Genomic DNA, 243,020 nt, shown 5'->3' on the forward strand with positions numbered 1-243,020 from the left:
CTATACACACACACACACACCGTTGCCTCTATACACACACACACACACACACACACCGTTGCCTCTATATACACACACACACACCGTTGCCTCTATACACACACACACACACCGTTGCCTCTATACACAAACACACACACACACCACTGCCTCTATACACACACACACACACACACACACCGTTGCCTCTATACACACACACACACACACACACACACATACACACACACATCATTGCTGTTCCTGGGAATTTACTGACCTGTAGAAATGCTCAAAGGAATTAGCTAGTTCTAGCTCAGACAAGCACAGGACAAACTCCAAGAATTGCTGGAGATGCTCCAGAGACTGTAACATAAGTTAAATACTGACTGTTTTTTCATGTAACACACAAATATCAACTTGAAATTTCAGTGTACAAATAAGCTATCAAGTATTTGTGTGTTACATGAAAAAACAGTCAGTATTTAACTTATGTGCAAAATAGAAAACTGATTTTCACCCTTTGTATTGTAACATGGTTTTGTCCAGGAGACTTAAGTAAGACATTTCTTGCCTAAGTTCCTCAATGAATCAGCCCTGTGTCTTATCATTTGTAAACACACACACACACACACACACACACCACTGCCTCTATACACACACACACACCACTGCCTCTATACACACACACACACCGTTGCCTCTATACACACACACACACACACACACACACACACACACACACACACACACACACACACACACCACTGCCTCTATACACACACACACCACTGCCTCTATACACACACACACACACACCGTTGCCTCTATACACACACACACACACACCGTTGCCTCTATACACACACACACACACACACACACACACACACACACACACACACCACTGCCTCTATACACACACACACCACTGCCTCTATACACACACACACACACCACTGCCTCTATACACACACACACACACACACCACTGCCTCTATACACACACACACCACTGCCTCTATATACACACCACTGCCTCTATATACACACCACTGCCTCTATACACACACACACACACACACACACACACACACCGTTGCCTCTATACACACACACACACACACACACACACCACTGCCTCTATACACACACACACACCACTGCCTCTATACACACACACACACACACACACCGTTTCCTCTATACACACACACACACACACCACTGCCTCTATATACACACACACACACCGTTGCCTCTTTACACACACACACCACTGCCTCTATACACAAACACACACACACACACCACTGCCTCTATACACACACACACACCACTGCCTCTATACACACACACACACCGTTGCCTCTATACACACACACACACACACACACCGTTGCCTCTATATACACACACACACACACCGTTGCCTCTATACACACACACACACACACCGTTGCCTCTATACACAAACACACACACACACCACTGCCTCTATACACACACACACACACACACACACATCATTGCTGTTCCTGGGAATTTACTGACCTGTAGAAATGCTCAAAGGAATTAGCTAGTTCTAGCTCAGACAAGCACAGGACAAACTCCAAGAATTGCTGGAGATGCTCCAGAGACTGTAACATAAGTTAAATACTGACTGTTTTTTCATGTAACACACAAATATCAACTTGAAATTTCAGTGTACAAATAAGCTATCAAGTATTTGTGTGCTACATGAAAAAACAGTCAGTATTTAACTTATGTGCAAAATAGAAAACTGATTTTCACCCTTTGTATTGTAACATGATTTTGTCCAGGAGACTTAAGTAAGACATTTCTTGCCTAAGTTCCTCAATGAATCAGCCCTGTGTCTTATCATTTGTAAACACACACACACACACACACACACACCACTGCCTCTATACACACACACACACCACTGCCTCTATACACACACACACACCGTTGCCTCTATACACACACACACACACACACACACACACACACACACACACACACACACACCACTGCCTCTACACACACACACACACACACACACACACACACACACACACACACACACACACACCACTGCCTCTATACACACACACACACACCACTGCCTCTATACACACACACACCACTGCCTCTATACACACACACACACACCGTTGCCTCTATACACACACACACACACACACACACACACACACACACACACACACACACCACTGCCTCTACACACACACACACACACACACACACACACACACACCACTGCCTCTATACACACACACACACACCACTGCCTCTATACACACACACACCACTGCCTCTATACACACACACACCACTGCCTCTATACACACACACACACACCGTTGCCTCTATACACACACACACACACACACCACTGCCTCTATACACACACACACACACACACCACTGCCTCTATACACACACTCACACACACACACCACTGCCTCTATATACACACACACACCGTTGCCTCTTTACACACACACACCACTGCCTCTATACACAAACACACACACACACCACTGCCTCTATACACACTCACACACCACTGCCTCTATACACACACACACACCGTTGCCTCTATACACACACACACACACACACACACACACCGTTGCCTCTATATACACACACACACACCGTTGCCTCTATACACACACACACACACACACACACACACACCGTTGCCTCTATATACACACACACACACCGTTGCCTCTATACACAAACACACACACACACCACTGCCTCTATACACACACACACACACACACACACACACACACATCATTGCTGTTCCTGGGAATTTACTGACCTGTAGAAATGCTCAAAGGAATTAGCTAGTTCTAGCTCAGACAAGCACAGGACAAACTCCAAGAATTGCTGGAGATGCTCCAGAGACTGTAAATCTGAGGAATCGATGCATATCACAATTATCTGCTGATTAATGTACCGAGCAAACTGCTCCGTCACCTGCAAATTAGTCATCAGAGTGAGGAAACCTGCCCAATAAAACCACAGCACCACACAAATATAAGAGGGTAACTGGGCAAATTGAAGGGAAAAAAGAGGGTTGGGGGGTGGTCCACACATGGATGATGGGACTACAGAGGTAATGCTTACTCAATAAATGGGTGTGGCCGTGTTCTAGATGATTATGTTTTGATCAGAAAAATGGTGTGTCCTAATGTTAGCAGCTATGCATTGGGCTGCTGACACATGCACTTACATGTATCGCGGTCAGGAATGAAAGCTGTAACAGCCCCTCACAAAATCCCTGGCGCAGAGAGAGTAAAAACCGTGTCTGTTGGCCAAACATCTCTTCCATTGCCCGTCTGAGAGACAGGTACAGAGAACAGAACCGAGGAACCAGATCTACATCATTCCACGAGACCTCCAGAAATCGCTGCACCTGGGGGAGAGAGTAGCAATTACACTTTACTACAGTGCCAGCCCTAACCTATTGGAGAGTTATAGATAGAGCTCAATCACACTTACACCAGTACGGGCCGGACACTTACCTGCTTCTGAACCACTCCCTGCCAGCACTGAGCGATCCCTGCCATACTGCTCAAGCCGGGACTGGTGACTTTCACACAAACACTGGAGGAATCCCGGCTTTTCCCATCTGCAGAGAGAAGTAGATGGATGTTTGTTGGGTACACTCTGGGGAGTGCTGGCAAAGTTCAGCCCGGGGGGCAAGACTCAACTCAGCAGCCTATTTTAAATGACAAAGAGTGCTGGTGGCCCACTGACCCAGCCCAAGATAGCCCTCTATGGGACTGGCCTGGGGGGCAGATGCCCCCCTGCCCCCCAGCCCAGCCTGCCCCTGGGTACACTACCTGGTGTATCAATGCAAAGTCTACATCCTACACAGGAACTAATGTAACATCACCTACCCCCTCTTGTATCAAATCACCTACCTAACATCCCATTACTTATCTATACACAGTTACCTGTGACAGGATGGGCTATTGAAGAGTTGGTTTTACAGCTTTGTTTTGGCATTCCTCTTACCATCAGTAACCCAGCGTTACTGACTACTTCTACTGGTGCTATATGGCCACCAGACACCAACTTAAGTGTGAATTGCACAACACTGTGGTGCCCACATTTGTATGAGAATAGCTGATAGCACAGGCTCTATCACCATCATATTGAACCACTGACTGCTGGGTGGTCTGTGTAGCTGCTGCAGCCCCTCTTTGCTTATAACTTTGACTTGACTACTTACTTTGGATCAGTACTGCTGGTTAGAGGGCAAAGCATTGTGTCAGGACACTGGGCACAACGCAGGACAGCCATGACATACATGAGCGTTTTACCGCTTATCTGTAGGTTACAGGAACACAGAAACTATTGGCTTCTTTCAGGCATAGTGATGCTCGTTGCTCTTAGTAGCTCTTACACACAACACCACACAGATACATCAATGTATGCTCCATATATGGGGTCATCAACAATTTCCACCCTGACATAAATTCAAATAAGCACTTAAAATACTGGTTAAACTATATTGTGTGATGTGAACAGGGTGGGAAAGGGGATAGACTGCCCCAGTGGATCCCAAACTTTTTCAGTTCCAGGCACCCTTAGGGTCTGCATAATTTTTTCAAGGCACCCCTAAGCCAAAATAGTTACCAAGTAGTCCCCCACCTTGCTTACCACCTGTCCTGGCCGAGGCACCCCTGTGAGATCACCGAGGCACCCCTGTGAGATCACTGAGGCACCCCTGTGAGATCACCGAGGCACTCCTGGGAGATCACCGAGGCACCCCTGTGAGATCACCCCTGTGAGATCACCGAGGCACCCCTGTGAGATCACCGAGGCACCCCTGTGAGATCACCGAGGCACCCCTGTGAGATCACTCAGGCACTCCTGTGAGATCACCGAGGCACCCCTGTGAGATCACCGAGGCACCCCTGTGAGATCACCGAGGCACCCCTGTGAGATCACCGAGGCACCCTTGTGAGATCACCGAGGCACCCCTGTGAGATCACCGAGGCACCCCTGTGAGATCACCGAGGCACCCTTGTGAGATCACCGAGGCACCCCTGTGAGATCACCGAGGCACTCCTGTGAGATCACCGAGGCACCCCTGTGAGATCACCGAGGCACCCCTGTGAGATCACCCCTGTGAGATCACCGAGGCACCCCAGGGAGATCACCGAGGCACCCCTGTGAGATCACCGAGGCACCCCTGTGAGATCACCGAGGCACCCCTGTGAGATCACCCCTGTGAGATCACTGAGGCACCCCTGTGAGATCACCGAGGCACCCCAGGGAGATCACCGAGGCACCCCTGTGAGATCACCGAGGCACCCCTGTGAGATCACGAGGCACCCCTGTGAGATCACCGAGGCACCCCTGTGAGATCACCGAGGCACCCCAGGGAGCCTAGGCGCACAGTTTGGGAACCACCAGACTGCCCTGATAACAGGGGTTGGCACATCCTCAGGCACAGTCTATAAATGGCAGGAACTGAAGGCTTATATATGTGTTGTCTGCAACAGAAGCATTATGGCCACCTGCGTGTCATCATACAAATTCACACAAACCCCATTGATTAATCAGCAGGTAACATCAACAATGTTATTATACCTGTTCCTCAAGCTAAGTCTTTAGAAAAACTTACCAAGGGGCTTCAGTCCAGCAGTGTCCACAGCCCCCAGTATGTAAATAGATAAACACAATGTACCCTTCGCAATATACTCACTTATTTTACTAGGAGGCTTGAGCTCCACAGTGTCCGGGGGGCTGTTGTCTACATGGACCAGTAGATGAGTCAGTCGGCGCACACGGGAGTTGAAGACAGAAGTTCGTGACTTGGGACGTCTAGAGAGCTGAATGTTCTCCAGGTACCGCGTGAGAAGCCAGCTCAGGGAGCTCACTCCTTCAGAGTCTGGAAAAGAGAAGAGTTACGGGTTCAGGCATCCCACTATTATTCCTGGAGAAATGTTATTTGCAGCTGGAATATTCTGCACCTGAGGTAGTGATGCTCTGTACCAGGGGGGTTATTAGCGCCTCCCAGCACATCCGGCCTAGAGCCTGGGCAGCCTCATCATCAGGTAGAAACCGCTCTGCAAACTCCTGCTCGTGTGACAATGCACGGTTCAGTCTGCAACAACACAGTTTAGATCAGTCTATAGGGTTAATATACAACAACAGAGATTTCCTTTTCAGACCTTGACAATCCACTTGGACATCGGTTAATATATGAATTTTATATTGTAATATGTAGTTTGTTCAGTATATGTTTTTTACAAAAAAAATTAGAATTTTAATATATTTATGGTGGTATTTTTATTTGGTTTAAGTGTTATGCGCTCTTTCATTTTGTTTTGTTTCGGGTTTTTTTTTTTGCTCCTAAAAGAAGATAGAATAGACAGAAAAACACTGTTAACATCAAATCCAAAGGCCCAGGTCTGTGGATCATCCTCCAATAGTGATACCACAATACCAATGCACTGCTACTGCTCCTCTGAACCAGACCCTGTTGGTCTGAGTTTAAAATATAGCTTGCATGGGAGAGCTATATCATATCGTGGCTGGGGAGGATTATCGCTATTAAGATGAACTTGGTCCCTAAGCTTCTATATCTTTTTCAGACTCTCCCGGTGAGGGTTCACGACTCCGTGTTCAGAGATTTGCATTCCTACTTCCTAAAGTCTATATGGCGTTCCAAGCCCCCTAGATTCTCGGTAGCAGTGCTCAAGAAACCCAGGGCTCGGGGAGGCAGGGGTTTTCCAGACATTAATTTTTATTATTTGGCATCCCATCTGACACAGGTGGCGGTAACCTATGCCCCTTACCAGTCCATAGCATGGGTGGATCTGGAGACCCACTATGTTGGGGTCCCCTCTATGGCATCACTCTGGGGCCTGGCCAATGTGGATAGACCACCAGCGGCCTCCTCTCTCCAATCTCTTAAATTCTGTTTGTCCCTTTGGGACTCATGCCGGGTCAAATATAAATTGTCCTCCCTTATCTCACCCCTGACTCCTCTCTGGGGCAACCCACACTTCCCTCCTGGCAATTCAACACAGCAATTTAAACATTGGAAAAAGGCGGTTATACGGGTGGTTTCGGACCTGGTGGTCAATCAGACTTGGGCTTCTATGTCGGAACTTCATCGTAGCTTTCGTCCCCTTTTTTTGAGTACTTCCAGGTCCGACAATTCGCCATGTCCATGCCCCCCCAGGAGGCTCTCCGGGCCCCGACCTCTTTTGAGTATATGTGTCTACATTCCCCTCTCACTAAAGGGATGATCTCCCAGATATATAATTGGCTCATAGACTACACTTTCGATACTCCAGGCCTACATGAGTGGGAAAGGGATCTGGGACCTCCTCCAGATGACTCATGTTGGGAGGAGATCAGGGAGGGGATTGCCAAGAGCTCGATCTCTACACTAATTAAGGAAACAGTCTATAAAGTGTACTATAGATGGTACTATACTCCTGATAAGCTGTCTCAAATGTTTCCTACGACCACTCCGAGCTGCTGGCGGGAATGTGGCCAGAGAGGTACGATGTTACACATATGGTGGACCTGCCCTCACATAGTTCCTTTCTGGAACATGGTTCTTATGCTTATAAACTCTGTGGCGGAACAACAGATAACTAAGGACCCCTGGTCATTCCTTGTCTCTCGCCCTATACCTGATGAGAGTGGGCCTTCTTATAAGCTTATCTCCCACATCTTGGCAGCTGCTAAATCTCTAATAGCGAAACATTGGAAAGACCCTAGGGCTCCCTCTATGCAGGAATTACGGTCCTATATAGGACATGTTGCAGGCATGGAGAGTATAACGTGTTACCTTCATGATAAGTCATATAACTTCGATAAGGTGTGGTCCTCGTGGTTTTTACTAGAAAGCCGTAGCTGCCTTTCCAGTATGGCTCCCCCTCCTGCAGAGGGAATGTAGCTTTTGGGCCGCCTCCGGACCCCCCAGGCTGGATATGGTGCGCTGCTGGTGAGTAATGTTTGTATGCTAGTTTTCTTTTTGGTAGCCAATGTAGCCGTGTGGCTTAGCTTTTCCTAGCAATGTTCCAAATTTGCTTATTTACTTATCAACAATATTGTTAACAGTACTGTGCCTTTCTACCTCCCGTCCCTCCTTCCTCTTTCCCCCTCCCCTCACCCCCATTCCCCATGATATAAAAGTATAAAACATAGAGGAGACATCTTGAATGTTAATATTTTATTGTCAAACGTGTTGATTGTGTTTTTCCTGTTGTTTCCTCTTTAAATAAAGAGTTTAAAAAAAAAAAAAAATATATAGCTTGCAGGTCTTCTGAAAATTCTGGAACAATTTGCTGTCTCCAGAGAATCCGTCTGGTAAATTAAGGGAAGAAGCCCAAGTGGTACTGACTGTGCTGCATCTTCTTGAGCAGATACTCACAAGGACAGAAGCTGGACAATCTGTGAGAGGACTTGCAGCTGGTTGGCTGGGATTTGAGCAGAAGAAATTTGGCTTGCCTCCTTGGGTGTCAGGGCCAATAAACATGTAGGCTTACGATAATGTTATAGGCAATATGATCAGAAACTACTAGAACCACTTCATATTCTGTCCTTGGATTTTGATACAGGCTAAAGTTATCTCTGAAGAAATTACAGAGCGTTAATGAAACGTATTAGGTTCAAGCGAGACTTTATTTATTTATCTGAAAACCAAGCGATCATGCTTTTGCTTATATGAAAGATAGCTATCTTCATTTATACACTGTACCAAGTGGTATATTATTTGGTACTAAGCCTGCTGCCTACTCCGCTGTTAAACTAATTGTATCACATAATATTTGCGGATGTGAAGTTCTGAACACCGTCAATTGTTTTGCTGTGTTTATCTTTCCACCTGAGGTATTCCTCATTCGGAGGCATCCTGCTATGGGAGGTTTGCACATATCTATAAGAGGCACTATTTACGGACTCCATCTCCAGCTGTTTTTAGGAGGGCTATCAGCATTTGCTACAAATCAAAGTGAAAATGAGCCCCCCAGACTGGTATAACAGTAACATCTCTGCTCACGGCCATTACATCCTATTACGGATACCTATCAGCCTGTTCACAATTTGCACCAATATTTAAAAGGCTATCTAGCTAATTCAAGTGTTTGTCTCACTGATACATGTTAGTGATTCAGATGTTTATAAACAGTGTGTGCCTATCCTTATCCACTGTCGTTTAACTTATGTACCAGCTGCTGGCATATATGCCGTATACTTGCAGCATCTTCTTCTTTATTGTAAAAATGGAAATATAAAGATATATCAATATATCTAAGAATGGAAATGTGTTGATCATAGTGTTATCATCATCAACATTTATTTATATAGCGCCAACAAATTCTGTGGCGCTTTACAATTGGGAACAAACATTAATAAAACAATACTGTTCAATACATACAGACAAGAGGGCCCTGCTTGCAATCTATGGGACAATGGTTTGATACACAAGGGTAAGTTCTACATCATATTGCCTATTTGCAGCGTTGGACTGGCCCACCGGGATACCGGAAGAATCACCGGTAGGCCCTGACGCTTTAAGGCCACACCCCCTTTTTGAAGAGGGAGGGGCCAGCGGGTGACTTCCCCCCCCCTCCCCCTGTGCGTAGCTTATTCCATTCAGGAGTCACATGGGGCACGCCATGTGACAGATGCCATCATATGTGTGCACTACAGGAAGCGCGACAAGGTAAGTTTGTGTGTTTGTTTAATGTGTATTTAATCATCTGAGGAGATGATCCAGACGGGAATCTCGGCCATCGATGGCATGAATAGTATCGCTCGTGGCCAGAAAATCCTCATCTTCTCTGCTGCAGGTCTCCCCCATAATAAGATTGCAGCACAGATCTGACGCCAGGCAGGACTTGTAAAAAAATAACATGGTTTACTGAAAAAAGTATAATGGCATTGCAGAAAAACTGTACATGTAAAAACTAATCCAATTCTTTGTATGTCCAACATTTTATAGAGTATGGGTTACCTGGATCTTTGTACAGCCTACACTTTCCATCCATCAGAGTCTGGCCAATAGGGAACATTTGTACATTTGTGGTGGTGGTTGGTTACTGCACTTAAGTTCATATTAATGGTGAACTCTATCTGAAACCAGTATCAAAAGGTTGTGTCCTATTGTTATAAGTGGACATAGATTCTCTTCCTTATAAGAACTCACCATAACTGGATCACTATTTAAGTAACAGCAGATTTGTGTGCACACCCACAACATTGTACCTATAATTCTTCTAAATGTCTCAATATTGGTTGAATAAAATACAATAGCAGTCATGGGCTAACCACTCCCCCTCTAGTGTCTGGTCTCGCCTCTATGGTGATTGACCACACTCCTTCTGGTGGGCCCCTACTGTTGCAGTCCCCTGGTGGGCCCCTCAAGCCCCAGTCCGACACTGCATATTTGTCTAGCTAGAATGCAAAGGTTACAAAGTATTGAGTGGGCTGTATGATCAGTCACACAGCAATGTTGGTCAGAGGGTTGTTGTCTTATGTTAGCTGTGTAGAGGGTGGTAATAGGGTAACCTAGAGAGATTAAGATGGCGGTTGAGGAATATTATAAGCTTGCCTGAAGAGGTGGGTTTTCAGTGAACGCTTGAAGGTTTAAAGACCAGAGGAGAGTCTTATTGTGCGAGGGAGGGAATTCAGGGAGTGGGTGCAGCCCGAAAAAAAGTCCTGTAACCGAGAATGGGAGAATGGAAGAGAGACGCAGATCTTGTGCAGAACGGAGATGTCTAGTTGGGAGAAATTTGGAGACAGGTGAGGAGATGTATGTTGGAGCAGTTTTGTTGACGGCCTTGTAGGTTAGTAGAAGAATTTTATATTGGATTTGTTGAAAAACAGGATATTTGATTTGTTGAAAAACAGGATTTATTCTTGCACTACGTATTTATTATTATAAGTTATTAATAAATATTTTTTATATTATTGCTGTGTTAGTGTTACATTTGTGATGAGGGTTAGTGACATTAGGAGCAGGGGGGAGGCGGCATATTGTAGCCTGGGGGGCAAGACTCGACCCAGCAGCCTATTAGGAACATTTTAAAGAAGAAAAAAATGCATGTGGCCCAGTGTCCCAGCCCAGAGTAGCCCACTATGAGACTGGCCCAGGGGGCAGATGCACCCCTGCCCCCCAGCCCAGCCTGCCCCTGATTAGGAGGTTGTGTGTGTTTTTCATACTGTTTCATGAAGTTCACCTATAGTGGTATTAACAGATGGGCGACGCCCTGTTACTCTGAGATGGGCGACGCCCTGTTGCTCTGAGATGGGCGACGCCCCGTTGCTCTGAGATGGGCGACGCCCTGTTGCTCTGAAATGGGCGACGCCCCGTTGCTCTGAGATGGGCGACGCCCTGTTGCTCTGAAATGGGCGACGCCCCGTTGCTCTGAGATGGGCGACGCCCTGTTGCTCTGAGATGGGCGACGCCCCGTTGCTCTGAGATGGGCGACGCCCTGTTACTCTGATGTAATTGCCTTCACTCACCTGCCAAACAGTTGCAGTAAATGTTCCTTCTTGTCACAGATCTCCTGTCCCCAACTGTGAGCTCTACTGGTGTAAAACAAGAATGTTCTTCTGCAAAGCTGTTCCTTAAACACTGGCCAGAATGTCGGCTTTGGTCCCAAGACTTCCAGGCCCCGCACACGTGTGTCAATACCTCCCTGCATGGAGTCAATCCGAGAACATACATAGTTTATGATACCAGCCCCAATACATTAGGATATGTTTCCAACATGACAAATGTTTACCTGCTGACAGCGCTTTATCTTCACCTGAATAATCGGCCAGAAGCGCGTGACGTTCTCAAGGAGCACAACGCGTCCGGCTGAGCTGGAGATGTTCACCTGATAAGAGAGATAGTAATTATTGCTTAGTCTGAAAATAATTAAACAGTCAATAAAGTAAAATAGGTTGTGATGGCAGATTCAATAGATAAGTTTAAGAAAGCATTAGACAAATATTTAGTGGAAAGTGTATCCAGGGATATGATTGTTTATTAAAATGAAGGATTGTAGTGGATCCAGGGAGAATTAGAACTGCAATATTGGGTCTGGAGGAATTTTTCCCGATTGAAACAGATTGGTGGTTGATTAATCTGGATCAATTTCAAATATAAGTGAGGGATCTCAGGAGATCCAAAATAGGTTGAATTTGATGGACTGGTGTCTTTTTTCAACCTCATCAACTATGAGGTTACAATGTTATTTAATGGAGATTCATAATAAAATTAAATATTACTTATAACAACTCAGAAATCCCAAGCCATATTTCAGAAACATATAAGATATGGTGAACCAAACTTAGAAGATAGAAGAATGTGGCTGAACCATGCAATCTAGATTATGATCACTGGCATCACCCTGCTCGTTAAGGCCAATAGCCAATGTGTGCTTCATAAAGTTACCACAGAGCTCTTGCAGGCAATACAACACGGCACAAGTCTAGAAGGAGAAGACACAGGAGACATCTGCCTCACTAGGAGGCTCAGGGATCATGTCCCTATTCAAGAATAAACAAATAAAAAGGAAAACACACGGTGCAGAGAAGTCTAACAATGTAATTTTCTTAAAACATGTCACCCATCCTGATGAGAAGTTGTTAGGACCTGGCTGTTGCAGGCCTATGGGAAAGACTTGGATTTTGCCATATGAAGTGGAACCAAATGGGCTTACTCGATACAATGCACATATTGGTACCATCTACAAGCATTGGGTTTACCCCTTCTGTTACATTTCCTACCTTGTGCCTGACCCCCTTATGTGTTACATAGAGACTGTGTGATCAGGGACTGTCACTGAAAAAAGAAAACTGTTAATTACAATATATTGATGTAAAAAAGAATCCTCATTGTCTGGACAATCATTAATTTAATTGTCTGATGCTGTGTTGACATCTCTTCCTATGGCAGATGCCAAGACCCTGGTATGTGACATTCCCTGAACATGGAAGAGACTGGCACCTTGGTATCTAACATTTCTCTAAATTGAAGGAGAACAAGACCCTGGTATGTGACATTCCCTGAACATGGAAGAGACTGGCACCTTGGTATCTAACATTTCTCTAAATTGGAGGAGAACAAGACAATGGTATGTGATACAACGCCAAGGTGGAGAAGATTGTGACCCTGTTAAGTGACATCCCCCCAAACTTGGAAAAAAAAGAAGACTGTGACTCTGGTTACATGCGCAACGATTGAGGAGACCAGAACCCTAGTATGCAATGTGTCTCTATGATGGAGGAGACCAGGAGCCTAGTATGCAATGTGTCTCTATGATGGAGGAGACCAGGAGCCTAGTATGCAATGTGTCTCTATGATGGAGGAGACCAGGAGCCTAGTATGCAGTGTGTCTCTATGATAGAGGAGACCAGAACCCTAGTATGCAGTGTGTCTCTATGATGGAGGAGACCAGGAGCCTAGTATGCAATGTGTCTCTATGATGGAGGAGACCAGAACCCTAGAATGCAGTGTGTCTCTATGATGGAGGAGACCAGGAGCCTAGTATGCAGTGTGTCTCTATGATGGAGGAGACCAGAACCCTAGTATGCAATGTGTCTCTATGATGGAGGAGACCAGGAGCCTAGTATGCAGTGTGTCTCTATGATGGAGGAGACCAGAACCTTAGAATGCAGTGTGTCTCTATGATGGAGGAGACCAGAACCCTAGTATGCAATGTGTCTCTATGATGGAGGAGACCAGGAGCCTAGAATGCAGTGTGTCTCTATGATGGAGGAAACCAGAACCCTAGAATGCAGTGTGTCTCTATGATGGAGGAGACCAGAACCCTAGTATGCAATGTGTCTCTATGATGGAGGAGACCAGAACCCTAGTATGCAATGTGTCTCTATGATGGAGGAGACCAGAACCCTAGTATGCAATGTGTCTCTATGATGGAGGAGACCAGGAGCCTAGTATGCAGTGTGTCTCTATGATGGAGGAGACCAGGAGCCTAGTATGCAGTGTGTCTCTATGATAGAGGAGACCAGAACCCTAGTATGCAGTGTGTCTCTATGATGGAGGAGACCAGGAGCCTAGTATGCAATGTGTCTCTATGATGGAGGAGACCAGAACCCTAGAATGCAGTGTGTCTCTATGATGGAGGAGACCAGGAGCCTAGTATGCAGTGTGTCTCTATGATGGAGGAGACCAGAACCCTAGTATGCAATGTGTCTCTATGATGGAGGAGACCAGGAGCCTAGTATGCAGTGTGTCTCTATGATGGAGGAGACCAGAACCTTAGAATGCAGTGTGTCTCTATGATGGAGGAGACCAGAACCCTAGTATGCAATGTGTCTCTATGATGGAGGAGACCAGGAGCCTAGAATGCAGTGTGTCTCTATGATGGAGGAAACCAGAACCCTAGTATATAATGTGTCTCTATGATGGAGGAGACCAGAACCCTAGTATGCAATGTGTCTCTATGATGGAGGAGACCAGAACCCTAGTATGCAGTGTGTCTCTATGATGGAGGAGACCAGAACCCTAGAATGCAGTGTGTCTCTATGATGGAGGAGACCAGAACCCTAGTATATAATGTGTCTCTATGATGGAGGAGACCAGGAGCCTAGTATGCAGTGTGTCTCTATGATGGAGGAGACCAGGAGCCTAGTATGCAATGTGTCTCTATGATGGAGGAGACCAGGAGCCTAGTATGCAATGTGTCTCTATGATGGAGGAGACCAGGAGCCTAGTATGCAATGTGTCTCTATGATGGAGGAGACCAGAACCCTAGAATGCAGTGTGTCTCTATGATGGAGGAGACCAGAACCCTAGTATGCAATGTGTCTCTATGATGGAGGAGACCAGGAGCCTAGTATGCAGTGTGTCTCTATGATGGAGGAGACCAGAACCTTAGAATGCAGTGTGTCTCTATGATGGAGGAGACCAGAACCCTAGTATGCAATGTGTCTCTATGATGGAGGAGACCAGGAGCCTAGAATGCAGTGTGTCTCTATGATGGAGGAAACCAGAACCCTAGTATATAATGTGTCTCTATGATGGAGGAGACCAGGAGCCTAGTATGCAGTGTATCTCTATGATGGAGGAGACCAGAACCCTAGAATGCAGTGTGTCTCTATGATGGAGGAGACCAGAACCCTAGTATATAATGTGTCTCTATGATGGAGGAGACCAGGAGCCTAGTATGCAATGTGTCTCTATGATGGAGGAGACCAGGAACCTGGCATCTGACATGCCCAAATATAGAGAGACTGGAACCCTGGTAGGTGACATCCTCCTAACACAGAGAAGACCAGAACCTTGGTATATGACACCCAAAGGATATGGAGGAGATTGGAATCTTGTCTATGACATGTTTCTAAAATGGAAGAGAAAATAACCATGGTATGTGATATGCCTCTAAAATGTAACAGACTGGGACTCTTGTTATATGACATCCCCATGACATGGAGAAGACAGGAACCCGGGTATGTGATATCTCCTTAGCATGGAAGAGACTGGGACCCTAATAAGTGACTTTATTATGACATGGAGGACACTGGGACTGTGGCATCTGACATCTCCCTAACAATGCTTAGGAGCTGCAGGCTGGAGATCGGAGACACTCTACTATAAGAAAGGCTTATAATGTAAAGCTGATGGTACGCATGAGGTCACTGACCGTGTTCAGCTCCATATTGATACAAGACACATTCTCTCCTCCCATCACCTCTACCTGAGACGGCATGTAACTGGAGTCTTCACTGGCCACAATCAGAACCAGCTGCCTGCAGGGAGCAAACAAACACGTTGCAAGCATTTATTATGGTATTACTTAGCAGGGTACATAAATCTGTTACATTTAACATATTGTCATTCATTCTTAAACTATAGTATATATAATGTTACATGTTTATCAATCACTGCTAGTATAGCAGGTAAAGGGCTACTCTAAGCAGTGCAAGAGAAGAAATATATTATTGGATAAAGCTTGCCATATTCATAAATATCATCATCATTTAATGTAAATGTATTAGAAATAATCATTACAAAATTTTCCTGTGTGTGTAAAACAAATTATTGACACCATCATGTCTCATAGACTGTAAGCTTGTGAGCAGGGCCCTCTTCCCTCTCTTTTTGTATTACCCTGTATTGTTTTATTACTGTTTGTTCCCAATTGTAAAGCACTACGGAATTTGCTGGTGCTATATAAATAAATCTTTATGATGATGCTTAACAAAACAATGACAAAATGATTGGCACTAATCCAAACCAATTACAATAGTTCTTGTTTTTTTGTAAGCAGCTTATTCAAAGCAATATGGTTGTTTTGATACAATAACTTTTAATAATTTAAACTGTTTTTTGTATAGGGATGAAGTATTTGACTGTTGAACCATCAGATTGGTTAAACTGTAGTTGTTGTGTTTATGAGAAGAAAGGCCAGAAATCTGTCATACAGCAATCTGTCATACAGCAATCTGTCATTCAGCAATCTGTCATACAGCAATCTGTCATACAGCAATCTATCATACAGCAATCTGTCATACAGCAATCTGTCATACAGCAATCTGTCATACAGCAATCTCATACAGCAATCTGTCATACAGCAATCTGTCATACAGCAATCTCATACAGCAATCTGTCATACAGCAATCTCATACAGCAATCTGTCATACAGCAATCTGTCATACAGCAATCTGTCATACAGCAATCTCATACAGCAATCTGTCATACAGCAATCTCATACAGCAATCTGTCATACAGCAATCTGTCATACAGCAATCTGTCATTCAGCAATCTGTCATACAGCAATCTGTCATACAGCAATCTGTCATACAGCAATCTGTCATACAGCAATCACACAGTACAACAAATCACTAAGCATTTCAAGCTGAACTGGCCAAATAGCAGCTTACAGATGTTTGAATGTTTTGTCCCTGTTAATACAGGTTAATGTTGAGTAATGTCTAACTTCATCTCTCTGGGCCTGATTCATCAAGGTACTCAAACGCATACACATCTGTGTTTCATACTTTGAGTGAGGCAAACCGTTATATTTGCGTTGGAGTTTGAGATTGAGTTGACTTTGAGTGCCGTATCGGCTCTGTTTGCGCTGCGTATGTGGTGTTTTACGTAGCTCAAGTCCCGTTTAGCAGATGCGTTTGCGTTTGCTTATCCTTGATGAATCAGGCCCTCTGTTACTCATACGGAAGCACCATAGGTTTACACGTGGACACATTTTGCGATCCAAATATACACATGAAGATTCTACCTGTATATGCTGAAGCACACGTAGTCAACTCAAAAACAGTAGTATTTCTAGGTCAAGCATACAAATGCGCATGGCGTGTACTTACACCCAAATCCTACTATAACATAGAGGTGCAGTGTCAGAAGGCCAAATATAGTGGATATACAGAGCTGCGTATGTGTGTCAGGTACTTGTAGCATAAATTGCTTTTGTAGTTAAGGACAACTCACTGTAAATACATTATTCTCTCTCCGTTACATAGTACACAAATAGGGTAATGCTATATTAACAGTGTGTATACATTTTGTACTGTGAGTTTCTCCATTAATAACTAATTGTAACACTATTTTCCCTTGTGGGTTAATATTGTATTTTAACAGTGTGCATTGTTTCAGCTCATTAATGTTACATTAATTTAATATATATGAAAGAAACCAATCATATTTAACAAATAAAACAATACCCAATATTTGGCATAAACAATAGTCCATGTATTTAATACACCTTGACACACTCCCCAGTCTTCAATAGACCACGTAGTAAATCCAGAAAAAATCTGAAACGAAGAAGAAGGAATATGACACCTAAAAGTGTAGTAGTTAGGAGCTAGATCCAGTGCTAATTATTATGCAGGGCCGCCGAGAGGGGGGGGGAGCGGGTACATTTTACCCGGGCCCGGCCATGCCAGGGGGCCCGGGTCCTCGCTGCTAATGTAATATTTTTTTTTTTTTTAATTTTCTCTTATGCAATCTTTTTTTTCCCGCGGGTGGGGGGGGGTTGTATTGGGTTTCGTTGGTGGGGGGAGCTGGTAGAAAAAAAAATACTCACGTGGTCGCGCGGCGCCGCATCCCTCCTCTTCTCCATTCACACTGACTGCCGGGCGTGATGTCATCAAGTCAAGCCCATCAGTCAGTGAGGAGCGCCGCAGCCAGCAGGAAGAAAGAAGACAGAAGAGGAGACAGAAGAGGAGAAAAGAAAAGAAGGAAGTTGACAAAAGGTAAGTAAAGAAATGGAGAGGCGAGGGGAGGAAAACAGAGAGGGACAGTACTATAAAGAAAGGGGAGAGAGAAACAGAGGAGGAAAAAAAAGTGGGAGAGAGGCACAGAGGGAAAAAGAAGAGGGGAAAGCAGCATGGAGGGCGCAGTGTGAGCATAAGGGGGCACAGTGTAGTTGTGATGAAGGGGCACAGTATTGTGTGTGTGGTGGCACAGGGGGCTTGTGGCAATGTAGTGTGTGTGAGGTAGGTGGTGGCTAATTAATTGGTGCTATTTTGTTTGTAGGGTGATGGTGAGGCAATTTAATAGTGGGGATTATTAATTTAAGATGGGGTGGTTTGGGGGTTATTGAATATGGGGGTTAGTTTAGGGAGAATGAGGTCTATTTATTAAATGTGACTATGAGTTATTTAATGGCAGTGATGGTTGCAGGAAATAGGTATTGCTGGGGCTGTTTGCAGGAAGGGAATAGGTTTATTTATTAAATGTGAATACTATTATTTTAATGTTGGGGCTGGAGGAAGGCCTAATTATTAATCGTGGGTGCTATTGATTTAACGCTGGGGCTGGCTGTAATTTTCTAAATGTAGCCATTTTTTTTTCAAAATAGGTCCTCCAACATTCCAGGATCCGGACAAGTCACAACTAAAGAAAGCAGCAGCCACAGGTGGAGAAAGTGAGAAGAACAGGTAGGAGAGAGCAGCACAGTGTGTGAAATGTTGTGATTCTAGTAGGGACAATACCAATTTATGGTGAATGTTGTGCCCAATGTAAGGTGCAGGCCAAGACTGAACTCTTTCTGTACACACTGCATTCTTTGTATACTACAGTGTGGTGCTAGATGTCTTGAAAGTCAGGAGTGCTTGGACATATGTGACGCTCCGGCGAATTGAGAGCCTAGTGATTTTGATGTTAGCCACGCCCCAATGGCGTATTTGCCACGCCCCCAAATGCATGACCACACCTCCGAAAAATTTTGCGCCGACGTTAGGCTAGCCACACCCCAACGGCGCATTGCCACGCCTCTGAATGTATGACCACACCCACAAATGTTTTTGCGCCGCCCTTTTTGGGGGCTTACTCGACTATGAGGGGGTGCCTCATGAATTTGTTGTACCCGGGCCCTGAATTCCTCTTGGCAGCCCTGTTATTATGCGTACCAGAAATAATAGTGAGTGAGTCACATCTATGTTAAGGTCCCAAATTCACAAACTTTTGTCTTGATGGCTCTAAAACATACGGCAAGAAAGAGATAACAACCATACACACATTCCACCGAATGTGTGTATGCGTACCAGATAGAAGAAACAATCATGCTTATCTGTATTACACCCGGTACCGTTTGTCCTCTGAGTTCGCTGTAAAGCTCCAACCAGAAAAAATATAATAAACCATATAGTATAGTATATTGTATCAAAAACATTTTTAAATAGAGTACGCCTACAATATATGCACAAAACACACAAACAATTGCACTTATCCGGAGTCCTATGGTCGCCGTCTCATCAGAATGGCAGGGGGTCCTCCATAGCCTCCCCATATGCTGATTAACAAGTTATTGCTGCCCAAAGCAGGTTCAGTAACTACAGGAATAAATGGTAGATAGGTCATATACAGATGGAATAATAAAACAGTCAATGAGTCCTTTAAATACCTCAATGGGTTTCTTATCTAAAACTTCATCAGGAGGATCAGGACTGTGCTCACAGCGTGTCCCTTGAAAGGGACGTTATGAAGTCTGCCAGCACGTTCAGTCCTCGGAATTGTTTGAAATCTTTTTTCAAGATATCGCTATTAGAGATGTGTCGGTAAATACAGGTTTGGGCTCATCTTGTCGGGGATACAGATGTCTGAGTTTTCTGCATCAATCTAATGACTACCGCCGGGTGTTATACTGATAGTTATAGAAGATAATACACTATCTCTGGTTGTTCTCTCTTTCTTGCTGTATGTTTTGGAGCCCGTCAAGACAAAAGTTGTGCATTTGAGATCTTAATATAGATGTGCCTCACTCACTCTAATATCTGGTACGCATAATAATTACCACCTAGTGCACTGGATCTAACTCCTAACTACTACACTATTAGGCGCCATATTCCTTCTCCTTTGTAAACATTTAACCAAAAAATTATACAACTGAACAATTTCTGAAAAGAGTTTAATGACGTCCATAACTTGCCCCAGGTCAAACCTGATGACACACACCTTTAGGTGAATGCCATTCAGATACACCCCAAGGTGTTCCCAGTGAAGATCCTCTTCCTGGGAATCTGAAGGCGCAGCATATACGTATGAGTTAAAGCAAATCTAGTCCAGCGATATAGGTCACGGATTTTAATATCATTATTTATTTATAGGATCCCAGACAATCATTGTACATATATGACATACATGAATACAATAAATAACAGATACATTAATACAATTAAGCATACTACAACATATATGAATAGTTAAGAACTAGCAAGTACAGTTAGGAAGAATACTAGCACAAAATCAATGCGTGTGAATAATCAAACAACAAAAATTCAGCTTAACATATGACATTAGGGTTGTAGGAGGTAGACAGACTGAGCGGTGGGATTACTCAGTGACAAGCACAGAATTGTAAAGGCAGCAGGATGGAGACAGCAGCACAAACATACAGAAACACCAAGAAAGGAATCCTGCAGGAACTTTGTCAGACAAGAAAAATTTAAATCAACTCAATGGATACCACAGTGTCCCTAATCAAAAAATTGGTGGGACGTAGAAAACCCTGGTGAGGAGGAGGAAGAGGAGGACGCGGTTCAGGATCCATCAGGGGAACTCCGTAATGTTCAGGATCCGTCAGGGGAAATCCACAAATAAGGGATAGACTGCAGAAGTTGATGCAGCTCGCTCATGACCATACTTTGGGGGCGCAGGAACGGCAGTGAAGATCCAACCAGGGGGCTTGAGAAAGGGAGTTAGAAGTTGGACAGAAAGTGATGGTGCTAGTACCTGCCAGAAAGCACAAGTTACAGGCGACCTGGGCAGGGCCCTATACCGTAGTGGACAGACAGGACCGGGTAGATTACGTTATTGCACTAGATCGAACCGGGAAGCGGGTGGGTACCTATCACATTAATAGGTTAAAAGAGTACGTCACCCGGGAAATAGGGGCCGTGGCAATCTGCTGCCCCGACCCCGAGACTGACCCCATACCCCACATTCTCGCAGCAACCAAAAAGGACCTAGGGGTGGAGGCGGTGCCCATAGGCCAGCAGTTAACAAGAGCCCAGACTCAACAGATGAAGGGAGTATTGGAGGTAGAGCGGCCTCAGTTCACCAGCAGGACTGGACGCACTCATGTAGTGTCCCATCATGTCAACACCGGGGAGGCTCGGCCTATTCGGCAACCCGCGTATCGAGCGAGTCCCGAGGTGCTTGATATGATCAAATAAGAGATTGATGAAATGCTGGCACTGGGGTTCATTATACCATCCAATAGTCCCTGGGCGGCCAGTGTGGTGTTAGTGCCCAAGAAAGACCGGAGTACACGCTTCTGCGTGTATTATAGGAAACTGATGAAGTGACGGTGACAGACGCGTATCCCATGTCCCGGGTAGATGAGCTGCTAGACAGGCTGGGGCGGCTCTCTATGTGTCCACGCTGGACCTTAGTAAGGGGTACTTGCAGATACCCTTACCAGGGAGGTACAGGGGCAGTATGCATTCACCACTCCTTTTGGACTATTTGAGTTTACTGCCATGCCCTGCGGAATGAAGAATGCCCCGGCCACCTTTCAGCGTACAGTAGACTGTTGGAGGTCTCGACGATCAAAAGCATTGGTGGTCAGTGGTCAGCAACAGGAAGCAGGACGTCTTCACTTCCTGTCTGCTGATCTGAGGAGTGAGGAGCGACGCTGGCACAACTACAGGTAAGTGAAGGGAGGGACTGCCATGTATATCTAAAGGGAGGGAGAGGGGGGGCACTGCCATGCATATCTATAGGGAGGGAGAGGGGGAGCACTGCCATGTATATCTATAGGGAGGGAGAGGGGGGGGCACTGCCATGCATATCTATAGGGAGGGAGAGGGGGGGCATTGCAATGCATATCTATACGGAGGGAAACTGGAGACTGCCATGCATATCTATAGGGAGGGAGAGGGGGGACTGACATGCATATGTATAGGGAGGGAGAGGGGGGACTGTCATACAAATCTATAGGGTGGGAGGGGGGGGGGGGGGTGCTGCCATGAAAATCTATAGGGAGGTAGAGAGGTTGATATGTGTGAAGGAGGGCAGAGGAGGGGGGCTGATATATGTGACTGGGGGAGTTTTGATGTGACGGGGGGGGGATAGCTACAGAGTTGAGGTAAGGAAAATAGCTGCAGGGGGGATAGATGCAGGGTGGGAGGTAAGGAAAATGGCTGCAGCAGGGGTTAAGGAAAATGGCTGTGGGGGGGGGGTGGTTAAGGAAAATTGCTGCAGGGGGTATTTAAAAAATAGAGCAGCTTTGGAGGGCATAATCTCATGATTGTGTGGTGGTCACATGGATGCTCTCTGTGGTCTCAGCAATCACTAGAATACTAAATATTAGTGAGATGGGGCTGGTAGAGGTTTGTATTTGATTGACCACAAATATTCAGATATTGCTTATATATGCCTGTACAACGGGGTACTTTTAGCTGGCCATAATGGAGTGTTTGTTTTAACTAAAGGGCCTAATCATTCAGGGTTTGTTAACATTTTGCATTATAATACATTTTTTGCACTTTCAAAACAGGACACCAACTTTCCAGAAGCCATCTAGAGGATAACAAAGTTGCAAGAGAGAAGAGCAAGAACAGGTAAGAGACAATGGCAGAATCTGTCTAAATCTGAATGCTGGAGAACACACCTAAACATTCATATTCAGGAGTGTTCCTATACACCTATATATTCGGGGAAGGGGGGCGCTGCGGCCGTATTAGCCTAGGGCGGCCAGAACCCTTAATCAGGGCCTGGCTGTGAAACATATCTCACTGGAATTATTTGAACTGATTTCCTCATTTGTTGGACCTGTTATCATTACGGGGCCATGCTGTATTTAATCCTGTTCAGCAGAATGAATCATCCTTCTATTTTTCCCCTAATACCGTGTCCGAGTGATTTGGGAACCACGTATCTTCACAATTTATACTACAGATTAATATGTAGAGTTATTATATTATATACTTACCTAGTAGCCACTCCTGTTCACTTTGCCTCTCAAATAATCACTGCCATATCACTGATTGTCTCATCATGAAGAGGTCATTGGCACTCTCAGGAAATGTGGCAACCAAGCTACGTTTGAGTAGAGACACACCACATATAGCCTGTACATTGATTAATTAGTTTTGCCCCTATGTGAAATGTTTATATTTCATCCGCAAAAGGAAATCTTCATTCTATGGCAGAATGCCCGTATTACCTTTCAGTACCTTACTGAAAGCAGTCTATAACATCCCTGTCGTCACAGCTACTGTGGTCTAGAATGATCCAGATACACAGAACTGTAACCCAGGCAAAAATGCAGTGATGGTGTTGCATTTAGGTCACAGTGCAATGGGCAGTTTCCAGGGTCTCTGTGTGAGGCATACCAAAGAGGCTTACGCGTGACGCACTCCCTGCATCTGTGCTGTTGCTGCAGCCAGCAACACTGCTTCCGGAAGAAGAGTAAAATTGAGAGAAGATAGCTCTTTATGAAACACGAACACGTACAGCAGAGGAAGGATGTTATGTGTGTGCATTATGCAGGACAATTCAGAAAAGAAAAAAACAGAACATAATGAAGTTCACTGCAGGAAACGTATATTGAAGTCACGCTCCAAACTTATGACTATTAACACTGTGTAATGTGTTTGTAAGCAAGTGTATCTAAACCGGTGGTAGTCAGTTTCAAAATACTGACTACCCCGACACAGAACAGAATGACATGAGGATTCCGAATGAAAACTACAGCGACCTGTGAAATAACCTACTTACCGGAATGCAGAAGACTTTACATCACGACTCCCTGTCTTGCCGGTTTGAGAAAATTACGTTATCAGGAAACGAGACTTGGCTTAAAGCAGCGATGGACGGACCCGCCTGTCATTTATGTAAAGCAAGTACTATGTTAGGGATTAAGGTTAGGATTAGGGTTAACCCTAACTTCTAACCCTAATATCCCTAACACCCCTAATCCCTTAAACAGTACTTACTTTACATAAATGACAGGCGGGTCCGTCCAACGCCGCTTTAAGCCAAGTCGCGTTTCCCGATGACGTCATTTTCTCAAGCCGGCAAAACAGGGAGTCGTGATGTGAAGTCTTCTGCATTCCGGTAAGAAGGTTTTTTCACAGGTCGCTGTAGTCTTCATTCGGAATCCTCATGTTGTTCTGTTCTGTGTTGGTGCTGTCAGTACCGATAATAGGTACTACACCCATCTAAACAGTCATGAGATATGTGTATGACCTTGCAGCATATATGATACATGTACTACAGATAACGGCTAATTATAATAACCTTGCAGAACTAGGTGTAGCGGTCTTTACCTATAGCAGCCGCCTTTCCCATAGAGCTTGTTATGCTCACAGGTACACAGGTAATTAGATGCCCCCAGGTCTTAAACACAGCATAGTCTCAGCTTATGAATATCACCGCATTGAGGGATAGAAGGTGATGACAGGAAATAACAGTGGTCAGGAGCAAGCCGGGGTCAAAGGACAGAACCATGCAGCGAGGTCAGGTTCAGGCAAAAGTCAGGGCCGGCAGAAAACAAGGATATCTGAGTCACAAGCAAAGAGTCAGGGCCCCAGCAAAGAATCACAGTTCAGGAAATGATCCGAAGAAAAATCAATCCAGAAGAAAAATCAATCCAGAAATCAGCACAACACACAGAAGCAGGTCAACAAACAGGAACCGAACGCTATAACCTGCAGGGAGGCTAAGCCCCTCCAGCCTTAAATACATAGGGGGACCAATCAAAACCCAGGAGGCACAGCAGGCCAAATCAGCCTCAGGAGGCTGATTAATTATTTGAGAGGTGTTGTGCATACGCCCGGCTGCCCCTCACACCGGGACACGGCGATTTAGCAGCAGAGTGTCCCGGCCGTTGCCTCAACAACAGCTGGCCCAAAACTGGAAGTAATGTCCCGGTCACCATGGAGAGGGCCGGGACGCAGTCAGCCTGAAACAGCAAGTCACAGCGGCTAGAGGCACTTCCGCAGCTCATAACAGTACCCCCCCTTGAGGAGGGGTCGAGGCACCCCAACATCCTGGTTTCCCGGGAAACTTTGTAAAGAACCCTTTGAGGAATTTGTCAGCGTCAAGGCGCCTTTGCAGAACCCAAGATTACTCCTCCGGGCCATAGCCTTTCCAGTGTACTAGGAAATGAATCTGCCCTTGAACTTTCTTGGAGTCCAGAATTTTTTCCACAATGAATTTGTTGCCTCCATCCATATTGACTGGCTGTGGTCTGTGTGATCTGTGCCAATTGAATTCTCTAGAAGAAACAACAGTATTCAAGATAGAACAATGAAATGGTGGTAATGATATCACCAAAACCGACTTGATACACAAAATATGCCTGAATGTGACTTCACCGACTTAAAAAAATGCAGACTTACCTGAATAATGAGAAGAGAACTATCCAACTGTGTTCTTCAACAGCCCGACCAGAAGTAATAACGGCACTACGTTTTTATGTCATTGAAAATGGCAACCGCGTTATTGCCACCTTTAAAGTGGCAATGCTGGCTGTCATGTAAGGTAAGTGTTACTGTTGGGGATCGGGTTAGGGTTACGGTTAGGGATCGGGTTAGGGTTAGGAATCGAGTTAGAATTAGGGTTAGGGATTGGGTTAGGTTTAGGGTTAGGAATCGGACTAGGGTTAGGTATCGGGTTAGGGTTAGAAATCAGGTTAGGGTTAGGGATCGGATTAGGATTAGGGATGGTCAGCCGGAATTGCCGTTTTAAAACTTCTAATATGGCGGTCACCATTTTCAATGACGTAAAAACGCAGTGCCGTTATTACTTCTGATCGGGATGTTGGAGAACACAGTTGGATAATTCTCTTGTCATTATTCAAGTAAGTCTGCATTTTATTAATATCAGTGAACTCACGTTCGGCCATATTTTGTCTATCAAGTCGGTGTCTGTGTTATCAGCTCTGATAATTAAAAGAGCAAGCTCTACGATGGCGATCCGATAAGGACTTTAACCTGAGGGAGGCCTGGAGCAAAGCAGAGTGGACTTTCTTACAAATAGCTCTGAGTCGTGAGGCAGTAGAAGGAATTCTGGAAACACCAGGAGATATAATAGAGGAGACAGTATTCGCCCTGGGATGGAAACCGTGGTTGCAAAAAAAAACGGAGCTATGCGGGTTGAGGAATGACAAGATGTGCTTTAGGCAAATTCAGCCCACAGGAGTAGAGAGGACCAGTTATCATGAAGTTTGGAAATATATAAGCGGAAGGTACTGTTCCTAGGTCTGATTAGTTCCTTCTGTCTGGCCTTTGGATTGCAGATGGTAAGTGGATTACAGGCTAACCTTCATTCCCAGCAGGCTTCAGAAAGATCTCCAAAAGTGGGCGACAAATTGGGAACCATGGTCAGAGATGATGTCCTCAGGAAGACCGTGTAACCGTAAAATATGCTGAATGAACAACGAAGCCAGCGTTGGTGCATCAGGTAACTTAAGTAATGGTACAAAGTGGCCCATCTTACTGAAGCTGTCAGGTTTGCACACAAAGAAATGAGTGAGATCCTGCCGTCTCAACTGGTATTGGCTAGACTTCCCTAGAGGAGCAGAGTCTAACAGGATGGGAGGTATTCACCAGGGATTTCCGCAAGGGAATTTGGACTCCAGCGGCTTCCACCCTGCAGGTCGCGGCCCTCCAGGGAAGTTCCCAGTGAGACAGATGGGAGAACAGAACAGAACAGAGAGATACCGTTCTGATATCAAATGATAATATTAGCAATTACCACTTAAGAGTGGAAAATAAATACATGGTTCAATGGAGTGCAGAGTATATAGCAGATGATGGGCCACGGCTGTTAAACAGGAGGACAGAAACAGTCAGCGGAGTTCAGCAATGTAGACAGAATACATAGTAAACGTTGGTTACAGCAAGTACCACTAAGGAGTGGAACATAAATGTAAAGTCCAATGGAATGCCAGGTATACTGCAAAGGATGAGCCACAGCTGGCATAGTGTGATGTTGAAGGGGGTCCAGTGTGATGATTGAGAGGGCACAGTGTGGATGGAGGGGACAAGAAGTGTGATGAAGGAGGAGGCACAACCAACAAATTTGCCAGAAATTTAAAATCTTATTACAAAGAATACATATTTTTCATTTATATTATTTATATAGCAATTCATGTTTGCTGTTTAAAGTATTTATTTGTATTACTCTCTTTAGTAAAGTTTATTATAGGATTTGTTTTAAAAGAAAAAGCAGTATTGAATGAACAAAGAGTTTATAAAAGAGGAGGACGCAAATTAATTTTTTGAAGGGGGGCACCAGACATGCTAGCACCAGCCCTGGTATGAGCACCTTATAAACAAAATACAATTACACAATACCAATCTAACATTTCATCATCATCATTTATTTATATAGCACCACTAATTCCGCAGCGCTGTACAGAGAACTCACATCGGTCCCTGTCACATTGGGGCTTACAGTCTAAATTCCCTAACACACACACACACACACACACACACACAGACACACAGACTAGGGTCAATTTGTTAGCACCCAATCAACCTATCAGTATGTTTTTGGAGTGTGGGAGGAAACCGGAGCACCTGGAGGAAACCCACGCAAACACGGGGAGAACATACAAACTCCTCACAGATAAGGCCATGGTCGGGAATTGAACTAATGACCCCAGTTCTGTAAGGCAGAAGTGCTAACCACTAGGCCACAAACACAGCCAAGAAAATACATAGCTGTTAGGACCATTTGATAAGCTTTTAGAACCAGGCTAATAGAGGTCTTCACCTTTAGCAGCCGTCTTTCCTGGACTTGTTCGGAGGTAGTCAGATGCTCCAAGGACTTAACTTTAAGGTAGTAAAAGCTTATCAGAATAAGTTGACCAGGGTGGAGGATAACCAGAATACAGAAAGCAATTAAGAGAGACAGGCCAAAGGTCGTGGGTCAGCAGCAAGTGGGGTAAACTGAAGACAGGTCAAAGGTCAGTACAGATAGGGGTAATTTAATAAACAGGCAGAGGTCAGAGGCAATCAGCATACAAGCAGGGTCAAGGTCAAAGCCAAAGGTCACAAAAGGAATCAGGTCATAAGCAAAATATCCACAGGATAACAGAGGATGGAGCAAGTCAGCACTGGTGCAGTACACAGAAGCTTTTACCGGAAGGGAGGCTAAGCCCTCCCTGCCTTAAACTCACAAGGTGGCCAACAGGAAATAATTAGCCCCCAGGAGGTGCATAATTAATTATATATTAACTGCACACGCGCCCGGCTGCCACAGATACGGGACGCAAAAGAGGCACCAGGACGCGTCCCGGTCGTCACCAGGACAGCGGCCAGGACACCTCCTCGTTCAGCGCCGCAACCCGCATCTTTGGCAAACCGGAAGCAGAGACGAGTGAGCTGCCGTGGCTCATAACAATATTGACATAAAATTCTGCCTTTTTGGTAATCTTCTTCTCTCATGGTTCTGCCAAAACAAAGTAAATAATAAACTCCTATCATACGAATCACTGATATACAGATAAAGGTCCTTGACCAGAAGACTATAGACTAGTTATATAAAAGGTGGAAGTTTAACAAGGGGATGGCAGTTACAGATAGCTGCACATTAGTTCAGCTCTATGCCATTCCTACCCCCATTATCTTTATCTCACAAATAAAGGCAATGAAAATTTGTGGAAGCGATAGGTAAATGACAAGACAGTGTACCCAACCCAGTAATTGGCCCGGACAGTAGAGGAAGAAGTGCTGAGAGACCCCTTGTAAATGGCCAGGGCCTATGCCTGCTCCAAGCTTAGCCTGCCAACTGGTGATCCCATCTGCCTTCATTTCCAATTTCCTCTCCTGCCCACCTATGACTCCATTTTATCCTCCTGGTTTTTCTCACCCTTTTCTTGTGGCTGTGGCTCCCCTCTCACTCTGTCTGTCTCTATCAAATCCTCCTTGTCTGTATCCCGCCTTGTGTTTGTTTCCAATTTTGCATGTTTACCTCCCTCTCTAACTTTGCCCTTCCCTTGTGCGGGTGCATCTGTCTCCTTATTGTGTGTCTATCCCTTTCTTTCTCCACCTTTGTCTCTCTTGGTCTCCAATTTTGTATGTGTACCAGTGTCTCCCCATCTGTCTCTGTCTCCCCATGTCTGTTTCTCTCTACCCACATACCCCCAATAGTTTATGTTTCTCTGTCTCCACATTTTGGGTGTGTTTCCCTTTCTTTCTCCATCTTTGTGTGTATGTCTCCCCCTGTCCCCTTATCCCATAGTCATCCCATCCCATCTGTTCCCCTCCTTCTTCTCCCATCTGCCCCATCACCTACTTTTCTCTTGCCCTAAGGTTCTCCACCCTCATCTTCCACTTCTCCCTTCTTCATGCCTACCCTTCCTTCTCTTCTGCTGGAGTTTATGGTGTGGTAGGTGGAAGCGGTGCAGAGAGCTGCTAATCAGAAATTACTTGGACAAACGGAGGCACAACCGTGTGTGATGCCACATAATTGAACCTAATGATTGCAGGTAAGCACAATCATCTGATTTTAACAATTTTTGCTCAGAGTGTGAATAGTAAAGTTTTGTTACACTATAAGCCTTATTCATCACATTCAACTCTAATGGGGTTTGAGACACTGCCAGTCCTCAATGAAAGTTGTGCACACACTAAGGGGCCACTTTATTAAGGGAAACAAAAACCTTTAATAAATCAGAATGGATGCAGCTTGTACATAGGGGTGGCTTCTACTCTGCACAATGCATATGTTGAAAATATCTATCACTATTGACAACATCACCATCTCCTCTGTTCCCCGACTCCACTGTCTGGGTGTCATTCTTTACTCCTCCCTCTCCTTCGCCTCTCAAATTCAACCTCTTGCCCAATCCTGTCGCTTCCAGCTCTTCAACATCGCCCATATCAGACCCTTCCTCTCCCAAGATGCCATCAAAACTCTGATCATTTCTCATTTCGAATACTGCAACATTATCCTTACTGGCCTCCCCCGCTCACATCTCGCTCCTCTTCGATCTATACTTAATGCTGCAGCTAGACTTATCTTCCTCTCTAACCGCTCCACATCTACCTCCCCTCTCTGCCAAACCTTATACTGGTTCCCCTTCCCCTACATAATCCTTTTCAAACTCCTCACCCTCACGTACAAGGCTCTCTCCAACTTCACTGCTCCCAACATCTCCAACCTTATCTCCATACATACTCTCTACCGCCCTCTCTGGTCGACCAATGACCATCGAGTTTCCTTCCCTCTGATAACCACGTCTCACTCCCTTCTCCAAAATTTCTCCCGTACTGCCCCCCACCACTGGAACGATCTCTCTCATTCTATCAGACTATCCCTTAGCCTGTATAGCTTCAAACAGTCATTAAAAACATACCTGTTTATATAAGCCTACCAGTCCTCGACTTAACAATATCATGTAGTATACCTGACCATATTTCATCCTCCATCTCTCCCACTCTTGCTTCTTGTCCTCCGATCCTTTTATATTGGCTTAACCATGTATAACATGTGTCAACGGTTTGTCTGCCCTTTTCCCTTTAAATTGTAAGCTCTAGTGAACAGGGCCCTTTTCCCTCCTGTTCTCATTAACTATAACTTTTGTTTACCAGCTACACTGCACACCTCCTACTTGGGCTCCACTCCTCCATTGTCTTTGTACCTCTTTCAGTGGCTCTAACCTTCTAGTTGAGCTCATGCTAATGAGGCACAGATTTAAGCTGCGCTGAATATACCCCTTGCACCCCAGTAACTATGTTGAGAGTTGTAGTGCTATTTGTTTACCGTAGTGCACTGTTATAACATATACTTTCTTGTTGTTTGTTTGCCCTCTGTACGGTGCTGTGGACTTCATATGGTGTCCTATAAATAAAGGTTATTAATAATAATAATAATAATAATAATAATAATAATAATAATAATGTTACATTCGGCTGGTACTTGTCCTGAGGAGCCCAAGTTAAGAGAAAAAAAATGAAGTCAATATGCCCAGTCACATAACCGACCAGGCTTCAATTGATTAAATCGGACCCTGGCCATTAATGCTTGATTAATACCTTATAATTAATATCCCAATATTGTACATACACAATGCACCTTTTTCTTGCTCATACATTATATATTAGGGGCGTCCAGGATGAACAAAAATAAGGTCCGATACTCAGAGGAAATTAATAAACACATTGCTGACAAAATCTTACCGGATTTCCACTCCTTGGAGCAAGTAAATGGTGATAAAATGGGATCCAGAATTTCCACGTGACTGCCAGTAAGACTTTGGGTTTCCATCTGTTAGCTTGTAGGCACAATAAGGATTGGAGGAGACTTCTAGCTTCTCCCAACATTTGACTTCTTTATGTTCTGTCTCAGAGCCTGCAATAAAAAATATTTATTAGTCCAAGGGGAGACTGTGGAGGGGGAGCTGGTATGTAGAAGAGGCTTGAGAGGGGAAGGTAGACTGTAGAGGAGACTGGGGAGCGGGAGGCGATCTGTAGAGGACACTGAGGAGGGGCAGCTGGTATGTAGAAGAGGCTGGAGAGGGGAAGGTAGACTGTAGAGGAGACTGGGGAGCGGGAGGCGGTCTGTAGAGGACAATGAGGAGGGGGAGTAATCTGTAGAGAAGACTACAGAGGGAGAGAGGGAGGTGGACAGTAGTGGAGATTGGGGAGGAGGAGGTGGTCTAGAGAGGACACTGGGGAGGGGGAGCTGGTCTGTAGAGGACAAAAGGGAGGAGGAACTGGTCTAGAGAGGTCCCTGGGAAGGGGAAGCTGGTCTGTAGAGAAGACAACAGAGGAAGAGAGGGAGGTGAACAGTAGTGGAGACTGGGGAGGAGGAGGTGGTCTGTACAGGATCCTGGGTAGCGGGAGCTGATCTGAAGAGTAGACTACAGAGGGAGAGGGGGAGGTGACCTGTAGGGACACTGGGGAAGGGCAGCTGGTCTTACAGGACCATGGCTAGGGGGAGCTAGTCTGTAGAGGAGACTACATAGTGAATGGGAAGGTGGATAGTAAAGGAGACTGAGAAAATGAGGTGGTCTAGAGAGGACACTGGGGAGGGGGGAACTGGTCTGTAGAAGACAAAAGGGAGGGGGAACTGGTCTAGAGAGGTCCCTGGGGAGGGGAAGCTGGTATGTAGAGAAGACAACAGAGGGAGAGAGGAGGTGAACTGTAGAGGACAATGGGGTAGGGGAGCTGCTCTGTAGAGGAGAATACAAAAAAAGAGGGGCAGAGGACAGTTGAGGAGACTTGTGATGGTCTATAGAGGACACTGGGAAGGAGGAAGTGGTCTGTAAATGAGACTGGGGAGGAGGAAGTGATCTGTAGGGGAGACTACAGAAGAAGTGGGGAATGTGGATAGAAATCATTAAAAAAATACATTTAAAAGTCTCCATTTATTGACAGCACTAGCAGTTGACATTCCTACTCATCATGGCTCTATGGTTATCAACCGGTGGCAGTTTCTATAAGTTGCTCCATTAGTTTGTGGACTTTGACCATGTAAAATATCGCCATTAATCTGATGACGTAATATTTGGAATGTAAACATTATACATTGTATTCTATTTCCATATGTCCTGCAAGTCGTTTTAAAGCTTGTTTGATGTTTGGGGTTTGTTATGAACAAGGATTTGGACAGTGAGACACTGAGAGAAATGTATCAGACATTTTATTTTCAAGGATAATGGGTAAGTTTTTCCATTATCCTTAAATATAAAATGTTTAAGGATAAAAAGTGTATCCATTAGTGAACTGTGCTACAGAAGTCATTTCATCTTCTCATTGAACTGGTTCCAGTGGTGTAGAAACAGTTGTGACAGTGAATGCAACTGCTGTTCAAATATGAAAAGAAATACATGTCCTGTTTATCAGCTATAGGAAGATTTATAATTCAGAAGGAGACAGTCTCCTACAGTATGTCTACTAAATATATTTACTAAACAGGCAGAATTTTGTTTCTGTGATGACTAAGAAGTGGAACTAGGAACTGGACATGGTAGACAGATAAATATAAATGGGAATAGAAAAGTAGGCGGTAAACAATGGGGGGGGGGGGGGGATAAGGGTGACAGACAAAAGCCAAGGAGAGACTTTTTTTTTGAACCCTTAGAAAGGAAATCACAACAGTGGATGACATTTTTGAAGGCCTAGAAGGAAAGCTGGTGATGCTGTGTGGGTGGGCTTCATTTTAGACTATTATATTTTCAAATTCACTTGATACAATTCATCTGAAATCTTCAGCTCACAATTATTTAGATTATTAACAACTTTAATATATTCTTATTTCTCCCCCAGGAGCTTTGTCTAGTTTTGCAAGATTTTGTTTTGCAGGACAAGATTATTTAAATGAAATAAAGTGTGTAGAGATGGTACATTTTGGGGGCATTGCAAAAGCCCATTTGCACTTCTGCTGTAAGCTCAACTCGCCCAATACACTAAAACACCAGTAGATCCACTATCTACAAGAGTTTATCAGCCCCAAATTCAAATTGACAAGATAAGTAACCTCTTGAGATTAAATGGGAATGCAAACTGTGAGTGGTCCTTGACCCCAATGATTAGGCCACAATTAGACAAAAGTCAAAAGCTCCATTTATCTATGTATCCAAGAAAATATATACAAGGTATTGCCAGTGGTATCTGGTCATCTCCTGGATACAATCATTCTCCCCTATTGGTGGCAATGTTCAAATGATACAAATCATTACAGGAGTAACAGTTGCCAACTTCCCCAACCTTTTCCTTCTACTGCTAACTGATCCCAGGTGTGTCTAAGCACATTAACAAACTAATTAGATATATCTGCAATGCTACTACTTGTCACTATTCCTCAAGAGATCCAGTGCTTGAAAAATTGAAGGTTGATGTCTGCTCTGGTCATGTGGGATATAGAGTTCCATAAGTGGGAAAAGTCTAGGGGGTATATTTACTAAACTGTCCGTTTGAAAAAGTGGAGATGTTGCCTATAGCAACCAATCAGATTATAGTTGTCATTTTGTAGAATGTAGTAAATAAATGATAACTAGAATCTGATTGGTTGCTATAGGCAACATCTCCACTTTTTCAAACCAGCAGTTTAGTAAATATACCCTTTGGAGGTAAGAGTGAGAGGTGGTTATCAGGGAGATGGCGAGGAACAGGTCAGATCCAGATTTATGAGGGAGATTATCTTAAACTTTATATTTAATGTATGGGCGCTCTTGCGCTGGTTAGTAATGTCGGGAGTGTAAATGTATTTATTTACATATTGTTCATGCATTGATTTATGAGCAATATGCTATTTTGGAGGCAACTTTGTTCTGTAACTTTCCTGAAGAAAAGAAATCCCATGTTAATTAAGACTTTGATGTGAAAATGATCAACACATCTTTTTAGCATGAATGCACAGCAGGGGGTTGTCATCCTTTTTATCATGTGTGTCCTGTGTGATGGAGTGTGACAGGCCAAGCAAAAATGTCTGCTGAACTCCATTCTATTGTTCTTGTACTTTTATTGTGTGTAAATGCTGATGTAAGCAAGGCAAAGACTTGGTTACATATAGATATGTCTATATACATATATCAGTGCTAACTGCGCATGTACTGGAAAGTCCCGTGTAACTTCACTGCTACTGCACTTGCGTAGAATAAGTGAAACTGTTACTCATAGCTGTAGCAATAAGAAGTTCTTAATTGTGTTTATACCTTATATGTTAGTAATATCCGGTACCATTAGTTTCCTCTCTATAAAAGCTGGTTTTGTTGCACACAAGTTGCCTCGTCTAGTTCCATCCGTAATGGTGCCAGTCATTTGTCTATCCAGCTCGAGAGAGAGAGTCATCAAGAAGAAGGCCGAGAGGGATACCTCTGTTTTCTCGTGCTCTTTTCTTACTCCTCCTGCTGCTCCTTATGAAGCTGATGAGCCCATGCAGCTAGGTGTTAGGAACCCCTCCAGCCAGCACAACACAACCCGGAGTCTACTCTGCCAGTCAGGTGTTCACTGGAGCCCCTGATGGTGGGGACAGACTGGGCTGCAGACTGACAGAGGGTCGTGAAGTGTGTACCGGCTGGGGAGAACCCAGGCAAGAAGAGTCAGGTCCACGCAGAGGTCAAAGGCCGGCAGCAGGTAACAGTAATGATGAACAAGCTGAGGTCAGAGGTCACAGGCAAAGTAGCAGAACGGGTAAACAAGCCAAGGATCAGGGTCACAGGAAACACAAGCGAAGTCCAATACGAAGCCAAGGGTCATACACGGGAAGTCAAACGTAGATACAGGATACAGGAACTGGAACAAGCAGGTCAGCAGACTGGAGCACAGAAGCTATAACCGGCAATGAGGCAGCAGACCTCATTGCCTTAAATACCCAGCTGAACCAATCACAGGTTGAACACACTCCTGCAGGTTAATAGAGCAGTCACTAATAGAGCCAATCAGGGCTTGCCCCTGGCCTGCACAGTTGCAGGCTAATGCCTGTAATTGCCTCCTATAATCTGCCCCTATTAATTAGCCCACAGGCTGTAGAATCGCTGCGCCCGGCTTCCTCCTATTGCCGGGACGCAGCTCTGAAGCGTCTGCTGGTTGCCCCGGCAACGGCCGGGTTATGGCCGGAAATGACGTCCCGGTCGCCATGGCGACGGCCAGGACGCGGGTGAGTGAGTCGCGGCGGCTGGGCACTGCCGCGGCTCGTAACAGTACCCCCCCCTTGAGGAGGGGTCGAGGGACCCCGACATCCTGGTTTCCTAGGGAATTTTTTGAAGAACTCCTTCAGTTTCTTTGGGGCATGGAGTTGTCTCCGCGGAACCCAAGATCGCTCTTCTAATCCGCGATTCCTCCATTGTATAAGGAAATGCACCTGTCCTTGAACATTTTTAGAATCAAGGACCTTTTGAATCACGAATTTTTGTGGCCCACTGGAACCTCTCCCAGGCACACTTGAAGACTGGGCTTGACCAGGATAAAGCACTGGCTTCAATAGAGAACAATGAAAGGTGTTTGGAATTCTTAACGAGCCTGGAATTTTTAACCTAAATGCGACGGAGTTCACCTGCTTGATGATAAGAAACGGCCCGATGAACTTAGGGCCCAATTTCTTGCAAGGTTGTCTGAGCCTGATATTTTTTGTAGACAGCCAGACTTTCTGGCCAACCTTAAGGGAGCAGGGGGTACGGTGTCGGTCCGAATTTTTTTTTGCAACAAGTGAGGCTTGTTTTAAAGATGAATGTACTTTCTTCCAGACAACTCTGAGATCCCTGGCAGTGGAACGGATCTCCTGGATACCAACGGACTGGAGTGAATACAAAGAGTTAGATCTGGGGTGGAAACCATAATTGCAAAAGAACGGAGAGGTTTTCGTGGATGAGTGACAGGAGTTGTTACAGGCAAATTCTGCCCAGGGCAACAAGGAGGACCAGTTGTCATGGAACTCCGATATGTAGCATCGCAAGAACTTCTCCAAGGACTGGTTAACCCTTTCAGTCTGCCCATTTTACTGAGGGTGGTATGCAGATGATAAACTGACCTTGATTCCCAGGAGGGTACAGAATGATCCCAGAACTGCGCTATGAACTGGGAACCCCGATCGGAGACGATGTCTGTAGGGAGTCCATGGAGGCGGAAAATGTGTTGAATGAACAAAACTGCCAAATCTCGAGCAGTAGGCAGCCTAGTGAGTGGAATGAAGTGTGCCATCTTGCTGAACCGGTCTACCACGACCCAAATGGTATTGTGTCCCGCAGAGGGTGGCAGATCGACTATAAAGTCCATGGACAGATGTGTCCAAGGTTTACCAGGGGCGGCCAATGGAACTAACTGACCTACCGGGCGAGTCCTGGGAACTTTGTTCCTGGCACAAACTTCACAGGACCGGACGTGACTCTTGACGTCAGCAGACAGAGACGGCCACCATACAGTACGGGAAAGGATTTCCAGTGTTTTGTAGACTCCAGGATGCCCAGCAGTCCGACTGTTGTGTGCCTCAGCAAGGACTGTCTTCCTTAGATGAACTGGGACAAACAAACATCCTGCCGGAGTGTTATCAGGAGCCAACCTCTGGAACCTTTGTAAGGTACAGCTCAAATCTTGAGTTAATCCGGCATGAATCATAGACACAGGAACAATAGGCTCTGAGCAGGTGACCGGAGCATGATGTGCCAGGAAACTTCTAGACAGGGCGTCCGCTTGAATATTTTTGGAACCAGGATGATAGGTGATAATAAAGTTGAACCGAGTGAAGAACAGCGACCACCGAGCCTGTCGGGGGTTCAGACGTTTGGCTGACTGTATATACTGTAAGTTCTTATGATCCGTTATAACGGAGATCTGGTGTGGAGCGCCTTCCAACCAGTGTCGCCATTCCTCAAAGGCCCATTTAATTGCCAGCAATTCTCGGTTTCCCACGTCATAGTTGGTTTCCGCTGATGAGAACTGACGGGAAAAAAAGGCACATGGATGTAAGCGGTGGGTCTGGGGGTCTTTTTGTGACAAGACAGCCCCAGCACCGACGTCAGAAGCATCTACCTCAAGAACAAACGGTACCCTAGGATCCGGATGTCTGAGAACCTGAGCAGACACAAAAGCTTTCTTCAGGGTTTTGAATGCATTTATTGCCTGTTGTGACCAAACAGTTGGATCACCTCCTTTGCGGGTCAAGGTGACAATAGGAGCCACGATATCAGCAAAGCCGCCAATAAACCTCCTGTAGTAATTGGCGAATCCCAGGAATCTCTGGACCGCCTTGAGGTTATTCGGTTGAATCCAATCCAGAATTGCTTGGACCTTGGTTGGGTCCATGGAGAAACCTTCTGAGGAGATTAGATAACCGAGGAAGGATACCTTCTGGACCTCGAACTCGCATTTCTCGAGTTTCGCGTAGAGGTGATGTTCCCGTAATTTCTGTAGGATTTGTCTGACATGACCCTGGTGCGCAGACAACGATTTTGAATATATGAGGATGTCATCAAGGTAAACAACAACAAAGTGTCCCAGGAACTCACGTAACACCTCATTAATCAAATCCTGAAATACGGCAGGAGCATTACTCAGGCCAAACGGCATGACCAGGTATTCGTAATGGCCCGAGAGCGTGTTGAACGCCGTCTTCCACTCATCACCTGCTCTAATACGTATGAGATTATAGGCTCCACGAAGATCAATTTTTGTGAAGATAGTGGCTCCTCTTAATTGATCAAAAAGAACGGAGATGAGGGGAAGGGGGTAGGTGTTCTTAACCGTAATAAGGTTCAGCCCTCGATAGTCGATACAGGGTCTGAGTCCACCGTCCTTCTTGGGTACAAAGAAACACCCTGCTCCTACTGGGGACTTGGATGGCCTGATGAAGCCCTTCTCCAAGTTTTCGTCAATATACTCCTGCATGGATTTGGTCTCTGGACCGGAGAGAGGATACAAGCGTCCCTTGGGTAATTTAGAGCCCGGGATGAGCTCAATGGCACAGTCGAAATTGCGGTGCGGTGGTAGTGTGTCAGCAGCCTTTTTGGAGAAAACATCCCAGTAGCCATGATACTGAGAAGGGAGCTGCTCCGGAATAGACTGAATAATACGTAGAGGTAGTGTCAAGCAAGACTGTGTACAATGGGGGCTCCACTGGACAATTTCTCCTTTTGCCCAATCCATGACGGGGTTATGGCAGGATAGCCAAGGGTGGCCCAGAATTAAAGGAACCGATGGACATTCGATAAGGCGTAAGACTATGGATTCCGAATGGAGAGCGCCAACGTTCAACTGTAGTGGTGGGGTCTCCCAAGTAATCTTGCCTCCTGGCAACGGACTACCATCTAAGCCACATACCGTAATGGCAGATTGGAGTTTAATCCGCGGAATCCCAGCAGAGCGGGCAAACTCGATGTCAAGGAAGTTGCCAGCAGCTCCACTGTCAATGAAGGCTGATAGTTTCGTAGAACGAGCACTGAACGTGAGCTGTGCAGGGACCAATAGTGCATTTTTCTGGGAGACAATTTGTAGACCTAAGTGAACTCTCCCCTCGTTCCTTAGGCATGCTCGTTTCCCGACTTGTTTGGGCAAGAACGGGAGAAGTGGCCTCTTGCGCCACAATATAAACATAAGCCTTGTGACCGTCTCCTGTCTCTCTCCTCAGCGGAAAGACGGTATGCTCCCAATTGCATTGGTTCCTCACCATCCTGGGAGATAGGAACGAAGGCGGATGGAGGTGATGACGTTTCCTTTTCAGTTTTCCGCTCTTTATATCTCCTGTCAATTTTAATGGAGAGGTGCATCAGATCCTCCAGAGAGCTAGGAGACGGGTATTGCACTAGCGAATCTTTAATCTGTTCAGATAGGCCGACACGGAACTGACTACGTAAGGCAGGGTCGTTCCATCCACTGTCAGGTGACCATCTACGGAATTCCGTGCAGTATTCTTCTGCCGACCGTCTGCCTTGTTTCAAGGACCGTAGGTGAGCTTCCGCGGAGGCCACTCGATCCGGGTCATCATACAGTAAACCCAATGCCTCAAAGAAGGAGTCTACGGACTGCATGGCCGGACTGGTCTGTGGCAAAGAAAACGCCCAAGACTGGGGGTCACCCTGTAGAAGGGAAATAATAATCCCAACTCGTTGCTGCTCTGAACCGGAGGAGCGGGGTCTCATCCGAAAATAGAGCTTGCAGCTCTCCCTGAAGTTCCGAAACAAGGTTCTATTTCCGGAGAACCGATCCGGTAAATTCATTTTGGGCTCACAGATGGGATCTGGAGGAGATTGTGAAGCTTTTGTGGCTTCTTCTTGAACAGACATACGCTCAGCCAATCCCTGCATCATCTGATACAAAGACTCAACATGGCCTGCTAGGGTTTGTGCCGGAGACGGTGTGGATCCACTTGCATCCATCCTAATCTTGTCTCCGTGAGTGGGCCGGTTATAATGTTAGGAACCCCTCCAGCCGGCACAACACAACCCGGAGTCTACTCTGCCAGTCAGGTGTTCACTGGAGCCCCTGATGGTGGGGACAGACTGGGCTGCAGACTGACAGAGGGTCGTGAAGTGTGTACCGGCTGGGGAGAACCCAGGCAAGAAGAGTCAGGTCCACGCAGAGGTCAAAGGCCGGCAGCAGGTAACAGTAATGATGAACAAGCTGAGGTCAGAGGTCACAGGCAAAGTAGCAGAACGGGTAAACAAGCCAAGGATCAGGGTCACAGGAAACACAAGCGAAGTCCAATACGAAGCCAAGGGTCATACACGGGAAGTCAAACGTAGATACAGGATACAGGAACTGGAACAAGCAGGTCAGCAGACTGGAGCACAGAAGCTATAACCGGCAATGAGGCAGCAGACCTCATTGCCTTAAATACCCAGCTGAACCAATCACAGGTTGAACACACTCCTGCAGGTTAATAGAGCAGTCACTAATAGAGCCAATCAGGGCTTGCCCCTGGCCTGCACAGTTGCAGGCTAATGCCTGTAATTGCCTCCTATAATCTGCCCCTATTAATTAGCCCACAGGCTGTAGAATCGCTGCGCCCGGCTTCCTCCTATTGCCGGGACGCAGCTCTGAAGCGTCTGCTGGTTGCCCCGGCAACGGCCGGGTTATGGCCGGAAATGACGTCCCGGTCGCCATGGCGACGGCCGGGACGCGGGTGAGTGAGTCGCGGCGGCTGGGCACTGCCGCGGCTCGTAACACTAGGTGCTTATTGTCTCACTTCAGAAGAGAAAACACGGAGACGTACTTTAGGTCTTTGTCTGTATTGTGGCAACAGGGGCCACCTCCTCCGAGCTTGTCCAATCAAATCAGACAAGTCGGGAAAAGAACAAGCCTAGAGAAGGTGGAAGAGATTCGTCTTGGCCTGCAAATTATATCTTCCAAATATGCACTCCTGGTTCCTGCTGTTATCTCCTTTGGTGCACAATCTGCTCCTGTCTCTGCCTTCCAGGACAGTGGCGCCGCTGGAAACTTCCTGGATTTGGACGTTGCCCATTCCTTGGGAATACCTACCATTAAGCTTGAATCGCCCATCACTGTCTGTGGTCTGGATGGAGGTCCTTTACCAGGCGGAAAAGTGTGTTCACAGAAACCACTATTACAACTCTATGTGGGGGCGCTACATTCTGAAGCCTTGTCCTTTTATCTTATTAAGTGTTCTTCCGTTCCGGTGATCTTGGGACATCCTTGGCTACAGCTCCACAATCCGGTCATTGATTGGAACAAGGGAGACATCATTCACTGGAGTCCTTCTTGTTCTTTATCCTGTTTATCTGTGCCTGTTCATCTGCTCCAGTCTCTTTGGATCAGCTGCCGATAGCCTATCATGAGTTTCAAGATGTATTCTCTAAACAGGTGGCTGACACGTTACCTCCTCATCGTGACTACGTTTGTGCTATTGACCTAGTTCCTGACTCTAAACTCCCAAAGGGGATATTGTGTTCCCTCTTGATTCCAGAAACGCAGGCCATGGTGGAGTATATTAAGGAGAATCTGAAAAAGGGGTCTATTAGGCCTTCTAAATCCCTGGAAGGAGCTGGGTTCTTCTTTGTGTCTAAGAAAGACGTCTCTCTTCGACCCTGTATTGACTTCCGTGGGTTAAATAAGATCACCATCAGGAATACCTACCCACTTCTACTCATTTCGGTCCTTTTTGATCAACTCAGAAGCGCTTCAGTGTTCATCAAGATTGATCTACGAGGAGCGTACAACCTTATATGCATCAAGGATGGGGATGAATGCAAGACCACATTCAATACAAATTCAGGCCACTATGAGTACCTGGTCATGCCTTTTGGTTTATGCAACGCACCTGCTGTCTTCCAGGATCTAATTAACGATGTTCTACGAGAGTTCTTGGGGCGCTTTGTCATGGTATACCTGGATGACATCCTGATATATTCTTCATCCATAGACCAGCACCGCCTTCGTGTGAAACAGGTCCTTTCTAAACTTCAACAACATCAACTCTTTGCCAAGCTAGAAAAGTGTGAATTCGAGGTCCAAAGGGTCTCATTTCTAGAATATATTATGTCCCCGGATGGGCTACTTCATGGATCCCAGCAAGGTCCAAGCAGTCTAAGATTGGGTACGCCCAACCAATCTGAAGGCCATACAAAGATTCTTCGGCTTTGCGAATTATTACCGGAGATTTTTTCATTCCTTCTCCGACATGGTAGCTCCTCTTACTGCCCTAACCCATAAAGGGGCAGATGCCGCTAATTGGACCTTTGAGGCTATTGCCTCTTTTGAAGCCCTGAAGTCTGCCTCTGCCTCCGCTCCAGTCTTAAGACATCCCAATCCTGAATTGCCATTTGTCATCGAGGTGGATGCCTCTGATAGAGGTGCTGGTGCTGTCTTGTCCCAGAAGGATCCTCGGGATCATAAACTGCACCCGTGTGCTTATTTCTCACGAAAATTCTCTGCTGCTGAAAGAAATTATGATGTGGGTAATCGAGAACTTTTAGCTATTAAATGGACGTTTGAGGAATGGCGACACTGGCTGGAGGGTGCTGTTCATGTCATCTCTGTGCTCACAGACCAAAAAATTTGTTGTTTATTGAATTGGCCAAACATCTAAATTCCAGACAAGCATGCTGGGCCTTGTCCTTTACCCGCTTCAAGTTTATTATTTCGTACAGACCAGGTTCCAAGAATGTTAAAGTGGATGCACTCTCCTGCAGCTTTGTGTCCTCTCGTGCTCCTTCCGCTATTCCGCTCCCTATTGTTCCCTCATCCTCTATTCATTCGGGATTGACCCAGGATTTGGGTGCCGCTCTCCAACATTTCCAAAGAATCGCTCCTCCTGAGACTCCTTCGGGTAAATTGTTTGTACCGGTTCATCTCAGGAAGGCTGTACTGTCTGAGGCTCATGACAACAAGGTTGCTGGACATCCTGGAGTGTTCAAAACCACTGAAGTCCTCCTGTGCACGGTTTGGTGGCCCTCCTTGACCGCTGATGTTAAAGAGTTTGTGCTCTCATGTAGAGATTGTGCTAGAACCAAGACTACCAAAAGTTCTCCGTCGGGTCAACTTATGCCATTGTCTACTCCAAGTAAACCTTGGTCACATCTGCCTATGGACTTTATTGTAGATTTACCCTGGTCATCCGGTCACAATACAATCTGGGTGGTGGTAGATCGATTTAGCAAGATGGCCCACTTCATCGCTTTGGCAGGTCTACCCAATGTCCAAACTCTGGCATCATTATTCATCCGCCATATCATCCGTCTCCACGGTCTGCCTGAAGATATTGTTTCTGATCGTGGGTCTCAGTTCATCGCTCAGTTTTGGAGGTCTTTCTGCAACCACCTTGGCATCAACATCAGTCTGTCTTCTGCCTACCAACCGCAGTCAAATGGACAAACAGAAAGAGTCAATCAGTCATTGGAACAATTCCTCCGACTATACATTTCCAAATTTCATAATAATTGGTCATCTTTACTCCCATGGGCCGAATTTGTCTATAATAACTCTTGCCATTTTTCCACTCGCACATCTCCATTCTTTTGCAACTATGGCCCTCATCCCAGGTCTAACTCTCTTGCTTCAATCAACCCTTCTGGTTCTCCTGGGGTACGCCAAATAGCCTCCCGTCTCAGAATTATCTGGAAAAAGGTCCATTCCGCCCTGCTTCATGCCTCTGCTTGGTCAATTTTTTTTGCAGATCGTCATTGCAGGAACTGTTCTCTTAAGGTGGGAGACAAAGTCTGATTGTCCACCCGGAATATTAGGCTCAAACAATCCTGCAAGAAATTAGGACCTAGGTTCATTGGACCTTTTTCTATTATAAAAAAAGTTAATCCTGTTGCCTTCAGGCTGAAGATTTCACCTTCTTTGAGAATGCCTAATACGTTCCACTGTTCCCTCCTGAAACCTGTTGTCTCGTCCTCCAAGTTTGAGACTCCGGAACAACCCAAACCTCGACCAGTCAACTTGCATGGTTCCCATGAATTTATTGTAGAGAAGATTCTCGACTCCAAGAGGGTTCAGGGACAAACCCATTTTCTGGTGCATTGGAAGGGCTATGGCCCAGAAGAACGCTCTTGGGTTTCCTAGAGATACGTACACGCCGACAAACTCCTCAAGGAATTTATTATACGGTTCCCTGGAAAACCTGTATGTCGGGGACCCTTGACCCCTCCTCAAGGGGGGGGGGGGGGTGCTGTTACGAGCTGCAACGGTGCCCAGCCGCCGCGACTCTCTCACCTGCGTCCCGGCCGTCACTATGATGACCGTCACTTCCGGGTATGTTGTAGATAGCGCTGCGTCCCATCATTAGGTGCAGCCGTAAGCGTGCGCAAATTGGGTAGGTGGCAGCATCCTCAGCCCCATTTGGCTGATTATATTCCCCATCCCATTGGCCTGCATCTGTATATAAGGCAGGGAGGGCTTGCCTCCCTGCTGGTTATAGTTCTCAGTAGACTGTGTACTAGCCTTGAACCTGTTCCTTTTTTGGACCTTCCGTGTATGACCCCTGGTTTTGTTATTTGGACTTGACTCTTGCCTGTTGCCCTGACCTTTAGCTTGTGACCCGAATCTCCTTGGATTGCTGCCAGCCCTGACATCTTGCCTGTCCCTAGCCTCGCTGCCTGCTTCTGACCTACGACCTTTCTGCCTGCTTCTGACCTACGACCTCGGCCTGTTCCTAACTCCTCTAGATTCTACTCCCCGCTTCGGTACATTCATACACCTGTACTACCTTGAGTATAAGACCTGGGGGCATCCGAGTACCTGTGAGCGTAACGAGCACTACGGGAAAGGCGGCTGCTATAGGTGAAGACCTCTCCATCTGGTTCTACGGGTTTATGTTAAGACCGTTAGCCGTAACAACTATAAGACACTCACAGTTACCAAAAATAGACTGTTATTTCCTTACCATTTAACATTAACAGTGTAACCATTTATATAAATATTTTAAAATATAATACACAGTATATGGACAAAAGTATTCAGACGCTTGACCATTACACCAACAGAGACTGTAATGACATTCTATACAAATACATATACTTTAATATGGAGTTGGTTCCCCTTTTGCAGTGATAACAGCTTCCACTCTTCTTGGAAGGCTTTCCACAAGATGTTGGAGTGTTTCTGTGGGAATTTGTGCCCATTCATTCTGTAGAGCATTTATGAGGTCAGGCACTGATGTTGGACGAGAAGGCCTGGGTCGCAATCTCCGTTCAAGTTCATCCCAAAGGTGTTCAATGGGGTTGAGATCAGGGCTCTGTGCGGCCCAGTCAAGTTATTCAACACCAAACTCATCAAACCACGTGTCACGGGCACTAGGAGCCTTTGCCCAGGATATCACCAGATGATGTTCTTACCAGAGTAATATAGCTGGTACTATGGTCCTCTGGTAACAGGGTGACAACGGAACAGGAGAATCAGCAGATGGTGAGAGAATGCTCAAGGAAAGTCTATGACTAGCAGCAACTGGTAGAGACTTAGATGTATGAACACGAGGAACCAGATGGACAAGTAAACGTGAGGAAAGTCAGTGGTCTGCGTACAGCAAGTTGTACCACTGCTATAGTGAGGAGGAATGTCCAGGAGTAGAGAGGAGGTAGTGAAAGTCAGTGGTCTGCGTATAGCAAGTTGTACCACTGTCTATAGTGAAGGAATGGATTCTAGGTGCAAGTAGGTAACAGGGAAGTCAGTGGTCTGCGTACAGCAAGTTGTACCACTGCTTATGTGAGAGGATACTTGAAACTGGTGCCAAAGGGAAACAGGAGTCAGTGGTTCAGCAAGTTGTACCACTGCTATATATATGTGAGGAGGGGCACGAGGAGATGAATGGAATACAGAGGATACACAGGCGGCACACGGAACTTGATCCCACGATGATAACCACAATACAATAATAACTGACAAGCGCTGCTTGAAGTATACAAAGTCACTATAGAGATCCAGGTAATAGGAAACAAAGTCAATAGTAACAATAGCTTCAGTAGATGGAAGACTCCGGAGATGAACACAACACAGTCCAGACGGATATGCAATACAATAGCAAAGTCAATGGAAAGTATGCATACCGTGGTTCAGGAGAGCAGGCTGTCAGTGAGACGTGCAGGGATACCTGAACGGCTGAACGCCGGCAGGAGGAGAGACCACTGGAGGATGGAAGCGGTAATCAGGTTGGTGCAGCGCACGAAAGGTAACCGGTAATCAAAGGAGCAATACTCAGGAAGCAGTAGTAAGTAAAACTGGAAACATGATGAACACGGGAGAGTTGAGGCTGTCTGGTATCCGGCAGTAGTAGCGGAAGCAGCGGAGGGGAGACACGCTGAACACAGGAGAGTAGAGGCGGTCTGGAATCCGGCAGTAGTAGCGAAGGAATCAGTGAAGAGCTGACACGATGAACACGGGAGAGTTGAGACGGACTGGAACCCGGCAGTAGTAACGGAGGCAGCGAAGAGCAGACACGCTGAACACAGGAGAGTAGAGGCGGTCTGGAATCCGCAGCAGTGCAGATAGGAATCAGCTGCGTGGAGACACGATGAACACAGGAGAGTTGAAGTGGTCTGGAAACCACAATCGCAGTAGACAGGAATCAGCTGGAGCTGAATACACGAGGAAACACAGGAACACCTTCAGAGGCTCATGGGGAATGAGACTCCAAGATCAGGCAACTAGGTAATGATCACAGGTGGTTTAAATAGGGAGGGTTGCCTGATCATCCAATTAATTAAAAGCAACAGGAACTGAAGGTTTCATAAGGGCTGCACATGCGCAGACCCTCAGGATGGCGGACGGCCACGGTTCCTGAACACAGGAGAAATGGCACTCACAGTCCGGTGAGTGACACCACGTCTGTGTAGTCATTGCTTTGTGCACTGGGGCACAGTCATGTTGGAATAGAAAAGGGCCTTTCCCAAACTGTTGCCTCCAAGTTGGAAGCATAGCATTGTCCAAAATGACTTGGTATGTTAAAGCATTAAGATTGCCCTTAACTGGAGATAAGGGGCCTAGCCCAAACCCTGAAAAACCGCCCATTATCCCTCCTCCAACAAACTACACAGTTGGCATAATGCAATCAGGTAGATAATGTTCTCCCGGCATCCGCCAAACCCAGACCCGCTCATCTGACTGCCAAACAGAGAAGCGTGATTCATCACTCCACAGAACATGTTTCCCCTTCTCCAGAGTCCAGTGTCGGTGTGCTTTACACTACTCCATCCAATGCTTGGAATTGGTCTTGGTGATGTGAGGCTGCATGCAGCTGCTCGGCCATGGAAACCCATTCCATTAAGCTCCCGCCGCACAGTTTTTGTGCTTACATTAATGCCAGTAGAAGTCTAAAACTATTCAGCTATGAAATCTGCAGAGCAATTGCACAATGCATCTTAGCAGTCGTTGAACCTGCTCTGTGGTTTTACGCGGTTGTCTGTTTCGTGGCTGAGTTGCTGTTGTTCCTAAACACTGCCACTTTCTCATAATATCCCTTAAACATGTCTGCATGGCTGGTGCTTGATTTTATACTCCTCTGGCAACGGATCTGATTGAAACACCTCAATTCAATAATTAGCAGGTGTTGCCAAATACTTTTGTCTATATAGTGTATATCATTTTTAAATTAATTACATAAATAAAGATGATTTCAATGCTTACCGTGCAAAGCATGCATTTTAATAGACTATTTGCATACAGTTGTTCTGTGATAGCTAGTAGCACACATTCATGTAATGTATAAATCAAAGACTATCACTATCAGTCGACATTTACACCTGCCCTGTAGTTGCATGCAACAGATATGGCTGAAAACCAGCACAATTATGACAATCACAGTACTTGTATCAGCCATATCTGCGTCGGAACACCTTTAATGTACACGGTCTACGTTCCTTCACTCAAGTCGTAGGCTGCCGAAAATGTTATGTGCGTTCAGACATGGATTACATGCAGTTGCGTACATTGGCGTAATGTCCATTTCTGCGCATGTGCAGATCTATCTCACTCAAAATAAGCAACGCAAACGGACTTACATCCAAACATGTTTCAGGGTTCTGTTCCCAGCGATTCCTCAGAGAGGGCAAATAAGAAAAGTCAGCTTCCAAATGAGGAGCCTCTGAATCAATACAAGGGAAGTAACATGGGAACAAGCAGAACTTTCCCCCCAAAGTCTTGTTGTACACTGCAGTAGGCGTTATCTTTTTACAGGAAGCATTAAAACTCACCTTGATGAAGATTCCTCAGAAAAACATCCAAGAAAGGAATATTAATCTGTAGCTGACTGCGTCTGTGTTCCTCTATCTGCCCCAGAACCATCTGAGAAAAAAACAAATACATTATCACACTGAAAAACTAGATAATTTCTTGATAAAATGATGACAAATGTGTACACTTTCTCCAGGTGTCATCATCCCTTTATTGTCCAACAACAGTGTCATCAGGGACACTACATGTATTAGTGGCTTTCACAAGACAGTGAGGGCTTCTGCGCTGGGAATATACTTTTGTGTGTGGTCAGGTGTCAGACTTTAGGTGGCAATGGTAATTTGAGAGGTGGTTGTTAAACGGGATGTCTAGAAGATTAGTTAGCCCCTTGGTCAGACTACTTACCTGGATGCAGCCTGCCAGGACAGTGGTGGCCATTTTCTGGTGGAGACCAGCATATTTCTCACAGCTTGTCAGAAGGTCCTTTAGGTCTGCTGCCTGCTGGAGGTCAGAACTATGCTTCTCCATCACTTTATTCAAAGCATCTTTGGTGTCCAGACAGCACATGACCACAGCACAATCTTTACTGGTCGATGCCAAGTTGTACAAGAAGCCAATTACCACCTGTACAACCTGAAGCCAAAGAGAGAAGAGAAGATCAGGGCTAACAAGATCAAACACAATAAACTGTCTTGCCCAGCTGTATTTTCCACATGAGGGTGCAGACAATTATTTTTTACAAAGATGCACCTATTTTTCACCTAACCCATGTCAAGACTCATAGTCACTTGCCAGCCTAAGTAAAGGTTTTGGGTGAGTAGCAGTTAAAGAAAGGACTTCACCCCTGAACTGCCAGGACAGAAACCCTTCTCGTAGGAGTGGGGATGGTAACATAGACAGCTAGTGGTAATAGGAGATTCTAATATCAGGAGATTACTAGGATTACATTAACCACAAAGCATGTGCTGGGCCATACTGACATACTGTGGGAGGGACTGGGCATCATCAAGCTCTCTTGATCCATATTGGTACCAAAGACAGAATAAATTGAATATTAAGAACAGGGCCGGATTTACCGCTAGGCAACCTAGGCACCTGCCTAGGGCCTAGCGGCTCTCGGGGGGCCAGCTGGGGGGGACAGGAGCAAATATAAAAAAAAATAAAAAATGTGGCCCCTCCCCCGAGTCGCGGCATTCCCCCGCAAGGGTGCAGCGAGTCGAGGGAGGGGGATGTCGTGTGCCGCGAGTCGGGGGAGGGGCCACACGGGGCTAGTGTGGTGACTGGTCTCCTGCTATGTGTCACATGGGACGTGCACCACATGACAGGTGCCGTCCCATGTGTGAAGGGGATGAAGACTCCAGTCCACAGCTCCTAGATGGAAAAAGGTAAGTTGGGGGAGGGGTAGGGTAGTATATTAATAGTGTGTGAGGGGCCACTGCGTGTGTGTATTGTGTGTGTGTGTGTGTGTGTGTGTGTATGAGGGGCCATTGCGTGCGTGTATTGTGTGTGTGTGTGTGTGTGAGGGGCCACTTTGTGTGTGAAGGGGGGGGGGCCCACACCGATATCTTGCCTAGGGCCCCATGAGGTGTAAATCTGGCTCTGATTAAGAATACTTTACCACCTCCTTTGGTCCTGTACAGAGTATACTTTATCAACCACCCCATCCTGTACAGAGAACATTTTAGTTCCAATTTCCTTTCTGATTACTCCTTGTTTCACCTCTTTTTCGCTGCTATAGGCTCCGAGGGAGTTCAAACTTGGCCGAATGCTTTTGTGCCAGGGAACTGTGTCTTCTTGATATAAATGCAGAGCTTTGTTCATTATCCTGGGAATACAAAGTAACGTAAGATGAAATAACAATAGTAATATCAGAAGACTAATCATTTCATGCTTTCTTTCATGAACAGTATCATGGTAAGTATCTATCCATTGCTGCACTAGTATCAAAACTGAAAATCAGCAAGTGCTTATATTTAAAAAAAAATTAATACATGGTATACTGCTATTTCCGGAAAGCGCTACGGAATATGTTGGCGCTCTATAAATAAATGATGTCGATGATGATGATGATGATATTTCACTGTTTGTTTGTCTAAGACAATGGACTTAGAGAGCATTTGTTACAAATTAATTGATTAATTAATTAGGTGGTTGAGGCCTTTCCCCCCGGCTATCCCAGGCCAACCGTGGCTCGACGGCGCTGCGGTATCGTCACGCTTAGGGGGGATTCTGACTTAGAGGCGTTCAGTCATAATCCCACAGATGGTAGCTTCGCCCCATTGGCTCCTCAGCCAAGCACATACACCAAATGTCTGAACCTGCGGTTCCTCTCGTACTGAGCAGGATTACTATGGCGACAACACATCATCAGTAGGGTAAAACTAACCTGTCTCACCTGTCTATATCATTAGCTGCAGAAACAGCCGGTCCTTGTTTTCATCTCCATTCTAAATTAACAAAGGCTGTGATTACTTACATCTAGCGTATCTAAGAATAATATATGCGAAAGTAGAATGAATGATTGTAATTTTGTTTTTATTTTCCACATATTGACAAAAAGGATTATTACTCTAACCAATACTAGTAGATACATTGGATTCACAATTGAGTTCGACAATTTGTGATTATCTGTATGTTCCGAGCAGAACGCCAAGTGTGTGGGCGATCCTTGGTGGCTATTACCGAAGGTCTGCACACGCCTATACTATACAAAAATTATTCTCTAAAGACTTTTAATGTATATAACATCTATATTGTACAAGTGTTAGGATATGATATATTATATATGTATTTGACATGTATTTGAGTACGTATTGTTCGCTCCACTTTATAAAGCGACAACTTCCGGACTTAATTATCACCTTGATAAAGACTTTTTTAAGTTGAAACGCGTCGGTGAAACACGGACAGGGGAGCTCTGATTGCCTGCTACATATGTTTGGTGACTATACCATCGAGATTCCAACCGCTGAAATCTTTGTTGTACACTAGATTTCATTGAGCTTGTGACCCGCTCACCTTCTGGTACGGGCAACTATATCCCGGTCCTATGGGTTTTTAATATGTTTTAATAAACCGTGTTTTTTACGTACTACACAAGCATGTCTTTTTTCTCGTATATATGATTCACTATTCCGTGGAGAGGTGGAGATTGGAGAGTTTCCTAACACCATCAGCTGCTGTTGATTTGGATACGAGAATCGGTCTGACCTTTGATGATCGACACTGAATTTCCTGGAGAAAACGACAGCCTGTTATCCTGTACAAGTAACTGCTACGTGAACATCAAACACTACTTGATTGTAAGTCCATTTCTAATAGACCGCAATTTGGGAAATCTTACTCAGTGTACGAAGAATACGCTTATCCTATAAAGTCAGTAGTTGTTTGAATATTCAGCAAAGCTTTTATCATCTTCTCCAATTATTACTACAATTTATTTTTGTGACTTTGAAAGATAAGGTTATTCTATAATATCTACAGCTGTTTGTACGCGTAGTCCAACATCCGGCAAGATTTTTATTATTCTTTCTTCTATATTTCTGTGATTTTCGATAATTGGAAACCTGGTAGCGCTGCAACAACTCCTTTTCTATATTATTATCTACACAATCTATTTGCAGCTTGTGTGCAGCTGTATTAGGAGTTGTTATCTGCTGCAATTGGTATTCCAGCGCTTAGTGTGGACCTATATTTGTTTAATACAATATTCCATCTAATCATTGTATTTTCAAGGCTACTAAAGGCTTTGCCTGCCAACACAAATATTAACAGTTAAAACTGAATTTGAACTGAATTTGGACTGGACTTTACCACCTACTTCAAAAACAAAATTGACTCCATCCACAATGATATCTGTTCTTTCCAGACTCGCCTCCCCCCACCCGTCCTCTCTATCTCTCACTCTGCCACCTTTGACTCCTAATCTCCTGTAACTGTGCCTGAGATCCTCACTCTTCTCTCCTCCTCTTCTTCTACAACCTGTCTTCTTGACCCTGTCCCTTCCAAGTTCCTCCGCTCTCTCTCTCCCAATGCCTGTCGTTAACTTGCTCACCTCTTTAACCTCACTTTCTCTATTCACTGGTATCTTCCCCTCATCCTTCAAGCATGCTCTCAACTCACCTATTCTCAAGAAATCCTCCATTGACCATCATCTCTCTCCAACTATCGCCCCTTATTTTTTTTTTTCGTTTGCTTCTAAAATTCTCAAACAACTTGTCTTCAGTCGTCTGACCCACTTTCTTTCTTCCCACTCTCTTCTTGACCCTCTCCAGTTTGGCTTTCGTCCCCTTCACTCAACTTAAACTGTCCTCGCTAAAGTAACAAACAACTTAATGTCAGCTAAGTCCATAGTTCACTTCTCCCTTCTCGTACTCCTCGACCTCTTTGCTGCTTTTGACAACGTTAATCATTCCTTTCTCTTCACCACCCTTCATTCCCTAGGTCTTCGCGAAAAAGCTCTCTCCTGGTTTTCCATCTACCTCTTTGGCTGCTCTTTTAGCGTCTCTGCTTCCGACTTTTCCTCTGCCCCTCTTCCTCTTTTTACTGGAGTTCCCCAAGGCTCTGTCCTTGGACCTCTACTCTTCTCTCTCTACACTACCTCTCTTGGTGAACTTATTCAATCATTTGGCCTTCAATAGCACCTCTATGCTGATGATATGCAAATTTATCTTTCATGTCCTGACCTCTCTTCCTAACCCAAATATCTAGCTGTCTCTAGGTTGTAATTACCTAGATATCATATTGCTTCCTCAAACTCAACACCTCCAAATTCGAGCTCATCATCTATCCTTCTGCCAATGTTGCTATCCCTCCCAATATCTCCTCTTGATTGACAACATAACTCTCTCTCCTATCATCCAAGCCCACTGCCTTGAAGTCACCCTTGATTCTGCCCTCAGAGTTACCCCTCATATCCAGTCTCTCAACAAATCCTGCCACTTCCTCCTCCTTAAGATCATGAAAATCCGTCCCTTCCTCTTTTAGGAAGAAGCCAAAATCCTGTTCCATTCACTCATCATTTCTCATCTCGTCTATTGCAAACTCCTTCTCACTAGCCTTCCTGTTTCTCACTTTTTTGACCTTCAACCCATATAGAATGCTGCGGCTAAGCTCATCTTCCTCTCCTGTCGCTCCTCCTCCGCTACTCCTCTGCGTAAATCCCTTCATTGGACCCCTATCCTTTCCAGAATTCAGTTCATGCTGCTTACCCTCACTTACAAAGCCCTTACCAAGGTTCCCCCCCCCTTACATCTCTGACCTTGTCTCGAGGTACATACGTATCGGGCCACTTCGCTCTGCCTCTGATCTCTGCCTCAATTCACCTCTCATTACCTCCTCACATACTTGCCTCTAAGACTTCTGCCATCCTGCCCCCATTCTTTGGAACTCCTTACCCTGTGTCACTCGACTCTCCCACAACCTTTATTCTTTCAAACACTCACGCAAAACTCCCCTTTTCAAGCTCGCCTATCCTACCACCTCCTGACCATGTTATCCATCACCTCCTCTTTCTTGTCTGCCATCTGTTCCTACAGTCTCTCACCACCCCTCCCTTTAGAATGTAAGCATTTGTGGGCAGGGTCCTCTCTACCTATTGTCTGTCTGACTCCCTTGTACACCCTGTATGTCTTTTGCTGCACTCTGTGTGAGACTCCATAGCTTTACTCACACTCATCTGTGCTACTTATGTGTACTACCTCATCTATTAGATACTTGCTTCTGTATCCGGCGCTATGGAATCTGTGAAGCTTATAAAGAAATAATAATAAGATTATACTAACAAAATTCTGTTAATTCCTGTACAGTTAGATTCCCTCACCTTTACTAACTGGGTACTCACTTGTAGACACGGCCCATATCACAAGTGGACCACTCCTCTGCCCACACTAATCACTCCCCTTCAAAGGCGATCTTTCCTCTGCTTTCCTCTGCACCAGTGGATCTTTCCCCAGCAATGTGAATCTCTGGCCTGCACACACAGACCACTCCCTGGAACACGGAGACTACACATCTGCACATGCAGGCCACGCACCTGTACACGCAGACCACGCACCTGTACACGCAGTCCACGCACCTGTACACGCAGACCACGCACCTGTACACGCAGACCATGCACATGCACATCTGGCCATAAACCTGCACACGCAGACCACGCAGCACCTGCACACGCAGACCACGCACCTGCACACGCAGACCACGCACCTGCACACGCAGACCACGCACCTGCACACGCAGACTACGCACCTGTACACGCAGACCACGCACATGTTTACACGTAGACCATGCACCTGCACACGCAGACCACGCACCTGCACACGCAGACTACGCACCTGTACACGCAGACCACGCACCTGTACACGCAGACCACGCACCTGCACACACAGACCACTCCCTGGAACACGGAGACTACACATCTGCACATGCAGGCCACGCACCTGTACTATGCAGACCACGCACCTGTACAAGCAGACCACGCACCTGCACACGCAGTCCATGCACATGCACATCTGGCCATAAACCTGCATACTCAGACCACGCACCTGTACACGCAGAGCTGAAGGTGTTTTTCACTTCTGAGCTGCTCCAGACTAGAGAGAAGCTGCAGGAAGAAATCTGGGTCTGTGAGAAGCTGAGAGACATTGCATCGCAGCGAGGAGACATCATCACAAACACATCGTTCCAGAGAGGGCAGCAGCTCCTGACACATCTGCCCATCCTTCAGACTGCTCAGCAAAGCCGGTAGATCCATCTCCTGCAGGGTCAGCACCTGAGCACTCTCTGAAAGAGACAACAAGCGCTGAATACTCACACTCAAGGTTAACAATGGCCAAGTACTCTCTAAAAGTGTCAGGGTATGGTCATCATTGATAATAATGATTGTGTTGATTTTGGAACTAATGTCAACTACTGTCTTCTCCAGCTACTGCTTCAATTTGGTCTTTCTACTCTCCGACCACAACCTTGTTTCCTTTAGCCTCACCTTACCTCATTCCCTCTCCCCTGCACCCAAATCCACATGTATACAGTGACACCTAAGTACTCTTAACCCAATCCACTTCTCATTTTCCCTAAAACAAGTACTTTCTCCTATGACTGCATTGTCCTGCCCTAGTCAGGCTGCTTCTTTCCATAACAAAACAATCACTTCAGCCATAGACAATGCAGCTCCAGCTACCACATATGGTCTCAGATGATCCAAACCCCAACCATAGCACACCAAACAGTCCCTTACCCGGACTGCAGAGCGCCACTGGAGGAATTCACGTTCCTATCCTAATTTCCTCTACTGTAACTTCATCATTTCATCTTACAGCACTGCCCCTTCAATTGCCAAACAAACATACTTTAAATTTCTATAAGGGGTATAGGCTGACCAAACGGTATCCCACTCAGTCGACTAAAGAGACTCGATGTTTAGTAACTTCCTCCCCTCTCATTTAAATACCCTCACCTTGTCCTGCCTCCTTTCTCGCTCCCTCCTTTCCCTCAGTGGCTACCTGCACCACTTAGGTGGAAGAGGTAGGATGGACTGCACTGTCCGTCCCACTTTCTTCGCTCCTCTCCCGTTTGGGCACCTAGCGAACATCTCCTTGGGCCCCATTGCTCTGTCCGAGATTCATTATATCCACCTAGTCTTCTAACCCACATTGCCTCTTTACTACCTTCAACTCACTTCTCTGCCCACATGTACCTTCTCCCCCTTCGTCACTCACAGCCCGTGATTGGAAGACAGAATTGACACCATTCGACAAGACATTTCCTCATGCCAAATTCCACCTAATCTATTCACCTTCACTCCCCATTACACCCACAATTCTCTCTCTCCAGTAACTGAAGATACAGAGCCTGATTCATTAAGGAAAGTTAAGTAAAAAATTGATAAGTAGTCTCCTGGACAAAACCATGTTACAATTTGTTTTCTATTTTGCACATTAAATACTGTATGTTTTTTCATGTAGCACACAAATAGTTGATAGCCTATTTGTACACTGACATTTAAAGTTGATATTTGTGTGCTACATGAAAAAACAGACAGTATTTAACTTATGTGCAAAATAGAAAACTAATTTGCACCCCTTGCATTGTAACATGGTTTTGTCCAGAAGACTACTTATCAATTTTTTACTTAATTTTCCTTAAAGAATCAGGCCCACAGTCTCTGCATTCATCTCATCATTTCACCCTACAACCTGTCAAATTAACCTTATTCCTTCCCAACTTCTGTGCTCCCTCTCCTCCTCTGCATGCCCACCTCTAGCTCACCTCTTTAACCTGTCTCTCTCCACTGGCACATTTCCATCCTTCTTTAAACATGTGATCATCTCACCAAATCTAAGGAAACCATCCCCTGATCCAGCCAGTTCATACCTTTTTGTCTCCTTTTGTCTCCTCTCACTCCATTCTTGACTCTCTACAATCAGGCTTCTACCCCTATATTCCACTGAAACTGCTCTCACAAAAGTAATCAATGTTCTACTTACTGAAAAGTCTAAGGGTCATTTTTCCATACTCATTCTCCTGGACTTCCCTGCTGCTATTGACACAGTTGATCATCCTCTTCTCCTACACATCCTTCACTCTACTGGCCTTTGTGACAAAGTTCGTTCCTAGTTCACTTCCTACCATTGAACCATCACTTTAGTTTTTCTACCTCTGGCACATCCTCGCCTCCAATCCTACTATCTATTGGGGTCTCATTAGGCTCTGTTCTTGGCCCTTTACCTTTTTCACTGTACATCTCTTTTCTTAGGAAACTAATTCTCTCATTCAGCTTCCAGTACCACCTCTATGCTACACAACAGTTCCAAAAACAACATGTCGAAAAAAGAACTTATCATCTTCCCAGAGTCACCACCTGCCCTCAAATCTCCCTCACTGTCAAACTCCACAATTTCCTCGTTCTCCCAAGCCTTCTGCCTTGTCACACATGACTCCGTCCTCTGCTTCATTCCTCACATTCAAACTCTCTCCCTGTCCTGTTGACCCCACCTTAAAAACATTGCCAGAATATGCCCCTTTCTTACCAACATGCTAACAAAAGTCATCCATTTTCTTATCATCTCCCGCCTTAACCACTACAATCTCCTCCTGTTTGGAATTTCCAACACACATGTATCCCCACTTCAATCCATCCTAAATGCTGCTGCAAGACTGATCTTCCTCTCTCACTGCTCCACATCTGCTGCACCACTTTGCAAATCCCTACACTGGCTCCCTGTGTCCTCCACAATCAAATTCAGATTACTCACCCTTGCCTGCAAAGCCCTAAACAACATCACCCCTGCATACATCTCAAATCTCATATCAAAATTCTCTCCCTCCCGCCCTCTCATATCTGACCTGCGCCTTGTCTCGTCTCTGGTAACCACCTCTCACTCCCGCCTACAGAACTTCTCCCGTGCTGCTCCCCACTTATGGATTTATCTTGCATATAGGGCCCCTTACACCCCCCTTTGAAATACATTTTACTTTGATTACATGGATATTGATATTGTTAGCTATGAAAAGTACAATTTGCACCTACATAAACCAGGTGCATGTTTGTTATGAATTCATGATGATGATGCTGTTCCAGAGGAATCAATACCATAGATTTGTTACATTTTGCAAGTAGCTTGAGATGCATATAACTCAAAATATGTAACTGTGCTCATAGGCAAACATGACATCTTTACATTCAACTATAAATCAGACCCTAGGTGCTTATGCTAATCAGGTTAAATAAAAGAAACAGATGGATTATGCTGATATCTGATTGACTGGGTGGCCTGGCATGTACAACACTGGCTGGACATGATTCACATTGATTTATGATTAGCAGAAAATAATATTAAAGACATGAATAATTCAGAATTGGTAGAACAACACAATTAATCACCTGCGCTATAGATATGTGATGTACCAGTACTGAGCTCAGACATACAGTTGTGTATTAAAAGAGACAAGATGTGGCGCTGCAGGGCAGACATGGAATTGCTGGAGTCCTCGGAGACGCTCTGGAGGACGGAGGGCAGCTCACACCTGGACAGCTGCTCAGACAATCCCTGGTGGTTGTCAGTCAACATACGGACAACCAGGAGTCCATTGAGTACAGAGGTGAAACACCTGCGATACAGAAGGTGACAGATGTGATAGAAAAGGCAATGAGTCTTTTGAAGTAAATTATGAATTTTATTACATGCAACATGAACATTCTACTCCAGACATAAAGGATGTGTCTCTAAGTAAATAAGCATAGTGTATATACTGTGATAAAGTTGGTTGGTACAACACCTCACTTCAGGATAGCTGAATCAAATGTCGTATTTTATTGTCAGGATGGTAAAGACAACAGTTTGCTCAGCACATAATGACACCTGGGAAACTGTCTGTGTCTAGACATCTTCTGTCTAGTCACCAGCAACTAACTGGATACGGTCGTCCCAGTGTCGCAGGTGTCGTTGCTCAGCACATAATGACACCTTGGACACTGTCTGTATCTAGACATCTTCTGTCTAGTCACCAGCAACTAACTGGATACGGTCGTCCCAGTGTCGCAGGTGTCGTTGCTCAGCACATAATGACACCTTGGACACTGTCTGTATCTAGACATCTTCTGTCTAGTCACCAGCAACTAACTGGATACGGTCGTCCCAGTGTCACAGGTGTCATTGCTCAGCACATAATGACACCAGGGACACTGTCTGTGTCTAGACATCTTCTGTCTAGTCACCAGCAACTAACTGGATACGGTCGTCCCAGTGTCGCAGGTGTCATTGCTCAGCACATAATGACACCTTGGACACTGTCTGTGTCTAGACATCTTCTGTCTAGTCACCAGCAACTAACTGGATACGGTCGTCCCACCAACAACAAACAGTCTTTTATTCTCCCTCCAAGCACCTGTGTGTCTGTGTGCTGGATGACACCATGAGTGGGAATGTAACCATCTGCAGCCTCTTGGGGATTTCCCTTGTCCCTATGCAGGAGAGGGGTGGCAAGTAGTCACTTAGTCTCTTAGTCACAATACCTATCAGTTACATAAGTGTGGTGACCATTACATTTATCTAGAAGCTTTCCCTACATATCTATATATTTACATCTAATTCTCTCTTATTATATTGAGATAAGAACTAAAACATAGATGCAATGTCCGCTTGCTAACTGGAATTTCACTGTCCTTGTAATGTACACACTCAGTATCCTTCTGGCTGTATCACAGGATGTCTGATCAGCAGAACACACTTCTTCACAACATTTACCTCTTAAAGAAGGGACAGTTTTAAACACTCTCTTTCTTTCTACAGTGTAAGTGTAATGTACTGAGTATTTGATACAATAAAAACCATAAGCAGCCAATACTGCCATAAGCGGGTTGTCTTCTTTACCAGGCGACCCCACCAGCCATCATTGCAGAGATTTGGTTAATTATAATATATGGGTGGTGGTATTTTAGAGTTGCTGTTGGTTATAATATATGGGTGGTTGTATTGCAGACTTGTGGTAGGTTATAATATATGGGTGGTGTCATTACAGAGTTGTGGTAAGTTATAATATATGGATGAGGCATATTGGTGACCTTAAATACTAAAGCACAATACTGTAAAGGAAATTGAAGCACCATGTCCACACATTCTGGAAGGAAAGGTGACGATGTTGCTTCGTTGTGCAGGTTTGAATACATCTGATAAATGTTATTAATGATCCCTTACCCTGGTGTACTCAACATCTTGCCGATGGCACATGCGATCGCCCTGAGGAGACTGATGGAGCTAGCACTGGCAGCAGAGCCGATGCTGGAGAAGATTTCTTTAATCACTTGAACGTCCGAGGGATTCAGGGTGTACCTCCTGGAACTTCCGCGTAGATCACAGCATCCCGTACCTGTCAGTACCTTCAGGACCTACCAGGGAATGATCACAGCATATTACAAGACAGAAGGGACAGGACAAATATAGGAGTCTATAAATCATGTGAGAGTGGTGACATCACTTACCGCCAGGCCTATATGCTGGACGGCAGCTGAAGACTGATGTTCCTGCATGCAGCCCAGCACTGCTCTAACACCTCCCTCTGTGGCAAACAAAACACGCCAGTCATACTTGGACATCACCACATAAGTCAGCTGCAAACATGTGACGACCAGAAGCTTCTCCTTCATCTCAGACGTCAGGAGTTCCACCAACATCTTCACCGTGTTCTCACTAAGAGAAGAAACAACCAATAGAACTCATGTAGAGTTGGATCTTTACACAGGAAAAGTTGCACGCAAGAAAAAACCCATTTACGTGCAAAAATCCAGTAAAACAAAGTCCAATTGTAAATTAGTAGCATTTATACCAGACGTATGTCAGGCATACAAATGTGTACACTTCCACAATATCGTAGAGAAATTGTAGAGGCTTGAAGTGCAATATACTCAAGGGAGAATGTTGTATTGATAGTTATGTAAAAATGCTGTTTCCCCCATTAAAAATTAAATGGGAATCTTTCCTACAGCAGTTCAAATGGAAATGTCAAGTAATTCATAGAATATTGCGGCAACTCTAATAATCTAAGTACTGGAAACTGAAAGGGTCAATACACAAACGGAAGCGTCTAACTAACCCAATGACCTTCAATTTCACTCAGTCCTCACGTGGAGTCTAACTGTAACTAACCAATCAGGACAAAGCTGTTCTGAACTGACAAGTGGAGTACAAGCCCTGTCATTCGTATCAAGACTCCGCAAGGAGCAGTTTGGCATCATTGTGGATCCTTTGAATTACAAGGAAAAAGCAGAAGAAAGAGGATCCATTAGGAATTAGGAGTAATAAAAATTGGTGAACGAGAAATTTATTTTAATTATCTTTTTCCGTGTTATTTTCTTTTTAGTGTTTTCCAATGTGGCACTACATTTCCCAGTAGGTCCTGGGTGACATGGCATGCTGGAAGTTGTAATTCTATAAGCATTAGTATGCTCTGGCAGACCTGGGTATGCTGACATTTGTAGTTTTACGAGAGCCAGAATATACAAGCAATTTATGGCTGCCAGGGCTTGCTGGGAACAGTAGTGCCACATATGAAAATCTATTTTTGTATTTAAAATAATCATTACCACAGCACCCACCAGCCATTGGTTGAGAGGAGCCCTGGCTGACTTTTCTTAGTGGAAGGTGGGCGAATATTTTGCTAGCCTGGTTTTCCTTGGGAATTAAGCTCTGTGCTGAACAGGCTAGGGCTGTGTCCCAATATAACAGGGGGACGTGAAGGATCCGGTATCTCCTGCCTGATAGTCTATCTTTCTGCAGGATTGTTTAACAATATGGCAGTACTAGCACCCCAGCATCCTTTCCTATCCTCCCCTCACATGATACCCTAGGTACTGTACTTCTATCATACCCATCTGGCAGTTGTCTGATGGGATGGTTAGTCCTACTAGCAACAGAACGCACATATGCAGTATACGACCGAGAAATCTTAAGCATTGCCAGTAAGAGAAGGCGCCCGTCACCGTAGCATAGGAGAAGATCATGAATGGCACATGACATTAGCAACTTCTGCCCTACTTTGAAAATTCTGGCATTGGAATACTGGCCATACCGAGTCCGCTGCTTAGTCTGCCCTTCTAGGAGATTAGCGTGCATGAGTCCAATGAGCCTCTCTAGTTGATTTCTGCACTTATATAGCAATTGAAAAGGTTAGAAATCAGTATACTCATGCAGTACCTACTGATGAGCAAACAGGAAGTGTGAGAGATTGTGCTTCCTGTCGCCCCCTCCCTCTGGGGTCACAAATGCCCATAACATCTGCTTCAGGGTCCCATTGAATCACTCAGACAATCCATTAGTTTGTGGGTAGTAAAGAGCCCAGAGACTTTAGGCCACTTCACTCATGATTGCTTAGGATATTATAGGGCTAGACACTCCTAATATGTCATACGCTTCCTTTTCCATAGTAAATGAGATCAGATCCACAACCTTAGGATATTGGGTGACATAAATTCACCATGGAGAGGATATACCGGTCTGGACATCATGAAACATTCCAGTCCAGAAAAAATTCTGTCAGACGCTTCAGTTTTTGGTCCCTCTCCTGGCATCTGGCCAGAGGAATTTTATGGGCAACTGATAACAGTTGCGCCCCCAACATTCCTAAGGAACCACTAGTTGAATGTGCTCCCTGAAAAATCTAATTTTACCTGCCGGTACATTAGTCCTTTATGCTAGGTCCCATCCACAGCACCATCCCTAAAAGGTCAATGCCAGCTTGGAAACTAATGTCTTCCAAGAAAGCTCAAAAAGCTGAGATTCATCATCAACAACATATTTTCTTTGTATGAAGCTTCAGATTCCGTAGCGCCTGACATAATTATACAGATATGACACACAGGAAAACATTATACATATTAACAGGAGCGATGGTACACTTGAACAGAATAATAAATGCATTTAACAAAACAAATCATCTAGCATACAGAAAGAAATCAGCATTAGACATGACCGGGACAAGCAAGAGAGCTTACAATCCACAGAGAAAGGGGATAGGGGAGGTAAGGTATGACAGGTGGGAGGAAAAGACGAAGGGACAGTGTGGGTAGACATGGAAAGCAGTATATTGTCGGTAAAAGTACATGGCCATACAGATGAATAGCAGAGTAGACATAATGCACAATGAGAAAGGACTGTAGACATAATACAATGCTGGAGGTGGATGTGGGACAGAGTATGGAGCACTGTTCTGTGGCAGGCAGATGAGGAAAGGGAAGGCTTTAGGCTGTAGGTCTCAGGATCAGGACCTAGCTGAGTGGGGGGCTGGGCCATCTGGGTTAAGTTGGGGTACCTTCACCTTCACACAGTCTGGAGTGTGAATACACAAAGGCCTTATGTGTCTCCAATGGAAATCATCATGGCAGGAGGAATCTCATGAAGGTTGGACCAATATTGAATTATGACTAATGAAGAAAGTCACAACACACTTATGTCTACCTCAGTGATGATTTGCCTGGAACACATTTGCTCTCACTGTGCTCTGGATGCTCCTGTGTCACATTAAGACCAGTAGATCTCCTATCATGGCAGACATGATGGACCATTGCTCGACAGCTCTCCAGGGAACTCTTTATCTCTGCTTCAGGGTCACTGTTCTCTCCTGCACAGACAAGAAAATGTCACTAAAATAAACAAAATGCTTCATTGTCCAGCAAGCTATCTATGTGTCAAGTAATTGTATTATTTAATAGTTTCTGAAAACCCCCCATGACCTAGGACTTCAAGCTACTAGAAATCATAAACCAACGTTATCCTGGGCATTACAGGTGCTCCTACTGCTAAGGCGCTCACCACCAACTCCCCCACCACAGCCCCATCGGATGATGACCAAAGGTTGGCTTCTCATGCCCGCCTGCCAGACTGGGAGTGTGGAGTAGGGCCAGTGCCATACCAGCAGCATATCACTGACAATAAGGAGCAGCACCTGGAAGCTTCAGGTAGGAACCTGCCGGCTGCTGCTCCTCCATGTCAGAGACCAGCACTGTGTATGTGGAGGGAGGTGTGGTGCCGCGTTCAGTGTTTCAGACACCCACTAAACCTTGGCACCCAAGGTGACCATATAGGTTCACCTAGTTTAGTTATTGTATCTCTTTGATGTATAATATGTCATCTTTGTTGCGAATGGCGACTCGCGTCTATCTGCTCTCACATTTGTCTCGGTTGCCATGACAACAGCCGGGACATCACTTCCGGTATCACTGTCCTGACCGTCACCAAGGCAATGGCTGAGACACCTTTGTAATCAGCGCCGCATCCCGGCATCTGTGGCAGCCAGGCGCATGCGCAAATCAGTATAATTAATTAAGCATATTCTGGGGTGCAATTAGTACCATCTGAGCCCCTAACCTCTGCTTGGCCACTTCATGTATCTAAGGCAGGGAGAGCTTAGCCTCCCTGCTGGTTATAGCGTCTGTGTGCTGCACACTTGGTGATCAGCTCTGTCCTGTTCTATCCTGTGGATTCTCTGCATTTGAACTGATTCCTGTTGTGACCTTTGGCTTTGACTCTGCTTGAATCCTGATTGCCCCTGAATTCTGCCTGATTCTGGATTACCCCTGTTTGCTACCAGCCCTGACCTCTGGCCTGTTTCCTGGTTATCCTGCTCACTACTGACCCATGACCTCTGGCCTGTCCCAGGTACCTGCTTCCAGTATTTTGGCTTCCTCCACCCTGCATACGGTTATACTGATAAGTCTTTACTACCCTAGAGCTTATGTCCTGGGGACATCAGAGTACCGAACAACATCAGTTCTACGTGAAAGACGGCTGCTAAAGGTGAAGCCCTCTATTAGCCCTGTTCTAAAGGCTTATCTAATAGCCGTAGTCCTAAAAATCTGGTGCAATTCAACCACATGAACATTGATACCAATAGCAGATGCTGGATGATAAAATAGTGGATTACCCATTTATAATGTCCCTACCAGCCAGTTACTCTTTGGACCGGTTGTGCTGTACCCATTCTGTAATAGATAAAATCTGAATTGCATCTAGATAGAAAACCCTTCATGTCAGACAAAACAATCAAATATGTATTGAGACCTTTACATGTTCAGTTTTCTTTTGTCAGTGCTCCAACAAATGGAGTACTGACCATTACATGGGAGGAGGGCGCTGTTTGTAATCTGTACATCTCAAGTGCTGAGTTCAAATCATGGGGAATCGCCATGTTATAAATATAAAATGCTATATGCTGTAAAGATATTTCTGGGCGCTGATTTTAAGGACAATATAATAAAATAATAACAATAATATAAATATTCAATATGATCACAAAAGAGTGGAACCACCACTTTTTTGCTGAGGAGAAAAACATACTGCTGCTCTCTTAATAAATTGTTATGTTACCAATTTTTAGTAGTACAAAATACATAACAAATGTTGAGCCCTCATTTTTTTAACAAATAAAAATTGATCAGAACTATATTGTATATACAAATCTGGGATTCTATGTAACTTTTGAGTAAAGAACAGAATAAGAAAACAAAAGATATCCTATTCTATAGAGGAAGAGATATCTAAGAATGCTAGTGATCAATGTGGGATGCTGATGGTCAGGGATTCAAATCCCATGACAAATTAATGATTTTTTTATTTGTTTGGAAAGTAACTTAATTTTATTAAATTTTGTGCTTCTATAAATATAGTGTATTGTTTAATCATGAATTAAGAAATGTAAGAAGTAATTATATAATGAATGACTATTAATGGTGAAATAAACAGGTAATATTGTTGTAACCACCTTATATGACCTAACAAATGGATACTCGTTACTATGATTCATTCCTACACAGGTGATCTTGAGATAGATCATTATTTTTTTGCACTCTAATTGGTTGAAGTAGATTTAGAAGAAAACCTCTATACCTGATGATTATCTCTGTCCCCCTAGGAGTACCCAGCTGAAAGCACTAGGGCTGGGGTGGTGGATGTGGGATAATTAAAAAATATTGTATAATAAAGACACCATTTTGCCTTGGTGCACTACAGGTCCCAGCAAGTCCAAGCTGCCATTAATAGTTTGGGCATGCTGGTGCTTATAGTACTACAAGCACTGCTAGGACCAGTAGTGCACTATGAAAATAAAGCACACACACCAGTATAACAATTATTTTTAATGAAATAAAAACACAAGCCTGATTTACCCTCCTTCATCTGTAATACATCCAAAGATCAATGGTAAATTAATAAACCCTGACAGATGGCGCAAGACTAGCTCCTAGCAGCTCCTACCACAAAATGAGGTCTTAGGCATTTGTCCTATTTACTTATTTTAACATACACTATATGGAAAAAAGTATTGGCCACATCTGTTAATTATTGAATTGAGGTGTTTCAATCAGACCCGTTGCCAGAGGTGTATAAAATCAAGCACCTAGTCATGCAGTCTCCATTTGCAAACATTTGTGATACAAAATGAATAGTTATGAAGAGCTCAATGACTTCCAGTGTGGTACTGTGATAAGATGCCACCTTTGTAATAAGACGGTTCGTGAAATTTAATCCCTGCTGGATATTCCACGGTCAACTGTAAGTTATATTATTAGAAAGTGGAAGCATTTAGGAACAACAGCAGCTCAGTCACGAAGCGGAAAAACCACGTAAAATCACAAAGTGGGCTCAACCACTGCTAAGGCGCATAGTGCGTAAAAGTTGCCAACGCTCTGCCAGACACAAGGTTCAACTAGCTGTGGCGATAACACTAGAAAGCTACTTGGTTGGCGGACACTCACTTCGAATATCTGGACACTATCTTCGAGGACTCAATCTTCTCAGGGAACACAGCCCTGTGCTGACCAGCTTGGTTTGGCATTAAGGCAGGGAGACCCCACCCTGCGGATTTCCCTTCAATAGTGCCCCAAGTCCAGGCTGGCAAATTTGGGGGGACCCTACACTTTTTGAACCCCCCAGTTTTGCTAGTACCAGCACTAGGCTTGGTTAAGCTGTTCAGGGTGGGATGTTATTTTTTCTCCAATTCTTCCGGGTTTTTTGTGGGGTTTTTTACATGTATTGCCAGTTTAAATATAGTGCTTCATGTCAACATTTTAACTGTAGACTTTAAAACCCTGTATACATTTTACATGCCATCGGTTTAACTGTGCCAACCTTATGAACATGTAGACATTTTGACTGTTGACTTTCATACCCAACCCTAATACACATAGCAAGAGATGTAATAATCGATGGAGGAACATATTATAGTCCATTACAGCTGTCTCCAGGCCTTCTCATACTGCAGCTGGCAAGAAAGATCTGTACTGTACCTCAATAGAAACCTTCTTTATATGGGGACAGGGGAGAAAAGCAGAGAAATCCCAATATTTCTGTCTCCACCCCACCTGAATTCCCTGGTACATTATAGGCCAGATTTCTCTACATTACTCTAGAAGTTAGGTCTTGTGTCAGCCTCACATAAGAAATTCACAAAACAATAACGTCACCCAAGCACTAATTTCTGGATAATTCACATTAAATGCACAGAACAAGTAAAATATACAAACAACACTTCACATAGGGTAAGATCATGGGCGACACATAATAGACTGTCTCTATGTCCATAGTTTCTTGCACAGTAGACCCAACTGCAAATGGGGTAATTTCAGCTATGTCTGTATTTGCCAGACACAGGGTTCAACTAGCTGGGCGACCACATCTACTAAGGTTGGCGGAGACTCACTTTGAATATCTGAAGACTTTATTATCTGCCAAGATAGCAGCTACTAGCAATGGGGTTGGGCAGGTTGTGGGGATTCCGGGACCGGCAAACACAAGAGACATAAGAAGGGAGTTGGGTACAAAATGTTGACAATGAAAATGTTGACATTTAGAATGTTGACACCATAATGTCGACAGTCAGAGTACTGAGATAGTTAAAAGGTCAACATTCAAAATGTCGACATGTCCATTAGGTCAAGAGTGTAAAAATGTAAACATTGTGAGTGTTGACAGGTTGTAAAGTCGAAGGTCACATTGTAGATATAAAGGGTTAGATGTAAACTGGTAATACCGCTGGCACCAGCAGCCAACAATACAGTAAAGAAAATATGTAGAAATATATTTTTAAAAAAATAGCATCTCCCCTCCCCCCCCCCACGCACCTTAACCAATCCTAGTGTTGCCAGCCTAGGCTGGTACTAGTAAAATCAGGAGGAAGACAGAACGCATGAGATCCCCATGATTCTACTACACTGTCTGCTTGTGCATGTAGCTCACAAATACTGGACAGCTTTATTTTTACACAGCAATTTAGAGTTGAGCTAGGACAACACATCCCACCCCTCTGCCCTCTAAATGTGTTTACACATTTTAACTTTGCCCGCCCTGTAGGGCCACATGGGGATGCCAAGGTGCAAATTTGGTCTAATTCTCTGAGGTTCTCTCTGTACAATGCTGCATAATAAGTCACCACCACATAAAGAGTAATAATAATAATATTCCGTGTGAAAGTAGAATAAGACAGGAAAAGCAGAGAAGCCCGTCCCCTGTTTCTTTATAACTCATCACAGGAATAGGGAATCTACGTCCTCTTCAGCCTTCCTGAAGAGATAACTTATGTCTGCACTGATAATGATAATATATTAACAATAGTACAGTAAGAATATTCTCTACTCACTTGTTCTCTTCTCATCCGCAGCGTCTGGCAGCTGCAGTCCCTCCAGTCTTAGAAGTGTTTTTAGCATTTGGAGGTCATTTGATTGGTCAGCATTTCCCATAGTCTCTGAACACTCGGACACCACTGACTGCCATTTGCTAGTCTTGAACACAGAGGAATAGGATCTTGCATTGTGTCGCTTTCCAGAAACTATATGTAGAAAGAACTTATTGTAGATGTGGGACCTCTGCAGGTCACTCAGGAGAAATCCCTGACAGTGGTCACTCAGGAACCTGACAATATCCTGTGCTGCATCCACAGACACTGACACCTGTCTGAGAGTGTCCATATCCTGGCCCAGCAGCTGGACAGCAATGGAGGAGGTAACAAGGGGAAAAAATACAGGGAGAAAAAAGGAAGAGTAAGAGAATCAGTTTTCTCTGTGTACGTTCATTGGGTAAAATCTGTAATGACCTAATCAGTGATTTTTCTCTTAGTTCTAGGGACGGAACAGAGCATCACGGAGCCCCACATAAACATTGGCTCAAGGACCTGGTGATGCTGCTCTTACCTCCCAGGTCCCCACTTATCTGTTACAATAGCCTTGCCGGATGCCCTCACCCCTGGGCCCATAGCAGTGGCAGTAGTTTCACCACTGCATGGTTCTGCTCTCTTCCCGCTGCTCACCTCTAATTTCTCTCTGATAACCTCCATCACTTTCTGATGCCCCTCATGGTCCAGTTGTCGGATGAAGAAGAGAATCTCCCACCACTCATCCTGTCTGATGAGCTCAGTAACAGTCTTCAGGGAACGTATCGGGTCTGTGCGCCTCGATGTCGTCCAATGCAACGCCGGAGTCACTGTAGAGACAGAGATAAAATACAGGGACACAAGATATTTGTGTATTCAGACTGAACTACCTAACGAGGTGGTAACTTGCTTGTCCGGCCAGCATCTGGATAGGCATTTTTATTGCTAAATTATTCCTTACAATACAGAGCCCCCACAAATATATTTTTCTTTTACAGTTAATTCCTTTTCCCTCAAGCCAATGAAATACACAGACATCATTAAATCCTATGTGGCAGCATGTAAGTTTGTGTTCGGTTAATTCAGTGTCTTTGACCGCAATTTATCGATACTCTTCATTTGGCAATTTGTGGCACCAAGAACATGTTTAAGTCCCCCTTGGTGATCTCACACACATGTTCAGTTTATTAAGTCTCATTTGCTCCTGTTCCTACCTCGGTCACTGTGATTTCAGCATTTCCTGAATATTTTTATTACCGTCTTATTCTAGGTACTCGGCTTGTTTTTGCAATCCAAGCTCCGACTTTCTTGGTCTTGTTCCTGATGTGAAAGCCGACCTGATTGACACAATATTGACTCTTTATGGTTAATATTGTTTCAATTAAGCAAAACAATATTTTTATGTTTTATGTGTCCTTTTCTGTTCTTTTCAGAATTCAGCTGGAAGGGGTCAGAGGGTGACATGGTTTGAACAGATGTATTCTTAGTGCAGAAGGACAATCTTATTTACCTACAGGTGTAAAGAACAACCAGAAAGCTAAATAAAGTGAAGTGAGATTACGATCCCAACAGTTATAACAATGTTGGTTTATGTGGTTTCTTTATCTCAAGGTAGAAACTTCTTTACCATATTAGCAAACTGTAAATAAGAGAATAGATCTTCACATTGTGTAAAGCTGGGTACACACTACACGGTTTTGCACCAGGGGACCACATCTGGGGGGTAAATGTATCAAGCTGAGAGTTATCCGGTGAGTTTGAAAAGTGGAGATGTCGCCTATAGCAACCAATCAGATTCTAGCTGTCATTTTGTAGAATGTACTAAAGAAATGATAGCTAGAATCTGATTGGTTTTTCAAACCCGCTGGAAAACTCTCAGCTTGATACATTTACCCCCTGGTGTGAGTGCAATAAAGACTTTATACTTACTTCAGAAGACTTTGAGAATACATTTTTGCTTTATCATTCCTAATCAGCCTCATCCAACCTGGTCTCTGTTTTAATATTCTGTAACATCCTGAGTACTGTAGTAGTCATGGAAATGTCCTAATAGGACATCTTTGAGGGACAAAACTTGTGATCACCTCACAAAGAAATCAAGGTTCTCTGAAGAAAAGATACCAACATCAACTACTAGAGGAACAGTATTAGGAACAGTATTAGGAACAGTATTAGGAACAGTATTAGGAACAGTATTAGGGTCCACCACAGCTGATGTGTAGCAATGATAAAAATAAATCAATATTGAGAACAGAAACTTACAAATAGGCTAAATAACTGAAACCAATCCAAAAACATCAATGTGGCCACAGTAGTTCTACTGCTGTAACTGTGGAATAATCCTCCTAGAGCAATACACCAGCAATCTCCACCACTCCAACTACCAGTGCATGTATTCTAATATAAATGGGTTGGGGCAGCACAGTGGCTCAGTGGTTAGCACTTCTGCCTTACAGCACTGGGGTCGTGAGTTCAATTCCCGACCATGGCCTTTTCTGTGTGGAGTTTGTATGTTCTCCTCGTGTTTGCGTGGGTTTCCTCCGGGTGCTCCGGTTTCCTCCCACACTCCAAAAACATACTGGTAGGTTAGTTAGCTGCTAACAAAAATAACCCTAGTCTGTGTGTCTGTGTGTGTATGTTGGGGAATTTAGACTGTAAGCTCCAATGGTGCAGGGACTGATGTGAGTTCTCTGTACAGCGCTGCAGAATTAATGGCGCTATATAAATAAATGATGATGATGATGACATGTCAAATCAAGATAACCTTTTATTGAAATTCAATAATCAGCAGAGCAAAAATTTCTAGTGCATGAGCCTTTAAAAAAACACATGCACATTATATGAAACCGCTATTGGTCAATTAGTTTGGCCACTACGATACACTGGAAAGTTTTCAACAGTGGTCTAGTAATGAATAATATTAATAAAAGGATTGTTCAAGGTCTTGGTAATTATAACTGGTTGATTCCAGTAGTAGGAGACAATACAAAAGTATTTTTGGTATAAAAATATTTGCTAATAAACTTCAGTAGCAGACAGGTTTATAATTGCAGTCTTCAAAAGCACATATACAATGTAAGAGGCTTTGTATCTTGGGTACCAGAATGTCTGCTGCATTAGTTGTGTAGTATGTAGCAAGAAAAAGGTCCAAAGGAAAGGCTAAGGTTAAGCCAAAGTTCAAACACAAGTAAACAGTTTTCAGGAATATTGGTTCAGAGAAGCTGTTGCAATAAACTGGCGTTGTTAACAGGAAGCTATTTATATAGGCTTGAACCTGTAGGTGTGCTAGCTGCTATTCATTACCAGCAGCAGATTATGTCATTCACTGATGCAGGTTTACATAGATGAAATGCTGCAACCCAGAATTCGGCAGTTTGAATCAAGCAGAGGTTTCAGGTGGCATAAGAATTATGCTCCTGTGGCAGTGAAGCAACTGCGCCATGCCAGAGAAGAGGGGCAATCCCATACAGCAACCCCTGCGTGCCAACAGTAAGGCTTTTTGGACATATGAAACTCCTGGATAAGCAGGTAAGGTCTTTGGAGAAGGTATGTATTGTCGTACTATTTGTCAGATTGTGGACCTTATCAACTCCACAGTTTTACACACCCTCTAAGCGCATGGCTATTAAGGCATTTTGAAACTGTCTTGGGAGTTTTTTTTATTGTAGGGATGAACAGTTTATTCTTGTAGAAAAGACTCTCATCAGCTTTAATTAAAACTCCAGATTTTCTTGGATCTCACCCATTCTGGTAGCAGCTGCGACAACAATATGGAAAAGACCATAATCCACAGCTCTGTTATGGTAAATAGGTTCTGGTAAGGTATCTGAAGTTTTTTTGGTCTGTAAAAACCGTAAATGAAATTGAGGAACCTTCTAGCCCATAGTTCTTTAGCTCTGGTTCCACAGTTCTGCTCACCACATAGTAATTTCCAGGAGATGTATGTACAGTGATGGAGAAGCATTTCATCACCTTGTCTTAGTGACAAGATAGCTCCTATAGTTTTATCCGCAGTATCTATTTCCAAAATAAATGGCAACGCAGGACCAGGGTGAGCTAAATCTGGAGCTGAGACAAAAGTGATGAAGGCATGCTGTGCTTTGGGAGACCAATGGAAAATGTGAGTCTTGTGGGTAAATGCTGCTGTGGGCTCCACAATTCTAGAAAAATGATGGATAAAGCAGTGATAATACTTGGCCAAGCTAATGAAGTGTTGAACTGACCTGGACATCCTCTGGAGTGGGCTATTCGTCAATGACCTTGGTCTTAGCAGGATCTATTTTTAACTTCTTTTTAATTATTAAATTATGTGACACAGAAACTCAAATTATTTTTGTTCAAAGGAATATTTTTCTAATTTGGTGAAAAAAAATTATGTTGGAGGAGTCATCATCTACATAAACCATTATGAATTTATCAAGTAGATCTCTTAATACATTTTTGATGAAGTGCTGGAACGTAGTAGGAACATCTTTGTCCTGAATCAGGACAGTCTCCTAGTTAAGTTTCGGGCTATGGAGAGCCAGCCAAGGTACCCGAAGAATAGCAGGAAAATGTGCAGAGTTGAGAACAATGAGCTCCTGGTGATTGAGAGCAGTGATAACTCATACTGGCTCTGTAGTAACTGGTCATGATGTGATGGGGACATATCAATAGTCTGCGATGGAATAGAAATGGCTTTTTGGATCATGGGAATCCTGTGCTGTTTGGCAAAGGATTTGTCCATAAATTTGCCATGGACCCTAAACCATTGATAGTTGGTAAGACTATTGTGTTGTTCAAGACCCTAATCTCAAGAAACAGCTAGACATAGCATCTTGGAAAGCTAGATGGAGATTGTAGACCCAGACTGGGCAAAAGGTTCCAGGCCATACCCCTTTTACAATGCCTGGGTCAGAGGTCTTCCCATCCCACATCGAAATTTGCTACATAAGGGACATGCAGGAAGAAAGTGTTCTGGACAAGTGCAGTATATACAAGGTTCTTGCTTTGACATTGAGCTCATTCTGTTTCAGTTATTGGATCATGAACCCCACATATTTGCATAGGTTGCTTCCCAGTGAGGGCTGGCATGAGCATTTGGATGATAAGAAGAGGAGGTGTCTGAAGCCAGGCAGGTGTCTCTTATTTTTTCCTCCTGTCGGTCTTTATGGTGATGCACCAAGGAATAAATGCTCATGGTTCCTCAGGGAAATCCATATGGGCCAGTTCACCTTTTATCTTGTCCCTGAGGCCTAGATGATATTGTCCATCTACCCTCCTCTGAAGCTTTATGGTGTTCTCCATTACAGATCTGGAACCTTGCCAGAAAGGAGTTAGAGTGGCTTTGGCTGTAGCACACGGGTGAGAAGCATCAAAATTTGTAGCAAAAGCTTGAAGAAAATGAGGCAGCAAGTTCAGAATGGAATTGCCTCATTCCAATTAGGGGATTGCCCAAGCTAGGGCATCTCATTAAACGAGTGTGAGAATCATTACCACTTTCAGTGGTTCAGTGGAGTAAGTACATGGCTTCATCATGAATAATATTTGGCTCTGGACAATGAATTGGTAGAATTGTCCACGTTCACCCCCAAATTTTTACGGTGTAACCAATTAAGCTTTTGATTCCATAGACACACAAACAGGGGGTCCCACTGGAGCAATTGGTGAAACCAGCAGGGACTGGGCCAAATGTTTCTCCAAATTAACTTGCATCAGAGGCATCTGACCCTATAAGGGATGGCTCAAGATATCTGGCACCAGTGGAATCCATATTTTGTTCTGTAAGGTCTTGGTGATTATAACTGATGGATTCCAGTAATAGGAGAAAAAACACAAGTTCTTTTGGCATGAAAATATTTATTAAAAAACTTCAATAGCAGCCATATATATAATTGCAGTCTTCAACATCACATATACAATATAAGCGACTTGGGTACTAGAATGACCTGGGGTAACAATGTAATATGTAGCCAGTAGAAATGTCCAAAGGGTAGCCAAGGGTTAATAGCCATCAGGGTAGTCATCCGTAGCCAAAGAACAAATACAGGTAAGCAGTCCAAAAGGCACCTAGTCAGACTCAAACCACATAATAGGCCCTCCTGAGGTTTATCAGGTAAAGAGTTTGACTAAAATAAGGGTCAGTGTATTGTTTGTTTTTGTTTTTTGTTTTGTTATTTAAAAAAACTAAACAAAAACAAAAATACAATTCATAATCCAGTAAACTCACAGATCACAAATCAACATAGTAAATTTAAAAAAACATTTAAAAATCCATGCAATTACACATCACCAAAATATTTAAGTATACATAATTCAAAGATTTTATATCTTAATCAATTTAAATATCTATAAAAATATTAATTAGTGCAATACATGTTTATTGATCACTTTTGATCAATAATTACTAATATGTATATTTTTATTTTTATTTTAAACTGTGATAAAATAAAATTCCCAAGTTATATATTATGTTTCTAAATGTCATATACAACAACATAACTAAATATATAAAGCATATATTATCCAATCTATAATCATTATTCCTTCTATTATGTGTTTTTTTCTTTTAATATTATAAAGATCGTGTAAAACAATATTACTTGTTCTATACTACGCTTACTAATAAAATGCATATATATGTGGTTTTGTGCTCACAACCTTAAACATCTGTGAATAGATTATTTAAAGAAAATTCATATCTTATCTACCTATATTATCCAAAACATCTTGGGCCCTTGCAGGTTCCACAACCATTTATCTCATGTATCAAGGGCATATTGGAGTCAAATCATCTACTCCATATATTCTCATAGGTTTGTCTACTTGTGTAAACAAACATTTCAGAACTTATTATATTATTAATTAACCTTTTCCAATTCTCAATCGTGGGACTCTTATGAGCCATTCATAACCTAGCTATACTCACCTTAGCAGCCATTAACAAATATAGTATATATAATTTAGTTAAATTATCTACTTTACCTTTAAGACATAATCCAAATATACAGGTAGATGGGGAATTAAGAGGAATATCTATACCATTTCTTTGAATATTTCTTATAACCTTATCCCAATCATTTTGCATACAAGGCCATTCCCACAACATATGCCAAAAAGTGCATTTATCAAAGTTACATTTTGGACAACAAGTTGTAACATCCGATCTAAATTTTACTAAGCGCATAGGAGTCAGATAAGCCCTATATAAAATAAACTCTTGGATGTGTTGAAACCATAGAGAAGCAATCAAATATTTTGAGCTTTCTACAGCAACCTCCCATTCCCTATCAGACATAGGCCCTATAACTACTTCTCATCTAGCATTTAAGGTTTCAAGATCCCCTCTGGTGGACTCAGTCAAAAGATATGAGTATAAGCACGATATTATACGTTTATAACTACATACTTGGTGGTATTTTTTAACAGGAGAGTCAATTAGGTTTGGAATTATTACTCTGCTAACTTGTATCCTCATAGCATGTCGTATCTGAAGATAAGAAAAAAACATGTCACGGTATAGAATACTCTTCATAAAGTGTTTTAAATTTGTTAAAAACAGATATATCATATAATTGTCCGATATTATACACTCCATAGTGATGCCAAAGTGTAGATCCCTTCACTGTTCTTAATTCTCCTAACTTAGTCATACCCCAAATGGGTGTACATGGCTCAATACTCACATATCCTATCATATTATTACATATCCTCCAGATCTTAATTGCCTAGATTAGTGTTTCCCAAACCCAGTCCTCACAGCCCCCTAACAGTACTTGTTTTCCATATCTCTTTGCTGGAGCACAGGTGTAATCATTACTGACTGATACATTGTAACAGATCCACAGGTGTAATCATTACTGACTGATACATTGTAACACAGGGGTGGGCAAACCTGTCCTCAAGGGCCATATCCAGTTCATGTTTTTAGGATTTCTGTCTGTAGAAACAGGTGGGATAATTACTGACCCAGCCAAATAGATTAACTCAGCTGTACATGATTAAAGAAATCCTAAAAACATGAACTGGATATGGCCACCCCTGTTGTAACAGATCCACAGGTGTAATCATTACTGACTGATACATTGTAACAGATCCACAGGTGGTATAATTATATCACTTGTGACCTGGAAAACCTGCCCTGTTACGGGTACCTGAGGACTGGGTTTGGGAAACACTGCTCTAGATCTTTGCAACAAGCTCAACGTATCCTTAGCGCTTCGCCCTCCCCAAATTAGGGAATTTAATCTAATACATTAGGGAATTCAGATATTTATCAATTCCCTTGAAAACTGATGGAATAATATATGTTGGTGACAGCTGAAAAACATATAAGAATTTTGGTTGCATTATCATTTTTATCAGGTTGATTCTCCCCGTTACAGAGAGTGGTAATTTACTCCAAAGAGGAATTTTAGATTTTAAATAATCTGTTTGAGGTTGTATAATTAATTTCACATATTCTGTAGAGTTATTTGTAATCCTAGGTATTTAAATTTATAAGTCCATTTTAGCGGTAACACACATGGGAAAGGTGCCAATTCTCTCCGTCTCATTGATAATACACTGGGTTTATCCCAATTGATTTTTAACCCTGAGTATTCCCCAAACTCATTCACCATCTGCAACAATGCTGCCAAAGGGGTTTCATAATCTGATAAAAACAAAAGCATATCGTTGGCATACAAAGCCATGGGCCTTCGGGACCCCCACGAACTAGCCTGGGAACGGGACCTTGGTGAGGTGTTATTAGATGAGCAATGGTCTGAGATCCATGAGAATGCTGCCTCCAGTTCTATCTGTGTCAGAATTAAAGAGAACATCTATAAGGTGTGATACCGATGGTACTATGTGCCTTCACGACTCAATAGAATCCTCCCTGAGTCTTCTGATCGGTGCCGGCGAGGGTGCTCCCATGAAAGCACATTCCTTCATATTTGGTGGATATGCACAAAACTGATACGTTTTTGGACTGAGATCAAACAATTGATCCAATCAAATCTTGAGGTGGATATTGCCCTGGAACCCAAATTCTTTCTTCTCCCTCTGGGGGCTCCCTCGGCAACCCATCATCAGAATAAACTAATTAGACACATTCTCTGGGCGGCTATTTGCCAAATCGCAGCAGACAAGGGGTGGATTATAAGAGTCCTGACAGAAAGGCAGTGCCCCCTGGTTATTATTTATGTCATACTTCAATGCAGAAATCCCATATAAGAAGCCCGGAATATGAAGAAACACACAATGTTTATTGCAGGATGGTACAAACCAGATGGTTCAAGAGATAATTAGTGCAACAAGTTAACCCCTAGTGATAAAAGAGAAGGCACAATAGCAGCACCTCTGGTGAACAGAGGTACTGCAGATAATACATAAACACAAGTCCAGGAATCAGGAGCTGCCAATACAAGCAGCATGTAATACAGAGGGCTGCAGGCACATCCTGACAATTTCATATTTGAATTGTCTGCAAATCAGGGCTTGTACTAACCAAGTGGTTATACAACAGCTTGTGGTGTGTTGTGTATATTATTTATGAACAACTGTGAGGAACATTTATGGTATTTAGTTAATTGTAGTTGGGATTTAACGATGGTGTTACCCAGGAAATTAGAGATGTCCATTGGCCCAAATCTGTTGTCCCCCTCATAATCTGTTGTCCCCCTCATAATCTGTTGTCCCCCTCATAATCTGTTATCCCCCTCATAATCAAAGTTTCCTTATAAATCTGTAAAAATAATACAGCCTAATTTTCAAGAAATTGAAAGCCAAAAGCTGAGTGGCCCAAACATCTCACTAAATTGACCTATAACCATATACACATAGCAGTTGCTTTGGAGGAATATAAACAATTTCATCCTAATATCTAATGAAAGGAAATATTCGACGTGCACTGACATTTTAAAATAATATTTGACTTTATTATTTACGAAAAGTATTTTAACCTTCATGGCACAATGACCCTTCTGTGATGGTAAAAGTAGAGTTTTATGCATATATCCCTTAGATTGTAAGCTTGTGAGCAGGGCTTTCTTACCTCTTTGTCTGTATTACCCAGTACTGTTTTATTACTGTTTGTCCCCAAATGTGAAATGCTACGGAATAAATGTTGATGATCCACTAACACCCCGATAGTCCTGTTATCCACTGACGTGGAAAAAGGCATTTGATCGAGTAGACTGAGATTGCATGATGGGCATACTCCATCATTTAGGCTTGGGTCCCTTGAGTCTAGCACGAATTCAAATGTTGTATTCCCATCCAACGACTAGGGTCTGGGTTAATGGAAATCTGTCAGAACTCGTTAACATTACTAACGGGGCCAAGCAGGGTTGTCCTCTGTCCCCTATGATCAGGGGCTGGTTGGCAGACTTTAGCCCGGGGGACAAGCTCCCAGCACTGGCCCATAAGTAGCGGCCCATTCTTAGGTGGTTTTTCGGTACAATATATATTTATCACTATAAAGAGAGGCTATTTTAGTGTTGCTTAATCCTGCGATACTTTATTATTATAAATTAAAAATCTTAAATAATAAAAATAAATAATGCAAAAAAAAACAAACCTCACTTTATATTGTATTTTATTTTATAAGTTCCTTCTCCCTACAGCACTTTTTATTTTTTTACATACCTGGCTGATTATAATGGGATATATCAAAATGCAAAAAGACCATTTGCTTCAAAATCCTTATGTTTTTGCCAGCAAAGGGCTTGTTTTTGCTTTGCCCTGTATACTAATACGGTTATTAATTGTTTTAGGGTTAACCTAAACCAAATAATATTAGGGGTGGTAATGGGAGGAGAGCTGGATTAAAGCTCTGGGAGGCCCGGGGCACTTTAGACAGGGTAACCCCTATGATGTACCCTGGTTATTATTTTAGACAAATACACACATACAATACTGTGTGCACTACTGTTAGGTGCAAGCAGCTCTGCCTTCACGAGCAGTACACTGTGAAGCGGGACATACCTCCAAAGTGTCCTAAGCGAGACAGTCACCCAAATTCGGGACTGACCCACCAGATTTAGGACAGTTGGCAGACTGTTCTGCTCTCTCCTAACTGTTCTTGTCACTTTCACCACTTTGGGCAGCTGATTTCATAAGCTCAGTTGCTGATTTTCTTGATTCTGGAATGTTGGATGCCCCATTTGGAAAATAAAGGGGTACATAAAAATTTGAAAACTCCAACCAGTCCTAGTGTTAAATCAAACCACCCCAGCATTAAATTAAAGGTCCCGTCACCTAACCTTAAGTTAATAGTCCCCACTATTAAATTAAATAGCCCCACAAAAAAAATAGCATTCAATAAGTAATTACATCCCACATGCACTCCACCATTAAATAGCCCACCTCCCACACTATATTAAGACCCCCCCATTCTTCCCTCATACACTATATTAACATAGTGGCCCCCACTCACACACACAATGTATTAACATAGTGGCCCCCACTCACACACACTGTACTACATACATAGTGGCACCCACTCACACACACTGTATTACATACATAGTGGCCCCCACTCGCACACACTGTACTACATACATAGTGGCCCCCACTCGCATACACTGTATTACATACATAGTGGCCCCCACTCACACACACTGTACTACATACATAATGGCCCCCACTCACACACACTGTACTACATACATAGTGGCCCCCACTCACACTGTACTACATACATAGTGGCACCCACTCACACACAACACACTGTATTAATAGTTACACACACCCACTGTGTTAACATAGAGAGACACACACCCACTATTAACATAGCGGCGCACACACAATATTAACATAACACACTGTTATACTAACATCACACACACACTTACCTCATTCCCTCCGCGAGCGCTGTCTGCTGCTGCTGCTCACACGTGGGACGGCACCTGTCACATGGTGCGCGTCCCATGTGACACTGGGCTCTCACACATAGAGGTGGAGGGGAGGGGGAAACGGATCAGGAGGATCCGCGGCCAATAAGGAAGGTGGCTGGTCCAGGAGGAGGGGCCAGCCACCAAGTAATAGACTTCTTCTGTCCGGCCCGGGGGGCATGTGCCCCCCTGCCACCCGGCCCAGCCCGTCCCTGACAATGATTTTTATCCTGTGTATGGAGGCTTTGGCACGGTCCATTAGACTGAATCTGGATATTTCTGGCCTGAAGCTGGGGGACAAAGATTTTAAACTTGCTCTTTTTGCAGAAGTATGCAAGGTGTGATCTCTTCGCCGACTGCACCGGACAGCTGCTGATGATTAGGGGATCAATATGATATGAGGCATGACACCTTTCCTATAACCTAAACCTTTAATAACACTAAAATGTACATATAATCATACTATATATATATATATATATATATATATATATAGACTAATAATAAACCAAATATTATCTGCTCATAAATTACAGTGTAACGAAACCAATATGAATATGAAATTATATAAATAACTAAATGTTGTAATGCGAGTGTGTGCGTGCTTATTTTACCGTTGCGATCGCATCACGCCACGTGTTATGTGGCGTACGCTTCGCAATCGCACGGCAAACCAATATTAAACCAATATACTTTCGTTCATCCAATTATACGACTTCGACACTACCTAGAGTCTTTTACCTGCTACATACACTCCCGGTCCACATCCCTGTCTCATGGTCTAATGAATTACACAGGGGTATACGAGACTTTGTTTGGAGAGGACAGAGACCCTGCTTCAAACATGCCGTCCTCTATAGGTTCACAACTGCCGCATTTCTCTACTTACTACGATGCTGTCATGTTGAATAGGGTTTGGATTGAGGAACATACACTACGAACATAGATTAACTTCACTCCTTGGCAATCATCATTCCCCATCACCAAGCACCCAACAATTGCTCCTACCCTGACAAAGTGGTCTAAGCTACAAAATATCCCACATATCTCTACAAAATACTCACCCTTGACCCTGCTCTTTGACAACTCACATTTCCCTCCCTTTCACCGATGGATACAGGCATGGGTCACTCGTATCGGCCAGCTGGTGGATGCATCAGGGGTCCTACTTTTTGCTCATTTGCAGTCGAAATCGGATTTACCTAATACAGATATATGGAGACACCTGCAGATGTAACACTTTATAGTCCCCCTAGGGATTCATGAGATGGCAGGGCGGACACTCACACAATTTGAGTCCTTATGTACAACTCCTCAGCACCCGAAACATACCTTATCCACCATTTATAGAATATTAATTGAACATTCCATTCACGAATTACCGAAATTCACCAACGACTGGGAACGTGAGCTTGGAAATGTTCTGTGTGCGAGTAGTCGAAACACAATATAAAGTGTTATCTCGGTTGTACCGGTGTCCCACTAAGGAATATCAGAAAGAACTTGAGACTTTATTGGCTGGAGCAGCATTCACAGGTATTATAAATAAAAATGAATATAACTTTCTCTCTATTAAGAATCCAAGGCTTCCAGTTATATACTATCTCCCTAAATAGCATAAAACATTGGTCAACCCGCCAGGGAGACCTATTGTTTCGGACATAGGATCCCTTACAAGTAATCTCTCTAGCTATATTGATCGATTTTTGCAGCTATTAGCTCAGAATCAAAAGAGCTATCTTAGGGATACTGGGCACACTTTGGAAATTTTAAGTGACATACAGTGGGAGGATCATTTTATACTCATGACATGTGATGTAACTTCCTTCTTTACAATCATTGAGCATCAGGCTGGATGCAGGCATATAAAGAGCATCCTTGATGATGAGTCTGGACTTCCACAGGAACAAATCCTTTTCTTGTTGGACAGTATTCAGTTTGTGTTACACCATAACTATTTTTGGTCCAGTGGGTCATGTTATAGGCAGGTTCGCGGGGCGGCTATGGGCGCAAAATTTGCGCCCAGTTACGCGAACCTGTACATGGCCCACTGGGAGGATAACACAATTTGGAATAATAATCCCTTTGTGAGTCATTTACATACATGGCAACGCTATATAGATGATGTCCTATGTGTATGGACAGGAACTGCACAAGAGCTAGCTTTATTCGTTGAATACATTAATTCCAACGATTTAAACATTCACTTCACCTCTCAGATCAGTACTACCAAGGTAGAATTTTTGGACCTGAAAATTTTTGTTCAGGATAAAAAATTAGAGACAAAACCTTTTTTTAAAGCAGTAGACTGTAACTCGTATATATCCACTACAAGCGAGCACCATGCAAATTGGTTAAAAATCATACCAAAAAGTCAGTTTATTAGACTGAGACGGAATTGTTCAAACATAGGACACTATGATGAGCAGGCAATTATTCTCAAACAAAGATTTTTGGAGAGGAACTACGATGAGGACCTAATAGACAAAGCCTACATGGAAATTAGGGACACTGAAAGAGAGACTTTGTTAGGTAAACAAGAAAAGGGAAACAAGGAAAAGAATGCTACTGACACTCCCTTTATTACTAGGTATAGTAGTAATTCCTACAAAGTAGAAAAAATCATCAATAGACATTGGGCAGTTCTGCTTGGTGATGAAACACTTAAAACCATTCTTCTTCCAAAGCCGAAATGTATTTATAAAAGGGCGGATAGTTTGAAGAATAAGCTGGTTAAGAGCACCATACCACCCAAGGGACGGGACGTAAAAAGCACACGGCTAAATGAGAACGCACACGGTTTCTTTTATTGCAACAGGTGTAGCGCATGCAAGATGAGTGGATGCAGGGATACGAAACCTGTATTATCCTTCAGCTCAAATGTTACTCATGTGACCTATAAAATTAAGGATAGATTATCCTGTGATACCACTGGAATAAGTTACCTGCTGGAATGCCCTGTCACGGGCACTAGGAGTCTTTACCCAGGGATCACCAGGTGATAGGCTTACCAGAGCAGTATAGGTGGTAATATGGTACTCTGGTAGCAGGGTGATCACGGAACAGGAAATAGCAGATGATGAGATGCTCAGGAAAGTCTATGACTAGCAGCACTGGCAATATGGAGGTAGTAATACACGAGGAACTGTATGGACAAAGGACACGTGAAGGTAGTCAGTGGTCTGCGGTAGCAAGTTGTACCACTGCTATAGTGAGGAGGAATGTCCAACAGAAACGAGGAGGTGATGAGAGTCAGCGGTCTGCGGATAGCAAGTTGTACCGCTGTCTGAGTGAAGGAATGGAATCCAAGTGGAGATATCCGGGGAGTCAGTGGTCTGCGTTAGCAAGTTGTACCACTGCTATGTGAGAGGATACTGGAACAGGTGAAACTGTAAACAGGAGTCAGTGGTCTGCCACTAGCAAGTTGTACTACTGAATATATATGTGAGGAGGTGCACGGGGAGAGACTGCAACACAATATATACACGGGCACCTTGACTTTGATCCACAGTAATATGCACAATATAAATGTATAAATGACTGAACAATACTGCCAATATAGAAAGTCTCTTGAAGTAGTCCAGCATAAGATAACACAGTCAATGATGGCAATAGACTCAGCGGATAGCACACTCCAGAGGAGAACCAACACAGTCCAGCAAGGTATGCAATACACAGCACAGTCAATGAGAAGTATGCATACCGTGGTTCAGGAGGCAGTCAGACAGGAGTGCAGAGATACCTGAACGGCAGGAGGCCGGCAGGATGCGAAGTCCCTGGATGGGTGAAGCGGTGGTCTAGTAGGTGCAGCGCACGGGTAGGTAGACCAGCAGGGAACACAGGAAAGCGTGGAGAGCGGATCAGCAGTAGATGGATGAGTAGTGCTGAGGAGTAGCAGCAGCGGGTCTCTGCGGGAACACGGAGGTAGCCAATAGCAACCAGCAGGTGCAGTAACGATGGGACACGGGAGAGCAGAGTTGAACAGGCACTGTTGATCACGGAGAATAGCGGGTAGCAATAGTGGAGGCAGACTCAAGGAAACACGGGAGCGTTGACAAGGACTGAAGACTGAAGCGCACAGAGGCAGCGGATAGGAATCAGCCAAACAGTCACGATGAAACACAGACGGGTTGCAGGTTGAAGACTGTAGTGCACGGAGGCAGCGGATAGGAATCAGCTAGCAGTCACGATGATGAAACACAGACGAGTTGCAGGTTGAAGACTGTAGTGCACGGAGGCAGCGGATAGGAATCAGCTAGCAGTCACGATGATGAAACACAGACGAGTTGCAGGTTGAAGCCTGTAGTGCACGGAGGCAGCGGATAGGAATCAGCTGGCAGTCACAATCATGAACAGGTGAGTGGATGTGGTTGAAGCCTGTAATGCACGGAGGCAGCGGATAGGCATCAGCTAACAGTCCCAATGATACATGGTAGAGTTGAAGTGATTAGAAGACTGTAGTGCACGGAGGCAGCGGATAGGAATCAGCTCACAGTCACGATGATACAGTAGATGGTAGAAGTGGTATGGGAACCACAGTAGCAGAAGTGGTTTGGAAACCACAGAGGTAGAAGTGGTTTGGAAACCACAGGAATCAGCAGGGCTGAATAAACAAGGAAACACAGGAACACCTTCAGAGACTCATGGGGAATGAGACTCCAAGATCAGGCAACGTGGTGTTGACCACAGGTGCTTAATATAGGGAGGTTGCCTGATCTGCCAATTAAGTTAAAGGAACATACACTGAAGGTTTGGAAAGGGCTGCGCATGCGCAGTCCCTCAGGATAGAGGACGTCCACGGTTCCTAATAGTCCGGGAAGAAGCACTCACAGTCCGGTGAGTGACAGTACCCCCCCTTTTAAAGGTGGGCACAGAACGCCTGGAACCGGGCTTGTCCGGATTTTTGGAATAAAACTTCTTCAGAAGGGCAGGAGCATTAAGATCTTCAGCTTTGATCCATGAACGCTCTTCAGGACCAAAGCCCTTCCAATGAACGAGGAAACGGAGGACTCCTCGCGAAATTTTTGCATCCAATACCTCAGTAATCTCGAAATCCTCCTCCTGATGAACTTGAACTGGCTGCGGTGCTGAGGGAGGAGTCGAGAAACGATTGATAATAAGAGGTTTGAGTAAGGACACATGGAAGGCATTGGAAATCCGAAGATTCTTAGGAAGAAGAAGTTTAACACATACTGGATTGATAACTTGAATGATCCTATATGGACCAATAAAACGAGGGGCGAATTTCATAGATGGAACCTTCAAACGAATATTTTTGGTAGATAACCAAACCCGATCTCCAATTTTTAGTGGTGGAATAGCCCGCCTCTTCTTATCTGCGAAAGACTTATATTTGTTAGATGTCTTCTTTAAACAGGTTTTGACCTGAGACCAGATATTTTTGAAGGTCTGACAAGCAGTCTCCACAGCAGGAACTTGGGTGGATGGGAGGGCAGGAAATTCCGGAAAAGACGGATGGTGACCGTAAACCACAAAGAATGGAGTTTTGGATGATGACTCATGGTACATGTTGTTATGGGCGAATTCAGCCCAAGGGAGCAATTCTACCCAGTTGTCTTGGTTGGCTGAAGAGAACATCCTAATAAAAGTCTCAAGATCTTGATTGACTCGTTCCGTTTGTCCGTTAGATTGCGGATGGTACGATGATGAGAGTGCTAATCGTATGCCCAAGGTTTTACAAAGGGCCCGCCAGAATCTGGAAACGAATTGTACTCCTCTATCTGACACAATCTCAGACGGACATCCATGGATGCGGAAGATTTCTTTAATGAAATGTTCAGCCAGAGTAGACGAGGAAGGTAAACCGGACAGAGGGACGAAATGAGCCATCTTCGAAAATCTGTCTACCACTACCCAAATAGTATTGTGATTCTTACTTGGTGGCAAATCAGTAACGAAATCCATACTAATATGGGTCCAAGGCTTGGACGGAATGGGTAGTGGTCGCAGCAACCCTGCTGGAGTTCTGCGGGAGGATTTGAACTGAGAACATAAATCACAGGAAGCAATAAACTCTTTGACGTCTCTCCTCATTGAAGGCCACCAGTAACTACGAGAGAGAATCTCAAAGGTCTTATGTTCACCGGCGTGTCCAGAAAAACGAGAGGCATGGAACCACGAAAGGATTTTCCTCCTCAGAGTAGGAGGCACGAGGGTCTTCCCAAATGGTAGCATTCTGGTGGATGAAGCAGCCAGAGAAATACATTTGGGGTCTAGAATAGCATGGTTGGGAACCTCTTCTACATCAGAGGACGTCACAAAAGCTCGAGATAGAGCGTCAGCTTTCTTGTTCTTAGCAGCTGGTTTGAAGGTTATAATTAATTCAAAACGGGAAAAGAAAAGAGACCATCTTGCTTGACGAGGGTTCAAGCATTGAGCAGATTGCAAATATGACAAGTTCTTATGATCCGTGAAGATCGTCACCGGATGGCGAGCTCCCTCCAACAAGTATCTCCATTCCTCTAATGCAGCTTTGATGGCCAGCAACTCCTTGTCCCCGATAGTATAGTTTTTCTCTGCGGGCAGAAGACCCCGAGAGTAGAAGGCACAAGGATGTAATTTTTGTTGCTCCGAGCGTTGGGAGAGAATAGCTCCTAAGCCCACATTAGAGGCATCTACTTCTAGGAAGAAGGGGAGTGTCACATCAGGTTGTCGCAGAATGGGAGCAGACGAGAAGGACTCTTTGAGGATTTGAAAGGCTTGGAGAGCCTCAGATGACCATTGCTTGGTATTAGCCCCTTTCCGAGTTAAGGCCACAATGGGAGATGCAATGGATGAGAAGTCTTGAATGAAGCGTCTATAGTAATTGGCAAAACCTAAAAAACGCTGGATGGCACGAAGAGTAGTTGGCTGAGGCCAATGTAGTACAGCATTTACTTTGTCTGGATCCATCTTCAGGCCAACTCCGGAAACTATATACCCCAAGAATGGAATCTGGGGTAACTCGAATGAACATTTTTCCAATTTACAGAACAATGAGTTTTTCCGTAGTCTGGAGAGGACCTCTGCCACATGTTGGTGATGAGAAGGCAGGTCCTGTGAGAAGATCAATATGTCGTCCAGGTAGACAACGACACATACATATAATAAGTCCCGAAAGATCTCATTGATGAAACCCTGGAAAACCGCGGGGGCATTACACAGCCCGAAGGGCATTACTAAATATTCGTAATGCCCATCTCTGGTGTTAAACGCGGTCTTCCATTCGTCACCGGAACGGATTCTAATTAAATTGTAGGCACCACGAAGATCCAACTTAGTAAATATCCGAGCTCCCTTGATGCGATCAAATAGCTCAGTGATCAGCGGAATGGGATACCGATTCTTGATAGTAATGGCGTTGAGTCCACGAAAATCTATACAAGGGCGTAATGATCCATCCTTCTTTTTGACGAAGAAGAACCCAGCTCCAGCGGGAGAGGTGGAAGGTCGAATGAACCCACGCTGGAGATTCTCCTGTATGTACTCAGATGTGGCTTGAGTTTCAGGTAACGAGAGAGGATAGACCCGACCCCTGGGAGGAGTCTTGCCAGGTAGAAGGTCGATCGGACAATCCCAAGAACGATGAGGAGGAAGACGTTCAGACTGAGCTTTATCAAACACATCGGCAAATGAAGCATACTGAGGAGGGAGTCCCGGGGAGGAAGATGAGATGGAAGATTGCTGTACTTTAAGAGGAATAACTTGAGAGAGACAACGATGGTGACATTCAGGCCCCCAAGACGTAACTTGAGGGGTGCGCCAGTCAATCTGGGGAGAGTGACATTGAAGCCATGGAAGGCCTAAGACAATCGGACTTGTCGTAACAGGAAGAATTAAAAACGAAATTTCTTCATGGTGTAGTACACCAATCTGAAGGGTTACTGGAGACGTACTCTGGGTGACGAGACCATTGATGAGACGTGATCCATCTATAGCCGTCACAGTAATGGGTGTTTTTAAAGTGATCACTGGTAGGGACCATTGATTCACTAGTGATTTAGAAATGAAATTTCCTGCTGCTCCGGAATCAATCAATGCCTGTGACTCAAAGGATTTAGTAGCAAAGGAAATCGTAACATCGAAAGCGCAGACTTTAGATTTCATAGACAATGGAGAGGACTCCAGGGACCCTAACTTCACCTCTCCAGAACTAGTTAGGGCCTGGCATTTCCCGATTTCTTAGGGCAAGAACTGAGCATATGTGTGGAATCAGCACAATAGATACAGAGTCTATTCTTTACTCTTCGTTTCCTCTCTTCTAAAGATAATTTGGAACGTCCTATCTCCATGGGAATCACAGAAGGTGAAACTGGACGAAATTGAGGGTTTAAACGAAGAGGTGCTTTAGCAGAAGTTGTTTTCTCAGATTCTCTTTCACGAAATCTCATGTCTACACGATGGCAAAGAGAGATCAAATCTTCTAGTGACGAAGGAAGCTCTTGGGTAGTCAGTGCATCTTTAATTTTATCGGAGAGCCCCTGCCAGAAGGCGGCAACTAATGCTTCAGTGTTCCACTGAAGTTCAGAGGCTAAGATCCTAAATTGAATGACATACTGTCCTACTGTATGGGAGCCTTGTCGCAAACGAAGAATGCTGGAAGCAGCGGAGGTCACACGACCTGGTTCATCGAACACACTTCGGAACGTGGAAATGAATTTGGCACTATCTTGTAGAATTGGATCGTTTCTTTCCCACAGAGGGGAGGCCCAAGCCAGGGCTTGTCCAGAAAACAATGAGATAAGATAGGCCACTCTGGAACGATGGGTAGAAAAATTTTGAGGTTGGAGTTCAAAATGGACTGAACATTGGTTAAGGAAACCTCTACAAGTTTTGGGGTCCCCGTCATATTTTGACGGAGTAGGCAGGTGAAGCGTAGGAGCTGTAGACACCTGGGATGGCACTGGGGAAACGGAGGAAAGCACAGGAGCTTCAATACTAGCTGTAACAGTCTGTCCAGATGTTCCTTGGGAGGTTAACGATTGGTAACATTGAAGTAACAGCTGTTGGCGAGCATCCTGTTGCTCCACACGACTGACCAGATGCTGCAGCATCTCTTTAGCAGTAGGTTCCGTATCTGGGTCTGTCATGGCCTGATCTTACTGTCACGGGCACTAGGAGTCTTTACCCAGGGATCACCAGGTGATAGGCTTACCAGAGCAGTATAGGTGGTAATATGGTACTCTGGTAGCAGGGTGATCACGGAACAGGAAATAGCAGATGATGAGATGCTCAGGAAAGTCTATGACTAGCAGCACTGGCAATATGGAGGTAGTAATACACGAGGAACTGTATGGACAAAGGACACGTGAAGGTAGTCAGTGGTCTGCGGTAGCAAGTTGTACCACTGCTATAGTGAGGAGGAATGTCCAACAGAAACGAGGAGGTGATGAGAGTCAGCGGTCTGCGGATAGCAAGTTGTACCGCTGTCTGAGTGAAGGAATGGAATCCAAGTGGAGATATCCGGGGAGTCAGTGGTCTGCGTTAGCAAGTTGTACCACTGCTATGTGAGAGGATACTGGAACAGGTGAAACTGTAAACAGGAGTCAGTGGTCTGCCACTAGCAAGTTGTACTACTGAATATATATGTGAGGAGGTGCACGGGGAGAGACTGCAACACAATATATACACGGGCACCTTGACTTTGATCCACAGTAATATGCACAATATAAATGTATAAATGACTGAACAATACTGCCAATATAGAAAGTCTCTTGAAGTAGTCCAGCATAAGATAACACAGTCAATGATGGCAATAGACTCAGCGGATAGCACACTCCAGAGGAGAACCAACACAGTCCAGCAAGGTATGCAATACACAGCACAGTCAATGAGAAGTATGCATACCGTGGTTCAGGAGGCAGTCAGACAGGAGTGCAGAGATACCTGAACGGCAGGAGGCCGGCAGGATGCGAAGTCCCTGGATGGGTGAAGCGGTGGTCTAGTAGGTGCAGCGCACGGGTAGGTAGACCAGCAGGGAACACAGGAAAGCGTGGAGAGCGGATCAGCAGTAGATGGATGAGTAGTGCTGAGGAGTAGCAGCAGCGGGTCTCTGCGGGAACACGGAGGTAGCCAATAGCAACCAGCAGGTGCAGTAACGATGGGACACGGGAGAGCAGAGTTGAACAGGCACTGTTGATCACGGAGAATAGCGGGTAGCAATAGTGGAGGCAGACTCAAGGAAACACGGGAGCGTTGACAAGGACTGAAGACTGAAGCGCACAGAGGCAGCGGATAGGAATCAGCCAAACAGTCACGATGAAACACAGACGGGTTGCAGGTTGAAGACTGTAGTGCACGGAGGCAGCGGATAGGAATCAGCTAGCAGTCACGATGATGAAACACAGACGAGTTGCAGGTTGAAGACTGTAGTGCACGGAGGCAGCGGATAGGAATCAGCTAGCAGTCACGATGATGAAACACAGACGAGTTGCAGGTTGAAGCCTGTAGTGCACGGAGGCAGCGGATAGGAATCAGCTGGCAGTCACAATCATGAACAGGTGAGTGGATGTGGTTGAAGCCTGTAATGCACGGAGGCAGCGGATAGGCATCAGCTAACAGTCCCAATGATACATGGTAGAGTTGAAGTGATTAGAAGACTGTAGTGCACGGAGGCAGCGGATAGGAATCAGCTCACAGTCACGATGATACAGTAGATGGTAGAAGTGGTATGGGAACCACAGTAGCAGAAGTGGTTTGGAAACCACAGAGGTAGAAGTGGTTTGGAAACCACAGGAATCAGCAGGGCTGAATAAACAAGGAAACACAGGAACACCTTCAGAGACTCATGGGGAATGAGACTCCAAGATCAGGCAACGTGGTGTTGACCACAGGTGCTTAATATAGGGAGGTTGCCTGATCTGCCAATTAAGTTAAAGGAACATACACTGAAGGTTTGGAAAGGGCTGCGCATGCGCAGTCCCTCAGGATAGAGGACGTCCACGGTTCCTAATAGTCCGGGAAGAAGCACTCACAGTCCGGTGAGTGACATGCCCTTGCGGAAAGCAATACGTCGGTAGGACAATTAGGAAGCTTAGTACTAGCATTCAGGAACATCTTAGAAATATTAGAAATGAATTGACCACACATAGCGTTCCAGACCATTTTCTTCAGTGCCATGCTCATGATCCCTCTGGCCTTAAATTTATTGGGATTAAGAAAGTTAAAAAACCATGGCGGGGTGAAGATTTTATCAGATTGATCTCCCAGGAAGAAACCAGGTGGATTTTTAATTTGAAAACTCTGACACCACATGGTTTAAATGTAGATTTTGAGCTCAACACCTTCTGTGATTTTCTCTAAACTTATTACTACTAATTTTTCTAGTTAGGTCATCCCTATGGAACACAATCCCCCTATTACTACCTTCTGATCAAAAAAGAGACTGTTTTACATATAACTATTCTGTTTTTAACTTCAACAAGATGGCCTCCAACTGAGGACATAGTATATCCACTCTAGTTCTCCTATGAGATGTGAAACAAAGAGAAACGCCCATTGGAATGGGTGTAACCAATCATTGAACAAACACCTCTATAAGAGGCAGGACATTATTACCTACATCCTGTTAGGAACTCAAGCCAGTACAATGAAACTCGGGGTCTGCCCTGAAGACCCGGTGTTCGCTGGAGCCCCTAGTGGTGGGGACAGACTTGGCCGTGGGCCGACAGAGGGTTGGGTAACGTACACTGACTTAAGGAGAACCCAGGTATGGAGTGATTGGCAGACAGTAGCGGCCAGGAAAACCAAGGTCAGAGGTCACAAGCACAGGTTCGAAATCCAGAGACAAGCGAAAGGTCAGGTGCACTAGCTGAGGAGCAGAATCCGGTTTTCAGGCAAATGGTCGGGGTCAGAAGCGTAGGTTCAGTAGTCCAGGAACAAGCAAAGGTCATACACGGGAGGTCAATCAAAAGGTAATTATAACCAAGCAGAGCGAGAACAAGCAGGAAGTGACGTCCCGGTTGCCGTAGCAACCACCGGGACGTCACCAGAAGCCACAGGAGAGTCGCAGCGGTGCCCACGGCCGCCACGATCTCTAACAGTACCCCCCCCTTGAGGAGGGGTCAAGGAACCCCGACATCCAGGCTTAGTAGGAAATTTTTTAAAAAATTCCTGCATTAACCTCTCAGCATGGAGACGCCTCTGTGGTATCCAACATCTCTCTTCTGGGCCCTAACCCTTCCAGTGGACTAGGAATTGAATTTGACCTTGAACCGTCCTAGAGTCAAGGATCCTTTTGATGATGTATTCCTGGTCTCCGTTCACAATCAAAGGCCGGGGCCTGTTAGAGGAAGGCTGACTGAATTTGCTGGGAGCCGCAGCTTTCTTTAGAAGAGAACAATGGAATGTTGGAGGGTATTTTTAAGGAAGGTGGTAGTCTCAGCCTGAATGCCACTGGATTTATCTTTTTCTCGCTTGGAAATGGTCCAATGTATCGGGGCCCCAGCTTCCTGCAATGTTGTCACAACCTGATAATGCGTGTGGACAACCAAACCCGATCCCCCACTTTCAATGAACATGGCGCGCGATGGCGGTCAGCGAAGACCTTGGATTTTTGGGAGGCTTGCCCTAATGCAGAGTGCACCTTTTTCCAGACAGACCTCAACCTGGCAGTAAAAGCAGGTGTTCCGTAATCCCCACAGGAAACAGCAGTAGAGAACGAGTTGGATTTCGGGTGAAACCCGAGGTTGCAGAAGAACGGAGATGTATGTATAGCGGAATGGCAAGAATTGTTGTATGCGAATTCTGCCCAGGGCAAGAGAAAGGACCAGTTGTCGTGGAATTTAGACACATAGATGCGTAGGAACTGTTCCAAAGCCTGGTTAGTTCTTTCTGTCTGTCCATTCGACTGTGTGTGATACGCCGAGGACAGACTGATAGAGATCCCGATGGATTTACAAAAAGACCTCCAAAATTGGGCAATAAACTGGGATCCTCGGTCCGAGACAATGTCTTCTGGAAGCCCATGGAGACGAAAAATATGAGTCAGAAACAAGGTGGTCAAGGTCCTGGCATTAGGTAACTTGGGCAAGGAAATAAAATGTGCCATCTTACTAAATCAGTCCACGACTACCCAAATGGTATTATGTCCTGCTGATACTGGCAGGTCAACAATAAAATCCATCGAAAGATGGGTCCAAGGCCTGCTTGGAGCAGGCAAGGGTAACAACAGACCAGAAGGACGGTTCCTAGCAGATTTATTTCTGGCACATTCAGGACAGGCACGAACGTAAGTTTCCACATCATCCGATAAGGTGGGCCACCAAAGCCAGCGAGAAAGAACTTCGATAGTTCTACGAATTCCCGGATGACCCGCAGAGCGGTTGTTATGCCCCTCCATGAGGACAGATTTCCTTAAGTGCACCAGGACAAATAATTTGTTGACTGGTGTCTGAACTGGAGCGATTCTCTGGAAGTGTCGGATAGTGACTCCTAGATCCTGGGTGAGTCCAAGATGAATAGAAGTGGAAGAAACAATAGGCAACGGGTCAGAAGGCTGAGGATGATGGGCCAAAAAACTTCGGGACAAGGAATCGGCCTTAGTATTTTTGGAACCTGGACGGAACGTAATGATGAACCTAAATCTGGTGAAGAATAGGGCCCAGCGGGCCTGCATGGGATTCAGAGTTTTAGCGGTCTGAATGTATTGGAGGTTTTTATGGTCCGTGAAGATGGTAATGGTATGTGCAGCTCCCTCTAACCAATGTCGCCATTCCTCCAATGCTAACTTAATGGCCAGTAATTCACGATTCCCGACATCGTAATTACATTCAGCAGGCAAGAATTTTCTAGAGAAAAAAGCACAAGGATGTAACTTTTTACTCTGTGGGTCTTTCTGTGAGAGGATGGCACCAGCACTGACATCCGAAGCGTCCACCTCCACAATGAACGGAAGTTCTGGGTCAGGGTGTCTCAGAACTGAAGCAGAAATGAAGGCAGCTTTGAGAGCTGAGAAACTTGCCAATGCTTCTGAAGACCACTTCGCTGGGTTAGCTCCTTTTCGGATGAGGGCAGTGATAGGCGCCACTAACGAGGAGAATGAGCCAATAAACCTTCGGTAATAATTGGCGAACCCAAGGAATCTTTGGACCGCCTTCAGGTTAGTAGGGAGGACCCAATCTTGGATTGCCTGAACTTTAGCAGGATCCATTGCGAATCCTGATGAGATGATGTACCCCAGGAATGCCACTGTAGACACCTCGAATTCGCATTTCTCCCGTTTTGCATATAGGTGATGTTCACGCAATTTCAATAAAACCTGACGAACATGCTGAGGTAAGGATTCGGAATAGATTAGAATGTCATCCAAATAAACAACGACTGTTTTTCCCAGGTATTCTCGTAAAACATTGTTGATCAGGTCCTGAAAGACTGCCGAAGCGTTGCATAACCCGAATGGCATTACGAGATATTCGTAATGTCCCGACTGAGTATTGAAGGCAGTCTTCCACTCATCCCCCTTCTTGATTCGAATAAGATTGTAAGCCCCTCGGAGGTCAAACTTCGAAAATATAGTGGCTGTTTTTAGTTGATCAAACAGAACAGAAATCAATGGTAACGGATACCTGTTCTTAATCGTGATATTATTCAGTCCACGGAAATCAATGCAAGGTCTAAGACTGCCATCTTTTTTTGAAACTAAAAAACAACCTGCGCCCACGGGAGATTTAGAGGGGCGAATAAACCCTTTCTTCAGGTTTTCTTCTACGTATAGCTCCATGGCCTGAGTTTCAGGGAAGGATAAAGAGTACAACCGCCCTTTGGGCAGCTTGGAACCTGGTATTAAATCAATTGCGCAGTCATATTCTCGGTGTGGTGGAAGTGAATCAGCTTTCTTTTTGCAAAAAACATCACTGAACTCCTGGTAGGGTACCGGTAACAATTCTGGACTAGGCTGTAGGACTCTAAGAGGCAAGGTCAAGCACGAAGTAGAGCAACCGGGACTCCAACGGATAATTTCCCCTCTTTTCCAGTCGATAAGGGGGTTATGACTGCGAAGCCAAGGATACCCCAGAATCAAAGGAGCAGAGGGACAGGTAGAAGGAAAGTTCCTCCGTATGGAGGGCTCCTACAGACAACCGCACCATTGGAGTTCTAGCGAGAATTCTTCCCCCAGGCAAAGGGTTACCATCCAACCCACAGGTGGCAATGCTTGATCCTAGCTTGATATCCGGGATGCCAAGCGTCCGAGCCAAATGTGCGTCCAGGAAGTTACCGGCCGCACCACTATCAAGGAAAGCTGTCAGGTCCATGGATTTTCCAAGGAAGGCTAAACGTACAGGTACTAATAAGGAATTCTTTGAAGAGATAATTTGAAGACCTAAGCACACCTCTTCACCTGCACTTAGGCTTTGGAGTTTCCCGGCTTATTGGGACAGGAACGTACTAAATGACCGGGTTGACCACAATACATACAAAGGCCTAATGAGCGTCTTCTGGAGGCAAACGGTAAGCGCCCAACTGCATGGGTTCAGAGGAATCGAGCAGAGAGGTACCGGAGCTGAAGGATAGGTCAGTAGGTATGGATGACTCCCGTTCAGTCTCCCTTTCTCTGATCCGACGATCAATTTTGATGACGAGTTGCATCAACTCCTCCAATGAATCTGGTACCAGATACTGAACTAAGGAATCCTTAATTTGCTCGGTAAGACCTAGGCGAAATTGACTTCGTAGTGCTGGATCATTCCAGGCACTATCGGTGGACCAGCGCCGGAATTCCGCACAATATTCTTCCGCAGAGCGACGTCCTTGTCTTAATGCTTGGAGATGAGATTCAGCTGAGGCCACCCTGTCAGGGTCATCGTACAATAACCCCAAACCTTGGAAAAAGGCATCCACAGTCTGCAAGGCTGAACTCGTTGAAGGCAAGGAGAAGGCCCAAGACTGAGGGTCGCCCTGCAGTAGGGAGATAATGATCCCTACCCTTTGCTGTTCAGACCCGGAGGAACAGGGTCTCAGGCAGAAGTACAACCTACAACTCTCCTTAAAGTTGCGGAACAGCTGACCTGTTTCCAGAGAACCGGTCCGCAAAGTTCATTTTGGGTTCTGGTGTGTCACCAGCGGGGGCTTGCTGAAGCTGCAGGTTTCTGGAAGCCTCTTCTTGGACTGCCAACCGCTGGGATAAATTCTGCACGACTTGGGAAATCGTCTGTATCTGATTCGCCAGGATCTGGGCTGGGGACAGATTCGGTTCGTCGTTGTCCATGGCCATATAATGCCAATCTACCTTGGCTGGTTATAATGTTAGGAACTCCCAAGCCAGTTCGCTGGAGCCCCTAGTGGTGGGGACAGACTTGGCCGCGGGCCGACAGGGGGTCAGGTAACGTATACTGACTTAAGAAGAACCCAGGTATGGAGTGATTGGCAGACAGTAGTGGCCAGGAAAACCAAGGTCAGAGGTCACGAGCACAGGTTCGAAATCCAGGGACAAGCGAAAGGTCAGGTGCACTAGCGGAGGAGCAGAATCCGGTTTTCAGGCAAATGGTCGGGGTCAGAAGCGTAGGTTCAGTAGTCCAGGAACAAGCAAAGGTCATACACGGGAGCTCAATCAAAAGGTAATAATAACCAAGCAGAGAGAGAACAAGCAGGCAGCAGAACTGAGGACAGGACGCTATAACCGGCAATGAGGCTCAGTCCTCATTGCCTTAAATTGTCCAGGTAGCCAATCAGGGAAGAGCCCTAGAAGTGTCCAGAGGCGTGACCTAACAGCTGATTACCAGGTGACCAATAGCGATGTAGTTCAGCTGCAAAAACATACCACAAAAGACCCTGCCTCCTGAACCTCCAGATAGCCATGATTGGCTACCACCTAAAAGAACCTGCGCGTGTACGCCCGCCTATTGGCCAGCTGGCTGGGCGCCACGCCAGGGAGCCTGTAGCGTTCCGGTTGTTGCCCAGACAACAGGGACGTGGAAACCGGAAGTGACGTCCCGGTTGCCGTAGCAAACGCCGGGACGTCACCAGAAGCCACAGGAGAGTCGCGGCGGTGCCCGCAGCTGCCGCAATCTCTAACACATCCCTGAGGAATCTCATTGTGAGTGAAACGCGTAGGGTAAAGGACATATTTATTGGTTTGCTAGCATTACCACTTTTTCACATTACATCTTACTTCATCGTGTGTCTGCGCATGCGCAGAAGACCTTGCATCGCCAGCACGAACCTTTCATCTGCCAGGACCTAGAGAAGGGTGGATGGGAACTCCCTCTCTGTAAGAGCAGGACCTTTGAATTACCACGGATACATATGAGGATTGCACATCGCTGGACCTACATCTACAAACTTCTTCCAAAACGGAGGTCAGTTTTTATTTTTTCTATTCTATTTTTGTTTTTCTCTATGAACAGTTTTTTCAATTACCCTTGCATCTTCTGAAAGCTTTCAGTTGGAGACTGAGCTGGTTCACAGCGTTTTTTTGCACCTATATTTTTGTGTTATGGATATCTTTGTTTTTATCTGACATTTTATTCAGGACTTTGTTCTGTGTTTTATTATCTGATCATCTATATCATTGTTTTTATCTATCTACCACATTCTTCTATTGTTCTGTTTTTTCTATTTTTCCACCAAGTTGGAAAATTGGAAGTGGACTGATTATTACCTATTTGGTTTTTAATATTGAGGTTTATTTTCACCCAACAAGACATTATTGCCTGGGACTTTATTTGTGATACGTCAATAAACCCTTTTTTGGTACATTTATATCTGTGCTCTATTCCATTTTTGCGCCAGGTTATACCATTTTGTTCTATCTGTACTGGTGTCCCAGCCTCCTAGCTAATATGTTCTTGGGAACTCCAAATCCTTGCTTTGCCAATTGGCGCCGGCACTCCACTACATATCTGGTGGACGTGCTCATCTCGTAGAACCTTCTGGGATACAGTTATACCCCTTTCCAATACAATAGTGGGCACTGCTTTACCAAATTGTCCAACTTCTTGGCTACTAAACGATACCAAAGTGCCCATTTCCCAGTATAAAAGTCTACTGTGAAATACCTCAACAACGCAGAAAGACTGTGATACCGGTCCACTGGAGATCGCCAGCAGCCCGCTCTATCAAAGAATGATTAGAACGTCTAGACTTTTACATGTCCATGGACGACTTGATTTACTGCTCAGGTGATTTACTCCCATAGATTGTAAGCTTGCGAGCAGGATTTTCTTACTGCTCTGTCTTTATGTATTACCCAGTATTGTTTTATTAATGTTTGTTCCCAATTGTAAAGCACTACAGAATCTGCTGGCGTTATATAGATAAATGATGATGATGATGATGATGATGAAATACAGAGAATTTTATCTACTATGGTATGAATGGATGGAGTTCAAGGAAACCACATTGTACACCTAATGGAATAACTAAAGTCCACGTCCTACCCACCCCCCCTCTCTTCTCCCTTTCCCTATCATCATCCAAAAAGTGGTTAGGCAACTATTATTATTATATTATTATTATTTTTTATTTATAGGGCGCCACTAGGTATCCATAGCACCGTACAGGGACAGACAGAAACATGATACAGGGTGAGACAGCACGGTACAGTTAACAAAATGCACAGTAACTCCGAAGCTCAATGTACAGCTAGATGAGAGGTGAGAGCCCCCAGGGGTAGAGAGAGGGGTAGAAGGGCAGGAGGACCTTGTGGAAGAGACAAGGAGCTGAAGAGCAGAGTTAAGGTGGTGGAGAACAGAAGGAGAGGAGGCCCTGCTCGAAGGAGCGTACAATCTAAGGGGAGGGTAGGACGGACAGAGACGCAATAGTAGGGGGAGGGAATGGGGAGAACAGAGGCAGAGACGTAGAGGGGGGGGAGAGGAGAATAAAAAGGAGGGCGGTAAGAGGGGGACAGGAGGGAGGGCAGGATTGGGAGGGGGTAGAGGGAGACTGGGAGGAGGTCAATTAGGTGGTGGACTGAAGGGCTTTAAGGAAGAGGTGGGTTTTTAAGGCCCGTTTGAAGCTGGACAGGTTGGGGGAAGTACTGATGGAGCGGGGGAGCTGGTTCCAGTGGAGGGGGGCAGTGCGGGAGAAGTCTTGGATGCGAGCATGGGAGGAGGTAACCAGGGGGGAAGAGAGGCGGCAGTCGTTAGCCGAGCGCAAAGGGCGGGATGGAGCATGAATGGAGATTAGGTTGGAGATGTAGGGAGCAGTGGAGTTGGAGAGGGCCTTGAAAGTAAGAGTGAGGAGCTTGAACACGATTCTGTAGGGGATGGGGAGCTAGTGGAGGGATTGGTAGTGGGGGGAGACAGAAGAGGAGCGGCGAGAAAGGAAAATGAACCGAGCGGCAGCATTGAGTACGGAGCGAAGGGGAGCGAGGTGAGTGCAGGGGAGGCCAGTAAGGAGGAGGTTACAGTAGTCCAAGCTGGAGATAATAAGAGAGTGGACAAGAGATTTAGTGGCATCTTGGGAGAGGAAGGGCCGAATGCGTGCGATGTTGCGCAGCTGGAAGCGGCAGGATTTAGCGATGGGAGAGAATATGAGGGACAAAGGAGAGAGAGGAGTCCAGGGTGACGCCGAGATAGCGAAGTTGAGGAACAAGGGAAATAGAGGAGTTGAGAACGGTGATAGAAAGGTCGGAAGGGGAGGGGGAATGAGCGGGGGGAAAGACAATAAGTTCGGTTTTAGCGAGATTAAGTTTGAGGAATCTAGAGGACATCCAGGAGGAGATGGCGGAGAGGCAGGCGGACACCCTGGAAAGGAGGGAGAGAGATCGGGAGAGGAAAGGTAGAGTTGGGTGTCATCCGCATAATGGTGGTACTTGAGACCAAAGGAGCTGATGAGTTCACCCAGGGAAGAGGGGTAAAGAAAGAACAGTAGGGGAGAGAAAACAGAGCCTTGGGGGACCCCTAATGGAAGGAAGGAGGGGGGGAGATAGATCCAGAGGTGGAGACGGAGAAGGTACGGTCAGCAAGGCAAGAGGTGAACCAGGACAGGGCGGAGCCGGAGAAGCCAAATGTTTGAAGGGTGTGGAGCAAGAGTGGGTGGTCAACGGTGTCGAAGGCCGCTGAGAGATCCAAGAGAATAAGAAGGGAGAAGTGGCCCCTAGCTTTAGCAGAGAGGAGATCGTTGGTGACTATGGCCAGGGCAGTTTCAGTGGAGTGGAGGGGGCGGAAGCCAGATTGGAGAGGATCGAGGAGGGAGTAATCAGAGAGGTAGGTGGAGAGGCGGCTGCAGACGAGCCTCAAGTATTTTGGAGGCAAAGGGGAGAAGAGAGATGGGGCGATAGTTGGAGAGAGAGGTGGGGTCAAGATTAGGTTTCTTAAGAATGGGGGATACAAGAGAGTGTTTGAAGGAGGAGGGGAAGATGCCGGTGGAGAGGGAGAGGTTGAAGAGGTGGGCGAGGTGGGAGCAGGTGGCAGGGGAAAGGGAGCGAAGGAGGTGGGAGGGGATGGGGTCCAGGGGATAGGAAGATGGAGGAGAGGATGAAATGAGAAAGTGGACTTCTCCCGTAGTGGGGCGGAAGGAGAAGAGGGAGTGGTGGCTAGAGGGAGAGGGAGGGAGGGTGGTGGGGGCGGGTGGGTGGGGGAGGGAAGGAGGAGATTTCGAGTCGGATGGCCTCGATTTTAGAGGAGAAGAAGGAGGCAAAGTCAATGGCGGTCAGGGAGGAGGGGAGAGGAGGGGCGGGGGGACAGGAGGGTGTTGAAGGTGGTGAAGAGGCGGCGGGGGTTGGAGGACTGGGAGTAGATAAGGAATTAAAAGAAAGATTGTTTGGCGAGAGCGGAGCTATAGGAAGAGAGAATGAACTTGAAGTGGAGAAAATCAGCCAGGGAGCGGAATTTTCTCCAGTGTCGTTCAGCCGTACGGGAGCATTTTTGGAGGAAGCGGGTGAATTAGGAGTGCCAAGATTGGGGTTTGGAGCAACGGGGTTTGACAGAGTGGGCCGGGGCGATGGCATCAAGAGCAGAGGTGAGGGTGTGGTTGTAGAAGGAGACCGCCAGGTTGGGACAGGCCTGGGAGGAAAGGGGAGAAAGGAGAGTGTCAAGAGTAGAGGACAGAATAGCAGGATCGAGAGCGTCAAGGTTGCGCCTGGAGTGAGTAGGAGTGGGCGTGGGGAGGGGAGCGGAAGAGGAGGAGAGAGAGAAAGAGAGAAGGTGGTGGTCGGATAGAGGAAAGGGAGAGATGGAGAAGTCAGAGAGATTACAGAGATAGGAGAAGACTAGGTCGAGGGAGTGACCAAGGCAGTGGGTAGAGGAGGAGGTCCATTGTGTGAGGCCAAGGGAGGAGGAGAGGGTGAGCAGTGTAATGGATGCAGGGTCAGTGGGGTTGTCGATAGGGAAGTTAAAGTCACCGAGGATGATGGAGGGGAGGTCAGAGGAGAGGTGGTGAGGAAGCCAGGCGGCGAAGTTGTCGATGAAGAGGGAGGTGGGACCAGGGGGGCGGCAGATGACAGTGACACGGAGGTGAATGGGGTAGAAGAGACGGATAGAGTGGGCTTCAAAAGAGAAGGAAAGGGAGGGTTCAGGGGGGATGACACGAAAAGTACAAGCGGGGAGAGGAAGAATCCCACACCACCGCCTGGACGGGCTCTGGGTCTGGCAGAGTGGGTGAAGGAGAGGCCGCCATAGGAGAGGGTGGCGGGGGAGGCAGTGTCAGAGTCTGAGAGCCAGGTTTCCGTAATGGCAAGAAGGTTAAAAGAGTTGGACACGAAGAGATCATGGATGGCGGTGAGTTTGTTGCGGACGGATCTGGCATTCCACAGGGCACAGGAGAAGGGGAAGGAGGGAAGAGGAGAAATAGGGATGAGGTTGGCAGGGTGGGCAGAGTGCTGGGGAGAGCGGGAGCAAGAGGGTGAGGTGGAGCCCCGGGAGAGAATGGGAATGGCGCGTGGACAGGGGGGCATAGTGAGAGAAGAGAGAGGCGGGAAGGGAGAGGGCAGAGAAGAGTGAGGGAGAGAGAGAGACTGGGATAGAGGGCTGAAGAGGAGAGGATGAAGGAAGGGGTCAGATGGGAAAAGGAGGGAAGGATAGAGGGATATAGCGGGCGTAGGGGAGACAGAGAAGGGGCTATGGGAGGATACTAGGAGGGCAGGGGAGCAGTAGCCGAGGGCTGCAGGAGATGGGGGAGACAAGGGACACGAGGAGGATGAGGGGAAATACCTGAACTATGTTATCTTTTGATAAATTTATTTGCATAGATTACAGTTCTGTCCGCGAAGTATGTTGTTAAATATCTAAACGCATACTAATGCTTCATACCACAGGAGCTGTTTGATATCTATAGGTTTTTAATTAATAGATAGCTAAAGATAATACTCAATTGTATGTATAATACTGTTCAAATGTGTATAAGCTGCACCATTTTCAATAAAAACAGAATTTAAAATAAATAAATAAATAAATGTTGATGATGATGATATAAACAGGTATGAGCAACATCAAGGATATATTGAAGGAAGACATTACTATCCCACGTGGTGAAAACTGGAGTTCATATTAGCTGGTCGCCTACCATTCTAAATGATCAATTATTACTATTATCCTAGTACAATCTCTAGGACTGAGGAAATGAATTTCACCATAACACATCAAATTACTTGATTAAGCATTTTTTATACTCAACTGAGATTGTTTCCCAGATTTTTTTTTTTTTTTTTTTAAAGTAGCAACAACAAAACTCACTTTGGTCTTCAGTTTGCTGTCAGAAGTATTTGCCACCAGTTTGCTAGAATCTAATGCTGCATTGTCAAGGTAGTCATATAGATCCCTCAACTGGACAGATAGCCTAATAAGGTCAGCCTTGCAAAAAAGGTGAACATCTGCTTTGCCCCAAAAGTCCATGGCATTGGCAACATTGGCTGTAGCAAAAGCTGGAGGCAGCGTTGAAACTAACGTTAACAAAATATGGCCTCCTAACCGTTAGTTCATAGCATTGTAAAAGCAGCATAATCTAGGAAAGGGAAAGTCATGCGCTTAGAAAGATGGGACAGGGGACTGTTATGTCACAGAGTAAGAAAGCAATGGGAAATCTGAAGTCTGCAATCGGAAACACTCCATTCAATCTAAACCATCTTTTGGGAAGATGGATGACAGCCGAGAAAACAAAGTCTTGAGGCAACATTGACCAGCCTTCCATCAAAGATTCAGCATGTTCCTCCTAGACAAGCACTTTAATGATCTACCTAGACATGAAGGTATCTGATAGACTACAAATCTTTCCATCCATTCTACAAGGCAGAGCACCCAGATGAAAGACTGCAGGTATGTAATAGGTCTTGTGCTTCAATGGTCTGGAATGAGCTTATAGCTACGGGAACTTGTGTGTTCGGACACCATGGTGCTTTCACAGAAGGCAGAGTTTGGATAACTGGGTGTCAGGCGCCGTCTCCGTCATACTCCCTGAGACGGACGCCTGTCACAACCGCTCTGCCCGGACGGTTGCCAGGCAACTGAATAGCCGCGCCTCCCAACCCTATCGGGCGCCTGCGCAGTAGCCGTCCCGTTGCTAGGCAACATGACGCTTTCCCCGGCACTTCCTGTGCCTATTCCACGGAGCCTATCAGCTGCCTTCTGCCTCTATTTAAACCTGGCTCTGGCGCCATTAGGGGGCCAGAGTAACAGGTTCCTGCCTCTAGCTCCCACTGTGTTCGTGCCTCGTGTTGGACCCGGCTGCTACGACCATTCTCTAGTCTCTGCATTCCTGTTGTGACCCGGCTAGCTGACCATTCTCTATTCTGTGTGACCCATCGTGTTCCTGCGACCTTGGCCTGTTTGACATTGCTTTTGGATTCTCCTTCTGTACCTCGTATACCGATTGGCTTGACCCGGACTGTCTGACTCCTCTTCACTACACCAGTAACCATCTGATAGGACCACGACCTGCGTACCCTGTGCAGCGAAGCCCATACCTCCTTGCGGGGGTCCCTGGTGAAAACCAGGGGTACGTTAGACTCTGCACCTATCTGCTCAGTAGTGCTAATACTGGTTAGTTCCTAATTAGTTCCTCTCTAATCCGTGCCTGACAGTTTACTCTGGCCATGACGGACAGCTCTGGGGAACCTTCTGCTCGCGACCTTCTCCTCCATTTGGGTCAGCGTGTGGAGTGGCAAGAAGCCCACCAAGCTCAACTCCTGTAGTGTATTCAAGGGGTGATCTCCCGTTTGGATGCTTTGAATCCTTCCCAGCCACCTCCCCTGGTCGCATCTCCTTCGGGTGCAAGTACCACTACGTCCAGAAATCTACGTATACCTACTCCGGAGAAATTTGATGGTAACCCTAAGGGGTGTCGCGGCTTTCTCAATCAATGCTCCATACAATTTGAGCTAGCTCCAGAGAATTTCTCTTCTGTAAGGGCCAAGGTAGTTTATATTATATCCCTGCTCACCGGCCAGGCCCTGGTCTGGGCTTCCCCATTATGGGAGCGAAATGATGCATCTCTGGACAACGCCTCTGTATTCATTGAAAATTTCCGGAAAGTGTTTGATGAGCCCGGGCGAGTGTCCTCGGCCGCCTCCAGCCTCCTTGCTCTACGTCAAGGGGATCTCTTGGTTGGTCAATATGCCGTACATTTCCGCACCTTCGCCTCTGAGCTAGGATGGAACGACGAGGCTTTGACAGCTACTTTTTGGCAGGGATTGTCCGATCCAATCAAGGATGCTCTCGCTTCCCAGGATCTTCCCACTAAACTGGACAAGCTGGTCTCCCTCAGCATCAAGGTGCACATTTGCCAACAAGAACGTTCCCAGGAGAGAGATCAAAGTCGCCGCCTCACACGGTTGGGGTCCTCGTTTTCAGTCTCCGGCACCTCCGGTTGAAGAACCTTTGCAGATTGGCCGCTCTCGTTTATCTCGGGATAGAGAACGCCGGATTAGGAATCGCCTCTGTCTTTATTGTGGGGAGGTTGGTCATCTGTTATCTGCTTGTCCTAAGAGGCCGGGAAACGCTACCTCCTAGGCAATTGTAGGGAGGTTGTCCTAGGACCCAGTCTCCATTCTCCCTATTCCCTCAAAGATACCAACTTCCTGATGCCAGTGACCCTCAAGACCTCGGATACTTCTCTGGAATGCTCCGCCTTTGTGGATTCTGGATCCGCAGGGAACTTCATGTCTGCCACTCTAGTATCGAAGCTTGGCATACCCCTCCATCCGTTGCCGCAGCCTTTGGTTCTCACCGCAGTAGATGGTAATCGAGTTGTTAACGGTTCCATGACCTGTATCACCAGTCCAGTTCGGTTGCTGGTAGGGGTTCTTCATCAAGAGTGGATCAAGTTCTTGGTAATTCCTCAATCCGTCAACTCCATAATTCTGGGTTTACCCTGGCTCGGGACTCATTCTCCACAGTTTGACTGGCTCCACGTCCAGGTATCTTCGCGGGGTGCTTCTTGCTTCAACAAGTGCCTCTCTAAGGTGCACCCACCAATCCATGTGCCTTGTCTTTCTTTGGCTTCCCGAAGTGGGCTTCCGGAATCATATCTGGAATTTCTCGATTTGTTTAGCAAATCTGCTGCGGAGACCTTACCTCCTCATCGAGCGTGGGATTGTCCCATCAAACTTATGCCAGACAAGACCATTCCTAAGGGTAGGGTGTATCCATTGTCCCTACCAGAGAATGAGGCCATGTCACAATATGTCTCTGACAATCTCCAGCGAGGTTTTATCAGGAAATCTTACTCTCCTGCAAGGGCTGGATTCTTTTTTGTTAAGAAGAAAGATGGTTTCTTAAGACCCTGCATCGATTACCGTCGCTTGAATGCAATCACTATCAAGAACCGCTACCCGCTTCCCCTTATTACGGAACTGTTCGACCGTATTCGGGGTGCAAAGATCTTCACCAAGCTCGATCTCAGGGGAACATATAACTTGATACGGATTCGTAAGGGTGATGAGTGGAAGACGGCATTCAACACTCGTGATGGGCACTACGAGCACCTGGTGATGCCATTCGGGCTCTGTAATGCCCCGGCCGTCTTTCAAGATTTCGTCAACGAGATCTTCAGGGACCTTTTATACCAATCTGTGATTGTTTACTTGGACGATATCTTGATATTTTCTTCTGACCTACATTCCCATCGTCTCCATGTCAAGACTGTTCTCTCTCGTCTCCGTCAACACTCCTTGTACTGCAAACTGGAGAAATGCCTCTTTGAATATTCCCAGGTTCCATTTCTTGGTTATCTAGTATCTGGTACTGACCTCCAGATGGATCCAAAGAAAGTTGAAGCAATTCTCAACTGGCCACTTCCTTCTGGTCTGAAAGCTACTCAACGCTTTATTGGGTTCTCAAATTATTATCGCCAGTTTATTAGAGACTTCTCGTCCATCATCAGTCCTATTACGGCCTTAACCCGCAAAGGAGTCTGCTGTAAATCATGGCCCCAAGAGGCAGTTACAGCCTTTAAAACACTCAAGAAGGCCTTCATCTCCGCTCCCATTCTGAAACAGCCAGATCAAGAGAGACCATTCTTTCTCGAGGTAGATGCATCCTCTGTGGGAATAGGGGCCGTTCTGTCCCAAAGATCTTCATCCGGTTCTTTGGATACATGCGGATTTCTCTCCAAAAAAAATTCCGGCTGCGAATTGAACTACGGTATTGGAGATAAGGAGCTACTGGCGGTAAAGATGGCCTTAGAAGAATGGCGTTATCTCCTCGAAGGGGCATTACATCCTGTGACTGTAATGACCGATCATAAAAACCTTACTTACCTTCAGGAGGCACAGTGTCTTAACCCTTGCCAGGCCCGCTGGTCCCTTTTCTTTTCTCGGTTTCAACTCATTCTTACTTTTCGTCCTGGTTCTAAGAATTGCAAAGCCGATGCACTATCAAGATCGTTTATCGAGGCTGATTCTCCGGTTCTTCCAGATAACAAAACTATTCTCAATCCTATTCAAGTAGTTGCATTGACAAATTCCACCACGGTTACTCCTCCTCCCGGATGTTCCTTTGTGGTTCCACATCTCCGTCCCAAATTGCTGTGCTGGGCACATGAGTCTAAATTTGCAGGACATGCTGGCTACAAAAAGACCAAAGAATTCCTTTCTAGATACTACTGGTGGCCTTCTTTGGGTCCAGATGTACGCAAATTCGTGTCTGCCTGCTGCATATGTGCTCGAAATAAGACTCTCAGGCAGAGTCCTCCTGGCCTTCTTCTACCGCTTCCCATCCCTGATTCCCCCTGGATCAGCATCACAATGGATTTTATCACCGATCTTCCTCTAAGCCATGGCTATAATACCGTTTGGGTCGTGGTAGATCGATTCTCCAAAATGTCTCACTTCATTCCCTGTAAAGGCCTTCCCTCAGCATCTGAACTTGCTAATCTATTTCTGAAGAATGTCTTCCGTCTTCATGGATGTCCTCAGGAGATCATCTCCGATCGGGGTGTACAATTTGTGGCGAAGTTCTGGAGGGCTTTCTGTGCCAAACTCGGAGTTAAACTCAAGTTCTCTTCGGGTTATCATCCCCAGACGAACGGACAGACGGAACGGGTTAATCAAGATCTGGAGTGTTTCCTGCGTTGCTTTTCCTCAGAACATCAAGCTGCTTGGAGTGACCTTCTCTACTGGGCTGAGTTTGCTCATAGCAACCTTTCACATTCCTCCTCTGGACACTCTCCCTTTTTCATTGTTTACGGGAAACACCCTACACCTCCTCTCTTATCTGAAGTTCCAGCATCCACGGTGCCTGCAGTTGAAACCCTCGCCCACGATATGTTACAAATTTGGTCCAAAACTCAAGCAAAACTCACTACGTCTATGCAACGGTACAAGTCTGCTGCTGACCGTCACCGAACAAACCTTCCTGTACTAAAGATAGGGGATCGGGTATGGCTAGCTACCCGGAATCTCAGACTCCGTGTCCCTTCCATGAAATTAGCTCCTCGCTTTATTGGACCATTTGCCATTTCCCAAATAATGAATCCGGTTTCTTACAAACTCGCCTTGCCTCCTTCTCTCAGGATCCACAATACCATCCACATCTCCTTACTGAAACCCCTGGTCCTCAATAAATTCTTCAAAGAACCAGTTTCTCCTCCACCCATCAAGACCTCCCTAGGGGAGGAGTATGAATTAGAACGAATTTTGAGGTCTCGTTCCATTCGTGGCAATCTTCAGTATCTTGTTCACTGGAAGGGTTATGGTCCCGAAGAGAGATCCTGGGTCTCTGAAGCGGATTTGCACGCCCCCCGTCTCCTTGCAAGAATTCGGAGGAGGACCAATCCTTCTTTGGAGGAGAGAGAGGAAGGGGGTACTGTCAGGCGCTGTCTCCGTCATACTCCCTCTCGGAGGAGACGGACGTCTGTCACAACCGCTCTGCCCGGACGGTTGCCGGGCAACCGAATAGCCGCGCCTCCCAACCCTGTCGGGCGCCTGCGCAGTAGCTCGTCCCGTTGCTAGGCAACGGGACACTTTCCCCGGCACTTCCTGTGCCTATTCCACTGAGCCTATCAGCTGCCTTCTGCCTCTATTTAAACCTGGCTCTGGCGCCATTAGGGTGCCAGAGTAACAGGTTCCTGCCTCTAGCTCCCACTGTGTTTGTGCCTCGTGTTGGACCCGGCTTCTACGACCATTCTCTAGTCTCTGCATTCCTGTTGTGACCCGGCTAGCTGACCATTCTCTATTCTGTGTGACCCATCGTGTTCCTGCGACCTTGGCCTGTTTGACATTGCTTTTGGATTCTCCTTCTGTACCTCGTATACCGATTGGCTTGACCCGGACCGTCTGACTCCTCTTCACTACACCAGTAACCGTCTGATAGGACCGCGACCTGCGTACCCTGTGCAGCGAAGCCCATACCTCCTTGCGGGGGTCCCTGGTGAAAACCAGTGGTACGTTAAACTCTGCACCGATCTGCTCAGTAGTGCTAATACTGGTTAGTGTTCCTCTCTAATCCGTGCCTGACACTGGGATAGTGAAGTAATATTTTGGTCCAGCAAAAGACTCCAGTTGGTAGAGTTTAAAGGGTATTGAACCCCTGCGGATGCCAGAAATATGTCAGGCTGATGGAGAAATATGCATACAATAATATTGAAAAACACAAGAGCAGAAGACATATGCCAAATATAGACACAAGTAAAATTCTGTTTCGATTAAGAGTAGAGACTGTTTCAGGAACTATTATATCGTATTACTCAGGAACATCTACTATTAATAAGTCATATTATTAATTGGTCCGTCCTTCCCAGGAGATGGTCTACTGACCTTGGTGATAGGTTGTCCCTGTATTGTATTATATGTGCACTCACCTGGCTCAGCAGTCAGAGCAGTGATGTTTTTTCTTTCCCTCATTTCCACATTACTGTTTACAATCTCCAACATGTCCCATTGTACCCAGTATGTACATCCAAGCCGCTGCCAGTGTACCTATGGATGACACAATAAGTGTTTATCATCAAATAAAGGGCACTGAGTTCTTTGTGTAAATTCTGGTGCTTCTGGCCAGGACTTGGAGACAAACCATGGAGTCCCAGCACTACTCATCTTATGTCTATCAGCTTGTTTAGTGATCTGGCTTACGTCTAACTTCCCACTTGTAAACCCACATGTTTTAATACTCACTACCCATTTGTGTGTCACCCCAGGCATACTACTGAATACTCTAAACAGGTTTATCTAGCGATGCCTCCTACTCAGGGGGCATGCCACACTTACGTGTAAACGCCCAAACTGCAAATCAACTGTGCTTACATGCCCCCAGACCGCCTCTTTAGGCGTAGCGGGCCACAAGTCAAAGTTACTCAAAACTTTCAATTCCACGTGGAGCTGAATGGTCTTTACAATATTGGTAAATACTTTCTAAATTCCTTAATAAATACCTCCATTATTACTTTATAACCAAAATGTGGTGCTATGTTCATAGACTATGGATGTAAATTTGCCTCCGCTTTTTAGAATTCCCTCAATAGTGCATTAATCACTGATAACAACTATCACTGGACTCCACTCAAAACCACCACAAGATCCCAAAATCATACGAGAAGTCAGATTCAGCAGAAATGCAACAAACTCTAAAATGGTTCAACAATTCACATGAAATTATACTCAATCCATTCACACACACATTCCCATCTAGGACAAATCCAGATCAGGTAGACACAGAATAGTAAAGAATTGTGGGTATATACATATAACTGAACCATAGAACACACTTCCAGCAAACTCATCCTTAATTTAAAAACCAGCTTCCTTCACTTCCCCCCTGCCCTCGAAAGCACCACCACCAATGCTCAGCTCCATTTTCTAAAAGGATTTTTTAAATGGGCCATTGAAATCACTCACTTTGTTTTCATTAACATAAGAACTGTATAGTGGATTGGGGGCATGAACGAGCGCTACTGAGGGTGAAGGTGTGATGCTGGAGGGGGCTGTCTGCTCCTTGTCTTTTCTACATCCTTATGCTCAAGTGCCCGACTGAGGATGACTCATTAGGCCTGAGTCATTAAGGAGAGCAAGGCAAAAAAAGGAGCAAATTTGATCCTGGACAAACCATGTTACAGTGCAAGGGGTGCAAATTAGTCTATTATTTTGCACATAAGATAAATACTGGCTGCTTTTTCATGTAGGACACAAATAGTTGATAGCTTTATTTTTACACTGAAATTTACAGTTGATCTAGGACATGCTCTACCCCAAATATAAATCTGGACCCACATTTTAAATTTACCACCACATCCAATGCAACATGGTTTTGCCAAGGTGCAAAGTTACTATTTTTGTTTGCTTTGTTCTCCTTAATGACTCAGGCCTGTTGTCTTCAGCTTGTAACATGGGAATACATCAAGAATAAAACCTTACTACATTTATCTTTCATGTTTTATTTTTAATTTGGTGAACTACTATTCTCTTTTATTTTAAACTGAATTTTAGTTTATGCATCTCCCTTTCACCATTTATAGCTCCGCAAACATTTTGCGTCCCCAAAAGCCTTACACCCTAGGCTGCAGCCTAGTCAGCCTATTGGATAATCAGGCCCTGGTCTGCCTGAGACCAAGCTGTAATTGGCAGACTAAATAAATTATTTTTATCTCTAGATTATTCCCCATGACTACTCCTCGTGCTGTGTATAGAGAGAGGGGACTTACCGTTCAAGCTGCACCTCAAACCACAACCTTCCTTCTAATGAGGAGCAGGAAGAACACAGGTGCTGGCAATACAGAGAGACACTGGAGATTGTGCAGATAGTGGGGGCAGACGGAGGTAAATACAATAATTTTACTATGTAATATCCACAGGTATATTCTTACAAGTTAACCTGTGCATGATACTCATGCATTCTAGTCAAATCAAGCTACTTAAGGTGTTAAAAAGGTTCTTGTCATGCATTTGGGGCTAGGCCAGGCCTCCTCAGGGGAAGAGCGTTACTTCCCGACATAAGCGCCCTTTTTTAACGTGGTTTTGTCTACATGTCACCACCTCATCATTCTTCTCGATCACCTCATCCTTCATCTTCATCGCCACATCCTTAATCTCCATCGTCTTACTGTTCTAAAACCTCTCGATACACAACGTTTCTGCTAAACACCTTATCGCTGTGCTCAATCAGTCTTCGTTGAAGGGCAGTATTCATAACCTGCACTTTCACATCACTGCTTCTCCGTACTCGTGAAAATACGACATACAATTGTCCATGACCAAACACAGGCTCTGGTAAATAAATACCCACACGGTCAAGAGTTTGAGCCCTCAACTGGTAAATTTAGCCTTTACTACCCCTCCCACGGGGGGAAGGGGGGATGATGGAAGTTAACTGACACTATTATAATTTTTTTGTCAAATAATGTCAGTATACCAAATTTCAGGTCAATTGGATGAGCCCTTTCTGAGAAAATAGTTTTTTACACACACACACTAACACACGCCGCTAGGCTTATATATATTAGATATTCCCATTTATGTTCCTGTGCAATACATCAGCAAGAGTGGTTTTATCTAAAATTCATTGAGAGCTCTGCTGCTGCAACCATTCAATGGGAGGACAAAGCTCTTCCTAGCATTACCACTCTTACCCACTCAATATGCATCAGCCCTTAACCACAGCATGAGTTCAGCTGCCATCAAAGAGTGAGGTCACTGTCCACATGTTGCAGAGGAGGACATAAGTAAATCTATTCAAGCATCATCTGCTTCCATAGCTGCCTCCATGAGATGTCAAATTACAATGAAATACCATTTCTCTGTCTGTTACTTACCTGGACAGGGGGCATTCCATTGTTACTTTGACGGAAAACTCCCTCATCTCCGGCACTAATCTCGTCATAGTCTTCCAACATACGGACAGACATACCAGGCTTTAGGGCTCCTTGGATATAATCAACATAGTCATTATGGGATTCAAAGTCTGACGGAGACATGAATTCCTTTACAGATTTCTTCTTAGTAGCTGTGGCACGCAAAGGAGCAGTGACTGCTGTATGAAAAGTGGAGCAGGATGGTACTTTAGGCTGGAAGATTGATCGAAGCACCCGAGGCTGATCATAGTCCCGGCAAACATCTACGTCGGAAGTTTGTTCATTCACCCAGCCCATGACCCGCACAAGTTCACAGATCAGGCTGCCCATCGCCATACTGAAGTCAAAAAGGTGCTGGAGCCGGATTTCATTATTGCGGTCTGGTTGGTCGCTGCTCAGTTGGTCAAGTAGTGATGTGACACACAGGTAACGTTTCACTAGTGAGAACAGCTGCTTCCCCGGGATCTGCCAGAAAAGAAGTGACAGACAAGCGATCATTATAAACAAAGCTCATATATAACACTTGAAAATCACATCTCAATATAGTGCTGAGGTAACAATGTAAAACTACCAGGCCTAACTCCTACCTGGGGTAGACAACCTGAGGCATCACCCCCACTACACAGATGACAACCTAGTGCACAAATGCCTATACTCTCTGCAGGAATGAAAAGCTAGGGGCAGCCCCCCTCCCTGGGAATAACAACTGGGGCATCACCAGGCTCCTCTCCGGAGGTGATAGACAACCACTCCCCCTTCTGTTCCTAACCTGGGGACACGGTATCGCCCCTTTACTCCCTCCCCCGGTGATGACAACCTGACCTGAGGCCACTGTCTTTCAAATGATGACCAATGTCTTTATTATATGAGGAATATGGCACTATATAAATGACAGATGACTAGTAGTAACTAGCAGAGTCACTCACCTGAGGTAGGTGTATGCCATCAAAAGAGATGCAATGTTCCTCGGAGCTGGTGGTCTCAGCAAAGAGCTGCAACAATGTGTAACGAGACTCGAAATCCATGTGCTGTGCAATGCCATCCTGCTGACTAAGAGACAACAAGACGTGGGCCCGACTTCCTGCAAAAGACAGATCTCTATAAATACCCATCATGTATTACAAGACACAGACCTGACTCTAGAACAAAGAGAACCCTATAACTATCCATCATGCACTGCAAGATAACAAGAAACCTTCAACCCATGCCATCTGTATATTAAGTCTCCACAGATTCCACATGAGATGAACCATCAGCAGACCCTGCTGCAGCCCTCAATGATTATTTCATGTAATAAGATGCCAACCTGCATCATGTGAGGCCAGCGCACGCAACATCTTTCCGGCATTCTTGCAAATCTGCTTTTCCGGGTTACAGAGCATCTTCATGAGAAGGTCCAGAGCTCCAGTCTCCTTGAAGACTCCGGCCAAAGAGTCAATATTGGCATAGGCACTCAGCACGTGAATGGTATTGAGAATGGACGAGTTGGGAGCAGAACTCTGTGACATCTGTCTAGTAGCTCTCTGGACCAGCATCCGAACATCTTCTGTCATCTCCTGAAGAGGACCTTCAGCTGGGCCCCCAGACGTCTTCTCTTCAAAATGTCCAGGTTCCTTTGGTTTCTGATTCCCTAGTAGAGTGGGACAACTAGTGTATACTTCCTCAGCTGACATCCACATCAGGATGGTGGAGGACTTGCTTTCAGTCCGTGAGCCGATTCCACTATTCCCTCCTCCCTTCTCTCTGTTCTCTACAGCCCAACGAATAAGGTACTCGATGTAGCCATCTGTGTTCCATCGCTGCCGCAGCAACTGCACTGGTTGGGCTTGTAGCTCTGGACTCAGTTGTACCACGAGATTCCCATTCCTCCGCTCCCCCACCAACATGGCGAACACTAAGGGAAAAGTAAGAAAATATGATAATCTGACTAGACACTACTCCTAAAATGTCAGTAAACTACTTCTCCCCAACCACTTTAGTATTGTCTGTGGTGTCACCTAACTCAGTGCTAACACAACCTCATACTCAAATGTTCCACTCAGCTCAACGGTTTCCAACTTTTTAGACTATATGACATCTATGAAGACATACCTGCTATGGTAGTAATATCGCTGTAATGTAATTCTAATGTGTTTATTATATTGTAGTAATGTAGTTGTCACATACAGCACTCATCGGAGCCTGTGAGAAGTGTGTGTGACAAAGGGGTTAATCACAACAAAGCAACCAGGTTTATTTAAAAATGATTACTATCCTCAAAATGCTATATCACACTATCTTTTCCAAAACTCTCAACACAAAGATTTTATTTCACAACTAACACTTTACAGGAGTTCTTCAGTTCTCCCTACATAATATCCCACTATAATTCAACTTAAAATAACTGAAGTACATAATGCAAACAGGCACTTGTATTTCAGTTATGTAGCGTTTAATTTAATTGAGGTCTGAAAATAGTCACAATGCTTAAAGTCTACAAAAACAAAAATGACATAATGGACAGGGGAGACAACATTAGATCCACCCAATCTCTACTTCCACACAGGGCATTCAGAAATTACACAAGAACCAGTTGATATAATTTAACCCCTGGTGCACCTACACATGGGAGCCGGATTCAAGTTCAGAATAAGTCTGTTTGCGCAATTTATCTTCTGTTAAATAGCTCTGTGCCTGTCCAGAAACAGATTTCATACAATTCATACCTGGACGGAATTGACATTTCTGACTGCTTACAATCTGAGAGGTGGAAGGGGCGGACTAAGGGGCCGTGTACAGTAAGGGGCCGTGTACAGTAAGGGGCCGTGTACATTAAGGGGCTGTGTACAGTAAGGGGTCGTGTACAGTAAGGGGCCGTGTACATTAATGGGCTGTGTACAGTAAGGGGCCGTGTACAGTAAGGGGCCGTGTACAGTAAGGGTGTCCCAACGCAGATGACTGCTTACAATCTGAGAGGTGGAAGGGGCGAACTAAGGGGCCATGTACAGTAAGGGGCCGTGTACAGTAAGGGGCCAAGTACATTAAGGGACTGTGTACAGTAAGGGGTCGTGTACAATAAGGGGTCGTGTACATTAAGGGGCCCTGTACAGTAAGGGGTCGTGTACAGTATCGGGCAGTGTACAGTAAGGGGCCGTGTACAGTAAGGGGCCGTGTACAGTAAGGGGTTGTGTACAGTAAGGGGCCGTGTACAGTAAGGGGCCGTGTACATTAAGGGGCCGTGTACAGTAAGCGTGTCCCAACGCAGATGACTGCTTACAATCTGAGAGGTGGAAGGGGCGAACTAAGGGGCCATGTACAGTAAGGGGCCGTGTACAGTAAGAACCGTGTACAGTAAGGGGCCGTGTACATTAAGGGACTGTGTACAGTAAGGGGTCGTGTACAATAAGGGGTCGTGTACATTAAGGGGCCCTGTACAGTAAGGGGTCGTGTACAGTATCGGGCAGTGTACAGTAAGGGGCCGTGTACAGTAAGGGGCCGTGTACAGTAAGGGGCCGTGTACAGTAAGGGGTTGTGTACAGTAAGGGGCCGTGTACAGTAAGGGGCCGTGTACATTAAGGGGGCGTGTACAGTAAGGGTGTCCCAACGCAGATGCGGCCGATCCAAGTCCTAAGTTTCTCATGGATATGCTTGTTTTCAGCTGTATCATTTGCACTCACTACAGGGCAGGTGTAGATGCCGACTTACAGTGATGACTGACATGTCATAGTCTTTGATTTAAGAAGCATATATGTGTGCCGCTGGCTGTCACAGGACAACTATGTGCAACTAAGATAGGCATTGAAAGCATATTTTTTATGTAATTAATGTAGAAAAAATATTATATTTGAAAAATAATATTTACATAAATGATTACACTGATAACAGTTGTTATTTTCTTTTATGATCAAATAAATGTTTTATGCGTTCTGATGTGATCTTTTATTTGACATACTCTTGTGCGTATACTGTGTAAGTTCTGTGTGTTTACGTACGGCATGTACTGTTTCGGTGAGCGTGTTTACAAGCTAATTTTACTCAAAATGTATCTTGAGATACGTTTAGATTTGAATACAGTCAAAACTACGTACAAGTTCCATGCACCTTTCAAAACACAGCTTGCATGCTATTTCAGGCATTAATCAGGCCCAATATTTGAAAGGAGCAGGCCCGGCGCTCCCATTAGACAAGGTTAGGCACTTGCCTAGGGCGCCGGGCGCCTGGAGGGCGCCACAGAATACTAAATGACTTTAAAACTGTGCGGCGACCGCTGACCATACCTGTCACGGCCGCCGCACAGCATTCAGATGCACGGGGAGGGGGGAAGAGGCTATTTTGTCACCACCGCCGCCTCTCTGCTCTGTCTCCTCCCCTCCACTTACTAGTGTCAGTGAGTGGAGGGGAGGAGACGGAGCAGAGAGGTGGCGGTGGTGAGACAAGGTAAGGAGAGACGGGGTGAGGGGGGAGGAGGGCGCCGCTTTTTTAAAAATGCCTAGGGTGCTGTGGACCCTAGCACCGGCCCTGGAAAGGAGCTATATAAGGATGTCATAAAGATCGATCTTCACATAGAAATTGTCATCACTGTTTATGGGCATGATTTATTGCTCATAAGTGTGTTGTGAACATAAATTTGTTTTATAATATCTGTGTCTGAGCTTGTGCTAAGCTGGTAGGAAGAACTTTTATTATGGAAGTCACAGTGTGTGTATATATATATATAATGGTTTTGTCCACGTGTCACCACCTCATCATTTTTCTCCATCACCTCATCCTTCATCTTTATCGCCACATCTATTCAGATGTCTATCCAGACACAGGGATCTCTCTCAGCGGTCCTGAGTATCACACTCCTCTCACTCTGTCACCCCCGGCAACCACCAACCACTCCCCGCTGTCACTTCTCCTTCAAGAAATATATATATATATTTTAAAATCTTTATAAACACTTTTAACAATTAACAAATTAAATTAACAAATTAAAAACATCTTAGTATACCAAATTTCAGCCCTTTCTAAAAAAATTTTTACACACACACTAAGAATTTAGTAGGTCAGTGTATAACTCCACCCAGCAGGTGGCGCTGCAGCTTGGTTTTATTTTTTCCACACACACACACACACACACACACAGACTAACACACGCCACTAGGCATATATATATATATATATATATATATATATATAGATATATATATCTATCTATATGTATTATTGTTCTGTATGTTTCTACCCTGTATGGTCCACTGTCTGTACTTTGTACGGTGCTGTGGAAACCTTGTGGAGCCCTATAAATAAAGATAATAATAATGATAATAAAGTATTAAGTGTCCACCACACACATAACAATGTCCCGAACCAATTCTCCTGCAGTACCTGGCTTTTCCCAATGTTTTAGGAGCAGGCTCCACCAACACAGTGTCATAACCTTAACCCAGTCTAATGTCTACTCCCTGTACCTCATATCAGTTACACACATCTTACTTGTCCAATTGTATCATGTTTCTCTCCTGACTGCATCCTCTCATCTCCACAACCCTCTTGCGGTCTCCATAATATATCTTACTGCTTTTTGCTTCTCCTTGCCCTCTTGCCTATGCCAACCAGCTACCTGTTCTTCTTAGTTTAGCGTCCACCTGCAGGGACTTCTTGCCCTTTGCAGGGGAGCCAGGGGCACTGTATTGTTTCTTTGTATTTCAAGCCTTTCATGACATCACACTTTGAGCCCTGAACTAAAATGAGAGCTCCGAATGTTTAATAGAGGAACTGCCTGCATGCTGCAGTACAGAATTCCTGATGTGATTGGACGAGAGTGCAAGGGATGGTATCATTAAAAATAGGGTCAGTGATATGGGCCCACACAACACTCAGAGAGCTGGCAGCTACTTCTCCTACTAATTCTATTATAAAACTATCAAATTCCATTCATGTAGTTTCCAAACCACCACTTCTAAATTACCAACTCAGCCGCTGTGTATGTATATATATATATGTTGACTGTATACACCAATGCCACTGGTAATGGATAACTTGCTCAAATCCAGGAAAACAAGCCAAGAGAGCAAAGAGGTAAAATCAGGGATGTTTTTTTATATAACCCTAACCCAAAGTCTGAAGAAGTCTTGGACAAAACGCATAGAATGGCCTTCCACATGTAGGCTCCAAGGAATCAGGATCCCTGGCTTGGACGGTAGATCTTCCACACCAGTCGAAGGCATAACTACTGGTCCAAACCTGAACACACGTCAACAGGTTTGTGGAACTGTTCTCCAGCATTCCAACACTACCCAGAGAGATTGGAAAACCCAGACAGGCTTTCATACAAGTGTGACTGGATCACGTAGAAATAAATTAGTGGTGCATTCTATATAAATGAAAATGTAATGATTTTTGAAACTTCAATATATTTCTGCATTACAAATCTACTTATTTTTGAGACAATAATCAAATGTTGGAGGAAATTTGATTTGTAACTTCTAAGACAGTCATGATTTGTTTTTTAACTTTTCTAGAGGAAATCCCAATTAGGCTAATTAGATCTTTTTCATCTGTGACTGACCAGCACTTGAATACTCAGCAGGGAGTCATTACCTGTTATCCTGCCTTGTTAAAGAGGAAACCTCTGAACAATGCAACCAGGAACTTTTAGGATATCACAGATTGGTTTAAATTTTGTTAACAGTATAAAATTGTGTTAACTCCAAGTCTAGAGGATTTTACGTCCTGAGATTTGATGTAATATTTAAGGGGTTGTGGTGCCACTAGCAGCTATGTAAAAAGGTGCTAACCCCTCCAGGCTGATTTATGTGCAGGATGCATGAGGCAGTCTGGATTGGTTAAAGGGGCAGGGGGCCGGATTACCTCCTGCCAGGGTATTTGTGTAAAACTGTATAAAAGGAGATATGTTTTACTAGTACTGCATCATTCCATCTGTAACTCTTGAAAGATCGCTAGTACCACAAACTGGTGTGTAACTGTCCTTATAAGGGCTAATTGAGCTAATAAAACATCGCTGCTACAAGATCCTGCTTAGACGCCTACATACCTGCGGCAATTCCAGTGACATACAGATTAGACCAATCTATTCGGCTGTTCAGAGGTTGGAACCCAGCACCCAGTACCAACGGTCTGCCCTCTACCCCGCAGTTCTGGCAGGTGTGATAGGCCAATGAGAACCATCCAAAGCAACCCTGTTCTACAATTAAAAGTCAGGTGTACCAGCCCAGGTGCCCAGCAAAAGGGTACCCTAGCAGTGAGAGTTACCCAGAGAGAAGGCATCCTAGGTGCCGGTGAAGCAGTCTAGTGGTGGCAGCAGGCTCCACATACTGCAGTTAGAGGGGCGCAATTTGGAATAAAGAAAGGAGACAGTGGCAAGGCAAACCCAGCCAGTCCCCACAATGGACATGGTGGCATAGAAGGTCTATTCTGTCACAACAAGTTTACCCTCTGTTAGTTTTTAATTGATTCTTAATAAAGATTTACACAAGAGGTATGGCACATGTGTGGTCTTTTGGATGTTTGTGTTTATTCTTAGGAATATTGAAGAACATATATAAGCACCTGTGAAGGAGCTCCTATATCGCCGCTGATGATGCAGTCACGGTGGGGGCGGAGCTTGAGGCACGCATAATGCCCGCTAGCATTCCACTGCTGTTTACATGCGCCGAACTTAGGCGCAGATTAAGATATGAACTGGCTGATAGCCAGAGCATTTCAACCAAAGAAATTGGCTCTCATATATAGCTCCACAGTAAGTTAGGTTCAAACAAAGGAAAAACATGTGCTCACAGGACAGGAAGTCATAGCTAAGAGACACTGAGCAGGGAGTCATCATTGCAGGCAGTGTCCAGTTGCGTGGGTGTGGTAAAGGTCACAAGCCCCACCTTTTTTTCCTGTCTCTACCTAAGGTTAAAAGGAGACTAACCTATTGTAATGGCTGTCATGGATATATTTCTCAATAAAGGCTACGGCCCTGTTATATGTTTTATATCAATAGAATTATCTCTCAGGAACTGGAGTGACCCCTTTTGGTTCATTGAATATCAACATCTTTCTCTTCTCCTTTGACTGTCATGGAGTATCTCAAGGAAACCTCCGCTTTATGGTAGTGCCATTCACAAACCAACAAGACGGCACCAAGAGCAAAACCATGATTCCAGAGGTATCAACCATCGGAGATCTCTGTTAACGCTTCACATAGCGGCATTTTATCTCAGTTCGTATCCGATCCATCCAGGAGAGTGTGCATCACACAAGGAGATGTATCAACAGTTGGTGAAAAGTTGTCCTGGTCTAATGAATCATGTTTTCTTTTACATCACGTGGACAGTCGGGTGTGTGTGCATTGTTTACCTGCGGAAGAGATGGCACCAGGATACTATGGGAAGAAGGCAAGTTGGCGGGGGCAGTGTGATGCTCTGGGCAATGTTCTAATGGGAAACCTTGGATCCTGGCATTAATGTGGATGTTACTTTGACACGTACCACCTACCTAAACATTGGTGCAGACCAAGTACACCCCTTCATGGTATTTCCTGATGGCAGTGGCCTCTTTCAGCAGGATAATGGGTGCTGCCAAACTGCATAAAAAAATGCTCAGGCATGGTTTGAGGAACATGACAAAGTGTTCAAGGTGCTGACTTGGCCTCCAAATTCCCCAGATCTCAATCTGATCGAGCGTCTGTGGGATGTGCTGGAAGAACAAGTCTGAGCCATGGAGGCCCCACCTCGCAACTCATAGGACTTAAAGGATCTGCTGCTAGTCCATGCCTTGATGGGTCAGATCTGTTTTGGTGGCTCATGCAGCAGCACTGGCCAAGCCACGCTGTTAATGTGCAGCCAATCAGGGAAACACTTTTTCTGATGTCATAAGACTGGATGTCTATACCGGGGAGTGTTGTCTAGGCAATACCTATCAACAAATAAACAAACATAAATAATAGGAACATATTATATGAATAGTACAAAATAGTGAACGTTATCATTGGTGTATTCCTGATGATTGCAACATATTTGTATCCAACTATATTGAGTGGATGTCTCAGCCCAATTGATAACGAATAGATCGGAAAAACTACTGCGTGTACGCATAATAAAACTTCCTGATGGCTACGTAACCGCTTGGTATATACACATCAGCAGAGTATGTGAATGCTTAGAATTAAGTATCAGTATTGAAAAATTAAGTTAGCTGCTTAGATGGACAATGGTGGGAAAAGATCCTGTAAAAAGATTCTGATATGGTTGTCCAAAACTAATCAACGGGACAGTCAGAGAAAAAAAATCACTCTAACTTGCTGACATGTCATGGTTTTGTATATTTATACTAAAAAACCCATAAAGAATGATGGGGAGTATATAAATATAAATGTAAAAAAACTTATATCGCTCCGCTGTAAGCAATTAAGGACACCTCTAGATTAGCAAATGTAGTACAACGGGAGTTGGTCAAAGATCTTAGAGTGTCAAGCTGGTACAAACACTTATATCTAAGCATATATAAATAAACATACCATATGAAATCAAGTATAGAGTACAAACAAGCCAGTAAAACAAGAATAATAACACTTTAAAGGAGTACTACATGGCGACTCATAATCTGTCCCCAAAGAGGTAGTTGAAGAAACAATTCAGCTGCAGATTTTCATTGAGGTCTGCGGGTGCCACGGTGTTCAATCGATATATCCACGTGGCTTTAAGCCTCAGCAACGTTTTCCCTGTCTCCTCCTCTAAATGGTGCTGGTACTCCAGTGATTACTCCAGTGAACCCAACAACTCAAATCACATGTCAACTGTCACTATATATAATATTATATCCCGATATTAAGGTACTACCTTTCTAACAATACGGTCCATGTACTGAATTATTCTTCTTAACTGCTTTAAATAAAATTCAGGATAATATACAGCATGCCCATAAAATTCTCCTGAGTTAGCCTCTATCCTACTTAAGTTCAGGAGACAATATTCTACGATCCGAGGTAGATCTCAATATCCCGATATCACTATAAACCAATGATTGTCCACAGATACCTAATATTATATAAGTACATATTATTGTGTTTGGTATATCCCGGTGTATAGACTCCTGTGCTGTACGTATAGTATCCTGTGTCTGACACATGAATGAGGCCCAAGCTACAGACCTCAGTGTTGTATTTAGTATTGTGTATTGATACAATAGTATTTAACAATTAACTTATACTTACGCGTATTTGATGAAATGAAAATGTTTCTTCCAGCAGGTCAGGTATATGCTGGACAACAAGTAAGTATCCTTATGTCAGTGATGTATCCACAGTCTTGAACAGATGATTTTGCCACAAGTGATCGAGTGTCCTTGACATAGATGTGTAAAACAATGACAAGGTGGAGTCACCTCTATTTTTAACATGCCCAGGAGATATATAAGATAAACATTACAGCTCAAACACAGTACTTAGTACTGTTACAGGCAGCGCCGGTGCTAGGGTTCACGGCGCCCTAGGCAAAATTTTGACGACCCCCCCCCCCCCCCCCGCCGCGAACACACTAAAAAAAAAGTAGATTTTACTTACCTTTTCTTTCTTTTCTCTAGCTGATCCGCGCCTTCTTCACACAGAGGCGGAGTGATGCATGCTGGAAGTGGAGGGGGGCGCCAGGAGAGAACTTTATTCACACTGTCTGTCAGTGACGGACAGTGTGATACTTCACTGATGCGCCGCGGACACTGAAAAACAGCGGCGGCGGGGTGCCGCTGCAACCCTCTCCTGAACCTCTGACTAGATTAGAAAATCTAGTCAGCGGCGCCCTGCAGGTCCCGGCGCCCTAGGCAACTGCCTAAGGTTGCCTAATGGGAGTGCCGGGCCTGGTTACAGGCATTCAAATAATAAAGGGGGTCAGTCATTTTAGAGGTTGATGAGGAAGTCACTGTGATGTTGAGGCATATAGGGAGGTATACAGGAGGACTGTGGCAAGTGGCAATTATTATACAGGCTCACTTTACCCTTCCCTCAATCTCACTCGATTTTCCACTGTAAAGTCTCAGATGCCCGAACACTTAGCTGTTAACAAGCAGATGTTACACGCAGGGCGACGGTCTCTGCCCATTCTATGCTGCAAGATGACGGCTGCACTGAGCAGGTCCCCTCAGGACCTGATGGGAGCCGTAGGAAGATGTGACCAGGGACAGATACACTCAGACAGCGAAGGGGACTCGCCAATCGCTATGAATCTTTTCTGTTAACTGCGATGTAATGGCAGCGCTTGATGTAATGTCTTTTCTATAACATAGATATTATCCAGCTGTAATGCCATTACAACATGGCTATAACAGAGATATTATCCAGCTGTAATGCCGTTACAACATGGCTATAACAGAGATATTATACAGCTGTAATGCCGTTACAACATGACTATAACAGAGATATTATACAGCTGTAATGCCGTTACAACATGGCTATAACATAGATATTATCCAGCTGTAATGCCGCTACAACATGGCTATAACATAGATATTATACAGCTGTAATGCCGTTACAACATGGTTATATAACATAGATATCATCCAGCTGTAATACCGCTACAATATGGTTATAACATAGATATAAAACAGCTGTAATACCATTACAACATGGTTATAACATAGATATTATGGATAAAGATTGTTGAATCGAAACGCGTCGGTGGACGTCAGTGAGTGACGTAAGACGCTGGACGGGGGAATTTGGAAGTGGAAACCCCAGCCCTCTTCGAACGGCGTACAGCGCTGAAGTGTTATCCGGGACATCTACGGCGGCTGCAATAAGATCTATCACGCCTGTTTGAAAGATTGCAGGGTAAGGGTCCACCCTCTCCTTGTCTAGCGGTGTCTGTTTATCATCGTTTATGAAGTTGTCCATGAGCGGTTTTTTATTAATAAATGTTGTGAGGATTTTACACTATGGAATCTTCTCTTTTTTATAATTGTGACGGAGTGGAGGTTTATTCTATGGGATAAAGATCAGGAACGAAGACAGATGAATATACATGCCAGATTTACATTGCTAGTCTCCTACTATCTTCTAGTAAGTGCATACCCATGAGGGGCTAAAGGAGGATCTTTTCCATCACGTGGTGTTGTTGTATAATAGAAAACACGGGTCACTAAAAGGTCTTTTCGTGTGAATATTTGAATGGCATAAACATGCTATACTATGTCAATTTTATATTTTTTTACATATGTCCATTGGAGGAATATCCACAACGAAGAGAATTAAAGAAGAGGAATTCTCATGCTCCTTGTGAATACTGTTATCAAGAAATAGTGACTTTATTTATTTTAGGACCTATGTAGATATTTTATATGTTTAATCCTAAGCGCCAACTTTTCTTATTATTTGTGGTTTTGATAGATGTATGAGTACATAAAGGGGATTGTACATTTTAAGATAAGAGGCTGCTTTGGGACTGATCGCGCAGAGAGACATCTTTTTGATCTTTTGATAGATATTATCCAGCTGTAATGCCGTTACAACATGGCTATAACATAGATATTATCCAGCTGTAATGCCGTTACAACATGGCTATAACATAGATATTATACAGCTGTAATGCCGTTACAACATGGCTATAACATAGATATTATCCAGCTGTAATGCCGTTACAACATGGTTATAACATAGATATTATACAGCTGTAATGCCGTTACAACATGGCTATAACAGATATTATCCAGCTGTAATGCCGTTACAACATGGTTATAATATAGATATTATCCAGCTGTAATGCCATTACAGCATGGTTATAATATAGATATTATACAGCTGTAATACCATTACAACATGGCTATATAACATAGATATTATACAGCTGTAATTCCGTTACAACATAGCTATAACATAGATATTATACAGCTGTAATGCCGTTACAACATGGCTATAACATAGATATTATACAGCCGTAATGTAATGCTATAACATAGATATTATACAGCCGTAATGTAATGCTATAACATAGATATTATACAGCTGTAATGTAATGCTATAACATAGATATTATACAGCTGTAATGTAATGCTATAACATATATATTATACAGCCATAATGTAATGCTATAACATAGATATTATACAGCCATAATGTAATGCTATAACATAGATATTATACAGCCATAATGTAATGCTATAACATAAATATATTACAGCCATAATGTAATGCTATAACATAGATATTATACAGCCATAATGTAATGCTATAACATATATATTATACAGCCGTAATGTAATGCTATAACAGATATTATACAGCTGTAATGTAATGCTATAACATATATATTATACAGCCATAATGTAATGCTATAACATATATATTATACAGCCATAATGTAATGCTATAACATATATATTATACAGCCATAATGTAATGCTATAACATAGATATTATACAGCCATAATGTAATGCTATAACATATATATTATACAGCTGTAATGTAATGCTATAACAGATATTATACAGCCATAATGTACACCACCACTTACAAGGCTCTCTCTCAGTCTACTGCCCCTTACATCTCTAGCCTCCTCTCCATTCACACTCCCGCCCGCTCCCTGCGCTCGGCCAATGATCGCCGCCTCTCCTCCACTCTGATCACCTCTTCCCACTCTAGAATCCAAGACTTCTCCCGTGCTGCACCCCTTCACTGGAACGACCTCCCTCGCTCCATTCGTCTCTCACCCAATCTGTGCTCCTTCAAGCGGGCACTTAAAACTCGCCTGTTCCTTAAGGCCTACCAACCATCCACTTAACCACTCACCCTTCTGTTTCTCCCCTGGCTCCTTTCCTCTCTCCCCGTTGCTTCACTGGCTCCCTTTTGTGCCTGACTTTGTTTACCCTCCCTTAGGATGTAAGCTCGAATGAGCAGGGCCCTCTTCCCTCCTGTCTCCATACCTGTTCTTCTGCTCCGTCTCTACTGTATCTGCCTGCTTGGAGTTTCTGAAGTACTGGTACTTTGTGTTTATTGTCCTGTACTGTTTTACCCTGTATAGTCTACTGTTTGTACCATGTTCGGCGCTGCGGACACCTTGTGGCGCCTAACAAATAAACGATAATAATAATAATAATAATAATGTAATGCTATAACATATATATTATACAGCCGTAATGTAATGCTATAACATAGATATTATACAGCTGTAATGTAATGCTATAACATAGATATTATACAGCCATAATGTAATGCTATAACATATATATTATACAGCCATAATGTAATGCTATAACATAGATATTATACAGCCATAATGTAATGCTATAACATAGATATTATACAGCCATAATGTAATGCTATAACATAGATATTATACAGCCATAATGTAATGCTATAACATATATATTATACAGCTGTAATGTAATGCTATAACATAGATATTATACAGCCATAATGTAATGCTATACCATAGATATTATACAGCCATAATGTAATGCTATAACATATATATTATACAGCTGTAATGTAATAACATATATATTATACAGCTGTAATGTAATGCTATAACATAGATATTATACAGCTGTAATGTAATGCAGTTATAATGTAGTTATAATCTAATGTATCAATAATTTAGTTAACAAATAGCTGAAAAACAGTTATAACAATTATAATGTGGTTATATTGTGAAGCTGTGATAATAGTTACCTTACTATAAAGTAATTTAATGATAAATACTCAGAAACAACATTAGGATTATCATTGACTAGAAGAAAAGACTAGACTCATGGGGCCTGATTTGTGTTTGAACATAAGTCCATTTGCTGCTGTATCTTGCGTGAAATAGTCCTGGGCATGCGCCAGAACAGAACTTACGCCAATGAACACAATTACATTCAATTCACATCCAAACGCAAACGACCCTTATGATGTCTACAACTTTAAGGGCGGAACAGGGGAGGGAAGGGGCAGACCAACGTAGCCCAGGTACAGTAAGGACATTCTCACGCAGATGTGGCCATAATCATACGAACGCTTCTTTTCAGACGCCAGGTTTGCACCCGCTCCAGGGCTGGTGTAACTGACGCACCGTGATAGTGAGGGCCAAACACGGCCGCTCACAATCTCATAGGATGATTGACACTTGACACCCCTTATTAAACAACACTATAAAAGATCATTGCAGGGAGAGAGCAATATGCCATTTCAGTTGCAAACAAACCCGTAAAAATACTGCTGTGTGCACTAGGTAGATGAAACATTCTCAGTAGCAGCAAAACAAAATGATGTTATTTATAAGCCATTGCACACGTTAGTATTTGCAGATGTTTGAAATTGTCATTCTGACCCTTTGAAAGAACTTGCAGACATTTGTCTCACTGTATATTTGCATACATTTTTAAAATGTTTTGCTCCTTTATACATAGTTCCATACCTTAGCATTGCAGTTTTGATGTTTTATTTATAATTTATATTTATTTGTTAAAACTAAAAATACTGACTTTGACAATTTTTTTAATACCTTCAAATAATTATATTAACACATTAGCAGCTGTGTTACCTGTAAGTATTGGACAATTTCAAAGGGGACCCAAAAATCTACAATGTATAAGGTGATATTTTTTTCCCTCTCCATCTTTCTCACATATATGACAGATGTAGCCCCCTCCAAAACCAGCAACTGGTATACCATCACCAGCCCAGGGAGCGTGCCTTCAGGCCACGTGTCAGCCTCTTTGAGATATCAGATGCTGAGGTGGTCTGACACAATTGGCTTCCACCTCATGTCACCCTGCGCATTGTGCAGAGTGACCGAGAGTCAATGTACAACATCCTGACAGCAATACTCTTGGTGGTGTTAGACATCTGTGCATCTGGGTCACTCCAGACCACAGTGAATGTCGCGGCAGGATTGTCCCAGCCCACCTGTAGCAGTGTGCTGAAGGCTTTCCTGACGTGCATCCATCAATTTATCCATCTGCCATTCGATGAAGAGTCTGTTGTGCTCATAAAGCATCAGTTTGCAATTGTGTTGACTTAAAATTGAATGATTACCAAAAATGGTAAAAAAAAATCCATTTCATATTCATTTCAGCGTGAGGTATTGCTGAACATCACCTTGATGTATATCAGCAGCTATTACAGAAAATCTCTGCTCATTTTTCTGTGCACCTCTATGGTATGCGAGGAAAAACGAGCAGAAATTTCTAGTAAAAAACTCTGACGTGATGTGTCTCTGCGGACACATCACGTCACCTAGCGCCGAATCTGCGCCTAGCGGTAAAAAACAGACAAAACTATTGACACACACAAACACAAGTACAAATATCATTTGTCACTTGAGAAAGGGATGAACAGCCTCTGCCTGATTAGTACCACGGGGCTGGTGGCACAGCACTCTGTCCATCCAAATAATTTAGAATAACATTTGTTAAACGCTAAAATGTGACATGAATCATTTTCCCTAGCACACTAATGTTGTTACATTCATTTTGTGGTACAGTTGTTGTGAAATGGACATATTTGGGCTTTTATTATCCACTTTGTTTTTCACACCATCACGGGAGTCCTCAGCAGGGAAGGGGAGGGGGGCGGATTCCCCCTCACTGGGATCCTCGCCACGAACAGTTCACATAATGGAAAAAAAACAACCATTAAAATCATGTATGTTTTAGTCCATAACATCCAATCTTAAGCATCATATATGTAGATTACTCTACTTGAAAACTTCTTTACACTCATGAGCAAAATCACATGTGAAATGTATAGTTTTTTTTCCATGTGTGTATAAGTGGGGTCATTGAGAGGAAAAATCTCAAAAACAAAATGCTTAAAGTGCAAAAATCCATTTATTCGTTTTGATGGCAATTTTACATATACATCCATTTAACTGCGACATTCTCATTGTTGACATTACATACCCAACCTGTTAATATTTATTAAGCAACAATTAGAGATGAGCGGTTCAGATAAATCCGACAGATCGGAATGTTAAGGTAATGAGTCAGGACTCTCGCGCCAAATTCTTTTCTTGTTTCTCGCGCCAAATTCTGATCGGAGAACGAGGCAAAAGTGTTTGGATCTTGTGAGTTTTGGATCGATATCATCTATATATAGCCCTGTACTCAGCTGCCATTTTAGAAGTGATAGCATGTGGGTAGGGCGTTTGCTGTAATTCTGTAAGTCGCTTGTAGAGGGCTGTCTAAAATGTCTATTGATGCTGCTGTGCTTCTAATAAGCTTTGATGACCACCTCTTTCATTTCCATGACACATGCTGTCTAATGTTACAAATATTGTGTCCGTGGTCTTTCTCCCACCATTTCACTTCTGGGTCAGGCGCACCTTGGTCTATTTTCTAATTTCTTTTCTAAAATGACCATCCTATCAGCCAGTGCTCTACCTTTATGTTTTAAAGGTGTCCTTTACTTATTAAACTGCCATCGCATCTGCCACTGCGTTTCATAGGGATTGTCCCTAATGTTAGCCAGCCAGCTCGCTGCAGCCTTTGGCTAAAATTGGTTGAAATGTTGACAGTTCTGAAGAGATCATTAGAAAATAGACTGTTCATGAATCATAATAATGTAGGAACAAATACAGCTCAAAATCACATTATTTTACCTGTTTTTATATTTTTTAATGAAATCCAAAACACATAAGGATTTTTGTCCAACACCAAAACCAAAACATGCAGATGGTTTCAGAACCAGAACCAAAACACTGGGGGTCTGTGCACATCAATAGACAACACTAAAGTAATTTAAATAGTTAATGCATGTCCTATCATTCGATATTTTCCTGAGAGGTTCTGTTGTGTGGTTGGGGGAGCACTCTCACTATCCATCCCCCACCCTGCCCCAGCTGTTTGTTGATGCAGGCCAATGCTGTGCGCTCCAGAGGACAGAGGTCCAAAAACTGCATGGGACCACTTGTCCCCCTGACATGTCTGCGGTGCTCTCGGAGTTTATCCTAAGTCCTTCTACCTGTGTGAAATACTAACAGTTAAGAATGTTGCAATGTATACCGGCAAATATTTTAAAAAACCTTGGTGTACTCATCCATATGGATATAAATGTAATTGTTTGGGGGCCTAAAGGTCACATAATAATTACAGACCGCCACATACCCAAAAACAATTTTTAAACTATAAAACAGGTTGCAGTGTAATTGTTATATTTTTTGAATATTTTGGGTTTGTTATGCCCATGTCTTGCACAACATTTATGTGTTTGAAGCTATTGAAATAATCTGACCATTTTACTAATGTATTCTGAGCAGAATATAACTGAAAAACATTTGCGTTCATTTACCTCTTTTTGACCTCAGTGACAGATCTCCTTATATGAGCCACAGCATTGACCTGCTCGGTGATGTCCTCCCAAATGCGGTGCTTCACTGGGGCAGAGAGCTGGAGGTTACTGCGGCCTCTGCACCACGAGCTCCACCAGCACCTCAACCTTTCTGTAGGTGATGTTGGGCTGCCTTCTCTTACAGGACGATTGAGTGGGACCCACCATCTCTTCTTCCGAATGGGACATTTTTCAAAAGCAATCTACAGCGAAAAGTGACAATATACAGCCTGAATCATGAAACGGCAAGAAACAATCTGTCTCCCCAGCTTTATAGTGCATAGAGACGCGTATTCTTCCGCCACTTGTTGTGTGAATGCCCAGTCATTGGAACTCCCCTAATTGCGCTGGTATGGCTCACAATTGAGATTTCAGATGATACAAGAGGTACTCCATTAGGAGAAAGAGTATCCGCCGTTTCGCATATGGACTGGGAGAGATCCGCAACTTGCATACCTACGCCAACACATGTCCAACAAGCCAATCATTGAGGAGAATGTTGAAAAGTTGCATTCACTTGCAAACATGCGAGCAGCAAACATTTTTGAGAATTGAACTATAGGCCCTTATTAAAGTTATGGACCATTGCTAGGGTCCCGCAGCCCAATATATTAGCAACGCAGCAAAAACGCAGTCTATGGGGCTGCAAAACAATATCTGCGGTGCAGAGTGGACAGCATGCGGTCAGTTGTTCAACTGCAACGCCGCTGAACTTACCTCCACAGAAAGCAACTGCAGCTCCTTGTGGACATTAGGAGTGAGCTTGCCAAATAGAAGTTCAAATTTACAAATAAATACATATGATTATAGTTTTATCTAGCCCATGTAGTAATTTTCCAGTGCAGAAAAGAAAGTATTGTAGATAGTAAGGTGGTTTGCAATAACCTTCATTGTACAAAGTACAAAACCTGCTATTTTATAGTAATGTTTCAGGATCAGTATGCGATTACATTCACTTTAGGATAACTAATAAGTCATATTTCTTCAATAAGAATGCTGCTATTACCACCAGCAGGAGGCCAGGGAAGAGCACAGGGAGCAGCCAGAGAAGGAACCCCTGGAGCCCACGGACGAGTCCCTGGGCAAACACCTGGTGAAGCCCCTTGATGAACCAAAGAAGTCCCAACAGAAGGAGACAGGAAGCCCATCCCTCTATGGGTTTTCCAGCAGTTGTAGCACTTCTTCTCCAGCCTGGGCTCCGGTGGTCTCTCATAACTCCCAGGGACAGGTTGGGGCGGTGGCTGGTGAATGGTGCGCGAAGGGTTAGTTACTTGCTTTTGGGGGTGAGTAGAAGAGGGGTGTCCGCCTGATTGTACAGTCCTTTGGGGTTGGCTGTTAATCTGGCGCTTCTGCCAGTGTAGCCTCACTGCACATACTGATCTGCCAACTGGGCCGCTTTTTCCAGGGTTGCTGGACTACGGTCCAATACCCACTCCTTCACCTTCGTTGTGCACTGGTGGTGAAACTGCTCTCTGTAAATTAGGTGCACTAATTCTTCCCAGGATTTGGCGTCAGATCCATTAATCCATCTTATTGCCAACTGCCGCAACTGGTTGGCAAATTCCTCATGGCTGATATGGGTGCTTTTAGCCAAGTCCCAAAACTTCTGCCAGTAGGTCTTTGGGATAATAACATAACGCTTAAGGAGGGCCCGTTTTACCACGTCTTAGTCTGCACAGTCCTCTGGGGCCACTCCGCGATAAACTTCTACTGCACATCCTTGTTGCGTGGGGACCAGATACTTTATCCACTCCTGTTTGGGTAAGTCATGGAGGCTACAAGACATTTCAAACACCTGCAAATGTCCATCAATATCTCCAACAGAGTCATCGTGTCATCAAATTTGGTAAGGTGGAGAGAGTCAAATCTGGGCGCAGCAAATGACTGTTCACGGGCCGCTGCAGGAGGCGGGCGACCTCAACCCCAGCTGCTGCATTAGTACAGAAAAGTTACCCACATCACACTGTTGAACTTGCATCACTGGTTCACTCTGTGGGAAGGGACTATTGCTGGAAACAGGTGCTGTGTTCTGGGATGTTACTGCAGGTACCTCTAGGTTTGGAGTCAATGTCTCCTCCTGGCCACTGTCACAGTCAGCTTCCTCATCTGCTGACCCGTACCCAGGTCTTCAGCGCGTTTCTCATTTCGCTCCTTGTCGCTGTGTAAGGATTTTCTAACGTCTCTGCTTGGCTCAGTATCTCAAGGTCCGCCTTGGACATTTTACTGTACTTAGACATCCTGTGCGTTCTCCTGGCTGCAGTTATTCCTCTCCTGAATAACTCGGCTCTCCTGACTGGTGCATGAAAAGCTGCCTGGGGTTATCCCACTACTTGCCACCAGAAATCTGTGACAGGATGGACCGCCTATGCCACCCTGTCTGTTGTTGCTGGCAACCAGCTGGGCTTACTTTGCCACCGTTCCCTTTCGTTATCCCAAATGCGCCCTCTAACTGCAGCAGGAGGGGCTTACAAATGCTACCACTACTGGACTCTTTACAGGCATCCAGTACCGGGTTCCTTCTGGGTAACTGTCACTGCTAGGGTACCCCCTCGCTGGTACATCTGGGCTGGTACCCCTGACCGATTACTATGGATCAGGGTTGCTGTGGATGGATTCCCCCCTGGCCTATCACACTGGCCAAAGCTGCTGGGTAGCAGGCAGAGCGGTGGTGCTGGGAAACTGGGTCCAAACCTCAGACAGCCGGAAACAAATTCGATTTTGAGTCTAATTTGTAGGTCACAGGATTTTCAGCATGGAAGACATTTTCAAGCAGGTCTTTGAAGCAAGTGATGTTTATTTGCAGTCACACTGATTGAAGGTACCAGTGATCAGGTCAGATGGAACAAGAATGATGATACATTTAAGTGTACAAGGTCTCTCTTTTATACAGATTTGTACACAGCCTCACAGGCTATTTTTAGAATCAGGATGCAATTTCTTTACCCAAACATGGATTTACATGCAATGCAAAGCTAACAATATTTACACTACTCTGTTATGTGCTAAAACTTGATGCTTGCATTATCTGAGATGCAGCCACGCCAGACACCCAGGCAGCGATCCCCTGCTGGGTATACAGGCTAAACAGGTGTTTGTCACTTCACATAAAGACTTACTTAGCTGTTCCTGCTATCAGCAAACAGACTTGATTTTCTCTAGCACAGTTACAAACCCAAACAATGACATTTCCATACAAAACACATCCCAATATAACATGATAAGTGTATTTCAAATTATACATTTGTGCCTGCACCTCTGATTGAAATACATTTTTACAATAAATTATTTCTACATGATCCAGCCACAAATAAGTTATTTATAAGTGATCCAGTCACAACACCCATAGAGCAAAGATATGTTTATAACATGTAATAATGTTGTGATGTTTATATATAATATTTTAAAAAACAAAAACACTACCACCCCTGCACATCTTGCTTATCAAAATCCAAAAAATAAAAACATACGTCAATTTAATTAATAGATGTTACTTTTTCAGATTTTTGTTATAAAAAAATAATCGAAAGACCTTTGTACGAGTTTTATTTTTTCCCAGGAAAATGTGTAAAAATGAGAAATATTTATTAGTAAAGGATGTTATAAAGGGCACATTGTTATCATGGAAAAATGTAGTTTAATGAGGCAATGTAGTAAAAGGGTTAATATGATGTAATTGTCAAGAAACATCAGCATTTAGGAGTAATAAGGTCAATTAGGGTAATTAAGGAAATGCACACGTGTGTTCAGATGTGAATTAGGAGCAAATACACATGTATTGAAAAAAGGTGCAATTGCTCCAAAAACACTCAGAACAACAAAAAACGATTCCAAACTTTATGAATACGGACTTTTGCATGTACAAATTATGTGTGTTTTTTAAATACACAAGTTGCATTCAAGTTGTGTCTGGAGATGAATCAGCATGATATTAATGCATTCTAGTCAAATCAAGCTACTTAAGGTGTTAAAAAGGTTCTTGTCATGCATTTGGGCCATAGCCCAGGCCTCAACCACCAACCACTCCCCACTGTCACCCCCGGCAACCACCAACCTATCCCAATTGTCACTTCTCCTTCAAGAAATATATATATATATTTTTTTAAATCTTTATAAACACTTTTAACAATTAACAAATTAAATTAACAAATTAAAAACATCTTAGTATAACAAATTTCAGCCCTTTCTGATTTTTTTTTTCCCACACACACTAAGAATTTAGTAGGTCAGTGTATAACTCCGCCCAGCAGGTGGCGCTGCAGCTTGTGTTTTTTTTTACACACACACAGACAGACAGACAGACTAACACACGCCACTAGACATTTATATATTAGATATATAAATAACATTTTTGCTTTTAGATGCTAATTACTTTCCTGTGCAGTGATGGTATATGGTTTAATTTATACAAAATGCTAGGCCTTTTATCTGTACATAAAAGACCAATGGAATTACTTAACAGTGGGACTGAAGTACAATTGTGTCACAACAGTGGTTCCATAAGCAGAAGGAGGCCTGCATTCCATGGGGGCACGCAACGTGGAAGCAACGGAAATATGTGCACCTTAGCCACCACCAGCCAGGACAGCTAGTGGCACAAAGAGATTTGTTAATGTGATATTATTTATATATTGTAGTAGTATGGTATTTTCATTTCATTAAGAAACAAGATGGAGTTTATCATTGATTTCCATGTGTCTCTTTATGAACAGATACTAAGTCTATGATGTTTCAGTACATTATTTACTTGTCTTTTATGGCCATGTTTTCCCTAAACCTAGTACAGTGGACTATATCCTTCAACTCAGCTCAGACAATGGTTATATACCAACTTAAGGTAATGTTGGTTTTACAACAGACAGAGAGTATTTGTGTATTCTTAATTATTTGTTGTAATGTTTGTTGTTAAGCAATATATGGATGTAATTGCTCAGTTTGCAAACTTAGCTGTTTTACTCAGAATTATACTGTCATCAATTGCTCATATTGCATCAGCATTCACTTTAGTGTAAGGAGAAGGATTATATAAGATGGCAGAGTTCAGACCTTCTTTAGACCTCGCTGGTGTCAGATCTCCTCCATCAAAGTATTCTAGGATGCATGATTCAACTTGAGGTCTGCTTGTTATTATTATTATTATTATTATTATTATTATCTTTAGGACAAAGGGTCCGCAGCGCCGTACATGACATACAGAAAACAGTGAGCCATGACACAACATGATATAGAAAGAACAAAACAAATGAACAAAATTATATACACATACACAGGTAACATGGTGCAAATCAAATTATTACTGGGACAATGAGTGAAAGTGATGGTAGAAATCAGCGAGAAGTAGGCCAAAGCTTAAGAAAACAGGGCTAGGGAAGCAGGCCAAGAGGTACAGGGGGTGATGGAATAGTAGAAGGAGCACACACGGAAAGAGGGCCCTGCTCATGAGAGCTTACATCCTAAAGGGAAGGGGGAGACACAAATAGGGTGGTACTAACTGGGGGAGAGACCCCGGACAAGGGATTTCGGAGGAGGACTGATAGACTTGAATAAATGAGTCTTAAGGGTGCGCTTGAAGCGTTTGAGAGTAGATGCTAATCTGATGGAACGTGGAAGATCGTTCCACAGCTGGGGAGCAGCCCGGGCAACGTCCTGGGGACGGGAGTGAGAAGAGGTGATCAGTGAAGTAGTGAGGCGCCGGTCACAGGCAGAGCGGAGGGGGCGGCTAGGAGTGTAGGTAGAGATGAGATTAGAGATGTAGGGAGGGGAGGATTTATTAAGAGCTTTAAAAGTGAGGGTGAGGAGTTTAAATTTAATTCTGTAGGCCATGGGGAGCCAATGTAGTGACTGTTGGAGGGAGACCGCAGAGATAGAGCGGCGGGAGAGAAAAATGAGGCGGGCAGCAGCATTGAGGATAAACTTAAGAGGGTCAAGGTGAAAATCAGGTAGGCCAGAGAGAAGGAGGTTACAGTAGTCAAGGTGAGAGATTACAAGCTGGTGAACGAGGGTTTTCGTAGCTTCCATGGTGAGAATGGTGCGTATCTTGGATATATTCCCAAGGTGGAAGCAGCAGGATTTTGAGAGGGACAGAATGTGAGGCTTGAAGGAGAGGGAGGAATCAAGGATGACCCCAAGGCATCGGACTTGAGGGACAGAAACGAGGGTAGTGTTAACAGAAATAGAGAGGGGGTACTGGAAGGGGGGGGAAGACGATAAGTTCAGTCTTGGAAATATTGAGTTTAAGGAAGCGTTGGGACATCCAAAGGGAAGGGAAGGGTTGAAGTCAGGGGATAAAAGATAGATTTGGGTATCATCAGCATAGAGGTGGTACTGGAGGCCAAAGGAGTGGATGAGAACACCTAGGGAGGAGCTGTAGAGGATGAAAGCAGGGGGCCAAGAACGGAACCTTGACGAATGCCAACAGATAAGGCAGTGGTTCTCAAACTGTGTGCCATGGCTCCCTGGGGTGCCGTGGTGATCTCAAAGGTGTGCCTCGGCCAGGGCCGTTTGTAAGCAAGGCAGGGGGCTTCTTGGTAAATATTTTGGCTTAGGTGTGCCTTGAAAAAATTATGGAGACCCTAAGGGTGCCTCGAACTGGGAAAGTTTGGGATCCACTGAGGTAAGGGAAGAGGGGGGGGATGTGGAGTCATGTGTAGAGACTGAGAAGGAGCGGTTGGTGAGGTAAGAGGAAAACCAGGAGAGGACAGTGTTACAGAGGCCTATAGAATTGAGAGATTGCAAAAGGAGTACGTGGTCAACGGTATCGAAGGCAGCAGAGAGGTCAAGAAGGATAAGAACTGAGTAGTGTCTATTGGATTTAGCGAGGAGAAGGTCATTAGTGACTTTAGTGAGGGCAGTTTCAGTAGAGTGGAGGGGACAAAAACTGGATTGGAGCGGGTCAAGGAGTGAGTGAGAAGAGAGAAAGGAGGTGAGACGGTTGCAGACAACCCGTTCAAGGAGTTTGGAGGGAAAAGGAAAAAGTGAAATAGGGCGGTAATTAGAGAGAGAGGTGGGATCAAGGGACGGTTTCTTGAGTATGGGGGAGACAAGAGCATGAGGAGGGGAAAATTCCAGAGGAGAGGGAAAGGTTGAATGTGGGGTCTCCATGCTGTAAATCCGGGGAATTACGTGTGTGTGTAACAACCTATCGAAGCTAAGTATTTTAGTTGTCATATTAATTATTAAATCTTTTTCTTATACATAGTTTGTGACTGTATCATTCTTTCTTTGTGCTAGTATTTCATGATTGTAATTTTGCAACCTGATACATATATATTGTTTATGTAACAATACTGGACAAAAAATTACATCAAGGGCTGAAAACAGAACATATGTTAAAGCCAGTATACCATGTTCTTATTGAAACTTGTAACAGGAGAAAGAAGAGAACATAACAGAACAGAAGCGGGATTCAACTTCAAACTGGTATTACCTTATTGCAAAGAGGTTATGGGGTGTGAAGAAGGTGAAAGAAGAAGGGAACAGGAGGAGGAAGGTACCCAGGGCTCCTAGGGGAGCCTCACGCTGAGACTATATAGTGCACAAAGCTCATTTGGAGAAGGGCTATGTGACAGACCCGGGCCTTATATTGGGAATATCGGGCCAACCCGATCCGTCCTTAGTGGGCCAATTGAATAACCGCGGCCCACTCTGTTATTATGCCGCCCGGTGGCCAGTTCTGTTATTGCTGTGGTGTCCGGAGAGTGAGGAGGGAGGCAGCTCACAGGAAGTGTGAAACAGCTGTGGACCCTGTGACATCATAAAAGAGTGGAAGAGGTGAAAAAGAGGAGGGATCCTATCTAAAATCAGGAGGGGGTCTCTCCCTGTTTGCTAACTATTGTTCTAACAACTCTGCAACACAGTCTGAATGGCACCATCACTGCAGGTGGGAGACCACTGATGTCATTCTCTACTTCCAACCCTGTTACCACCAAAACTCTTCACACCACCAATCACAAGAGGACAATGAGCGGGGGTTTGACCCAGGGAGTTGGCCAGGATCGGGTGTCTTGTGAGAAGGGATAAAAAGGAGCTGTCTGGGGGATGGGGGCTTATTGTTGGAGAATCTTGAGACAGTGAGGACTTGGACTGTTTGAGAGTAACCGTATTCTCTCAGGGCCTTAAAGGAATGCTTGAGGCAGGAGCTTCTTGACAGAGATCGGACAGTGTACATCTAGGACTGATTCTGTTACCACTCCATCGGGAGACACTCGCAGATTCTGGGGAATTGGTGAGCCTACATCGGTAGGGAGACTAATACCCAGGGTCCCACCAAGCTGGTGGAGAGTTGGCCGAGCGGCTGGGATCAGCAAGATACACCGACCCACCTTACGGATCAGAAACCCTGGCCCACTTGGATTATCAGCTGTGGATTTTATTACCAGGAGTTTGGGCCTGCTAGGACTCTGTGCTTAAAGGTAACCTGCTGGGGACTTTGTTGGGTAGTTTTTACTTGCACTGGTAATTTTCTGACACTTGATATATTTGGTGGGGGAACAAGTTTCTCCTTGGGGAGCACTGTTGTATTTTACTAAGTGTGTGCACTTTGTTTAATAAAAGGGATTATTATTTTCTTTCCTGTCTCCTTACCTGTGTGACTTGTGACCCTAGAGAACCGGGTATCTAGTGAGCTTTGGTTCCAACCCCGGTGTCCTCACAGGCTATAAGACAGATTGGAAGGGCAGAACAAGGTGCTATTATCCATAACAGGCAACAAGTTTGAGATGTGGGTGGTCTAATAAGCATTCAATTTCTTGAATTTGAGCCATCTTAGCCAGGTGGAGGTGAATTCCAGGTATCGATCTGTTGCCAAAAGTGTAATGTCATCCATGGACATATTAAAATCTTTATGTCTAAACCATCTTTCCATTGAAGGAGGGGGAGCGATCTCCAATGGATCAAAATAACCTTATTAGCTGCGTTATTTAGGTGTTCAAGTAGTGACTTTTTGTAGGTTGAGATAAGGACATCAGAGAACGCAAGGAGCCAGAAGTCAGGATCAGTCCGTTATGTCCTTGGACATAAGGTTCAGTCAGTCTCCCAACAGATTATTTTCCCAAGCACATTACTGAGATGTAAGCTAAGTACCAGCTCTGATACCTATGTACGCACAATGTACATCATAAGTTAACAAACAACTAATACTTACGTCTGCTCTTTGTTGGCGCTCTCTCTGTATCCACAGTTTTAAACACTCTTTAAAACTACCTCTTCATCCAAGCCTACACCCCTCTCCCCTGATATCTGTCACTGGCTCAGCCTTCTTCTGTACCACCCTTCTCTTCTCACTAAAGCAGGGGCTGGCTGGCAGACTTTAGCCCGGTGGGCAAGCACCCAGCACTGACCCATAAGTGAAACAATAATACTTTTGGCCCATTGTATCAGCAGTGTTACACAATCTGAGTCTGTGATACATTTTCATACAATAACATTTACATTGATACATACTAATACATTTCTCAATGCTATTTCAGCCATTATATTACTGTGGAGGCACATTGCATATCATCTAGAAGTTCTAACCTCATTACCTCTCAGATTACCTGTTGACCTAGCTAATTAATGTGACTGCCAGCTAGTTAACTCAAACATTGTTCTGATTACAAACCAGGTCTACGCCACACCTCATAACAATGGACATTTGAGACAAATGGTAATTACTTTAGCTAACACAAGCAAAATGACTTCTGCTGTCCTGTTATTTTCACACAATATGGCAATAATTCTGTATATTTCTAAAACATACAATATTGCAGGTAATAACCATAGCAAAATGTACCTAATTACATGAAATAATAATACACCGATGCTCTGGGGTATATACTTAGACTGGACCAAGGATTAAAAAGTACATTAAACCGTGAGAAACGGGTGATGAATAAAAGGTTCTCAGCTCAGTAGCACCCCGTTCCTTGATAATGATATAATAGGGTGGTGTTAAATATGATTTTTTGTTAAGGCCTCATAAAGCCTTTGTTCAGCCATTTTTGTAACTCGCATAGATATATTATTTGCTACAAGAGATTATTCATTTTTCTGCTGAAATGCAGTTTTACAAGATATAAGCCCACGGCCTTGAGGTTAAGCTGCCATAGAGAACTCCTATAAGAATGTAGCAAGATTTGTGAATAGGTATTTTCATTTTCAGCTTGTAGTGTGGGAGCTGTGCCCATGACTTTGGATATGGCAGACAGGAGATAAACCTCCAGCCCCCTTGGGATAAGAATAATTGACACCTCTGTCCTGAGAAGGGTGAGAAAGTTAAACACCTCAAGAATACATGAGATAGTTAATAAGCAGCGCATTCCATAGACTATTGTATGCTTATGACGTAGGATTCATATATTCAGTAGGCTATAAAGACTTGTATCTTTGTATCAATAAACAGAATATTCCTTGTATACAGAACTTGGTCTGTGTCTATTCTCTCCAGCTGATTGAAGCGCTTCCAGATATACTTGACACAGAGCCGTAATGAGGCATGTGCGGGTTGGTGCCATCGCCCAGGGTGCAAGGCCAAGGGACCAAGCTGCCGCCCGCTACCTGCCTCTGTACCTTCACCCCTTCAGTTTCGCAGTGGCACATCGGAACTGAAGGGGCGAAGAATCTCTCTCTCTCTCTCTCTCTCTCTATATATATATATATATATATAGAATTTATTACTAGACTTGTGTTTGTACAAAAGGCCCATGAAACTAATTAGAAAAGCCACATATTCTTGCAATTAGGCCACAAGAAAGAAGGGTTGAGGTGGAAGAAAGTGGTTTTAAAAAGATGATTTTACATTTCAGAGGATCTGAAAGGGATGGAAATCGAAAGAGCACACAGACTAGAGACAACCTGGACAAAAGACCCCGGACAGTCATTTTCAAATGTTTGAATTTTACTCATAAGGTCAAAATCTAAGCGGCTGTAAAGCAAAAAGGGAAAATCCTGTGGCAAGGCAAGCAACTACTGCTATTCCAGGACTACTCTACAGAGGTATCCAGGGCAAGAAAAGAAATGGCACCGGTGTGTACACGTCTTATCAAGGAAGGACGGAAGTTCACACTTTTGTACCCAGCCAAGCTCCGTCTGTTCCAGGGCTCAGAGTTCCGGGACTTTAATAAAGCGGAGGATGTGCAAGCCTACCTAGACAAAGAAAACTCTGAGAGACTTGCCCAGATAGCGGATAAGTAAAATGCACTTGAATTTGCAATTGTTATTTCAGAAATTTAAACATGTTATAGTCAGAGGATTCCCATAAAATTGGACAATAGATAAGATAGAGAATGGTATTGTTGAGGTATATCAAAGTTATAACAGTTAAATCTCTAAATAGTCTGAAATTGAACTCTTGAAAGATTAGAGTGTCAGCACTCGTTAGAGTACGGAATACTTAGAATGTTATGATGGTTATGAGCGCAGAAATATGCGAATCCAAAGGTTATCAATCGAAATACTGGAGTACTTAAAAAAAACAAAAAAACTGATGGAGTCAGGAAGTTATAAGTTGTCTTTAAGTTGTTAAGCACTGTTAAAATGTGAAACGTTTAAGCTAAGAATATGCCAAGATTATTTACAAATAGGTACAAGTTGTGGGGTGGCAGAGACCACCACCTATTTTGATAAGTAGTTTACTGTTTTAAAGGAAATGAGGATGAAGATATTCTCAAGTTGTGGTAAAATACGGGGTGTGGATTACACTTTCTCCCTATGTGTATCCACCAACCGGAAAGGTTTATTGTATTTTTATTATTTGTATGCTTTCTTTTTTTTCTTTCTTCCCCCTCCCCCCCCCCCCCCCCCCTCCCCCCTCATTCTCAATTGCGGAGACTGAGAAATCAACAAAGAGAACCAAGAGGTGCTCTACACTGGTCAGTACACTCTTTTTATAAATGGTATGCATAGAGGTTCAGGATGTATGTATAACCATAGGTTAAAATGCAGAGCATGATAAAAATATGTTTGTGGAATGTCCATGGGATAAACTCTCCAATCAAACGGAGAAAGATATTAACTTATGTTAAAAAACTGAGGTCAGATATCACCTTTCTGCAAGAAACACACCTTACAGACTCAGAACATGAGAAGTTAAACATGTTAGGCCAACAAGTGATAGCATATTCCTCTTTCTCCTCTAAATCAAGGGGAGTAGCAATCTTAATACGGAAAAATCTACCTATCACAATCCACAGTAAGCAAGTAGATGAAGAAGGCCGATTTGTATGTGTAGTGGTGTCAATGGCAGGGAGTATTTCCTTTGCAACATATATGCGTCAACAGCTTATCACAAAAAGTTTTATTTAAAAATAATTAATCAATTGTATACTCACATTGATTCGAAAATAATACTAGGGGGAGATTTTAACATAGTATCTTCAGACACATTGGACAGGCAAAGAGGGCCCCAGCACCAGACACGAAAATATAAAGTGGGAATCAAATATATTGAGCAGCAGTTGCAACTCTCAGAGGTCTGGCGTCAGCGCCACCCGAGTACCCGACTATACCTTCCATTCAGCAGTGTACAACACATTTTCAAGAATAGACTACTTCTTAATATCCAAATCTATCACCCAATGGGTAAGTGAAACGGAAATAGAACCAATAGGCTTATCGGATCATGCCCCGATCTGGTTTAGCATGGAGTTAAATAATAACATGGGTACACATAGACAATGGCGATTCCCATCAGGCATGATATCCTCACAACAGTTTAGAAGTAGGTTGGATGCAGCCTGGGCCATGTACGAACAACACAATGTAGAGCACATCTCAAACCCTGCTCTTTATTGGCAGGCAGCGAAGGCTGTGATGAGAGGGGAAATAATATCCTATGTTAAGAAAGTCAAGAAAGAACAATCTGAGTTATATCTGCAATCTCAAAGAGACCTTGAAAGGGCCTTTAAAAGATGGAAGCGTGTACCTAACCCAGCCAATAGGGCGCAGTATCGAGAGAAACAAGTGCAGTTTGATAATGTGGTCACACAAATAGGGAACAAACATATTAAAAGAGGCAGGTACCAATTTTATAGGTACGGGAATAAAATGAGTCATCTACTTTCTAACCTTCTGCAAGGATCTAGACCCCCTACACATATTACCTCATTATGTGACAGTTCTGAGGTAGTGAAACATGCAGGGAAAGACATAGCAGAGATACTACATAAATTCTATGAATCACTGTATGCGCAAGAGAATCAAAATCTGGAGCGCAAGCAAGAATTTTGGTCCCAAATTAAGTTACCCAAAATAACAGACACACAAATCTCTGCTCTGTCTGCCCCGATCTCCGAAGAAGAGGTGATAGCAACCATCAAACATTTAAAAAATAATAAAACGCCAGGGCCCGATGGACTCTCTGGAGAGTTCTATAAATTGCTCCTCTCTAGGATATTGAAAATCTTACAGAATTTCTATAATACAATATTAGCAGAAAAACAATCCCCTGCTTATTTTAACATGGCTATAATAAAAGTATTACCCAAGCCAAGTAGGGACTAAACGTTACCCAGTTCGTACAGGCCTATATCGCTCCTGAATACAGATTATAAAATACTGACTAAGATCTTTGCAGAACGGGTCAAAAGAATACTCCCCCCTCTATCATCCACCCGGATCAGACTGGCTTTATTTGGGGCCGGAACTCGGTCTCCAATATCAGAAAAGTCATTGCAGTACTTCAATCGGAATGGGGAGGCAAGGGAGAAAATCCGGCACTTCTGCTGTCCCTAGATGCCGAAAAAGCTTTCGACATGGAGGGTTGGGACCACCTTTACGAGACCCTCTCCAGATTTGACTTTCCGACACAATTCATAGAAACCCTTAGGACACTATATACAGGTTCTTTGTCACAGATAGTGGTGAATGGATATGCTTCTCCCCCGGTTCATATATGTAGAGGGACACGCCAGGGTTGCCCGCTGTCACCACTCCTATTTGCACTGGCGTTAGAGCCATTAGCCATAGCTCTTAGGCAAAATCAGGCATTTACAGGAATCACAGTAAGGAAAAAGGAAGTAAAGCTGTCTCTATTCGCAGATGAGATGCTTCTATTTATCTCCAAGCCCGAAGTTACGATTCCAATAATCCTAGACATGATAAAAAGGTTTAGCTCTTTCACAAGCTACAAAATAAACTTTAACAAATCGAAGATATTGTATTTAGGTAACCCCCAAACAATTGATAGAGAACAACATCATTTTGGAATATTTAGAGTAGTGGAAAATGTATTAAAATACTTGGGAATACTGGTGACCCCCTCCCCCTTCAAATTATACCAATGCAACTATAACCCTATTATCAGCAAAATTCAGACTCAGCTTAATAACTGGAAACATCTACGAGTATCATTAATGGGAAGAGTAATAATCATCAAAAACATAGTTTTTCCCAAGGTCTCATATCCTATGTTGATGCTCCCAATAGCAGTCGGTAAAAGGGATATAGAGAAATGCAATACTCTGTTTAGCCAGTTTATATGGCAAAATAAGAAACCGAAAATAGCCAGGAAAAGGCTGATATTACCAAAAACCAAGGGAGGGCTTCCCAGACATACAAGCGTTTAACAGATCTGCCATGTTTCGGTACATCTCAGATTGGTTATTGGGGATTGAACATTTTACCAACAAATCTCTGGAGGAAGAATGTTTCTATCCATGTGCCCCGGCCGCCTTACTTCATTTACCCAGGGCAAAAATACCATCTGTAAAATTGCACAACATTCTATTCAGAGACACATACACGGCGTGGATAGCCATAAATAAAAAGTTTAAAAGTAGCCCAAGATTTTCAAAATACCTATCACTTTGGGGTAACCCAGAGTTCTCACCCTCGCTCGAAAATGTGTTCAGAGCTTGGAGAGAGAAAGGAATTATGGCGGTGAGAGATATCTTTGACCCAGGGGGCACGATATACTCCTTTCAGCAGCTACGAGAACAGCTTGTCTTCCCACATAATCAGTTTTATATGTATCTACAGATCCGGCACTATGTTCTGAGCAAACAACTAGAATGGTTATTAAGTGACGATGTGGAAGGCACAGGTGATTTAGAAGCGACCTTAGTCTTTGCTAAAATAAACAGGTTTAAGATCAAATATCTGTACGCCGACCTAGTTGATGGTGAACTTGATAAGGTGTGGGCCAAAACATGGGAGTCTTGGAAGCAAGACCTACCGAATCTACGACCCCCAGGAGAGATGTTAGGTTATATGAAGCATACTGTGAAAGCTCTTAGTTCTGCCAGACTCCAGGAAGTTCACATCAAAACAATTAACAGGGCATATATATCACAATCGCAGAGGCGATTTATGGTAACAACAGAAACAGGTATATGCCCGAAATGTCAGAAAGCTCAGGCCTCTCTGTTACACAACATGTGGTCATGTCCAAAGATTGCTAAGTTTTGGAATAAACTGGTAACATATATAAACTTTACCTTTAAAATACAAGTATCGGCTCACTATGAAGTACTATTGTTCGCAGTTTTTGATTCTTGGAAAGATCAGATAGAAGGTTCGCGGATTATACCGCTACTCACAATTGTGGTCACCTTGGCAAAGAAAGCCATTCTAGGCAACTGGACATCCAAAAGGACCCCATCGATATTGGAGGTCACATCGGAGTTGATGGAAACATTATATTTGACAGACGAGCCACCTTCAATGATTTAGAGAAAGGGGTGGAGCGCTTCCATGCTAAATGGGGTGCATACATAGACACATTGAAGGAATCGACTCGGCTCCATATCATGCGGGTCTTTGAGGATACTAGGTGGTCTTTACTGAGAAATCTTTGAGGATGGTGGATGAGGTTAAGTTTTATCCAAAATGTGAATGATTGACAAATGCTCAGCTAAACTGGTATTAATAGGAAGTCGTAGTATGGTTCATGAGAAACACCAGGAAAACACACTATTCAGTGACTCGGTTAGTCTCAGTCTCCTCTCTCTTCCCCTCCTCTGTCTCCTTTCTTGCCCTTTTCTCTTTTCCATTCTATCTCTGTCCCCTTCTTTTATTTTTTATTTTTTTTATTTTCCTCTCTCATTTATGTTTGTGATATAAAAAGAAAAATGTTATTTGTACATTGAGAAATTATGTTGCAATTATTTGACATGATGTAAACTTGCCTATTTCTTTGTACAATAAAAAAAGATTTACAAAAAAAAAAAAAAAAAAAAAGATGATTTTAATGATTGCTAGTTTAGGGGGTCAGTCTGCTACTGAGGAACTTTGCACCTTCCCCCGAGGCAACAAATTACACCAAAAACATGTGAGAGTGAGTTATCTGTTTTTATTCTTGTTTAGTTTCAAGAAAACAATTTTGCATTTGTATTTCTGTATGACAATTTTTGATCACCATTTTTATCCAGTATTTCTTGTGACTTTTTGTCACATTAAACTTCATTTAACAATGTTTTGTCTTTGTGTTCTTGAAGGGGGGCATTACTGTGCCATAATATAATATTAAATAACAGATTTTTGTCAGGTAAGGTATTATGTAATATTTTTTCTTTAACATTTTAAAACTCTCTTATAACAATATAGTTTTGTGTATCTGTTTTACTGTTCTTATTTGAGTATCAAGTGCATAAAATATTAGAATACCTTTCGGTATATATTTTTACATACTTAAAATGGTCATTAGGGCAGAGAACCGGTTGTTAATTTATTTGAATCCCACCACTGTGTGTGTGTGTGTGTGTGTGTGTGTATGTATATATATATATATTGTAACAAAGGGAGGCATTTTTCTGACAAGAGGCAGAGAAAGTATACAAACAGAATAAAACATTGGCACAGTTATGCACCTAGTTTGAGATTAAACCAGGTAAAAACGTATGTGTAGTTTAAAGTTTGTTAACTTACATGATTTCCTCTCAGCAAACAGACAGGGTGTGTCTGGGCAAACAGAGCCACTGATGGGTGTTTTCTTTTAAAGAGAATGTGGGTGTGTCACCTGTCCATCAAGCTAAGGCTGGGGGAGGAGTAACATGTAAAAAAGCTTGTTTGTGCCATTTGTTCAGGGAGATCAACGCTGGGTAAGCTGGCTGGTCTTGAGAGAGCTGAGCTATGTCTAGCTAGTGTTTAGGGTCTCCAAGTATTGCTGTGAAATCTGTACGGTGTCAAAACATTTACCATCCTGACAATAAAACTACATAAAAAGGAAGAAGTTGTTCGCGTGTGCTTCAGCAGTAGCGGGCTCTTGCCACAAGTGGTGTCAGGAGTGGGATACTCCGGGAAGCAAGTTTCCGCTACCCAACCCGCGCAGACGTCAACATGGAGGAAGTACTGAGAACCCTCGTGAATGTGGCCGCTGCGCAGCAACAGCAGCAAGCTCAGATGCTACGAGTCGCCAAGGCACAGGTGGAAAACACAAGGCTCTTAAGAGAAGAGTTAAGCCAGGTGAGGCATGACAGAAATTAACCACCTGGTCCTGTTCTCCAGAAAATGTCGCCAGGTGATGACATAGAAGCATATCTGGGGGTAAATGTATGAATCTCCAGATTCTTCATCTCCGGCGTGTTCAGCCTCTTCAGCGCTTAAATTTAAACCGGCTCTGCATTGTAAAGGGAAACTTCCCTTTACAATGCAGCGCCGCTTTAAATTTAAGCGCTGAAGAGGCTAAACACGCTGGAGATGAAGAATCCGGAGATTCATACATTTACCCCCTGGTGTTCTTTGAGAGACTTGCAAAAAGGGCAAAATGGCCTCCTAAAGATTGGGCTGAGAGGCTGGCGCCATATCTGACTGGTGAAGCTCAGCGAGCTTATATGGATCTAGATGAGGAACGGGCCTCTGACTATCTGTGCCTAAAGTCTGAGATATTGGCTCGCATTGGAGTTTCCGGGCCAGGCCGAGCCCAGCGCTATCACCAATGGTGCTATGCTAAAGAAAAACCGGTCAGAACGCAAGTGGCTGAGCTTTCTAAAATTTTAAAGAAATGGCTGCAGCCTGAGGAGAATTCGCCTTCTCGGATTATTGAAGTTCTGGCGATAGATCACTGCATCCGGGGGCTGAACCGCGATTTGCAAAGGTGGGTTCTGCAATCAGACCCACAAACTTATGAAGAGCTTGCCACCGTGGTAGAAAGGTTTTGTGCGCTAAAGCAAATGACTAAAGAACCTGCATTTGTGCCAAAGCCGCTGCCACGCCAAAAGCCAGGTTTGACAATCTTTGCTACAGGGCCCAATGGCAAAACTGCTACGGACAGAGGGCCAGGTGCAAAGCTGTCTAATCTGAAGTGTTTTGAATGTGGTGAGCCAGGCCACTTTAAGGCAGAGTGTCCTAAACTACTGGAACCCATGGACTGTTCCGTGGCACGTATTGGGCCTGCATTTCCAAGCTGTTTTACCATGAGTCCCACATCAGGAAGTCCTTGTTTGTTCCGGGTGACTGTGCTAATCAACCAAAACCTTGTTCTGGCCTTGGTTGACTCGGGGAGTGAACTCTCATTGGTTTCCAGCTCTGCCTTACCCGAAACCATAACTTCTCGGTTGCCCAAGGTGAAGGTTCTTTCCGTACATAGCACGACAGAGGAGTATGAAAGAACAATACTACCAGTCACACTCAAAGACAAAACTGTTATGGTGGTAGCTGCCATAGCACCTAAACTCCCATATCCATTCATTTTGGGGCTAGACTTCCCACTGTTTAATGATGTCCTCGGTGAGTGGATCCGGCCGGACATGCCGGCAACTGATGCAACGGTCGGAAGCCCGGTCTTAAAGGAACCGCCTAAAGATCCACAACATCTGGACATCGATCTTTGGAAACTGCCAAACCGGAATGCCATCCTGGGAGTCACAGCAACAGTTCCACTAAAGCATCCACCTGCGGAGAAACATGGACAGTCCAAACTAGCATTGGTCGGTGATGTCGCAGATGAGCCCACCCCGCCTGTCAGTGAGGATACGGACTGGTCCGCAATACCAATTTTGTTTCCTTTGCAGGACTTTGCTCGAGACCAACTTAATGATGCCACTTTGGAACATGCCTTCAAAAGTGTGACTGAGGTAAATGGGGTAGCAAAAGCCGCCCAGCCTGCAGAAGGTATACCATATTTTATTGTTAAAAATTATTTTCTGTATAGAGTTGCTACTGTACAGGGGGATAAAGTAGAACAATTAATGGTTCCTCAGGTCCATGTAACCCTAGTGTTAAAAGCAGCACATACACATGTCTGTGGGGGACACCTAGGGGAGGATAAAACACGGGAACGAGTTCTGCTTAGGTTTTACTGGCCCGATGTACACATGGCAGTGAAAAAGTATTGCCGGTCCTGTCCCATTTGTCAGAGAACCTGTCCCAAACCCATGTACAGGGCACCTTTCATTCCAATTCCAATAGTACAAGTTACCTTTGAACGGATAGCTATGGACCTTGTGGGGCCACTGGAAATATCCGCACGTGGGCACCAATATTTACTAGTGGTGCTTGACTATGCAACCAGGTATCCAGAGGCAATTCCCCTACGAAACATAAAGTCCAGCACCATAGCTAAAGAACTGGTATTGATGTTTACACGCTTGGTAATACCCAAAGAAATTCTCACAGACCAGGGTACTCCATTCAGGTCTAAACTGATGAAGGACATGTGCCAGTTGCTAGGGGTTACGGCGCTTCACACCTCTGTATACCATCCACAAACAGATGGCTTGGTGGAACGCTTTAACTGCACTTTAAAGCACATGCTCAGGAAAGCAGTGGCTCAAGAAAAAAAAGATTGGGACACTCTTATTCCCTATTTGATGTTTGCCATTCGTGAGGTACCTCAAGCTTCAACAGGGTTTAGTCCCTTCGAGTTATTGTTTGGGAGACAGCCCAGGGGTATCTTGGATATGTTAAAAGAAGGGTGGGAGCAGCAAGGTCCCAGGGAGCCAAATCTGGTCCAATTTGTGTCCCAAATGTATGAGAGGCTAGGAAAGATAGGGCCCATTGTGCAGCAACATGTAAAAGAGGCTCAGGAACGACAGAGGAAAAGTTATGATAAAAGTGCTGTTGTTCGATCTTTCAAGCCTGGGGACAAGGTCCTAGTCCTGGTTCCCACCCAGAAAAGCAAACTTTTCACCCATTGGCAGGGTCCATATGAAGTTCTAGAGGCTGTCGGTCCTGTCAATTACAGAGTCCGCCAGTTAGGTAGGAGAAGGGAGGAGCAAATATACCATGTTAACCTCCTTTAACCTTGGCATGATGAGGAAACCTCTCCTCAGGTAGTGAGTACTGCGATTGAAAAGTCTGAAGTGCCCATAGAACCAGCTTTGTCCATTCAGCAGAGACAACAGACTGAAGAAATGATTCGCCGGAACAGGGATGTCTTCTCTTCCATTCCTGGGCGCACTACCTTAATCGAACACAACATTGTCACTGCGCCAGGAGTCATTGTAAAGCAGAAGCCTTATCGTATTTCAGAAGCCAGACGGGTGGACGTGAGGAAGGAGGTCGAGAAGATGCTTGTCACGGGCACTAGGAGTCTTGCCCAGGATTTCACCAGATGACTGGGCTTACCAGAGTCGTGAAGTTCACACAACGGTCCTCTGGTAGCGGGGTGACTAGCGGAACAAATATCACAGCAAATGGAGAGAGAATGCCAATAAATAATAGGAAAGTCAGTGACTTGCAGCAATCTTTGGTCAATGAATCAGCGACTAGCTGATATAGTGGAAAGGCAGATTTGAACACGGAGATCAGGATGGACGTGAGTAGATGCAGGGAGGTAGCAGGGAAGTCAGTGGTCTGCGTACAGCAAGTTGTACCACTGCTTATGGTGAAGAGACTTGTCCAGGTGCAGGTAGGTAGCGGGGAAGTCAGTGGTCTGCGTATAGCAAGTTGTACCACTGCTTAATAGGTGAGGATGTGTACAAGTGTTGATGACTGGAAGCATACAAAGATAATAGGATGCAGACACTGAGAGCACAGAGGAACTTGATCCCAATAGGTATGCAGCGTATCCAACAAAGTCTATATAACAGTCTATAGCGGGTATGGATACCGCTGCTGAGCGTGGAAACTTGTCCTAGCGGATATGCAGAGTAAATGTAGAAAGTCAATAACAGATAGGCATACCGCTATTCAGTAGAACAGTCTGTCCACAGGGAGATACAGGAACTGCAGAGACGCTGGACGGCAGAGACGAGTGTAGGAACCACAGGTGAGTAGATCCGGTAATCAGAGTCCAGCTGAGGACACAAGCAGGAAACAGGAGACTGTAGCAGGTATGGAAACCAGCGATGAGTAGCACAGGGAATCCACAGGAACTGAAGACACTAGTAGTACACAGGAGATAGTAGCGGGTATGGAAACCAGCAATGAGTAGATCAGGAATCAGCAGGAAACTGAAGACACTAGTAGAACACAGGGAACACCCTCAGAGACTCACAGGGAAAGAGACTCCAAGATCAGGCAATGAGGTAATGCACACAGGTGCCTTAAATAGGGAGTTGCCTGATCAACCAATTTGGATTAAAAGCAACAGTCACAAGAGTTATTGGGAACTGCGCATGCGCAGTCCATCAGGATGGCGGACGGCCGCGGTTTAGGACAGGTGCCGGCAGGAAGGCTAGGGAGCCACGCACCAGCGCAGAGGCACTCACGGTCCGGTGAGTGACAATGCTCCAGTTAGATGTAATTGAAGAGTCCACTAGTGAATGGAATAGTCCCATTGTGCTTGTCCCGAAACCCAATGGGACAATTAGGTTCTGCAATGACTTTAGGCGCCTAAACAGTATGTCGCAGTTTGATGCCTATCCGATGCCACGTGTGGATGAACTAGTGGAAAATCTTGCTGGTAGCAATTATTTAACAACCCTTGATCTAACAAAGGGTTATTGGCAAGTTCCCCTGACTTCCACGGCCAAGCCAAAGACTGCATTTTCCACCCCTGATGGTCTCTATCAATATAAAGTCCTACCCTTTGGGTTGCATGGGGCACCTGCCACCTTCCAAAGGGCCATGAATAAATTGCTACGACCTCACACAGCTTATGCAGCCGCTTACCTGGACGATATAGTGATTTATACCCCAGACTGGGGATCACATTTAGCCAAAGTTGAGGCGGTCTTAGCTTCATTAAGGTCAGCAGGATTAACAGCTAACCCAGAGAAATGTGCCATAGCCATGAGAGAAGCCAAATATTTGGGGTACATTGTTGGCCGAGGGCGTGTAAAACCTCAGCTAGACAAAGTGGAGGCAGTCAAAAATTGGGCAAGACCAGAGAAAAAGTCGCAGTTAAGAACCTTTTTAGGCTTAGTAGGTTACTACAGACGGTTTGTAAGCCACTTCGCCACTAGAGCTGCTCCACTTACGGACATGTTAAAAAATGTTGTCCAGATAGATTAACCTGGTCTGACTCTGCAGAAACCGCCTGGTCTGATCTTCGGTTAGCTCTTTGTTCCTCCTCAGTTCTACAAGCACCGGATTTTACTCGGAGGTTCTTCCTCCAAACTGATGCTTCTGGTGTTGGCTTAGGTGCAATCTTGTCACAGGAGAAGAATGGAGTAGAAGATCCTGTCCTGTACCTAAGTCGTAAGTTGCTTCCAAGGGAACAAAAATATGCCACTGTGGAGAAAGATTGTCTCGCCATAAAATGCGCTACAGAAGCTCTGCGCTATTATCTCCTAGGCAGAGAGTTCAGCTTAATAACAGACCATGCACCATTAAGATGGATGCAGAACAAGCGGGAGGTAAATGCCAAGGTAACCCGCTGGTTCTTGGCACTGCAACCTTTCAAGTTCTCAGTAGAACATAGACCTGGGATTCTGCACAAGAATGCAGATGCATTGTCACGAAAATATGCGCTCCTCGCGAAGTCCGCGTCCCCCTACTTGGAGACGCTAGGGGGAGGGATGTGTAACAAAGGGAGGCATTTTTCTGACAAGAGGCAGAGAAAGTATACAAACAGAATAAAACATTGGCACAGTTATGCACCTAGGTTTAGATTAAACCAGGTAAAAACGTATGTGTAGTTTAAAGTTTGTTAACTTACATGATTTCCTCTCAGCAAACAGACAGGGTGTGTCTGGGCAAACAGAGCCACTGATGGGTGTTTTCTTTTAAAAAGAATGTGGGTGTGTCACCTGTCCATCAAGCTAAGGCTGGGGGAGGAGTAACATGTAAAAAAGCTTGTTTGTGCCATTTGTTCAGGGAGATCAACGCTGGGTAAGCTGGCTGGTCTTGAGAGAGCTGAGCTATGTCTAGCTAGTGTTTAGGGTCTCCAAGTATTGCTGTGAAATCTGTACGGTGTCAAAACATTTACCATCCTGACAATAAAACTACATAAAAAGGAAGAAGTTGTTCGCGTGTGCTTCAGCAGTAGCGGGCTCTTGCCACAATATATATATATATATATATATATATATATATATATATATATATATATATTTAATGCATTTGCAAACATGTGTAACGGAATTCATCAGTAAAGTGCTAGCCACACCCACACATTAGGTTGGCCACACCCACTAGGCAAATGTCACTCCCACTTAGATGGTGGGTGCCGGTGCCCTGTCTAGCCCAGGGCACTAAAAAGTCTAGTTACGGCACTGACTTGACACCACAGACAAACTTGGATCAGATTTTAGATCTAACAGTGGTAATATAATTGGGATGCTAATAAAACAAGTTGATACTACATAGTACAATGGGATGATAATGCAACAAGGTGACAATATAATTGGGGTGATAATATAACAGTGTAACAATATAATGGGGTGAGCACATAAGATATTGAGATGATGAAATACCTGGTTGTTCATATAATTGGGGTGATATGATTAGGGTCATGATATTATTGGGGTGAAAATATAACCGTGTGATAATATGATTGGATGATGATACAAAGGCTGACTTTATAACAGAGTAATGATACAACAATGTAATATATTTGAGGTGATTAAATACCAGGATGAACATCTCATTGGGGTGATGATATCATTAGGGCGATAAAGAGCGCCACCTGGCGGGACGCAGCAGCCCGACAATCAGACACTGACCTCTAGAGGCCGCTGCTGGGATTGACAGCCGGCGAGTGTTGGGAGGTCCCCGCGTGCAATCGTTTCTCAGCTACTGCGATCACCACGTCTCCCCACTTCCGGGTGAAGTCGTACACGTGACTAAACCAAAACACGCCCACCTCGGTAACATCTTCTGCGTGTGAATACGGAAAGGAAAGTTAGAGGCGACGGCGGGGGCTCGAGAGGAGGAAGGGGCGGCACATATAACGGGAGGAGTCGTAGAGATCACATGAGGAGTCAGATAAGGGGAGGAGTCACTGATATCACAGGAGGAGATAAGGTAAGAGGAGGAGTTATAGAGATCACAGGTGGAGTCAGATAGGAGGAGTCACAGGTGGGGTCAGGTAAGAGGAGGAGTCACAGGGAGAGTCTGGTAAGAGGAGGAGTCACAGGTGCAGTCAGGTAAGAGGAGGAGACACTGATATCACAGGAGGAGATAAGGTAAGAGGAGGAGTTATAGAGATCACAGGTGGAGTCAGATAGGAGGAGTCACTGATATCACAGGTGGAGCCAGGTAAGAGGAGGAGTTATAGAGATCACAGGTGGAGTCAGATAGGAGGAGTCAGGTAAGAGGAGGAGTCACTGATATCACAGGAGGAGATAAGGTAAGAGGAGGAGTTATAGAGATCACAGGAGGAGTCAGATAGGAGGAGTCAGGTAAGAGGAGGAGTCACTGATATCACAGGAGGAGATAAGGTAAGAGGAGGAGTTATAGAGATCACAGGTGGAGTCAGATAGGAGGAGTCACTGATATCACAGGTGGAGCCAGGTAAGAGGAGGAGTTATAGAGATCACAGGTGGAGTCAGATAGGAGGAGTCACTGATATCACAGGTGGAGCCAGGTAAGAGGAGGAGTTATAGAGATCACAGGTGGAGTCAGATAGGAGGAGTCAGGTAAGAGGAGGAGTCACTGATATCACAGGAGGAGATAAGGTAAGAGGAGGAGTTATAGAGATCACAGGAGGAGTCAGATAGGAGGAGTCAGGTAAGAGGAGGAGTCACTGATATCACAGGAGGAGATAAGGTAAGAGGAGGAGTTATAGAGATCACAGGTGGAGTCAGATAGGAGGAGTCACAGGTGGAATCAGATAGGTGGAGTCACAGGTGGAGTCAGATAAGAGGCGGAGTTATAGAGATCACAGGAGGAGTCAGATTGGAGGAGTCACAGGTGGGGTCAGGTAAGAGGAGGAGTCACAGGTGGAGTCAGGTAAGAGGAGGAGTCACAGGTGGAGTCTGGTAAGAGGAGGAGTCACAGATGGAGTCTGGTAAGAGGAGGAGTCACAGATGGAGTCAGGTAAGAGGAGGAGACACGGATATCATAGGAGGAGTCAGATAAGGGCAGGAGTTATAGAGATCACAGGAGGAGTCAAATAAGGGGAGGAGACACAGAGATCACACGAGTCAGATAAGAGGAGGAGTTATAGAGATCACAGGTGGAGTCAGATAAGAGGAGGAGTCACTGATATCACAGGTGGAGCCAGGTAAGAGGAGGAGTTATAGAGATCACAGGTGGAGTCAGATAGGAGGAGTCAGGTAAGAGGAGGAGTCACTGATATCACAGGAGGAGATAAGGTAAGAGGAGGAGTTATAGAGATCACAGGTGGAGTCAGGTAAGAGGAGGAGTTATAGAGATCACAGGTGGAGTCAGATAGTAGGAGTCACTGATATCACAGGAGGAGATAAGGTAAGAGGAGGAGTTATAGAGATCACAGGTGGAGTCAGATAAGAGGAGGAGTCACTGATATCACAGGTGGAGTCAGGTAAGAGGAGGAGTTATAGAGATCACAGGAGGAGTCAGATTGGAGGAGTCACAGGTGGAGTCAGATAGGTGGAGTCACAGGTGGAGCCAGATAAGAGGAGTTATAGAGATCACAGGTGGAGTCAGATAAGAGGAGGAGTCACTGATATCACAGGTGGAGCCAGGTAAGAGGAGGAGTTATAGAGATCACAGGTGGAGTCAGATAGGAGGAGTCAGGTAAGAGGAGGAGTCACTGATATCACAGGAGGAGATAAGGTAAGAGGAGGAGTTATAGAGATCACAGGAGGAGTCAGATTGGAGGAGTCACAGGTGGAGTCACATGTGGAGTCAGATAACAGGAGGAGTTATAGAGATCACAGGAGTCAGATAGGAGGAGTCATGTAAGAGGAGGAGGAGTCACTGATATCACAGGTGGAGTCAGATAAGAGGAGGAGTTATAGAGATCACAGGAGGAGTCAGATTGGAGGAGTCACAGGTGGAGTCAGATATGAGCAGTCACAGGTGGAGTCAGATATGAGGAGTCACAGGTGGGGTCAGGTAAGAGGAGGAGTCACAGGTGCAGTCAGGTAAGAGGAGGAGACACTGATATCACAGGTGGAGTCAGGTAAGAGGAGGAGTTATAGAGATCACAGGTGGAGTCAGATAAGAGGAGGAGTCACTGATATCACAGGTGGAGTCAGGTAAGAGGAGGAGTTATAGAGATCACAGGAGGAGTCAGATTGGAGAATTCACAGGTGGAGTCAGATAGGTGGAGTCACAGGTGGAGCCAGATAAGAGGAGTTATAGAGATCACAGGAGGAGTCAGATTGGAGGAGTCACAGGTGGAGTCAGATAGGTGGAGTCAGATAAGAGGAGTTATAGAGATCACAGGAGTAGTTAGATTGGAGGAGTCACAGGTGGGGTCAGATAGGAGTCACAGGTGGGGTCAGGTAAGAGGAGGAGTCACAGGTGGAGTTTGGTAAGAGGAGGAGTCACAGAGATCAGATGCAGTGATGACCATTCTGCCGCTTTACAGATGTCACTTTTCGAGCCCCAGGTGCGACCACTGTTCAAGTTTAATGAGCCCTGAGGATTCCTGGCACCTCATTCTTTACCCTTTATATGATTGTATCCTTAGATGGAACGAATCCTTTTTGAGTTCCTGTTGGAAGTATCATCAGCTGGTCAGTCTTCTCCTACAGATATAGAGATTTCTCGCACAAGGACAAGAGTATGCAGGCGATCTTCTTCTTAACTTGATAGTTGTGGGCAAACAAAAGGATGGTAAAATAATGACGTCACCGCGCCCCCCCGGGTGAGATGTTTTGAAAGGTGGCGCATGTATGGCTAATACGTGTCAATGTTATCGTTACATGTTGTGGTGCACTCCAAATGGGAGTTTACTAGTTAATACTGATCTTATGGAAAGATCTGCACCACTCCTTTTTATTGGTTTGCATTTTCTATTGGTTTTTTTGTATATTGGGGTTATATACCAGTGGCGGATCCAGCAAAGGGGGTGGGGGGCGATCGCCCCCCCTAGCAGGGGCTTGCTGCCGGCGGCTGCACACTATGTGCAGGTCCGTTCGGCAGCGACAGGCAGGGACAGTGTGTTTTAAACACAATCAGAGCATCCGGGCAGCACACTGTCCCTACCTGTCACTGCTGAACGGAACTGCACATAGCATGCAGCCGCCGGCAGCCTCAGATGTCAAAAAGGGGGCGGGGCCTAAATCACCCCCCTAAATCGCCCGGGTAGAAGTATTCTCTAGATCCGCCCCTGTTATATACTATTATATATATATATATATATATACTGCTCATTTTTGTATTAAAGACCATATTGTTTTAAGGAACAACTCAGTCTTTTGACATTTTCTCTCATGGTGATGTGAACGAGTTCTCTGTACAGCGCTGCGGAATCAGTGGAGCTTTATAAATAAATGATAATGGTGATGGTGTAACGTCATTAAGATAAGACATCTTTTTCATTCCATTGAAGAGGATTCCTCGTTGTCAGCGCTGTATTTGCTTGTTTGTTGAATTTTCTAGAGGACAAGAAGCAAAGTACCCCCTTAAGCGCTACGAAATTTGCTGGCGCTATATAAATAAATGATGATGAAGGTACCTGTTTTTTTCAGCTGCGACATTTATGGATCCAGTTTGATTTTAAACACATATCAGCCCAGCGTCATCTGTTTTGCAGTTATTCTTTGTTTTTTTTAATAGCGTATTGGGCCTTATAAATGACCTTACCCTTAGTGCATTATGGTATTCCTGTTTATCTCCTCTTTGCCCCTTCCCTTCCTTAATTTCATTCAAGTTCAAAACTTGTTAAAATGACTTACAGATCATGTTCTTTCTTTTTTTTTGTCCCACTGACTATGCAGTTTTGTACTGGGCCTGTTTTTTAAATGTATTTTATTTGTATAAGTTGGGATTCTAAAATAAAGCAAAAAAATGAAATAGAATAAAAAACTAAATAACCAGCTGTGCATCTCATGCTGCTGTTTATATGCTGAGTAACCTAGAAGTGCATGCGGACCGGATCCTTCAGAGCACTGGGCTGCATCGCCTGCTCTTCTTAGTCACCTCCTTGCAAGCAGATAGTGGGCTTGGGAGCCGACCCTGTCTCAGTTAGCATTCCAAAATTAGCAAGACTCTGACCCCCTCTGGGATTCATCCCAGGCAATACAAGATAAGTTCCTTAGAAAAAAATAACCCTCTACTCTAACATTGGCCATGTTCAGTGGGAGAGACAGGGAGACACCGAAGGGAAGGAGGAACCACATTACAGACCTGGAGAGGCGTTTCATTTTCCTGTCTCTGTTCAACTAAGCAGTTAATCCATTTGTCACAGTCTAAGGAAGAAATAAAGATACTTTGGCACAAAACCTGCTGTCCTCCATCAGAAAGCGGATGATGAATTTCAGCTTCCAAAATGATCCCAGCCACACATCCAGGGCAACCAATGATCCCAGCCACACATCCAGGTCAACCAATGATCCCAGCCACACATCCAGGGCAACCAATGTTCCCAGCCACACATCCAGGTCAACCAATGATCCCAGCCACACATCCAGGGCAACCAATGATCCCAGCCACACATCCAGGTCAACCAATGATCCCAGCCACACATCCAGGGCAACCAATGATCCCAGCCACACATCCAGGACAACCAATGAATATCTTCAGAAATAGAACATCAAAGACTTGAAATGTTCCAGCCAGAGCCCACATCCCATTGAAAACCTGTGGAATTACCTAAAGAAGGAGATCAAGACTTATTCAAAAGACTCACTGGGCGTGCTTCCTCCAAGTATTAGTTTAGTGTTGGTTGCAATGTCAAATTACAGATAGAAAGAGGGTGTAGAATTTTTACATTCAATGTACATAATTATCTCGTATAAATCCCAACACTGCTTCTATGTATGCCCTCTCCCTTTACGCCTATTTGCCCTGGCAATATACTATATATCGATGACTATTATGAATGGCTGGAGGCGAGGGTACCCCTATTTGCTGATGATGTGGGATTATTTTTGCAGGATATCAGGTTACCAGTGGAGTACATTAAGGATCTGTACTTGGACCAGTGCTTTTTAATATCTTTATTGGGGTCATTGCCAATGTTATTGAAGGGAAGTATGCCTTACTGAGAGGACACAAAGATATGCAACAGGGTAGACACACCAGGAGAGGTAAAACTAATGATTTATGATCTAGGTAGACTAGAGGAATGGTCAAGAGGAGCAACTACAGTTTAATGCCAAAAAATGCAAAATCATGCACTTGGGTCTCAAAAACCTAAAGACTAAATATAGCATTAATGGCATTATAATGGAAACTATTGAGGAGGAAAGGGATCGAGGAGTCCCTATTTCAGGTGACATAAAGGCAGGTAAGCAATGTAACAAAGCAATGAGGAAGACAAGTCTGATGCTTGGTTGTATAGGGAGAGGAATCAGTAGCAGACAGAAAGAAGTAATAATGCCACTGTATAGGTCATTGGTACGGCCTCATCTAAAATACTGTGTTCAGTTCTGGAGGCCATATCTCCAGAAGGATATAAATACATTAGAGACTGTACTAAGAATGGTGCACACAACTTACCCAGAAAGACTAAAAGATTTTAATATGTATAGTTTGGAGCAGAGAAGGGAAAGGAGGACATGATAGAAACATTCAAATATATCAAGGGTTTGAACAAGGTGCAGGAGGGAAACATTCTACAAAGGAAGAGAAGTATTAGACCACGAGGACATGTACTGACACTGAGGGGGAAGAGAAGTATTAGACCACGAGGACATGTACTGACACTGGGGGGGGGGGGGGGGGAGAGAAGTATTAGACCACGAGGACATGTACTGACACTCGGGGGGGGGGGGGGGGAGAGAAGTATCAGACCACGAGGACATGTACTGACACTGGGGGGAAGAGAAGTATCAGACCACGAGGACATGTACTGACACTGGAGGGAAGAGAAGTATTAGACCACGAGGACATGTACTGACACTGGGGGGGGGGGGGGGGGGAAGAGAAGTATCAGACCACGAGGACATGTACTGGCACTGGGGGGAAGAGAAGTATTAGACCACGAGGACATGTACTGACACTCGGGGGGGGGGGAAGAGAAGTATCAGACCACGAGGACATGTACTGACACTGGGGGGAAGAGAAGTATCAGACCACGAGGACATGTACTGACACTGGGGGGAAGAGAAGTATTAGAATACAAGGACATGTACTGACACTGGGGGGAAGAGAAGTATTAGACCACGAGGACATGTACTGACAGTGGAGGGGAAGAGAAGTATCAGACCACGAGGACATGTACTGACACTGGGGGGAAGAGAAGTATTAGACCACGAGGACATGTACTGACACTGGGGGGAAGAGAAGTATTAGACCACTAGGACATGTACTGACAGTGAAGGGGAAGAGAAGTATCAGACCACGAGGACATGTACTGACACTGGGGGGAAGAGAACTATTAGACCACGAGGACATGTACTGACACTGGGGGGAAGAGAAGTATCGGACCATGAGGACATGTACTGACACGGGGGGAAGAGAAGTATCAGACCACGAGGACATGTACTGACACTGGGGGGAAGAGAAGTATCAGACCACGAGGACATGTACTGACACTGGGGGGAAGAGAAGTATCAGACCACGAGGACATGTACTGACACTGGGGGGGAAGAGAAGTATCAGACCACGAGGACATGTACTGACACTGGGGGGGAAGAGAAGTATCAGACCACGAGGACATGTACTGACACTGGGGGGAAGAGAACTATTAGACCACGAGGACATGTACTGACACTGGGGAGGAAGAGAAGTATTAGAACACGAGGACATGCACTGACACTGGGGGGAAGAGAAGTATTAGAACACGAGGACATGTACTGACACTGGGGGGAAGAGAAGTATTAGAACATGAGGACATGTACTGACACTGGGGGGAAGAGAAGTATTAGAACATGAGGACATGTACTGACACTGGGGGGAAGAGAAGTATTAGAACACGAGGTTGTGTACTGACACTGGGGAGGAAGAGAAGTATTAGAACACGAGGACATGCACTGACACTGGGGGGAAGAGAAGTATTAGAACACGAGGACATGCACTGACACTGGGGGGGAAGAGAAGTATTAGAACACGAGGACATGTACTGACACTGGGGGGAAGAGAAGTATTAGAACACTAGGACATGTATTGACTGGGGGAAGAGAAGTATTAGAACACGAGGACATGTACTGACTGGGGGGAAGAGAAGTATTAGAACACGAGGACATGTACTGACTGGGGGGAAGAGAAGTATTAGAACACAAGGACATGTACTGACACTGGGGGGAAGTAGGAAATCAGAGGTGGTAGAGGATAATACAGTAGAGCAGTTTAAACATGCTTGGGATAGACATAAGGATATTCTTACAAAGAATAAAGGATCAAATAGGGTTTGAGGTTACTATAGGTTAATAAAACAATAGGCAGCCTAGATGGGCCAAGTGGTTCTTATCTGCCGTCAAATTCCATGTTTCTGATTTCCTCTAGCTCTGAAAGCAAATACACTTATAAATATTTTTATGTCCTTTATAAGGGGTGTTCAGTTAACACTTGAGCATCAAGACTACAGCATGGATCAGATGATGAGGACCTGGCTCTGGTACAGCACATAGCTAGTTACAGGCAGTGATTTTCTCCAGCTTCCATTTGTGGTGCCTTTTTGAAGTACATTCTCTCCTTGTTTTCAAGGGTCTAGAGCCATACATGATGTTAGCAACAAATGACATATATTGAAATATGCTAGTACCCCTGAAAATTGCCTCTCAAAAGAGCAAAGGTAGACCAAGCATTATGGTAATATAGGACTGTCGAAGTCAGCAAATTGGATAAAGACATTTCAATTAATATCAAGCAAACTTGGTTGTCTTTGTCTGAAAATATGCGTAGAGCACGCTACGGCGTGGAAAGGCGTGTCTAGCCGCAACACGTGGCAATAAGTTAATAAGTTTTACACACATTCGCACAAACATATACAGTTGTAAATAGTACACATTAATCATAGTTGCAACACGTAGTTATTTATGTCGAAATATAGTAGTATTCACGTTTAATATTATAAGTTATATGTATAGTAGTAAAACCTATGGTTCAGGTTAAAGGAAATGTGTCATGTCTGATATCATTTTAAACCCCTATTCATCAGAAACTGTCCGGTTCATTCGGCGAAGAGATCGCACATGGCACACTCTAGTTATTGATGTTAGGGCATAAACCTTTAATGTGATGCTGACTATAAAATGCTAATGGACTAGTTGAAATTGGAGTCTTGGCGGGAAGAACGGAGCACATCCCCTGGAGAGATGACCCCCACCTTTGAACTAGCCTATGATCTGCAACCCCCTGGACCTTGCTGAAGCCTGGACAAATAGAAGCAAGCCACATCATCTGCATTGTTTTACTGTATTTCTGTTTAGATGAAAAGCTCCTGCTTATATGCAGTGTTCAGTCATCCGCCGAACGTCACTGGAGAAAATCCCGCTCCCTGGCGGACTTCCTCCACTTTAAATTCATTCTTTCATCCTACAGCTCTGCCCTCTCACTCGCCAAACAATCTTTCTTTAAATCCCTCATCTCCTCCCAGTCCACTAACCCCCGCCACCTCTTCGCCACCTTCAGAACTCTCCTGACCCCCTCCCCTCCTCCCTGACTGCCTCCGACTTCGCCTCTTTCTTCTCTAAAATCGAGGCCATCCGACTCGAAATCTCCTCCACTCTCCCTTCCACCCCTCCCACTCTTCCGTCCTCCCCCCCCCCCCCAACCACCTTCCCCTCCACTCCTTCCACCCCACCACGGGTGAGGAAATCCACTCTCTCATTTCATCCTCCCCCCCCCCACTACCTGTCCCCTGGATCCTATCCCCTCCCACCTTCTTTGCTCCCTTTCCCCCACCACCTGCTCCCACCTCGCTCACCTCTTTAATCTCTCCCTCTCCACTGGCATCTTCCCCTCCCCCTTCAAACATGCTCTCGTATCCCCCATTCTTAAGAAACCTAATCTCGATCCCACTTCTCTCTCGAACTATCGCCCCATATCTCTTCTCCCTTTTGCCTCCAAAATTCTCGAAAGGCTTGTCTGCAGCCGTCTCACCTCCTACCTTTCTGAACACTCTCTCCTTGATCCTCCAGTCTGGCTTCCGCCCCCTTCACTCCACTGAAACTGCCCTGGCTAAAGTCACCAACGACCTCCTCTCTGCTAAAGCCAGGGGCCACTTCTCCCTTCTCATCCTCCTTGACCTCTCTGCAGCCTTCGACACCGTTGACCACCCCCTCCTCCTCCACACCCTCCAGTCTCTCGGCTTCTCCGGCCCAGTCCTGTCCTGGTTCACCTCTTACCTTGCTGACCGATCCTTCTCTGTCACCACCTCTGGGTCTCTCTCCTCCCCCGTCCACCCTTCCTGTCGGGGTCCCTCAGGGCTCTGTTCTGGGACCTTTACTCTTCTCTCTATACACCTCTTCACTGGGTCAACTCATCAGCTCCTTCGGCTTTAACTACCACCTTTACGCTGACGACACTCAACTATACCTCTCGTCTCCTGATCTCTCTCCCTCCCTCCTCTCTAGAGTGTCCGCCTGCCTCTCTGCCATCTCCTCCTGGATGTCCTCTCGATTCCTCAAACTTAACCTCGCCAAAACTGAGCTCATAGTTTTTCCTCCCTCTCATACCCCATCCCCTTCTGACCTCTCCATCACTGTCGACAACACCTCTATCCCCCCTGTCCCCCAACTTCGCTGCCTTGGTGTCATCCTCGACTCCTCTCTCTCCTTTGGCCCTCACATCCTCTCTCTTGCTAAATCCTGCCGCTTCCAGCTGCGTAACATCGCTCGCATCCGGCCCTTCCTCTCCCAAGATGCCACCAAATGTCTCATCCACTCTCTGATCATCTCCCGCCTGGACTACTGCAACCTCCTCCTCACTGACCTCCCCCACTCTCATCTTGCTCCCCTTCGATCTGCTCTTAACACTGCTGCTAGACTTATTTTCCTTTCTCGCCGCTCTTCTGTCTCCCCCCTCTACCTAGCCCTTCACTGGCTCCCATTCCCCTTCAGAATCCTCTTTAAACTCCTCACACTCACATACAAGGCCCTCGCCAACTCCACTGCGCCCTACATCTCCACCCTCCTCTCTATTCACACTCCATCCCGCCCTCTCAGTTCTGCCTCTGATCGTCGCCTCTCTTCCCCCCTTATTACTTCCTCCCACGCGCGTATCCAAGACTTCGCCCGTGCTGCCCCCCTCCACTGGAACAAGCTCCCTCCCTCCATCAGAACTTCCCCTAATCTGTCCAGTTTTAAACGGGCTTTAAAAACCCACCTTTTTCTTAAAGCTTTTCCGTCTCCCACTTAACTCCCTACCTTTTCTGCTGCCTCTCCTCCTTCTTTCCCCTTCCCCGCCCCTGTCTCCCTATTCTCCCTTTCTCCCCTGCGTCTCTCTGTCTGTCCACCCCTTCCCTTAGATTGTACGCTCCTCTGAGCAGGGCCATCTCTCCTCCTGTTTCCACCACTTCTAACTCTGCTCTCCAGCTACTTTGCCCTCCTCCTCGAGGACCCTCCTCCCCCCTGTCCCCTCTGGGGTTCTCCCTGTCTTCCGCGCCCTCCTTCTTGGGCTCCGTTGTTTGCCGATCCTCTCTCCCCCTTTCCCGCCCTCTCTAGCTGTGCATTGAGCCTACTGAGTTACTGTGCTTACTGTTTACTGTACTGTGCTGTCTCACCTTGTATTGTAATTCGTTTTGTCCCTGTACGGCGCCACGGACACCTTGTGGCGCCCTATAAATAAAAATTAATAATAATAATAATCTTGATCACAGACTTCAGACCTGAATGACGGTTTACTGGATCCAGGGCGCCTGCGATAAGTAACGGCTGTACTTATTATTTCGCTTGAATTATTCTGCTACTTTTTGAGAATAAATATTTGTGCGTTGGAAACACAAATTGACATTCGACAATCGTTATTGGATAGCGACAAAACGTGCATAACAGGACTCTAGTGTAGAATGTGTAGAACATTAAACTATTAAAACTCATTTTATCAACCAGCCACTTGTCTTTCACTAATTGTAACAGAATTATGAGCCAACTCAAATATTTCCAACTGCACCGTCTTTATAAGCCAGTTTTAACAATGCACCATAACTTCTGCATTATTGGGACTGAAATCCTTCTTTAGAAATTCCTCACTCACTAAACAGCTCAACTATAGCAGCTTATACACCATTCAACACCAAAGGCGCTTCCAAAGTGCAAACAGACAGAAGCCTCTGTGTATTCTCTGGATGAGGGAGTCTGGTTGCAGTTAGCTGAAGATCATAGGGCACAATTTAATTGTTCACATCAGATATATTTTACATCTGTGAGGGTCAAATACATGAATGTATCAAAGTGTGATTTTTGCTGATTATGTTCAGTACAAGATGGACCTCTGTTTAATTCAGTGGTGGGCAAACCAGTCCTCAAGGGCCATCAACAGTTCATGTTTTTAGGATTTCTTTAATCATGCACAGCGGAGTTAATCTATTTGGCTGGGTCAGTAATTATCCCAGCTGTTTCTACAGACAGAAATCCTAAAAACATGAACTGTTGTTGGCCCTTGAGGACTGGTTTGCCCACCCCTGGTTTAATTGGTATAGCAGAGGTAAATGTACATAGGATCTGGAATGTACCATTCATCTACTATTTTATTATACTAGGAAATGGATTGGGCGGAGATGGAAAAGTAATCATCTACCTGTCAGACAGCGACAAAGTAGGAATGAAATGAATGAGGAAAATCCACTGTATAACGCCACATATACATCAATAGAGGGGCCCTGATAAAAACCACCAACATTTGTTGGATGAGGTTCAATTACCCACGAATTGCAGCTTCTGGTCTAGACTGCTCTCCCCAGTAATATGTGCTTGATTCTCATGGTTATGGGGTACGTAATTAGTGCAGAGTTTTATATTATAAATTGAAAATAAACACCTTAAAAAAGAAACCGATGATGTCAGCCCACATGTGCCAATCACACAAATGTATATTTCTACTATATAATACATTTACTATACTAGGGGCATATAGTGAACTATTACTAGTCGCACAGTACTGCCACCTGGAGGCAAATAAAGATGTCAATGACCAGATAAGTAGTTATTGCCTCACTAAGACCTCCACGAATGAACATCCCTGCACCGAAGTGCTTGTCCATTGGGCTGGTTCTGAGATACGTTCCCTATTGCCAGGTATTTACTCTTTATCCTCCATAAGCAAAGCAGATCCTGCTAGTAAATTTAATAACACATTATGTGACAGATAGAAACATTATCTTGGGATCTTGCTGTACAAAGCATGGAGAGGATATGACGCAGAAGGTGATTAAGCTCGTGGTGCTGGACGGGCACTTGGTAACGTTACATAACTCTTCAAGGCAGGCAAAGGTTTGATTTTGCGTCCAGCCCAGCCTCCCTTCCTCTTCCATAGTCCACTAGACGGACGGATTCCCAACCACCGATTTCGCCCTGCTTTTCCAATAACCCGCTTGTTGTGGTCTACATTGGACACACGTCCCACGGTGGCCACACAGGTTTCTAACACCTGTAAAGATTAGAGAGAAAAGTGCTGAGTATCAAAGAGGAATCCTAAGTGATTTGGAAGAAATGAGGTTACATTCTGGTCACCTGAACTTGTCTCTTGGATGGAAGCTGCACAATTGCTGTCCCATTCACCTTCCTCAGCAACACCCCACAGGTACCTGTGAGAGAGGGGAAGAGGATAAATATACATAAGACCCCACAATGCCAGGTGAACATCACAACTCCATACATTTTGCTGTAGTCCCAGTAATTTAGTTCTTGGTGTTAGACCAGACTCCGTGCTACTCACCAGCAGCTCTAATGTAGTCTGCTCCCTTCCCAGGAATCACCTCCAGACAATTGATGAGGGTTCCCACTGGCAAAGCTCCGAGAGGGTGGGCATCTCCCTCCTGAGCAGATACTAAAGAATAGTAAACACAATGTTAAAATTGTGCAACATGATCAGAGCACAACCAACCAATCAGCCATAAACCCTGATCATACCAGCCATGCGACCAATGTGTCCAGATGATGTGATCAGATCTCCGGCCTTCATGTTCTCCGTGGCTATAATCCAGCGCTTCCGCTTCCCACCGGCTACCAGTGCGATATCTGCCGACCTGGGGAGACAAAAATACAAAGCTCCAATCCTGTGTCAATGGCCAAAATCCCACATAACTGCCAACTTCATGAAATTCTGCACCGTACCAATGCGACACGTCATAGATACACATCGTGATTCACAACACATCTGTAGTTATTACAGATACACGTGTAAATTATTTATCAGAATCAAAAACTGACTGAGCAAAGGTCTGGAGGGAACAAGATCAAGACAATGGTCCTATATAGTGCTCTCCTCTAAACATTATCGTTTAAACATTTCAAAAGACTCATTAAAAATGCCATATGTGCCTTAAACTGCACCTTTTAATTGCTAAAGGGCTGTTAATTATCAACATGTATGAACATAATTTTAATTATTTGCAGATATTTCCTGAACTGGTGTCAGACACCTTAAACCAAGGAAGGTTCTTGAATCCACTTTCTGCCTAGGGTCTACACCACAGAAGTCAGAAGTGTGGCCAGGTGTAACAGAAGTCAGGAGTGTGGCTGGGTGTGGCCAGGTGTAACAGAAGTCAGGAGTGTGGCTGGGTGTGGCCAGGTGTAACAGAAGTCAGGAGTGTGGCTGGGTGTGGCCAGGCGTAACAGAAGTCAGGAGTGTGGCCAGGCGTAACAGAAGTCAGGAGTGTGGCCAGGCGTAACAGAAGTCAGGAGTGTGGCCAGGCGTAACAGAAGTCAGGAGTGTGGCCAGGCGTAACAGAAGTCAGGAGTGTGGCCAGGCGTAACAGAAGTCAGGAGTGTGGCCAGGTATAACAGAAGTCAGGAGTGTGGCCAGGTGTAACAGAAGTCAGGAGTGTGGCCAGGTGTAACAGAAGTCAGGAGTGTGGCCAGGCGTAACAGAAGTCAGGAGTGTGGCCAGGCGTAACAGAAGTCAGGAGTGTGGCCAGGTGTAACAGAAGTCAGGAGTGTGGCAGGGTGTGGCCAGGTGTAACAGAAGTCAGGAGTGTGGCTGGGTGTAACAGAAGTCAGGAGTGTGGCCAGGCGTAACAGAAGTCAGGAGTGTGGCCAGGCGTAACAGAAGTCAGGAGTGTGGCCAGGTGTAACAGAAGTCAGGAGTGTGGCTGGGTGTGGCCAGGTGTAACAGAAGTCAGAAGTGTGGTCAGGTGTAACAGAAGTCAGGAGTGTGGCCAGGTATAACAGAAGTCAGGAGTGTGGCCAGGTGTAACAGAAGTCAGGAGTGTGGCCAGGTGTAACAGAAGTCAGGAGTGTGGCCAGGCGTAACAGAAGTCAGGAGTGTGGCCAGGCGTAACAGAAGTCAGGAGTGTGGCCAGGCGTAACAGAAGTCAGGAGTGTGGCCAGGCGTAACAGAAGTCAGGAGTGTGGCCAGGCGTAACAGAAGTCAGGAGTGTGGCCAGGCGTAACAGAAGTCAGGAGTGTGGCCAGGTGTAACAGAAGTCAGGAGTGTGGCCAGGCGTAACAGAAGTCAGGAGTGTGGCCAGGTGTAACAGAAGTCAGGAGTGTGGCAGGGTGTAACAGAAGTCAGGAGTGTGGCCAGGTGTAACAGAAGTCAGAAGTGTGGCCGGGTGTAACAGAAGTCAGGAGTGTGGCCGGGTGTAACAGAAGTCAGGAGTGTGGCCAGGCGTAACAGAAGTCAGGAGTGTGGCCAGGTGTAACAGAAGTCAGGAGTGTGGCCAGGTGTAACAGAAGTCAGGAGTGTGGTCAGGTGTAACAGAAGTCAGGAGTGTGGTCAGGTGTAACAGAAGTCAGGAGTGTGGCCAGGTGTAACAGAAGTCAGGAGTGTGGCCAGGTGTAACAGAAGTCAGGAGTGTGGCCAGGTGTAACAGAAGTCAGGAGTGTGGCCAGGTGTAACAGAAGTCAGGAGTGTGGCCAGGTGTAACAGAAGTCAGAAGTGTGGCCGGGTGTAACAGAAGTCAGGAGTGTGGCCAGGTGTAACAGAAGTCAGGAGTGTGGCCAGGCGTAACAGAAGTCAGAAGTGTGGCCGGGTGTAACAGAAGTCAGGAGTGTGGCCGGGTGTAACAGAAGTCAGAAGTGTGGCCGGGTGTAACAGAAGTCAGGAGTGTGGCCAGGTGTAACAGAAGTCAGGAGTGTGGCTGGGTGTGGCCAGGTGTAACAGAAGTCAGGAGTGTGGCCAGGTGTAACAGAAGTCAGGAGTGTGGCCAGGTGTAACAGAAGTCAGGAGTGTGGCCAGGTGTAACAGAAGTCAGGAGTGTGGTCAGGTGTAACAGAAGTCAGGAGTGTGGTCAGGTGTAACAGAAGTCAGGAGTGTGGTCAGGTGTAACAGAAGTCAGGAGTGTGGCCGGGTGTAACAGAAGTCAGGAGTGTGGCCGGGTGTAACAGAAGTCAGGAGTGTGGCCGGGTGTAACAGAAGTCAGGAGTGTGGCCAGGTGTAACAGAAGTCAGGAGTGTGGCCGGGTGTAACAGAAGTCAGGAGTGTGGCCAGGTGTAACAGAAGTCAGAAGTGTGGTCAGGTGTAACAGAAGTCAGGAGTGTGGCCAGGTGTAACAGAAGTCAGGAGTGTGGCCAGGCGTAACAGAAGTCAGGAGTGTGGCCAGGTGTAACAGAAGTCAGGAGTGTGGCCAGGTGTAACAGAAGTCAGAAGTGTGGCCAGGTGTAACAGAAGTCAGGAGTGTGGCCAGGCGTAACAGAAGTCAGGAGTGTGGCCAGGCGTAACAGAAGTCAGGAGTGTGGCCGGGTGTAACAGAAGTCAGGAGTGTGGCCAGGTGTAACAGAAGTCAGGAGTGTGGCCAGGTGTAACAGAAGTCAGGAGTGTGGCCAGGTGTAACAGAAGTCAGGAGTGTGGCCAGGTGTAACAGAAGTCAGGAGTGTGGCCAGGTGTAACAGAAGTCAGGAGTGTGGCCAGGTGTAACAGAAGTCAGGAGTGTGGCCGGGTGTAACAGAAGTCAGGAGTGTGGCCAGGTGTAACAGAAGTCAGGAGTGTGGCTGGGCATAATAAAAGTCAGCATTGGGAATGAATAGCAGAAATCAAAGCGCAAAACAGAAGCAAGGTCAGGAACACAATAACCAGACTCTTTCTAAAGTGAATACTGAGCAAAAATAATTATTAAAGTTGATCTATTACCTGGTTTCTCTCAACAAGACTCACACTCACTGTCTTTCGTCTTATTATTCCTCTCCTTTCACTTATACACCTAAAAATAGTTTTACCCCCTTTACCTACTGACTGGGCCACATTCTCTTCAGCTTTGCACATCTGATCACCTTCTTAGCCTCCTTCTGTCTAACTAGATCCACCTCTGTCTCTTATTTCCTAAAAACTACCTTTTTCCCTGTCACACTACTTGCTACTTCTTTTGTAAACCACACTGGTGTCCTTTTCCTTGTACTTTTCTTAACCCTTTTGATACAAAGGTTGGTTGCTTTTAGCATTTCCCACCTCTCCTCCTTTCCAGTTCCCCCACTCTGCCATCTCTATAAAGTCAGCGTTCCTAAAATCTAAAACATCTGTGTTTGTGCTATGAGTCTGTCTCTGTCTTTATACTAAACCATACTGCTTGATGGTCACTGGATCCTTGGTTCTCACCCACATTTACATCAGATATTCTGTCTCCATTTGTAAGTAGACAGAACTCAATTTTACTCCGCACCAAGTTACTGAACCCCTTTTTTTTAAATTAATTTCTTTTCTTATATATAATTTAATCTGTAAGGGGAGGTGCTCCTGTACTCATGTATCAATATGGTAACTGTCAAAAAAGGGAAAGAGAAAATGGTACTGACGGAGCACTCTTTTGACCAGATAATTAAGTTGTAGTGTACATCTATAATATAAAATCAATAATTTTTATTGGTATGTATTAAAATAGTCAAAGCGAAATATTAAAAAGTGATATAATGTGTTGTAAACCAAGTGTTTTACTGTTAAGAGGTAGATCCACTACCACGCTGGCTTGCTGTCTTAGGGGAATTGATAAAGGCTGATAGAGAACAATATTGTAATCTAACTTATTAGATGGCTATATATTGGTGGGTAGGGACCTATTATTGTGTCCCATTTCCTAAGTAGGAGTGGTCATACTTTATATATAGTAAACCATAAAATATTCCAATAGTCTATCCTTATATATGCAGATAGGTCACTGCTTATGAGTCTATTGGACTCCTTGGTTAATCTATTGATACTTTAGTAATGTGATGTTAGATAACATTTGCCTTCCTGTAGGTCAATGTTATCTTGTTTATATAATTGTTTTTCTTGGTTGTTAAGTAACTTAATATTAGTTAACAATTCAGCAATCCTCAATATTATCAAGGGTTGTTGATAAAAGACACGGTCTTATATAGTCTAGGCAGCAGGTTTAATATTGTTGTCTTAGCCTGTGCAATCTCATTTGTAACCTTGATTACTGCTGATGACTAAGTCTTAAACTGGATCCATATGTATAGCAGTATAGGCGCTGTTTAGGTGGATTTCTATAATGACAGCCCTAGAACTGTTACTTTATCGGATAGAACGTGGAATAGCACATCCTCTAATTAATTTGAAAGTTTGTCGTCAGCCTATTATACCATATTATAAACCCCTGACATGCAGCTCAGCGTAACGCCGACGCGTGTTTCGCTTATGAGCTTTTACTAGGCCATTGCCTAGAGTAACTTATGCCATTGCCTAGTAAAAGCTCATAAGCGAAACGCGCGTCGGCGTTACGCTGAGCTGCATGTCAGGGGTTTATAATATGGTATAATAGGCTGACGACAAACTTTCAAATTAATTAGAGGATGTGCTATTCCACGTTCTATCCGATAAAGTAACAGTTCTAGGGCTGTCATTATAGAAATCCACCTAAACAGCGCCTATACTGCTATACATATGGATCCAGTTTAAGACTTAGTCATCAGCAGTAATCAAGGTTACAAATGAGATTGCACAGGCTAAGACAACAATATTAAACCTGCTGCCTAGACTATATAAGACCGTGTCTTTTATCAACAACCCTTGATAATATTGAGGATTGCTGAATTGTTAACTAATATTAAGTTACTTAACAACCAAGAAAAACAATTATATAAACAAGATAACATTGACCTACAGGAAGGCAAATGTTATCTAACATCACATTACTAAAGTATCAATAGATTAACCAAGGAGTCCAATAGACTCATAAGCAGTGACCTATCTGCATATATAAGGATAGACTATTGGAATATTTTATGGTTTACTATATATAAAGTATGACCACTCCTACTTAGGAAATGGGACACAATAATAGGTCCCTACCCACCAATATATAGCCATCTAATAAGTTAGATTACAATATTGTTCTCTATCAGCCTTTATCAATTCCCCTAAGACAGCAAGCCAGCGTGGTAGTGGATCTACCTCTTAACAGTAAAACACTTGGTTTACAACACATTATATCACTTTTTAATATTTCGCTTTGACTATTTTAATACATACCAATAAAAATTATTGATTTTATATTATAGATGTACACTACAACTTAATTATCTGGTCAAAAGAGTGCTCCGTCAGTACCATTTTCTCTTTCCCTTTTTTGACAGTTTCCATTTGTAAGTAATAAGTCTAATATTGCATCTTTGCGAGTGGGCTCCCTCACCATCTGTTTGAGGTCTGCTCCCTGCAAGGGCTTCAGTGTCCTTACCTCTAGTGGTACTTGCAGAAGACCCCTCCCAGTTCACATCAGGTAGATTAATATCTCCCATGATCAATACCTCTCCTCTAATGCCATTTAATATATTCACTGGACGAGACGAATTCAATTAATGTATCTGGTAGCAATAAGTGTGCATAACATAGATTGCCATTATAAAAACAGCGCCTCATGTGCCCATAGTAAATTAGTATTGCAGATATAACCCATGAGTGAATTGATCACTATCTCTTTTCATTTGCTATATCCTTTAGTGAACAATGTTTTTGTTCACCGTAGTATACAAGCTAAAAGGTAAACAAGCAAACCACGCCCTGCTTATTAAATAATAGGTAACAGGTCATGAAGTTTAGATTTATGCTCATAATCTTTAAAATCCTGATTGAACTACCCATCTGTCTCTTAAGTCATAGCAACGTTCCTATAACCAACGTGCGTTTCGTTTGTACCTGATCATATTCTAAACCGGTCCCAATACAATTGGTCATTTAGCAATTTTCCTGGTAAATATAAAAGTACCTACCCACTGAAATCCCACTTATTTTAACTTACTAAGAATATTTCACTTTTTAATATATATTTTAAAAAAAGAGTATGTAATGAAGGGTTAAATTTCCAATTTTGTCCAGGGCGGTTACATATACATCTCTCTAATCTGAACAAACTCGTGAAGGCCAAGTATGTGTCTCCTGATAATGGCACCCCAAACGAACAGTAGTTCTTTTTTCCTTCCATTTAAATACTTTATACCTACAAACATAACAACACAGCACGTCCTGTAAGACTCAAATAGAGTTATCAATTTATATCACCTCTTTATGAAAATGTATTGATTGCTTTTATGGAACATGATTTCTGCTTTAGCTAATATGTGTAAGTAAACTAGTTTAAATTCTTCAAGTTGATTCAGTGGTATTTCTCTGCATTTGTATTGTTATTTTTAGTTAGCTTATTTCAATTTATTTTCAATCTTTCGAATGTTCAATTGGCATGAATGTTTGACATCTATAGAGTTGAACAAGAGTTAATTAGAGCGATAACCCTAAAGGTTCGGTAAGTTTCTGTGTTCCTTTTTTTTTTTTTTTTTTTTATGGCTGGCGCCTGGCGCGTGGCAGAGTGAGAGGGACGGGGACACATCGTGAGAGGGGGCAGTGGAGGGGAGACAGCGTGAGAGGGGCAGAGGAGGGGGAGGACAGCGTGAGAGAGGGCAGTGGAGGGGGGAGACAGCGTGAGAGAGGGCAGTGGAGGGGGAGACAGCGTGAGAGAGGGCAGTGGAGGGGGAGACAGCGTGAGAGAGGGCAGTGGAGGGGGAGACAGCGTGAGAGAGGGCAGTGGAGGGGGAGACAGCGTGAGAGAGGGCAGTGGAGGGGGAGACAGCGTGAGAAAGGGCACAGGAGGGGGAGACAGCGTGAGAGAGGGCAGAGAAGGGGGAGACAGCGTGACAGAGGGGGCAGTGTGAGAGAGGGCAGAGGAGGGGGAGACAGCGTGTAGAAAGGGCAGAGGAGGGGAGACAGCGTGAGAGAGGGCAGAGGAGGGGGAGACAGCGTGAGAGAGGGCAGAGGAGGGGAGACAGCGTGAGAGAGGCAGAGGAGGGGTGGGAGACAGCGTGAGAGAGGGCAGAGGAGGGGGAGACAGCGTGAGAGAGGGCAGTGGAGGGGAGACAGCGGAGAGAGGGCAGAGGATGGGGAGACAGCGTGAGAAAGGGCACAGAGGAGGGAGGACAGCGTGAGAGAGGGCAGAGGAGGGGGAGACAGCGTGACAGAGGGGGCAGTGTGAGAGAGGGCAGAGTGTCTGGATGTAGAGGGGCATTTTTGGCATACAACTAAATAAGTATTTCTGTCCTGACCTAAATACTTATTACAATTTTTTGACCCAACAACTTCTAAACAGGACTGCTCAATAATTATTTTGGAGGGGGTGCCTTGAAAAATTTGGAGACTCTAAGGGTGCAGCGAACTGCAAAAGTTTGGGAACCACTGATCTAGACAGTAGGCTATAAATGCTTCCACATCGGCTGGGAGATCCATTCAGGTCACCTCACTTATAACGCCATCATGCAGTCCTTTTCAAAATAGATGGCATTAAGGATTATTAGGTGTTGCCAACCAAACAACGAAATTCAATAGTGTACTCCACCATCAATGGCTGCTGATTCTGCTGTAGCTCCTCTATCACACAATGTATACAGGGGCACAGGCTAAAGCATTTCTTTTCAAGTGGGTCAGAATCATTCCCACCCTTAGAAAGGACGTGGAATACGTTAGAGGCTCGAGCCGGGCAATAGCTTGTTTGTTACCCAACATATTTCTTGGGCTACGCAACATGAAAGTTTGGCACCAGTGCGGATGAATAAACATTGGCTACACTGGCATAAATGAGTTTCTATAGGTCTGGAACCCGCAGCTTACATGGCAGAGTTGGTATCCTGGATAGGCTGCAGCAGTGACGAGTCTGATGGTGCCGTCATATTCTGTTTAGACTGTTTTTTGTCCAGATTATTTTGTCAGAAATTTTCTAACTGTAGCAGATTTGTGTATTAAAGGATTCCAGGGCTGGAACCTGTAATAGCAGCAGTGGGATCAGGACTTAGGTTAAGTCGAGAGGTCAGTCAGGTCAAAATCAATATGAGGAGTTGAATAGCAGGATTCAAAGTTTAGAACACAAGAACTAAGAAACGTGGAATGCTAGATTTAGTGTCAGTCTCGGTGATAAGTTTTCATAGTGCCAATAAGACAGATTTTGGTAGGGTCAGTTGATTTGAAATGCTGGATGCCACAAGTAGGGACACCCACCATGAAATCTGATATCGCAATGCCAGAGAAATAATCAAGAAACTTGAGTGACACTTTTGTGCCCAAAACAATTATCATTAGGGTGTTCCCACGGATACACCACAAAATGCAAAGCAGGTTACATCCGTCTACTTTATATGAAAGGATATTGTGAGCTGGATTCTCCCTTCTGTTTATACTTGCTGATGTTTTCTCCATTTTGGATTCTTTGAAGTTGGTCCCAATGTCTGATAAGTTAGGATTTTATGGTGATCGTTAAATGATGTCATCCAGCTTCAGATAATTCATTGGCTACATGTGTTTTAGAAACTAAGTGCATTATTCTAATGCGCTCATTGCAAAATTTATAAATAAATATATATATATATGCGCCAAGAAAACGTATCCGCGCGATTACATTATCACTACAAGCCCGCACCATTAACACAAAGCAGGATGGATCCATATTGTTTACGGCAAACTCTACTATCGACATGTCGCAGCAGGCATTGTGATTCGTCAAACCAGGTAAACAAATTTCCAACTCCAGTTTTGGTGAGCCTGTGCCCACTGTATCCTCAGTTTCTTGTTCTTAGCTTACAGGAGTGGAAACCAGTGTGGTCTTCTGCTGCTGTAGCCCATCACTTCAAGGTGCTATGTTCAGAGATGATCTCCGCATAACACAGTTATAACACATGCTATTCCAGTTACTATTGCCTTACTGTCAGTTTCACCAGTCTGGCCTTTCTCCTCTATTAACAAGCTGCTGCTCACAGGATGTTTTTTGTTTTTGCACACCATTGTCTGTAAACGCGAGAGACTGTGTGTGAAAATCCTACGAGATCAGCAGTTTCTGAGATACTCTGGCACCAACAATCATTCCACGGTCAGTCACTTAGATTATACTTTTCCCACATTCTGGAATTTGGTCTAAAAAAAAACCCCAAAGTGAACTCTGATCATATCTGCATGCTTTTATGTGTCTAAGTTGCTGCCACATGATTGGCTGATTAGATATGTGTATTAACGAGCAGATGTACAGATCTACCTAGTAAAGCATCCACAGAGTGTGTATGTGTAAAATTATATCTCTCTCTATATCTATCTCATTATAGTGGAACCACAGCAATATCAAATAAAAGTGTATTACACAGCAGCAGAGAAGCAGAAGAGCTTATCTAAACACTTTACCATACATGCTGGGGGCAGAGAATAACGTGCTGTGTAAGTAATATATCATAATGATTGACAGGAACAAAGACAGTCATTTTATTTCTAGTTAAAACGTCTGGAGTATTACCTGCAGGGGTCATAGCGCACCTCAGTCACCTTCTCTTGGAATGGAACATTTTCCCGCCACGTTCATAGTTCAGCCTATGGAAATCAATCATCCGAAACAGCTGCTTGTGCCCCCCTCCAATCCCTCGTACACGGATTCGACCTGCATATTTACACAATAAAAAAAAAAAAAAATGTTTTATTTCTCCTCCCTGTGAAGTGTGTTTCTCAAACACAGCGATGCTAGAAGTGCAGCCAATGAGAAAGGTCCGATAGTGAAAGAACAACCAGTCCAGGAGTTCAAACATATTTTGATAATCTTGTGTATTACAATATGTTGTATAAAAATGAAATACAAGTCTTGTGTTGGGATTCTTCTCTTCAGTATGATTAACAGTATCTGGTGGTTCTCACTGGTCTTTCACAACCCTAAAAATAGTGGGTAGGTGATTGGTGAAAGGATAGAAGTATAGTGTCATAAATGTATGGACAGTGGATGGTAGGAAAGAGGTACAGAGACAGAAATGAGTGGAGGAAGGGAGCTAGAAGAGATGTATAGAGCCTTAAGTGGGTGAACAATTTGTGATACGAGAGAGGTACAGTGCTGACAATGGGAAGACCATGAGTGGATGATGGATGGTGGGGATGTGGTCTAGAGCTGAAAGTGGGGGGACGATGATTGGTAGGAGAGAGGAAGGGAGTTGAAGTGAGTGGACAATAGTGGTAGAAAAGAAGTATAGAGCCTGAAATATGTGGACGATAGCGGTAGGAGAGAGCTTTAGAGCCGGAAATGGGTGGTGGGTAAGAGGTATAGAGCTGGAAGTGGATGGACAATGAGCAGAAGGAGAGGAATATTTAGAGTCAGAAGAGGGAGGGAGGTATAAATCCTGAAGTGGTTAAACGATGGGCAGGAGGAGAGAGGTATAGCGCTGGAAACGCTATACCTCTTTAATGTGGAGATGTGAAGGAATTGGGTGCAGGGAAAATCTTGCCAGAAGATCCTTGCTGCACTCCAGCAATGTTAGAGTGATCATTTACTGAAGATCAAGGTAGACTTGCATTAGGTTCCCCCTGCCCTAAAATTGTTGCCCTCTTGCCAGCTTGATTCCTAGAAGCAAGGGGAAGACATAACAGCAGCCATTTTTGAAAAATAAAATTATACTCACCAATAATTTCATTTTATCAAAGCACTCTATGGCAGGCCTAACGAATGGTTAACCATCAATCAGCTGAGCAGAGACAGGAACAAAAGTTGACACCCCCAGGAAGGTATATAGTGTAACTCTTCCTTCCTTTGTTGTCTTTAAATGTTTTCGGAGACAGCTTGGGAAGTCACTCAAACAACCAGATAACATGGTTGGGATTATTTGGGCTGCCATGGAATACGTTGAGGAATTTAAATTTTCAGTAAGGTTAATTTGCTTTTTTCTTCCACAGACTCCGCGGGGCCCTTATGAATGGGATGTACTCAAGCAATAAGAGAGTGGGTTAAAAGTACAGTTTCTTGATCAATGTGAAATGTGGAAATGACCTTCGACAAAGAGATAGGATTTTTTCTTAGCTCTACATTATTGGTGTACATATTAAAAATGGTTCCTTGCACCTTAAAGCCTTGAGTTCTCACCCTCGTCTTGCCACCAAAAATAGTACCTTAAGTTTAAGCCATTTAAGTGAAACGTCATGTAAGAGTTCAAATGGTTCTGATACTAGAGCCTTCAAAAGAAGATTTAGGTCCCATGGTGGCACAAAGGATTTGATGCTAGGATGAATCCTTTTGGCTGCTTGAAAGATCTTCCCACTAAATTTGATGTCAATCTTGTGTCAAAGAACACAGTAAGTACCACAACCGGTACCTTCAATGTACCAAGGGCAATTCCCTTCTGCAAACTTTCATGAGGGAAATTCAGCACCTGATGTAGGTTATTCACAACTGAATTGATCAATATGGATTTGCACAAAGTATGAATGTTCTCCAAACTCTATAACTATGAAATAAATTCTCTCTTTCTTGCTTGCAAAATCACCTCAATCACATTGTCAGAGATTCGTTTACTCTTGAGCAATGACAGCTATCAAGGGGAGTCTCCAGATTCAGGTGAAAAGTAGGCCCTTTATGCAGAATATCTGCATCTGAAGTGGTGAAGACCAAGGTTGTTCTAGGAGCATTTCCCATGCTACTGCGAACCACGGCCAGTATGAAGAACTGCCATTACTTCCACTGCTCCTTTCTTGACCTTCTTCAGTGTGTGTGCAGTAAGTTTTTGGGACAGAATCATTCTGTTTTGGCGTTTTGACTTATCAATTGTACACGAGAGGTCCCAAACTTTTTCACCAACTGTTGATACATCTCCTTGTGTGATGCACACTCTCCTGGATGGATTGGATACTAACGGAGATAAAATGCCGCTATGTGAAGCGTTAACAGAGATCTCAGATGGTTGATACCTCTGTAATCATGGTTTTGCTCTTGGTGCCGTCTTGTTGGTTTGTGAATGGCACTACCATAAAGCTGAGATTTCCTTGAGATACTCCATGACAGTCATTACAATAGGTTAGTCTCCTTTTAACCTTAGGTAGAGACAGGAAAATAGAAATGCCCCCAGGTAATATATAGTGCAGCTGCTCCTCTACCTCTGTGTTTTTGAGCGACTTCAAGCTGTTCCTAAAATATATAAGTACAAACATCTCAAACAATATGGGTGGGAATATTGGGCTACCATGAAACATTGTGAGGAAAATAAATTACTGGCAAGTATAATTTGCTCTTTAATCCTCCATCGCAGTCATTACAATGGGATGTACCCAAAGTGTGCATCAGAAGACATTATGTCTAGTAGATAATGTCTGGTGAAGGTACGAATAGATAATCATCCTGCTGCTTTGTACAGGCCTGAGCTTTCCGTGCCTAAAAAGCTTCCACTGTCGTCGAGTGAGCCTTCAGGATTAATGGCAGCTTACGCCCATTTCCCTTGTGTGCCTCTGTAAAGACTTCTCTTATCCATCTTGAGATGGTCTGTTTGAATGGGGCACACCCTTTCCTTGGTCTTGTCGGCATCACAATGAGTTGTTCCTAAATACCTCTGTTTTAAAGGACATAGAGATTGTGCTCACTAAATACAGTGTATGTAGCTTTATTTCTTTAATCAGCAGATGGTTGTAAACAAAATAATGACAATATGATTTTGTGATTAATATGAAAAGTGGTCATCACTTAAGCCAAGAAAGCTGGATTAGTATCGCCTTATCTAAGGAGACAAAGTTTATTCCACAAATAATAAATATATATATATATATATATATATATATATATATATATACATATACACACACACACACACACACATACATATATATATATACATACATACATACAAGTTAACCCGTGCATGATACTCATGCATTCTAGTCAAATCAAGCTACTTAAGGTGTTAAAAAGGTTCTTGTCATGCATTTGGACCTAGCCCAGGCCTCCTCAGGGGAAGAGCGTTACTTCCCGACGCAAGCGGCCTTTTTAATGTGTGTTTATGAGGTAAAATTACCTCACGAAAATGAGTTTGACCCCTCAACTCGTAAATTTAGCCTTTACTACCCCTCCCACGGGGGTATGATGGAAGTTAACTGACTTGACTATTCTAATTTTTTTGTCAAATAATGTCAGTATACCAAATTTCAGGTCAATTGGATGAGCCCTTTCTGAGAAAATAGTTTTTTCCACACACACACACACTAACGCACGCCTCTACACATGTGTGTTCATGAGGTAAAATTACCTCACGAAAAGGAGTTTGAGCCCTACCAAATTTCAGCCCTTTTTGAATTTTTTTTCCCACACACACTAAGAATTTAGTAGGTCAGTGTATAACTCCGCCCAGCAGGTGGCGCTGCAACTTGGTTTTTTTTTTCCACACACAGACGCCACTAAGCATTTATATATTAGATATATATATGAAAACAGGGATACTCTGCACTCTCCAAACACATAATTAATGCTATACCAAGTACTGTTCTATTTTAAAAACAGGGAATGTTAGTTCCACATATTGCAATATATGTTAAGCTGACCAACTGACGCCAAAGTCTTCCCATTCTGGCCAGTCCTAACATGATCAAATGCTATGCTATTTTATCTGGGCTTAAGGCTTACCTGCACACATCTTTTAAAGGCAAGGCTTTCCCAAGCACTAGCAGCTAGTGCTTGGGAAAGCCTTACTTGTTTTTAAAATAGAACAGTACTTGGTATAGCATTAATTATGTGTTTGGAGAGTGCAGAGTATCCCTGTTTTCTTGTCTATAAAATGTGGGCAATCCCCTCTTGCACCCCAGTTTGTACATGGTGAGTGCAGAGGATCTATGTCTCATATATATATATATATATATGAAAAAATATCTAGCGTGTTATCTAAAAACAGTCTCTTTTAAAACTATAACACGCTAGATATCTTTACTTTTGATATTTTTTATATACGCTATATGGTGGGGAGTGACGTATTTGATCTCCTGGAGCAAGATCTAAAAGAGGACAAAGCTTGATATGTACGTGCCTATCTAAAATGTGATCACTAGGGGGCAGCACACTGGGAAAAGATCACTCATCTCTGTGAAAGGAGCACTTTGGATGAAAGATCTACAACTTTGACCCAAGTTTTGGAATCATTAATTGTGGATGGTGTTAAATTTATTTGATATATACAGTATTATACTATTAAGATGTCTTATTTCTCCATGTAAATTCGATCAGGGCGAATATCAAACGTGAGAACTGACAGATCCAGAGATCATTGTAAGTAAGTATACTTATTTACTTCTATCAAGTCCAGTAGGAAATATTAACAGCGCTTGAAGGGGTTCTAATTCTTATTGTCACTGGGTATTATCCAGTTTGGTTCTGAATGAGACACTTTCAGTTCTAAGTTTTGCATTTTGGACACCAGTTGAAAGACAGGGAGTCTTGTTAATCAAATGGCGTGATCCATGTCCAGCCTCAGATTGACTATCTTAAGAGCCGAAATGGGGTATGGAAGCAGCTGCCATTGTCGGTCACAGGTAGAATTAATCTGGTCAAAATGATAATTCAACCAACGTTTCTGTATGTTTTGCAGCAGTCGCCGGTATATATCCCCCATAGCATATTTCGTTACATTGAACGTCTCATGGCCTCTTTGGTGTGGGCAGGCAAGAGAGCAAGAGTTAAGCTTACCACTTTATATCGTACTCGAGGGTCGGGGGGCTTGGCTTTGCCGAATCTGCGTCTTTATTATTTTGCTTTCCAGTTGACACATATTGAGGTATGGTTCCGGTCGCGGTTGGGTGTGGATTTGCATGACTTTCTAAATCTCTGAGACAGGCTCTAATCATACATGTGTGCAGTTTCTTCTGGCTGGAAGGAAGGCTGGGGGGTACCCCCCTTTGTTAATACAGGCCATGAAGATTTGGCGATTGTCATCCCAGATTGGGGGTGGATGGGACTTGGATCCGTGCACTCCACTATGGGATAATTTGGATTTTGGAGAATTGATTAGGATGGAGGGAGCTGGAACTTGGCGAATCTATAATATAATACATATTGGACAACTGTATGAGAATGGGATATTATATTCATTTGAGCAACTTCAGAGATTATATAAACTACCTAGGGGCTACTTTTATAGATATTTGCAGTTAAGACATGCTCTGGCCTCGCAGTTTCAGGGAGCTGCCCCAAGCCTCAGTGCAGATTCCTTGAGGGTGCAACGGTCAAGGTTGGGCCAAAGGCGGCAAATTTCATTTTTGTATTCAATATTAGTGGAAGGATCTGGTGGAGGAGGTTTGCCGGAGCTGCGATGCAGGCGGGAGGGTGATCTGGGGTTCTTAGTGACAAGGCATGGGATATGGTGATGTATAGCCCGAAAGAGGTCTCTGCATCAATCAAATTTCGCCAGGTCCGGTTTTTTCTGTTGCACAGGGCGTATCTCACCCCTCTTCGGCTTTCTAAGTTCAATGGGGGTCAGAGGGTTCTGTGTCCCAAGTGTAGGAGTGAGAAAGGGGACTTTTGGCATATGCTCTGGGAGTGTCCGTTGGTCCAATCCTTTTAGGGAGAGGTGGAGGATTGTATTTAAAGATTGGTGGTGGGAGTAGTGGCCTTGACTCCAAAACTCTGTATATTCAGTTTAGGCTTGAACAAAAAAACCCGTAGACTTATTAGATTGCTTATCAACACGTTACTTATGTTGGCAAAGGTGGTGATAGCTAGGAAATGGATGGCACCTGAAGGTCCGACTTTGAGTAGCTGGATTGACCTTGTTAACGATAGTCGGCCATGAAAGGTTTATGTACACCAGCAGGAACCTAGTCGACAAGTATGAAAGAATATGGTACAGGTGGAGGATATCCCCATATGTCACGGAAGGATTGAGGGAGGTGGAGCTCCCCTAATGTAATGCTCGGGGCAGACATCCAGCCACCTATTATATTATTAAGGTCAACGATTGTATTTTGTATCAAAACTGTAATATAATTTCATTGTATCTTGAAATTGTGGAAGATGTGCATACCTTGGCTTGTATATCTAAATGTCAATGCTTTTTCTTTTTTTTTATCTTATTGTGTATGAATACTTGACAATACCTGTAACACTGTGTGGGTTATAGTTAGGGATTTAGCCTAATGTTATGGGCTCTTTTGTTGTTTAGAGTGTGTAAAGAAAAGATAAAAAAAAAAATGCAATAAAATTTTAACCGATTTAAAAAATAAATAAATGGCGTGGTCCACAGATACTTCTCTGCAACCTTACTGAGTGAGCAACGCAACCCGCCATTTTCACATATGACCCCTTAAGTCAGGGGAGAATTTCTATGAAAAGCATTCCTAGAAGGCAAAGTGTTGTAATCTAAATAGAGACATACACACTGTACAATATATTATATATTTTTTTCTATTTGCCCAGAAATTTTATCTGCTGCGATAGCATGAGATGACTCTTTGCCTTGTTTATAACCCAGCAGAAAGGTTAGTACTTGAGCAATCTTGTATTGGACAATGTGCTCTGACTTCCCCATTACTAGGATGTCATCCAGATAGGGCCATAGATTGATCCCTTGCTCCGTAACTCTGCCACCTGTGTAATTAATACCTTAGTGAAAGTTCGAGAATATTTCCAGACCAAAATGATGACAGGTGAACTGTAAATGCTGTCCCAGACCTATGAATGTAAAACAATCCCTTCGCTCATGCGAGAATTAAATTTATAGACTCCATAAGGTAAGGTCTTGCATGGAGAAAGTGATGGACTCGCCTTAAATCTGAAAACAATAGAGAAAACCACTTAGAATTTTCTGACCAGAGAGAGTCTGGTCTGGGGGAACAAGAGAGATCACACACGTTGTCTGCAATGTTTACAGACGGATATGTAAAGCTTCCAATGCTCCTGAAGGGGTTCTGAATCTGACAAAAGTTTCCCCTGGGAACAAAATGGCATTCTATCTTGTAACCTCTTCTGACAACGTCCATAAGCCATTGATCTTGAAAAGTAGGTGTCCATCCTTTTGCATACACCATCATACTGGCCATTGTCATTGTAAGATCTTTTGACCTGATCTCCCCTCTTTAAGCTTGAACGACAAAAGGGTTGTTTGTATGCAGTAGTAACACCTTGTCTGGTGTATTGTCTCCCAGGCTTAGGATGTCTTTCAACTGTTAGGGAAATGAGGAGGGGGGAAATTCTTCACCTTTCGTTCCTGTGGAAAACTGTTAGATTTATCCCCCCAAAAACTCTTGAATGATGTTGTCTAGTTTATCCCCAAACAGCAATGGACGTTAAAGGGGAGTACAGCTAGACTGCCCATGGATTCAGCCAAACAGCTCTTCTAGCTACCACTGTTGAAGCCATAGTTATGTCTGAAAAGGAAGTGGTATGTCTCGCAAGGGAATTCTATTCCCCTCTGCATAACTTCAATGCTTTACAGCAAATATGGTCTAATAATGTTTTCCTGGATATCGGTATGAAGAGTCTCACCCCATAGTCTGAGTGTTCTAGCCATGGAAGCCATATCTACCTCTGATTTCAAGGTAGTTCCAGGTTTTTAAGAAACATTTTCTCTTCGAGGACCCTCGTCTTCTAAAGGAATAGTGGTTTTGGTTGATAAACTGGCTAATACCGTGTCCACTTTTGGAACTGACCCTTATTTCTGTGCCTCTTCATCAATGAAGGGATACATGCGCTCTAATTCACATGACCACATGCTTTATAAATTAATTCCTTTACTGCCTGGTGCATGGGAAAAACTATTTTGTTTTCTACGATCCTCAAATATGGACTTCTGTGGAGGCGGATGCTTCATTAATCCCCATGAATTTGTATACATTACTGAGCAGAATCTCCACATTATCCAAATTAATAATCTTTAATAATATTTAATTTGCCCAGATTTACTACTAGAGGATTCATCTCATATTCCAAGAGTCCATTTCTGATTGGGAGCCCCTATCCTCAAAGTCCATACTTTTCAGAGACCTTGCTCTCTCCACCCCCACATAACATATAAATCCTCCTTAGCCACAAATACTTTCATCATCCAGTTTATCAGCTCCTTCAAGTTCTAAGGGGGCTGGGAATTGCATCCTTTGGCCTGGGCATTACATGTTCCATAAATACCCTTCATAATCAGTAGGTAATGGATTGGCTCCATAGACCTGACGCTGCTGGGCTTTACTCTCTTCACCTCCACAGGCTCTACAAATAGAGATGGAGGAGTATCACTGAACATCTAACTAACCAAAATCCAGAAAAAAAAAAGAACCCCTAATTTAGGGGCTTACCATGGCAGGTGCCCTTTGGGGTTTAGCTACAGCTGTATGGGTTCTATCCTGCTGGCAATGTCCAGTACTCAGTTTTTACTTTTGAAACCATGACACTTGTACTACTTCTGTGTGCAGATGAGCACCACAACCTTTGAAGCTAGAATCTTTCTCGTTAACACAGCCCTTTCCTTTAATGGTGGATCTTGCCACCACTCGAGATTGCTTGGTGCTCCGAATAAGTGTTATAGTCTGATCGTTAGGTTCTTAAATTGCAATCCCACTGATAAAGAGTACATATAGTTGAAGATTCTTCATGTGCCATCTCACTCATGGAAAGATCCCTATAATTCAGGAAAGCAGCCATAATAGCTTGAGACAATCCCTTATTGAAGATTTTTACGGACACTGAATCTTCCGTCAGGTGTTGAATTCTCACAAGTTTCTTCTGACAATGATGCTTTGTCTTTTATTGTATCTTCTTCCCCAGAACTTGCATCTGACGAGAAGGCAGAAGGTGACTCTCCAACCATGTTCTTTTAGGAAAAAGATTACTGTGAATGGTTTTGTTCTCGAAATGTGTTCCAATTTATCTAATCAGAATATCATTCAGATAAGGCCAAACGTCAATTCCTTGCTTCCTGAGAGCAGAGATAAGAACCACTAATATCTTGGTAAAAGATTTGGGAGTTGTCGAGAGGCCAAATGAGAGAAAGGTAAATTGCATTTGGTGCTCTGGGCTTCACAACCTGAGAGAAAGGTAGTGTTGCGGAATGTGCAGAGGAGCATCCTGTAAATCTACTGATGTAAGAAAATCTAATTTTTCTAAAGCATTGAGAAAAGAATTTGCTCCATGCAGAAATGCCCAGCATGCCTATCTGATGAAGTCTTCCTATTGCTTTTCTAACAGAAATAGTCTGGAGTAGAAGCTTGTGCAGTTACCGGATAGATTACCCGTTTCTCCACGAGTGTCTAAACTTTCACAAAAATACTTTTCATGGGTATCACTCGAAACTCTGTTTTGTGCCCTTTGGTTAAAATATTCCAAACCCAGTGATCTTGCGTAAGGAGAGACAAGGCCTCCTGGTATATCCTGCTGGAGGCTGTATTAGCCAGGAATCATTGTGAAAGTCTTATTCCTTTCCTCTAAAGGAACAAAAAGGATGCCATGATGTAATTGCCACATACTGACTAGCATACAGTTCTACCAGGACAACAGGGTCGGGCCTCTTTGAAATGTTGTCTTCTACGGTGCAGTGGCAAATTATGCAATTTACCTTCAGAATCGTGGTATCCACTATGTCACCAAAAATGAAAAATCACCTAGAAAAAGGAAGCATAGATCCATGGATACAGACTCTCCAATGTCTGGCAGAGAGTGTGATTGTATTTAGCGACCTCACACAGGAAATCAAATCCTAATTTCACAATTTTAATATTCAACAAATTGTCTACTTACTTTCTCTTGCACATCCTTATACATATTGTCACTCACCGGACCGTGAGTGCCTCTTCCCGGACATTTAGGAACCGTGGCCGTCCTCCATCCTGAGGGACTGCGCATGCGCAGCCCTTTCTAAACCTTCAGTGTATGTTCCTTTAACTTAATTGGCAGATCAGGCAACCTCCCTATATTAAGCACCTGTGGTGAACACCACGTTGCCTGATCTTGGAGTCTCATTCCCCATGAGTCTCTGAAGGTGTTCCTGTGTTTCCTTGTTCATTCAGCCCTGCTGATTCCTGTGGTTTCCAAACCACTTCTACCTCTGTGGTTTCCAAACCACTTCTGCTACTGTGGTTCCCATACCACTTCTACCATCTACTATATCATCGTGACTGTGAGCTGATTCCTATCCGCTGCCTCCGTGCACTACAGTCTTCTAATCACTTCAACTCTACCATGTATCATTGGGACTGTTAGCTGATGCCTATCCGCTGCCTCCGTGCATTACAGGCTTCAACCACATCCACTCACCTGTTCATGATTGTGATTGCCAGCTGATTCCTATCCGCTGCCTCCGTGCTCTACAGGCTTCAACCTGCAACTCGTCTGTGTTTCATCATCGTGACTGCTAGCTGATTCCTATCCGCTGCCTCCGTGCACTACAGTCTTCAACCTGCAACCCGTCTGTGTTTCATCGTGACTGTTTAGCTGATTCCTATCCGCTGCCTCTGTGCGCTTCAGTCTTCAGTCCTTGTCTACTCTACCGTGTTTCCTTGAGTCTGCTGCCACTATGGCTACCCGCTACTCTCCGTGATCATCTGTTCCAGTTCAACTCTGCTCCGGTGTCCCATCGTTACTGCACCTGCTGGTTGCTATTGGTTACCTCCGTGTTCCCGCAGAGACCCGCTGCTGTTACTTCTCAGCGCTACTCATCCATCTACTGCTGATCCACTCTCCACGCCTTCCTGTGTTCCCTGCTGGTCTACCTACCTGTGCGCTGCACCTGCTAGACCCCTGCTTCACCCATCCAGGGACTTGTATCCTGCTGGCCTCCTGCCCTTCAGGTATCTCTGCACTCCTGTCTGACTGCCTTCTCCTGAACCACGGTATGCATACTTCCCATTGACTGTGCTGTGTATTGCATACCTTGCTGGACTGTGTTGGTTCTCCTCTGGAGTGTACTATCCGCTGAGTCTATTGCCATCATTGACTGTGTTGGTTCTCCTCTGGAGTGTACTATCCGCTGAGTCTATTGCCATCATTGACTGTGTTGGTTCTCCTCTGGAGTGTACTATCTGCTGACTCTACTGCCATCATTGACTGTGTTATCTCATGCCGGATTACTTCAAGAGACTTTCTATATTGGCAGTGTTGTTCAGTCATTTATACATTTATATTGTGCATATTACTGTGGATCAAAGTCAAGGTGCCCGTGTATATATTGTGTTGCAGTCTCTCCCCGTGCACCTCCTCACATATATATTCAGTAGTACAACTTGCTAGTGGCAGACCACTGACTCCTGTTTACAGTTTCACCTGTTCCAGTATCCTCTCACATAGCAGTGGTACAACTTGCTAACGCAGACCACTGACTTCCCGGATACCTCCACTTGGATTCCATTCCTTCACTCAGACAGCGGTACAACTTGCTATCCGCAGACCGCTGACTCTCATCACCTCCTCGTTTCTGTTGGACATTCCTCCTCACTATAGCAGTGGTACAACTTGCTACCGCAGACCACTGACTACCTTCACGTGTCCTTTGTCCATACAGTTCCTCGTGTATTACTACCTCCATATTGCCAGTGCTGCTAGTCATAGACTTTCCTGAGCATCTCATCATCTGCTATTTCCTGTTCCGTGATCACCCTGCTACCAGAGTACCATATTACCACCTATACTGCTCTGGTAAGCCTATCACCTGGTGATCCCTGGGTAAAGACTCCTAGTGCCCGTGACAGTAAGATCAGGCCATGACAGACCCAGATACGGAACCTACTGCTAAAGAGATGCTGCAGCATCTGGTCAGCCGTGTGGAGCAACAGGATGCTCGCCAACAGCTGTTACTTCAATGTTACTAATCGTTAACCTCCCAAGGAACATCTGGACAGACTGTTACAGCTAGTATTGAAGCTCCTGTGCTTTCCTCCGTTTCCCCAGTGCCATCCCAGGTGTCTACAGCTCCTACGCTTCACCTGCCTACTCCGTCAAAATATGACGGGGACCCCAAAACTTGTAGAGGTTTCCTTAACCAATGTTCAGTCCATTTTGAACTCCAACCTCAAAATTTTTCTACCCATCGTTCCAGAGTGGCCTATCTTATCTCATTGTTTTCTGGACAAGCCCTGGCTTGGGCCTCCCCTCTGTGGGAAAGAAACGATCCAATTCTACAAGATAGTGCCAAATTCATTTCCACGTTCCGAAGTGTGTTCGATGAACCAGGTCGTGTGACCTCCGCTGCTTCCAGCATTCTTCGTTTGCGACAAGGCTCCCATACAGTAGGACAGTATGTCATTCAATTTAGGATCTTAGCCTCTGAACTTCAGTGGAACACTGAAGCATTAATTGCCGCCTTCTGGCAGGGGCTTTCCGATAAAATTAAAAACGCACTGACTTCACAAGAACTACCCTCCTCTTTAGAAGATTTGATCTCTCTTTGCCATCGTGTAGACCTGAGGTTTCGTGAAAGAGAACCTGAGAAAACAACTTCGGTTAAAACACCTCTTCTCTCAAATCCTCAATTTCACCCAGCTTCATCTCCGGTGATACCCATGGAGATAGGTCGCTCCAAATTAACTTTAGAGGAGAGGGACCGAAGAATAAAGAATAGACTTTGTATCTATTGTGCCGATTCTACGCATATGCTCAATTCTTGTCCCAGGAAATGCCGGGCTCTAACCAATACTGGGGAGATAAGGTTAGGGTTCCTGGAGTCCTCTCCATCTTCTACGAAATTAAAAGCCTGCGCTTTTGATGTTACGATTTCCTTTGCTACCAAATCCTTTGAGTCACAGGCATTGATTGATTCTGGAGCAGCAGGAAATTTCATTTCTAAATCGATAGTGAATCAATGGTCCCTACCAGTGATTACTTTGAAAACACCGATTACTGTGACTGCTATGGATGGATCACGTCTCATCAATGGTCTCATCACCCAGAGTACGTCTCCAGTAACGCTTCAGATTGGTGGGCTACACCATGAAGAGATTTCGTTTTTAATTCTTCCTGTTACGACAAGTCCGATTGTCTTAGGCCTTCCATGGCTTCAATGTCATTCTCCCCAGATTGACTGGCGCACTTCTCAAGTTACATCTTGGGGAGCTGAATGTCATCATCGTTGTCTCTCTCAAATGGTTTCATTCAAAAGACAGCATTCGTCTATTCCACCAGGTCCTCCTCCACAGGATCCTTCATCTACGGATCTGTGTGATAAGGTTCAGTCTGAACGCCTTCCTCCTCATCGGGCGTTCGTGGCGTCATCGGACGTTGAAGATGGATCTCAGGAGTCATCTTCAAAAAGTCAAGTGCTGGTGGTTCACGGTCACCATCCGTCTTTTCCGGAATTTCCTGCCCTCCCTCCCACCCAAGTTCCTGCTGTGGTGACTGTTTGTCAGACCTTCAAAAATATCTGGTCTCAGGTCAAAACCTGTTTAAAGAAGACATCTAACAAATATAAGTCGTTTGCAGATAAAAAGAGGCGGGCTATTCCACCACTAAAAATTGGAGATCGTGTCTGGTTATCTACCAAAAATATTCGTTTGAAGGTCCCATCTATGAAATTCGCCCCTCGTTTTATTGGTCCATATAGGATCATCCAAATAATCAATCCAGTATGTGTTAAACTTCTTCTTCCTAAGAATCTTCGGATTTCCAATGCCTTTCATGTGTCTTTACTCAAACCTCTTATCATCAACCGTTTCTCAACTCCTCCCTCAGCTCCGCAGCCAGTTCAAGTTCACCAGGAGGAGGATTTCGAGATTACTGAGGTATTGGATGCAAAAATTTCGCGAGGAGTCCTCCGTTTCCTCGTTCATTGGAAGGGCTTTGGTCCTGAGGAGCGCTCTTGGATCAAAGATGAAGATCTTAATGCTCCTGCCCTTTTGAAGAAGTTCTATTCCAAAAATCCGGACAAGCCCGGTTCCAGGCGTTCTGTGCCCACCTTTAAAAGGGGGGGTACTGTCACTCACCGGACCGTGAGTGCCTCTTCCCGGACATTTAGGAACCGTGGCCGTCCTCCATCCTGAGGGACTGCGCATGCGCAGCCCTTTCTAAACCTTCAGTGTATGTTCCTTTAACTTAATTGGCAGATCAGGCAACCTCCCTATATTAAGCACCTGTGGTGAACACCACGTTGCCTGATCTTGGAGTCTCATTCCCCATGAGTCTCTGAAGGTGTTCCTGTGTTTCCTTGTTCATTCAGCCCTGCTGATTCCTGTGGTTTCCAAACCACTTCTACCTCTGTGGTTTCCAAACCACTTCTGCTACTGTGGTTCCCATACCACTTCTACCATCTACTATATCATCGTGACTGTGAGCTGATTCCTATCCGCTGCCTCCGTGCACTACAGTCTTCTAATCACTTCAACTCTACCATGTATCATTGGGACTGTTAGCTGATGCCTATCCGCTGCCTCCGTGCATTACAGGCTTCAACCACATCCACTCACCTGTTCATGATTGTGATTGCCAGCTGATTCCTATCCGCTGCCTCCGTGCTCTACAGGCTTCAACCTGCAACTCGTCTGTGTTTCATCATCGTGACTGCTAGCTGATTCCTATCCGCTGCCTCCGTGCACTACAGTCTTCAACCTGCAACCCGTCTGTGTTTCATCGTGACTGTTTAGCTGATTCCTATCCGCTGCCTCTGTGCGCTTCAGTCTTCAGTCCTTGTCTACTCTACCGTGTTTCCTTGAGTCTGCTGCCACTATGGCTACCCGCTACTCTCCGTGATCATCTGTTCCAGTTCAACTCTGCTCCGGTGTCCCATCGTTACTGCACCTGCTGGTTGCTATTGGTTACCTCCGTGTTCCCGCAGAGACCCGCTGCTGTTACTTCTCAGCGCTACTCATCCATCTACTGCTGATCCGCTCTCCACGCCTTCCTGTGTTCCCTGCTGGTCTACCTACCTGTGCGCTGCACCTGCTAGACCCCTGCTTCACCCATCCAGGGACTTGTATCCTGCTGGCCTCCTGCCCTTCAGGTATCTCTGCACTCCTGTCTGACTGCCTTCTCCTGAACCACGGTATGCATACTTCCCATTGACTGTGCTGTGTATTGCATACCTTGCTGGACTGTGTTGGTTCTCCTCTGGAGTGTACTATCCGCTGAGTCTATTGCCATCATTGACTGTGTTGGTTCTCCTCTGGAGTGTACTATCCGCTGAGTCTATTGCCATCATTGACTGTGTTGGTTCTCCTCTGGAGTGTACTATCTGCTGACTCTACTGCCATCATTGACTGTGTTATCTCATGCCGGATTACTTCAAGAGACTTTCTATATTGGCAGTGTTGTTCAGTCATTTATACATTTATATTGTGCATATTACTGTGGATCAAAGTCAAGGTGCCCGTGTATATATTGTGTTGCAGTCTCTCCCCGTGCACCTCCTCACATATATATTCAGTAGTACAACTTGCTAGTGGCAGACCACTGACTCCTGTTTACAGTTTCACCTGTTCCAGTATCCTCTCACATAGCAGTGGTACAACTTGCTAACGCAGACCACTGACTTCCCGGATACCTCCACTTGGATTCCATTCCTTCACTCAGACAGCGGTACAACTTGCTATCCGCAGACCGCTGACTCTCATCACCTCCTCGTTTCTGTTGGACATTCCTCCTCACTATAGCAGTGGTACAACTTGCTACCGCAGACCACTGACTACCTTCACGTGTCCTTTGTCCATACAGTTCCTCGTGTATTACTACCTCCATATTGCCAGTGCTGCTAGTCATAGACTTTCCTGAGCATCTCATCATCTGCTATTTCCTGTTCCGTGATCACCCTGCTACCAGAGTACCATATTACCACCTATACTGCTCTGGTAAGCCTATCACCTGGTGATCCCTGGGTAAAGACTCCTAGTGCCCGTGACACATATTATCCATCCATATTCTGCGTGCCTGGGAGACCGAACCACGGCTACTCCAGATTTAATTACTGTTCACACAGATTAATTTTATCAGCAGCAAATTAATCTAATACATACATGCTTGTTCTGCTGGTCTCAAAAAAACGCATCTTGTAAGGTAGCTGGGACTGGCATATCCTCTATTCCCATAGTATTAATAGGTCAGATGAGCCTTCCCCAAAATAATCAATATAATCCATAAGCTTTCAGCTTTTTGGGGGAACAGTTCTGGATTCATCCTGCTGGCTGTTTACCAGAACTCGAAGATGCAAGCTGCAATTAAACTCACCTCTCCATGCAAGCGATGGACCCGGTAGCGACACTTCATTCGTGTCACTTTCATGATGAAGCAGTTGGGTGCGTGTTTTAAATCTCCACTGTTTATACAGAGTACCAGCTTTAACCACATTTACTTCCTAATGGTAGCAAAGAATTGCCCTCTGGGTCTCTCCCAGGAATCATAGGCAAGTCCACAAACAAATAAAATACACTCACTGCTGCCTTACTCAGCTTTGAAGAGACAGGAAAAAGACAAAGAAGGCAGCAGGAGTCACACGTAAACCTTCCAGGGGAGGTCAACTCTTACTTTATAGAAAACATGTTAAGCGGCACAGGAGTTGGGCTAAAGATATAAATAAATATATATCAGCAGAGAAATCTAAATAAAATCAATACCCTTTGCCTTCAAAACAGCATCATTCTTCTAGGTACACTTGCACACAGTCTCTGAAGGAACTTGGCAGGGAGGTTGTTCCAAACATCTTGGAGAACTAACCACAGCTCTTCTGTGGATGTAGGCTGGCTGAAATACTTCTGTCTCTTTATGTAATACCAGACAGACTGGATGATGTTGAGATCAGGGCTCTGTGGGGGCCATATCATCACTTCCAGGGCACCTTGTTGTTCTTTACAATGAAGATGGTTCATAATGACATTGGCTGTATGTTTGGGGTCCTTGTCCTCCTGCAGAATAAATTTGAAGCCAATCAGACGCCTCCCTGATGGTATTGCATGATGGATAAGTATCTGTATTTCTCAGCATTGAGGACATCATTAATCCTGACCAAATCCCTAACTCCATTTGCTGAAATGCAGCCCCAAACGTGCCGAGTGCAGACACTCATTATTGTACCGCAAGTGTATCTAGAAGAATTAATGCATTGATGCTGTTTTGAAGGATATTATCTCCCCTCATTTTGATAAATCTCTAAGCTTGAAGGCAGCACCAGCTGCACGATACAGGACGCAAGATAAGGTGGAAGTTTTGTCTAACATTTTGGAGGACTTGGTAACATAACATGGGCGATGGTTCTATTATTCACAGAACACAGCTGGGTCACGTCCTACCTGTCTCATCTCTCCCCCCCGTTTTCCGCTTCCCGATGGGATTTATGGTGTACTTGGTGGGGGGTTTCCACATCTGGAGGTCATTGAGACAGGATGTAACAAGGAGACCTCTAGAGGGCAGTAATGAGGGAGGTCCAGCCTGCAGGAGGTAAAGGTAACATATTATATCATACATATAATCTAAACACATTCTACCACTATTAATGTACACCACACAAAGATCTATTTTATTTAGATATATGCATTATTTCCTCTACAGAAACAAAATTACATACGACAGAACTATCTGTATAGAACAGATTGTTCCATATCAATATCATCACATAATTATCTGTATGTAGGACATTAGCAGAGAGGTCTCTGACCTGATGAAGGAGAGACAGCGCTGGTCTTACACAGCCCACAGTCAAACATCGGAAGGCATGGGACAGATTGCATATTGCCATTACTTGTATTAATAGCAGTCTATGGAAGAGAGAGAATGAACAGTTATAGGGTAATCTGACAGACACAGGGTTATAGATATCAAGGGTACAGGATTTACTGAGAACAGGATGAACTGCAAGATGTGATGTAACCGACCACGTATGTTGCTGGGATCTCAGGTCCAGCGGCTGGATCGTCTTAGCTATAGCCGGCTTTAGTGACCTGAAATCTTACAATGGTTTGCAGAATAGCCATTAACCCTTCTAAGCACATCATTTCTATTCTTGATTTAAAGATGCAGGAATGGAAAACGTAATGCACACGATGTTGCCTCCAACAAACATAGTATTTTTTGTTATTAAAATGACACATTTTATGGGGTGCTGTAGCGCGGACCATGGCTATCCCAGTAGGGTTATCCCAAACGTGCCCCCTTAAAGGCTATAGGGGGCGCCGTGCTGCCACCAGTAGGATTCTTACCCAGAAGGAAGCTGTTCCAGGTGAACTCCTGCTGTTCGTACACTCCTTGGTGGCCACCTAGGCTGGTACCTCTGCTTAATTCAGATCCAGGTTGCTGTGGCTTGATCCCCCTATCCTCTCACAATGGCCATGGTAGTGGGCAGAGCGTTGGTACTAGATGCAAAGTCCCAACCTCAGAACAGCCGTATAACAGATTAGATTAGTCTAATCTGTAGGTCACAGGAATTACAGCAGGTAAGTAGTCATCAAGGAGGATCTTGAAACAGTGATCTTTATTTGCTCAGAAAAGGTCCTTAGTTACACACTAGTTAGAGGTACTAGTGAGCTTCCAGAAGTCCAGATGGTATATTTTACTTGGATAACAGGGATATTGTTTATACAGTTTGAGACACAACGTGGTAGGTGGTAATCTAGCTTCCTGTCCCTTTAACCAATCCAGGCTGATTCACATGCAGGCTGCATCAGCCAACCTGGAGGGGTTTACCACTTTTAACCTTGCTGCCAGTGGCAGGGGGGAGTGTACTCCCCCCATGTCCACAAACTGTCAGAGACAGGGAAACTCAGCCTCCTCTCCACCCCTGGTGCCACTATGTCTAAGATGGGAGATTTATCTTAAAATTTCCCACCTAAAAATAATTCCAGGGACCTTGTCCCGGGGTCTGGCTCCCCCTGTAGCTGAAATTGTCTCCAGGGGGAAAACAATCAATTCCTGGGACAACAGTACCTAGGCTTCCACTCTTGGACCTCAAGCCCCAGAGTGCTGTTTAGCATGCTGGGTTACCCAGCATGCCCTGCTCTGTGAGACCCTCCAGGAGCCATTGCAGACTGGCTCCTGGGGGATATCCATAGTGCTGCAGTCCCCTTGGTCACTGCTGGACCTGGGATGCTCCTGCAGTCCCCTCACTAGACTGCCAGGGAATGGAAGCACCCCACTTTGGAAGCCCCAGTGTTCTGGTTCCCACGGACTGTGAACCAGAGCTCCAAGAGCCCCCAGGAAGAAACCTAAATTCCACTAGACCACCAGGGAAAACATAGGCACACTTTTTAAACATACATTTTACAGACTTTTACTGTATGTGCCGGGACTATTGGCGCCACAAGACTACTTTTCTGCGATGCAGTGTCCACACATTACATTTAAATTAATAAAACATTTATTTAAACACACATTAAAATACACCAAACACATTCACACTCCTGGCACTTCTACACCCACACAGTAAATATATTTAAATAAAATCTACATCTAAATTTCATCATTACACATGCGGCGCCTAGCGCCAGTAAATTAACTCCTCCGACACCAGATATTAACCTTCCCAGCATCGAAGCACATTTCAAGATGGTAACAAGAACACTGGGCCCCGCCACAACAGGGATTTAATATCAGATGACATCATCAACATAATGTGTGATGTCTTACAAATTCTGTGATGTCCTGCATCTTGTTTTTAGATGCAGGAAATCTAGCAGCACATTTTAAAATTAAACCTTCCTGTCTCCAAGTGAAACCTCACATATCAAAAGACCCAAACAACATATGGGGTCTTTCTTCCGAATACACATTTTCTCAGAACATCACAAACCCAAACAAGCCATTTTCCCACATCACAATACACAAAAGGCTTCCCTTCACAAAGGCTCATTGTATCAGATATATACATCAGAAAAGGCATTTGCTTTAGAAAGGTTAAACAGAAAAAACGCATTTTCTACCCTGGTCTCAGAAATAACAATTTCCTATCTCAACATATACACAATATCAAACATAAGTGCTTGTGCAATTATATAAATAAGCACCCTGCACAATTTCCTTTAAATCAATACCAGAAGTTATTTATCAGTGATCCAGTCACATTCCCTCCCCCCCCCCCCCCCCGTCCATGCGGCAACCAGCGGGCCATGTCCAACGATTTGGCTCCTGATCCGAAGTCTCCTAGGGTTACCGGAGGATCCGGCTCTTCCTGCCGAGACAGTCCCAGTCCATCCGCAACAAAACGGCCATTTTCCCCTGAGGTGTGTTGTTGCCACTTTAAAGTATTATGATAAGTCACCACAGTAAAATGTCGTCCATACAAATAAGGTTGAAGTTTTTTCACTGCCCAAACAATGGCCAAACATTCCTTCTCAATTGTGGCATACCCCACCTCCCGGTTTAGCGCCTCCTGCCCATCTGGCTAAGTACTGCTCCCAGTTCTTACTGTGACGCATCAGTTTGCACAATAAAATCCTTGTCATAATTAGGCGCCAACAGTACTGGAGCAAGAACCAGGGCTTCCTTTAGTCTCTGAAATGCCAGCTCACAAGCGGGTGTCCAGTCAACTACTTTGGGGAGTTTATTCTTAGTGAGATCTGTCAGGGGCTTCGCTACAGTACTAAAGTCTGGGACAGAACGTCTGTAGTCCCCTGCAGTCGGTAAGAATGCTAGTACATGTAACTGGGTTGTGGGCTGGGGCCAGGCTCGGATTGTCTCTACCTTAGCTGATTCTGACCTAACCCTTCCTCCCCCCAAACGATCACCCAGGTACTGTACATCTGACATCCCCATCTGGCATTCCTCTGTCCTAACAGTCCAACCTGCCCACCCAATCTTCCCTAACACCAGCCCTATTTGATCCAGATTATCTTCCAAAATCTTACTGAAATTGTAATTGTCCTCTAGGTAACCCTGCACTCTGCCTAACTCATCTACAGAAGCATTAGTACAAGGCAAGGGGTAAGTGTCAGACATGGTCACAGTCAGGGGACTTACTATATCCACAGCCATTTGTTGAAAAGGTTCCCCAAATATTGGTAAGGACCTGAGGGGAGCACGAACACTGGGGCGCCCGAGACGCTGACACACATCACAGGATTTACAGTAGGCCCGGACGTCATCAGACATTCCAGGCCAGAAAAAGTTCTGTGTCAGGCGCTTCAGTGTCCATCAATAAAACTGCACCAACATACACCTTCTCACTTGTCTCAAAATACTTCCCAACTCGACAACTCCGTTCTGCACATGATCTGCGTCTCTCATCCACTCATCACATCTTCCCATTCCCTAAAGACCTTCAAGTGTTCTCTGAAAACCCACCTCTTCAGGAAAGCTTAGAATATTCTTCAACCACCCTGTTAGCTTCACTAGGTTACCCTATTACCACCCTTTACACAAGACAACCCCCTGACCAACATTTTTGTATGACTGGATCATATAGCATACTAAATACTTTTACCTTTGTGATCTGGCACCAAAACGCAATATGTAGACTTAACCTCATGTATCCAACAGATTTGTAAGCTTGCAAGCAGAGCCTTCTCACCTCTTTGTCTGCATTTCCCAGTAATGTCTATTACTACGTTTGTCCCCAATTGTAAAGCGCTATGGAATTTGCTGGCGCTATATAGATAAATGATTATAATACCCCCACGGCACAAAGGAGGGCTTTGTGCAAAGCTGTCAGAATGAAATACCAGAAAGGGGGTTTTGCAGCACAGCCCCTCCAACTTGGACACCCAACGAGCAGAAGAGATAGGGATTAAAAATACCACCTTCCAAGTAGCATAACGGAGATCAACAGAATCCAAAGGCTCAAAGGTTTCCTAACCCTAACCCTGAGCACCACATTAAGATCCCAAGGCTCTACTGGATGTACAAAAAAGGGGCAGAGCACGTAGAATCCCTTGAAAAAAAAAGAAGATCTGCACATCCTTCGTAACAGCTAACTTGCACTGAAAAAAAAATAATAAAAAAAATAAAAAAATAATAGAGAATGCCAAAACCTGCAGTTTCAGAGAAGAAATACGAAAACCTTTATCAAAACCATCCAGCAGACTGGATGATCCACTGGATGGTAAGCATCCCACACCAGATACTTAGCAGAGGAACGTGCTTTCCGCACCTTAATTATAGTTTCTAAGACCTGTTCCAAGAAATCCTGGAAACCAAAAAGGTTTCAGTAGCTAGGCCGTCAAAACCACACAACCTAAGGAGCGGTAGCGAAGAAGGCCTTATACCAGAAGATCTGGATGAAGAGGCAACTGGAGAAGAGGACCTACCGCCATCCCTAGGATGGCATGGTATCACCAGAATGGCATAAATCGGTTGTCTTTTCAGCTTTTTGAGCACCCTCGGGAACATGGGAAACTGTGGAAGCAGGTATACCAAACAAAACCACCACAGCATTGTCATGGTATCAGAGTACCCCACCGCTGGATATATGGACTTCGAACAGAAGAGAGGGACCTTGAAGTTCATACGGGATTCCATGAGATCTACCTCTGGCTGACCCAACATTAATCCAGAAGAGTGAAACTCTCTGCGTGAAGGGACCATCTACCTGGGTGGCTCCTGTTGTGGTTGAGGTAATCAACCTCACACTTCTCCAACCCCAGGATGAATAGGGCCGATATCGGCGGAACATAACGTTCCGTCCAGGTCATGATATGTTTACCCTTGACGATTCAGGAAGGCTACTGCCGTCGCATTGTCCGACTGGAGCTTCAGGAGAATTTCAGCCAGAACATTGATGGGCAAGGGGGTCTCCATTGGAAACCAGAGGCCCTGGAACCAGAGATGAACGATGACCACGCCCCAACCGGACAGACTGACGTCTGTGGTAACCAAGGACCACTCCCATAATGGAAGGACTGTGTCACGGGCACTAGGAGTTTTACCCAGAATTCACCAGGTTTAGCTACACTTACCAGAAGTGCGGACCTCTGGGTAGTGTGGTGAATCAGTGGAACCATACAGTAGAATAGAGGAAAGGAATGTCAATAGTATAAATGCTGAGTCTTGGCACCGTGGAACTGTGATGGTACAGCAGTTTAGTAAACAGGATAAAATGATGAAAGAGTCCAAGTGCCTTAGCACGCAGGTAGTATATAGCAAGCCAGTACTTGATAACGTTAGGCAAAGACCAATCAACAATATAGCAGAAGAGTCAGCGACTTGCAGCTACAATACAGAGGCACTTGTAGACTTTAGTCCAGTTAGTAGGTACCATACAGAGTAGTAGCTATATCACAAGGAAACATGAATGGTCTACAGCTGGTAAGATTCACCACGGATATGTAGAGAAGACTTGTCCAGGTGCAGGCGTGGAACGGAGTAACGTGAGTGGTCTGCAATAGGCAAGTTGTACCACTGATGTGAAGGGAAGACTTGTCCAGGTGCAGGCGTGGAACGGAGTAACGTGAGTGGTCTGCAATAGGCAAGTTGTACCACTGATGTGGAGAGAAGACTTGTCCAGGTGCAGGCGTGGAACGGAGTAACGGGAGTAGTCTGCAGCGGGTAGGTTCTACTACCGATGAGGAGAGGAGACTTGTCCAGAAGCAGGCATGTAACGGAGGGAGCGAGAGTAGTCTGCAGCGGGTAAGTTCTACTACCGATGAGGAGAGGAGACTTGTCCAGAGCAAACGGATAACACGAGCAGAAACAGGAAACACCTCAGAGTCTCAAGGAATGAGAACCAAGAACAGGCAAAGGTAATAGGGCAACAGGTGCCTTAAGTACTGAGAGGTAATTAATTAACCAATGAGACTAGAGGCGAGGTATTAACAGTTCAGGGTTTCTGCACATGCGCAATCTTAGTCAAGATGGCGGACGGCCGCAGCTCAGGAGAGGCGCCGGCAGGAGCGAGAGAGACCCGTGTCCCAACCTAGAGGCACTAACAGTCCGGAGAGTGATAGACTGGCCTTCGACCAAATTTGCTCTGGTCAACCACCATGTGAGGGAGTGACACATGACTGTGGACAGTGAGATGATCTGCCTGTGTTGAAGTTGAGGTCCAGAAAGCGCATCTGTCGTGCTAGAATCACTTGGGTAGATTCAGAATCCAGCCCTGGGTCTCCAGAAACTGAATAGTGAGTTGAATGTGTGGCAGAAAGATTGAATTGAACAGCGCCTTTAACAGGTTGTTTAAATTAAAGACACGTTAGTGATGCCATGAGAATGCAGGAGACCTGCGATAACATCCATTATTTTGGTGAAAATCCCTGGGGAAAAAGCGAGACCAAAGGGCCAAGCCCTAAAATGATGATGGTCGTTGTGACAGGATGGATCGTCTATGCCACCCTGTCTGTTGTTGCTGGGAACCGGCTGGGCTTACTTTGCCAACGTTCCCCTTCGTCATCCCAAATGCGCCCTCTAACCGCAGTAGGAGGGGCTTACAAATGCTGCCACCACTGGACTCCTTACCAGCATCCAGTACTGGGTTTCTTCTGGGTAACAGACGCTGCTAGTGTACCCAGTTACTGGTGTACCTGGGCTGGTAACCCTGACCTCGTTCTATGGATCATTGTGGTACCAGAAAGCTGGGTCCAATTCTCAGAACAGCTGGGAATGGATTACAGTTGGGTCTAATCTGTAGGTCACAGGGATAGACAAGTTTCCAAGCAGGTCTTTGAAGCAGGTGATGTTTATTTGCTCACACTGGTTGAAAGGTACCAGCGAGCAGGTCAGATGAAACAAAAAGAACAATTTTCAATACAAAACAGCGCTTTTTTTTTTTAATACAGTTTTTGGACACAGCCTCACAGGGTAAGGCAGCCCCCTGAGGTCTGAGCTATTTTTAGAATCAGGATACAATGTGTTTACCCAAACATGGATTTACATGCAATGCAAAGCTAACAATATTTACACTTATCTGTGATATCCTAAAACGAACAGCAGTCTAATTAAACCTCCCTGTGCCTTCAGGTGCTGGACCCTCACACATCAAAAGGACTAATTAACATGACATTAACATGGGTCCTTTCTTCAGACAGTTGCTGAATACACATTCCCAAAAGAAAATTACAAAACCCCAAACAAGTCATTTCCCTACCAAAATACACAAAAGACTTCCTCAACAAAGGCTTATTGTATCAGGTATAAACCTCAGGAATAATGCAATTCCTCTAGCAAAGTTGAAACAAAAAACATATTTATTTCTGAGACCAGGAGAAGAAATTAACTTCCTTCCCAACATACACACAATATCAAAAATAAGTACATTTGCAATTATATAAATAAGCGCCCTGCGCTATTTCCTTTAAATAAATTTATACCATATTTATAAGTCACAGTCTTTCTTTGTGTTCCATGCCCGCAATCACGGAAAGCAAGGATTCCATCCAGAATCCCAGCAGCCAAACTCCCTTGTTGAGAGTTTTGAGATTCAAGATTGGATTAAATTTGCGGTCCTGTTTTCGGACAAGGAAGAGGTTGGAGGAAAGCCCCAAACCCTGTTCCTGAGGCGGGGACCTGAATAATCACTCAGGAAACCCAAAAAAAAGTTTCCTGAAGCCAGTCTCCGGCGTCCACTGGAAGGCAGACCCATGGTGAAGAACCTGTGTGGAGGAAATTTGACATGGTCTATAACATAGCCACGAATCACAATCCCCGAAACCAGACCTCCATTGTAGAGGCTTGCTACTAATCATGAAAAGGCAGTAGATGGGTCGCCACCACAAGGCTGTAGTAGCATGTCGTTATGCAGCGGTCTCGTCCACTGGTTTGGGAGCCACATGCCTGCCAGTGACCTCGTCCCTATAAGAGCCCTCATCTGAGGAAGAAGACTGCCCCCTGGTGAGACGAAAGGTCTAAAACCTGGATTGCTTTGATTTAGCAGAGCTGACAGATAGAAAAGAGCTCTTGCCACCTGTGGACACCCGAATAATTTGTTCCAACTCAAAACCAAGCAGAGTAATCCTGTCAAACAGAAAAGACTCCACATCAGCCAACCAAGAGCAAAACCACAGAGAGTTGGGCCACAATTATGAGTGTGAAAAGTTTGACATTAAGAGAAACGGCGCCCAAAGATGCCTGACCCACAAAGTCATAGGCATCCTCTAAGCCTATTTCCAGTTCCTTAGTCAGTTGTTCCACCCATGTTTAAAAGGCCTTGTTGACCCAGGGCGTAGACATGTTGGGTCTAAAACAAACTTCCTGCTGCCACTTAAACGGAACGAAGAATAAACTCACACTTTCTATGGATGTCGCAAGACACTTAGCCCACGCTGGTTCCTCAAGGGTCGCCGATGCAGCCGTGGACAAACATTGATCAAGGATCTCTGCCTCACATGTTGCACACAGGACATCCGGGTCAGACTGTCCACAAGATAATCTGACATTAAATTTGGCACAGGTATAAAGTTGCAGACTTTCCAGGAGACCCTTTAGTCTTGGAAAGTCCCTTTCTCAAACATATTGATGGTAAATAAAATCACTCACCAAAGAATGTGTAAATAAATCCAGCAATAAAATAAATTTTCTGTAAACACCAGAAGAAAAGTATTTAATTCAAAACATACACTTGCAGGCCACACACACAGAGACCCACTATACTGATTTACAGTGAAGGCTTGTCCTCAAGTGTAAAGTAATGCCTACAACACTGTAGTAACAGGTGGTACTGAGAAACAGCCTACTGCAGAGGGTAGAAACAGAGAGAGCACATAGTAGGACAGAGCTGCATGTCACTGGAAGGTAAATGGTGGCTTCTTTAAAAGACAGACCGCCAAACGAGTCTGAGGAGGAGGACCGCCCCTTGGAACAGCCCACCAGTAATGGCCACGGTCCACTCACCGTACACACTACAGCCTACTTACAGGTGTAGCTGCCGTCTCCTGCAGGAAGGAGAGTTAGACTCTTCCTGGGTGCCCAGCAAGTCCTGCAGCGCTGAAACCGCCAGCGATGTTCACTCCATATAGGATTCCTGTTGTTCGGTTTACACCCTGCTGAGACGTTCTCTTACTGTGGTAAAAAAAATCTGCTGGTTGCTAAGGGGATTGTGGCAAGCAGAGCTGTTTAAGAATTAGTGGCTGTTCCAGCATCTCTCTCTTACAGAGGACAGTGCAGAAACACACAACATCCTCTGTAGACAATGGCTGTCACAGCCTCAGGGTGCGAGGGAAGCCAACAGGCTGCATACCCTGACACAGGGACACAGAGTGAAGACAGGGATTTCACACCCTGGCACAGGGACACAGAGTGAAGACAGGGATTTCACACCCTGGCACAGGGACACAGAGTGAAGACAGGGATTTCACACCCTGGCACAGGGACACAGAGTGAAGACAGGGATTTCACACCCTGGCACAGGGACACAGAGTGAAGACAGGCTTTTCACTCTCTAGGAAAGGGTGGCTGCACTGAGCAAAAGAAAAAACAAAACATTATGAACATGGTCAGGAGCTCAAAATAGTGCCCTACCTCAAAAGAACTTAAAACTCAGGATTTCTCCAAATGGGTGGGGCATAGTGGGGAAGGAGTGTACACTCAAATAGTTTGTGTTTTGAAGTGCCTTTACTCCTGATCTAACTACAATAACGCATTCTGAGTTTCACCCAATGGTAGGCTAGAATAAAATAGTTTACATTATAGGTATTACTAAAAGTTAGAAATATTAACCACTCAGCAGCTGTAGATTATATTATATTATAGATGGACAGATCCTCACCACCCAGCAGCTGTATAGTATATTATATTATAGATGGACAGATCCTCACCACTCAGCAGCTGTAGATTATATTAGATTATAGAGGGACAGATCCTCACCACTCAGCAGCTGTATAGTATATTATATTATAGATGGACAGATCCTCACCTCTCAGCAGCTGTATATTATATTATAGAAGAACAGATCCTCACCTCTCAGCAGCTGTATATTATATTATAGAGGAACAGATCCTCACCTCTCTGCAGCTGTATATTATATTATAGATGGACAGATCCTCACCACCCAGCAGCTGTAGATATTATATTATATTAGATTATAGAGGGACAGATCCTCACCACTCAGCAGCTGTATATTATAGAGGAACAGATCCTCACCTCTCAGCAGCTGTATATTATATTATAGAGGAACAGATCCTCACCTCTCAGCAGCTGTATATTATATTATAGAGGAACAGATCCTCACCTCTCAGCAGCTGTATATTATATTATAGATGGACAGATCCTCACCACCCAGCAGCTGTAGATATTATATTATATTAGATTATAGAGGGACAGATCCTCACCACTCAGCAGCTGTATATTATAGAGGAACAGATCCTCACCTCTCAGCAGCTGTATATTATATTATAGACGGACAGATCCTCACCTCTCAGCAGCTGTATATTATATTATAGACAGATCCTCACCTCTCAGCAGCTGTATATTATATTATAGATGGACAGATCCTCACCTCTCAGCAGCTGTATATTATATTATAGATGGACAGATCCTCACCTCTCAGCAGCTGTATATTATATTATAGACGGACAGATCCTCACCTCTCAGCAGCTGTATATTATATTATAGACGGACAGATCCTCACCTCTCAGCAGCTGTATATTATATTATAGACAGATCCTCACCTCTCAGCAGCTGTATATTATATTATAGAGACAGATCCTCACCTCTCAGCAGCTGTATATTATATTATAGAGACAGATACTCAGCAGCAGGTCATGTCTCTGGTGTCGCACAGCATTGACGTCATCTCCCGGGCAGTATGGCTGGTAGTCGCTCAGTTTTGACATAAGATGAAAAGATTCCACCTCTAGTGACCGCTCATTGATGTGTCCTATGTGAGAGATCCGAGCACTAGATGGAGACAATGTATTTCTTGTGAGGAGATAAAATGTCCCCGCTCAGTCCATCAGAATATGACGGGATGGACACGTGACCTGAATCACAACACTGAGGAGAAGAGGATTGTGGGAGAGGTGAGGACAGATCGCTGCAGCCGTCACCTAGAGCTGAGGGAGAGGTATTTACCATCGATATACTGTACTTATATACACCTCACAATATATATATATCTATATACACATACACAGATATACTGTACTTATATACACCTCACAATATATATATATATATAGAGAGATATACACACACACACACAGATATACTGTACTTATATACACCTCACAATATATATATATATATAGAGAGATATACACACACACACACAGATATACTGTACTTATATACACCTCACATTATATATATATATATAGAGAGATATACACACACACACACAGATATACTGTACTTATATACACCTCACAATATATATATATATATATATATATATATATATATATATATATATAGAGAGAGAGATATACACACACATACACAGATATACTGTACTTATATACACCTCACAGTATATACATATGTACACACACTTTTTTTTTTTTATTATGGGCAGCACGGTGGCGTAGTGGTTAGCACATCTGCCTCACAGCACTGGGGTCATGAGTTCAATTCCCAAACATGGCCTTTTCCATGTGTATGTTCTCCCTATGTTTGCATGGGTTTCCTCCAGGTGCTCTGGTTTCCTCCCACACTCCAGAAACTAGTAGTTTAATTGGCTGCTATCAATAATATAGTGTGTGTATGTTAGGGAATTTAGACTGTAAGCTCCAATGGGGCAAGGACTGACGTGAGTGAGTTCTCTGTACAGTGCTGTGGTATAAGTGGCGCTATATAAATAGATGATATTGAGATATATATATATATATATATATTGCTACTTATACACTGAATATATACCATTTCTATACGTCAGACTATACTCTTATTAATTTTTATTTGTCAGGCGCCACAAAGTGTCCGCAGCACCGTACAGGGACAAACAGTAGGACAGTACATTACAGTACAATAAACAAGCAGCACTATTACTCAGGTAGTTCAGTGTACAACTAATAAGAAAGGTTTGGGGAAAGTCAGCACAGCAGGGAACCTGTGCCCAAGAGCGTGGGTGCGGCTAACAGGTGAAGAGCTACTGACAGGAGAGGAAGCCGACAGGTGGGTAGTTAGGCAGGTGACTGAAAGACTTTTAAGAAGAGGTGAGTTTTTAATGCCCATTTGAAACTGCTTAGAGGGGGGACGTTATGATAGTACGAGGGAGATCGTTCCAGTGGAGAAGTCTTGAATACGTGAGATGAGCTAATCAGAGGGGAGGAGAGAGATGATGGTCGTTGGCCAATTGCAGTGGGTGGGAAGGATTATGAATAGAGAGGAGGTTGGAGATGTAGGGAGCAGTGGGGTTGGCAAGGGCCTTGTAAATGAGGGTGAGGAGCTTGAAGATGATTCTATAGGGTAAGGGGAGCCAGTGAAGGGCATGATAGAGAGGGTAGACAGATGTGGAGCGGCGAGAAAGGAAGATAAGTCTAGCAACGGCATTGAGTATAGAACAAAGAGAAGTGAGATGTGAGTGTGGGAGGTCAGTGAGGAGAAGGTTGCAGTAGTCTAACCGATAGAATATCAGGGAGTGGATAACGATTTGGTGGCATTCTGGGAGAGGAAGGGCCTAATACGAGCAATGTTGCGTAACTGGAAGTGGCAGGATTTGAACTCATAACCCCATTGCTGTAAGGCAGAAGTGCTAACCACTTAGCCACCGTACATATATATATATATATATATATACATACAGACACACACACAGATACATACGTCATACTATCTATATACCGTATCTATACACATCATGCTCTCTATATACCGTACCTGTACGTCATGCTATCTGTATACTGTTTACAGGCACAGGGGCTGTAATACTGTCTATATACATACATACATGCATACATACACACACGGGAGCTACATACTGTATACGCATAGGTGAGCTATATTCTTTGTGTACAGTAATGGCCAAAAGTTTTGAGAATGACACAAGTATTGGTTTTCACAAAGTTTGCTGCTTCAGTGTTTTTAGACCTTTTTGTCAGATGTTGCTATGTTATACTGAAGGACAATTACAAGCATTTCATAAGTGTCAAAGGCTTTTATTGACAAGTACATTAAGTTTATGCAAAGAGTCAATATTTGCAGTGTTGACCCTTCTTTTTGAAAACTTATGCAATTCGCCCTGGCAGCTGTCAATCAATTCTTGGCCACATACTGATTCATGGCTGCCCATTCTTGCCTAATCAATGGTTGGAGTTTGTCCACCCACCTCTTGAGGATTGACCAAGTTCTCAATGGGATTAAGGTCTGGGGAGTTTCCTGGCCATGGACCCAAAATTTCGATGTTTTGATCCCCAAGCCACTTAGTTATCACTTTTGCTTTATGGCACGGTGCTCCATCATGCTGGAAAAAGCATTGTTCCTCACTAAACTGTTCTTAGATGGTTGGGAGAAGTTGCTCTTGGAGGATGTTTTGGTACCATTCTTTATTTATGGCTGTGTTCTTAGGCAAAACTGTGAGTGAGCCCACTCCCTTGGCTGAGAAGCAACCCCACACATGAATGGTCTCAGGATGCTTTACTGTTGGCGTGACACAGGACTGACGGTAGCGCTCACCTTTAATTCTCCGGACAAGCATTTTTCCAGATGCCCCAAACAATCTGAAAGAAGATTCAAGAGAGAAAATGACTTTACCCCCAGTCCTCAGCAGTCCAATCCCTGTACCTTTGACTCACAACTATCATTTATTCCCCACATCAACTCCATATCTAAATCATGTTACATACATCTAAAAAACATTTCCAGAATATGCACATATCTCACACAAGACACAGCAAAAACCTTAATTCATGCACTCATCATCTCCCGCATCGACTATTGCAATTCCCTCCTTACTGGTCTTCCCAAAGTCAGACTTGAACCCCTACAATCTATTATGCACGCAGCGGCTAGATTGATTTTTCCATGCTAACCGTTCTTCCTCTGCTGAGCCACTCTGTCAGTCTCTACATTGGCTGCCTGTATTTCAACGAATCCAATATAAAATTCTTCTACTAACATACAAGGCCGTCAACAAAATTGCACCGGCATACATCTCCTCACTTGTCTCAAAATATCACCCAACTTGACATCTTCGTTCAGCGCAAGATCTGCGTCTCTCTTCCACTCTCATCACTTCCTCCCATTCTCGGTTACAGGACTTTTTTCGGGCTACACCCACTTTGTAGAATTCCCTCCCTCGCACGGTAAGACTTTCCTCTAGTCTTCAAACCTTCAAGCGTTCTCTGGAAATCCACCTCTTCAGACAAGCTAATGATATTCCTCAACCACCATCTTTATCTCCCCTATTACCACCCTCTACACAGCTAACACAAGACAACAACCCTCTGACTAACATTGCCACACACACAGCCCACTCAATACTTTTACCTTTGCATTCTAGCTGGTCCAGTGTGCAATATGATGTAGCACATGCCCTTGTGTTTCAAACTCCCATTGTCCAATAGATTGTAAGCTTGCGAGCAGGGTTCTCTTACCTCTCTGTCTGTATGTATTACCCAGTATTGTTTTATTAATGTTTGTTCCCAATTGTAAAGCGCTACGAAATTTGCTGGCGCTATATAAATAAATGATGATGATGATGACCTTTTGCAGAATATCAGTCTGTCCCTGATGTTTTTCCTGGAGAGAAGTGGCTTCTTTGCTGGCCTTCTTGACACCAGGCCATCCTCCAAAAGTCTTTGCCTCACTGTGCGTGCATATGCACTCACACCTACCTGTTGCCGTTCCTGAACAAGCTCTGCACTGGTGGTCCCCCGATGCTGCAGCTGAATCTACTTTAGGAGACGGTCTTGGCGCTTGCTGGACGTTATTGGGCACCCTGAAGCCTTCTTCACAACTATTGAACCTCTCTTCTTGAAGTTCTTGATAATTCGATAAATGGTTGATTTAGGTGCAATCTTATTAGCGGCAATATCCTTGCCTGTGAAGCCCTTTTTGTGCAAACTGCATGTTTTCTTGCAGATAACCATGGTTAACAGAGGAAGAACAATGATTTAAAGCACCATCCTCTTTTTAAAGCTTCCAGTCTGTTATTCTAACTCAATCAGCATGACAGAGTGATCGCCAGCCTTGTCCTCGTCAACACTTTCACCTGTATTAACGAGAGAATCACTGACCTGATGTCAGCTGGTCCTTTTGTGGCAGGGCTGAAATGCAGTGGAAATGTTGTTTTTGGGATAAAGTTCATTGTCATGGCAAAGAGGGTCTTTGAAATTAATTACAATTCATCTGATCACTCCATGATATTATGGAGTATATGCAAATTGCCATCATTAAAACTGAGGCAGCAGACTTTGTAAAAAGAAAAAAAAATAAATATGTGTCATTCTCAAAACTTTTGGCCATGACTGTATATATTCACACATGAGAGTGGTACCCTGTCTATATACATATAGAGAAGCTGTGTACTGTCTATATACACAGAGCTATATACTGCATATATACACATAGGGAAGCTGTTTTCTGTCTATATACTGTATGTTTAGGGGAACTAATTACAGTATATATAACACACAGAGGAGCTGTATACTGTATGTATATATACACTCAGTGGTCAATTTATTAGGTACACCTTTCTAGTACTGGGTAGGATCCCACTTTGCTTCCAGAACAGCCTGAATTCTTCATGACATGGATGAACAAGGTGCTGGAAACATTCCTTAGAGATTCTGGTCCATGTTGATATAATAACATCACACAGTTGGCTGCACGTTCATGCTGAGAATCTCCCGTTCTACCACTTCCCAAATGCGCTCGCTCTATTGGATTGAGATCTGGTGACTGTGGAGAACATTGGAGTACACTGACCTCATTGCCATGACGTTCATGGAACCAGCTTCGGATGACATGTGCTCTGTGTCTTGTTGGAAATAGCCATTAGATGGGTAGACTGTGGCCATAAAAGGATGCACATGGTCAGCAATAATATTCATGCAGGCTGTGTAATTTGGTTTAAGAGGCCTAATGTGTGCCAAGCAAACCTTCCCCACACCATTACTTTTCTGCATCGTTGACACAAGGGTGGATGAATTCATGTTATTGATGCCAAATTATAATTTATGATCTTACCATGTGCATGCCGCAGCAAAAATCGAGATTCGTCAGACAGGGCGACATGTTTCCAATCAACTGTCCAGTTTTGGTGAGCCTGAGCCCACAGTAGCCTCAGTTTCGTGTTCTTAGCTGAGTGGAACCTGTTGTGGTCTTCTGCAGCCCATCACTTCAAGGTTGGGCGTGCTGTGCACTCAGAGATGCTCTTCTTTATAACACTGCTGTAACACATGGTTATCTGAGTTATTGTCACCTTCAGCCAGTCTGCCCATTCTCCCCCATTATCAAGGAGTCTTTGCCCACTGAACTGCTGCTCACTGGTTGTATTTTGTTTTGTGCACCTTCCTCTAAACTTAGAGACTCTAGTTGTGTGTGAAAACTCCAGATCAGCAGCAGTTTCTGAGATACTCAAACCACCCCGTCTGGCACCAACATTCATTCCACAGTCAGAGTCACTTAGATCTCATTTCTTCCCCATGCTGGTGTTTGGTCTGGGCAACAACTGAACCTCTTGACTGTTTCTGCATTGGCTTGCTGCCACATGATTGGCTGGTTAGATTTGCGCATTAATGAGCAGGTGTACCCAATAAGGTGGCCACTGAGTCTATATAAACATAGAGCGCTATATTCCATTTATATACAGTGTATATTCACCTATGGGAGGTATATTATGTCTATATAAACAGAGAGCTATATACTGTCTATATACACAGCTATATTCACCATCAACATTTATTTATATAGCGCCAGCAAATTCCGTAGCACTTTACAACTCTACAAATGGGGGCAAACACAATAACATGCAATACTGTGTAATACAGACAAAGAGGGGAGAAGGCCCTGCTCACAAGCTTACAATCTAAGGGACAATGGGAGTTTGATACATGAGGTTAAGTCTACATATTGCATTTCAGTCCAGCCAGATTGCAAAGGTAAAACTGATTTGTGTGGTATATGATCCAATCACACAGCAATGTTGTTCAGGGGGTCAGTGGTGTTGTCTTGTGGGAATTGTGTAAAGGGTGGTAATCAGGTAACCTAAAGAGATTAAGAGGGTAGTTGAGGAATATTATAAACTTGCCGTTAGAGGTGGGTTTTTAGAGAACGCTTGAAGGTGTGAAAACAAGAGGAAAGTCCTATTGTGCGAGGGAGGGAATTCAGGGAGTGGGTGCAGCCCAATAAAAGTCCTGTAACCGGGAATGGGAGGATGTAATAAGAGTGGAAGAGAGATGCAGATCTTGTGCAGAACAGAGTTGCCTAGTTAGGAGATATTTTGAGACAAGTGAGGAGATGTATGTTGGTGCAGTTTTGTTGACGGCCTTATAGGTTAGTAGAAGTATTTTATATTGGATTCAATAAAAACAGGCAACCAATGTAGAGACAGACAGAGTTACTCAGCAGAGTTAGAACGGTTTGCAAGGAAAATCTATCTAGCTGCTGTGTTCAAAACAGATTGTAGGGGCTTGAGATTGTTTTGGGGAAGACCAGTAAGTGGGAATTGCAATAGTCAATGTGGAAGATGATGAGTGCATGAATTACAGTTTTTGCAGTGTCTTGTATAAGATATATGTGTATTCTGGAAATGTTTTTTAAATGTTTGCGTGGGGTTTCCTCCTGGAATTCCGGTTTCCACCCACATTTCAAAAACATACTAATACGCTGCTATTAAATTGACCTTAGTCTCTTGGTCTGTGTGTTTATTAGTTCATGTAGATTATAATCTCCAATGGGGCAGGGACTGATTTGAGTGAGTTCTATGTACAGCGCTGCGGAATTAGTGGCGCTATATAAACAGCTGATGATGATTTAAATATAGAGTCGAAATGGGGAACAAAGGATAGTTGTGAGTCAAGGATCACACCTAGGCGGCAAACTTGCGGAGTGGGATTTATTGTCATGTTGTCAACAGAAATGTTAGGTAGGTAACGTTTGTTCGTGGGTGGGAATATTATTAACTCTGTTTTAGAGAGTTTGAGTTGGCGAGAAGACATCCAAGATGAAATGGCAGAAAGACAGTAACGTGAGACAACACAGATGGTGAGAGATCAGTAGAGGATAGATAGATTTGGGTATCATCCGCATAGAGATGATACTGAAATCCAAAGGAGCTTATTAGTTTCCCTAGAGAAGTGGTGTAGATAGAGAACAGCAGAGGACCTAGGACTGACCCTTGTGGTCTCCAACTGATAAAGGAAGCGGAGCAGAGGTGGATCCAGAGAAATTAACACTGAAAGAGCGATTAGATAGGTAGGATGAGAACCAGGATAGGACAGTGTCTTGCAGACCTAGGGATTGTAGCGTTTGTATGAGGAGAGAGTGGTCAACAGTGTCACATGCAGCAGAGAGATCCAGGAGAATTAGGAGAGAGTAATGGCCTTTAGTTGTTGTGATCAAATCATTGACAACCTTGGTCAGCGCAGTCTCTGTGGAGTGTTGAGAACGAAGCCCTGACTGAAGGGAATCCAATAGGTAGTTTGCAGTAAGAAAGTGTGAGGCGAGTGTAGGCAATTCTCTCTAGAAGCTTGGAGGGGCACGGAAGCTGGGAGATGGGGCGGTAATTTGAGAGAGTTTGAGTCAGAATTTAGTTTTTTCAGAACAGGAGTAATCACTGCATCTTGTATAATGACGGGAACATACCAGTAGAGAGAGATTACTGATTTTAGTTAGACGTGGAGTGAGCACAGGAGACACAGATCTACTAACTTGTGAGGTTTTAGGACAGGATCCAATGTAGAGAGGGTATCGGAGGGTGCTGTGAAGGAATTGAGGTGATTGCTAGTTGAGGAAAATGATACCATCTTCTCATTCTCGTCCTTGAAGTAGTAAGCAAGCTCCTAGGCACTGATAGTAGTCAAAGGGTTTGGGGTGGGAGGGTTGCGAAGAGATTTAAATGTGCCAAATAAAGGCATTTGGGGTTAGAAGTCTGAGCAGAGATGAGCGATTGGAAATATTTTTGTTTTCTGCAGTGTCCAGAGCATATCGACAGACGTGATGGATAGAAGTATATATGAAGAAATTATTAGAAGTACGAGATTTACACCAGTAACATTCTGCTTTACGGGGACATTTTTGAAGATTATGTTATTTTAGTGTGTGTGTATATATTACACACATAGATTGTATACTGTCTATATACTGTATATTTACACATAGGGAAGTTGTCTATATAAGTATATCTACTATGTATATACATCTGAAGTGTTGACAAGTACAGGGTTAGTATCTTAAGCTGGGTACACACTAAACGGTTTTCGTCCAATAATCGGCTGAATCAGCTGACATACGACCGCTCGTTCAAAAGTGGGGTCAGTGTGTGTAGTGACACGATGGTCGAAAGTCTGCCCAAATGGACGATTGTCTCCTCATTTGGTTGGTCGTACCGTTTAATATTTTCGTAGTGTGTATAAGCTTCCGACCGATCCACAAGAGTGAGTACGAATTAGTCATTGCTCACGACAACATGGCTGTAAAAAGTCGGTAAAGGGACGTCCGCTCTTCCCTTTATCGTCCTAAACAAGGCTAGTGTGTATGCAGTCCATGGACCGAGCGATCGGAACATCGATTTCTGTAGTGTACTCAGCTTAAGTTACACTTGTTGCAATTTCAAGACTAATCTGAATAGCAGTGACAATTTGGAGCTACATAGAAATACATGCATAGTGAATTACCCCCACTTGTTTATACAACAATAATATATCTAATTGGAGAACTTAAATGCTATTTAACCAATTGGGTTCTGGCTGTGAGTAATTTACACACACCTCTTAATAATATGGGATTTGTTGAGTCCTGCAATTACGATACAAATACTATATATAAAACTCTGGGTGGCTTAGCATAAATACAAATATAATTTTGATCACCACACTTTCACTCATTTTTATATTTCGTTACTGGGACATTTGGGCAAAATATACATATTAATTTGTGTGTAATAAAAATGTATATTTTAATGTAGAAATAGATTCTTGGGGATTTCTACAAATACAGTGGTATTGGGGCATATTTTACAATAACCGTTATTTGGCACGATCATTTTCATTCCTTATCACAATAGTAAGAAATGAAAGATCATGAGTATTGATTAAGTGTTCTGCCTGAACAGCAGTCCCGATAAACACCTATCTCTTCTATGGTCACTATAGGAAAGTGGCCACCTTTGCGATAGTCACCTGAGGGGACAGCAGGTAAGATCCCTCTACCGCAATGTTCTCCCCATAAGCTTCAATGGCCAACGCCAATTTGGCACAAGTTCGGAACTTGTTAAATCACTCACAATGGGGCCTATTTATTATAACTTATTTTAAATGTTGTTTTCAGGGAACAGACACAATTGTAAGTATCCTGCAAATTTATAAACAGTGCAGATATCCAGAGCAGTCCCCATAACTGTATGAGGACTACTCTGTACCACAATTTATCAAGTTCTGAACATGCAGTTACACATCTGATAATGTACGTCAGCTCGGGCACATACAGCTCAGGCTGGCGTACATTACCGTATGAGGAGAGCTCTCCCCTTTGTGATAGTGACCATATGAAGAATAGGACCATAGGGGTCTTCGCAGGATCAGCAGTTTTTCGTGACTGTTGAAGATTTTTCACAAGTACACACAATCTCATTGCGATAAGGATTGAAAGGGTTTGTGTTATAAATGCGGTCATTAATACATAGGGGCCAGTAGCTGTCCCCATAGGAACCTATTGGAGATATCTGATGCTATACTTTAGTTAAAAATACATTTGCGGTGGATTAGGCCCCATAGTGATCTATAGATAGGAGGTATGTACCACAATATATCACATTCTGGGCTGTATGTACCTATAGTACATTAATGATTATATCGCTGATAGGTACTGTGTGTCGGAGGGGAGTGAGACCGAGGTGAGTGTGCAGGGTGAGCCGGGTGATGAGCGCGCCATGCTAGACGGGTGAGCCGGGTGATGAGTGCTCCATGCTAAACGGGTGATGAACGTGCCATGCTAGACGGGTGAGCCGGGTGATGACCGGGCCAGGCTAGATGGGTGAGCCGGGTGATGAGCGCGCCAGGCTAGACGGGTGAGCCGGGTGATGAGCGCGCCAGGCTAGACGGGTGAGCCGGGTGATGAGCGCGCCAGGCTAGACGGGTGAGCCGGGTGATGAGCGCTCAAGGCTAGACGGGTGAGCCGGGTGATGAGCGCTCAAGGCTAGACGGGTGAGCCGGGTGATGAGCGCGCCAGGCTAGACGGGTGAGCCGGGTGATGAGCGCGCCAGGCTAGACGGGTGAGCCGGGTGATGAGCGCGCCAGGCTAGACGGGTGATGAGCGCGCCAGGCTAGACGGGTGAGCCCGGTGATGAGCGCGCCAGGCTAGACGGGTGAGCCCGGTGATGAGCACGCCAGGCTAGACGGGTGAGCCCGGTGATGAGCGAGCCAGGCTAGACGGGTGAGCCCGGTGATGAGCGAGCCAGGCTAGACGGGTGAGCCCGAATGATCGCTCCAGGCTAGACGGGTGAGCCGCGTGATGACCGGGCCATGCTAGACGGGTGAGCCGGGTGATGAGCGCTCCATGCCAGACGGGTGATGAGCGCGCCAGGCTAGACGGGTGAGCCGGGTGATGAGCGCGCCAGGCTAGACGGGTGAGCCGGGTGATGAGCGCGCCAGGCTAGACGGGTGAGCCGGGTGATGAGCGCGCCAGGCTAGACGGGTGAGCCGGGTGATGAGCGCGCCAGGCTAGACGGGTGAGCCGGTTGATGAGCGCGCCAGGCTAGACGGGTGAGCCGGTTGATGAGCGCGCCAGGCTAGACGGGTGAGCCGGTTGATGAGCGCGCCAGGCTAGACGGGTGAGCCGGTTGATGAGCGCGCCAGGCTAGACGGGTGAGCCGGTTGATGAGCGCGCCAGGCTAGACGGGTGAGCCGGTTGATGAGCGCGCCAGGCTAGACGGGTGAGCCGGTTGATGAGCGCGCCAGGCTAGACGGGTGAGCCGGTTGATGAGCGCGCCAGGCTAGACGGGTGAGCCGGTTGATGAGCGCGCCAGGCTAGACGGGTGAGCCGGTTGATGAGCGCGCCAGGCTAGACGGGTGATCCGGGTGATGAGCGCGCCAGGCTAGACGGGTGAGCCGGGTGATGAGCGCGCCAGGCTAGACGGGTGAGCCGGGTGATCAGCGCGCCAGGCTAGACGGGTGAGCCGGGTGATCAGCGCGCCAGGCTAGACGGGTGAGCCGGGTGATGAGCACTCCAGGCTAGACGGGTGAGCCGGGTGATGAGCGCGCCAGGCTAGACGGGTGAGCCGGGTGATGAGCGCTCCAGGCTAGACGGGTGAGCCGGGTGATGAGCGCTCCAGGCTAGACGGGTGAGCCGGGTGATGAGCGCGCCAGGCTAGACGGGTGAGCCGGGTGATGACCGGTCCATGCTAGACGGGTGAGCCGGGTGATGACCGGTCCATGCTAGCCGGGTGATGAGCGCTCTATGCTAGACGGGTGATGAGCGCGCCAGGCTAGACGGGTGAGTCGGGTGATGAGCGCTCCAGGCTAGACGGGTGAGCCGGGTGATGAGCGCTCCAGGCTAGACGGGTGAGCCGGGTGATGAGCGCTCCAGGCTAGACGGGTGAGCCGAGTGATGAGCGCTCCAGGCTAGACGGGTGAGCCGGGTGATGAGCGCGCCAGGCTAGACGGGTGAGCCGGGTGATGAGCGCGCCAGGCTAGACGGGTGAGCCGGGTGATGAGCGCGCCAGGCTAGACGGGTGAGCCGGGTGATGAGCGCGCCAGGCTAGACGGGTGAGCCGGGTGATGACCGGTCCATGCTAGACGGGTGAGCCGGGTGATGACCGGTCCATGCTAGACGGGTGAGCCGGGTGATGAGCGCTCTATGCTAGACGGGTGATGAGCGCGCCAGGCTAGACGGGTGAGTCGGGTGATGAGCGCTCCAGGCTAGACGGGTGAGCCGGGTGATGAGCGCTCTATGCTAGACGGGTGATGAGCGCGCCAGGCTAGACGGGAGAGCCGGGTGATGAGCGCGCCAGGCTAGACGGGTGAGCCGGGTGATGAGCGCGCCAGGCTAGACGGGTGAGCCGGGTGATGAGCGCGCCAGGCTAGACGGGTGAGCCGGGTGATGAGCGCGCCAGGCTAGACGGGTGAGCCGGGTGATGAGCGCGCCAGGCTAGACGGGTGATGAGCGCGCCAGGCTAGACGGGTGAGCCGGGTGATGAGCGCGCCAGGCTAGACGGGTGAGCCGGGTGATGAGCGCTCCAGGCTAGACGGGTGAGCCGGGTGATGAGCGAGCCAGGCTAGACGGGTGAGCCGGGTGATGAGCGCTCCATGCTAGACGGGTGATGAGCGCTCCAGGCTAGACGGGTGAGCCGGGTGATGAGCACGCCAGGCTAGACGGGTGAGCCGGGTGATGAGCGCGCCAGGCTAGACGGGTGAGCCCGATGATGAGCGCTCCAGGCTAGCCGGGTGATGAGCGCTCCAGGCTAGACGGGTGAGCCGGGTGATGAGCGCTCCAGGCTAGACGGGTGAGCCGGGTGATGAGCGCTCCAGGCTAGACGGGTGAGCCGGGTGATGAGCGCTCCAGGCTAGACGGGTGAGCCCGATGATGAGCGCTCCAGGCTAGCCGGGTGATGAGCGCTCCAGGCTAGCCGGGTGATGAGCGCTCCAGGCTAGGGTGAGCCGGGTGATGAGCGCTCCAGGCTAGACGGGTGATGATCGCTCCAGGCTGGACGGGTGATGAGCGCTCCAGGCTAGACGGGTGAGCCGGGTGATGACCGGGCCATGCAGGACGGGTGAGCCGGGTGATGAGCGCGCCAGGCTAGACGGGTGAGCCGGGTGATGAGCGCTCCAGGCTAGACGGGTGAGCCGGGTGATGACCGGGCCATGCTAGACGGGTGAGCCGGGTGATGAGCGCGCCAGGCTAGACGGGTGAGCCGGGTGATGAGCGCTCCAGGCTAGACGGGTGAGCCGGGTGATGAGCGCGCCAGGATAGACGGGTGATGACCGGGCCATGCTAGCCGGATGATGAGCGTGCAGGGAGGGGCTCGGGAGCTGCAGTGGGAGTGAGCTAGGTGCAGGGTGGATCATACAGGCTGGAGGAGGTGGGGCAGAATTACTGCACAGGAAGAGGGGCAGGAGGGAGGAGATTGCACCGCGGGACCCCCGGATCCTGCTTATTCTTTGGTGGTCTCTTGGTTCTGGAGCTGACCATCTAAGTGACATCGTACAAGGTGAGTCTATGTGTCCTATGCAGCGACAGACTGAGCATCCCCAGGGGGGGGGAGATGTATCACAGCCAACAAAGCTAAGCTGGGCTGCTATAATTTGACTTTGTACCCTACATTTGTGGGTTTGCTTTTCTTAAATGTTGGGTAACTGCTGTGTCGTGCTGTATAATACAAGGATGTGTATATTAACCTTGTAGTTAGATACCTGCCAGTGCCTTGGTTTATTAATGCTTAGTTTAGGGTGTAGAAACTGCAGCACCGAATGGGTTAACTGTGTTTGTAGAAGACATTTGTGGCACGGTGTATGTGGCATAGTGTGGATGGGTGGCTGAAGGGTATACTCATTGGCACGGTGTATGTGACATAGTGTGGATGGGTGGCTGAAGGGTATACTCATTGGCACTGTGTATGTGACATAGTGTGGATGGGTGGCTGAAGGTTATACTCATTGGCACTGTGTATGTGGCATAGTGTGGATGGGTGGCTGAAGCTTATACTCATTGGCACTGTGTATGTGACATAGTGTTGATGGGTGGCTGAAGGGTATACTCATTGGCACTGTGTATGTGACATAGTGTGGATGGGTGGCTGAAGGGTATACTCATTGGCACTGTGTATGTGACATAGTGTTGATGGGTGGCTGAAGGGTATACTCATTGGCACTGTGTATGTGACATAGTGTGGATGGGTGGCTGAAGGGTATACTCATTGGCACTGTGTATGTGACATAGTGTGGATGGGTGGCTGAAGCTTATACTTATTGGCACAGTGTATGTGACATAGTGTGGATGGGTGGCTGAAGGGTATACTCATTGGCACTGTGTATGTGACATAGTGTGGATGGGTGGCTGAAGGGTATACTCATTGGCACGGTGTATGTGGCATAGTGTGGATGGGTGGCTGAAGGGTATACTCATTGGCACTGTGTATGTGACATAGTGTGGATGGGTGGCTGAAGGGTATACTCATTGGCACTGTGTATGTGACATAGTGTGGATGGGTGGCTGAAGGGTATACTCATTGGCACGGTGTATGTGGCATAGTGTGGATGGGTGGCTGAAGGGTATACTCATTGGCACTGTGTATGTGACATAGTGTGGATGGGTGGCTGAAGGGTATACTCATTGGCACGGTGTATGTGGCATAGTGTGGATGGGTGGCTGAAGGGTATACTCATTGGCACTGTGTATGTGACATAGTGTGGATGGGTGGCTGAAGGGTATACTCATTGGCACTGTGTATGTGGCATAGTGTGGATGGGTGGCTGAAGCTTATACTTATTGGCACAGTGTATGTGGCATAGTGTGGATGGGTGGCTGAAGGGTATACTCATTGGCACTGTGTATGTGACATAGTGTGGATGGGTGGCTGAAGGGTATACTCATTGGCACTGTGTATGTGACATAGTGTGGATGGGTGGCTGAAGGGTATACTCATTGACACGGTGTATGTGACATAGTGTGGATGGGTGGCTGAAGCTTATACTTATTGGCACTGTGTATGTGACATAGTGTGGATGGGTGGCTGAAGCTTATACTTATTGGCACTGTGTATGTGACATAGTGTGGATGGGTGGCTGAAGCTTATACTTATTGGCACTGTGTATGTGACATAGTGTGGATGGGTGGCTGAAGCTTATACTTATTGGCACTGTGTATGTGACATAGTGTGGATGGGTGGCTGAAGCTTATACTCATTGGCACTGTGTATGTGGCATAGTGTGGATGGGTGGCTGAAGCTTATACTTATTGGCACGGTGTATGTGACATAGTGTGGATGGGTGGCTGAAGGGTATACTCATTGACACGGTGTATGTGACATAGTGTGGATGGGTGGCTGAAGCTTATACTCATTGGCACTGTGTATGTGACATAGTGTGGATGGGTGGCTGAAGCTTATACTTATTGGCACGGTGTATGTGGCATAGTGTGGATGGGTGGCTGAAGCTTATACTCATTGGCACTGTGTATGTGACATAGTGTGGATGGGTGGCTGAAGCTTATACTTATTGGCACTGTGTATGTGACATAGTGTGGATGGGTGGCTGAAGCTTATACTCATTGGCACTGTGTATGTGACATAGTGTGGATGGGTGGCTGAAGGGTATACTCATTGGCACGGTGTATGTGGCATAGTGTGGATGGGTGGCTGAAGGGTATACTCATTGGCACGGTGTATGTGGCATAGTGTGGATGGGTGGCTGAAGCTTATACTTATTGGCACGGTGTATGTGGCATAGTGTGGATGGGTGGCTGAAGGGTATACTCATTGGCACGGTGTATGTGGCATAGTGTGGATGGGTGGCTGAAGGGTATACTCATTGGCACTGTGTATGTGGCATAGTGTGGATGGGTGGCTGAAGGGTATACTCATTGGCACGGTGTATGTGGCATAGTGTGGATGGGTGGCTGAAGGGTATACTCATTGGCACTGTGTATGTGGCATAGTGTGGATGGGTGGCTGAAGGGTATACTCATTGGCACTGTGTTGGTTAAGAATAGATTAGAGATGACTATCGGGGATGTAAGATCTGCAACACTGCGTAGGTTAATATTGTGGCATACAAATACCAACACTGCAGGGTTAAATGGCTGTGGTTAGTGCCTGGGGGCGCTGTAGGGGCTAATAGCTGTTGCTAGTGCTGTGGCACTGCAAGGGTTAATGGCAGTGGTTAGCTCCGAGACACTGCAGGCGTTAATGATAAATTGAGTAACAGAATTGGTCTTGCAGGTTGTGGTATGTGACAGATCTGTACAACAAATGTATTTCCATTTAAGCTTGTTGCTCCGTTCTAACACCATTTTTCTAATTCTCTAAAGGCTGATGAACATTGGTGGGTTCGTAGTGGTGCTATTACTGAGGCCTGGCGCTGAGTAGAGGGGTTTATGGCACAGTTAGGACCACCTGGAGCTGAGGTGGTTGTGTGTTTGGGGGGGGGGGGGGGTTAGGGACACCCGGTGTTTAGGAAGCATAAGAAGAGCACGTTCAGTGACACTGGGGATGGCATTGTTATGAACACCTGGAATTGAGAAAGGGGCTGGTTGACAGCACGATTAGTGACACCTGGTGCTGAGGAGGAGGGTATGTGTCTGGTCGCTGGCAGGGTTAGGGACACATGGCATAGAGTAGGCTTGAGGATGACACGTTCAGTGACACCTGGTGCTGGGAGGGTATGTTGATGGCATTGCTAGGGACACCTGGCACTGAGGAGAGAAGATGGGACATCTGGTGTTGTGTATCTGGTCACCTAGAAGGGGGCTGGTCGATTACTGCGGTTATTCTCAGCATTTGTATCACTTTCTGTCAGGGCATTATTTCAGGTGTAAGAGGGGGGTAAGCATCATATTGGTTTGGTACAGATTATACGTATTGTATGTCTTCCTGATAAAACATACTGCAGCTCTGCCACACCCTCCAACACACCTTTTTTTTTTTTTTACAGCCTTGTGAAACGTATATGTCACACCCATGTGTCTGCAAGAGCCAGAGTCCCAGCTCTTGGCAGCAGAGGGCCTCATAGTTACTGAGCACTTTACCTGTTTCCATTCACATTACCTCTGTGTGCACCCTATAGTCTGCAGCAAGTACCTTGACGTGCTGGGCTGATGGCTGTATGTGTGCAGGCCCCATGACGTGCTGGGCTGATGGCTGTATGTGTGCGGGCCCCATGACGCGCTGGGCTGATGGCTGTATGTGTGCGGGCCCCATGACGCGCTGGGCTGATGGCTGTATGTGTGCGGGCCCCGTGACGTGCTGGGCTGATGGCTGTATGTGTGCGGGCCCCATGACGTGCTGGGCTGATGGCTGTATGTGTGCGGGCCCCATGACGTGCTGGGCTGATGGCTGTATGTGTGCGGGCCCCGTGACGTGCTGGGCTGATGGCTGTATGTGTGCGGGCCCCATGACGTGCTGGGCTGATGGCTGTATGTGTGCGGGCCCCGTGACGTGCTGGGCTGATGGCTGTATGTGTGCGGGCCCCGTGACGTGCTGGGCTGATGGGTGTGTGTGCGGGCCCCATGACGTGCTGGGCTGATGGCTGTATGTGTGCGGGCCCCATGACGTGCTCGGCTGATGGCTGTATGTGTGCGGGCCCCATGACGTGCTGGGCTGATGGCTGTATGTGTGCGGGCCCTATGACGTGCTGGGCTGATGGCTGTATGTGTGCGGGCCCCATGACGTGCTGTTCTGATGGCTGTATGTGTGCGGGCCCCATGACGTGCTGGGCTGATGGCTGTATGTGTGCGGGCCCCATGACGTGCTCGGCTGATGGCTGTATGTGTGCAGGCCCTATGACGTGCTGGGCTGATGGCTGTATGTGTGCGGGCCCCATGACGTGCTGTTCTGATGGCTGTATGTGTGCGGGCCCCATGACGCGCTGGGCTGATGGCTGTATGTGTGCGGGCCCCATGACGCGCTGGGCTGATGGCTGTATGTGTGCGGGCCCCATGACGCGCTGGGCTGATGGCTGTATGTGTGCGGGCCCCATGACGTGCTGGGCTGATGGCTGTGTGTGCGGGCCCCATGACATGCTGTTCTGATGGCTGTATGTGTGCGGGCCCCATGACGCGCTGGGCTGATGGCTGTATGTGTGCGGGCCCCATGACGTGCTGGGCTGATGGCTGTATGTGTGCAGGCCCTATGACGTGCTGGGCTGATGGCTGTATGTGTGCGGGCCCCATGACGTGCTGGGCTGATGGCTGTATGTGTGCGGGCCCCATGACGTGCTGGGCTGATGGGTGTGTGTGTGCGGGCCCCATGACGTGCTGGGCTGATGGCTGTATGTGTGCGGGCCCCATGACGTGCTGGGCTGATGGCTGTATGTGTGCGGGCCCCATGACGTGCTGTTCTGATGGCTGTATGTGTGCGGGCCCCATGACGTGCTGGGCTGATGGCTGTATGTGTGCGGGCCCCATGACGTGCTGGGCTGATGGGTGTGTGTGCGGGCCCCATGACGTGCTGTTCTGATGGCTGTATGTGTGCGGGCCCCATGACGCGCTGGGCTGATGGCTGTATGTGTGCAGGCCCTATGACGTGCTGGGCTGATGGCTGTATGTGTGCGGGCCCCATGACGTGCTGTTCTGATGGCTGTATGTGTGCGGGCCCCATGACGTGCTGGGCTGATGGCTGTATGTGTGCGGGCCCCATGACGTGCTGGGCTGATGGGTGTGTGTGCGGGCCCCATGACGTGCTGTTCTGATGGCTGTATGTGTGCGGGCCCCATGACATGCTGTTCTGATGGCTGTATGTGTGCGGGCCCCATGACGTGCTGGGCTGATGGCTGTGTGTGCGGGCCCCATGACGTGCTGGGCTGATGGCTGTATGTGTGCGGGCCCCATGACGTGCTGGGCTGATGGCTGTATGTGTGCGGGCCCCATGACGCGCTGGGCTGATGGCTGTGTGTGCGGGCCCCATGACGTGCTGGGCTGATGGCTGTATGTGTGCGGGCCCCATGACGTGCTGGGCTGATGGCTGTATGTGTGCAGGCCCTATGACGTGCTGGGCTGATGGCTGTATGTGTGCGGGCCCCATGACGTGCTGGGCTGATGGCTGTATGTGTGCGGGCCCCATGACGCGCTGGGCTGATGGCTGTATGTGTGCGGGCCCCATGACGTGCTGGGCTGATGGCTGTATGTGTGCGGGCCCCATGACGTGCTGGGCTGATGGGTGTGTGTGCGGGCCCCATGACGTGCTGTTCTGATGGCTGTATGTGTGCGGGCCCCATGACATGCTGTTCTGATGGCTGTATGTGTGCGGGCCCCATGACGTGCTGGGCTGATGGCTGTATGTGTGCGGGCCCCATGACGTGCTCGGCTGATGGCTGTATGTGTGCGGGCCCCATGACGTGCTGGGCTGATGGCTGTATGTGTGCGGGCCCCATGACGTGCTGGGCTGATGGCTGTATGTGTGCGGGCCCCATGACGTGCTGGGCTGATGGCTGTATGTGTGCGGGCCCCATGACGTGCTGGGCTGATGGCTGTATGTGTGCGGGCCCCATGACGTGCTGTTCTGATGGCTGTATGTGTGCGGGCCCCATGACGTGCTGGGCTGATGGCTGTATGTGTGCGGGCCCCATGACGTGCTGTTCTGATGGCTGTATGTGTGCGGGCCCCATGACGTGCTGGGCTGATGGCTGTATGTGTGCGGGCCCCATGACGTGCTGGGCTGATGGCTGTATGTGTGCGGGCCCCATGACGTGCTGGGCTGATGGCTGTATGTGTGCGGGCCCCATGACGTGCTGGGCTGATGGCTGTATGTGTGCGGGCCCCATGACGTGCTGGGCTGATGGCTGTATGTGTGCGGGCCCCATGACGTGCTGGGCTGATGGCTGTATGTGTGCGGGCCCCATGACGTGCTGGGCTGATGGCTGTATGTGTGCGGGCCCATGACGTGCTGGGCTGATGGCTGTATGTGAGGCCCCATGACGTGCTGGGCTGATGGCTGTGTGTGCGGGCCCCATGACGTGCTGGGCTGATGGCTGTATGTGTGCGGGCCCATGACGTGCTGGGCTGATGGCTGTATGTGTGCGGCCCCCGTGACGTGCTGGGCTGATGGCTGTATGTGTGCGGCCCCCGTGACGTGCTGGGCTGATGGCTGTATGTGTGCGGGCCCCATGACGTGCTGGGCTGATGGCTGTATGTGGGGCCCCATGACGTGCTGGGCTGATGGCTGTATGTGTGCGGGCCCCATGACGCGCTGGGCTGATGGCTGTATGTGTGCGGGCCCCATGACGTGCTGGGCTGATGGCTGTATGTGGGGCCCCATGACGTGCTGGGCTGATGGCTGTATGTGTGCGGGCCCCATGACGTGCTGGGCTGATGGCTGTATGTGTGCAGGCCCTATGACGTGCTGGGCTGATGGCTGTATGTGTGCGGGCCCTATGACGTGCTGGGCTGATGGCTGTATGTGTGCGGGCCCCATGACGTGCTGTTCTGATGGCTGTATGTGTGCGGGCCCCATGACGTGCTGTTCTGATGGCTGTATGTGTGCGGGCCCCATGACGTGCTGGGCTGATGGCTGTATGTGTGCGGGCCCCATGACGTGCTGGGCTGATGGCTGTGTGTGCGGGCCCCATGACATGCTGTTCTGATGGCTGTATGTGTGCGGGCCCCATGACGTGCTGGGCTGATGGCTGTATGTGTGCGGGCCCCATGACGCGCTGGGCTGATGGCTGTATGTGTGCGGGCCCCATGACGCGCTGGGCTGATGGCTGTATGTGTGCGGGCCCCATGACGTGCTGGGCTGATGGCTGTATGTGTGCGGGCCCCATGATGTGCTGGGCTGATGGCTGTATGTGTGCGGGCCCCATGACGTGCTGGGCTGATGGCTGTATGTGTGCGGGCCCCATGACGTGCTGGGCTGATGGCTGTATGTGTGCGGGCCCCATGACGCGCTGGGCTGATGGGTGTGTGTGCGGGCCCCATGACGTGCTGGGCTGATGGCTGTATGTGTGCGGGCCCCGTGACGTGCTGGGCTGATGGCTGTATGTGTGCGGCCCCCGTGACGTGCTGGGCTGATGGCTGTATGTGTGCGGGCCCCATGACGTGCTGGGCTGATGGCTGTGTGTGCGGGCCCCATGACGTGCTGGGCTGATGGCTGTATGTGTGCGGGCCCCATGACGTGCTGGGCTGATGGCTGTATGTGGGGCCCCATGAAGTACTGTGATGCTATCTGTGTATACATGAGTGTAAATGCTACATATTGAATATTGGTCCAGCCAGAGTGCACAGATAAAGAGTACCTAGTGGGCTATATGATCCAGTCACATAGCAATATTTGTCATGGGGTCAGAGAGTTGTAGACTTGTGTGAAGGGTGCTAATAGGGTAACCTGGGGAGGTGAAGAGGGTGGTTGAGGAATATTATAAGCTTGCCTGAAGAGGTGTGTTTTCAGAGAATGCTTGGAGGTTTGGAGACAAGAGGAAAGTCTTATTGTGCGATGGAGGCAATTCAGGGAGTGGGTGCAGCCCAATTAAAGTCCTGTAACCGGGAATGAGAGTGAGAGACGCAGATCTTTTGCAGAACGGAGTTGTCGAGTTAGGAGATATTTTGAGACAAGTGAGGAGATGTATGTTGGAGTAGTTTTGTTGACGGCCTTGTAGGTTAGTAGAAGTATTTTATATTGGATTCAATAAGAACAGGCAACCAATGTAGAGACTGAGAGAGTGGCTCAGCAGAGGAAGAACGATTTTCAAGGAAAATCATTCTAGCTGCTGCATGCAAAATAGATCGTAAAGATGAGTTTTTTTTGGGAAAGACCAATACGTGGGAATTGCAATAGTCGATGCGGGAGATGATGAGTGCACGAATTAGAGTTTTTTTAAGTGTCTTGCGTGAGATATATGTGTATCCTGGAAATGTTTTTTAGATATATATATGACATGATTTAAATTGATGTGTGGAACAAAGTATAGTTCTGAGTAAAGGTTCACACCTAGACAGGGAGCTTGCGGGGTGGAATTTATGTTGTCAATAGAAATGTCAGGTAGGTAACTTCTCTTGGTGGGTGGGAATATTATTAACTCTGTTCTAGAAAGATTGGGTTTGAGTTGGTGAGAGGACATCCAAGATGAAATGGCAGAAAAACCGTCAGTAATGTGGGACAACACAGATGGTGAAAGATCAGGAGAGGATAGATAGATTTGGGTATCATCTGCATAGAGATGATACTGAAATCTAAAGGAGCTTATTAGTTTTCCTAGTGAAGTGGTGTAGAGAACAGCAGAGGACCTAGGACTGAGCTCTGTGGTCTCCAACTGATAAGGGAAGCAGAGGTGGATCTGGAGAAATTGACTCTGAAAGTGCAATTAGATAGGTAGGATGTGGGATAGGACAGAGTCTTGAAGACCTAGGGATTGTGATGTCTGTGTGTTGGGCCCCATGACGTACCATGCTCTGTATATGCAGGGCCCCAGGACGATAATGTTACTGAAATCTTTGTGTGTTTGCAGGAGCATGTCGGTGATGATGTACCCCCGGGAGGAGAAACTGGACAAGTTGTCCCAGGAGGAGATCATCACCAACACCAAGCTTGTAATGCAGGGTCTGGAGGCGCTGCGCAACGAACACAACTCCATTCTGCACAGCCTCCTGGAGACCATTAAATGCCTGAAGAAAGATGAGGAAGCCAATCTGGTCCACGAGAAGTCTGGCCTGCTGCGCAAATCTGTGGAAATGATTGAGCTGGGTCTTGGCGAGGCTCAGGTGAGCTCCATGTCAGTGGAGAAATATAGATACATGAATGAGCCCTCGCTGCCTACCTGCCCTCTATTTATTCGTATTAATGTAATCTGACCTCTAGTATGAAGCCGATTCAATATTATAGTGGAAAACATGAACCTTGTATACAAAAGATAAATGCTCTCAGGACACAATGGTCTGTTTCAGGTGTGGTTCCATATGTTAGATGTGAGACATTGTAGTGAGACATCAGTTTAGTCTTTACTTGTCACATGCCATTTGTATTTCCTTAAATTTCTATGTCAACCCAGGAGCTGGGGCACCTGTCTCCCACCACGTACCTGGTAGCTGGGGCACCTGTCTCCCACCACGTACCCGGTAGCTGGGGCACCTGTCTCCCACCACGTACCCGGTAGCTGGGGCACCTGTCTCCCACCTCGTACCCGGTAGCTGGGGCACCTGTCTCCCACCACGTACCCGGTAGCTGGGGCACCTGTCTCCCACCACGTACCCGGCAGCTGGGGCACCTGTCTCCCACCACGTACCCGGCAGCTGGGGCACCTGTCTCCCACCACGTACCCGGCAGCTGGGGCACCTGTCTCCCACCACGTACCCGGCAGCTGGTGGCACCTGTCTCCCACCACGTACCCGGCAGCTGGGGCACCTGTCTCCCACCACGTACCCGGCAGCTGGGGCACCTGTCTCCCACCACGTACCCGGCAGCTGGGGCACCTGTCTCCCACCACGTACCCGGCAGCTGGGGCACCTGTCTCCCACCACGTACCCGGTAGCTGGGGCACCTGTCTCCCACCACGTACCCGGCAGCTGGGGCACCTGTCTCCCACCACGTACCCGGTAGCTGGGGCACCTGTCTCCCGCCTCGTACCCGGTAGCTGGGGCACCTGTCTCCCGCCTCGTACCCGGTAGCTGGGGCACCTGTCTCCCGCCACGTACCCGGTAGCTGGGGCACCTGTCTCCCGCCACGTACCCGGTAGCTGGGGCACCTGTCTCCCGCCACGTACCCGGTAGCTGGGGCACCTGTCTCCCGCCACGTACCCGGTAGCTGGGGCACCTGTCTCCCGCCACGTACCCGGTAGCTGGGGCACCTGTCTCCCGCCACGTACCCGGTAGCTGGGGCACCTGTCTCCCGCCTCGTACCCGGCAGCTGGGGCACCTGTCTCCCACCACGTACCCGGCAGCTGGGGCACCTGTCTCCCACCACGTACCCGGCAGCTGGGGCACCTGTCTCCCACCACGTACCCGGCAGCTGGGGCACCTGTCTCCCACCACGTACCCGGTAGCTGGGGCTCCTGTCTCCCACCACGTACCCGGCAGCTGGGGCACCTGTCTCCCACCACGTACCCGGTAGCTGGGGCACCTGTCTCCCACCACGTACCCGGTAGCTGGGGCACCTGTCTCCCACCACGTACCCGGTAGCTGGGGCACCTGTCTCCCGCCTCGTTCCCGGTAGCTGGGGCTCCTGTCTCCCGCCTCGTTCCCGGTAGCTGGGGCTCCTGTCTCCCGCCTCGTTCCCGGTAGCTGGGGCACCTGTCTCCCACCACGTACCGGTAGCTGGGGCACCTGTCTCCCACCACGTACCGGTAGCTGGGAAGGTTTCAGGGTTTGTCCACATGAATTGGGATTCCCCGTCTGTGGTCCAGGTCCTGTCAGGGATGGTTGGGAATGATCCTTAGTGGGAAGAAAATAATGTATGGGAATACAAATGAATGTGCCCTGAAAGCTGCAGCTCCCGTTAAATCAGCAATTGAAGGTATAATTTATATTCTGGTTCTGTTGCTTCCTATTACAGAATTAATCCTGCATCTGATCTAACCTGAGAAATGCAAAAATGAGTGAATATTGGACTGTGTAGCTGGATCCTGAGCGGGAGATCCCTCATCCCGAGTACTATATGTTACCACTAGAGCAGAGCATTTCCATTCTACATACGCACAGATCGTCACACTATTCAGTATGTGTTAGTTAGGGGTATAATATACACATTTTATTTTCTTAGGATTAGTTCCACTTTAAAGTGCCATATATTTTCTGCACTAAAGAGTTGGGCGACCTAAGATGAAACCGGTGGACTGGCGACCCATACAGACACTGTGATAGGATTAGTAATCACTGAGGGGCAGGCTGCCATGAGGCAATGTCGCTCCTAACCTATCATATCTACAGCTGATGATGTCGCTATCCAATCACCTGACGGCAGTGGAGTCGGAGAAGCAGAAGTTACGGGCACAGGTGAGACGGCTGTGCCAGGAGAACCAGTGGCTACGAGATGAGCTTGCAAATACCCAACAGAAACTACAGCACAGCGAGCAGAACGTGGCCCAGCTGGAGGAGGAGAAGAAGCATCTGGAGTTCATGAACCAGCTGAAGAAATACGACGAGGATGTTTCGCCCACGGTGAGTCTGTCACAGGATGATGCTTAGATGGGCTGTGAACCTGAGTATTTCAGAGCCCACAGTTTGCTCTGATAGAGTCTGTATTTATGTCCATCCAGTACAAATAGAAGACAATAGAGGGGGGATAGCAAGTTTAATATTCTCTTCCTGGAAAGGCTGATCATCATATTTCTAAATGAAAGATATTATCTGGGTCATATCTGGCACAATGCCCCCTAGGGGTAAATAATATATTAACATGCTGTACCATAGACATGGATGTTTGTGTTAAGAAGCATAATAACGTAAATATAATACTGACACACACTTCATGGGTCTGATTCATTAAGGAAAGTAAAGCAAAACAAATTAGTAACTTTGCACCTTGGCAAAACCATGTTTGGTCATTCCACATCAAATCAAAACAGGGCTTCAAACTGACTGTTTCAGACAGTTGTAATGAAATTTGGTATTATAAATGCTGACAATGGATGTAAAGAAAACCCCAAAATCTTAGGCTGATATGTGCACTGGTTTTGAAGTTATATGTCTTTAAAGCTGCAATGTTTTAACGAAAAATTTGCTTTTAATTTTCTTAAAATTGCATTTGTAGCTCACCTGATTGAGCTTAGAGAGTTGGGCAAGGTCTCATTTTAAACCTCTTTTTATGGACTTTCATGATATATAACATAGCAGTATGTTTCAATAAAAATTAAAATTGTAAAATTTTGATTTTCTCGAAGAGCCATATTTTAAATTATTTGAAAAACATCTCAAAAATTGTTCATTTTGTTGTTAATAAATCCCCAAGGTTTTATTTTGGGATCAGGATGGGATCATCTGCTACAAGAGCTTTCATTTTGGACTGTTTGTTAAAATAATGAAAATGAGAACTATCTAGACCTGTTCATTACTTTTAATTTATCTCCTTAAACAAACCCTTTGATGTATATTCATCATCATCAGTTATTTATATAGCGGCAATAATTCCACAGCTCTGTACAGAGAACTCACTCACATCAGTCCCTGCCCCATTGGATCTTACAGTCTAAATTTAAATTCCCTAACATACACACAGACAGAGAGAACCTACCAGTATGTTTTTGGGGTGTGGGAGGAAACCGGAGCACCTGGAGGAAACCCACGCAAACACGGGGAGAACATACAAACTCCACACAGATAAGGCCATGGTCAGGAATCGAACTCATTACCCCAGTGCTGTGAGGCAGAAGTGCTAACCACTAGGCCACTGTGCTACCCATAATATATTATGTACAATGACACAGTATGTTATTACTGAAATATACAGTACTGTGCAAATGTTTTAGGCAGGTGTGGAAAAAATGCTGCAAAGTAAGAATGCTTTCAAAGGTATAGTGTTTATAGTTTATTAGTATCAATTAACAAAACGCAAAGTGAATGAACAGAAAAGAAATCTAAATCCAAGCAATATTTGGTGTGATCGCCCTTTACCTTCAAAAACAGCATCATTCTTCTAGGTAGACTTGCACACAGTCTCTGAAGGAACTCAGCAGGGAGGTTGTTCCAAACATCTTGGAGAACTAACCGCAGATCTGTGGATATAGACTGCCTCATATCCTTAGGGTTGTCTGCAGACTCTCCTTATTGTACCTCTCTCCGCTACATTTCAGGAGTTGTGGATTTGGTCAGGATAGAATGATCTGATTAGTTATCCAGGTTAAAAATATAATAACAAGTTAGGTAAGTGGTTAACTATAGGATATAAACAATTATTAATGAAAGGGCTGACATCCTAGCAGTTGTTCCAGTACAGAGATGTGAAACATATAGCTAGTAATCTAGCTCAGGATAACACCTACATAGATGGATGTGCAGACAATGCTCACTGGGAACCCAGAAAGAGAATCCTGTGAATATATAAACGTCCCCATCTCCAGAATGTATTCTATACTTGGAGTTGTACCAGCGAAACCATAACTGATAATACTTATAACTGGCATTTCTAACCTTATACATGTAGCGTTCATGGCCCATAACATCATTTACTAGAGTCCGCCAGGGGAAATACTTAAAACGTTTGTGATCATTTTATGTCTTTCACATATTATAAGAAAGCTTATTACAGATCACTGCTGCTCTGGGTGGATGGGGCTACTTGATAGGTTGGAACTGGCTGAAGACTTCATTTGTTTCTAGTGTCTCCATGTCAGACAGGGTGTACATTCCACCTGTTGGAGTTAATGGATTCACCTTACACAGAACATCTACCATAGTAATCCATAAATCATCTGACTTCCTTGGGTATAAAGATGGTGATGGACCAGCTGGATGGAGGAAGGTCACTTTCACTTCATCAGTTTTTTTTATTATTATTATGTATACATGTCCTAGATGTCAGCAGGTGGGAGCTTTCCTTGGGATGTTGTCACTGTCTGTTCCAATGAATTTTGTCAGAATTAAAACATCTTGACAAAGATTGTTGTTGTGGATGCTGCATGTATGACAGCATGGCATTCAGGGTCCCAGGAATTGTTATTGTGTATTTGAAGTGATCATCTAAAAATATTGCTGTCTCAATATGTTCTTGTGTTGAGAAAGTAAAACACATTCCTGTAATATTTTCCGCTGCCCAGACAAAAATTTGTTGTGGGGTAAGAATCTGATTATCATATGGACGTTGCAGGCTTGCTCGGGATGGTAACCTCTACTCCATCGCAAGGCCCTTTCCCATGTGCAGTCCCTGTAACATACCACTGCTTCTATACCAAAATCATCTTTATGAGAGCAAAGGTTGGCACAGTTTTTCTTTTTAAATTGTACGGCTGACCCATCGGAGAAGTATAAAATCTTTTTTGCCCCTTCTACAAGCTGCTGTTCCTCCCTGTTCCCAGCAACACATTCTCCCAGTCTGATACTACACTGTAATTAAATGTGACGTTTGGATGTGTTTAAATTAGTGACCTAGGGGCTTTTATCCACTAATTAAAGCCCACACAAACCTAACCTGTAAAAGGCCTATTCAACACAACTGAAGTGTCTTTCCATGTGGAATATCTTTCCACTTTAGTTTACACGCCTGCACAGAAGTGGGAGCAGGCGCTGTCTGTAGAATCTCGTTACACACGCCTGAAGAGGAACGTTCATTCTTCTAATAAAGTGAACTGGGAAAATATTTTCGCTGATTTTTCTCAGGTGTGTAGCGCCTCAATAAATACAATTTTCTTGAATCACTCAAAAATGAAAGCTCTTGTAGCAGACGATTCCATGATGATTCCAAAATAAAACTTTGTGATTTATTAACAGCAGTATGAACAATTTTTAAAATGTTTTTCAAAAATTTTAAAATATGGCTTTTTGAGAAAATCAGAATTTTTATTTTAAAAATTTTACAATTTTATTTTTCATTGAAACATACTGTGTTATATATCACATGAAGGCCCATAAAAACAGGTTTACAATGAGACCTTGCCCAACTCTCTAGCTCAATTAGGTGAGCTACAAATACAATTTTAAAAAAATGTTAAAAGCAATTTTTTCATTAAAAAATATCAGCTTTAAAGGCCTATAACTTCAAAACCAGTGCGCATATCAGCCTAAGATTTTGGGTTTTCTTTGCACCAATGGCAGTATTTACTACACCAAATTGAATTGAAACTAGAGAAGGTAAGGTAGGATTTTTGTCTAAAATTGTGTTGATTCGATGTGGAATGACCCTGTTGCATTAGAGGGGGAGGTACATTTAAAATGTGGGGACAGCTTTATAGATGAGATAAGACATGTTCTAAATCAACTTTACAATTTAGTGTAAAAATAAAGCTATCAAGTATTAGTGTTCTACATGAAAAAACAGCCAGTATTTATGTGCAAAAAAATTACCTAATTTTCACCCCTTGCATTGTAACATGGTTTTGTCTAGGATTAAAGTTACTTTTTTTTTTTTTTGCTTTGCTCTCCTTAATTAATCAGACCCAATGTTTATCTATATGTCCCTGAGAACATTAGATGTCCCATAATAATCTGAGTTACATTTTAGGGATTTAATTATTTTATGATCATTGGTAAGGAAAGAATCACGATTTTAGTCCATTTTTTAATGTCCATCTGTTTTTCCCTGTACAATGCTTATAATTCAAAATGATATTTGATGAGCTATGAATGGAGTGGAGGGTAAATCCTTGTGTGCTGTGAACACACTTTATAGAAACCACTAGTAAGTGACAGTTCTGTCTCCTTCACAGGAGGAGAAGGAGATGGATCCTGCTAAAGAAAATCTGGATGAACTGTTCCCAAATGAAGAGGAAGATTCAACATCCGGAAGTGAGTATGAGAGAAGACCTCATTCATTATCACACATACCAAGAAGGATTATCATTGTCATCCCCCTCCTCACCTGTTTCCATTAACAAATGCTTCTAAATTGTTGACTTAGTGAGAGCTGTGTGTTTCTGGCACATAGACAATCCGCATATTAATGACTATCCATATAGGAAGATCATGAGATCATTCTTCTCCTCTATCCTCCCACTCAGTGCCGCACCAGCATGGTAGTGCAGCGGCTGCAGCTGCCCAGCAGGGGGGGTATGAGATCCCAGCACGACTCCGCACCTTGCACAACCTTGTCATCCAGTATGCATCTCAGGGCCGCTATGAGGTGGCTGTACCGCTCTGCAAGCAAGCTTTGGAAGACCTAGAGAAAACATCGGGACATGACCATCCTGACGTAGCAACCATGTTAAACATCTTGGCGTTGGTGTATAGAGACCAGAACAAGTACAAAGAAGCTGCCCATCTGCTTAATGACGCACTGTCCATCAGAGAGAAGACTTTGGGCAAGGACCATCCAGCTGTAAGTATGCTGGGATATTACACGGAGAGGTCTGCTGTCCATATCATTCAGGAACTGACCTTTCTCGTGTTTGTAGGTGGCAGCCACACTCAATAACCTGGCAGTTTTGTACGGAAAAGAGGAAAATATAGAGAGGCAGAACCTCTCTGCAAGAGAGCCCTGGAAATACGTGAGAAGGTAACACAAAGTGCCAGTCTCTTCTACCTGTGTCTCTGATCTGTCCTATGTGCCAGTCTCTTCTACCTGTGTCTCTGATCTGTCCTATGTGCCCGTCTCTTCTACCTGTGTCTCTGATCTGTCCTCTGTGCCCGTCTCTTCTACCTGTGTCTCTGATCTGTCCTCTGTGCCCGTCTCTTCTACCTGTGTCTCTGATCTGTCCTCTGTGCCCGTCTCTTCTACCTGTGTCTCTGATCTGTCCTCTGTGCCCGTCTCTTCTACCTGTGTCTCTGATCTGTCCTCTGTGCCCGTCTCTTCTACCTGTGTCTCTGAGCTGTCCTCTGTGCCCGTCTTTTCTATCTGTGTCTCTGAGCTGTCCTCTGTGCCCGTCTCTTCTACCTGTGTCTCTGATCTGTCCTCTGTGCCCGTCTCTTTTACCTGTGTCTCTGATCTGTCCTCTGTGCCCGTCTCTTCTACCTGTGTCTCTGATCTGTCCTCTGTGCCCGTCTCTTCTACCTGTGTCTCTGATCTGTCCTCTGTGCCCGTCTCTTCTACCTGTGTCTCTGATCTGTCCTCTGTGCCCGTCTCTTCTACCTGTGTCTCTGATCTGTCCTCTGTGCCCGTCTCTTCTACCTGTGTCTCTGATCTGTCCTCTGTGCCCGTCTCTTCTACCTGTGTCTCTGATCTGTCCTCTGTGCCCGTCTCTTCTACTGTGTCTCTGATCTGTCCTCTGTGCCCGTCTCTTCTACCTGTGTCTCTGATCTGTCCTCTGTGCCTGTCTCTTCTTCTATCTATGTCTCTGCCAGTCTCCTCTTCTACCTGTGTGTCTGCTCCGTCAGCTCTGCCCGTCTCTTCTTCCTGTGTCTGTGCTCTGGTCGCTCCCTTCTTCTACCTATGTCTCTGCTCCGTCATCTCTGCAGCACTCCCCTTCTATCTGTGTCTCTACTCCGGCTGCTCTCCCTGTCTCTTCTTCTATCTGTGTCTCTGCTCCGGCCGCTCTCCCTGTCTCTTCTTCTATCTGTGTCTCTGCTCTGTCCGATCTACCCATCTCCTCTTCTACCTGTGTCTCTGCCCTGGCCGTTTCTTCTATCAGTGTATCTGCTACGGCTGCTCTGCCGTCACTTCTCCTCCTCATCCTTGTCATATGATTGCTCTCACTGTGACAACTCGTCTTCTTGCACAGGTTCTAGGAAAGGATCATCCTGATGTAGCAAAGCAGCTGAACAACCTAGCGCTGCTTTGTCAGAACCAGGGAAAGTACGATGAAGTTGAATATTATTACTGCCGTGCGCTGGAGATCTACCAGGCCAGACTAGGACCAGATGATGCGAATGTTGCCAAAACCAAGAACAACCTGGTAAGGGGAAGATGTGAGGCTGCATATCGGTTAATAATGGCTTGTATATGAGAGTGAGACTTCTCAGGAGTAGGGTTAATAAGGTTGTGTTATATGCAATCTCTAGTTGATTGTATTGTAGAAACTTGTAAGATGGGAGAGGGGCATATCATATACAGAGGACTTCAGCCAGCACATGACAGGTAATGGCTGTATGTAGCATATGGGCACAGACAAGGATATAGGGGGCCTGTAACTACAATATTTGTTTTCCTCAGGCCTCCTGTTACCTGAAGCAAGGGAAATATAGGGCAGCGGAGCAACTGTATAAGGATATCCTCACACAGGCTCATGTGAAAGAGTTTGGTTCTGTGGATGGTAAGTTGTTTACAGAGTCACAAGAGCTAGCACTTTCTACAGTTCTCTGCATCAGTGTCCTGTTCCGTTGTGTCCCACAGATGACCACAAGCCTATCTGGATGCACGCTGAGGAGAGAGAGGAGATGAGCAAGGTCAGAACTGTACCCAGGAAATGCCAGGGATATTAGTACCAGGGATATCGCTGTGCCAGGACCAGATTGGCAGTGTTTGGGTGACACCAGAAGGCTCTGGTTCTGACTCAATAGAAGTAAATGTGTTATTGCCCATAAACACCTGGCATGTTGGTGTTCCCCCTGGCTGGGGCTGTAAAGGAGGGGAGGTGTCTTTAGGCATAGAGCTACATGGGGATATAGATGGGGGAGGGGTATATATGGGTTATCTGGCTGACATCTTATCTTTACCTTTCAGACGCCTCACAATGACAGTACGCCATATTCTGAGTATGGTGGTTGGTACAAAGCCTGTAGGGTAAACAGGTTAGTTGTCTATTTCCCATCCTCCAGTATTGTGATAATGTATCCTCCTGCAGGAAATGTTTCACCTGACAGATCTGCCCCATCCACATATTCCTGCCCCACACATTACACCGTGCAGAGAGGATAGGGAGCCGCAGTCCCGCAGACGTGGGGAGGTGTCTGAGAATACCTGGCTGAATTCACTGTACCTAAGTTCAGAGCCTTTCATGTCCCCCATACCAGAGAGAAATAAGACCCCGATTATGTGACCGCTTTGCTGGGATAGCTCTGTAATCAGATTATTTTACTGTCCTCTTTTTTTTTTTCTTTTTTTTTATTTGACCCAGAAAATTTTGGGTTAACTTTTGTCATATTTTATCTCAGGGGTTGGAGATAACCTTACCCCCATCTCCTGCTCTATGCTGCTGCCATTTAATGATCCATATGGAAATCTGGGCTCATGTGGCGCTGGCAACTCCATATTGCCACCTGGTGGATATTATGGGGATGACAAGTCTAAACAGCTGCTGTTCTACTGTTTGTCCTGATGAGGATTGTGGATCTCTTCACTCATTTTACTTTCACAATATTTGTCACTTGCTTTCATTTCTGTGACCTTCACATTCCAGCAAACACCCGACTAATACCTGAGTATTCATATTTCCTTCATATAGTCCCACAGTGAACACCACCCTTCGAAACCTAGGAGCTCTGTACCGGCGTCAGGGCAAGCTGGAGGCAGCTGAGACACTGGAGGAGTGCGCTGTACGTTCCCGCAGACAGGTAAGGGTCTATGGAGAGATGCCTGCATGTAAGTAGATGGCTCTAGTGACGGAGAGTTGGACTCTTTGGCTGGTGTAGTGTTTCTGTCACTGTAAGTGGAGGGTGTCTTGGTAAAGTGAAGCAATGTGGAGTTGGGTTTCAGTAGGTCTCATAATCAGGAGGTTCCTGGTATTGGCCGGGTTAATGTTTTGTTTTGGGCCGTTATTGATCTGCCCTAGAAGTGATGTGGATTTAGGGGTCTGACTGTGTCTCTTTTTTCCTGCTCCTTGGAAGAACAGAGCTCCTCCGTAAGTCCATTTCATTATGCTCTGTCACGTGTGGTTATCTGTGGGTCCTCAGTCAGGGTATAGCTACCACCTGTGGGTACACAAGTTGCATCCATTATGTAATGGAGACGGTCACTTGTTCTATTTAGTAAGATGACATGCGCTTCACCCTTCATTATGGTGCCACAATGCTTGTCTCTGGTGGGCGATAACACTAACACATACGTGGGGACTGGCTCCTTCCCATTACAAAGTATTTACTTTCATTCACAGTTAGTGGTGGGGGTAAGGTGGGAACTTGAAATGATAAATAAGTAATCCTGTCTCTTATCACAGTGGAGCCTTACGGTTTTCCCCCAATACTGCTACAGGGACTGGATCCCGTCAACCAGACAAAAGTGGCTCAACTTCTAAAAGAGGGTGAGACCCCCGAACAGAGGAAGAAAGGGCGTGAAAGCACCCGAAGCAGTGTCAAGTACGAGAGTAGCACTGATGGAGCCGAAGAAGTGAGTATGGGCGGCGTGGAGTGGAGTGGGGTAAGTACATATCCTACATCATGACCTCCAGGAGCGCAGCGACAATCTACACTCCTAACAACTGCCCACCGCAGCTACTGGCTAGATTGTGGGTACCCCTTTATTTACAGGCATTTTCATATGTTTGATTCTTGTGGGTTTTATAAAAAGGATATATGGAAATCTTCATAAGTTTTATTTATCTCCGTAAGTGGGAGTGGCTGTACTAATTAACTAATTATTATTTATTGTCAATGAGACCGTGCCCCCTATTTACCAATTCTGCAAAAAATGTCAGCACATCAATGCACTTTATATTAGAAAGAATTGGGGAGCCTCTTCTTATTAATGTCCGTCTTCCCAGCATTTTGTGCTGGGGGCAGGAGTGTCTCTAATTATCAGACAGACCCCGACCTCTCTCCTTGTGTCATGGCAGCTGGTGGTCATCTTCTATGACTGCATGTGTCTATCTCACTTCATAACCTTCTCCTGCATGTAACCCCACCTGTTATAACATAGCTGCCTGTGGTCTGCGCGCTGCGTTCCCTCCTGTGTGTGCATGGAATGAGGAATTCACGTGTCTTCAAATCAGTCATTAGTAGTTTGAATGGTGAATGTGGTGGATATCTCTGAGATGGTGACACTTCGTACTCTGTCTGGTAGAGTTTAGTCATGGAAAGGTGGCAGCAGAAGTATATTCCTGATCCAATTCATTATTGTGACTGTCATGATGTGAAGATAAAGTGCTTATTTTCCAATGAGTAATGATTTAGCCGGATTTGGCAGTATGAATATAGAGACTAAGATTCCCCAGTGAGGTATCATGTTCTAGACATACTATAAAGTCATTTGTTATGGTATAAGCAGATACAATTTATCTGTCTCTTATCTCTGTGTTTAATTGAAATGATTTTATTTACATATCTTTACATATCCCTTCCTACAATGCTCCCTTGGTTCTCTGTATGTCTTGGGCTTCCATCCTATCTACAGTCATATCCATCCCCATTCTCTAGACCATGCACCAGCTTTCATACCTGTAGCATGAAGGATAGACACAGCTGCAATCTAATTGCTTCTATTTTATCATGTGGACTACACCTAAATTCCCATCCAAGGAAGGAGGCCATAGTCCACCTGAAATGTCTGGTGCTGTGGATTTGGGGGCCAAAGAGATGAGCGGTGTGTGCTCCTATTACCTCTATTTCATGTAACGTCTAATGCATTGGAACATTGTATCATGGAAGACACTACGGCAATGTTGACTAGTGATAGAATGGTGTGGAGAGGTAGACGCAGTATTAGAACATTGTGTTAGGACCACCAGAAAGGATCTAGTATCCATATAATGGACTAAAGACCTGCACTGGACCATTGATTAGTATCAACATGATGGGGGATATTCACATGTATCCTTGTTGTTGGTGGAAGGACCAATGCTGGAATATTGGCCAATATCCCTGAAATCACAGTAAGCAACGTTTAATCTCTGAATTTACCTGCCCATTATAACAGTCTACACATGTTCTATCTAGCAGGTTAGTGTGTGATTGGATGGTGATGTCACACAGAGAGCGCAGTCACCCGTCTATCTAGCAGGTTAGTGTGTGATTGGATGGTGATGTCACACAGTAAGCGCAGTCACCCGGTCTATGTAGCAGGTTAGTGTGTGATTGGATGGTGATGTCACACAGAGAGCGCAGTCACCCGGTCTATCTAGCAGGTTAGTGTGTGATTGGATGGTGATGTCACACAGTCTATCTAGCAGGTTAGTGTGTGATTGGATGGTGATGTCACACAGTGAGCGCAGTCACCCGGTCTATGTAGCAGGTTAGTGTGTGATTGGATGGTGATGTCACACAGTGAGCGCAGTCACACAGTCTATGTAGCAGGTTAGTGTGTGATTAGATGGTGATGTCACACAGTGAGCGCAGTCACCCGGTCTATCTAGCAGGTTAGTGTGTGATTGGATGGTGATGTCACACAGTGAGCGCAGTCACACAGTCTATCTATTAGGTTAGTGTGTGATTGGATGGTGATGTCACACAGTGAGTGCAGTCACCCGGTCTATCTATTAGGTTAGTGTGTGATTGGATGGTGATGTCACACAGTGAGTGCAGTCACCCGGTCTATCTATTAGGTTAGTGTGTGATTGGATGGTGATGTCACAA

General features: G+C 45.0%; 3 protein-coding genes across 6 annotated transcripts; 1 reads left to right on the forward strand and 2 right to left on the reverse strand.

The window, feature by feature from the left end:
* Positions 1-2,796: 2,796 nt before the first annotated feature.
* LOC142145060 (cullin-9-like) lies at positions 2,797-155,079 on the reverse strand. Of its 4 annotated transcripts, none has more exons than XM_075204535.1 (24): positions 154,855-155,079; positions 113,938-114,525; positions 113,558-113,712; positions 112,593-113,096; positions 109,650-109,767; positions 69,283-69,455; positions 68,617-68,959; positions 63,444-63,606; positions 60,473-60,680; positions 60,189-60,379; positions 58,376-58,602; positions 55,038-55,275; positions 50,215-50,320; positions 48,901-49,128; positions 48,516-48,606; positions 31,615-31,786; positions 15,657-15,762; positions 11,787-11,882; positions 11,524-11,699; positions 6,009-6,142; positions 5,741-5,926; positions 3,546-3,652; positions 3,254-3,436; positions 2,797-2,997 (listed from the first exon to the last, which is right to left on the reverse strand). In XM_075204535.1, the coding sequence occupies exons 2-24, from the start codon at positions 114,515-114,517 to the stop codon at positions 2,812-2,814; spliced, it is 4,671 nt and encodes a 1,556-aa protein (XP_075060636.1). In that variant the 5' UTR covers positions 114,518-114,525; positions 154,855-155,079; the 3' UTR covers positions 2,797-2,811. The 4 variants fall into 4 exon arrangements, with proteins under 4 accessions (XP_075060636.1, XP_075060639.1, XP_075060638.1 ...); XM_075204536.1 differs by having other exon boundaries at positions 2,830-2,933; XM_075204538.1 differs by lacking the exon at positions 113,938-114,525 and having other exon boundaries at positions 154,855-155,077.
* Positions 155,080-166,269: 11,190 nt separating this feature from the next.
* MRPL2 (mitochondrial ribosomal protein L2) lies at positions 166,270-207,155 on the reverse strand. Its single transcript, XM_075204543.1, is given in 9 exon segments — positions 166,270-167,758; positions 167,842-167,915; positions 168,047-168,157; positions 168,241-168,356; positions 178,023-178,071; positions 178,074-178,163; positions 195,695-195,833; positions 196,060-196,159; positions 206,969-207,155. Coding segments are annotated over 8 exon segments (879 nt in total). The 5' UTR covers positions 196,141-196,159; positions 206,969-207,155; the 3' UTR covers positions 166,270-167,539.
* Positions 207,156-207,213: 58 nt separating this feature from the next.
* On the forward strand, positions 207,214-242,883 carry KLC4 (kinesin light chain 4). The gene is given in 13 exon segments (XM_075204542.1): positions 207,214-207,321; positions 229,508-229,760; positions 231,921-232,151; positions 236,351-236,429; positions 236,642-236,958; positions 237,035-237,071; positions 237,074-237,135; positions 238,298-238,471; positions 238,729-238,828; positions 238,909-238,961; positions 239,239-239,306; positions 239,960-240,068; positions 240,706-242,883. Coding segments are annotated over 13 exon segments (1,776 nt in total). The 5' UTR covers positions 207,214-207,217; the 3' UTR covers positions 240,895-242,883.
* The last annotated feature ends 137 nt before the right edge of the window (positions 242,884-243,020 follow it).

Source organism: Mixophyes fleayi, chromosome 3 (assembly GCF_038048845.1).
Source record: "Mixophyes fleayi isolate aMixFle1 chromosome 3, aMixFle1.hap1, whole genome shotgun sequence".
In the NCBI taxonomy this organism is placed as follows: Eukaryota; Metazoa; Chordata; class Amphibia; order Anura; family Limnodynastidae; genus Mixophyes; species Mixophyes fleayi.

Bases quoted from the DNA above. Each gene is read 5' to 3' on its own strand.
- LOC142145060 (XM_075204535.1), bottom strand. From the start codon at position 114,517: ATGTTGGTGGGGGAGCGGAGGAATGGGAATCTCGTGGTACAACTGAGT. The intron at 113,713-113,937 runs GTTGGCATCTTA...TGTCTTTTGCAG, and splicing joins GCTGGCCTCACATGATGCAG to GAAGTCGGGCCCACGTCTTG. The intron at 113,097-113,557 runs GTGAGTGACTCT...CTTTTCTGGCAG, and splicing joins ATGGCATACACCTACCTCAG to ATCCCGGGGAAGCAGCTGTT.